Source organism: Pelmatolapia mariae, linkage group LG7 (assembly GCF_036321145.2).
Source record: "Pelmatolapia mariae isolate MD_Pm_ZW linkage group LG7, Pm_UMD_F_2, whole genome shotgun sequence".
In the NCBI taxonomy this organism is placed as follows: Eukaryota; Metazoa; Chordata; class Actinopteri; order Cichliformes; family Cichlidae; genus Pelmatolapia; species Pelmatolapia mariae.
The window spans coordinates 27,565,323-27,853,680 of NC_086233.1; the positions used below are offsets into that span (position 1 = coordinate 27,565,323).

Consider the following 288,358-nt stretch of genomic DNA (forward strand, 5'->3'; position numbering starts at 1 on the left):
CACACACACACACACACACACACACACACACAGGGCTGTAGTGGAATTGGAGAGGAGCCTGGGGGAGAAAGAGCGGTGAAGAGTTGGGGGATGAGGGAGGTCCAGCTGAAGCAGAGAGTGAAGTGAGTAAGAAAAGGTGCAAAGGAAGATTTCTGAATGAGGTACAGAAGTAGAAATAGTCTCATGATGCTTAAATTGTATCTCTATAACAATCCCAAACTGTTATATATCAGTTGCTCTTGGATTTTATCCTTGTTTACACAATTTACCCTAGTCAGCTGTCCTGATGCATGGCTGCGAGCTGTCATCATTTGTTGTCACATTGGTATGTGGTCAGTTCTATCAATGTGTATATTTTAAAGACACAATTTGGGGTATGTTAATATCCACTTTTCTCAGGTTAAGATTACATACACAATGACCATGTCATACTCTAAGTTAGACCTCTTATCCAGTGGTTAACCAGTACTACATGACCCCTCCCAAAAAAGGCCCTCAGACAATACAAACACACGGTGGTCAGACAATAGTCTGGCAAGGAGAGAGAGGAACTCACACCCGTCAGGGGTTAATAATCGTCTGTCACTGGTTTGGAGCCTATTAGGACATTGATCTGACTGTGTCTTTTATGCCACCTGGGGAAAAGGAATGTGTCGGGTCTCCTATTGTGTCTGACTGTGTCTGGGAGAGCATCGAGTGGTCATACCCTCTGTGTGTGTGCGTGAGAGTCAAAGAGAGGTCAGTCAAAGCGGAATGGGCCGGAGCGTCACACTGTGCAGAGACAGTGGAGGGTTGGATATTCTTGAGGTCAGCTGGTCAAAGGTCATTCAGCCCTTATGTTGATTTCAAAGCAGAAATCACTGCATGTGGAAAATTGCATTTAAACATGTATGAATACAATGCTATCATAGCCAGGATCGACACTGCAACTGACCAAGCAGGTTCTCTCATTTAATTAGCAATAGCCAGGAAGTTAGCTAATGCTATTAAAAACTATCAAAAGCAAACCACCATTAGCAACCTGCATTTGGCTAACAGCGAACCTAATTGGATAATATATTTCTTATATTGCAAAAATTAATAATGATATACACCGACCAGCACATAAACACATGCATAAGCCCATTCAACATAACGCTCACTCTATCATCGAAGACATACAGCCTGAGCAGTTAAGTGATAATAAAGACATGAGCACCTTTTGCAACAGCTTAACTTTTACACAAACAAATAACATCCACAAACTGAGTTTCAGTCATAGCTTCTCCTGCTTGTTAGATAAATTCATCTCCTCCTCTTTTTGAAACATTATTTCATAATAAAATGTCTCAGTCAAACTCATTCCTTTATTCAGTTAAGCAACATTTTGTTTACTTATTATAAGCAACTGTCTGGGTAACCTGTAAACTTAGGAACAGTCACAATTTATTTGGAGTAGAGCCTTTAACACATAGTCTTTGTGGAGGATTGTGAAAAGCAGGTGAGGGAGGAGAAACAGTATTAGTTGGAGGCAGTATAAAAATGCCACAAAACATGTCATTGTAAAATGACTGCATGTCAAAGTAAGCTGTGATAAATGCAAAATCCAAAATATTAAAGCATATGAATTAAAGCAAAGTTCTTACATGTTCAGTCAGCATTAAAACTTCCACCAGGCAGGCATATAGGCATGTGGTAATTATGTTGAAGATAGTTTTCTGTGTTCTATGTTTCTATGAGGCATTTGTCATACTGCTAAATAACATCTGGGAGATTGCACTGTGTTTTGCTTATGTTATATGAAATAAAAGAGATAAATAAATGAGATATGCCGAGCAATGTTTCTAACTCTGTGAGTTAATATAGGTTTGGGGGACTGTAGGAAGACAAGCAAACCCTTTCCCCCCAGTTCTGTCTTTTTGGACAACCATCTGTTAGACCTCAGACTTAGTGAAAACACTCAGATGACACAGCTGGGGTTTAGAGGAGGGGGAGAGGAGGGTATTTAAATGTTTGTGGCTGCCAGTTGGTTGGCCACGTAGTCATAGTTGAACTTGAAGATGGAAAAAAAGGTGGTGAGGTTTTGGTTATAGGATAAGGGGAAGGCAAATATTGGTTATAGTTTGGATAAGACGCCCTCTGAAATGAAAATTAGGCAGTTTTGCATCCTCTGAAGTGAGAGAACGGCTGCTACATGTGTGGAGGGGGTCCTCTGTTGGTAGGACAATGAGACAGTGGGAGCTGCAGCAGTTTGCTGAAAGATGACTCATCCTTTGCCGTCTTCCAAAATCACATTTCCTCCCACATCTGTCCTTTTTGTCTCCTCATCCAAACGCTCTCTCTTTTGGGCATCTTCTAACCTCCTTCTCTTCTTCTGCCCTCCCTCTTTGCTAAAAATAATTGTGTGTTTCTCTTTGCAAACATTAGCTCATTTTAAGGTTTTAGCATAGGTTTTATTATTTTTGGGGTAAAAAATTTTAAATCTAGAATTCATGAGGACAGTTGGGTAGTACTGTGGGGCTCACTGTAACATAATCAGTGGGACTGAATAAATGTTTTGGTAATTAAAAATGACATTAGGCAAGAAAATCCCCCCAGCAGACAAGTAACTAGAAACTCAGAAAGGCTTTCAGTTAATATGAGGAACCAGCTGAATTGTAGTGGAAATTTCCTACCAAATTAGGGGTTAGCTCAGACAGTCTAACAGAAAGATTCCTGCATAATGAATTGAAGTCACTCCTATCTCTCCATGGGAACCTTTGTCTATCCCATACTTCTGGAAAATAAACTGAAGCACAAAAATGTGTCATAAGCACTCTGAAATTATATTTGTGAATGCTCAAAAACAAAGTATTTGCCCCTTGGCAGACTTATTTATGTTTGTGCTTATTTGGTAACTCTGGTCCAGGGAACACCAGGTGATCTGGCTTGGTACGGAAGGTCAGTTCTGTGATGTCACTTCCCCTTCCTCTCCGGATATTCCCAGCATTCTACTGCCAGCAGCCGGGAACTCTGGGAACTGAGAGCAGGAAGCCTGGCTCCTTTGCAAGAGTGAAAATTAAAAGAGGGCAAATAGCCTAGGATTAGTTGAGATATTATGTGATATTTCTGCAGCAGTGAATGACTCATCATTTTCTGCGAAATGTATTCAAATCTGTGTGAATCTAATTGAGATTGTGTGTGATATATCTGTGAAACACCAACAGAGAAATATTGCCCCCTACTGGCTTTTCTTCATGTCTTTTTTGTCTGGATTATTTTGTCCTCATCCTTTTGAATGAGAGAGCACACCAAACCTTCTCCCCTTTAACTCCACCTAGTACATTAATCAAAGCCCACTATAGGCTATCTCAAAATACAGTGTAATAACAATGAAAGCATTAGAGATTAAAATACTCTATAATACAGCTTAAGAATAAGAATAACTTTGCTGATCCCAAAGGGAAATTCATATGTTTGACATAGCTCGTCTGCTATTAATATGAGAGTTTAAAAGCCTGCTGGCTGTGGGTGCGAATGATTTCTCTGTTTTACAATGGTGAGAGAGGAGTCTTCCATTACTGATGTTTTTTTGTTCCATCAAGATGCTGTAAAGTGTGTTACCAGAGTTATTCAAGATGGCATACACCCTGATAATAATGCGTAATTACAATGCAAGAAGTATATTGGGATACTCTGTAATACAGTTTGCACCCCTGATTATAAAGAAGGGGAGGTTAGGATTCTCTATAACAGAGCCTGCACATGGATAATAATGTGTAATTACAATTGAATGAAAATTTTATGATGATAAAAATTAGACTGAAACAATTACATGATAAATGCCAGGAAATAGCCACTTAGGTCTGGGGCTATATCATGAAGTGCTAATACACTATTCTTATCAAGGTCTAAGAAGAGATCCTTTTATTACTGTAAGTATGCAAAACATCTATGTGACATGAAAATATCACATTCATATAAACCAGCACAGCCATGGCTATAATTATTCGCACATTATGGGATTAACAATGTAGGATCATACAACATAATTTATGGCCAGGATATTTTGAGGTCCATGCAATAAATAACAGAAGAATTTATTGCTGATTGTTGTATGGTGATCCTAATAGCATTTTCACCCTTACATGTCTCAAACAGTTTGTTTACTTATAATATTAGGAAACCTTTCTTATTTAGATTTGTTGATAGAGTCCCTGAGCACCGGAAAGTATACCATAAACATGCATACTGTGTCATTTTTGATACTGTCACCAAGGAGAAGTATATTTGTGTATGCAATTCACGTGTGTATGGTTGCATGTTGGTACTTTTTCTATGATGTTCACCGCAAAACACATTAAAGACTGTACACAGTATTTGTTCTGTGAACCAGAAAGACTGCAACATCCGGAAGGAGGGAGGGCAACATGAGCGTTTGGCTCTAAACCTTAAATGATGGGGACCTCTGCTGGTAACATTTCACATGATATGTTTTTTGAGTAGGAAATACCACAAAGGCGTTATATTTTAGCACACAAAATTATTTATAATGCCATTCATCTACCTGGTCTGTTCATTTTCACACATTGAGTCAGGGAAGCTGATTCAGTCTGAACTCTTAAGTGCTATAAAATTTTTGATCCAAGCAAAAATTCAAAACCACACAGAAAACACAGGTGTTGCTCATAATGTGATGTTATAACTGGTATTGCAAGAAGTAACAGTAACAAACAAGAAGCAACTGAAAAACATAGTATTGACTTTTTTTTTTATTGGTGACAACACTGCTGAGACAAAGCCATATTTTGTTACTGTGGTGGTTTGTGTCGTATCCCTTTATGTTGGCTGAGCAGCAGTGGTTCCTCATCTCAGTCAGTTTGCCTTGAGGAGCCCTTCATCTATTAAAAAAAAGCAGAAATACATTAAATGCTTCTGTTTGGACCAGCATGTATGGGAAACTTGATGCATTTGCAGGAACTGATTCAAACTGAGCTGTAACTTTTACTTGTATTTATCATGCATCGACAGTTTTTCCAGTGAGCAGAAGTGTTTCCTTTATAGGTTTGTAAACTGGGATCATGGCTCTGTTGCATGACCCAATTTGGGCTATTAGTATTAGTTGTTGAACAAATGACCTAAGAGCATATTTTTCTGGAAACCTTTGTGAAATCTCAATTTTTCTTTGGAAGCAGTAAGGGTGTAATTAGTTTTTTCACAGGTCTGCACAGAGTCCTGTGAAAAACCTTACTCACACGATTGTAATTTGTCCCTCCATAAAAATATCTTTAAAAATATATATATATTTAACACAACGACAACAAATCAAAACTCTTCACACTTCTTGCTAATGATGTCATGTAAGTAACATTAGTCAATCAGTCAATCGTCACAGAATGGCATTGGTTGAGTTGAAGCTCAATATCAACAAACAATCAGAGAGAGATAGAGAACGGCTGTTTATAAGAGGAGGAGGAGTAAGCTCATGCCTAACAACAGTAATTCCAAATGACATTTGAGCAGCTGTGACAGACTGTGTTCTTGCTCATGGAATGGCAACCAGCATGAAAAATGCCCCTTTCTGCAATAAATGTTTATGTTTCCCAGCACAAACACCCATTAAAATGGCCCCTTTCGCATTTTTTCTCATACAACATAATGTTCCCATTTAATCATTATAATTACACCGCATGAGAAACATGCGAAAGAAGCCACTTCCATGAGTAAATCCTGAGATGCAAGACGACCGGAGCTACGTGTTTTTAACATTGTTGTTTTTCTTTTTCTTTTCTTTTCTTTTTTTTTTTTTTGATGTAGTAACATAATGAACTCTCAGTAATGTTTTTTTTTCCACTGGCTATGTGTGTGTGTGTGTGTGTATGATCACTGGTTAAAACTGTTTTGATGTGATGATGTGGTTTAGCCATAAGGGTTAGAGGTTTTTTTTAATGTTGTTTGAAAATTGGGTTTTGTGTTTACATATGCAGAAAAAACAAGGCTGGGAGATTTTTTTTAAGTGCATTAGCCATGGACTCGGAATCTGTGGGATTTCTATGAGATAAATGTGTCTTTGTTTTTATTTGCATCCTGCCACAGTTCTGCTCTGTTATACTTGTTTTATTTTCGCACCATCTTTCATCACCCCGCAGTACTCCTCACACTCTGCCTTGCTGTAGAACTTGTTGCCGTTGGCCTGGCAGAAGCCGTTTTTGTAGGCCACACACAGACCAGCGGTGGAGTCAAAAGCCCAGATGGGAGGCTTCCCTGTGCAGGGCTGAGCATCCATAGGCAGACGGCACACAGCTAAAATGACAAAAGAGATACACACAATGTAATATAGGTAATATTCATTCGTGGTGTGCCACAAGAGTCTCAAGTAGAACATGAATTGCACTTTGTAAAACAGTTGCAGTCCCTTTCTCTGTGGCTGTTATAAGGAGCCTCATTGAAAACAAACACAGTAGCTCCTCATAGAAAATAAGAGTGTTCTTCTGTTTACGTGTGATTTGAAACCCCAGTTGAATCCATAATTAAATGTTGGACCAAGCCCCCCAAAAGCCTGAATTTGCACGTGTTGCACAGACATCTATACACATTTGCAAATGTCATGTTGTGCTTGTTTTTTCTTACCTTCGGTGCGGCAACTCTGCAAACAGTCCCTTTCACTTTCAAAGTTGTTCTGATTGCCCAAACATCCTCCATACTTGAAGAGCTCGCAGTTCATTGAAGAGGAGTTGTAGTAGTAACGCAGGTGGATCCCGAAACACGGTCCTGTGTCTGGTGCTGCTTTACAGGCCTCTGTGGGAACAGTGAGGGAATATATATATGCATAAGAAAATATACAACATCAGAATCAGAACTTGATCATTTGCATAAGCTGATATCCTACCAGTCCCATTGAACATAGCTGTATCATCACCAGAGCCCTCCACATCTGGAGCCAAAGAAGGCACTGCGTTTCTCCTCACACGCTGTTTAACAAAGACACACAGACTCAGAGATACAAAAATGACTCAACCACAAATAATCTGCATTATACCAGATAAAATTATCTCCTATAATGTAACCTCGCACATGGATTATATGATGGCCTTGTAATTCATTTATGATGAATTCTACCATAAAACTCAAACTCCTGAGTACAAAGGACAACAGATGTTCTTTCATGCATTTTAAAGGAAATACAATTAAAGCATATGCATAAAATATTCAATTGTAATAATAATAAATTGTAATACCTGAGGCTTAGGCTTAGGCTGAGCTGTGGCTGTTGCCACCTCCTCTCCAGGAACACAGTCACCTGCAGATCAAGTGAAGTAATGTAATTTGTTCATATACTTCATCTATAGCCTAAAATGTCGTGTTAACATGTTATGAATAACAGTTCCATTCTTCAGTTTTATGCATTTATGTTTTTTATTTTATTGTGTGTGTGTGTGTGTGTGAGCCTGGATTTTCATGTCATTTGCAAAGAGGTAGAGCATACGCAAGGAAAGAACCCATGAAGATAGAGTGTAGATCTGGGCTGATTTCTTTAAAATGTAAAAACTAGAGTACTGATCTCGGAGGAGGACTGTACACTTATCACTCCATTTTAGAAGAGTGTTAGTGTGTGTGATAATCTGTCTATGTGTGTGTCTGTATGTGTGGGCTGTACCTTTGTTCTGTTTAATGATAATATTGGCATCACTCATTCCCTGGTCTTTAACCAGTCTTTTAAAGTCATCCAGGACAGTGTTTCTCACAGTCATAGTTCGACCTGAAGAACACAATCATTTGGAAAATAAAAACCTTAAAATGGCATGAAGACTTCAGGATAGGAGGGTGTTCTTTACTTCACCTGATAATCACTATAACAACAATCAAGTGTATAGTTAAGGACTGTCAAATAATCCATTTTGGTTTACATTTTTAGGAAGTGTTTACTCACTGTAAAGCTTAACTGAGGTGGTCTTATTGCCTGATAACTTCTGCTTGCTCATTATTACTATGGCGTACTCATTGTAGTTTGTGTGAACCACGTATGCGTCCACGTCTGCCCCCCACTCTGTGAGAGGGAGAGTACAGGGAGAGTCATAATATCGAAAAATCCACTGTACAAAAGCTCATGAACAGCATTATTTAAACAGATTAAAGACATACTTGCAACATGATAGAAGAATCGTCCTGGTGTGGTGGTCAGCTCATAATCCTCAATCCTCTCCATACATGTTCCTCGTCTTCAAACACACACACACACACACACACACACACACACACACACACACACACACACACACACACACACACACACACACACACACACACACACACACACACAAAAGAGGGGGGTAAAGAGCAGTAAATGTTAAGAGAGACTCATTTGAGAAAACAGTGTGTTTTGCTGTCAGAAATACATGCTTGCTGTACATTACTGTTTGTGTCCGCACACCCATGCGTTTTTTACTAACCTCAGTGAAGTTCGAGTCACCTTGAGTTTGCCTTCATTATCACCTCTCTGAAGTACCAGTTTTCCGATGGCTGCGCCTGACTTGTAACGTTGCATATAGGGACATGTGGATGCAATGGCAATATCATGCCATGTTCCCAAATACTGTCAGGAGAAGTAAACAAAAGGAAGATTTTCACAAATTGATATAAAACTCACAGACTGCTTAACCAAACATCTGGTATAAAAATAAAGATGTTACAAATATAGATTTTTAAAAAATATATAGTTAAATGTTGTTTTAACGCTGGATTTAAAGCAAAAAGTCAACTTTAACTAAACTATTTTAAATTTTGAATTTGTTTTAAAAATACAGGTTTGGAGAGGTCCTTGTGTTCTACATCTAAAGGAAACGTTTACTTTGGACCTTCTTAGTCCTGAGAATACAAGTGATTTGACTGGATCATAAAGGATGTTTTGCAATGAGAAATAAAGATAAATATTACCTTAGGCTTGCTCTGTCATAGTTATCTATGTGCACTCAATGGACTCATACTGGACCTTTGCACTGTGCAACTAAAGCTCTATTTTCCATTATAAAAGCCCTCAGCATATAATCCTTATATTTTTAGGTTTCCTCTGCTTGAGATTAAGGCTTAAAGAAATGTTCAGTAAACACTAAAAGAAATAAAATGTTAGAAATTTAAATACACAGGAAAAGGGCATACCAGCATCTCCTGCTTTTAACTTTTTGCATTTAACACTTCTCAGAATTATGCAATATGCACAATGTTATAGAATATTAACAAGAGCGCAGAACTCGAGCACTTACCTGGGTTAAATCAAAGTTTTCCTGTGTGGGATAAAGTGGGTCTGTGAGTACAGGGAGCCCCTCGAGGCTCCAGGTCCATCCCAGGACCAGCAGAGTAATCACAGTTGCTGCTTTCTGCATCTCGCCAGCTTGTCTGTCCACGCCTTGGTAACAATGTCCCCTAAGTATGAAACATCAAAACAGCCCCCTCTCACCTCTTGAATAGGAGACAGTGCATTGAACTGTTATGGGCTATGTTTGTCGTGCCCCCCTCGTGTTTACCCCCCCACACACACACACACACAGCTGAGTAAAAAACAAACAAGTAAAAGAGCAAAGTTCTGATTTTGTGTATCTCACCTGACCACTGCAATGCAAACAAATCAATACTTGTCATGATTGGAGGGAATAATGAGTAACAATAGCATACTAGTTCATCCTAATGTGTATAAGTTAGAGAAGTTATCTTTTCTGAACTACAGAGCCCATAATGCTTTGGGGGCATATACATAAAGTTACGTATCTTGGCGAGTAAGTTGCCGTCTACAGCTCCACCCTTGTAATACCTAAATAACTATTGGTAGCTCAAGCTTGCACTTTGTACCAGTGGATGTACAGACCAGGACCCCAACTCATGATCACACTGGAACCTGAAAAATGCTATAATATTATTCACATAGTGGTTAGAGAGCAAAGAGGACAAAATATGACTGGATAGTAGGTTAGCCAGAATCACACATCTGATCCCATTTCAGAATCACATTTCTGAGGGCTTGGATTGGACTGGTGTATGATTCCAGACATGTGTAAATTGTAACATTATAAAGTTACAATTTAGTAACTTTATAATGTGAAACCATGATGTTGGAGTAAATTTACAAGGTATCCACATGCATGCACGATTCTGTTTCAGCCCTCTCCCTCAATGTCCCGTTGGGGAGCGGTGCAGCCCATTTTGAAAATGAATCCTTGGGGCAGTGAAACATACAGGAAACATTTGTACATGACATATTTTATTACACTTGCCATATGTTTGGTGCTTTTTTTCTCAAATAGCATGGTCACTTTATTTGAAATAATATTGACGATAGAATATTATCTTTAAATAAATATTAGTCACATCTCTTAAACTTGCACATCCAAATGCATATGATAAATAATTGTAAAAAGTATTAGCACACCAGGCCATATATAGCAGGTGGTGAAGCTTTAAAGGGGCCTTAAAAGTTAAATTCCTTTTTTTGTATTTAAACTTGTTTCACACATTAAAAAACAATTTGAATTTCAGACCATGTACCAGCTGTATATTAAATCTTTGCAGTATGATATAAGAACTTGAAATTCCTTTATGTAGTCTGAAAATCCAAATGAATTTAGATAAACTTTAGATTTGCAAAGTGCTTATACACATCAAAATTTCATTTTGACACGGAAAGTATTTCATGTATAAAAGTAGACCATTGTGGTGTAGTATTCACCGTGGGAGCCTGGCACTATCAAAACAGTCTAAATAAATATACTTAGTGAATCTGATTGTGACATGATTGCCTGGTTTTCTTGTGATGATCATATCCTTCAGGTTTTACACTTGATCCTGTAGTAAATACATATTTATTAAAATGCTCAAATTGGACAGAAACACAACATCCTTATTGCATTTTTTTACATTTATATATTTTTATTCATATCAACAGTTAACAAGAGAGGGGAAGAACAGAGAGGAGGCAAAGTCGAGCGGGTGATTTGTGACAGATGGATAGCAGCAAGAGTAAAAGGAAGGTTTAAACGCTGGTAGTGAGACCCAGTATGATGTTTGGTTTGGAGACAGTGGCATTGACAAAAAGACCTCGAGGTCTGCCACCTTGAGGTTGAGCTCAAGGTGGTAGAGCTGAAGATGCTCAGGTTTTTATCAGGATTGACCAGAATAGACAGGATTAGAAACGTGTACCACAGAGGGACAGCTCGGGTAGAGCAGTTCAGAAATAAAGTTAGAGTGGTAAGGCTGAGACGGTTTAGATATAAGCAAAGGAAGTATAATGGATGTACTTGGCAAAGGATGTTGAACATGTAGCTGCCAGACAGGAGGGAAAGGGGAGATCCATGGATGTAGTGAAGGAGGACATGCAGAGGATTTATCTGACAGAGCAAGATGGTAAGGATAGGGTCAGATGGTAACAGTGAACTCTTCTTGGGGATGTGTCCTACGTGGAACCACGTTTCTATTTAACCCTTTGGGAACGAAAACCTGAAATAATGACATACAAGGTATTAAAATGCATTAAAGACTCATCACTTTAACATAGTTATAAATCTTGGGTTTTACAGTGTTATATGTCAGTGTGTTAGTGTGAAGTATGCACCTGAGTAGGTGTCTCTGTCATCTTTTCACCTGGAACACACTCACCTGTAAAGGCAGAAGGATTAGAGTTGATGACTTTCTAAAATGCAGTTAAATATGGGGGGATGGGGGGGGGGGGGGGGTGAAATATACTGGGCAAAGAATGTTAAAGATGGAGATGACGAGTGTAAGACATATCATCAGTAGTTCTCAGGGAATGTGTGCACCTTTGTCCTGATTCATGATGACAGCATCGTCTCTCATTCCATGCTCTCTGACCAGTGTTTTAAAGTGATCCAGCACAGCAGGGCCTGCTTCCACAGTCCGACCTGAAGAGGACAGATTTTCTTTAGTGTTTTATAACACTGACTGTTCATACTCTGTTAAATACTGGAATGAAACAGAAAGGAAGTGTTAGAATCAGCACATTTAAAGTTCATAAAATCTCTGTGAGAACAACAAATTTCTATGTTTTTATAATTTTATATTGAAAAGCTTTAAATAGTTCCAAATTAAAAGGCTAAATGTGAGATCTCATGATTTGAACAAGATTACAGTCAGATATAGAGACAATTAGATTTTATACAATAGCCTCAGAAGTTTTACCTGCTTCAGGTACACTAGAATAGGTGTTGGGAATATGAAGTCTATTATTAGCTTATTCATAATTAATATTGATTGATAAATTAACCCTTAGATGCACACGTGGGGTCAAAAATGACCCCACGGGTTGTTTTTCTTCAAAATCTTTAAAATGAAAAGTTGTAATATATTCATATTCCAGGTATTCCTCATAAAATATGTTTGTAACATGAGGCCATTTGCATTTTTATTTATTTTTTCATTAATTTAAAAAAAATGCAGTTTTTGTATCACTACCCCACTCTTCCACAAGTGGGGTCAAAAATGACCCCAAGCAGTTCCTATGGAATCTTCTATGAAACTTTCATTCTTATCAACTCTGACTGACCCACTTACACTTCTGATGGATCAAGAATTAATTTTTACACAATAACATACATGATTTATAGTCAGGGCTGCACATAAGTGGTCCGCAGGTGTGCATTCGCTGTCAAAATAAAAGTATTCCCTGAAATTCAGAGAATACACGCTTCTTTTGCGGTGGAGGAACACCAAAGTAAATGCTTATGGAGCTTGCTTTTTTGACATCTTTAAGAGTTCTGAACAAATGTCTGTCCTCCTCCAGAACATCTAATGTACGCAAACGCGCATTCCAACTTCTTATCTGGTACGTGTCTTTTATTTTGACAGCGAATGCGCACCTGCGAACCATTTATGTGCAGCCCTGTTTATAGTTTCCTGTGCATTTCAAACATTGTCCTTTCTGATGTTTTTTTTTTAATATCTAAAGTAACATCGCTGCTATGAGGCCAGCTAGGATCACTGTGGACCTCCTTGCCCTACAAATGATCCAGGACGGATGGGATGAAGAACCCATAAGAGGCATTGACTCAGAATCTGACATCTCAGATATAGAGGACCCAGACTACTGTCCCCCCCACTGAACAAGGCCAGTCAGATACAGAGGAGTCCTCTGATGAGTCCTCTGAAGAGGAAATGGCTATTGAGTCTAACAGAATGAGCCCCTCTTACTGCTCTAGCCACAATATTCTGAATTAGTCGGCCAGGGCTTGAGCCTGGGTTTAGTATTGTCTCCCCAATAGATGCATGGAAGATGTTCATGTCTGATAATATAATAGAAGAGGTGCTGACATGCACAAAGATGGAGGCATGAAGAGTAGCCACAGACAGGGGAAAAGAGTGGAAAAATGTAATCAAACATGAGCTCCTGGCCTTCATTTGATTGACCATTCTTGCAGGAAGTGAGAAGAACTGGGATGTACCAGTCGGTGTGTTTTTTGGGAGTCCTCTGCATAAGCCATTGTACAAGGCCACTATGTCAATTCAAAGATTTGAACATATTCGCCATTTCTTGCACTTTGATGACAAGAGGACCAGAGCCTACCAACTGAAAACAAACCATATGGCAGCTTTCAGCTACATATGGGGCCTGTTCCTGGTCAACTGCAGGCAGAAATTCATCCTCAGTGATTGTGTTACAGTGGATGAACAACTTGTGCCTTTCAGAGGGAAGACCAGCTTCTGCAGTATATGCCGAGCAAGCATACAAAAGTAATACAAGGATACAAAAACTGCAATTTCTTAAAATTAATGAAAAAATAAATAAAAATGCAAAGGGCCTCATGTCACAAACATGTTTTATGAGGAATACCTCAAATATGAAAATATTACAACTCTTTGTTTTAAAGATTTTAAAGAATAACAACTGAATTTATAGCAAAATGCATTGTTTCTATTTGGGGTCATTTTTGACCCCACTCGTGGAAGAGTGTAGGTATTGGTAGGTTGTGCATCCAAGGGTTAAAGCACCTGACCCTTGTTTTAATTTGGACACAAAGAAATGCACTGCTAAAAAAATCAACACAGATATCTTGATAAATCAAAGGTAAAATGGCTGATGATCCAACAGTGGTCACTCACTGTAAAGTTTGGCTATGGTGGTTTTATTTCCTGATGGTTTCTCTGTGCTCAGCAGAAGCATCACAGCATACTCATCATAGGTGGTATGAACCACAAAGGCATCAACATCGGCCCCGAGCCCTGCAGAAAATAAAGTGTTAATGCATCAGGCTTCCAGAGTATTATTTTAGCATCATGAGAATGTTTTTATTGTACATGTCACAGAAAGGATGTACTATATATGCAGGAACACAGGAAAACATACTTGCAGTGTGGTAGAAGAATCGCCCTGGAGTGTCCGTCAAACTGTAATCTGTTGAAGTCTCCATACACAAGCTGTTCCTATATGCAGACACAAACACATGAAAGGTTATATTGAGTGTAGCATACTCACCCACTGCATGAGAAACAGCATGTGGGTGAATCTGACCTGAAAGTAGTGGCTGTCATGGTGAAGTTCTCCTCAGATGCAACATGTTTCAGCTCAAGCGCAACAATGACAGGGTTTCCCCTCTTACGCTGCATATAATGAGGGCAGGTAGACACCACTGCCACCTCATACCACTTTCCCATAAACTGCGAGGAACACGCCATAACATAAAACAGAACAGATACTAATATTATAAAATGGACCACTCAAAACAAAACAGAACAGCTTAAAAATGTCATAAGCGCAGTTTTGAATTCTGTCAAGGAGTGTGCAGATGTGAGGGAGTAAAGTTTAGGTATTGCATAAGAGAAGGGCCTGGCACCCAGAGTTCTAAGGTTAATGAAAAGTAGTCCTGCTGATGAAGACTGCAGGGAGCAGAAGGAAGTTTAAGTTTGGAGGAGATCAGTGAAATATGCAGGGCAGAGCCTGTGAAGAACTTCAAATGTTAATAGTCATGTTTTTAGGGTGAATTCATGGCAGTACAGGGAGCCAGTGTACTGTGGATGAATCAGCAGGGGTGTGACATGTTTTGCTGACTTCTGGAAGCTGATGTTTGTCAGGAATTCGTGCCAAGATTGCTGAAGTCAAGGCGTGGTGTGACAAGACTCATAATTACTGTACATTAAAACATGTGGATTGACGTGCAGCAATAAAAACAACCTCAGATATTATTGAATGAAAAGAAGTGATAAACTTTGCTGTTGGGTGGGGTGGGAAATAACTAAAGAAATGTCATTTTTTAGTATTTTATCCACTCACCTGCTCCAGATCAAAGTTCTCCTGGGTCAGGGTAAGATTTTTTGGCTCCACAGGAGATACCTGGAAGGTCACGAGGGTCCACCCCATGACCAGTACAGACACAGGCCTGACCGCTCCCTGCATTTTGTTAGCCTGCCTGTCCAACCTGTCTCTTTCTGTCACCTCCCAGAAACTTTTGTCTGCTGCCTTTCTGGGTCAAACGGACACCCTGCGTATGTGGCTTTTGTAAATCCCCTCTCAAAACACGACCAAGAAAAGCAAGAAAAGACACAACTTAAAGAGCAAAGTTCTGACTATCAGTGTGTCTGTGCACAGAGATGTGTGCATGTCACTGTGTGTCCTTTGGTCCAAATAATCAGAAATGAATTGCTGGACTTCAGAGTTTGAAGCTAAAACAAACAACTGATCAATACACGTTAGCAATTAACAGATTGTGGGGAAATGTAGCATTAGTATCAGCTACAGAGACTTTTTGATGTTACCACAGACAGAAGTGTCCCTTCAACACACAGCTCATTTAATCTCATTTCTCATGGTATCATGGTATCTGCATCATAAACTGTATGTCACATACTGGTGTGTATGTGCCACCTGGTGTTCACTGAGGGAAAAAACTTCCTTTCAGTGACCTTTAGACCACTTGTTTTGTGCCACAAATGCAGTAGAAACTGTAGATAATCTACTCAGAGATTTATTTATTATGTCCAGGCTGAATATTTATTTAATTATGTCAACAGTGTGAAAGAGCACAGCTGATATGGCTCAGGGGGCAGTCGATGAAGCAGCCAACTTTTATCTACATTTGTCTTTTCAGTGTGAACCTCTGCAGCAACACTTTATGCAAGAGAAAGAGTTTGTGCATATGCAGGTAAAATTTCTTATTTCAAGGAAAATGCAGCTGATCAGAAATATATTTATTGATATATGATGACTATATCGCCAATATTATAGCTGGTAGAGGTAACTGTCAGGCAATGAACATATAGATCACAGAGTAAAACACAGAATTACATACTAACATATTTTACATGTAACCATAATTTTACAAAAAAAACCAAAAAACTCAAATTAGATTAATAAAAGTCTGGAGGTCAATGTTTATTTAACTATGTGAACTGTGAAAATAATGGAAAACACTACACAATCAAGGTTGATCTATAGGATAAATGTAATCAGCAATATCTGCTGCTTGTGCCATTTGCAGTCAGCCTCATGTTTGCTGAAGTTTTTTTTTTTGTTAATAATAGTTTATAATACATAAATGCTGTCAGAAACTGGACACAGACACAGAGCTGGAACAGCATGAAGAACACATGATGCCACCCTCATCTCAGGCACAGCAGGGAACCTAGAAGGGGGAACAGAAATGATTTTATACTAGCTGGACAGAAATCATTCGCACATGCAGATTTAAAATAACCACCTGTGGTTTTTATATATTTTTTTCTTTAAAAAAAAAGAAATCGCCTTACCTAACGTCCAGATCCTGATGGCGGGCAATTTTCTGTTTACCAAAAAACATACAGACAAAAATTATGACAATTTTTCTTCAACATGCGCGCAGATGTGTATATACTATGTGTATATATGGAGGTGTGTTCCCCCTTGCTTCACCTGCTGGAGGTGGAATCACAATAGACTCTCTTGGAAAACCGCGAGACAAGGCAAAGGTTTTAAACTTCTGTACGACCTCAGGCCTGACGCTCAGAGTGCGAGCTGCAGACAAGTACAGAAACACACATGTAGTGTATAGAAGACAGAATTGCAGCGGCCTGCATGTTCAGACGCATCTGTGAGCATGTCTCACCATAAAGTGCCACCTGTGTGTACTCTCTGTTGAAGACCTTGTGCTTAAGGACCATGGCGTAGTCAGTGTAGTTTGTTTCCACCACAGTGATGTCCTTCACCATGTTATGGCCTGAGAGAAATCGTGACACAGAAGCGAGATGTTAGCACCCCTGCTAGTTGAAAATTTAAAAGCAAATTGATAGGCAGATTAAATAAATGAATAAATGCACCAATACATTAAATCTGGATGAAACAGAATTGCCTGTACTAAACCAAAATGGGATGTATATGATTTTTTTATTAGGCCTGTATAGGTTACTTAAAATGCAAAAAGTTAAAAAACCCAAACAAAAACAAAAAAACATGAACACAGAAAACCCCCAATTACATTTGGTAGAAGATAAAATTAATTTACAAGATATGTAATTTTTGTATTGACTTACTGGATGTTAATGAATCTTAATTCAATTAAGATTTAATTCTAAATTATTAAATTTAATAATATACATTTTGTTATTTAGACAGCAGACCTATATAAATAATAAAAAATACTTAAGTGTCGCATGAAAACCTAAACCTACTTAAAATATTCTCAAAATTTTAATGAAAATTTTATACATTATTGAACAATTTACATTCATTTACATTAAATGTTCTTTACAATACAATTCTAACATAATCATAATTATGCCACTGTACAAATTATGCGTTTTAAATTATTACATTTAATAATATACATTTTGTTATTTAGACAGCATGCTATATAAACAATAACAAATACTTACATGTCACATGAAAACCGTAACTGTAAAAAATAATAAAAGTAAAAAAGAAAACCCCCCCAAATATATTTGGGTGTGTATTCTGCTCTTATTTCCTGTTCTCAGTCTTATGTCATTACTTTGTCACATGTGCCTGGACTGCACAGCTTCATCCTTGTGATCACTGTGGTTTTTTTGCTCATGACATGTTGCTGATCCTGAATGTCAACTCACGCTGTGAGCACCAGTCAAGTTTTTATTCTATCATAGAAAAAGTCAGTTCTCTTTAGAAAAAGACTCACGTGCACTGAAGTAGGTGAACTGTCCAGGTACACTCGCCCTCTCATACTGGTACTTTTTGCTCACACAACCAAAGGGTCTGAAAAAAGCAAAGAAAAATGAGTGTTTATCCACAAGCGTCACTTTCTTACCTCTCTCTGTTTAACTCTTTTCCTTGACTAGCACACATATGATAGCTTTGATGTTATTAATTCAATAAAGCCCAATACAGTCCTCTTGTTTGCCACTCAACAGCCATCTTAAATGACTCTGAGCGCATATTGTGTAAATTACAAAGGTTACTGGAGCACATAAAGGGCATGGACACAATAACAAGTCAAATTTAATTAAAGGATCTTAAAAAGTGTCCTGACTTTGCCCCAAAATAGAGTTTAAAAAACGCTCTGCCACCGTCTTTTCTCACACAGACTGAGCGGCATGTCCCTGCGTGTCCACATATGTCAACAGTGATCAAATGTGTCACCCCTGCAAAAACAGACTCACGTTGCCTCCCACATTGTGAGATTAGCATTTCCGTTTGGCAGCGGCGTGATGGTGCCCATGGAGGCCTTAATTATTCTTCGGAATGGGACGAAACTCGGAGAGTCATAGGCGACCCCCACGCGATACCATTTTCCTGCAAACTAAACACACACAAAACAAACAAAAACAGGACAGTTTATTGGAACTTCTGAGCAGTCATGCACAGGCTACATGTGACCTGTCTGTCACAGTCCCAGACGCACTGGGTGATATAAACCAAATGGTTAAATGCACATAGTGCTATTATTTAAATAAAGAGGAAGAAGTATTTCCCTGAAACAATGAGGTTCTGTATTTTAAGGCACAAATAATGTGTTGGGAGTATTTTTAGTCGGGTAATTGGTGCACTAAGTATTTAAGGAAGCAAGGTGGGGTATGTGGGATTGACTCAAAATAAACTACAGTGCTTGTGTTTATCGGAATGAAAGAGCACGTCTTGAAGTTAAATGGTGTGGCTCACATATTTATTTTATCATAGGCTGTAATGTGCACCCTGTTGCAAGCACTTGTGTAAAGCAGGGCATCCTTACCTATCTCAAATGTACATCAAAACCGATAAGACACTTTCATTTTTCCTCATGTAAAACTGTGTTTACTTGACTTAATGTTAATGATTATAATTATATTGGGAAAGTGCTTTTACTCTTATATAACAGACAATAGCCTACATTTAAAAAAAAATCCTGGCGGGGAAAATGTATGAAAATCAGCACTCCTTTGTGTCAAATAAACATTTTACTTTTAATATAAAGAATAAAACCTTTAAGGCTTTCTTCATAAAGGACAGACATAATATGGCTAAGAAGAAGTAAGTGTGGGACAATCCCACTTCATAGCCAGTCAAACACATTTCTTGTGGCACATATGCCAAAGAAAATTAACCTCACACAGTCCATCAAACCAGCAAACGATTTACTTATGCATTAGTCTTGTTTACTGTAAGGTAGGAACTCATCGCAAACTGTGCGCACACATAAAACCATCAGTAGACAGTAGGTGGCGTCATGTAACAAACAAAGAACAGCTGTTCTTCTTTTAAAGAAACCCCATTCTTAACAAAACGAATAAACATGGTTTGAAACATAAAATAATATATAAAAAGAAAAAAGCTTAAAAATCAAACACCCTCCATCCTACCTTCTGCAGGCTAAAATCTTTCTGCGGCTTCACATTTGCATGTACCATCATCATGCACAGCATCACCATGGCAACAGTCATCGTCATGGCTGAAGAAGAGAAGCGGCGAGGTGAGCGGGTGTCTGCCCTGAGCCAAAAGTGAACTGTGCAGCCAAAAAGAGGTACAGAGTGGCAAAGCCTGGGGTGATGTTTACTTTTTTTCCGCTGCTGATCCACCCACCTGGTTGTCAGCCAATCATTGCCAAGGTTCAAGGAACAGTAGCCAAGTGTTGGAAATGTGCAAGTATGAAAACAGCCACGGACTTAAACGCTTTATAGGTTCAGCTTGTGGTTTACCAGAATCAGCTGAGATTCATGAGCTGTCCTCAAAAGCAAAGACTTCACACGATTTCACAACTCCCTGTCCCGCACTGAAAGACACATGAGGAAAAACAAGTCGAGAGACCAGTAACCTGTTTCTCAGCTCTGATGGTTCATTTTTCCATGGAGTACCGCTGTGTTGGCTGCTGCCTCCAGCTTAACTGATATTCGCATTTAAAAGGACAAGTTTGCGCAACAGCAGGGTCAGTCATAAGTATCACGCATGTCCCTACAAGAAAGTTGTTCATACCTTTCTGTTAGAGGAGTTTCTCAGATCTTGAAACACCTTTACCAGCCGGCTTGTACAATTTGGGTCTTAAGATGTTGGGTCTTAAGGGTCTTAAGATAGGAACAGAAAGCAGTTTCTCCCAAAGAGCCTCCGCTTTATGAGATTTACTGGTGTCACCTTATTTTTCCATATATCTTTGAAAAACAGAGGTTAAAAACAAACAAATTTCAACAGCTAAAAGAACATGGAAAATGGGCAGTATGAGTTGTGGATTTAAATGTTAAATGTAGGACACAATTACACCAGGTGTGTTTGTGGTGCACAGTCACCTGTTGAGCTAAAAAGCTCAACAGGTGACAGGTCACATCTAAAAAGATTTGTCCTGGGTCTAAATTAGTGCACTTTTCCTGTACAAATCTGAGGCAGAGTCATAAACTATCTTAAAAACAAACAAACAAAACAAAACAAAATTCAGCAAAATCTGCAGGGACCAAGACATTCATTTGAATCAGCATTGTGAAGCTTTAGTAAGGGTCCTTTAGTAAGGACCCTGTCTCACTATCAGAATTCAAACTCGACAGTCTGCATCATAAGAAGAAAAAAAAAAGTGTCATCGCAATCAGAGTCCAAGTGAAGAGTTTAAATATTTTTTTATTAATAATGATGATTTTTCCATTTGCAGCTCTGCTTTTATCTCATTTTCTTGAGATGCATGACGTATACAACGAGCCTTCAGTGGACAAGGGGACATCAGTGTGTCACACACACAGCACACCTCACAGACCTCCTCTACACACTCTGCTCAGAACTGCTGTCTATGGAGTGAGACAATAAAATTATATATACCGAATAAAAAAAAAACCAAACAAACAAAAAACTAATCCTTTTCCACACATGTAGGCAGACATGTTTGAACCACGACAGGGAGGAACAAAGAAAAGTGCAACAAATGTGCAACACAAAAAGATGTGTTATACATAAAACAGCCAGGCTGCGTGATCACCACTCAGTTAAACTTAACTGTGCCTTAAGAGGTGACTCGTCACTTGTATTTGAAGCGACATACATTGACCGATCTCATTATGAGCTGGGAAGACTGGTGACAGCTTGAAGCCTTTGAGGCTTTCCTCACCAAATTTGACCATTTTAGAAGTTTTCAGTTGATTTCTTAGTATGAGAGAAGCTGAATGGTCACACCGATCTCTATGTGTGAGTGTGTTAGGGACTCGTGTTAAATCCAAACCGTACAACAATAATGTAAATGTATTCAGATGGTATGGGAACTTGGTTCCTCAGAGTCATTTTAATGACATGCTAAATGAAAGATCTGAATCAGTTTTAAACTTCTTAAACAAATTATTATCATGCGTGATCATGACCATGCCTAGTTTGTATAGCGTAGTTTCTGACTCAATATTTATTCTCTCAGACATCACAAAACAAAGAGCTCTGAGTAGACACATAAAGCCAGTGTTTCCCTGAACCCCCCTGCAGATCCTGCTAAGAGAAAACACAAAAAGCCATTCGATTGTCTTTCAATATGCATGAATCCTCTTTTTCTTATACCAAAACCACAAAAAAGCTATGATTTCACACAAACAACACAAAAGCAAACAGATGTAGCAGTAAAACAATCAAAGTTCAATTAACAGTTGTTCAAAAATAATAATTTCACTCATTAAGAATAATGGAAACATCCTCTTCAGAGTGCTCTTTGTGGGACTGTTTAATCACACGCCCCCTGGTGGTCAGGGTCGACGAATGCAACCCCTCAGGTACAAGCATCATAACAGCCAAACCGAGTTCCCTTTGGATATACAAATCAGACTTTACTGAACATGATCACCATCACCACTCACTTATTTTCTTTTTCATACATTCATGAGAACATTTCACACTCATCATTAAAGAATAAATACAAGTTAATGAGAGAGACGGAGGAAGCAGCAACAAATCTCTGTCGAACGGCTTTGTTTTTGTTGTTTTATTCCCCCAAAACAGGGAAATCACACTTGAGAGCAACTTTGACGGTCACTGTCAGCAGACTGCAGCCATCAAAGTCAACTGCGTCAATCAGTGCAATGCATAAATCAAGAAAAAATGTTTAAACATAAACTGCTGAAAAAAAGATAACTTGCTGTATTGTAGGCAACTTAGGATGTGATCAGTTGCAATGTAAGAAGAAAAACACACACACACACACACACACACACACACAAACAGGGTAATGGCAGACTACAAACAACACACTTTGGTAAACAATATTTGAAAAAGGTTTTGAGCATTTGTTTGGAACGTCATGTTATGAGACCTTCTGAACCATCTTAAAAGTCAACTAAATAAAACCATTAAGTTGCAATTAGGAACTTAGGAAATATGTGAGATGTATTCAGATTTTCTGTTTTGAACAAATGTCTGAATCAGTAATAACACGAAGCAGGAAATAAGTGGCAGTACCAGAGAGAAACGGATGGGATTGGAGGGAGAGGAGAACGGGGAAGAGATGAAGGGAAAGGAATGGGCCGGTTGGCAGAAAGTACAATAAAGGCTTAAAATAAAAGTGCTGAGCAAACAGAAACTCGGGTAAAATACTATATGACAACCCAAGAAAGAAATACAAAGCAAATAAAACTGTTAGCAGACATGTTAAAGTTACAGTTAGGACTAAAAGAACAGAAGAGTTTAAAAACAAAAAGTATAGTTTGGTCATTGGAATTGCTATCACAGCAGCCTTGGGAAATTGGACCCCTGCCCAATGACAAAAACAAAACCTTCCTGCACCTGGCAGGATAAAGATGCCAGTCCAGTGGCTGCCGTGAATAGTTATCAGACAATTTTCAGGAAAATATTCGGAGCTCCTGTGATCCGCGCCAGATTTGCATGACTAGTACGTCAGGTAATTCGGAGACAGACAAAATTAGACCATGGAAGACGGACACCAACAGAGAGTGAAAGATGAAGTCCAACAAAAGGAAGCGTGTGGGCCAGGGCCTGTGAACCTGGGAGGTGAACTCACAGTAAGGCACAGTGCTCTGCTTGTGGTTGATGATGCTCATTCATGCTGCTACAACCTCTGAGAACATCTACTGCAAACAACAGACAATAACATTGATGACAAAGCATGTTGTCTTCTCTTCTTCTACTGCTCCATGTTGATGCACTCCTTCCAGTTCAAATGTTCCTGCTCCCGCCTTTGAATCTTTGGATCATTCAGCATTCCCTCAACTGGTAGAACATCCCTTTTAGCACCAGATGATCTCCTCGCTGATCAGGTGCTTTTGCCACTTCACTCAAATTTATATAATTTAAAAGAATATACACACCCTAATATAGGCAAAGTCTACCTTTCAGGACAAAACCTGCACAAAACAGCCACACAGCAATACTGGACTCATGCTCAGTATGTGAACAAGTCCTGTTTATGGAAATAGCTCCATGTATTTAGTCCAGGGTTGAATCAGTCTGATCACATGACTTTGTGTTTTAACAGCTGATATAAGGAGGACTCCCTAAGCCATTGAAGCACAGATTTGGATACACACAAAGCAGAAAAAAGACAACAGAAAGACTTTAACAAAATAAATTAATGTCTGTATTTTCTTAAATATGTAGAAACTACAACTTAAATATATTTGGTGTATCTCAGACATTTAAATACAAAGCTTTGTTTTTCTTCATTTCCGATGTGGATAATTATTGCACTGCAATTGCTAGAGCCCTATTTACACCTTCAACCACTGGACTTTGTTTTTACTTCTGTTACAGGTCAAATATGTTGGTCTTTAAAAAGCAAAGAAAGAAAGCAAGCCTTTGGATTTGCTGTAATACAACAGGAATGGAAAAGAAAAGACAAAGAGCTGAGAGTTAAAGGAAATACTTTGATACATTTGACCTAAAACAGGACGTATGTAGCTATTCCACATGTTTGTCACTACTGGCTAATTGTGCAGGTTAAGTCGACAGCAGTAGCTTCAGTCTGTCACAAAACAATCTCACTAACAGAACAATGAACAGAGAGATAGTTTAGGTCCAAGTAGGTCCCTCTGTTATCTCACATATTTAATGTACTTAATCCATGTTCTTCATCAGCATCCTTTAAGTCTGTGTTTATCTGGAGTGTCAAGTTTTTGCATCCTGGATGCTAGGCAGCCTATTCCTCTCCTCTTGTTCCTCCTTCATGCCAGCAATAACCTGTGGTTTAATGGACCAGCGTTTACAGGTGGGAGTGTATGAGATCTGTTGGTGGGCGAGGGAGTGCGTGGTTATGAAGGGTGGCTTCAAGTCACCAAGCAGACCTGCTTTCTAGGTTTGTGCCTCTCTCTTTGTTTGCTGAGGTAGCGAGAGAAGTTGTTGAGGAGTATTCAGGAGCGACGGGCAGAGTGGAGTGTGTGTTTTTGAGCGTGACGTGCATCAGTCTGTTATTAAGGAAGTTAAAGAGCAAAGTGGTTTTGGGAATACGTGTGTGTGTGTTGGCCTGTATATGGCTATTCTCTTCTTTATTGTAATGTATTATTTTTGTGACTAAGGGGACAAAATCTTCTAATCTGGTCACACATATTGTCTTCTGTATTTGTGTGTGAAAGTGTGTGTGCGCGCAAATATGTGTGTGTGTGTGTTGATGTAGTGGTCAGCCTGGTCATCACAATTTGCATTTCCCTGACAGAATGGAGCGGTACAGCTCCTCGTCCAGCTGCACGTAGCGCCCTTTGCTGGAATCCAGGAAGTACAGTCTGTCTGACACTGCGCTGGGATCAAAGCTGTCCCGACGCAACTCCGTCTTCTGAAACTTAAAAGTACCTAAGAGAGATACACAGAAAGAGAATGTGTAGAGAGATTCGCTTGCCAAACAATGCCCTTTAATCGAAGTACTGCCATCAATGCTAGTTTTTCTCTTATGAAATCTGCTGTATTTGTAAAATACATCAAATGTATGTTTTATAAAACTATAAAACGATCTAAAGTTGAGATATACCTACTCTATTCTACACTGAAGAACAAAACTGGAGATATTCAAAGTACTGAAAAACACAAATGGAGTTTTGTGATGATATATAAAAACTTGCTGTAAGGTAGAAATTAGATTACAATATATAATTTCCCCATTGAAGACTAAGAGGGAGCAGAAAAAAAAACAACTTCTAGTTAACTGAAAATACTATGGAAGTGGCTGAGAAAGTTTAAGACTCAGACGGCACTTCAAAAGCAATTGAAGCATTCTGTAAAGTAAACAAAGAAATGCGCTTCCTTTCTTATGCAAAATATCAATATTTGGTTGAAGTCATTTTTACCTGTCTTGTTGACCTCTGGGAGGAAGCGGAGGAAGACAGGTCTGGCATATGGAGGGAGAGCCTTCTCCATGTCTTTCACAAACTTCTCCAGGTTAGTGGAGTGAGATGGATCGGCAATGGCTGCCATTCCAGCCTTTCCCTCCGCTCCTGTGCACACAGATGCAGGCAGGTCAGAGGAGGAATTCTAGCGCCAGCTGAGGTTGAAGTTCAGGTCATGTTTGTGCAATGAGACCAAAAGCCTTGTGGAGAACCTTTGTTTACACAGTATCCCACTTGTATTCCTCCCTTTCATATAGCACCAGAGCATCACAGAAGCTTCAGCTTTATACAGTAGATGAGGCAGTCAACATTCAGCTTTTATTATATTGACACCACTAACTGACTTTATGCATTGTCTTCCTGCACAAAAGTAACATCTCTTTGAAAAATAGAATGCTTATACGTTTGTGTTTTTACTGCTGTGCCAGTATAGCCTTCATATACCTTCTTTGTCACTGTGCAACAGGAACCAAACACATTTTGACTTTGGGGAAATATAACTGTATTAGAGTGACTGGAAATTGGAGCCTCAGACTTGTTCAAAACACCAGTGGACCTCAACTACAACTGTATATGTATATATATATATATATATATATATATATATCTATCTCATTTTAGGCCAAGAGCAAGCCAAGACATTACATCTGTGACAACTATAGAGCTAAGCACAGTGTGGTTCTTGCTTGAAAAAACCCCAAAACAAAACAAAACCTCACGGTGTTGCTCGGTATACTTAATTTATATACGCTGCACTTGTCTATTTCATTTACACATTTACTAATGAATTGAGACTTCATTTAAAACATGAGATAATACTTATTAATAAGAAATTGTGCACAAAAAACATGTTTTATTCTAAGAAATAAACTCAAAATGTTTACCATCCTGGGTTTGCTGGGCATTAAATTAAAAAAAATCATCCTTGAATATCAAATATCAATATTAAAACCATCTGCTCTGCTGCAATTCATCTGCAATATGTAGTCCAGACGGTCCTGCGAATTCTGGAAACAACGGAGTCAGTTTATCCAGGAAGCGTAGCTCCAAGCAAAGATTTCTAAATTACTCTAAGCTTCCTTTTCGGTTAAAATTAAGGTATATCATATAAACAGCCAGTGTGTCTGATTAGCCAATATTTATGTATTACCTAGGATGCTAATGACAAGTATTAAAAAAAGAAAAGAAAAAGAAATTCCAAGATATTACCTGGTACTTCCACTCCATACACAACGACATCCTTCATATCTAGGAGTCTGCTTAGAGTTCCTTCCACCTCGGTTGTTGAGACATTCTCTCCTTTCCAGCGGAAAGTGTCTCCTGTTCGGTCTTTGAAGTACATGTGGCCATACTTATCCATGATCAGCACATCACCTAGTGAGAAGGAAATGATTCAGTATTCAGTTCATTCAGTCATAATGGCATACGGTAAACTACTCAATATGTGTGTGTGGCTAAGTGCTCCAACCTGACAGATAGGCACTATCTCCCTTCTTAAACACACTATGAGCAATCTTCTTGTCGGTTGCTGTTTGGCTGACGTAGCCGTCAAACCTACGTAGAGGGTCATTCTGAATGATTCTGCCAACAAGCTGTCCAGGCTCACCTTGAATGAGAAAGAGATAAGGAACATTAGTCTTTTTGGAGCCCCCAAGGAGCTCAAATAAGACAGCTTATGCATATTATGTATTCTGGAAAGTTTAACACACAGATTATAAACACAGTGCCATACTATAATTCTGAGCGGTCACAGCCTTTCTGATGAGTAAACTACTCTAGCTTTGTTTTAACACTATCAATCAGTCAGCTGACCCTTAGTGTTTAGAAACCTACAAAGTATTACTGCTAAAAATACAGATGACATGTTCATCTTTAGTTAATAAAGAAACATGCACCATTTTTATGGGAATGTATGAGCTGTGTATCTACACGAGGTGTTTATTGCTACTTAAAAATAACATTGTAAACTTATTTTGAGCTTGTTAGGGTTAAAAGAGATGTTTGGTACAAGTAGACTGTAAACCCACCAGGTTTACAAGGAATACAGACACCATCAGGTCCCCTAATTAGCTCCATGGTCTCTTCATCAACCCTCACCAGTCTGATGGGGTAGATGAAGGGTAGAATCTGACTGTTGAAGCCGCACGCTCCCATCTGATACAAAGACAAAGAGCAGCAACCACAAATCTATCAGTATGGTGAGGACAATGAAAGGCACACATACAGTTAGGTCCATAAATGTTTTTCTCATTTTGGTTCTGTATGTTGACACAATGAATTTAAATGAAACAACTCAGATGCAGTTGAACTCGAGACATTCAGCTTTAATTTTGTGGGCTGAATATAAATATTGCATAAACAAAATGTGAGGAACTAAAGCATTTTAACCCCCCCAAAAGTCCCCTTCATTTAAGGGGCTCAAAAGTAATTAAACAAATAAATAACTGAAAATAAAATGTTCATTTCCAGTACTTGGTTAAAAACCCTTTGCTGGCAATGACAGCCTGAAATCTTGAAGTCACGGACATCACCAGATGCTGGGTTTCCTCCTCTTTAGTGCTCTGCCAGGCCTTTACTGTCGTTTGTTTATGGACCTTTCTGTCCAAAGTTTAGTCTTCAACAAGTGAATTGCATGCTCAACTGGATCAAGATCAGAATTGGCCATCCAAAAATATTCCACTTCTTTGGGTTGCTTTAGCTGTATGTTTTGGGTCACTGTCCATCTCTATTATGAAACACCACCCAATCAATTTTAATGCATTTAGCGGGATTTGAACAGACAGTATGCCTTTGAAAGCCTCAAAATTCATTCGGCTGCTTCTGTCCTGTGTCACATCATCACTAAACACTAGTGTCCCAGTGCCACTGGCAGCCATGCACGCCCAAGTCATCACACTGCCTCCGCTGTGTTTTACAGACGATGTGGTTGCTTTGGATCATGAGCTGTTCCACGCCTTCTAATATTGTGACCATTAATATTGTGACCTTAGAGCATTAATGAAAACAAAAACCTCTGTATTCTTTTTTTAATTTATGCAACTTGATTAATAAGCAGTCTTTGGGATTCTAAAAGACAATACTCTACCACAGTGATGCCATTTTAAACATTTGGATTCATAATGAAATTAAATTTTGACAGTTCAACATCACCAGTTTTTTGGGGGACATGTTCCTACCTTGTTATCAAAGTTGCCCAGACTGCAATTGCACTCTGTGGCTCCATAAAACTCTGCAATCTGTGGAATGTTGAAGCGGTTCATGAATTCCTCCCATATGGACTGACGCAGGCCGTTGCCCAGTGCCATGCGCACACGGTGCTGTCGCTCTGTGTCACGAACTGGCTGGTTCAGTAGATACCGGCAGATTTCTCCAATGTACTGCACAATCTGGAGGACAGTGGGAATAAAAACAATCAGTAATGAGACAAAAGTTAAAAAAAAAAAAAAAAAAAAGACTGCTTAATGGCTTTACAGCAAGCATACAATGGTTGGACAAAGAATTGAAAGAGCTGTGGGGATGATATTAAATCTTTAAAGGATTTTTACTGAAAATGACATGATATAAAGACATATTCTCAAAAAAGAGATTGTAATGTGCTACTGTGTTGTACCTAATAAATCAAATCTGTGACAGGGACACCCTGTTTCAGTTTTAAGGCTTCATGTAGCAGGAGATAACAATAGAAAATCTTCTTGTCCTCAGCAAATCTTCATATTAGCTTCATTTATTAAATAAAACATCAGATGGTTATCAACTCATGACTCATTACCGTTTAACTTTATGTAACAAAAAACTAAGCAGTGCTGTGAAAAACTAAGTACGCCCTTACGTAAGAAGCAGCAGAGTGCTGCTAATCAAATGCACTTGATGAACTGGTCATCACCAAGTTTGAGCACCTCTATAAAAGTAGAAGTTTTAATAGTTTCCTGGTCTGGAGCATTCAGGAATGTCTTAACACAAAGTCAAGGAGGAAAGACATGAACAATGATCTTAGAGAAGCAATTGTTACCCACATATCAACCTGGGAATGGTTATAAGGTTATTTCTAAATAGTTTTCAGTCCATCATTATAAAGTAAGAAAGATTATAGTGGAAGACATTCATGACATTTGCCAATCTTTCCAGGAGTGGATGTTCCAGCAAATTCACTCAAAGGTCAGACTGTGAATGCTCAAAGTAAGTGCAAAAAACCAAAGAGCTACATCTCAGACTCTACAAGCCTTGGTTAGCATGTGAAATATTAAAGGTCATGACAGTGCATTTCGAAAAAGACTGTGCGGTATGGCTTGTTTGGAAACATTGCCAGGAAAAAGTCTTTTCTCCCTGTATAAAGAATATAGCAACACGGTTTAGTTTTGCAATGTTGCTTCTGAAAAATCATCAAAACTTCTTGACCAGTGTGCTTTAAACAGATGAGACCATCATGTCTCCAGTGTTTGGCCATAATGCCACAGTGACAAACACCTGACATTAATTTTTAAGGGATGACGATGTTGGCTTGTTTTGCAGCCACAGGACCTGAGCACCTTGCAGTCACTGACTCAGTCATGAACTCTTCTGTAAAGCAAAGTATTTTAGAGTCAAATATGAGACTAAATGTCTGAAAGCTAATGCTTGGCCAAAACTGGTTCAACCTGACTGAAATGCTGTGGTACGACCATAACAGAGCCGTACACGAATGCCTGCAAACCTCAATGACCTAAAGTAACGCTGTGAACAAGAGTGAGCCAAAATTCTTTCAGAACAATGTGAGAAACTGATAAAGTCATACAGAAAACGATTACTTTAAAGTTATTGCTGTTAAAGGTGGTTCTACAAGCTACTGAATCATGGTTAGTTTTTAAACACACTGCTTTTGCATTTTGGCTAAGTTTCTGTTAAATAAATAATGACATGGTGATGTGTCAATGTGTCCTGCGTTGTTATTCATCTCAGGTTGCATCTACATGATGATAAGACTTGGAAAGGAACAGATTTTTAAAAATTATTTCATGGTATATAAAACTTTAGAAGTGAAAAAGGGTGCAGTTTGTTTTTCACCTGACTGTGCAACATGCTTACCGTGCAGTTATATTTGACACAGTCATCCCAGAACCGTGAGGCAGAGAACTTCTTTCTGATGACTACAGTCATGCCGTGTATTAGGCACTGGCCAACTCCCACAATGTTTCCTTTAGACAAAGAAAAAAAAAAAAAAAAAAAAAAAAAAAAAAAAAAAAAAGCATAAGCAAAAACTGTTTAAACCAAAGCAATTATCAGATGAACGTAGATATCGCTATCTACGTTCCAGAAAACTGAACAATGATAGCTAACAGTTAGTGACAGCTGACATATTAGCATTTGCAAACTGGCCTTTTATAACTAATCTTTCTATCTGCAAAAATTACAACACAACATTGTAGTAAGAAAACATGAACTAGTGAAGTCTCTCCAAGTTTGAAGAGTTATAATTAGTATCTTACTGTAATAGACGAAATGTACATCTCTGTTTGTTTTTATTATCCACCAACTCCTCCCACACAATCACAGGGTGATGAACCAAACTTGAAACTTGGCACATCTTACCGCCTGAAGGTTCTTATCAGATTTTATTTCATTAAGATGTTGTCATGTTGCCTAGCAACCACCTAGCAACAGGTTAAAATGACCTCCTTTTAGTATTTATGCACCAGCAGCACCTCATGAAAGCAGTTAGTTGTTTTGATTACATGACAGTAACACTTGATTTCTATCTCTAAAAGATCAATTATACATGATATTACAATTATCATAGTCATGTTGTTTTGCAATCACCTAGCAATTTGCTGAAATTACCTTTTTTTAAAAAAATTCTTTAAACTTTAACACCTTATAAAAGCATCGTAACATTTTGATTTCATGGTCAAGAGCACAAACAGCGCAAATAATACTGTAAAGTGGGCGCTTGCTATTAAGAAGTATCCCACTAACAACTGATGGAAACATTACATACAAAATATTTTCCACTTTTAATGTACTTGAAAGCAAATAAACAGAGATGCAGCATAGTGTTTGGCATTGACTCCTCTCACATTTCCGCTGGATTACAGCAAAACTATTTTGATCAAACACCTCAACCCTCAAACTAGCAGTAATATTACTGGCTGTTAAATTTAGTTTTGCTCACATTTGTTGATTTAGGATCTCCCCATGTGGCTGCCTTTTGTAGAACATCAATTTCTTACATTTATTTATATTTCATTATTTTGGGGTGATTAAATGAAAATATTTGTTGGGGTTTGTTCTCCTTCATATGTTTATGGTCTTAAAACATTCCTCTTATCTAGCCGTTTTAAACGATTACAGGTGGTGAATGAGTTGTTATATGATTGAGCATAGTAAAAAAAGTAATTTTCTTCCTTTTTGCCTTTACTGATGCAGTTTTGTTTAAACCAAGAAAAAAGGAATGATTTTCTGAATAATGTATTGATCAAACTTTGGAGGAAACACTCCAACTCATTCGTAGATTAAAACACCTCCTACCCTTTTATGTCCTTTTAACAGACATACCTGCAGAGTGGTAAAGTGGAAGGCAATCATACAATACATCGTCTGATGTCATCCTAAAGCCATAATACACCAAAGCTGCCATGCGATAGTACCTGAACACCAGGGCGGGGTGACGAACAAAAAGAGAAAAAAGTCAAATGAGCAAATACAAAAGCATTTAGTTTTATTTATTCCTCTCACTTTTTAACAACACTGCTTGTTCTTTACATGAAAGCTACATGGATCAACAAAGAGAACAGCTGCATTCCTGTGTGTCTGTTTGCCTCCTTCCTACCTGCTGTGCACAACAATAGCTGCTTTAGGCATCCCAGTGGTTCCTGATGTGTAGATGTAGAACAGGCGATCTGAAAACAGCACAGTGAGAGTAAGACAATAGCAGAATCTGGTATGAGTGGGTTTATCATGTGCTTGAGTGCTTATACTTATACATTTATGCTTAGTTTAAATGTTTACTTTTAATTTACTGCTGAGTCCTCACTTTTGATTAGTTTTGCAGGAGGGTAAATACTCACCTTTCATCTCTATTTACAGGAATATTCACAGTTTTAATTATAAAGTCCTTTTTTAAGTTACAGAACTGAAGCATGGAGACAGAAAAAAGCAGTATGACATGACTTGATTGTGAACATTGTGGATTCCATTTGTTTTCCCTTTTGCACTGTCTTAAAAAGGCAATACTTATTAGGTGCCTCGTGACAAGTCATCAGTAAATCCCTAAATCTATCAAAATAAAACAAAGGAAGATGATTAATGATAGGTATAGCTCTTACTTGCCTGTGCCCATCGTATCATTAATTACACGAATTTTTCATTTAATGAACATATAGTGCATTATGTGAAGAAATAGTTAAAAGGGTCTGTCTTTTTTGTGGTAAGAAATATATCAAACAGAAAAAAGTGACATTCTTGACAATTCGCTTCAGTGAAAGTTGTTTTTTTTTTTGTCAATATAAGTTTAGAAATTTGATTTCACATGACTGTGAGTCATTCCTTGGACCCAAAAATATTACTCAACACCTGCCAAGTGGTCAGTGCAGCTAGAGAGCCAAAAATGCAAACAAATGGCTTTCTGAGATTGGTATGTTGTTTTAGTTAGAGTTGGTGCAAGGATTTTTTCATAATTTTATGACTGATAACCAGAAAAATCATTATTTAGCATTGTTCAGTGACATTTTCCTTGATCTGCAAGAAGATATCACTTTAAACCAAACAAAGAAAATTTCAGATCCTGAATGGTTGTGAATTCTCATGGACACGGTGCTTTTACCTACGAAGCTGCGATCTGGCCGAGGGGGTAGATGAGAAGGGGCACCAGCCACCAGGGGCTCGAGGCACTCTGTTCCCTGTGGGACTCGTTTGGGATCCCAGTCTCCAGAGCAAAACATCTGCACTGCCTTCCCCATCGAACTATGGACCTCAGACACAGCTGTGAGTAACAGAAACAAATTCAAATACATTTCACATATCCTTATCACAAGACAGCTGCACATTGTTCAACATTTAAATACAAGAAAGCTTGCATCATTTGCAAAATTTAATCAATGACAAAACAAAGAGTATAGAGAGTGGTGTAAAATACAATATATACACAAATGGTTAAAGGTTAAAATAACTTGAAATGTTTATAGAGAAAGCATATTATGGTACAGTGTCACAAAAAAATATATAAAAGGAAGTGAATCAGGCAGAAAAAAGGGAAACAACAAATTGAAACGGCTCTCGTATTTCACCTGAGGGGAAAAAAGATCCAAAAGCCTTATGTCATGCCTAGGCACTAAAGCTAGTAGCTTGAATTTTGACCTATTCTGTAAAAGAGCTGTGTTTCCAATTACTTAAAGGCATAAAACACACTAAAAATCCATTACCCAGTACAGAGCCTATTCCCTCGATCTCAGAGTGACCAGCTAAAAAATCATTCACTCTCTATAGCTGTTGAGATCAGGGCTTTCCATATTGGGCAGGGACCCAAGAAGGCACCAAGAGGAGAGTGAATTACATCTACAAATAATACTTGACCATCCTACCGAGCTGTGGCAGTTTTAGATAATGAGAGTTCAAGCTCAGGTAATACAAAAGCATCTTTGCAGGTTTGTAGAGTGAGCAAAATGAGAGTTAATTCACGCAATGTCAAACATACAAAACACACAAATATGATGATATGGCATTTAATTTAATACTCACTACAATCCTAATCTTACTGGCAAGTGAAAATGACTGTCAGTATTTCAGATATAATGTCAAGGCTGGTGTAACCTAGCAGGAATATGCACAATTTACTTTTTTTTTAATGTGCTGTAATTAATTTAATTGAAACAATATATTTGTTTCAATGATGTTTGATGATGTATAAAAACCAACATGATTTTAAAACAGTGTGTAATGGTTTGATCCAGCTTATATTCTAACCCCCCCCCCCCAAAAAAAAACCCAAAACAAACAAACAAACATAACCCTCAGTTGACCATCAGTCGATTTGACCTGAACACTGTACTATCAGACATGTCTATGTCACAGTGTTTCTGCCTTTAATCTGCCTCCTATCATGCAACACATTTCTCTGCAGAGCTCAGACCTTGGACACTGCAGACTAGTGGCAGTCCCTCCCTCAATACCTTATCCCTTCTTTGTGTTTATCAGTCATTTAAAGCTTTACTGGCTGATACTGAAGAAACACCTCCTCCAAAACCCATTTGTCTTTATGACCTTTGTGGCTGTCTCCCCTCACCACTCACCTCTCTTATTGCACAGGAACCAGAACAGCATTCATCAGCATATGGCGATGCTGTACAGACTGTTATGCCTCAGCTTTCTCGTCTAACTTTTGAATCTATCCAACTTTCATCTGCCCTCTTTGCTCTTACCATCAATTAGCTCTGAACCAAAGATCACAGCCTTGGCATTGGAGATGGTGACACAGTGGACCAAAGCATCTAGTCTTAAATTGAAGTTGATGAGAGCCGCTTCTACTCCAATTTTAGCCATGCCCAACCATATGCCCACGTACTGCGATCTGTTCTCCATGAAAAGGGCCACTACATCACCTTCCTAATGACAGAAACAATTAAAAACAAAAAAGACAGAAATATAACTTTAAAAAGATTTGTTTTTGCTTAATTGCTTTTAATGAAGCTTTATTGTGTTGTACATCTACCTTAAAGCCTCTTTCCAGTAGCAGGTTAGCCACTCTGTTGGAGTATTCATCCAACTGTCGGAAAGTCCATCTCTCCCCAGTGCCCTCGAAGATGAGCGCTGTTTTGTCCCCATGACGGTGCACCGTTTCAGCAAAGATCTTGGGAATAGTGTTCTTCTCTCTGAGGTGGCGCCTGACGTTCAGTTTCACCCGCAGTAAAACACTGGCTGCACTGAAGGAGCAAAAGAAAACATTACTGTAAGAGAACAAATAACTTAATGATTCCCAGAAACATTAGCCATTTCACTGTTCATAATTTGCTGTTATTTTTCCAGCTCTGAGATCATTACACTGTACTTTTTTATTTATTTATTTTTTAAACATTAGCATTAACATTTGCAGCTCATCTGCTTAAATCCACACCATGTATCAATACATCTGAGAAATGAACAAAAACAACTTGATGTATCCTTTCTTTTGGCAACAAACATTTGTCTAACGATCCACCAAATTCCCTTTTGCAAAAATACATAAACCACCTTTTAAAGAAGCTGTACTTGAATGTATTGCGAACTGTATCCAAACCACATTACAAAGCATAAAATATTTTAACAGATATGGCTTGGAGGCCCACAAGGGCAAATTATGCAGAATGGCAATTCTCAGCACTTTACATTTGTGGTACAAAGGTAGTGCGCAATCTCCTGAGCAGTGAATAATTACAGAAATGTCATAAAAAAACAATAAGCCAAAGTACTTCTTGGCTACAGTGAGGTAGCGACAATATGCTTATCATTACATAAGGGAGTTATTTCATAATGGTCTAGATAAGCATTTATTGTTGCACAGCTAGTTGAGGCTAATTACTTTCTTTTCTTATGCCTTTTCTTACTCATACAGATCTATTGCTTAAGAACAGTACCTATTATAAAACTATAGCAAATTTATTTCTAATGCCTTAGTGACTCTTACAATGTATATACCTGAGCTTTGTCACACAAAAATGACTCATCAACAGCTCGTGAATCACTGTGTGAAATATATGATTTGTTAAGATCTAATGCTGTACAGAGTCTTTCTAACCTTGACACTTTAGACAATAATACAATTGATCAATAATACAACTTAACGTCATAATTCTAATCAAGCAGATGCAGCATGCCAGAAGCAAAGATAATAAAATGTCTAAACAAGACTAAACATTAGATGTGGCTAGCACATTTTCTATGACAATTTAACAGAAAAGGAGGACAAACAGTAATATTTCGTTCTCTAATCATAAGAAAACTGGGTGACCTTTGTATATAATGGGTCCCTGAATGGCAGTAATCCCTAATGGGTAGATTATTGTGTCGCTGTTCCCCTAAAGAGATAATTTACAATTTCCTGTTTTAAGATTACTGCAGCTATTGAGGAAAAAAGGAAGTTAACCTCAAACCAACTACAATGGCAGTTACCACTTGTAAATACTGGCTTTAGGTATGCCACTTATAACATTTGCTCCTACCCTTCTCTCTGTCCTCTGGACCTTTTGTCTTAAATATTTGAGATTGCATGTTTAGAAACAGGTACAGCAGGAATATCTAGCCAGTTCTTAACAAGGGCTTAGGAACTAACCCTTGTTCGTGACAGTTATGTGGTGAAGATGAGAATTTATCTGCAACTATGAAACAACTTGCATGGATTTCACCTGTTTTTGCAGATTTAGTACTGTGTGACTATTGAGGTCACATTTAACTCTATGTCTGAATTTCAGAGCCAAAACTACTGGAAAATGGCCACTGGGTCACAGTTAAAAGTGACATAGCTCCTGCCAAATGATTTGGAAGACATAATGCATCTATGGTCCAATTTTATGATTTTGCATTTAGCAAACAAACATAATTCCAATGCTTACTGTAAGTCTCTGCCAACTGTTTTGGCAAAGATATCCAGGAAGTTCCATCCTCCACTTCCCAGATAGAAGATCAGGATGGCCGGAAGAACCTGGTACCAGGGCAAGCCCACCAGCAGCCTCAACACAAAAAGCAGGGCAGTGCAGCATGCTAGACGCATCATCCTGAAAGAATGCACACACATATAAATAGATACAGAAGGGTCTGCCAGCCCCTTCTGTATCTACTGATCACAAACATTTCAGGCCAAATGACTGAAAGGTTACGTGCACGTTATATGAGCAAACAGAATTTTTGAATCCACTTCCTTAGATACGTAAACGACTCAACACCTTAAGAATGTTATGGTCTATGGTTTTGTTTACATATCTGCAGTCCATTTCAATCCACTGAGTCAGCTCTGGTAGACTGAAGTTGCGGTGAAGGGTTACCATTTGAAATAGTGGAAATTTAGAGTCTTGGGTGACCTCTGGGTATTCATGATTACAGATAAGATTGTAAAACATTTATAAAATGTGTTAAGCTGGGTGGAACCCTTAAATTTTCTCTTCTTGCTTGAAGGAGAAAACAAAAAGAAGCCTAAAGGCTCTGTTCTGAATTCACAGCAAACAGTCTATAGTGACAGCAGACAGCACATGCTGACACAGTTTCCCAGTTGCCACCTGATACAGCCAGGAAGATAAGCCTAAACAGTAAATGATATCTTGACACCCATGTTTGTTATTTTTTAAATAGCCTTTAAGCACAATACATATAGAGATGATTGATTTCAGTTCATAATCATCAAAAGGCCATTTTATAACCCCCTCAATGCCTCCATACATGTGGCTGTAATGGTGATGATGTTGGTTCCATCATGCAAATTCAATAACTCCACTGCTAAAATATAAACAAGCACAGAGGAGAGCTCTGTGTGGACGATTACATTACCCTGAACCTCAAACAGATCGACGTGATGGGTTCGAGGGAAAGAGATGCATTAAGGGGAGAGATGGCCACTTCCCGGTAAGAAAAGAGCTTCATCATTCGCTGATGCCGAACCCGGAAATTTACAAGGCGCGTAGCATTGCGGTAGAGGCTGTGGCAACGACAGGGGGAAGGCTCAACCCACTGTTGGCAAGGTTACACCTCACTAACCATGCCATGTGCATTTCAGACGAAGTCTTTTTTATTGCAACGACGTTGGCCAAAATCATCAAACTGATGTAGGTTATCATGGTAACAGGCGCGCCAGGGAAACAGGATGCGCAGCGTATTGTGCGCATCGGCTTAAAGGAAGCGGACGGCGTGACACCATGAGCAGCTTCTTTCAGGAGATGAAGATGAGGCATATGGTGTAATCGCACGGCTTGCTTGTCGGGGACAAATGGCCGTCTCAAATGTAAACATCGGACACCCCTAGTCCCGTCAGCGGGTTAATCGCTGACAAGGAGATGACGAGCCGCTGCTGCTCCTCTCTCCTTTCTTCTGGAAAATAAAAAACGGGCCGGTCCGTCAAACACCACGCCGATCGATCTGGGCTGAGGCAGGGACCCATTTCCGTTTACATACCTTGGACCTCCTTCACAGCATGCAGGTGCGCAGAAATCCCAAACGTGAAAGTCGTTGTGTGCAATTCCACCTTGATCGGCTTACAGGCTAGCCTGGTCGCCCCCCCACTCTCTCCCTCCCTCCGCTCTTCACCGCCGCTCGGTCGGCTTGACAGAGAAACGCACACGGGCTGACACACGCACTGGGATCCCCCCCTTTTGTTAATATCACAACGACCCGCTGCTCCTTCTTCGAAATCGCCTGGCAGTCTCCGTCGACTTTGATCCCGCGACCATCATCCGTTCATTGTCATAATCATCTATATTATCACTCGCTTCATTGTAGCCGATAAGCTCACTAGCAGGCGTAATTCAAATGACCTTATAATTTTCTTACTTGCGCCCGCCCACTGCCGTCAGCGTCAAATCAGTGAATCGGGAATAAGAGTTGACGGACGGGTGCAACAGCCAATCAAGAACGGGAATGTACGTCTTTTTCTACTTCACATCCGGCAGGGGGCGGGTGTTTGCGGTTCAGGAAATGCGGTGTGGCCCAGCAAGCTCAGTCAACGAGGCCAGCACGCGCAGCAGTTTCAACAAGGCCCTAATGCAAAATGAGTACGCCTCTTTATGCCATTCATTCATTACTCTGCTGCGACCTGCTAGAAACTTTCTTTAAGCCTATGTATGTCAACACAGGGGCTCCCGGAGGACTGTGGAATGAGGAAGGGCAGGTTTTCGAACAATAGCGACAGGATTAACCCGTCCTGTGTGCCAGAGAGGACTCAGATCTACTATGACAACTGTAACTTGCCATTTTTCAGTACAAAGGCTAGGTTGATTGAAAATAACATGAAGTTATTTGAACTCCTCGTAGATGTCACATACATACTTAAATGTACGACTGCTGAGCCAGACAGAACTGCTCTCAAGTGTTGCAATAAAACTTTGGCACCAAACAATTTCTATACTACATGTTGGCTCATTCTTGCCAGTGAATAATTGTTTTTGCTTTAAGGACTGCTGCAACTTCAAGCCAAGAAATGTCCTGTTGTCTACATTTACAGAACACAAGGACGTTGACATTTTACACAGTGCTTATACTAGCAACGTGACATCTCTTGAATTGCATTGCATAACCAGGGTGGATTACAAAAAGTCTACGATAGCAAGCCGTTGAGAGCCACTGGTGCAGGTCAACAAAGGACACGCTCCCAGTGGTCCCGGAGAGATCTGACAAGGAGAGACTTGTTTGGAAATTCTTGCAAAAAACGTGTTAAGTGTAACCTTGGGTCAAATAGTGGACTCGATCTGTAGTAATACCAAGGAGTCACAAAAAGGTAATAAGTTTTACAACACAATTATCATACTGCTATCCCATACACACTAGTGTTTGAGATCTTAGCTGAATGATAAAGAGATGCAATTATCAAGGCAAGAAAATTTGACCAGCTTCGACCTGCCAGTGATATATTTCCATTGTGCATTCAGTTTCACAAGCAGATACAGATGCCAATCAAGTTAATCAGAGTATCACAGGGGTTGTGAAACTCTTGATAACAGATGACACTTATCACTGATTCTTAGATTGTATTATGCATGCTATGCTTTTTTTCAGTACATCGAGTCCACCAGAGCTTTTGTTTTTCAGAAGTTCAAGTGCTGACAGACAGGAAACCATAAATATCTGCGAAAGTTGCCCAGTACCCTTTCTTAAATTAGGTGAAGGATGTGAATTGAAACAAAAAGACGGTGTATCTTTATAAATTGTGATATTTAAGCATCTCATTTATTAAATTCATGTCACTTACTGGTAGTACAGTTTAACACTCCAGTATTCTTATATTTTCTGTAAATAACAAACCAAACAAGCAAAGTTAGAAAACGACTGCCATTTGAGTAGCCAGTACAGACAGGCCTTTACTTTAGTTCTATTTAGGTAAGCTCAAACATTTAAATTAACCCTCAGCAGCATTTACATCCTTGTACACACAGAGAGATCTTGAAAGACTGGAATGAACCCACTAAAAGGTTTGAATAGCTAGACTATTTTAAATACCATGCCAGCATAATGGAAAAATCCCAGTGTCCTTTCATTATCAAAATTGTTAACCAGGAAAAAAGGGGACATCAAATCTATTAATAAGTTTGTGGTCTTTAACTTTTTTTTCCTGCAGTTTTCTTTGTCAGAAGAACCGTCCTCACCATTTTATTTTCATTTTCTCTTTTTGTTCAGTCATCCAGTTCCAAACCAAAGTGAGCGTAGAGATCTCGTGTGGTGGTCCCTCTCAGAGCAGCTGCAAGACAGACAGATTACAGGGTCAACTCCCTCTAGCCTACATTTCAAACAAACCACAAAACACTGAACAGGCCAAGAGTACAGCACCGAAAAATTAATCAGGCTAAAGACGAGGCTTGCACTTGGTAAAAGGGGTATGAACAGAAGTATTTAAAGGATACTGATAATCTACATTGTGTTTTATTACCAATATTTTAAAGATTTCCAGTTACTTAGCCCCGCTAGCTGAATCTTGGGGTCGTTAGTACTCTACAGAATCAAACTATGCTGAATTATGTCGGGTCCAGCCTGATAGATAACTGCTTGGCAAAGAAAGGGCATATAAAAAGTCTAATATTTGTTAGTTGCCTAACTGCCAAAGTCAGTACGATTCTGTTTATCCAACAGTCAAAAAATGAAAACACACACACACATACACACACACGGCAAAAAAACCTGCAAATACTTTGCTCTCCTTTTTAATAAATTACCTATTAATATTGTTTCACAGTGTTTTGTTAGTAAAAATGAAGTGAGAATGCTTTCAGGCAGATAAATTAAACTATGCAAAGTGGAATAAAAAAGTACAATCAACATTTGGCCTCACTATTCTTTTTTGTCTTTAAAACAGAATCAGTCAATACACATGACATTTAGGTTACTCCAGTGACCTTGGAGCACTATGCATAGTTCTTTCAGTCTCAGGTGTTTCTGCCTCTTTATATAATCTAAGTCCACCTGTGTGATGTTGACACCACAGTCGTGTGCTACAAAGCAAGCTCAACATAGCCAAGCTTTGATATGTCAGTTGACTTTTCTTTTTAAGGATCAGTTCAGTGCCGCCCATTTCAACAGAGACATCGGGACAGGAGAACAGCAGACAGAGGTCTATAAAGAAAAAGCTGTAAAAGTAGAAGAGTGATAGGCAACAATGCTAGGAGACAAAATGTTACTACACCTTTTACCATTTACTTTTTACATGAACACTCCACATTACAACATCAAAATGGATCCATTTAAAACAATAACAACAACAACGCATTTATGTCAGACACAATCCCATAACATGATGAAGAAGATGTGGAAACCACTTCAGATTTTAGCTGGTCACAGTGAAGTTGATTTTCCTTAGTTGATATTCTCCTTGATAACTAGCCTACAAGTAGAGTGATATATTATCTGACCTGTGTTGTGCGTATTTCCTGTAATTCCAGCAGTGTAAAACAGACTTGGTAGCAGATTAGGGTCAAGCATAAAACATGTAAACATTTTCTACATCAACAACTGAATGCATGCAAATTCCTGTGACCATGCAGCGCATGTTGCACTGCTGTAACTTCGCTGTGTGACTTTACTGCAGGGCTTCCTTTGGAGGTATTAGTACAGTATAAACATATTCCTTAAGCAGAGAATCTAAAATCAAATTTGGAGCATGTTGTCTTGAAAAGAATCACTTGAGATGTGGTGCCTACAGCTGATTTTAAATGGAATATAACTTGCTCTGAATCAGGTTATGTGTTTAGTTACTATGGTGACCTAACGCAGTAAAAAGAGAGCCACCTTTATGGCTTTAGGCTTGTTACAACTCGCTAACTCATTTGTGCTTCACAGTACACCCCTCAGGGCTCAGTGGAGACAATGTTCTGTTGCTGGACTCGTTCTTATTTCAGCAACGGCTGTGGGGTGGATGCTGGATGTCACAATGAATGATAACTTTGGCACCTACCAGATCCGCCTTTAACGATACTGTATGACGGATTAAACTTAAATTCTTGGCATAGCGCCTGGTAATAATAATAATGATAATAATAATAATGATAATGCCAACATCTGTAAAGTGATAAAACTTATTCTAATTTAAGCATTTACGAAGAAGGTAGAAGGAGATTTTAGTAATTACGCATCCTGCTTGTTGTCTCTTAAGTCTCATGACATTTAATTTGAAATAAAATGTAAAAAACTCTCTCTGAATACTAAACTAATTTTGGGCTAAAGTGATAAATAAACTTTGGCATCGTTTGATATAAGGAGTCTGTGTACCAGGAAAAATGGACATACTAAAGTTTTGATTTAGAAAGTCTGCATGTTGAATATGTTCAAAATAATCATCTGAGAAGGTAAATGCTATATTTCCCTAATTGTGAATCAGATAATATCAAATTTAATCCAAAATCATGCAATGGTGATGCAAACACCAAATTCGGTACAATTTGGCCCCTTGTATAATAATATTTTCTGATTAGCCACATGAAAATCAAATTTTTCAAGAAGGCAGCCAATATGACCCATGAAAAAGTAGTTTTTGCATTTAATTGCTACATAATTTACTGATTTTCATTATCTTGTGTCAATTTCTATGTTTTGAAGCATGCAGCATTTGCTTACTTTTCTGGTATATTATTAGGCTAGTAGCGCTACTGCATGGGGTAAATGGGGCATGGAGGTAGGAGCAGTGCCTTTGTTTCAGCATTCACCCACATCCCATGGATGAACTACTGACACTGGTCCTCACCACTATCTGTCATCTGTGACTCCCAAGAAGTTGCCTGTGCACAGCACACCCTGGTCAACCACATTGGTTCGCGGGCTAAACTAGGTGAGGGAAGCACACAGAAGATCCAGTTTATGTGATGAACTTCATTTATAGCTCTGATATTGATGGTGTATAAAGTCATATATAAACTCCTGTTTTCTCAGAGATGACAGCAATAAAACAGAGTTGTTCAAGTTGCTAGCCAACAAGGTTTGTGAATCTGACACAATCAGTAGTCCAGTGATTGCTACAAGAGGGCCTCTTGCAATCACAAGTACCAAGTGCCTAGATGCTGTCTCAGCCAAGAGGAGGCTGACACTGGGGTATACGAGAGATGCAACTCTGACTAGACGTCAGTAGCTCATTCATTAAAGCAAAGGGCACCAATGTGTTCATTATAGCATTGTAGACAGTGGGAAGGAAAAACTCAATTTTAACAGGAAGAAACCTCAGGCAGAACCAGGCTTAGAGAAGGGAAGCCACCTGCCGTGACCAGTTGGGAGTGATGGGAAGAAGACAGGACAAGAGACAAACTGTGGAAGCTCAGGGATCACCTGATCCAGCAATAACTATTAGCTTAATCAAAAAGAAAAGTTGTGAGCCTAATTTTATAAGTAGAGAGGGTGTCTATTTCCCAAATCCAGATTGAGAGCTGGTTTCACACAAGAGGGGCCTGAAAGCTGAAGGCTCTGTCTCCCATTCTACTTTCAAATACCCTACGGACATAAGGACATGTGTGATGAAATTATTAAAACCTTTGTTAAACTTAGACTCCTTCTGAACCTCTGAAGCGTCTGACGATGACCTGCATCATCTGAAGCACTTTGTCATAGTGATGTATGACTAAACAAGTTCATGAGGCAAGAAGTGAGCCTTGCATGGAGAGAGAAGAGCTATTCCACCATCAAGTGCAGCCCTTAGGGACCATGCAAAGCATGCTGCCTACCAGGCAGGAATCATCTGGGGCTGGGCTAAGGCTGAGGAAGAAGTCTGTACAGTTTCATGGACCACACTCCCTATAATAGCTGCATGCTGCCAGGAACTGACCAAGTATGGATGTAAACATGAGTACAGAGGCAGATACTATCACCATGAACATTTTTGCTTTCTATGCTGTTTTTATTGCTGAAGTAGTTGTTAATAAAATGTTTGCAAAAATGTGTTGATCTACTAAAGACACAACAAAACTGACTGAACATTACTTTCAAAATAATATGATACATATGCATATATATCTTACAGCTAGGCTCTTGATAATGGGAAAAATGAATCTGAGATGTTTAAACTTGTATGTTTGATTTTCAATGATCTTGGTGTCCAATCAGCAATCTTAATTTTTCAAACAGCTAATCAAGTAATTGTGTCAAATTTGGTGCTTGTATCACAATCTGCACCATTTTTCTGTTATATTCTATGACCACTTTTTCAGCAATTTCAGAAGTGCAAACCTTAAAGTGGTGAATATATGCAAAAAAGGGAAAGATTTTAAGTAGCAACATGAACTCAGACAAACAGTCAGACAGACAGACAAATGGACTTGAGACAAGGGACATTTGTCTTTAGAGGGTAATGCAGGGCATCTCCTCTTGTCTCCTCACTCCAGGGCCTGCCCACCCAACTCCTCCCTCTCAGAATAACAGCATACAGTACAACAGCAACTCAGTGCGTTAAGTGTAGAGCCTTTGTGAAAGTGTGTGCTTGAGAGAGAGAAAGAAGGGAGAAGAAAGAATGACGGCACGTCTTTGTATTTGAATATATATGCATGCATCTATAGACAGAGATTGTAATTGTGTGTCAGCCTGCGGGTGATGTGAAAGACAGCTATTGTGTCAGAGGGGAAATGCCATCTCCGTTCACTAAGAAGTCATTATCATCGTGACTCTTCACTGTACTGACAGAGAACTTGAAGAGATTGCTAACATTTAACTCAGCACAGTTTTACTATGAGAGATCACCTAACTTTTCTACACAGACTGTTCATAGGTGGGAAATAAGTGTATCGGTGCACTGTACATTTAAAATCACAGACTAAAATGGGAAGGGAACATCAAGATTTTATCACCAATAAAACACACACACACCCTTAGGTAGTATGACATGACCGTGATTCACCAGAACTCCTTCCAGTATGAAAACTGAACTTCACCCTACTTACTCAACCTTGTGCAGCTGCAGAACAGGGATACAAAAAAACCCTTATGACTATGATAAATTACAATTACCCTTTTAGTAAAAAGGTGAAATTCCTTTTTTGGTCAGAAAACCTTTTGAACTCCACAAGAAGGGAAGAAATGTGTGGGCAGCATGCCAGTAATGTACAAGCATTATCTGATATGCAAGTTAATTAATTTAATTACTAAAGCTTAGTACCAAATTTGAAACCCATTCAATATTAGCCAATATAATCACTGAGCACAAAAACTACATGATTTTTAGTGGCTGACCTTTTTAAAAAAATTACATATACACAGGACTCTTCAAGTCATTTTTTTTTCTAAAGATTTTTTATAAGCAATCCCATGTGCAGCATATTATTAATTACTGCATAAGGTTTACTAAAAATAAACCTTATGCAGAGAAAATTTCTCAACAGAGAAAAAAAAAGCACACCCCTCTTTGCTGCCCTCCAGTGGCTGACTGAGGAGGTTAAATCTTCAATTATAATTCTTAGTTTACATTTTTTTTAATACTCTCACACTTCTCATCACAATGTACGTTTATGGTTATGCAGCAAATTAACCAACACTCATAGTTAAATTTTAATTCAAGCAAGTGGACTTCACATGTCATGGTTGTAAAGAAGGTGTAGTGGATAGAAAAATCCACACACCCCTGCTAAAATGCCCAGTTTTAGTGATGTTTAAAAACAAAAAAAAAAAACAAAAACAATGACCCAAACAAAAGAATGACTAACATTTTTTGAAAGACCCAGCCAGACCTCAGACCCGAGTCTGTGAAGTGACCTGATAAGGGCTGTGCATAAGATGGCCTCATAATCTGACAGATTTTCCAAAGAGTAGGAAAATATTGGTAAGTTTAGATGTGCCACCCTAAACGCCAGAATGCTCTATTAAAATTAAGGGTGTGATTAAGGGAACATGTCCACGACCCATCATCTAAAAAAATAAAGGTACTATTGCACTCATCCCTATATAAATATCAGTTTAGTCCATTAGATGATTGCCAGGTAACATTTGTGGAAATACAATTGATGTTACTGTTGTGAAATTAAATTGAAATGGTGGTTGTATAACATTGTAGTGGTGCATCAATGTTAAAAATGGGTCACTTAAGCCTGTTGATAGGTAAGTGGCTGTTAGGCAACATGATGATGTATTAGTACCTCAGATAGATAAGAAGTGTCATGGGACAAACAGAGAGAAATTTGGTGTATTATAATAAGATAGTGTTAGTGACTGATAAACATTTTTCACACTTGAGATTGCTTGAAGAAAATATTATGCTCAGTGTTTACAAGAGTTGATGCTCAGGGTGAATGTTAATTACTGAATCACAGTAATATTCACATCAGCAGTTATACCATCATTAATAATATACCTTTATAATTTTAATTTACCAAGCTTCACTTATTACTACATACATTGAATGCTACTTAAAACTTGAATTGAAATGTCTTTTTCTCTCTTACCTATACGACCCAGGAGTGACTGCCCAATGTCTTTGATGTCGTTGTATTCATGCAACTTATCAATATGATGCTCCAGCTCCTCTACTCTATAGCCCCTAAAAACATATACACACACATGGTCTCAGCAGATTTATGCAAAAGGTCATATGCAGGCAAAGGCACAAAATTATAAACATCTAAAAAAGCTAAACTGCTATGTGCAGGCGGACGATTAAATCTGAGTTCTGTTCATCTAATGATACAATGAACCATCACTACCCATACCATTCAAGTTGGACCTCAAGACAGAACTACAGCAAGAACAACACAGCTGTACTTACTCAGCCTCCAGCTGTGCCATCTCTGTATCCAGCTGCTCTCTTCTCCTCTCTAGCTCCTCTACCTCCTCTGCAGGGCTGACTTTAGCACTCTCAAGTATTTGAAGCTGTGACAATCATAACAGAATAAGGCATGTGTGGCATGCTATGGGTGATTGTTTGTGTGTGTGTGTGTGTGTGTGTGTGTGTGTGTGTGTGTGTGTGTGTGTGTGTGTGTGTGTGTGTGTGTGAAAAAGAAGACAGGAAAGCTACTTACAGGTGACTTGAAGTGGGAATGTATTTTCTTAAACTTTGATAATGGAGTTCTACAAAAAGAAGGAATGAATTAATGATGAAAAAATATGGATAAAATTAGATGCAATTTTGTTAAGCCAACAACAGCAACAATAGCTTAGTTGCAGTAAAGGTACTCAAGATCGGACAATTGTTTAAGCACACAATAAACACATTATGTCACTTGTGTTTTAAGTTAAGTAAACTTCATCTTACTACATTAAACTTGGAGCTTTGGCTAGGTGACAGGAATTATATTTTACGATATGGCTAAAAATATAATACCTGTCAGTAAATTGCCTGTTTTTCTTTTACAAAAGCTTGCTATTATTTTACAAATTATTTTATTTGATGTGTTAAGCAAAAAAAAAAAAAAAAAAGAAAAAGAAAAAGGAAAGAAAGAAAACAACACGTACAGTTTACATGTAAATCAAACCTTAAAGCGTGAACAGAATAAACGAAGCACCCAGATGAACCGCTCGGCTGCAAATACAAGTTGCTCTGTGAGTTGGTGGCTAGCGTTAACGCTAACATTAATGGTAAGCTATCCTCAGTTACCTTTTTAGCTCTCCTTTCTTTGAGTCATTTCCCTCCGGTGTCGAAACTGGGCAGTGACTTTCACAAATAGTTTCAACGGACTGCTCCGTGTTCATATTGCCTTAAGGAAATATGTGTGTTAGTGTTGGTTTAATACAACATCCGACAGCTGAACACGGAAAAGGAAGTTTGCAGTTCGCGGCTAATGGTAAACAGATTGATAGCGTAATTTGATTGGTTGTTGAAAACGAGAGGCGGGATTTAGAGACTATTGGTCAACCCAGAGTTAACGCAAAGTCCTCACAGTTTGTGGTGATTTGTTGGGGTAATACCTAATATTTTATTGTTAATGACTGTCCACAGATACTGACGTGTTTAAGTATTTACAATTACATTGTTGCATTCTATACATTATTGTTTCATTTGACGTAAACCCCGCCTGGCAACCAAGGGGACACTGGACTCAGTTCATTTTGCAATTTCCTGTTTCATTGCAAAACAAACAAACAAGCAACAACAAAACATTAAAACAGGTCGTTGAACCAGTGTGCATATATGACCCTAAACACACAGTATGCTCAAATTTGTTTGCAATGTAATGTAATGTGGCTGTATTTCGAAAATGTTAAAATAATAAAACTCCCCGTATTTCGCAAAAAACATATTTTTGCACGGCTTTTTAAACTGATCCATGCTTAGATATTACTTTATCGGTTTCAAGTGCAAGCTACAAGTGATTATGACCTTTTTTTTTTTTTTTTTTAGTCCCAAAGAGACTTAAAACAGGTCCACGTGCTCCAAAATCAGTCCTCTCCTCAGTCACCCTGCTCCAATTATTGCACCAATAACTTGCTGTTACTGTAACGGAATTTTCATTAACAAATTGTATGACTTTATTTTACTTGTAGTTGTACAAGTATGTCAATAGAGTTCACCTGAGGGGTGCATAGTGAGTGACGAGGGCCAGTCCATAATGACCCCACTGTGTATATTTTTAGAATTTTTTTTTTATTGACTCTTTTTTAAATATACCTTCTCTTTGAGCTTTATATATATATATTTATATATAGCACGGATGCCACCACTATGTCTAAAGGGTTTGAAGAATAGTTTCCTTGAAAGGCATTGGGCAGTTAATTTTCTCAAGTGGCCACGTGAGGAACTGGGACTGTTGTGGCGGGCTGCACAATGGTGCTAAAATCAAAAACTTCAGCTGATTGTTGGGCCCTTCACAACAGTCCCAATCTCTCAAGTTCCCCCTTGAGAAAGTTAATTGTCCACCCCTGCTTTATGACCAAAAAAATATTAATAATGCAACGATCCAATGTCTGCACTCACCATCAGATGGCGGTAAAGTACTGCTTAAGTTGACTCCATTATTTCCCTCTTTATCTCATCTCTCACTTGATTTCCTTTCACAGCACTTACAGGCTCTCTTTCATCCCCCTCGTCCCCTCCCATCCCCTGTCTGAAACAACCCACACACGTCTTGACTGAAAAGAATATTGCATAATCGGAGAGATATGCTGTGGCATATATTCATGGACTAATCTAAATAGAGTTTACTCTAGACGGTTCACCAAACAAGCTGCCTCTCAGATAGATTCAAAGCCACCAGAACTCTAAATCTAAATCTGTGGTAGATTATCAAAGCAAAAGGTCACGTTCAATCCAAAAACACATGCACACACAGACACACACTTTCCACCACATATTTGGGCCAGACTTTTTCCAGTTCAGTTCACCGGGTAAGTACAAAAGGACGAGGAATACATCAAAGGATTTAACTCTTAAAAAAACAAAACAAAAAAACATCACATAGAAAAAGTCTTCACAGAGACAAAAAAGAGGGTGAAGCAGGAAGAGAAAGACAGACAAATTGTGTATCTAGGGGGAGCTGATGTTGGGGTGTGGTGGACATAAAATCCAGTCCATTTTGTGTTATGTCCTCAGGATTCATTGCTTATTTATTGGTTGTTATACAGAAACAGAGAGCATGGGGAATGAAAAATTCAGACAGGAGGAATGCCCTTTCCTCCTTTCAGAAATTGCAATATTACACACACTGGGCAGTAATGGCTCCAGCATGCAGTCATGTCTGCGTGTGGGGAAGAGAGATTTATGGAGGATGTCTATTTCTGCCTATCTCTGACACAGCAGTAAAAATCAGAGAGTGATGTGTGTTTCTGTTCCCGACAAGATCATTTATCTCCAAGTCTAAGTTTTGTTAAATTAAGGGAATACATACAAATTACTGCATTAATGATAAATTGCTTGGATTTCATAGCAAGATAACAGTGGTAATGCCAGTGTATGTCTGTATGTTATAATTATACTCTGAGCAAAGTGTTTCATCAATTCATGGTTGGTTTTAAATGTAGGTTGTATTTCTAGCAGCCAGTGTGATGTCCACATTGGTAGCAGAGGGTCTTAGGGATGAAAATATAAAGGAATATTTACAAGAAATAATCCCTTATGAGCAACCAGCAGTGCAATATTTGGTTACAGTTGCACATTTGGTCATAGTGTTGATGTTTAAAACCAAAGAAAACATCTAAACTAGCTCAGGCAGGCAACTTGTACTGCACTGTATCATAAAAACGAATATGCCAGACTCTCCTCTCATCATGTACCAAATGCACCCTCCCAAATTGGCAGTGTAATGAAGCTGCAGAACTTCTCATCTCTCCCTCTGACACCGTGCAGCGATGCAAGGGGTGCTGTTTCACCCCCTCAACCAACCCAGCATCCACCTGTGAGCACTGGGGTGGAGGGATATTTATTCATCAGTTTCTATGTGTCTTATTTGTGGGGAGTGATGTGCTCAGCACCTGGAAAGCAAACTCTAAGTGTAACCTACTGCTGTAACAAATCAACCATTTCAAATGTGAGTTGTTGGACCGAAGTGCACCTACACACTTCAAGAATACTGATGTGTGTGTGAATGTTATCGGGGACGTACATGGGTGCGTCATTTGATGTCGGCAGCTCCAACAGACTCTAACTAACTGCTTTCTTTCCAACTTTTTTCTGCCTAAATCTCATTTTCTTCAATCCAATATTTTCTTCAATCCTATAAGATAAATAGAAGAAAGCATAGTGGAACAGGCCCCGAGAAAAGGAAGTATAAAAAAGGTCTGCCCGGAGAAGAAAAAGGAAATAGGAAGGCGAAGTGCAACGAACATGACAGTTTGGGCAATGAGGAGGAAAAAGAGAAAAAGCAAGAAGCTTTGGGTTGGAATATTAGCTGGAAAATTTCCTATCTATCGTGTTCATAATTCATGGATTCCCAGCTCCTCCTGCTGGGGAATTAGGGTCAGGGACTGTAACATAGGCACAGAGTAAGAGAAATCTGCAGATATTCACTGGACAGACAGAGTACATTAGAGTGAGCATGCTGCTCCTGGTTGAAGTGGATGATGCAAAGCACACTATAAAACATCAATAAACTTTGAAAGGCCGCGCTACTTACGCTGCAGGTGATTATTCCTCTAAATAATTCATATAGCTTGCACAACCTCTCATTTACACAAATATAGCACAAGTACAGATGTAAATAAATAGCCTGAAGGGATCCATTCAAAAATAGATTTTTGGTATTTGATTAGAATAAATCTTAGAGGCAGCTTGCAGAAGGAGTGAAATCTGTTTATATTTAGCTTTTCAGACCATCATCTGTGCCTTTGATGATTTCACTTTTGACAGAGCTGGGCTCATAGCTGATCTGTAATTATTCTTCCATTCCATAAGCAGTAATGCTGACATGAAAATGAGATAAAATTTGATCAGACTCTAGACTTTTTTCCCTCTAGAAAATGTAAATGTATAACAAACCAACATAAAGACACCATCACTGAACCTTTGCAAATCAAGCTTTTTGCTATCCAGCTGCTGTGCAACTTATGCTCCACTTTTGTCTCCGTTGGTGCTAGTATCACTACATGTAAATTATGCTGACTGTAAAGAGAAAAAAAAAAAACACATCTCCTGCTAGTTTGTCTTGTGGGTGGAATGCTAGTGTGACAGTAATTCCCTGTTACAGTGCTGGCAATTCATGTAGAAATAAGTAGGAGTTTGAATATATATCCACATCAAAGGGAATCCATCACAATCTGAAAGGTTTTTCATGTCTGAAGCAGTTCTGTTGTGTTAATGCCATCACAAAATAGCTATTCATGTCTGAGCCAGGGAGCTCTGGATTGGAAATCAGCTCTTCTACGCCTCCATCTGTCTGTGTGTTCTGTGGTATGTGCTATTTTTCATTCATGTCCTCTGACTCATCCTTCTAATAACTACCCCTATTTCCTCTCTGAAATAGTTTTCAGTTGTTTTCCCATTGTATGATTACTTGCCATGCCTCTCTGACTCATTCAGTTTATTGCCCAAATAAAGATTTGCATTTTCTTTTTTGTATCATTTAGCCTTTATGTCTGAATGGTTTTTCATTAATCATCATCTCCTAGCCTCTAACTGTTTCTTTTTCATCTGACTGCTCCTGATTCTTGCTTGTTACCCTTCCCGTTAAGCTGTGTTTGCTGTCATGGCTCTCACCTTGTTGCCTAAGGGCAGACAGGACCTGTATATAAACAGACTTTATTGCTCCTGCTGTAGTCCAAGCCTCAGCAGGAATCACTGCTTTCTCATGTTATTGTTTGATCTGTTGCTGCATAGCTGAAATTGATATTGAAAAACAATATTAGTAAGTTCAATGGTTTACCTTTAGATATATTTACACATGTAAGCTTTAGAGAGAACAATTTTCAGATGGTCCATGGCAATAACAATAATATCCCTCTTTGAGCCAATATGAGCCACAGATGTCAGCTCATTAAGTCCTTCAACAACAAATTGGCAACATACACACCCAATGAAACAGAATTAGATTGGTGTTTTTAAAAAAAAAAAAAAAAAAAAAAAAAACCCCCTGAAATACAAAGAAAAAATAATTTTCCATTAGAGAGAAATCTCAACAAAACTATTCCTGCAAGACAAAATTTGATACATTTATTGCTTGGAGAATTCTCCTCCACACGAAGCACTTCGGCTTGCTGATATTTAACCTGCATTTAGAAGATCACATGCGATTAGTAGTGTCCAGTGTGCTATACACATTCTGATTACGTTAATGCACGCTAATGAAATCTTTTTCTGAAAAGCCTCAATTTTGTATAAAAATTCACTGACGCAAGCATCTTCGTGCACAAATATGAATGCGGTAAATGACCCCTGAGGTTTGTGACTCATCTAGAAGATGAATGAGAATGAGAAAAAGGAAGATTTTCATACTGTTTTATTAGCAACAATGTGTCTGTCAGTTATATATTAGAAACAAGAACAGAAACATTTTCTGCAGTACTGTACCGAGTCTGAAAAACCAGCTGAATCATAAAATAAAGCAAGTAATTCAAATACTTCAAGGTAAAAGCAACACTGCATTTCAATATACACTTGTACACTTGTAATAATAATAATAATAATAATGATAAATTTCTTCTATACTTCCTTATGGCACTAAATTTCCTGTGCAACTGTCACATAGTTTTAGATTAAAAAATAAGAACATTGAGAACTATTGTGTGTGTCTGCATGTCTGCATGTGTGAGTGTACCTATATGGCTATCTTTGTGAGGACAAGTTTAAAATTGAGAGAGTACTGGGATGGACGACATTTGTGCCCCTCATCGCTTTTTCAACTTTAACTTGTTGTTTTAACTTGGCTTTAAGGTTATGAGTCGAATGAGGTTCAGATTACACAGGTAAGGATTTGGCAGCTAGTTGTGACAGTTAGGATGAGGGACCGGGGAACATAAATGAATGTCCTCGCAAAGTTAGATTTACAAACGTGTGTACTGTGGCTTAGTGTATTTGCAGGAAAGCACATTTTACAAAGGAAAAAAAACAAAAAAAACAAATTACTCACTGTTTCACAGTTTGGAAAAAATAAATGAGTAATTAAAAAAAAGACAGAAAAAGGGAGAAGAAGTACAACAGCATTTACCATCCATTTGCAAGAGAGTGGTAGGTGGATCCAGAAAGAACAATCCAATAAACTTCAAGTCCCTCCCACAACCACGGGCATTTCCACTTTTGAATTCAAACAGTAAATGATTTAACTTATTATTAGTGTGTTCTCTGTCCATAAAAGTCACCAACTGCTCCTCCAGTCAGAAAATTAGCCCTCCAGCCAGGCCGGTCAGCCAAGCGCAGAAAATAAAAACAATCCCAAGAAGGAACACTGAGTACCTCGGAGCAAGAGCATATATTCCTCAGTCCAATGAATGGAGAAAGGGGAGAGACTGCAGTGTATGTTATGGCCTCTTAAATATTTATAGATGTGCCTTTAAAGGTGAATCTTTAGCCCAGGAATCCATACATCAATAAATCAGACAGAACACAAGGAATGTAGTGAACGTTCACTAACTTCAGTGAAGAACTATAATCGGGTTCACATTGGAAGCTTACGGTGTTGCTGTAAAAATGTTTTGCGTTTCTGACTGAGTCAGTATTATAGCATTAATTAGTAAAATAAATAGGTACAAAATAGTTGCAAATCCATTTTCTTTGTTATTTAATCTGTTTGGGTCATTCTTTGCATTAAGATGAATTTAGGTTAAAGAAATAATATAATCGCTTCACCCCTTACAATAAAATGTTATTGCAGCCCACCTCTGGGTTCATTGTACACATGGATGACCTGTTGTGTATAACTGGATGGAATAAAACATATTAACAATTAATTGAGATACACACACACACACACGCACGCACGCACGCACGCACGCACACACACACACGCACGCACACACGCTTGCCGGTATCCTCACATATATGCACACAAATGAAGATCAAAAACCTTTTTGGCACCTAGTCCACACTGCCTGCAAGAATGCAGAGATTTTTCTCTTCTGAAGTGTAAAATACTGTATATACACTGTGTTTTCAACAGATGCTCCAAGAAACCAGCCTTTCGTCAAACTATGCGACTCTATGAAAGGATGAGGGAAATCTTCTGTGAGCCCTTTACGTCTTAAAATGTTATGGCATAAGTTACGTCTGTCGAAAATGTCTGCGGGGTGGCAGCTAAACACAACAACCCGCTCCCTCCTCCACTGGCTGTGAGTGATATTTCATAACCTCTATAATCTGTGGATGGAGGACCAGACAGATAATCCCATCATAAGAGAGGGAAACACTGGACTTTTCCTAATCATATTCTGTTTGTAGCAGCTCTGGAAGAGAGAAATCCCTACTGATTACATCATTTTGACACGTCATGAATCTGCCTATCCTACAGGCCACGGTAGAGGAGCCCAGAGGGAGTAGGGCAACACAGACTTTATCAGATCATAAAAGAAATTAATTAATCTTTTAAAAAAAAGAAAGATTCAAAACAAGTTTATGTTGTTGGTAATTTAACATTTTAAACACTTTGTATTGGCCCAAGTGTGAGGACCTGAGCATAGTACCTTTGAAAAAACTGTCCTGAGAGCCAGTTGAGTCCTCCATTCTGCAAAAGGTGACTGGTAGAATGAGACCAGACTAGATCAGACTACACAGGTCAAGATGACAAAAACACAGTCTCACTCAAGCCCAGTCCAGCCCAGGCCATTCAGATGAATGTAAGAATCAGCTTAAACTGAGTTAAACCTTAACCCAGCTAAACATCAGTGCTGATGCTACAGCTGCGTGTGAACATGTCCCTCATGGTAACTGAACGGGCAAGGTTTGGTTTACGATAGTTTGAAATGTTTACAGGCACTGGCAGGTCCAGATCCTGCTGCTGGACACTGCGATAGCTGATCCGGTCCCCTCCGTTCCTCAACCCATCTGGTTGGTGGTGGAGCTGCGGCTGAGGTGGCTGGAGGTAGAAAGGCATCTCATAGTGTGTACAGGATGGGCAGAAGGTCTGCGATCGTGTCAGTTTCCTGGCCATTGGAGGGGTGGAAAAAAGGGCAGGGCCATTTGGGATGGAGGAGGCGGCGGCTGTAGCCGCCACAATGTTGTGATTGGAGTGAACCGGCGGGAGGTGAGATGTAACGGCAAAGTCTGGCTCCTCCTCCTCCGACTCAGACTCTTCCTTCTTGCAGCAATAATACTGATAGAAACAGAGGGACAAGAGTGGGAGATGGGCAAAGATGAAAAAAGTGGTGACGAGAGAAGAAAGAAGTGAAAGTACCAAATGATGTCAAATGTGCATGAGAAAGAGCTGTCTCAGTGATCACTCAATTATCTCTTGAGGGGTTCTCTTATGTTGTAAACAGACTCCAGTTTTCAGCTGAGGTATTATGGTTGTGGTATGACCTAGCTTTCAAATTAATTCCTGGCATCTTGCCATCTAATATCTGCTGTAATTTGGGGATTACTTTTGATCCAGAGAAATGTTGTCAGGAAAGGATCTTACAGTTTCCCTCTAGCTATGTTACCTGGGTTCCCAGAGGATCACAGTAAATGGCCTGCATTTATGTAGTGCTTTTATCTGAGAAGCTTTAAACCTTGCTTCTTGTTCATCTTTTCACTCCCACAGCACACACACTAAGTTACTATTCATAGACCCGTCACTTTTTGTACTCGTAAATTTAACTAATTTACACTTAATAACAATGATTTTGGGGGCAATTTTCTTTTAAAGAGAGAAATGAAAACATTTTTAATTAAAATTATTTTGCTACTGCACGACAAAACCGGTTCAGATAAATTAGAACCTGAGGGAAGTCCACCTGTGGCAAACTCCCACAGGTAATGCTGAATGTTAGAATGAAAATCGAGAAAACTGAGGAATTCTCTGTGAGACAAGGAGCAAATGTGTAAAACCATTTATAAAGCTTAGGCCTTAATAATTGTGATATGAAAGAAGTGTGGAACCACCAGGTATCCTCCTCAAGTTTGTTGTTAGGGAGGCATCCAAGAGTTCAACCTTCACTTTAACAGCTCCTCAGCAGAGACGGGAAAGACAACTACCTCAGCAGCAACTCATCAACCAGTGCTTAAAGATGTCCAAGTCAGTACATATGGCAAACACTTGGCCTTGTTTATTACCTTGCTAAAATGAGGCATGGTTGTTACTGTGCCAAAAATGACAGTCTCTACTTTCTGAAGGGAGAAAAGAAAGACGTGTCCCAACAAATACTGTACTCCAAGGCTGAGGTTCACTACTGAAATCTTTGCCATTCTGCCTGCTGTCCACATCTTGCTCAGTTGCACAGGTGTGGAAATGAATGCCAGTATTGATGTGTGTCAGCAGCCAACAACGTCAGGTAGATTTTTAGCTACTTTAGGTGATTGCTAAGATTCCTTTCCTGTTTTTCATACGATTTGTATGGTAACAAAAAATGAAATGAGATTGTTCAAATTGTGATGAACTCACAATAATTGTAATGAGTTTCTAATCCTGGGCTGACAGAGGGGTCTTTGTCCTCTGTCCGTTTTATGATTTGAATGATCAGTTATGTAATTAAAATTTTTTTTGAAAACCTTGCTCTCAATTGGTTTTCCGTTTCCACTAGAATCAGATACAATTGACAATGCATTAGCATAGTTTTACAGATTAAAGCAGCATAATTACTCAACTCAAAGTACAATCTCTTACCTGCAGTTCTGCAAAAAGTAAATAGAACTAACAAAACAGATGATGAAGTCTCACCTGCAGCCTACAGTAGCACAGTACTGCGATGATAAGGAGTAATATAACCGAAGCTAGAATTCCACCAGTGATGACCACAGTCCCGGCTGTCATTCGAATTGCTCTCCATCAACACCCTGCAAAGAGGAAGAGGAGGGAAGGAGGGGAAGAAAGGAAGAGACAGGGGGTGGTGGTGGGTGGAAAGAGTTGGAGCATAGAGGAGGGTAGGGGGTGAAATGAAGGAGCAAAAAGGCACACAATTCATCAGTTCAGTAGCTTCATTAAGTAGATTATAACTGTGTGTCATCTCAGTGGTGCTTATTGAATTATCCAGCAGCTAGGAGACATGTAATAGAATCATCCCACAAGTGCTGCTTATAATATAGACAGCATCTCAGACTGAAACACAAAGAAAAAAAAAGAAGTGTGTGAGTGAGGGGGAGAATCTGTTCAGCGGCAGGACGGAAAAAAAAGGATGAATTGCAGAAATGTCGAGAGGAAAGAGGTAAACGGTTGCACAGATAGATGAGGAGAGATGCAACAACAACAGGGTGCAGTCAGTTTGGAGAAATGATGCGGCAAGTAAAATTTGCAGTCAAACTCATCGAGATATTCTTCATGCTGCCGTGGTTCAACAAAAAACTGATAGGAACCCGTCCAAAAACAATATAATTTGAAGTGGTGTGCAAAGCAGATTGTCAAAATCAGCAGGACTGTTGCAAGTAAACAGCCGTGACCTGTGAATTCTGATATTAAGTCAAAGGTCATAGCAAAGAGAAATGCAAATGCGAACCCAGGAAATTTGAAAGTGGATTTATTAAGTTATAACATATTACAGTGCTCAACTGCCTGTCTTGTTTCTAAGTTTTCTTTTATGTGATTCACAGCTTCCAAGCCACAAGTCAGATTGGAGTATTTTTGATTGATACTTATTGGTTGAAATTTCTTGGTTTACATTTCACATCAAGGTGGAAATTATGCAGCGTGAATTCTACAGAATATCATAAGAAGACAGGTCCATTAGCTCCGTGGTTCCATTTAAGAAGCTAAAATAGTGAAAGTAATCACACAGTGGTGTATAATTCATATGTTATTATTCAATCTCAGTGATATGTAATATTTTTGAAAAACCTTGAAGGCACTTATCAGATGTGGGCACAGACCTTTTCCCTTCATTATAGACGCAATCTGGAAGTGTCATAGAACTGCACCAACACACTACATTGTGGATAATTGCTTGAAACCAAAAATAGGCCAGCAGGCTTGTTGCTAAGCTATGACTCATTGGTGCAAGCCATTAACAGCAACAAGCACACTGGAGTATAGGTCTGTGTTGTCAAGATCTAACTTAAATGTGACATGGACAAACACTAAAAAAGAAATACTAAAAATAAACAGGACTGCCACCAAATCTTGCAGTATCCAGTTTACCCTGACTTCTGCTTTTATAACATGATGTGAGCAATGCTGAGCATCCATCAGCTTACTCACATTAAGTTTACTGTCAGCTGTGTGTCACTGGGCATTTGGTATTTAGTATGACACCTGACACAGTGACCTTCTCACACAGTCATTAGATTTAAGTGAAACTGTTTAAACCGTAGACTGTATAAAATAATCTCTCAGCATGATGTGAGATGCTTTATAAAGTCAGAATAGATGTCTCTATGGTAGCTACCAGCCCTATCGACAAACACAGAACAGCTTCTCCTCACTCAAGCTTCAATTCAGCTGGACTCTAATTCAATCTGCAGGCCACACAGTGCACCAACCAAATCAATATGGAGGACAAGAAAGAACAGAGCGTTTTGGCCTTAAAGGCTTCTAGTTTAATTGATAGGGAAACGTGGTGATTCGATGGCAATATGGTTGCCAGGAGAATAAGAGAACAGGATGTTCAGGTGGCGCTAAGCAACATTTGTGTATCAATGTTTTGCACGTTTATTTAGTAGAGTGCATAAGAAAAGTGACAGAACAATGACAGTGGCAAGGCTAAGCCTTTGTTACATGAGCAATAGGAACTGAGCATTAGTAGTTTAATGATTTGCGTGCAGACTATCAGACCTTGAAATGTTGGAGTTTTATTTATTTATTTTTTTAAGGATGAGCTTAAAGCTACACTAACATTTTGTTATTATTGTAAAATACTGTAAAAATATACCCTGTTTTATTTGATTTTATAACCTGCAACCTTACTTTTTTCCGGGCCACTCTTACTGCAGGGGCTCTTTTGCATGATTGCAAGCAGCTGTTTTAAAGACCAATTGTCTGCCACCTTCCAGCTTCAAGCAATAGATAAGCTGAATGACTAGCAAGTCAACAAAGTTAAATATTTATCATCTTTCTCCAGAATCTGTGGGCAATATCCTGGATGTTCATGGACAATATGAAGATGAAAGCCAATGTTGCTCTGACAAAAGGGTTTACAATAGTTTCTGCCTAAAATATGATATGCTGGTCTTTAATAATCAGTTATTATTAAAGTTAAAGACTTCTTAAATAATAAATATATAATAATAATGATGATGATAATAAAAAGATGGGCACATGAATTAAAAAGTGATATCTTTAGGGTGCTGGGGCAGTATAAATGAGTATTATTTAGTCTGCAGCATTTACCTGCATCCTTTTGAGACCATAGGGCACAGCTTTATAAAGGTGGAATTAGATTTAAGCACGACTGAAGACAACATCACGTAACAGATGATCCCAGTATGTGTGTAGACCTGTGTGGCCTCATTTAAGTAACCAACGCGGATTCTCAAGCACCTAATAATTAGTGCTGCTTATACTCAGCAGTTTGAATCCCTTCAGTGCAAACTCAGCATGAGACCAGATCATCAGTGTTGGGCTTTTAGACCTTAATATCAATTTTCAATCTAAAACCTTGACTAGTGTCTTTTTTGTTTCACCAGCAGATGGTGACATAGAGCAGTACACGGCCTACAAAAATAGGTTTCAAAAGGAAATTATCAAAATTACATTTAAATTTAAAAATAAAATACTAGAAAGTTAGTTGTTTTGTTTTGTTTTGTTTTGTTTTGTTTTAGAAAATAACACTTGTCTACAGACAAATAAAAATGCATCCTCTAAATGTAAATGAATCTTAAAGCCAAACATTAAGCTCAAACAAGACTGAGATAAAATTCCAGTTATAGTGAGATAAGTTTAAAATGAAAAGAAGAGAAAACAAAAAATTCCAAAAGTATAAATAAATAAATACCAGTGAAGGAAAAAATGAATAAAAGCTGAAATAAAGATTAAAAGGAGACAACACAAGTAAGTCAAAAAAGAAGAAACCACTGACTCTGCAGGTGGGATTTGCTCACAGAGCATGCTCCAAAGTCAAGGAGCCCTGATCACAAAAGGACAGTCACAACCACTTTTATATATTACTAACTACTCTATATGCTAGAGTGTCTGTATAGGTCCTATTTTTTTATTTGTAGGATTTGTTTATATTTTATGAATAATTTTAAAAATCAAACCACAGAACCACGCTCCAAACAGCCGCCTTGTGGTCATATGTCTTATCACCATCTGTCAGAGGTACCAGGGGATCTGCCAGGTCCGGGAACCCCATCGTCAATCCTCAGCATCTCAATATTGTGTGAGATTCTCAGCAACACCTCACACATCAGCACACATCATATATAAGCATGAACAACGTAAGAGAAAAATTAGCTGGACTGCCAACATTAGACTTTACTGTACAGCACACAGCTACATACCATTAAGGAAGGAAAAATGTCCATCATGTTGCCCTTAATAGCCCATATGTGAAATCAAATGTTCCTTACATGTGTAGGTGCAATATACAAAAAGTTGCTTTGTAAAAGACATTACTGTTCTGCCAGTTGCAGCTTGCTTAACTGAAGTGGTTTGTCAGGCACCAGGCCCCCCAAAAAATGAACACATGCACGATCAGGACTGCGTGCACATAATTCTGACTCGGTGTCATACAAATCCTTTTCTGTCTTGTCTCAAATGATGACTTGTGGACTGAGCTGATTTCTGACGTTTCTCACTGATATTCCTTCATGAAAGTTATTATGGTGTGCACAAAAACACACACACGTGCATGTAGCATTTCTCATTCTGCAGGCTAGGCTGGTGCTGTGTATCTCCTGGGGCTACATTAATCAGATCAGTGTGTGAGCAATGTGTTGCAGCAAGGCGACAAACAGTGTTAATTATTTAACCACACACACTCACGCTCGTGCGCGCACAGACATATACGCAATCCAGACCCCATTGTGAAATAGTGAAATACTGGAGAGAGGCAATCTTGTCCACTCAGCTGCTTTTGCTGGTATTCGTCCACAGGAATGACAAGAGTTAGGGGCAAAAGAAGAATAGCCGTGTGCACACTCGCACACAAACACACACAAACACTCACATGCAATAATTTTAGTAGTAGCTAACATGCTCAGACAGAGGGCTTTGGAATAAAATGCCACGCTTCGATGAAACATGGCAGGGATCACAGCAAAAGGTCTTGCTTGGAATAATGGCTGCTGACAGGCTTTCAGTTCAGTGGGGAAGAAGTACGCAGTAGGTGGTGGATTCAAGTAACACACAAGAGACAATAACATGCCCTGAGAACAATGGGAAGAGCTCTGTTATAATGGTAGCTGTCAAAGGGTGATTTTACACACATTTACAACGACAGAGTGTACCTACACATGGTTCTTTATGGAAATGACAAGATCCAAAGCCTCCTGAGAAGTATGCATTATTTAGCGAAAGAAGTGCTCAAGTTTCTGCTCCAGTAGCTCCAGTTTTCAATCTCACAATCTTAACTGGTAACAAAGTTCCAAAATATGAATATAGGGACACGCAGAAAACAACAATGCCTCATCAACTCTGTCTGATTACAGTTTTTTGGCCCGTAATGAGTCCTTGCTCTTTAATAAGCTGTGCAATCAGGGAGCATTCAACTAGTATAAATGACATAATTTCAACCTGCAGGATGTATACTTTTATTGGAAGACATTATGTCATTTTGTTCGTCATTTCATTTTGAGGCTTTGGTTTCTGTATTAATTTTGTAAAAAGCACATCTTGTGGCCTTACTTCTCCATTTTTGTGCCTCTCTTCTGTCCTCCTGCCTGTGACCTGGAAAATGAGGTCAGAAACTCAATTCCTAAAGTGCATCTCAAAGAGAGAGAAGCTTTACAGGAAAGTGGGGATGCATAGGTGTATCATTTGCAAAAGTTTTTTTGAAACCTGTGATCTAACAGGCATGACACACACAGAGAAAATGTGTTCCTTTTGCATTCATAACTTTAATTAGTTATTTCAGATGATTCCACAGTCAAAATTTCTGCCGACCACACTGTGAACTTAATCAAAAGTAATGCTTGTAATGATGTCATGATATCAAAAAGTGAAATAGAGAGAAATGTAAAAGTGGACAGCACATTGAGTTACTTTAAACTGAAAGCTTTGAATCAAGGATTTCTCATTTTGTTAAAATGAGTCTTGTCCTCGACTGCTCTGCTCATGTGGCAAAGGTAAGGATGGAAGGAAAAATGAGAAAAGAGAACAGGAACCTGTGTTTGTTGGCATTTGTTTTTTCCATGACATCTGTACTCCCTGAGTTTTTGTCTTTTCATCTTTCATTTTAATCTTTTTGTGTTTTTATGCTAACATGTCCCCTTGCTTGCGTCACTCGTGTCTGTCCCTCAGATCACGACTCCTCCCGGTGAAGATGTGTGTGAGAGATGCGAGAACTCCGTGCTTCCACTGGATCAGATTTGAGGGATGTCAGACTGACTAGTATCATTGCTCTCAGCAATGATACTAGTCAGTCCATATTTCTTCCTATTATACAGTGTGTTACCACCATAGAGCAGCTCTTATTGATAGATAGATGTGAAGTCTCTTTGAACTGTATGTAGATTTTGCATATAAACCATGTTTCACTAGCTGGGCCCACGTGCAGAACTGGGTGAACCTATGTAGATGAGAACCGGAAGGAGCGTGTTTGGAGGCGTGGTCCTGCTCCTGAAATTCCGATACATCATCTCCAAAAATTGTTTGCATAATCAAAATAGATAATTACTTGTTATACATTTTCTTTATCATGTTTAAAATTTAGAGTCACATTGGGGCTAGGGCCTTTCCGTTTGACAAAGGGGTAAAGGTGGGGTCACCAGTCCATACCCTCTTCTCAAAAATTCTGTCCTGGATGTAAATTTGTGAGAAAGTGCTGCAGATGCTACCCGGTTTATTTTTGAATTTCTGACACAGCCAGATTGTCTGTGTCCCCCACTGCCTTCTCTATCAATTTTAAATAGGAAAGTCTTGTACTGCATAAATGGAAGGAAAAAAACAAAAAAACAAAACCCAACTGCAACAAGTTAACATGTCAGCTGAAACTGAAGACTACTTGTATTAGCAAAATATATACTCTGACTGAACTGTGGGTAATGCTAATCTGGATTAATAATGCTCAGTATCAGTCCATCAGTGTTATAGGAATGCAGTGATTCTCTCGAGTCTTGGCTATGAGTGTTGCATTAATCTTTTATCTATGGCGATCGATGAACCTTATTCCTACACTTCCAAGGTTAACTTAAATTCTGCAAGAGTATGACTGTGTAGATTGTTGCAATCAAAGCCAGTTTTTTTGAGCAATAATCATAAAATTCAATGTGGCAATCAAATTTGAAATATTGAATTAAATTTTAAAAATTCACTAAAAACTACATGAAAAACTACAACTTAAGTTTGTAGTTTATTTAACATGTTAAAGCACATGCAGGAAGTGACATAAATGTTAAAAAATTCACATCCACTTTTCCTAATATGAGTTTGAAGTGCACTCTTTTTTCTTTTTTTTCTTTTAAAAAAAAAAAAAAATGGCTTCTACTTTTTTCCTTTAGCCTTGTTAAATGAACCTGCTCTACATTATCCTCTCGGGTGGCACTGACCCTGACTGGCATTACTCAACTCTGTGTCCCTGACTCAGTCTATACCCGCATAAAATATCACCTGGTGCACAAAATATCTTTTGCCAGCATTGGTGTCCCTGCACCCACCTTCAAGAATAATGACAACACACACCTATCCTGAGGTAAAGCTCAGGATAACTGAGGTGCTTTTTTCTTTGGTAGACAGCAATCGTTTTCATCCATCCTGTGTGTCCTAGCATTACCTAGGCAACATGTCTGTAATTAGTGCCCCTCTATGAATGATATATCATAAAAATGGCTCTTGGCTTGTGTGAATATAGCACCATGAGGACATTTTAAGGACTTAACAGTGACCTGGGGGTCTCTCCATTTAATTATACAGCTTGCTAAATGTGTCTCATCTATCTAAATGACCTTGCTTAGTTGTTCTTCCAGTTCAAATTGCAAACTGAGGTAGAAGGCACTCCTATAACTTTAAATGTGTTGTGCATGGACTAAAGTAATGGAGCATGACTTTCCTTCCTTGCTAATAGCATTTTTAGACGTTGACTATTTGTTTTTTAACAGCCGTCCCAATTTATTTTAGGAGTATATATTTGGCAATGTCATGGTACAATATCATGATATTATAATACTAGTATGATAGTAATTATGCACATCTGTTCAACTGCTTGCTAAGGCAGATATCTAAACAGTCAGTCATATGGCAGCAACTCAGTGCATTCAGGCATGTAGTCATGGTCAAGACTCCAAAACTTCAAACTGAACATCAGAACATCAGAAGGGGGAAAAAGTGATTTTAAATGACTTTCAACATGGTACGGTTGTTGGTACCAGGCAGGCTGGTCTGAATATTTCAGAAGCAGTTCTCTGGGAGAAAATGCCTTGTTGACGCCAGAGGTCAGAGGAGAATGGCCAGACTGCTTTGAGCTAATAGAAAGGCAACAATAACTCAAATAACAAAGCTATGCAGAAGAGCATCTCTGAATGCACAACACATAGAACCATGCTAAACCACTTTTATCATACCACAAAGCAATAAATCACATCTTGAGGTGGTTTCTTGAACATGACAATGAGTTCAGTGTACTCAAATGGCCTCCACAGTCACAAGATCTCAATCCAGTAGGGCCCCTTTGGAATTTGACAGCTGACAAATGTGCAACGACTGTGTAATGCTATCATGCAAATATTGACCAAATTCTCAGAGGAATATTTTCAACACCTTGTTGAATCTTTATCATGAAGAATTAAGTCAGTTGTGCAGTCAAATGTTCACCCAGCCCTACTAAGCAATGTCCTGTGAGCATATATTACTCCAAGTGTTTTCAAAGCAGCACCATCCACTTCAGCATTTATCAACAAGAAAATGCTAGGTTTTGTCTCAGTGTTTGGAGAAATCCACTATAGATAATGATGAATAATAATAAAAAAAGGATGCCAAAATGTTTGCATATCCCTATCCTGAAAACAACAAACTTCTCATTTGGAGACACTCAAATGGAATAAATAATATCACTTTTTGTTCTGCTGAAGCTATAAACAGGCTATTTACCTGTTAGATACAAATCTCACTGATGATGTCCTTTTACATTTACAATCCACAGGAGGAAGCCATTAGTTCTAGTGATTTCATTATAGGTGTTCTCTTGTGAGTTGCTCAGGTAAAGTGTCTTAATCACGTCAGTGTGAAAGAAGCACAGAAGTTAAAGTGCACGCAATACTGAAAGATAGAGGCAGACACACTTATTCTCCACACTTCTCAGAAGGGTGTTCAAGGGTCTTGAACAGTGTAAAAGCTATAGTTTCCCTTTTCTATGTGGATAAAAATGGGACAAAAAAGTACGACTTCTATTTATCTGTCAGTTTATTGTTCTGCCTTCTCATATTAAAGGAAATTAGCTTTCATTTTCAAATCATTTTAAAATAATTGCATACAATCACATTTTGTCAGCCTGCCACTGCACTTCGTACTCCTCCCCACAGCCCTACCCAGTTCTACCCTCCGCTGTGAAAATAATACCACTTGTCTGTGAATGACAGGCTGTAATCTTGATGCCACAGAGAGCTGAAGTCGACTCACAGATCTTACAGTTGGTTGAAATCATAGCTGATGAATTGAAAAGCAGTTGTTAGTCCCGCAAGTTAGAAAGCTTTAAGTTCCTGTCAAGAGAATGTATGGAGTACGTATGTGTGGAGAGAAGGGTTAAAGTCTTAGCACCAAGCAAAGCCCCTTAATCGAGGGGTGCACATATAGATGCCTATTCAATTTGGGTCACTTGTTGGTTACACTGCTTCTGGTTTACTCCTAATTCATAAAAATGGCTTACAATCAATTTTGACTCTTTGTAGTTATGCATAGTTAGTAGTTATGCATAAAACCTTGCTTTGATCTTAAATTAAATTCTCCAGCTCATCATGCAGTGATATTACAAGTTGAAATGCTTTAAAGTCTGCAGTGAACTTTACACATGCTTTATTAACAATGTGAGAGGAATTGACAATTAAAGATGTTAATTGCAAGGTGCAACCTGCTTTGAATTAAAAACAGGGTGCTAGTTTTATAGATTCAGTTATTTTCTTTTTGACCATTCTGTCTTGGTCCATGACTAATCGAAATAGATTTTTTATGCACATTATCTATGATGATTCCTGACTGACAGGAACAATCTTAAAAGTTAGTTTATGTATAAATCTAAGATATTTATTGTAAATAAGACCGCTGGCTTGTAAGTTCAGTGTCACTCAAAATCTAACCACTGGGAAATTGCAATGACAACAGAGACAGTTTGCTGTAACACTCAGAGCTCTGTTAGGACATGAGTATAAAACAGCTGTATAAAACATTAACAGGTGATGATCCACCCCAGTCTGCCCCTATAATAGGTTAATACTGTCATACAAAACATTCAATAGTCATAATTCATTCTAGCATAATTAACATGCACATACGCATACGCACACACACACACACACACACACACACACACACACACACACACACACACACACACACACACACACACACACACACACACACACACACACACACACACACACAAACCTTCCTCAAGGCTACATAGTCTGTTCAGGTTATTATGCCTTTAAATACATATAATTCCATTTTCATTTCCCTTAATTAGCTAGGAAGCTATTAAATTACCTTTGCTCCTTGACACTCGGCAGTGAGAATTTTATCCTACTTTGCTATGTCTTCCTGAGCAAACAGCATGATTCACTGAATTTTAGCTCTTGACCTGGGAGCCGGTTAGTTAGTTCTGGTTGGCTGGTGAGAAATGCATCCGTGCGTCTCAGAGAATTCGTCTACTGACACGTATGCTCTAACACATAAGCCGTGATGTCAAACAACCATTTCCAATCTGTTGGAAATGGTTCAAACTTTCTGCTTGAAGTCCCTTCACAGCTCAGAGGTAATCGTAAGTTTGGGCTTCAGTTTTGTTAGGTGCAGTGCATGCAAACCCCATGCTGTGTAAGGTTTTCTTGCATGTTTACGCCCAGTATGTGACAGGTTGTCAGTTTGTCAAAAAGAAGCGTGTGGTGAACAAAAGCACATGCCCACATTGATCAGTCCAAGGTCTGTGTCCTGAAAGCGTGGGTGACACAAGTAGGATTATATGAGTGTATAGTTTTTGTGGCATTGCAGTACTTTTAACTTTAACTGAAGTTGAAGCAACCTGAAACGCTTCACTTTTACCAGCATAAATCTCCTCTCTTTGAAATCTTTTCAACAGCCCACGCATCACTTTCCATGTATTTTTTCCCTCTTTTCTCTAAAAGGTACTCTCTTAAATTCAAAAACAGTCATCTGTGTGGTCCTTGTGTGAGAGGAGGGAGGGAGGGAGGTTGTTTTTACAGTCTGAGTCCTCAGCTTTTCTTCTGTCAAGGACAGGCAACCCGATCGCAATGTCCTCACACTGGATAATGGATATTTCATCTGATATTTCATCTAAATGTATGCATTAAATGTACCATGCAGCGTCTGAGGGACACACACATTCACACACATCTAGCCAGATACCACGGTAAATGTAGTGAAACAAGAGGTGATGTAATGAAGGTCAATTCATATTATAACATCATACTCTGATCATCATAGCGCTAAGTTCTCCAAAACCCCAGCTGTTGCTGTTGATGCCAACATATGGTTTGTGAGTAGAAGAGAAGAGAATCGGTGTTGAAAGAAGGCCCAGTAATCCCTTGCTAGTGTTCCAATGTTTTTGTTATTAGTGCATGTCTTCACAGTGACTGGGTTGTAGCTCAACTTTAAATAGGCTAAACTGGGCTGTGTATACATTTTTATTTTCTGTGCTTACCAGGAAGCTTTCTCTAAGGTCAGCTCTTCTCCTTCATTAGTTTATATCCCCATCCCCATTACTCCTCTTTCCTTTTTTTTGCTTTCCACTATTTCTGTCTTCCTCCACCTGCTCCTTCTGTGTCTCTTTGCTTATGCCCATTCTTTGACTCTTTAGCTTTTCCTTCCATTTACCATGCTCCCTTTGTCTCCCTCTCTACTCTGTGCTCAGCTGGTATACACTGCCTTGCAGTGGTGTGGCCTGTTTTAAGCATCACTTTGAACAATAGTGCCATTTACAGGCAAATACACTGCAGCTGTTACGGAGATGGATAGATCCTGCTGTGCAACACTTTGCACATTCTGAGTCTGTCAAACAACCACATTTACAAGAAGTTACGTAACTCGGAAAATTCTCGGGAGTTACTACACATCTGAAGCACGGGTGAATTCATCACACAGCTGTGGCAAATGGGGGAAAAAATGCCCTATGGGTGCTCATATCCACCAGATACACACATAAATATACACAGTCACAAAAAAATTAAACTGTGACTCACATGAATATTTTGCATTGACACAAAGTTCCTCTGCTTTTTCTTCCTCCTGAACATGCCGCTTTAGAAACAATATACTGCTCACATCTGTGTGATTGTAGCATCAAGCTTCTTTCATTAAAAAATAAAACTTGAGCTTTTTTTATGCATCTACTGCAGCATTGATCTTTTCTAGAAATTACGCCACAGAGGTGCATGTGAGAATGCAAATGTCTTAAGCAGCTGGATCAACCTTCCAGCTCCCTACTTCAAAAATCCATGCACCAAAGTAAATTCACAGCTAGGCAATAGTCATTTTGTGCCATGCCTGCATCCCTTGCTTCAGCTAGCAGTCCGGTAGTGAGAACATACCTAATGGTAACCATCTCAAGTCATGTGCTGCATGACAGAAAGGAGAACTCTGAACAATGTTGAGACATGGAGTTTATGTTCAGCTGTTAAAGGGAAAGCTGTGCATTGTGTACTGAGTGTACCTGACAAAAGCTGCCACAAAAAGAAATGTTTAATGTCTGACCGCTAACCACTTTTGTTTTTCTGACATGCAACTCAATTAGGTAATATCCAGCAGGTTCAAACCCTAAAGCATCAACTGCTCAATTATATCCTGTATTATACTTAATACTTTGTCTTTGTCTGCATCTAGGTTCCTTAAAATATCTACAGGTCCATGTTGACACAGCAGCAGACATGTACAAGTAAACTATTTAAAACAAAAAGAAGGTTGAGTATGTGATGGAGAAACAGTGTGAAGGAATGGAGAAATTAGCAGAAGCAGTAATTTCGGGGAAAAGGCACAAGCAAAAGGAGGGTGTTGAAACACTGAAATAAGCGGAGAACAAAGAAGAGACATACAAAGGTTGCAGAGGGCGCTGTCAGAGGCTGAGACGAATGCCCACGTCTAGTGGAACGTAAAGATGGACGGTTGAAGGAAATGTGCTAAGCTTAAGACTGGTGATGGCTTGATTGTTAGTGCTAATGGTCAGCGCTCCAGAGGCAGTGTGTCTAAAAGTATGAATGGGTCTCCAGTTACTATGGCGACGGGGCTATTACAGAGTGACATTTTAGCATCGCCTATTTCATTTTTTGAGTGGGTGGTTTACTGCTAAAAGTTTCAACCTGACTGTACCTGAATTGACTTCACCCAGTTCACTCTCTGTATGTAAATCTCCAAGCAGGTCAAAATGAAGCACAGAATAATTTAAAAAATGAGTAATACAATACAACACATTGGAAAGAGAGAACAAGATTTATGAATAACATACTCTCTTCTAATGTCTACTTTTGTCTTGTTTAATAACTTTTATGGTAACGCAATTCACGACCTTGCTGAGCTTGCTTGTCTTTCCTTTTCGTGTCATCAATTTCCGAAGGAGTGTGCAGACATTTGGAACTTTTTAGTTTCAGATTTAACATTAACAGCAATGCTTGCATGCTCCAGTGATGAGCGTAGAGGCTTGGAAAAGAGCTTTGGACCATGAAGCCTGTAATGAGAACGCCCCGAGGCGTCCTTGCAATGAATACTGTAGATTACAGATGCAATGCAAATTGTAAACTTAGTCTGAGCGATGTGCCGCTTACCATTAGGTTTCTTATGTAATATACATACAGTGCTGAAGGGCATAGACAGGCCACTTGCGCAACAGTTGAAAAATTTAGTCTCTTTACAGAATGGATCTTATTTTTGTAGCTCGGGTCTTCCAGCTGAGTCATCAACACTGATTTTTAGCTGGTAAATTATCAGGGAGATTCCCCATTTTTCCTTTGTTATCGTTCCCTTTTAGGTTTTCAAACTGAAGACAGTAATAGAAGTATCTCTGAACAACTGCTGCCAGTATCAACTATGATCTTGCCTACAAAACCTACTTAACTGGGGTTTACGAGTTTGTAGATATAATATACTGGAATTTGTTTTAGGTAAACAACTGTTTGTTTACAACTTGTCTGACTATCTAAAAAACTCATTTTGATTGACACATTTGTGAAGTAAATGTAGTGATGCTCCCTAGATGCTACTGGGTTTTTGTGTAAGAATGCCACATTAATAATTTATACATATATACTTATATTTACACACAGTAAAAACTTGGTGAAATTATTTGTGCTTGTCCTTTATTTATATCTTTTCTCATATGTTCCCCCTTTTTATTTTACTCATTCTCTTTTGCTTTCCTTTTTTTTTCTTCGTTTCTTTCTCTTTTTTCTTCCACCTGTCATTTCTGGCTTTGCTACTCTGTGCCTATATAAATGAGGCATATGGTAAAGGAGAAATTGGCGAACACATTTGCTTTGCCTCTTGGCAAAGCAAATGTGTTTGGCAGAGCAGTGCATTCAGACCATGATTGCTGCCTTCTAAACCTTGCTGAAGACGATTTTGCCAGATATCTAAGCAGCACTGAGACTTGATTCAAAAGTCAAAGGTGAAAGGTGCCTCTTCGGTCTTTGAAAAAACACGAATAAAAAGATAATCACGTGTGTTTAAATATGGCTAAAAGTGAGAGGACATCACGTCCTCTTCAATGTAACCTCTTCAGATGACCAGCAGATTCAAACCCAGATCCCTCTTGCTGTGAAATAAAAGTGCTAACCACTGCAGCACCCTTGTATGGAAGAACAGTAAGTTATGACTCTCCAAAGGCATGCACAAATATAATAGACAGGGATTGTCATAAAAGAAGCACAGGATTTTTTTTTTATTTCTCCACACCCTTTTCATGTTCTCTTTCCACACCTCCCTCACATTTCGTCTTCTCTTTGGAATGAGCTTCAGTTTTTTACAAATCACTCACAGGGATGAGTCCAGCTGACCAACAGCCCGCGTGCACGCATGTGCCTGTGGCTGAATGTGTGTTGGCCACACCGTGGCTCTGTGTTGGAACACATCTGTGCCTGAGTGTGATGTGTGAGCATGTCAGGGTGTAGCTGAAAGGGGAGAGCAGAATGTGATGCTGAGGGGGAGGGGACGAGTGATGCATGGAGGAAGGGCGGAACGGGTGGTGACTGTTTAACATGATCAGTGAACAGCAATATTCCCTTCCCCCAGCCTCAACCCATCCACTCCAATCCCCCTCTCCATGTCAGCCAAAGCATAGCCATAATTATTCCCTTTCCCAATATAATGCATTTTAACAGTAATTAAGCTGATATGTGAGTACACTTGAAAAAGCCCACGAAAAAGTAGACGTGCCTCTGTAACTGCATTCACTCTTGTCTATTCAAGCCTTCCCTCCTCCTTCTTCTCTGCTTCTCCATTCCTGTTGCTCTGTATTCTATATGCTCTTCTCTCTACACCTTTCCTCATCTTTTTTCACCACCTGTCTGTCTTTGAAATTTGCTTTTCCATCCTACTCATCCTGCTTGTCCTTCAGCTCCCTCTGTCCTCCTCTTCTTGCTGCTGCTGTGAAAACTGTGAGGCTTGTAGAGCAGCAGCAGACAGACAAGTCTCTTATGCTCAGAGGGGGACTTCAGTGTGTTTGAATGTGTGTTTGTGTGTGCACACACATGCTGGAGTATAACACATCTCCCTGGGGGCCAAGGTTGGTCTGAGGGTCATTGAGGAGGTCGCTATGGGAACACAAGCCCCACCTTATTGTTGATTGTTTCAGGCCCTCTAAAATGACAATCTATATTTTTTTTCTTGTAAGAAACTGACTAGCTTAAAGTAATATTGTAACATGTGACAGTAACAGTCTCAGATTCACAGAAGTACCAGTGAACTGCCATGTAGGCAAGGTCTGCAAGTTATCACTCTAAGTAAGTGTCCAACCATCCCTGTTATAGCAAAGCTGAAGTGCAGGAAGTGCAGGTGAAAGTAAGACATTTAGAAATATGAGCTCAAGTAAACAAACACAGGGGAACACATAAGCAGTGACTTCAAGTTAATTCTGTGGATATACCAAGACAGTAGAGAACAGTGATTATTCCTTACTGGGTAGTTAAGGCATCCAATAGAGCTTAACCTAAGAATGAATAACTTTTCCTTACACTCCTCTGATCCCTCCAACCATCCACTTAACAGCAAAAACATGAAAAAAAAATATGGAATGAAATTGATTTAAAAAAGTTTTAAAAATAGTAAAATAATTTCTCTTATTAGACCAAAATACTGTTAAAGCTTGCCCAAATTCACTGGTTAGTTGACATTTTAGCTGGCTAATTGCTACTACAGGCACCATAGTGTTTCCAAAACAATCACTAGAGGGTGGGTTGCGTCATGTGCGCCATTCCCTAAGGAATTTTGTTATTTTAACTCCATGTAGTGAGATATTTTAGCATTGCGGGGCTTTTATGCTGCTGGAGATCCATTTGCACCAAGCCTAAAAATATCTGCATACAACAGTTTGGATATGACCATAGCTAACAGTTGGTGACAGTAGCTGTGGCTCACAAGCCATGCTGTTTTGTCAGCTTGTGGCAAACCAGCCAGCCAGCATGTGTTTTATACAAAGCACTGAAGCTGCCCTCTGCCTTTACCCTTTATACTGTGTCTGTACATATAGGCTATCTCTCTGTGTTAAATTACTTAAAGATTTTGAAAAACACTCCACATGTACACAGTGCATGTTGAATGTATGGCATATAAACAACTTTCAAGTTTTGAAATGTGGAAAAGAGTAGACTTCTCCCAACCTAACATATGGAAAGTATCTGCCTCTCTCCGTGGTGCTGAAATTAGAATCTATCTATCTATCTATCTATCTATCTATCTATCTATCTATCTATCTATCTATCTATCTATCTATCTATCTATCTATCTATCGTTTCTCCATGTCTAAAACAAAAACAGCATGCATGACTTGATAATCACAGTCGATAAAGAAACACAAAGGAAACATCGTGGTACAACACAATCTTTCTTCCTTCAAGGGTAAAGCATTACCTTCAGAGATAAGAGGAATTCGCCGGGTCACATTGAGGGTAGGGGTGGCTCCTTGGGGCTCAGGTCCCGACCTCGGCAGGCTGTAGTTTGTCAACCTCAGTGACGAATAATGACACCAGTGAACACGCCGACAAAAAAAAGCCTCCAATGTCGGTAAAGATATGAACTAAACGCTGAAGTGCCTGCGATCAAAGTGGAGATGGAGTTCGACTCAGGTCAAAATAAAACCCACCGGGCCTGGCTCCTCTTTAGTTGCTAATTAAACACTAGCAGATACGCCCTTTGCAAACAAACAAACAAAAAATGTCCACCTTTAACATTCGTATTCTTTGTACTGAAGACTACTTCTCCACGCACAGCGTTGCCATGCAAAACATTTTCTTTCCAGTTCCGGACTTGCAGAGAGACCACTGAAAAGCACTCCCGTAACAATGGTATGATGTGATCTGTGGAAGATGCTTTTGAAGCAGGCAGGCAGCAGCACACAATTCCATCCACCGATTGTCTGGAGTTGCTTGAACGGTTCCTACTGGTTAACCGAAGCTGTCCGCAAAATAAAACACTCCTACGCAAACATCATCATCATCATCAGCCTCGGCAGCATGTGTGTTGGAGGAGGAGACGGGGTGATGCGAAATCTCGCCATCTCTATTTCAACAGCCAGTTCAGTACCGTCCAGGGAGGTCGAGGTCAGATATTTGTTGTTGTGCTACTCCAGGTTCCGCCGGATTTCTCCCCCTTTCTTCCTATTCACAGTATGATCCGCATGTGAACGTTCTCGCTTAAAAAATGCGACTAAGCAGCAGAAAGCCACAAAGTCTCTGCAGATAAGTGGTCACAAAGAGTATTGGTAGCTGTTTATTTAGTGCACGGCTGTTGGGTTTCCGTACGTTTGCTGATTCTTTCAGAGCGATGTCCGGAACTGCGCGGAAACGAGTAAACTGCGCTTTAAATCCAGAGGTGGCTCAGTGCCTGCACACCCAGAGAGTACTAAATGCAGCCTGGAGTGTACAGTCTGGGAGATGGCGCTTTAGTCACAGGCTCAGATTGGCTGTGGGTGCTTAGAGAGAAGGGGGGATTTAAAAGAGAGGGACAACATGCTGTTGATTTTCGACTTCCAAGTTGACGTGCGTGAGGTGTTTGGCGGGACTTCCAGGCATGCAAAGCTCCTCTGTTAAAAGATGCCACCAAAATTTCTGAAGCCCACTTACAAACATGCACTGATACACAACTGCACTGGATATAAAATTAGTTGCATTATCACTTGTCCAAAAAAACAAAACAAAAAAAAACCTAACAGCTGACAAGAGCATGGTGAGGAGGTGGCGAGAAGTAACCTTCACTATGTACACTGGGACCCTGAAGCTCCTGCCACATTCAGGGGAGGAGATTAATTAAGATTCCCACTTACAGTGACCGCAGTTAATCATTCATGCTATACGCTTATGCTGCAGCCAAATCTATAAAGATAATTTAAAAAATTACACGTGTCCTATGCCCAAGGTTCAGCCAAGTTGGATAAAACAAACCGTTCCTCTGTCGGGAACAAAGCATTCATTAAACTCCACTCTTTTATGGCATCGTTGTATTATACTCAATTGATATAGCATTTGCATTTTATTTTATTCTATTCTATTTTATTCTATTGTATATAGTTTTTTATTTCATTTTATTCTGTTCTATTGTGTACAGTTGTGTACAGTATCTTTTTCTTATCTTATTCCAGTGTTTTTCTAATTTTTCTATGTAACTTTGCACTGTCCACTTTGTACTGTAACAAAACAAATTTCCCTCGTGTGGAAGTAATAAAGGTTATCTTATCTTATCTTATCTTAGAATCCCACAACTGTCCTGAGACAAGTCCTTCTTTATGTGTCCCTCTGTAAAATTCTCCTCACGCAGTCCCTAAGACTAGAGGACATATTAGGACATATCTGTGGATGATAAAGACTGTATGAGATCCATATGTGCCACAATATTCTCTATGTTGATCAGCCTCTGAATCTAAATGGTTTCACCTCTTATTCCCTCCACTTCTTTCTCTCGTTTCCTACCTCGTAGTCCAGCCTCTCTTCCAATTATCCAATTCACCCTAAAGCTGCTGGCTTCTTACGTTTTAATCAGACAAGAGGTAGTTCGCTATCATATTAAGGATAGCAGTGTGACTTTTTATTGCATTCATTTTTCTAAACTGAAAGCAGTGGAGATTAGTACACTTTGAGAGTCTGCTGTGTTGAAATATTTATACAAGCAGAGAATGAGATGGCTGCTTGGAGTGGTCACGTCGAGGTGAATTTGGCTTTTATCCATTTCTCCCTCTCTCTCTCTTTCTGTGTGTGTGTGTGTGTGTATACACACTTGCAAACAAGGTGATGTGTGTCAGAGTGCCAGTCTGTGAAAGCTTCTGCTTCTGATTCAGTAGCAGAATTTAATAAAAGTGCACTAAGTAACATCAGTTTTGTTGGAGTTTAATTCCACATCTTAGTACAGTCCTTTCCCCCCCTCAAAGCTGGATTAGCAAACAGACAGGCAAAAGTGGGCTACTGCCTTGGAGCCCCACACCCTTAGGGGCCCCGAATCACAGGATCACTGCGTGAGCATTTGAAGTCTAAGTGAGACTATATGTAACTTTAGAAAGAAGAAGTAAAACAATCCTCGTTCAGTAACAGAAAATTGAAATTCACAATCAATAAAACAATCTTTCTCACTTCACTACACTCTGGGGCTTGATGCTCCAGTTTTGCTTACTCTGGTAGTTCATTGTGACTAACATTAGCTAACTTTAACACAGTCAGTACTGTGCCAGTTACACAGCCTTTCCCTCATTGTCACTTGTTGTTGTAATGGTCATTGTTCAGCAAATGTTGCATTACTTTAAATACTTCAAGTATGATATAACTCAAAAACAGATCCCATGCCAACAGTAGAACAAATTCATTCATTTGATTTATTGATATTATTATGATCTAATTTAATTTCCCATCCAGGGAATGAAATTCCCTATAGTCACAGGTCATTAAATCACAGCAACAGAAGACGATGATGCAAGACAATGACATGATTAAAAGACTACATGTCAAATCTTAAAAGTTGCACTGATGTAGAAAACTGAAAATATTCTTATATATTCATAAAGACTAGAATAGAATAGAATAGAATAGAATAGAATAGAATAGAATAGTCCTTGATTGTCACTATACATGTACAGTGAAATTGTGGGTGCTCCACACCAACTGTGCAGGAAACATAAATAATAAGACAACAGGAATACATAACAAACAAGAAAAATAGATGTAAAACAACAGAAAAGCAGACATTAAAAGGACAGGTAGCAAAGTGAATGTAGTGAATGCAGTGCAAAGTGCTACAGTACAAACAGATGTCACTCAAAAGAAAAAGTCTATTGTGAGATGCAGGGCTGTTTTCCATTGCATTTCTGCTTTAATTAACTTTTCCACTGTAGTGAAGTACAAAACTCATTTTTCTATAATCTTTTATTCATTGTGCTTCCACACAGGCTTTTGTGTGCTTAACCCGTGAGAAAAGCTGGTGGAGGGAAACGCATTTAAAGCCTTTTGTGATTTTTCATTATATAGTCTTACATTGGTAAATGCCTGTATTAGTAATGGACAAAGTTTTGTATAATAAAGTCATCTTCTGTACAATTAATCCCTGCGAGGCCAAAAGGCTTCAGAGTGCTCTCAATGCTGATCAAACCTTTTATCAACAAAGGGCAGCCAATGAGAGGAGAGTTGGCTTAAAGTGACGATGTCCTTAAAGAGAGGCGAGCTAAAATGGCTAGACCAAATAGAATGTTTTGTTTGACCTGCAAGCTTAATCCAGCCATGCTTTTTGATTCATATTTAAGACTTTATCAGTTACTGAGTTAGACTGCGCTCATCATTGTGTCATTACTGCCTTATACTAAAGGTATTTACTAATAATTTTGCCTTTGTTCCACTATGAAAATATATGTAAGGGAAATAGGGGGAAATATAATAAAAGGATACAGTACAAAAAGAAATGCACATAGTACCTTCCAGCTGCTGCACCTGTAAGAAAGAACAAACATATAGCACCTGGAACACAAACATTTGAAAATACACAGACACATGAATAAACAATCTTCTTGTAGTGAATGTGTGTGTGAGGGAGAGAGAGCGAGAGAGAGTCTGAGCATACGTCTTTGTCACAAATGTACTTGATAATGAGGGTGGGAAGCTGCAATAACGGCCCCCAAGAACCAGAGGCATATGGAACCAGGACAACCACGCCATCCACAGCCCCCAAGAGTACCAAAGACCCAAGGCAACACATCTTGGCAACACCTGCACATCCATCCAAGCAGGAGAAAGAGGGAGGCCCCAGATGGGGTGTCCACGGCCAAAGGGTGAGAGTCCCAGAGGAAAATAGCAAATGGGCAGTCAACCTTACTAGAGGCCAGCCACCCTGGTACGAGTCGAGAACCAACAAGGACCTGCATCTCAGGGAGGGGTAGAAGCGTCCAGCAGGGAGTGGTGACCATGTCCAACAGGGATGAAGGCTCAGCAAGCCCCAGACCCAGCCATGCACACATACACTCATACAGACCCTTTGCTCATTCACTCACTCTCATCCACCCACTAATGACACACAGAGAGACATAAAACACATGCACACACACTGACCCTCTACTTTCAAGGTGTCAGCAAGCAGATGTGCCCTGAACCAGCAGCAAAGTTGGAGCTTTATTGTTTGGGAGATGCTGCAGGGCTTCTGAAAAAGATAAATCCAGAGCCAAAATGTCTTCATCATTTAGTTTTGGTAGATTGATATTTTTAAGAAGGTACAGACATTAGTAAAACCATAATATAAACATTTTTACATGAAATGCAGTGCAAACAGACTTTAAATGCAATGTAAACCATTCCTTAGCTTAACAGAATGCAATAATACGATATTCATAATCTGGTTTTTCATCCCCAGTATAATTGTTTTCTATGAGTTAGTGCTTCTCTTTATCATGACTCGAAATCATTGCATGGTGCAGAAGTGTTGGAGGCAATATGTGCATTGATCTAGACATGATAATGTCACATAGGCTAAAAACCTCATTTTTTTTTCAAAAGCAAATATAATCAGACAAAGAAGCCTAATTTATTCTAAATCTGTTCCCCACTCCCCTCGCCCTTTCCTTCCAGATCCCAGCTGACTTTACGGCGTCTCATCTTGTTTTTGTTTGCTGACACATCAGTAGTGGCAGCAGAAAGATAAGTGTGCATGTATGAGATATGAGAAGCCAAGAAGTGATGGGAACAGAGTGATCAGTAGTGAATACAGAGCAGTGTAATGGAGCAGAAACAGGAGGCTGAAAAGTGGTAGTGTGAAAGATAAAAAAGAGACAATTATTTTACAGATACAGAGAGATGTAAAGAGAAAGAGAGAGAGAGGATTACTGAGCCTCAAATGAAGGCCAGAGACACTAAAAGGACACACAGATCTTTTTTGCCTCAGGGAGTAACAGAGTTTATTACATTAACCAGCCTTTCTCATCTGCTGTCCGTTGTCTGCTCTGATCTAAACCTTTCTCATAATGAGTCTCTTCTGGGAAAAAAATGTAGTCAGACATTATGTGCAATATTGAATACACAAAATCTGCATATTGATTGAAGACAACTAACCTCTGATATTTAGGGGAACCTGGAAGTGATTTAATTACGTCTATAGAAAAGATAGACGTGCGCTGAACCAATGTGGAACAGAAATTGCATTTCCTGTAAAATGCCCATCCATCCGAATAGCCGGAAACCAGACTGAAAGTCACTACTTTAATATTTTTTGGGGTTTTTTGGGGTGTGTACAGTCAGAAGTGTGCACCTGTACCTGAAACCTGAAAGTACAGCCACTGGGTTCTGGATTACACCCGTATAGCTCACCAGTGGCTCGTTGAAATGTAAAAGGTCATGTATAAGGGGAATATGTGCCCGGCATTTTCCTATAAATCTTGCCAGCAGTAACTTCCAGCTAGCCTGACAAATCCTTCTCAAATATCAACCCATTATTTCCTTATCTGATGCAAAAATACTCAAATATATGCAGAAGGTAGAAATACTGTGATAGCAGTCTTTCATTCCTCCAATTTGTCCGCTATTTTGCCACATGCAAACACAGACATACACGACACACAAACAGGTTTCCGCAGGGACTTTTCTAACCTTTAAAACCATGTCCTTTCTGCTTTTGAACCCCATAATTGACAGCTTGATTAGGTCTTCTGCAGCCTCAGGCAGTGGCTTAAGGAATGGGCTTAATAAGTTAATGCCCTGTTTACTCCTCCCGAACCGTTTGCTGCCCCCTGAATCTGCTTTTTTAAATACCCAAAAAAGCTAGGTATAAAACAAAATTTTAATATGATACATGTTTACCAAGCAAAAAGACAAAACGACAAAGATGGAGTCAGCAATAAAGTTTGGTTAGCTGAAGCTGATTGTCGCTGATAATGTCCATGGTTGAATTTGGATCAATTAGGGTCTGGCAGATGTGCAGAATCATGGTTGACCCCAGGGCCTAAAGAATACAATCCAATTTTCCTCAACAAATGTAATACCATTAGGCTGGATAAAAACAGACAAATCACTAGGGAGGAGTCTCTTAAAAACCAGAGAGGTGGATGAGACAGACAGAGACCGGGCAGTTGCTCAGAGACAATACCCAAAAAGGCTTGGAGACAGAGAAACCTAAACACTGGGAAACTGGTGGTTTTTCAAAGAAAGTCAAACTTTTCAGAAAACGAGAGCCTGAGAAGATAGAAAACATGTGAAGAAAAAAAAACAACAATCCCCGAATGACCACTGAAAGGGAGTCTGCCGTGGCCAGAATGCAAAGAAGAGAAACACAGTGAGTGCTTGAGTTTGGAGAATTTTACAGCTCTGGAGAAAAAGTTTCCACAAAACATTTTGGATTGAACTCCAGTTCAACTTTGGTTAAAGAGAAAGAAAAGAAATAGAGGTGGAAAGAAAACCTGAGAGACTCTGTTCGCTGTTTCACTGAAGCTCATTACGATCTGTCGTTGGGGATGCGGATCTTCAGCAAAAACCTTCGCCTTCAGGACATAACCATCATGTATTTTACTGCCCTGGCTGCTCTAATGGTCATCTTGGTGGCTTCTTACCAGGCGCCCAACAATGCTGTTGAAGTGTCCAGCCTTAAACCAAACCTCTCTCGCCCTCTCCCACCTCTCCCCATGCCTTTCCGTGTGCCCCTTGATCCACGTGGGGAGCTCCAGCTGGCTTGGAATGTCAGCTACACCAACCAGGAGATTTATATGGAGCTGAGGGTTGCAGAGCTCAGACACGGGGTGGTCCTGGGGATGTCCGATCGGGGAGAGCTGACCAATGCTGACCTGTTGGTGCTGTGGGACTCTGGAACCCAGAGCTACTTTGGAGTAAGTAAACCCTAGATGTGTGTATTTTATCTTCATAAGACTCTGTAAAAAGGACTTTAATTTTAGTAGGTAAAAGAGTCTATCATGCTCCCTTTGCCAATTCTTATTGCAAGTTAACTTGCCATATTCATAAATGCTCAGGGATTACACGGAAGTCCTTAAAGAGGTGAGATTTTCCTCTTTCTCAGAAATCATCTGCCTGTGGTCCTTGGAGTGTGAGATTGGTGTTTTTGCAGAAGGAGCCGGCGGATGGTGTGCTTCATGATCACATAGTCACAAAGGGTGCAGGCGGTCTGCACTAATTGGAAATCACTCAAACAGCACTAATAGCTGAAATTCATCTGGGAATTATTAGCAGATATTAGCATATCAAAGTTGAATCCTGTGCTGATTAAGATGTGTATGTATATTACCTCATTTTCTTTTTGCCAGATTTGAGCTTTTAAACAAAATCCAACTTTTTCTCTAATACGCTGTCCTTAAAAATAATATACATAGCTATAAAAATGTTTTGATTTACACTTTTCCCCACTCTTTTAGTATTCCTAAAGAGTTTATGTGGAAATATTAACGAAAGCACCAGAATGTGTTTAAATTCTCATTCCTTCTCCTTTAGATTTTTTTCTTTAATATTTTATAATAGTAACATAAGAACAGAGTCTAAGTGATGTAGTTATCAAAATATGGAATATCACTTATTTTTCAGCTACCGGCAACACATGTGGTGCTAATACGTTCCAATAATCCATATCTATTATAGACAATTTTCTTGTTTCCTTCAATAAGATAGGGAAAAAAATTAAGTACAATACATTTATTTTACATGTATATCAACAAGCTGCATGCTTCTGGATCTTGACACGGAATTGTCCAGTTTAAAATGAGGATACATGTAATAAGAATGTTATGAATTAATAAGGAGTAGTGTAAAATTTAAACAATTTGTATCATTTATACTTAATTTCAAAGATATGCCTTCATTTAATTCTGAAATATTTCCATAAATCTCAGTGTCTAGCATTCCCACCTTTTAAACGCATCTACAAGCTACATGTAACACTCGCATCATTGTAAGTCTTTTCTTGTTCAATCGATTGCCTCCTGTCTGACTTTCTTTCTTCTCCAGTTCCATCGTTCTTCCCTCAGGAGGCCAAAATTACCCACAGAAGAAAGGTCACTGCTGTTCCACTGTCTCCCTCCCTCTCTTTCTTGCTCCCTCTCAGGCACACACACACGCACGCACACACACACACACACGCGCGCGCGCACACACACACACACACATGCACACACACACACACACACACACACGCGCGCGCACATATATTCACACACTTTTCAGTGACTGGCTACTCAAGCTTGAACCATTTCTGTACAATCAGGAACTCAGAAACTCTGGACTTTCAATAGATTGATGAAAAAAAAATCTCTGCTATGATCTTCACAGCAGTGTGTATGGAAGATGAAATAAACACACAATAGAACTTAACAAAGCTAAAAGAAAGACAATAATAAGACATTTAAAAAACTAAAAAACATAATAAACAAGATTTCAAAGTCCACAGAACTCAAAACTTGTGGGTCCAGTAGTATGACAGTTATGAACAGTTGTTAATGCAAAGCCATTTACAGCTGCTATATTAGATATAGTAACATTAAATAACATAAAACAAATGCAAGCACCGGTAGTTTGGAATTTTTTTTATTATTATTATTAAAGAAAATATAAACAATAAAAAAAATCATAATGGTCTGTACCAGATGACGTTGTGTAAAGAGTCCCCGGTAATGATAAAACTACAGAGAATTATCAGTTTAGTCTCAATAGCTCTTCATCTGTATCAAGCCTGTCATTCTTTGGTTGTCAGTTCTGAAATGTTCTCTTTTTTTTTTGTTTACTCTCATTCCTTGTGTAGGATCATTCTCACCTGCACTTGGATGAAGGCTCTAAAAGCCCACCTACCTGCTCTGGGGGAAAAGAGGATGTTAGAAAGAGTTGCCCACTACCTTGTGCACACACTGGAGCATTCAGCAGCTAAAAAAAAAAAAAGCTAGCAAAAGTCTCAAGTCTTAATTTCTTTATATGACACTAGGAAAAAAAACTGACAATCAACAATAATTTTACCCACTGCATTTACCAACATGTTTATTGTGTGATCCAGGACTGAAAGCCCTCTATCATAACTTATACACTGATCTGTGCTTTTTCAGAGGGCAGGGACAAAAGATTTCTCCACTCATTCACACGTTGTTTCTGCAGGCATGAGAGTCCAGTGGAGATTCCTTTAAAAACAACAACAACAAATAAATAAAAAGATTAGATAACACATAAACTGTGGCTTCAACGCTTTTTAAAATAGTTGTATAACTCTGTGTCTCAGCCATCTGTAGAGCTCACAGCTTGTGAATTCCATACGTGCATACATAGCACATATTGTTTAATGTGAACATTTTCCCCCTGATTTGTACATACTGTATGTTTTCAGAATTGCTGGCTTTAAAGTCTATGAAGTGTGTGCAGAACAGTTATATAAGAGCGACAGAGAGGGAGACGGAAATAAAGAAAGAGATCTTAGGTGCTATTCTGGCCAGGTATGAATGTGAGAAACATAACAGAAGTGGATAGAGCGAGCTGAGCTGCTGCAAAGCCTCCTGGCAGAGAAGTAGAATATCGTGTACACCAGGCTTGGATGGCTCTACAACACAAACTGGCACACTTTCAATGATTTCTCTAACTGGATTATAATTACTTGCCAAACAACTCCAATATTTTTCTCCTAGATGTAACTTTTTCACCACTTAAGAAACAAGCAGCTACATGCTTTGCACACACCCGTAATTCTCCCGAAATTTGTTCATTAATGGCAGAATAATGAAATTCCCTGAAAAAATGTAGCCTCAGTATGTCTTTTAAAATGAGAATGAATTGTTTCCCTTAATTACTAGACTCAAACCCTCAGTTAAGAATATGTTGTTCAGTGTTGACTCTAACTTATCACTGTGTTCTCAAATGTTTTGCTTTGCAATTTGTTGCGTGTTATTCAAAACCTAACCAGACTTATTCTGTCTTCTCCTGCAGGATGCTTGGAGTGACAGCAAGGGTCATGTATCACTAGACAGCCAACAAGACTACGACCTGATTGAAGCCAAACAGAAAGCTGAAGGATATTACCTGCTCTTCAAAAGACCATTCAGTACCTGCGATCCCAGAGACTACGTCATAGAGGTGTGAAGAGTTTATATTCCTAGTGTATGTCACTGCTCTTTAAAGCTCTGGTACTCAGGAGAAACCTAGTAAGAGGCTCTTTCTTTAGGTGGTTTATTTATGAATTTGATAGTGCAGTTTTTTTTCCCTTTTGCTTTCCTTTTTAAAACCAAAAGATTATTAAAATATTGCTCACACTGTTAATTACAGTTTTCAGAAAGAGAGGCTGGCTATCATCACGGCTATCCCACTAGAATGCAGTGAATAAATGAATGCATAAAACTCCCCAAAGCAACAATTTATTCCTACAAACTGCTCAATCTGAACTGCTCCCCCACGTAAAGGTGAGCGGAGGAAAAGGAGTGCACGCCTTAAATAAGAAGTGATCAGATAAACTCAGTTAGGAAATGAGCAGGTAAGTTACCTATTACTGAAGAACCCCATAGTGTGGTTGCCACAATGGAGAGTAATTCTTCAGATTAGCAGTAGGTGGATCACAGCTTCCCAATTTCAGTTAAAGTCAAAAACACAAAAATCACAGGAGAGGAGCAAAGTTCTATGCCAGCTGTTTTATTGAACAGTGCAGCTCAGCAAAACAGAAGGAAAAGCAAAGGGCTTTCCCAGGACCCCTTTTAAAGGTACCAGTAGTCCCACCTCCTGCTGCTGAGTAACTTTCCCACGCGCCCAGGAACAGCAGGTGCAGGGTCAAGTACGGGCCAGGGTTCGGGCAGGGCTCTGGCTGAGGGCCCGGCCCAAAGGGACACCCCTAGGTTAACCCTTTGCTTTGCCTTCTGACAATAGGTCACAACATGGTCAAAGGTCACACATTAGTACAGCAAATAGCATAGTTTTTGTGATAATCTTATGATATTCATGTGAATAATACTTGACCTAACTACATCAAATATATGAGTTAAATGCATTACATAAAAATAAACACTCCAGTATAGGTTTATAGTGTGTGTGTGTGCACATGACAGTGATTTCATTATGTTGTTTTCAGTATCTCTGTTACCATGTAAGAGATATGTAACATTTAGTGTGTGTGTGTGTGTGTGTGTGTGTGTGTGTGTGTGTGTGTGTGTGTGTGTGTGTGTGTGTGTGTGTGTGTGTGTGTGTGTGTGTGTTTGTTGACCACCGCGTGCCTAAAACTCTACATGAAAGTTACAGTATATATATATATTCAGATGGATATATAGGTACAAAAATCCACCACATTAGATATATAGGTATACATGTCATACAAAAATCCACTACAATAGTTATGGGTGTTGTTCAAACTGAAAAAACCTCCCAGTGGTTTTCAGCAAGCCCTCAAATTCTTAAGCAACACACAACTGATTGCACATACTATAAAAGTATTTTAAATGACAAACAAGGTTTTAAAAAGGCAGTGAAGTCCTCATGTAAGCCAGGATATTTAATAGTCTGTAATTTGTAAATCTAAAAACCTTCCCATTGGTTTAGTCTCTTTTGACTGGCGCCTCTTCACATTGAAAGGGGATGTTGGCAATTCAGCAGACGTGTAATGTGTTATTTAAATTCAGACAAAGATGCATGCTGATGCTAATTTGCCACTCATCACTTTATTTACTGTAAAACCTTGTTTGTCATATGTAGGCTAGACATATGCTAATTACCTCCTGTGGTGGCTAGATACCATCTTGACCACATTGTAGGATTGTAGGAAGAAGAAAATTCCTGTCTGTGGAACAATGCCAGAAAAGAATCATTGCTTCAATGAAATCTGCTTAACTCCCTGTCGAAACTTACTTGAGTTTTTTTTAAGGTTGAACACGGCTATGCTGTAGAATAAATGCATATTAAATATTGTTTAAAAGACAGTGCCTCTAAGCTCTTCTATATATTTTTTTAATTTATATGTATCCCCTCTAAGGAGCACTCTAAACAGAAACAATTTAAATCCAGGAAGTGCTTTAAATATTCTTCAAATTAAGGGTGTTGTGCTGGCTTTTATTCCGAGAGCACACATTTTGTTTTTGTTTGTTTAATTAACTTTATTGACTAAGTTGAAAAATAATTTACTGTAACTCCAGGACTGTAGTGTTTATCTTTTTGCTGTCTTTTTGATTTTTCACCTCTAAATCACTTGTATGGCAATAATCTGTATGACAAGGTGCTACACAGATTACGTCTGACTGAACTACAGCATGGTTTTACTTGCTGGTTTTGGCCTCAAGCCAAAATAACAAGAAGGTGATGAGAAGGAGGAAAAATCATGAGTGTCAGACAGTAAGTATTTGAGTTAGCGCATCAATGTAACACATTGTCTTTGCACTGTGCATGTTAATGAGACAGGGCCTATGTGCATGCGTCTGCACGTGCCTGCACTTTTGCAGTAGTTTCATTGCTGTGAAACTGATTAATTTAAGGTGTGAATATAAAATACTCTGAATTATGGAATGAACATTATAATGATTATAGTTTCCATGGCACCACATTAGATTTTTAAGTCAGATGCACCAAAGCAAGGCTCATCACTATGACAACATAATGAAAAGTTTGCTGTGCTTGCCTCAGAAGGCATTAAAGCCTAATAAAAATGAAGGGACGCTTAAGTAGAAATGCACATCATGGAGGTTCATATTCTCCTATTGTGGCCATTAAACACTCTTTCTTTTGTGATCACTCTAATTTGTCAGGAGGGGACTGTGCACATCATCTACGGCTTCTTGGATAAACCACTTCCCTCACTGGAGAAGCTGAACCTGTCCGAGATCCGCACAGGCGTACAGAGAGTCCTGATGTTGCGTCCCGACACGCCGCCACCTACCCTGCCTCCAGACGTACAAATGTTAGATGTAGTGGCACCAAATGTCATCATACCAAATCAAGAGACCACCTACTGGTGCTACATCCACAACCTGCCGGAAAATTTGGCCAAGAACCACATTGTTATGGTAAAAAAGAAAGGAACAAAAGCTTCTAAAAACAGAAATATTCAGCGAAGAGTCTTTTTACACACAGCTGAGGGGGTGTTTCAGATGATTGTGCACAGGCAGCCGTTATTCTCCATGTCTACAAGCTAGATCAAAGAAAATACCCAGCATGACCACAAAGCAGATGTGTCAACACAAAAAATAACCCTTTTCACAGGCATTTTTAGTGATATAGATTACTAAGAAATCCTCGGCACATATGGGAACGTAATGCCTTTAATGTTACATGACAGCAGAAAGAAACAGATACATTTCAGCCTGTGACTTCCTGCCGCAGCAGTATTGACATGTCTTGCAGCAATAAAAATACATATACATTTTCTTTTTTTCTTTCAGTACGAGTCGGTGATAACTCCAGGGAACGAGGCCATCGTGCATCACATAGAAGTGTTTGAGTGTTCTCCGGATATCCCTGCAGTTCCAGGGTACAGCGGCTCCTGTGATGAGAAAATGAAGCCGAAAAAGCTCAACTTTTGCCGACACGTGCTAGCTGCATGGGCTATGGGGGCTGAGGTATGATGGGAAATACTGACCTTCCTACTCCTGTCTGAATGACATTACCTTGCCTCAGTATGAAATACAAATAAGCTTAAATTCCTAACCCAAATGTCTTCAATCTGCAAAACAGATAAGCCACAAAGGGACAATAATTAAAAAAAGACACACACCCACATAAACATTATTTTAAAAAAGTTTTTTTTTCAATACATATAGCAAGTGCTTAATTGAAACACAGAGTTGGGAAAGTTTTTGGTCCAATGCTTGTACCTATAATAGGAGATAAACAAAAACTCCTACGCAAGTGATATCCAAGCCTAGAATTGCCAGCATAAAATCTTGTATAGATGAGCCCACACGCAGCACATATCTATTAAGAGCTTGGAGACAGTCTGCATGTGGGATGCACACTCACACAGAAATATTCATAAACATGCTTGCATGGAAGCACAAATATCGTCATAGGAGACCCAAATTAAAACTGCAGTGAGGAGGTAAGGAGAAGGTGTCAGAAAAGTTGAAACAGGAATAACTTGGCTTGCTGCAGCGAGCCGTTTATAGCAGTGCCACTTTTCTATCCTTTAACGCTGGCTCTTCCTATCATTGTGAGGCTGATTTCTCCAAGTGTTTGCTACTAGAGAACATGGGTTGGGATGGCTTTTTAAGAAGCAGAAAAATACAGATGCAACCCAAACAGTACTTAGATTCTTGTTGTTAGTGATTTGTTTTTCTTTTCAATCACAAAACTCACAAAACTGCTACCTTATTCTGAGGCTTGCCTCCCCTCTACGAAAACTTGCTTGCCTTTTTTTTTCTCATTGCTTTCACTTCCCTGTCCACAGTTTTTACCTTCAACAAATTCATTGCCAGCTGTAGAAGACAGCTGTTTTCAGAACAAAGAAGTCAGTGTGGAACATTTAGCACCTAAAAAGTTTGAGGTTTGGTAGCGAACAAACCAAAGTTAAAAAGGAGTTCTGCTCAGAGCTCTGCTGTCCCCCATTGCCAAGGTCACACTGTACACCAAGTGCCGTAGGCAGCTGAAGACACACAGTGATGAGGAACAGGAAGCCGAACTATAGTGGAGGACTAAGTCCCTGCATAAGATGTACAACTGACTGAAGTGACTGACATTAAAAAAAATCCTGCTAGTGGCTACAAAATGTCGGCCTAAAGGACAGTACAGAGCTCTGATCATACCAGCACAAGAACAGGCCCTAAGGACCACATCCATAGAGACAGGAGTCTGCCACACACTGCGCATAGATGTCCCAGAGTCTATTCACCACATAGTAGCAGGATGTGAGATGCTTACACGGAGGCACGAGTAAGTGGCTGGGATTGTGTACAGGAACATCAATGGGAGGCACCACCAAAGGTGGCTGAGAACAACAGGGCTAAGGTCCTGTGGGACTCTGATTTCCAGACAGACAAGCAGCTTTTGGCCAATCAACCAGACATCGTGGTGATTGTCAAGGATTGTACTTGTGGCAGTCCTAGTGCACAGCCCCATCAGAAGGAAGAAGTACGAGAAAATAGAAAAGCACCAGGTGTTTGCGAGGTGCAGCCGATCAGAAAAAAAGGGGGCTTTAAGAAATGGGGCCCACAACCCGAGGAGAGCTAAACTGTCTGGTTTCAGACAGTAGAGGAACTAAAGAATATGATGTAAGGTCCAGTATTAGATAAATAAGGACTAAACTATGAATCCCACAAACACCAAGTATAAAAATACAGAGTTACAAATGAGCGTAAATCAGCTTCTTTAATGCCATTAAGCTTTTCATTCATCTTTAATTACTATGTAGTGAAATCTGATAATAATTATAACATTTTAGAAGTTTTCTTTGTGGCATCTGGTTGCAGAGTTTTGGAGTCATGTCCTTATTACCTCTGAAAGTCACTAAAAGATTGCATAGCAGTGATAAAACATCATCATATCGCCAGTTTTGTTTTATTTTTAACCAGGTTCCACGATTTGCGTCGTTTTCTTTGGGAGATTTACATTTTTGAAAGGACCTCTCATAAACAGGGGAGGTGACGCTTGTTATGAATTAGTCAGCTACATAGTCAGTCGGTCATCTATCAGCTATTAATCTACCATACTTTGGTAGCCTACTGCTGGCCACAAGAAGCAAAGCAGACAAGGAATAGTGAGGCTGTCAACATATTTCTCTGCACTACTCCCCACTGTATCACAGGCAGCCTGGCCCCTCTCCGATTGGATTATCTGCCAGCTAAACAAAAACAAGCAGGATGCCTTCTGTGAGCTGTGAGCTGTGGAGACAAGATTAGGTGGGAAATATTCAGGCCTCTTTCATCACCTCTTAATAGTGTTGTTTCATTCTCCTCGGCACCGCATCAGAAGGGAAACGTGGCCATGCAAAACAAGAGAAAAAGAGAAAAATAGAGTGAAGGAAGTTCTGAAGTGAAGAAAAACAATAATGTATGACACTATCAGAATGCAAAAAAGGAGAATAGCACCGAAGAAAAAGGTGCGTTTGTGTGCAAGGGACATGTTTCAGAGGATTTAATGTTATGACATGAGAGCAAGATTAAAGCTTAACGTGGATTTCTCTATGTAATCAATGAAGGCAGTGGCTATGATATGATCCCGAAGAATACAGCCTTTTTTATTTGTAGTATTTTTTTTTCTTTTTTGTAAAAAATATTTCTTTTTCTATAAGAAAAATATAGATACACATGATTTAAGCCATAATTATACATGACATGACAAAAAAATTCTCAACTGTCTGTAATAGCCTGTGCTTGGTAAATTAATTTACAAATTTAAACTATGTACTTGGTTGTGCATAGGTTTCCCTTTTTCTTTACGGGCTTCAGCAAGAATTCTATTGAGCAGGACAAGGAGAGCTTGCTTTGACGAAGCGATCACATGTTAAGAGGACAGAAGAATGATGCTTATGGATAGATGGAACAATATATTGCAAGCATATAAAAAATTATTAAAGTAAACCTGAAAATGTTTTTGCCCTGTTGTATGATATGTGAAAAACACCTGTGATATGATCTTAAAAAAAAAAAGAGCTGTGCATAAAATCATAAATATGTGTGTATTTGTGTGTATTTGTGTGTATTTGTAGGCTTTCTACTATCCCCCTGATGCAGGCTTGGCTATGGGTGGACCAGGTTCCTCAAGATTCCTCCGTCTGGAGGTCCATTACCACAACCCTCTCCTTATATCCGGTACATACAGTATATATGTGAACATGCAAACTTCAGGTGCATGCCTCTAAGAATGTTTTTCACTTTCTTTGACACACACACACACAGCAGCAGCAGGACTCTCTGTGCAGTATCTCTCTCCAAGATCCACAGGCTTGTCTTGAACTCTGTCAGTGCAGACCCACTTTGTCTTCCTTATCCCAATCAAACCTTGAAATACACAGATATCTTGCAAGTATTTCTTACTTTTTCAGCCCTGGCTCTTATAACACAGTATTTCTGCGATTTAAAATAATTTAGAAACCACAGGTCTTCAATAACAGGAAACAAGGAAGCGAGGGGTGGAGGATGACATTCAACAAAGGTCCCCAGCTGGACCCCTGGACCAAGAGGGTTCCTCTTGAATTATTAAATTAATTTCAGAAATATCACCAAGATCACCTTTTAATATCTTATGCTAACAAATTGCACATAGCAAGCGTTTTAGAGGTTGTTATACTGTGTTGTCTAAACAGTTGACAGAAAATAGGAGGAGTCGTATTTACCAGGGCCAAACATACATACTACATATTACAGTATATAATTACAAATTAACTAGACCTTACCTTATAATCCTCTTTTATGTTTCTGTTACTCTCCTTCCAAGATCTGTTACTGTAGCACACAAACAGCACCTGAAATAAATTCCTTATTTTTTAATTATGTGTATTCTTAGTCTGGTATAATACAAGACTATTCTGGCTATCAAATGTTTTAAAATGATCTAAAAGTAAGTAGTTAACTTAAGATATGCTAAATGTGTTCTAATATTTTAATATTCTTCACGCAGGCCGGCGTGACTCATCAGGGATACGACTGTATTACACCCCGAGCTTGAGGCGCTACGATGCAGGGATCATGGAGCTGGGCCTCGTTTACACTCCTGTAATGGCTATCCCACCTAAACAACACACCTTTTACCTCAGTGGATACTGCACGTCCAAGTGTACCCAAACAGTATGTACAGATTTACTTCATTATTTATAGTTGAAATGCTGGGGGGAATATTTTGGCTGACATGTCTTTCTTTTCCCGAGTTTTTTCTCTTTGTCTCTATGGTAAAAAAAAGTTTTAGTTGGAGCTTGACTCTTTCTCTGTCTACCCAGGCTTTGCCTTCAGGTGGAATCTATGTATTTGCTTCCCAGCTGCACACCCACTTGGCGGGGCGTGGGGTGAGGACAATTTTGGTGAGGGGAGGCAAAGAGCTGGAGGTGGTACAGGAAGACCAGCATTTCAGTACGCACTACCAGGTGGGAGATAGCAGGGCTCTGTTTACGCAGAGGAACTCCACCTTTGCACACTGTGTCTTAAATTAGACTGGGTTAAGGTGGCCTTTATTTTAGATCTCAAAGAGATGTGTGTTTCAAAGCTTATTCACAACAAATATTTGGTAAATTAAACCAGAGTCTTTTTCTACCCTTTTACTACTTTCTCCAACATTTTAAATTAAAAAAAATAGCTGTTTTACTGCCGTAAAGTCTGATTGGACTGCGGTAAAGTGACCCGTGTACACTATACACCGGCCATGAGATACACAGACAAGCTAGAGAGGCGAAAAACAGCTAAAAATGCAAATAAATACGCGATCATGCATGTTGTTAATGATGTACACAAAGTGTTTGTGAGTCAATCAGAGTACTTCTTCATCATTTACTTACTAATTTCCTGTGGTTAATGCTGAGTAATTTAATAATGTTCTGTTAAAATAGGAATAAATCACATACTTTTACAGTATATTTTCACTGGCTGGTTAATAACATGTTGGGTTTAATATTAAAAAGTACTTGGGACACATTGGATGGCACAGTGGTGTACAAATTAGCACTCCTGTCTCTCAGCAAGAGTCTGAGTTCCAACTTACTGATCAGCTGAAATCTTTCAGTATAAAAGTACTGCACATCATCCCTGTGCCTGCTTCACCCACAGTCCAAAATATGAAGGTTGGGTTAACTGGCGATTCTAAATTGGCTGTAGGCATTGGGTAGATTTTTATTTTTGGGGAGCAAAGGCTCAACAAGTTTTGACATGTGCTTTAGAAAAACTATTTCAAAATAGAGTCAATATGTAACTGAAAAAGATTCTTATTCCTAAAAAAAAAAAAAACGTATCTAGTGATGAAGGTCAGAAGTCACTCCTGTCCAAAAAACAGGAGCGAAAGAGAAACTCACACTTAGAACACTTAACGTTTTTATACATCTAAAGACCATCAGCAACCTTGTATAAGCACTGACATCAGTATTGACGTCACTAGATAGCAATGTAGTCTTCAGCTTCAGCAGCATCCTGGTTTTGAATAGTTCCCTTTACGGGAGCTTTGCAGCAGCAAAGAGACACAGTTTGTCTCCATTTCAGGCTTTATATTAGAGAAAAGCATTGATGAATGAGCGAAGGTGCAGGTCAGGTAATAGATGGATGCCTTATATAATGCCTTATATGCAAAGACCTGCCAACTATCAACTAAACATCTAATCAGTTGTCGACATCTGCTGTGTTTTATTTATGCACACTATCCTGAGGCAAATACACACACACAGCTGGACACAGACTCTCAAATAAAATGTCCAGCTGCTGCTGATGTCCGATTAAGTTTCACCTGCAGCCTTATTGAGCAATAAGAACCGCATCAAACCAGTCTCAGCCAAGCTAATAGACCTTTTAACAGAGAAAGCTAATAACTGTGAAAGGTGCCTCCAAGGAAAGCAGCCACTGGTTTTTCTTACTGCATTTGTGCTGTACACAGACTATCCAGTTATACCTAAAATTAAGATGCTATGCAGAGTACTGCATTTTGCAGTGGTAAATGTGAACTCTTTTATCAATACATCCATCCATGCATGCATCCATCCATCCATCCAGGGGACTATCCTACCCCTGTCATAGGTTGAACAGCAGGCTGCTTTTTAGGTTACAGCACCAATCTATTGTTGGGCTAACATAGAGAGACAAACACCCATTCACCATCACATCATCACTTATGGCCCAGAAGCTTCTTAAACCAGAAGCTTCTTAAACCAAGAAGCTTCTTGCTGGACTTCTTATTAATTTTGAAAAACTCTATTTTTTTCTTTCTTTTTGTCTTTGTTTTCATACAGACAATCCGAGTTCTTAGGAAAATGGTGAACATTTTGCCTGTAAGTATCCAACAAATGGCTGTATTTTCAACAGAAATTACAAAAGGCAATAACACGTTTTTGTTTACTTCACTACTGTGCTTGTTCTACGAATAGATTCCGATTACTGTCTTCCAAAATTGCTTTTTTTTAATGCTAGAGCCCTGTAGATATGATTTCCCCTTCGCCTATGAAGTTTTTAATTAGAGTAGCTTACTACTGTAGAAAGCGTATAAACAGAAGTGCAACAGGAATAGGCAGCTTGGCCCATCTCTTGGGAATAGCAGCAGCAGAGCTCTGACTGGACACTGTATCTCTTACATGAATGATTTTCTGGCAGTAATCTTAAAGTATCATCATAGTTGTTTGCTAAATATAAAATGTGGTGGAATGTCTTCATATCTGTGCTTAATCCCACAGGGTGACGTACTTATAACAAAGTGTACTTATAACACAGAAGATAGGAGCAAGCCTACAGTGGTGAGCAGCGCACTCTGAATATATAAAAACTCTTTTCTTGTTACCGGATTTCACCCTGATCATTGTGAATAACAGAGGGATAACCACGAGCAGCTTCTTTAATCTCCTTCCATCTTTCTCCTTCAAAACTCAACATATTTCTTTTGTTCTCACTGTCTTGGCAACCCTGTATCTGCTCTGTGTACTATATTTTCACTGTCTGAAATATCTTTGTCTCCTCAGGGTGGTTTTGGCATCATGGAGGAAATGTGTGTCAACTACATTCACTACTACCCCCGTACCCAGCTGGAGCTCTGCAAGAGCCACATTGACCAAGGATACCTGCAGAAATATTTTAACTTCATTAACAGGTAGTGCAGGCACACAACATTTCCCGCTCCCTAAAATGATTAGCTACTCTTTCTCCTTTCCCTCTTCCTCTCACATGTGACTAAGCCGTTTTTGTTCTCAGCATTCATCTCGTCCTGGGGACGCGTGGTGATTACATTGTCCAAAAGTAAAACTGTGTCCTGATAACTCAGATTCCTAATCCTTTCTCAATCTCGCTCTGCCTCCTTCTTTTATTGACTTTCCTTCAAATCTCTCTTCCCCCTCTCCATCCTACCCTCCTTCCCTGCAGGTTCCACGGAAATGACCAGTGTGTGTGTGGTGAGGTTAGTGTGACGGAGCAGTTTTCTCAACTAGAGTGGGATGAATTCACCGGAGAAGTGCTGGACTCGCTTTATAACACAGCCCCCATCTCGATGCACTGCAATCAGTCGACTGCACGCCTCTTTCCTGTAAGTCCCCAGTCACGCACACATACACCCGCTACAATAGACTGCCAAGCCACCAATTAGGCCAGTTCAAAAGCAGACATCAGTGGGACAGTGAGTCAGAGCAGCTGAACAGACAGCTTGTTAACTTGTAAAATCAACTCAGATGCACACAAGCTGTTTGGATCAGAGAGAATAAATCAATTACAAACTGTGAAGAAGCCTCGATCAAGGTTTTCTGTCAGAAATTTTGCTTTAGTCTTGAAGTTTAACTTAACTTGTGCAGTTAGTGAAAAGCAGTTACATATACCATACTGCAGCGTTTCGGTGGATACACGGAAAGAGCATGACTAAGACAAGTAAGGATAAACGGATTTTAGGTGATCTAGGTTTGGAAACAGCACATAATTTAAAATTCAGGCCAAATACGTCACATAAAAATCCAGGATAAAATCAGGACTGCTTATGAAAGAAACCCACAAGGTACACAGCTACAGTTCTGAATCAGCTAAATGTACAGAGAATCTGTCTGCTGTGAGGGTTCATTTAGTTAATCCATTAAGGCTAAAGCTGTTGATTGAATTTTTTTACCTGAAAAATCCCCACATTTTGTCAGTAGCATCCGCAAAACTTTCACATCAAAATGAAAACCTTGTGCTCTAGTAATGAAAGTCACTTGCCTGTGATCCAGAAAAAAATGTGTCAATAACACAGATGCTCTACATCTGATGTTCTCAAATTATATTGTATATTCCCATAGCAGTAGTCGGTAGCCCCGTCAGCAAATATACTGTGGTTAGCAACTTTGGAAAAATGGCACCAGTTGCATTTTTCTATCTAATCTTATGATTTAAAATACGGAAGTATTATCAATTCTGTCTCTCTAGAAATAAGGTATATCTGTACATCTATCTGTCTCTTCTTTACCTAGTTTGACAACTTTTTATCTGGCATATTTCAGTAATGGTGCCACCACTGGAGGGCAAAACTGTGTTCAAGATTTTTTCTTTTTTTTTTTTTCGGGGAATCTGTAATGAGTGAAATTAACCCAGTAATTCAACAATTGCACTTATAGTCAGGCTCACGGTTTTAGTATTTGAGCTGCCAGCACTCTGTATGGCAGAGTACATACAGCAGATGTTGTTTGGCACTTGAAAACTTTGCAAGAGATAATGAGCAATGGAGCCAATTTAGGGATGAGCTCATGCAAAATATCCAAGTTTTGTTTTTAACAAAACATGAAGCAAACGTGAAGCTCAACAAAGAAAAACCAAGGCTCAACAGCAGGCTCTACCTGCTTTAAGCACTGTGCAAGGCATTACATACAGAACACAAATTACTCGTTAAACTTGGCATACTTGTTGCTGGTCTGAGTATTTCAGGAACTGCTAATCTACTGGGATTTTCCCACACAACCATCACTAGGGTTTACAGAAAATTGTATGGCTGAGATGACCACTTGTTAACCACTTACAAAAAAGACATGCAAAAGAGCATCTCTGAACACACGACACACTGAATCTTGAAACAGGCGAGCTACTGTAAAGCACGAAATTGAGGCTGCAGTTCATTCAGGCTCACCATAAGTAACCACACTGAGGAATGTGTGACAGTGGCAGCAATGTTATTACTTCAATAAAATCTGTCTGAAGCTCAAGGACATAAACCGTCTGGCTATTATTTTAAAGCACCCAGAACTAAACAATACATTCGATTTTAAGAACATATCATGTGTGTTTCCAGGGTGACTGGGACAAACAGCCCATACCAGCGGTGACCTCTGTCCTTGAAAAACCTCAGTACACCTGTAAGCGAGGCAAGCTTCGCACCAACTGATGCCTTACACCTTCAATGTGAGCAGCAGGGGGTTCGCAGGATGTTTCAGCCCAAGGAAAAGGGAGACCTCAAGAGTGGAAAGCCAAACAAGTTCTCACAATTTTATTCAGTTTGCCTTGGTTTTTATGTGTTTGTTATCTACTTGCTGTAACTATATACTTATATAAATTCCTGCAGTCTGTGTTATCGTTAGTACATATAAATTCTGTTAGTAACAATCATATTTTTTCCCCATTGAAACCATTTAAAACTTTACAAACTGGGAATGGCAGGTATCAAACTAAATTAAAATAATGCTGGCAGGTTTTTTGTAGCTGTTATCAACAGACATGTTACATTTGTGCAGAGACATACCATATCTACATGTTTGTTCCCTGTGATCCTGTTGACCAACTCAAAACATTTGGGCAGGAAACATGATGTAATTTGGTGAATGATTACAATCTGTACTAAACACAGCATAATAAGTGACTTGAGTGTTATTCAAAGGCAAGAAATTAAATAAAAATAATTACAAATAAACACATTTTTATCCTTTCCTTAGTTAAAGAAAATGGATGGATGAATAATGAAGGTCACAAAGTGTTGAATGTTAAATAGACATTTATTAATACACAAATCGCGTTGGACAGAAGAAATGAATGAGAGTTAACATTTGCTTTATAATTTGACTGGCCGCCACATCTTTCCACCTCTCATTTTTTATTCATTTTAAACTGGTCAAGTTTTTCTCTCTAAGCATTAATAATAAACGCACAGTCCAAATATACATCGAATAACAAGATCAATTTTAACAACAAGCTGGTTTTCCATCGAGAGGTTTTCAGTGTTTAATCATATTACAGGAAGAAGAAGCTAAAAAACAAACAAACAAGCAAACAAAAGAAAGAGAAACTCTACCTACAATGTGATAAAAGAGCTGCAGTGTTTTATCAGCGTGTTTCAAATTTCCCACATAAATCTCGTTATTAACCTAGACTGCTCCTGAGAACAACCATTGCAATGATTAATGGCCTTGTGAGCAGAATCAATGAATCATTCCACATTAGTAAACATTTCGTGCTGAACCGGTTTCAACAAACATCGGCGGGAGAAGCAGGAAACACACATACAAATGCCCTCCATTATTTAGACACCTTTTTCTGAGCTGTTCACAGTGTGTGTGCTGGACTTGAAGTGTATTAGTGTAAGTTAGTGTAAACAAAACATCGTCTTATGAGTGTCAAACCAGATTTAGATACTTCTGTAAACACAAAGAATAATTATAACTAAAAAACAGCACCTACATTAAAGATACTAAGTTGGGCTTTTTTGTTTCTTTTTCTTTTTTTTAAGAGCATTTAGTCTTAAAAAAAAATCAATATAAGCCAAGGTATTCACCAACAACTTAATTTTTCCCAGCATGACATCTATAGAGTCACGTCTTGCTTTACTCGCTACTTTCTTACCCTAAGACAGACCTTCCCAAAGTGTGGGGCCCGCCCCCTAGGGGGGGCGCAGAGCCATTGCAGGGGGGTGCGCGGTATGAAAAGGGGGAAAAAAACAAAAAAAAACAATGCTTGGACACTGCTAGCACGGGGCTCCCACACAAACGCAAAGCAGGAGATGAAGCATAGCTGAATATGTTTCCAAACCAACTTCATTCTAAGCCAAAGACTAGAAAATATGGTGAAGCATATCTTCCCTTTGGCTTCACCTGCACAAATGCCAAGGTAGGTCTCCCCTGCAGAATTGCTTTTCCCTTCATCGGGAGCACGCGCTGGGCTCTTCAAATCACGGACAAACAGTATCCCACATTCTTGATTTTTAGTTCACAAACACTTGTTGTAATGACTAACTACTCCTGACATATTGGAGATGTTAGCTCTTTATACAGTAAAGTTACAGTGGGATACAAATAATATCAGGCTGATCCTGCCACGATTTGTTCCCCCTGTTCAAATCACGGACAAACAGTATCCCACAGTTTTTCACAGTGAAAAATGCCTCCCATTTTTCACAGAGAGGCATTTTTTGAAAAATGTATTGATAGCAATGTTGAATATTATTACACAGGAAAAAAAACAACTACATGTAAAATGATTACACCGTGACCCTCTGCCTTTCTAAATGGAGGGACAGTAACTGCGTGTATGTAAGCCTGTAAAACCTGAAGATAGTCAGATTAACAGTATTTTGTCTCTATCTGCCATTCTGCAATTCATCTCATGTAAACAATAACGTGGCGCACAGCGTGACGTGAAAAAAGGCACATACCTTTGACGTTGGGTGACGAACTCTGTATTCCTCGTCCACACGTAAACGCAAAAAAGGAGTTTTAAAAATCTCCGTTTTCGGTGATTCAAAACGCCGTTTACGTGTGGACGAAACAGCTGCGTTTTCAAAAATACCCGTGTAGGTGCGGACTTAGCGTAAAAGAGTTAGTATTTTATTTCCTTACTACCTGTAATTTATTGCAGATTACTTGTATTTGCTTAATTGTTTACTAAATGTTTGAGGTGTGAAATAAACCGCAATGGAGCAAAATGTGGGTGTGTGTGGTTGGAGGATGTGTTTGTGCGTGCGTGTGTGTGTGTGGGCGCGCGCGCGGGGGGGGGGGGGGGGGGGGGACATTTTTCTTGTAAAACAAAGGGGGGCCCAGCAAAAAAAGTTTGGGAACCACTGCCCTAAGATATTAGTTTCAAATTTAAATATTAAGCAATTACAGCAAAGATGAAATGAGAGGTTTACCTATGCATAATTTAACTGCTCGCCTTATTTAGCAAGCCTCTATCTGTTAAAGAACAAAAGGCGCTACATTAACACAAAATGCCATGACCATGAGGGGATGGATCAGAAGACAGAGATCTTTTCCCAAAACTGCTTTCTGAAAACTGCTGTCTTCTGTTATTCTACTTCATTAGTGTCTTGTTTCCCTGGTACCTCGTGCCTTTGGGTGCTTTTTTTTTTTTTTGCCTTCCTTTCTCTCCCAGGATGTCTGCTTCAGATTTAGAGAACAAACAAAAAAAGCCTCTAGATTTTGTCATCATTATCAGCACAAACAGTTATTGTATTCTCTGTAAATGTCTGTATTGTTATGAGAATACTTTTACTCCCCATTACAGAGTGTTAGTATAACCAAGTAAAAGGTCGAATTAACACCTCCATTAATATCAAAGTACTTCTAATAAAAGATAGTTTTCTCTTGAGCCTGATTAGCTTTTTCAAAGGACCTTCCCACAAACTGAGAAGTATATTTATTGATATTTACTTTGGATAAAAACATCCAAATATCTGTTGTATCAGCTGTTTGTACTGTTTAGAAAACACACACACACACACACACACACACACACACACACACACACACACACACACACACACACACACACACACACACACACACAGATTACTGACCAAATTCTATCCAAAGAGTTGCACTGAAAACTCTACTAACAGGGTTAGTTGCAGATTAACAGTTAACTGTTTTTACTATATCTGGCTGTTGATCCTTTGACATAAACAACCAACAGATGTTTTAGTTATTATTTAAAAAAAAAAAAAAACGGTTTAAAATACATCATCCGTTATTAAAGTTCTTAAGTTAAACCCTGGAAAGATGAAGGCAATCTGGACCACAAATCCCTCGACTCTTAGAGATAATACGATCAGTGTATCCCTTGAACGTTTTCATGGTATTAGCACTTGCATGACGATTCAAACAGAGTGCTGTTACTCTCAGAGTGGATATAAAAACGTGGAGACGAGAAACAGAAGCACCCTTAACAATCCAGTCATATCTGATTTTTACCGATGCACATTTTTCACCAGCTTTCAACATGCAACATTTTACAAATGAGCATAAAATCGATCATATGCGCACGAGTCCCATCAAATCAGAAAAAAAATTAACAACATTTGAGATGAACTTGTATTTGACAGAAGACAAAAACAGCTGCTCGTACAAAAAGTTGTAAATCCCTCCAACTCTGGTGCCGTTCTGTAGCTGGCGTGTTTTTCGTCAGTTTTTACATGTGTGGTCCGTTCTCAATCATAGATGCCCTTGACACGCTTATTCTCAGGGTCAAAAGGAGATTTGAGGTGTGCTTTGGCCTTGTATACTACTCCCATCCTCTCCAGGGTAAACTCACCACTCTTTATGAAGTCAGCGCTAACCTGATGAAGAAAGAGACGGTGAGTGAAAATGATAAGTCATAAAACACAAAAAAGACAGAACGATAAGCAAGTATGGGGAGGAGAATTTCAAATGTGTCAAACAAGGACACAGTAAAGATGAAAATGACAAGGGAGCGAAAAGAGATGAGCAAGAATCCACGTACTTTGTAAACCAGAATGACGGAGCAGCTCGTCAGGCTCACGATCCATCACAATTCACAAATTGCATACAATGCCATTTGTGACTGTGCGATTTGTGATGGATCGTTTTGTATATAGTCCGTAAGATGACAAATAAAACCCTGACCCTGAGCACAGTTTGGTTGTAAATGCTTGTGTGCAAGTATCACTAAAATCTGACAAGTCATAGAGGAGGAACACCATTACTTGTTAGTTGTGGACAGACGGGGATAAAAACACTGTTCCGAGCAGGCAGATTATTCCAGAACGGACAATGTCACTGCAGGAGTTTTAAAGCACAGGAAGCTATCAATTCCCTCATGACTCAGTGTCAGCTCGCTCGTAACACCAAGTGCTAATTTTCACTGACTGACTCCCCGACTCTCCCACTAATCTGTCACTGTGTCTCGATTTCATTCACTGACAGACACATGCTCCATGTCCTGGAGCCTCACGCTAACCATAAGCGTGCATACAACTTGTTTACAACTAATCAAAGAAAAACCTTGAGAAGAATTTAAATGCAGAAATACATGCAGGGACATATGACACATATCTAAGCAGATATTAAAATCACAGAAGTCAACTGCTGCACACAACCTTAGCTGCTAATCTAATCTGTCTGATATTCAGTTATGACAACGGCTCGTGTGATCATTTTAGTTTTCTGCACTTTACTTTCAAGGATTTAGTAAACTCTACACATTTTTTTCACAACAGTGCAGATCTCTGCCATTTTCGTATTTTAACACAAACACTGGAAAATGGGAGAGAAAGTGGTCAGAACAATAAGTGTGGGCACTGCAGTGTGTTGGTGCTTTTAAGGCACTTACCACTCCTCCATCTGGATTGCGGATGTATCCATAACCAATAGTTTTGTCGATATAAAAGCCATAGTCAGCACGTCGGAGGTGACCAACAGGAACACCATTACGGTAAATGGCCTCCAGACCAAACATCGGGACTTTCCTAAAAGCCACAGAGTAAGAGATGCAGATAATGACAACAGCTTTATCTCAAAACAAAGTTGCAAAGATTTTGACATTTGACAATGAAAGACTGGAGGCACTGTCAAGTTTTCAACAATACAACCCCCTCTGCTTCTGCAACCCGGTTGCTGGTTCACTGGATTTGTTTGTTTTGGACCGCTTTTGATAAATATTAACCAGTGCATACCAGTAACAGCCCACAAGACCTTTCTGACAAACTCAGACCCCGCCATCACAACTGACTGCTGTCAAAGTCGGTCAGAGTTTCCCGCTTCCAGCACATCAACTTTAATAACCGACTGTTCACTTGCAACCTAAAATACCTCATTTCCTTGACAACTGCCACTGTAACGAGATAATCAATGTTATTCATCTCACCTGTCAGTGGTTTTAATAATGTGGTTGTTTGGTGTATAAATACAGCCTCAGGTATCAGAAAATGAAAAGTTTTGTATTTTTTTGGTACATGTATTATTTACTTCATAAAATAAGGTTATGAATCTTAAATATTAATAGTCAGAACTACTTAAACATAATAGATCTAAAGATAACATTTATAAACTGTTTCACCGTTCCCATCTTTGGCTCTGGAATAAAACATATATTTGATTTTATTTGATTTTTCAAATCAATATTACATTTATTCACTGCACCATCATTAAATATAATGATCCTGTTGCCTGGGAATAACATGGACGGTTGCTGTGCTGCTGAAAATATTTAAATTACATCTATAAATGCCACCCCCCCTTAATTAATTTTCTTAATTTCTTTCTGATGACTAAAATATCATGTCACCACAGAAGCTCTACTGACTCATCAGTGGTGAAGCAGACGATGCGCCTCTTCAGTCCCTCCTTCTTCTGTTTCTCTAACATATCACGACCCTGGAAAGGGATTGAACTCTTCAGCTTGCAGGTGAAGGCTAGCCCCGCCTCCAGTGGTGTGTCATCAGGGCGCAGGTCGGCGTGCCAATGCCTGTACCCTTAAAAACAAGAAACACCGAAGATTAGAGTAAAAGCCATGTTTCCTGCATATTTGGTACAATATTATTAAAAGTAAACTTTGGCTGAGTTCCATGCTGGATGTTTATTAAAAGAAATGTAGACTCAGTTGTTTTGTTTACTAGTTAAATCCTACCTGAGCTAGATTGGATATTATAGTTATAGATTTATGACCTTTAAATACAAGTTACCTTTCTCTATGCTGAGCGAGTCGATGGCTCTGTAGCCTGAGTTGATGATGCCGTGCTTTGCACCAGCAGCCATGACAGCACGGTAGACTGGAAGGCAGGAGTCTTTGGGAATGTGCAGCTCCCAGCCGAGCTCTCCGACAAATGACAGGCGCATAGCTCGCACCTGTGATGAGAGAGGGGTCAGAGAAGAGGCTTAGAAGATGGAGAGATGCACAAAGAGGACCGAGCTGCCATTTCCTCTTTTTGTGCTCACTCATGCACACACACACACACACACACACACACACACACACACACACTTCATCCTTAAGGCCCAAATTTACATGGAATTCATTTTTATACCAAAAGCAGCTTCACAGAAAGCCAGAAAACAGAAGAGAAAAATGAGGACAGATGTACGAAGATACAAGGTGCACAAGAAAGGACAGGAGGGAAAATACAATCATACTGGAGGTATGAAAGACGTTGCTATGAATCAAAAGGAAAATGGAATTTGCAATCTGTGTGTCATTCTTTATAGTTTGTCTTTTTCAATAAAGATCGTGTTAACGTTCATCATCTTCACAGCAAAAAATGCAGAAAAAGGAAGAGGAGAAAAAACTCCAGTGAACGGCTCAGGAGAAACAACTGCAATCTGTTTACCTTCTGACAACTGATGAAGACTGCGCAGTGAGTACAGACTGTGTATCCTGTCATTTTATTTTTGCAAAGTGAAAATCTGCACACAAATCTTCTTCTTCTGTTTCTTCTTCTATGGTATTATGTAAGCTAAAGCGCCCTCACACCCTTACAGAAAACTGTGTGAAATTAATAAATCAAAAATGTCAGCCAGCAGAATGGCTATGTAGTGGTTATAATAATCTAATATTTTATGCAGTTTACTACAACAGTGACAGCCATTTTCATTTTTAACTTTGTCTCAGTGAAACAAATCGAGTGAAATAAGATTAAACCATGTAGATACCTTTGGGCTTGAAGCACTGAAAAACTGCAGGCTAAAAGTTTTCATTATCATTATTATCATTATCATTATTATCATCATTATCATCATTATCATTATTATTATTATTATTATTATCACTGCTGCTTTAATGCCAACCTCATCATTTGTAAAATTAAATGAAATTTGAGTATAATTTTACAAACAGCAGGTATCTGTGCTAACCCTGGCAGTGTTTTCTGAGATGATGTCACAGGCAATGTCTATTTTTGATAAACAGTGTATCATCCTCCTAAGACCCGAACTCTTTCATGGCATGCATTTTTAATTTCTCTTTGCTATTTGGGCTGATTGTTTTTACATTCATCAGGTCCCAAAGAATTTTCTTTTTACCTGATTTTGCTCTACAAGGGCCGGATATCCACATATGAGGATATTTGTTTTAAATTTCGATAGAACAGTGGCAGTATAATGTCCTCGTGAGAGACAACAGGCCCTTATAGAGCAAAATGTAGTATTTTGGTCTAGACAACCCAAAATATGATGTCCACATATGTGGACGCCAGGTCCTAAGAGGTTAAAGTTGTATGAGAAGAAAATAAAAAGTTCTTCCTTCAGTTCCCTTTTCACTACAATAATATATATAATGTGTCAGTAATGTAACAAAAAGTCCCAGTACATGTACATGTTATATATTATAATTATGTATGGCAATGTGTCTTCATTACAACGTTAACCACCAGGGAGGAAAAAAAACAAAACAAGCAGTACATGTAAAGATCTGAAATCAAGTTGCATTATCAGTAACAGCTATAAAATTCCAGAATATCCCACTTAATCATGACAAGACTGACATTGCTGCCTTAATTTGTATCAGATTCAACAAAGCACTGAAAACAATCCTCAGAGATTTTGGTCCGTATTGACATGACAGCATCACACAGCTGCTGCAGATTGTTTTGGCTACAAATCCATGATGTGAATCTCCTGATTCACAACAACCCAAAGGTGCTTTGTTGGATTGAGATCTGACCATTTGAGTATAGTAAACTCACTGTAATGTGCAAAACACCGGTTTGAGATGATTTAAGTTTGTGACATGATGCGTTACATGCTGGAAGTAGCCTTCAGAAGATGGGTACACAGTGGTCATAATGGGATTGCCATGGTCAGCAACAATACTCAGGTAGGCTGTTGTGTTTTTAAAAAAAAAGCCTAAATGTGCCAAGAAAATGTCCCCACCCCATTATAACACCACCAGCCTCAAACTGTTGATACAAGGCAGGATGGATCTATGTTTTCATGTTGTTTACTCTAAATTCTGGCCCCATCATCTAAATGTCACAGCAGACATTCAGACTGAGACCAGATAATGATTTTCCAATCTTCTATTGTCTAAATTTGGAGCGCTAACCCAAATTGTAGGCTCAGCTTCTTGTTCTCTGCTGACACGAGTAGCACCTGTACAATGGTCCTCTGCTGCTGTAGATCCATCTATCTCAATGTTCGGCACTCAGAGATGATCTTCAGCCTACCTTGAATGTAACAAGTTGTTATTTCAGTTATTGTTGCCTTCCCATCTGCTCAGAGCAGTATGACCATTCTCCTGACCTCGAGCAAAGCATCAACAAGGCATTTTTGCTCAGACATACTGGATATTTTCTCTTGTTCCGATCAATTCCTAGAGATGGGATTGATCGGAACTGTAGTGTAGATCTGTAGTGAAGATCTACTGTACTGGGGAAAATCCCGGTGCAGTAGATCTTCAGTTTCTGAACTACTCAGACTAGCCCATTTGGCTCAATGTGACATAAATCATCCGTCTTCCTCATTCTGATGCTTGTTTTGAGTTTCAGCAAATCAACTCCATTCCTAAATGTATCGATTTGCTACCACATGACTGGCTGATTAGATATTTTCACCAACGACCAGTTGAACAGATGTAACTAACAAGGTGGCGAGTGAGTGTACAATGTTACAATGAAACAATATGAGAACAACACACAGGTGACAAATCCCAAATTGCTCTTTAAAATGAAATCACATAAAATCTGGGTGAGAGAAAAGGAGATGCTAAAGAGAAAGAAAGATCACATCAAAAAAAAAAAAAAACCCAAAACCCCCCAAAAAGACATGAGAGAGAGCAAATTTAAAAAAAATGTGGAGAGAAAACAACAGTTTCCCCAGTAGGTGTAGTGACAGCCAGGCCATCTGGCCATGTAGGGATCACCCTGAGTCCCATATGTACGCATGAAGCTCTGGGGAAGGTACATGTATGCCTGCATATATTCAAAACACACACTAAAGCACATGAGTGACCACCAATTATACATTTACCTGGCAAAAATCAAAGACAGATAGCTAAAAGGCTGACATATGTACAAGACTGCATCTACACATAAATTTATATCTCCCTCCATACATGCTGCACATTTGCTATTAGGAGAGAGCGAGAGACAGACAGAGAAAGAGAGAGAGAGTCTAATGAGCTATGAGGGGAGCAGAGGGTTCTGGTCTCACAGCAGTGCAGCCATTAAAATGTCACCCAGACAAGGCCAGAAACCAGCTGGAAGACAGCACAAGCGGCACACTTGCACACAAGCAACACAAACACTCCTGCAGAGCTGTGAGAAGATGCTGACTGCAACCACCAGAGCGCTGCATAATTCATGCAAGACCAACTAAGAGAGAGCGAGTACGTGTGTGGACATATGTGTCGCTGCATGTGTCGGTACAACATGCTTTTTTTTTTTTTTTTGAGGGCAGGAAGTCTGTGGAGGTCAAAGGCAGAGGCTGATCACACTTAACTGCATCACCTCTTGAAAAATTTATAAAAAAACAGCTAAAAATGAGTACATGAGCATCATTTTTGCTCCTTTTCCCTTTCCTTTATAGCAACTGCACCTCCATCCCTCCCTTAAGATACCAACCAAATGTTTTAAAAATCGCGATTGGTCTTTTATTTGTACCATGGTATGAATACAAAGAGTTTCCCATGTCCTTCTAAGCCACAGCCTTATAAACTTTGTTTTGAGTCAGTAGACCTCAGGGACGGAGGAAGAAAAGGTAGAATGTGAAAAAAAATACATAAATTTTGGACAGACTCGACATGCAAGCAAGTCACAAGGACGCCTTGAGACACACCATCTGTTCCTCCTACACACAGTGTACAATCTTTGATGACTGAACCTTTTAAATAAAAAAAGAAAAAGAAATACTGTTTCACTCAACAGCATGCAATTTGCATAGTGGCATTTTTAATTAACTGCATTCTTCATTTAACTAAGACAAACAGGGTTATTTTGAAGCAGAGAAATGTAGAGCATCCATCGTGCACATGTGTGTGTGCATGTAACGGGTGTGTGAGTGCTGTCACCTGATGTCCTGCTGCATTAACAACTTTGTGTGAGGAGAAGGGGAAAGCTTCATTGCTCAGGTCTGTGTCTAAAACCTCCTGTAATACCTCCCGGCTGCAAAAAGGGGGGGAAAAAAAACAATAATAAGAAGAAACTCTGGCAGTCATTCAACACATTTTTCTGTATTTGTGCAACCAGAGTGCAGAAACACAATTATTGTCGACATTTTTTATGTATTTATTTTTATATTTTGGTATACGTTTTCCCAGCACAAATAATGCTGGAACAATCCAAAAATGTACCAGCTCTTCTCCCACAATCATACACTCACACACACACACACACAAAAAAATATCAATATTATATAAAAAAATGAGTCAACAGTAACAAAAAAAGGGGGGGGGGGGGGGGGGGCTAAGTTTAGCTCACTGTGCTGCTTGTACATTTGTATGTTTGTGAGTGGGCAGGTAGAGAATACAATGTGTGAGGCCTTGTCAAAGGGATATTTTTTGCAATATTGTGGCAAGAAGCCAGGGATGAAGATATCAGGGGAAGGGTTAGGAATGCAACTGGAGGGATGTCCTCTAATTCAAAAGAAATAAATGCGTAAAAAAAAAATAAACGAATGCTGTTAAAGTTCCCCGCAGAAATATAGCTGGAATATGTAGGGTTTCTAACATATGTATGTGTGCAGGTCTCAATGCATGTGTGGGGCTAATAATAATTTTTTTGTGCCATTTTCCAGTTCCTCCCATCCCTTTCTCACTGAACTTAAGAGCCCAACAGCAAAGGCTAATTAGCTATATATAATCAGTGAATTGCTCTGTTTTGTATGTGTGTTTGTGTATTTGGCAAAAGGGGCACTCGCAACTACCAATTTGTTTCTCCTACTTGCCGCATCACTGTGGCTCTCAGCTGTGCGTCTGAGAATCCGCATCCACACAAACAAGGCTCGATTAAAGGACGTCACATAATTTCATCCATTATACAGCGCACAAGGTGCATAATTGCAAAGCGAGTGGTTAAGCACTACTTTTGCCACTGGAACACACTGCCAAAGCTGCGTGAGAGAAAGGCTGCAAGTTTAAAGACTCCCCTATTGAGTGAATTTGAATGAGACGACTCAGGGAGGGAAAACACGGGCAAACACATTTCCATAAATGCTGCAATCGCTCCTCTCCTCATGCTCTAAAGGGATCAATTTGCTTCGTAAGAAAACAAAACCCCCAAAATGCTGAATTTCTCAAACGTGGCAAAAACAATACAGAGGAGGTAAAAATGATTACAGTAATGTGCGCAGAGAGGCAACACAGATGCCAGTCTTTTCTAAATTACACACACACACACACACACACACACACACACACACACACACGGGGAATCATTCACGGGTGAAAATACGCACACTCATGAAATAAATGTGCTTTGGATGCTAAAGAAAAGTCAATGAACTCCACAATCATCATAGATATTGTCTTGCGTGTATGAGCATATAAAATCACACACACACACACACACACACACACACACACACACACACACACACACACACACACACACACACACACACACAGAGCACATACTGGGCTATCTAGCAGTGACGCAGTGGTTTCCAGTTTGACGTAAGCAATAAAAGCAAGAGGGATAGAAAAACCTAGAAAAAAAAAAAAAGTGAAGATGACACTGAGAATGGGCAACTGAGCACAGGGGGGTGTGTGAGAAAGAAGTGGATACAATCCACAGAGACAGAGAAAAGAAACTTAGGAGAACAGGAGAGAGAAGCAAAGCCTCAAGAAAATAAAATCGACAAAACCCACACAGGGAACAGAGTGGACTAACCCTGCTGCTGGTGAGAGGGAAGAACAAAGACAGAGGGCGGTGAGCTGGGGAGGAGAGGAGGTGAGAGGGGAAGAAAAAGATAGATGTGGAGTGCAGAGAATAAGATAAGGAATAGGTAAAGGTGGTGTAGCTTCACTATTTGAGTGTTGAGCAAAGGGAAACTGTGGGAAGGATAAAGAAAGCGTTGATCTCCCTCCATATCTGCAGTAAGATTTTTACTTGCACCGTGCACAAATTTGAATCCGTAGATTAAGAAATCAAGATGATGTTGATGGTTGAAGCTGAAGAAATAATTGCTATGTGACAACAGGTCTTATGGAGTGATGAACTCAAATTTGAAATCTCAAAATTATTGAAGCAGCTTGTGATCATCTTGAAGGGAGCAAAAATCATCCAGCATCCAAAGAAGAGCTCTGAATGTCCGTCAAGAAGCCTGCAGAACTTTCCATTAGTGCAACTCTGTTTTTGCCTTATATAATGGATTTCCGTGTGTCTGCACGTTTCAATAAATCACTGCACCCGTTTTCTCTAAATCTCTGACAAACTGCATCATTGACAGAGTCTAATGAAAATTATTTATGTAAGACAGCAGAATTGACACTTAATCCTTGAAACTCATTACTAGTGTTCAACTTGGAAGCTGATGCAAACCTTCATGGGATTTATTATTTTCAGCTCTGAGGTGCAGAAGAGTGAACTTGAGAAGCCCTAAAAAATTATCTAACCAGTAAATGTACGATGAGGTGATATCATGCAGTAGTAGATTGCATTCTGAGCAAGGTACCCCAGGTGTCCTGAACTTCACAAGGTTTACAAGGATTTTGCAGGTCAGAGTTGATATCAAAGGTCTCAGTACCCTACAGTCTCTTAACAGTTGGATACACACCTTCAATTGTTCTCTTGTTCATTTCTCATCTGGATATAAGTCATTCCAGAGTTGACATTCACTTCTAACCCTCTTTCTTTTCCCACCTTTTGGGCCCCTGGATGCTGATCATCCCCATGTCCTCAGAGTGGTCCGTCAACTGGCAGCGAAAGCCTTGATCCTGAAGAACTGTTTTAATGTGGTTCCAGTTGTGTTCTGCCACACCGCCTCCAATGGCCAGGTAATATGCATCACCTGGAGCAAAGATAGATGGCGATCAGGTCAAGTATAAGAAAGAGAAACCACTTTATCTATAGCATACAGTTTGTAATCACAAGTATGAAGAATCTCAGCTGACAGCTATATTAGGTGATCTGATGATGAGACAACAGAGTTTATTACATTAAGATGTTTTGAAAGTTGACTCTGTTGAATCCTTCCACTTACTTTATGTAGATATATTCAGCAGGACTTGTCAAGAAATTTGCATAATTAATAGAGCGGCAGCAACTTTTTCATGGCATTTTAATTGCCGCTTCCCACCTAAGATGTCATTACGTAACATTAATTACTTAACAAATTAATTTATCTCCTGTGATTCATGTGCACCCTGGGGTTTTTAAATCAGCAGCTGTGGTAATAGAAATAAGGGATACCTGAACAGATGTTATTTTCCAGGCTTTTTTTGATGTAGTGGAGTCAAAATGACAACATAAAGAAACAAGCTACTGCTATGTAACGTCAAAAGGAGACACATCTTTCATGATATTCTCTTTTTTTGAGTGAGACAAGAGTAAAAATAATTAATAAATGTGGATAAACAGTACTGATTGGGCGAAAGAACCACAAATAACATAGAGAAAAAAATAACAATAAGTCTGAAATAAGATAAAACAGAATAGCACATTATTAAATCCAATAAACAAAATACAACAGCTAAGCTGACAAATAGTGATGCAGAGATAGGGAGATGAATGAAATAACAGTAATAGGTAAAGAGTACAGCAAATAACTGTGAAACACACACGTCTACCCACTATTTCTCACCGTTGGATTCTGGTGCCAGGGGCAGGTTGGCCACACCAGGCTCCAGTCTGCTCACAGTCAGGTCGGCCTCTGACCCTCCTCTTTTATTCAGCATGCAGGTATACACAGTGGTACCTGCAACACACACACAAACAATTAATACGTGCTGCAGACTTTGCAGACGTATTTTAAGCATGCTGTCGAGTGGAAACAAACTGATGGAAGCGTGCTCTATGTGTGAACAGGGATGAATATTTAATACATTCGAGTGTACTGACACTAAGTTCACAACTTAGTTGTTCTGAAGGAACAATAATCGTGGCTCTGATCCTCTTAACTCATAAAACTCTGCTTTTTTGTAGCACAGTACTGTGCAAAAGTCCTGGGACACACCTCATTTCTTTATTTTTTTCAGGGAAAATGGGAAATAGATGTTGCAATTTACTTCCTATGTGAAGCTGGATGTTTGTTGTGATTGTTTCTTTCTTTAAAAAGAGGGAGGGGTTAACCTTTCCCTTGGTTTTCCTTTTTTCTTTAGCTCAGACTTCTAGCTGTTTTGAGTTTGCTTTCTGTGATAAGTAACAAGAAATGTATTTCTTTTTTCCAAATCTGGAATGATTTCAATGCAGTGGCACTTGACCACACATGTACAGATGGAGGTAGAGACAGACCTAGTCATACAGGCTGTCTTTAACAGACCCTCATGCACTCTTAGAAAGTATGTTATTACTAGTTTTAATCAGGTCTGAAGACTACAAACAGAAAGTGAAAAACACTTGGGGGCTGAAGTTATAAAGATGCGAGTGTGCCGAACCTCAGCAGATGCCGGTGTCATACATTTTCTAAATCCATACAGGAAAGTAACAGAGAGGCTTAAAACTAAAAGGATTATCTGTCTTCTCACTTCTTCAGAACTTGATCTCACCTTTGGAAAGGCTCTGGGGCCAAAAAAGTAGCAATGTAAAGAACGCAGCTTTCCATTTTCATATCTGCACAATGGTAGGATTCAGACACGGTTGTCAGTTTGCCGATTGTGACAAGAATACAAGAAAATGAAGCAGTAGAGACGTTTGTCGCCACTGTTAACAGCATACCAGACACATTACATACTGGTATTTAGAAGTCCTGTGTAGAAGGCTGCTATTCCTCGCTTGTTGGCACCTTTTTCATAACTCTATCCACGTAGCTGCCCTTTTTATTCTGTCAATCTTTCTTTCTTTTCTTTTTTTTTATACTCTGACCTGGCTTCTTGTTGACATCAGCAGTGAAGAGCCAATCAGCTGCCTTCTTGGCATCGGGTCCAGTGAGATAGAACTTTCCAAAGTAGGACATGTCAAACACAGCCACACTGTGTCTACATGAGAGGCACTCATTCTTAATCTAAATAAAAATAAAACAAAAAGAACATAATAGCAAAAGGATAAAAACAAACAGTCCCAACTCTGCAAAGCATGATGTTTCTAAGAAGAATGCATGTTATTGTCAGATCCCTGAAGGCAACATTCATTACAGCAGTGAAGAGAGATTTTAAAATCAAGGTTAGCATTCCCTCCTCTAATTTAATCCTGCAAGCTGCTGAGTTAGCGTGCGTTCTCCCTCGATACCATTTAAACACCATTAAACTCACCGACTTCCCCTTAGAAGCCTTCAGTGCGTTTATACTCATCTGACTGCACGGTAATACTGCACTATCGATCACCCACGCTCAGCCACACATACCATTTACTCTTAGTACTGTCTCTTACCACGTCATGATGTGGAGGGAAGTCAAAGGTGTACTCTTGACCCAGCAGTTCATTGTATTTGTACTTTTCATTCCTCTTCACATCGTAAGCTCCGTAATAATCATAGTCTTTAACCTGTGCAATATGACACACAAACAATTAGAAGCTAATTAATCATTACTGTTTCACAAGAAACAAGGCAGGATGTAGAACTGAGCCAGACACTGTGGTAGCATCATCCATTATTGGCAGTCAGTATGTTCTAACAGCCACTATCCACCGGGGCAATTATATAAAAGTGTGCCTGTGACTATGTATAGCATTCAGAATATGTGCAGTGTAAGTGTGTTTCTCACAGGAGCAGGTCCTTCTTTGTTGAACCAGCCAGGTCTCTCCCAGCCATGCCGCTCTTGGAACATGCAGCCCTGCTCTGAGAGCACCTGAAAACAACCACACATACAGAGCACAGTACAGCAAAAGCAGTTCGTGGCTGTCTTTGAAGAATTGCTATTTATTCACTAGAGGTCAACATGATAAACTAACACAACTGGACACATTCTCACACTTTAAATGAGGGCGAAAGTGGGAGCAAACAGTTGACAATTTACAAAAGAAGAAAACATACATGAACACAGTCGATGCTGTATTTCTGGACACCTGTGGATCGAACTACAATTTCCTTTAAGCTCTGTTCTCCAGCATGAATTGAAAAACTCTAGCTGAGAGGTATTGTGATAATAATTCTCTGTGGTTTTGTCACAACAAGAAAACCTTTTTCCCCCCCATCACACCCAGTCTTTTGATCCATTGTCAGTATTAAGATAATACAGTACAGTCTGTCAAAAAGAGCAAAAAATTGTCTGGCCTAAACAATAAAACTCTAATCTAACATCACAGGAATCGATAAGAGTGAAAGTACACTGTTAGTTTTCCATAAATTGCTGCAGAAATATTAAACTTCTTATTTCTTGAACAGTCTTTAGATAAGATATATCAGGGCTCCTTGTTAAACTGACAGTCGCCCACAGTTGGTAGGTATGTTCTGCTATGCTCTGCTCCTAGCAGGCATCTAGCAGTCTCTTGCCAAAACTTCCCACACTAGGCTATATTTACCATCTGTGCTACCGAGGTGGAGAAAACGTGTGAGCAGCAGTGTCAGAGATGGCCTGCATGTGCTCTGAAATAATCCCATATTGCCTCTTAAAGCTAGACAGTCTCATTATTTGCATAGCTTCCCCGATTGATCCAACCCTTAAGTACCTCCGAGCCACAATACATTAAACCTTTGTCTTGTGTTAAATAGGAAAGGTCACAGGTGTGTTACACATGAAAAGATTACTTGTTGTGCTAGACAGTCATGGATGGTAAAAAAATAAAGTAAACGCTCTCTCAATTATATTATATATTACACCACGTCATTAGTTTTGTGTGAAAAAAATGTGTATACGCCATGATGCAAAAGCTTATACAAACCACCTTTATCACCATTAACCTGAAGTAATAGATTTAGTCATAGAGAATTTTTTGGCCCACTCTTTAAAACTTCAGTCATTGCACTGACTCGGTGCAACGTCTTGAGTCGCATCCTGTTACAGATTTGCTGCTGTGCTTGGGATCATTGTCCTGTTGCATGACCCAATTTTGCCTATACATGGATTTAGTATACAGAAGAGTCCACGGTAGACTCGAGAGGTAGCTCTTGGGTTTATGCAGCTTCTCTGAGCGTTGCACGGTCTGGCTTTGGGGTGAATTTGCTGGGACATCCACCCCTGAGAAGACTGGCTCCACTTGAGTAACCTTTCTCACTGTACAATGATGGGCTTCAAAATAGTACGGTAAGCCTTCCCAGACAGAAAGCAGCAACAGTCACTTCACTGCTATCATTGATGTCTCTGTTAACACATTTCTGACTACTCCCGACCTGCCAAAACTTTACACTTGCTGATGATCAGTTAATCAAGTGCATTTGATTAGCAACACCTGGCTGCTATTTGCCCTCTTAGTTCCTATGGAAGCAGTAAGGTGTACTTCGTTTTTTCCACAACCTGCTTTTGTATTTTGGATTATTTTTCTTTTAAATAGACAATGACATGGTGTAAAATGGTACGTGTTGTTGTTCATCTCAGGTTTTATTTTCTTGATTCAAAGATCTGCTAACGACCAGATTAAATCATAATATTTAAACCTTATAATTGAAAGAGGGTGTATGTACTTTTTACCATGACTGTAAGTAAGGCTTAAATTCTTTTGCTTTTTACTGACTTTTTGCTCAATCTGACTTTATTTTACTATTTCCCCAACACAAAGAAACCTATACTCATAGATCCAAGTAAACAACAAGATCTTCCAATTACTATAACACAAACTTAAGTTTATTTTTATTTCATAGTGAAGAGCAAAAACCAGATGTTGAAAACCCCCTCATATATTTAAACAAAGCAAGCTCTGAGAAAGCACACGATATAAGCTACAAGACAAATTGACAATGTTACTAATGGAATTTGTGTTAATAATCTTTCATGAAAAGATGCCTACATCTGCGAGTGGGGGTACAAATTGCAACCGTTAAATGTAAATGAATTCTGGAATAGGAAAGCATGTCTAAGTGGATCATTAATGCATAAAGTGTGGTAGTGGGGCCCATTAAAAGTTTGTGCCAGGCTCAGGAGGGAGGGGAAGCTAAAAGACATCTGAGACCAGGCTACTGAAGCTAAGTGTAGCATTTAGATTCATGTTGGCAGGGGTTGCATTATTAAATGTAACTGCTGGGGATAACTTACACCTCTAACTGCCTTCTGCTTGAATCAGCTGCCTCTAGGTTTGAACAAAGGCAACGGAATGAGAGAGTGAGATCCCCGTGTCCCAAATCCCGAGTTTACAAACACTTGTATGCCTATATCTCTCACAAGTCTTTTAAGTTCCTTTTTTGACATTCACACACATGGAAATGTGACAAGCTAGGGTTTCAGCAGCATCATTTATATGTAGATTTGTTCTATCTGCACATTTCTGTCTCAGCTAGCCAGCCAGATGTTGTGGTAGCAGAAGTGTAGAAAGAGAAAGAAAGGGGAAACACATAAAATGCAGACTTTAATGAGAATAACTAAAGCAACACAATTACGAGAAGAAGAAAAAAGGGAAGCAGACTTGTGTGAATCTGACAAAAACCTGAATGAATAGATGAAGAAAACTGAGTGACTGAAGGAGAAAAGTGCAAAAGTTAGACGGGTAACAGAAGGAAGAAATCGGAAATGACAGGTCAAGTTACATGCAGGGAAAAACATGGACTGGATATTGGTCCACAAGCCAGCATGCATGTTTGTCTAAATCAAGACAGACACAGTAAGTAAATGCCCTGACGATTACCCAACTAAAAGAGCTTTAAGGAAGCCAAGGTTAGGCTTAATGTTTATCTCAAAGGAAAAAAGAAAAAAAAAATCATATCTTCTTCCCCTTCACCCACCTACTTACCAGCTTCTGCCTGCCTTACTTTAATAAAAAGGTTTAAACTTTTCATCTGTGCCTGAGTCGTGCATATGAGTCCTGTGCTCTCTGTCACCATTTGCTAGACTACCTTTTCATACAGTAGTTCTTTTATCATTTCTGCGCTTATCTCAAACTCATCCGTGACTCACACCACAGCTGAAAGGAGTGTGACTAACTCCCAGCACAAAGACAAAGCATGTGGGTCACTTCCTTGAACTCCTCATGAAACACTGTGATTAACTGTCTGCACTGGAGATCAAACCACTGACCTACCTGGTGGAAAGGATCCTTCCTCATGTTTCGGCTGGCCAGCGGCTCATCAAAGGGGAACACCAAAGAGTAGTTCTTAGCATACGACTCGTGACTCCTCTCTCTGATCCACCGTTTGTTGTCTGTCAGCGAGTTATGAAAGCGCCTGAGAAAGGAGGGAGACGGATTCAAAAGATGCTCATTAAAAGTCACAATCGTTCAGACTTCATTAAAACTTGCTGCAGTTCCTGCTGCCTTTTGCTAAAGTGATAACCTGAAGAATTTTGAGTAGATTTTGTGGAGTGATGTACCTGATGTCATAGCCGTACATGTCCTTTTCAGGGCGGCCATGTATGATCCAGTGAGCCAGCTCTCTACCACAACCACCTCCCAGCATCATACCTGAAACAGAAGGTGTAAGGATAAAAGAGATGTTGATGTGAGAAGCATTCCTGGTCAAATTCACCTCATTTTAATTAATGCTGAAACAATATTAACCAGTTTTATGTAATTGTGGAATAAAATAATTGCAGATTATAGCTTCTTTACTGTCTTTTGAAACTGAATATGTTTGTTTTTTGGTTAAAGGACGGAGCCTGTGAATATTATGAGTGCCAATATTTCTGTGCCTGATTAACTGCTTTTTAAATGCAAAATCAGATAAATTTCCATAGCCCAAGGGAATAACATTTAGATGGAATGATAGTCAGACCAAACAAAGATGCCACTTTGGATGCTGGGAAGTTGTAATGTGCATGGATTTTCTACATTTTTTAATTTTATGATAATCAAAATGATTGTTGGTGCACAATGAACCAGCCATTCAATTGTTAGCACAAAAATGGGTCCCTGAATGAGGACCAGAGGGGAAAAAATAATGATCATTTAAAAATGGGCATTTATTCACACTTTTTGAAATTAAAGACAACCCAAAACCCATAAAAAATGCTAAAATAGATTTAAATTAAAAAGAAAGGACACAGACAAATGTCCAAAGCTTTAAACTGTAATAATAATAATTAAATGAGCATATAGTACTGTGCAAAAGTCTTAAGAAACATCACTCATTTTCAGTCCAGTCCTTAATCATTTTTAGGGGAATGCTTTTTTAGTTGCTTGCTAAGGCACTCAACACTGACCTGCAAATCAATCAGGTAACCACCAAAAAGGATGAACTAGTTATGTGTCTACACATAACAGACAACTTGGCAAAAAATCTATTTTTAGTTTCATCTTTAGGCATTTTGTTACTAGTAGTCTATCACACAAACACATCTTTTTTTCAGATTTCTTTAGTTGAATCTATGGAAAATGCCAAAGCTAGCACAATTCAACAGACACAAAATCGTTTTTTAAGCCAACAACGTGATTTCCAAAGACTTATCATATTCTGGCACTGTGTGCAGTGTGGCCTTCGAAAAAAATCAAAGAAAGAAGTGGAGGACCAAAGAAGAAGAAAAGAATAAAACAAACTATCTATTCTATGAATAGTATTCAAAATAGGGAAAAATGCAGCAAAGACCTGACACAGGACCGGAGAGATGTTTCTGATCTGTTTACTGTTTACCAAAGCCTCATCAGAAATGATCTCAGTGGAAGGGTGTCAAGAAACTGTTCCTCAGGAAGGGAAATGGGGAGGTCTTTTAAGCTTTTGTACAATTTTGTAAAAGTTTTTGTACAATTTAAATTTTCATCAGAACTATTATCCAAGTTCACTCTTTTGTTACTTATATACATCTTTCCCATGAACTTTACTTTTTTTTGTTTGTTTGTTTGTTTTTAAACAGAGACTATTTTGTGGATATTCTGAATAAGTCACAGCGGATCTCTAATCCCCTTCTTGCTCACCTACATCCTGCCTAGAGGACAGAGTCACATTAATTTGTAGAAAAGAAAGAAAAAAAGAAGAGAAACAGAGCAGTGTATGTCCTCTGATATGCCTCCTATGTGGCACATGATCTACATAAGGTTATTTCGACCCTTCTTCCATCTTTTGACTCTTGCTCACAGGAGCCCCCGAGCAATGTGACCTCATCATCTGCACCCAGTGGCTGCAGCATTGTGCATCTTTCAACCCAACCAACAAACAATCATCAGCAATTCAATATTTTATCTGTCAAGTCCCAAAACTGTCGGGTTAATGAGCTGGGCCCTTTTAGCAACCCCCCGCTTGCATTGTGCTGCTGGTAATTTGCAGTTATCAAGCATATGTGTGTGTGTTGTGTGTATGTCTCTCCCATGTGTTGCAACCACAACATCAATATGCAGCAGCACGAACAGTGTGTCCTTGCAACCCTCCGTCATCCCTCCATCTCCATCTCTCACAGCGTCCCCTCTCCCTCTATCTCTCATTACTTCACTCATCTGCAGGCACTGTCACTCTGAGCCCGGGTGGACAGTTGAATGGCTGGTTTGCTAGACAGATGGATGGATGGGTGCAGAGGTTGAGCGATAAAGGGAGGAGGGGTGAGAGGAAGCTGATGAAGTTCTCCCAAGACAATGTGGGGACAACCAGCAAGGCGAGATGGCACTGATAAATGTCACTCGAGATAACTGGGTTGATGTGCGAGTTTCCATACTTGTAAATCCTCGTGCTTGAGCTTCCACTCATTCTCTCGTCCCCTTCTAACCCGTCCCTTTTCCTTTCTCACGCTGTTGTTCGTTTATGCTGTGCAAATATTTGCCCCTTTCACGGTCATTCTGTGTCATCTAATCTCCTCGGTCTCAGATTCTTCTTCTTGACATTTACACCGGTGTTGCCAGCAATACCACCGATGCTTAGAAAGAGCAGAAAAACATGCACAATTGGTTTTTTAAAATCTTTTTCCAATATCCTCTTCAGCAGATTAGCAAGCACATTAATCTGAAATTTTAAAACAGATTTTGGTGTATACATGATTTGGCTACAACTGAACATTTTGGAAATTGAATGAGGATGGTCGGTTCCATCCAGATTTTAAACATGTGTCTATCAGCATCTATAAAGAGGCATTTCTTTGTGTAAACACTGTATTTAATTCCCCCCCAACATTGAATTTGTTTTCCTGCAGCATGCTGCATATCAAGATGTGTTATTCAGAAGTTAGACAAACAAGATACACTAAATGAATTAGTCCTCAGAGCCAGGATAGTCAGTACTCTAAAATCCTAGTCTTCATATTTAGCTAAACATTTGAATGCTGGTCTTGATATGAGGCCATCTGTGTGATAGCTAAAGCTTGGGCTAAGATGGGTCATTCATCAGAACAATAATCCCAAATGCTGTAGGAACTGTACATTAACAAATGCCTGCAAACCTCAATGAACTAAAGCGAAGTTGTAAAGATGACAACAAGGAGAAAACGCCATGTACTTCATACACAATTTCATATATTACAGTTCACACATTTAAGTGTTTTTAACCTTCTCTTCTAACTTATAGAAAGCCAAGTACTGCCACAAATGCTTAACTGTTACTTAAAGGCTTTGGTTATTTGAATATAGCACATATAATCAGCACTAAAATAACTAGAACTTTAGATTTCAAGGTGAAGAACACCTTGAAATTAACAATACTCCCCTCAGAATGTAGAGAATGTGTTTCGTGATGCCCTCTTCAATAATTTTTCTAAGCTAGAAATTTGATCCTCTTTTGGCTTCACATTCACACTAATGATTCCATTTTATGAGCCAACAAAGTTGGCCAAAAAACAGAAGACAGTTTTTTTTCCTAAGATTTACATCAGCACCAGTATCCTTATTATTTCTTATTGTGCACAATAAGAAATAATAAAGGTGCTCATTCCTGTGATTGTTAGCGAGGCAGGGATGCAGCTGAGTAAGAGGTGCTGCAGTTCATAGCTTTAAAAGAAAGAACAAAAAAAAAAAAAAACCTTTATAAACAAGAGTAGTTAAATGTTAAGCATGATGGGTTTGACACCAAGAATAAGTATCCAAAGGTTGCCAGGCAACAAATACAACTTCAACCAGTCTGAAGGCTTGGTGATTGCTTGGAGACCAAATTTAGCTCCAGCAAGTGAAGAGCATTCAATGACTTAAAAAAAAAAAAAAAAGATTCTATCAAAAGTAACCCCTTGGTCTCTGAACTTTCCTGCCTCTCCGTGCCCGGCCTTGAGCCAAGACAGCCGTGTCACTGAAAATGCAAAAGATGCCGTTTCCTTGTCAGAGGGACATAAAGACAGGGGAAGAAAGAGTGACAGATGCAGAGAGTGTGAAGAAGGGACGACATGCCACATCAGTGTTTCCTTTGTGTGTGTGGATGCTGAGTGCGAATCGAGCACAGTTCAGGCAGGCTACGAAGTCAAGCTCAGTCCCAGCAGATCGGCTGATCTCAGTGGCAGCCCACATCAACTGATGTTCCAAATGCCTTTCTGCACATCCAATTTCTTATGCAGGGCACACTATTTAAGCTGCTTTAGCCTTCCCACACTTACTGCACATCTGCAATACATCTACACGTCATACTAAATCTCCGACTTAGACAGTATCTGCATCACTGATGCCTGCTCTCCTCTGTGCTGCTGGTCGTACTGCTGCTTTCCCCAAACTCTAGTTTTTAAAAGTATATACTTGCAAGACGTGCAAATAGTCTTCTCACTATAGGAAGTACTCCCTTTGGTGAGCGGGTAACACACGCAGGAGACCAGCCTCATGACTCCCACTCACTGTCTGTGAATTCGCATGACAATTACGTGCTTAATTCACACATAAGCTACATGGGACATTACACTGATTTTGTACCATAGAGCAGGCAGCACAGCTCCATCATGTAATGTTTAGGAAAGTTCAGGGCTGCTGTGCATGTGTGAAAATGACTCAGGTGTGATATTAGTAATACTAGGCCCATTTCACTGAGCTAGTACCCAGCATTACACAAAAAAATAAGATGGGTACGACAGCATTGTAACCACCTCTATTCACACAGGCAGGTTGTGTTTCTATGTAAATGTAGAAAAGAAAATATAATGCCAGCAGTCCCAAGCTCACTTTATAGTTATTAATTACCAGAGAATAACAGATGAGGGTCGGCCTCTCACATGAAGTTGTTGAACATTTAGCTTTTTGCTCACTGAGCTGCCATGAATTAATAATCCAAACTGTTGACAATTTATTATTTTTATGAGAAGTAGCCTATTAGCAAGTTTTACCACTGTTTTCAGGTACAATATGAGGCAGTACTCGAAGGACGTGTTAGTACTCTGATCAGGGTGGTGGACAGAATATTTCATGGTTAAGTGGTTGCAGAATAGAAAAGCAGTGGTAAACATCAAGGACCACTCATTAATTTGCAGCGAGTCAACTACACCTCTGAAAGAAAAGAAAATACAGAAGAGGGAGGTCTGTGTAACATATGAGTGTCAAGATGCCCACACATCAGGTCTTCACTTCACTGCATCTTCCAAGCGTCTGTCAGGACTGCAGAGCCGGATCCCATAGTCTTTTGCTCTTGTGCAGAAAAAAAGGCTTTGTCTGAATTGTCTTAATGCTTATGGTGATTACTTTACCCTTTACGCCCCCTCTCTCTCTGTTTTTCAGACCGCTGAGATCCTCACATTCCTCCTTCTCTAATGTCAGTAGAAAGTTCATCCTTGAGTGAAGTAATGGAGTTACTTGGGTTGTTTCTGTGTGTGCCTGCGTGTATGTGTATGTTCTCGATGAAAGCTGAAAAATGAAAACCACTCTATTATTCATTTGTGCCTTGAGAGACCCGCAGAGACTGGTGAAGGCTAGGTCAGAGTTTAAGAAAAAAAATTATTTGGCCATTTCCCTTTGTTTATTTTCTTCATTATTTTTGCCCATTTGTTTTCTAAGAAGATTTCGTCGACCTTTGTCACCCCTTGAGGAATCATTTCATAGAATCATTTCATAGATTTCTCAAGAGAAAGCTATTAAAGATGAAGTATTTTATCATAAATAGTCAGTGAGTGCAGTGTATGTATTGTTTGTTTAAGGCAAAGTTTATGAAGCTAACCATTTAATCTAAGATGTCTTTGCACTCTCTGGGATTCTCGCTCACTCGCTGCCTCCCTTCCTCTCTTTTCTCACCTCTGACTATTTTATTTCTTCAGACTGTCAGTTGTCAGCTGATGCAGAACTTACCAGCACTGTTGAAGCCACAGCCCAGGAAGAAACCTCTGACCTCTGGTGCTTCTCCCATCAGAGGCTTATGGTCTGCTGTGAATGACTCTGAAACAATAACAGAGAGAAACTTTGTGATAAAGGTGGGAGCAAAATTTTTCTATCCGATTCATCACAGGAGTCAGTCTCAGCTCCTATGGTAGCTCGGATAGGATACAGCCCACGCATGACCCTAAACTGGATATGCAGAAGAAAAAGGACTGATAGATGGATATTTGAATACTTTGACTATTTTATCAGTGTCATCTCTGGCTTTGGGTCATTCCATGTCAAATCATCAAATTTTGAGAAGATTTTATGCTCATCCATCTCCGATTTGCCTAAAAATTGGAGATGGATATTTTTTTTGGTATGTCTGAGCATGAATATCTCAAAAACTACTAAAGATAAAAGCCTGAAATTTTCCCGGACCTTAAATCTCTCTGTAATTTTGAACAGAGAGAAAAAAAAGTCACAGTATTTTCTACTCAAGATATGAAGAAAAAAAACTCCTGTAAAGTCCCTCATCCAAGCACACACTAATAACAAACATCACGTTGCATACATACAAATACAAATACTAACATTTTCTGAAGTGTATATAGCCCAGTTTCACAATAATGCAGAATAAAGCAGGTAGAATACTTTTTAATATGAAATTCTTTGTCACAAATATGAAGAAGGAATCCAAATTTCATGCTGTATTGAGTAAACACGACAAAGTGTAAAACAAAAATATCAGTAAAATAATGTGCTCAGTAACATCAAATATTTGCATATTTTTCATTTTGATACATACTCTACCTACCGTTTCCAGATCTGACGCCCATCAGAGATCTTATAATTCAGGGTAAGCTTAAAATACTAAGGCCATAACAATGCAAATAACCCAACAAGTACTGATGTAAGACTTTTCACATGTAAAAATAAATATAGCACAACAATTCAAAGTAGTTAAAACGGGATTAGTAGCCCCTTTCACATAAGTAGCAATGTAAAGTTGCTGTGTCCACTTGGTGTGATCTGTATTCCAATACAAGACCCTAACCCCCTAACCCAACCCAAATCCTAATGCCACAGTTGCTACAGGCAAGCAGGAATCAGGCAATTGACTTCCAGACTGAATCCTGCAAGAATTGGATGAGACTAACTACTGATATTTTTGTCTTTGTGATACAACTTGTCATATTTTCTCAATTCATTGTGAAAGTTAATTGAAAATAGCATTTTTGTGACCATGAATTCATGTTAATTTATTCAAAATGTTTCATTTTGCATTATTCTGAAACTCGACTATAAACCATTCAGAATTCTAGTTTCCTTTTGCAATGTTTTATTAGTGTTTGCTCAAATATTTGATTTTCCAGGACAGCTTTATTTTATGTTTCATATTTTAACTAGTCATGTTTGATATATCTATCCAAAATCCCAGATCCTGATTCATTTTTACGAAACGAAAGGCCAGTGAAAAATTCAGGCTTTTGTCTTTAGTAGTTTTTGCTATATTCATGATCAAACATGGCAGCAGATCTTCCACAAATTAGATGATTTAAAGATGTGATGTCTTCAGTCTTATCACGATATCAGCAGTCTGAGCGCCGGATCATCTGACATGTTAGCGGATATAATAAGAAATGCGTCTCTATATTCGGTGGACAATCTGACAGTACAGGATGTGTTAGTTTTGCACAAGATATAAAAGTGTGGGGAGGAAATGTGACAAGGCTAAGGCTCAGAACTTTTCATATACTGTGTTTTTAGTTGGCAAGCCACCATTTATCATTTAGGTTTGGTCAGGCTTGGAAGAGTCCTCTGAGACTTCAGAACAGCTGTGTGCAACACTGAAACTTAGCGAGCCGTTTGTGGTCAGTAAATGCCTCCTAACCATAACGTCAGGCTGGCTGTTCATTAAACCGTAATGTCTCCTTTTCTATTTCCACTTGCGTTAAAAACCACAGATTGGATGGGTGGTTTTGGAGAGCTGGAAGTTGTTTAAAGGCAACTTTAGCCAGGTTCTGCGATGCAATAATAACTTTTTAAAAAATCCAATACACGCAAACTTTCAAACTAACGATGTCTTATGTAACAGAGAAATTGCAGCAGATACATTAAGATATCAGTACTTTTATTACTCTACTGAACTAAGCCGAAAGAGAAATATTTTCTCTTATATACCTACACACACATGCATGTGAAAATGTCTTTTAGCAACATTAGACTAACTGCTGAATATTCCAAAAGAAAACACGGCAAACCTTTAACTCCATTTTCCAACCTTCTATATATAAATAAGTCTCTCTGAGTGGTGAACTGCACATACTGATGGAACTCATAATATTCGATTTATATTTCAAATTTCTCCTTCATTTAGCCTGCTGTATCCTTATGGAAATGCCAAAGGTGCCGTAGTAACTTCTCACTTCTCATTAGTAACATTTTCTCACTCTGAAAATGTTTTGTTTAACGCAGCATGCTTATCCAGTAAACATAAAATGAAAAACCCGCAGGACTTAAAGCCAAGGGCACAGATAAGAAGAACAGACAGCTTTTCAGACTTCTATCTTTATTTTTTCTTCCATCATTTCGTCTTCATTTCATCTCTGTAAAATTTATGTAATCAATTTTTATTTCCCTTTAACATTTTCTTTTTTGTATTTTTGCTTTTTGTCAAAGTCAAAGCTCCTTCTAAATGTCTTTTGTACTTTCATTTTATCACTCTGTTTTACTTTTCTATCCTCACAAAATCATTCTGATCATTATTCCAAACTGCTGCTTCAGGCTAAAATAATGAAAAAACTCAAATCAGAAACCACGAAGCATGGCTACAGACCAGCTCACATAACCAGCTGGGCAATGTGATATTACCTGCACAGGAAGTCAGGCTCGAGCTAATCAAACTATCTCCTCTGCAAACATGGCATACAGCTTGCTAGTTTACATATTCATGGGCAACCACAGTATGCATCCAAAGTGTTGTGAAAGTTGCTTGTTCGCTGCTGTAATGCATAAGGATTTGTAGGGAAAGGCATGGAGGAATTGCTCAAAGATTAATGCTTCTTTTGAACTAGTGCTTGTATGTGTGCATGATTGCACTTCTCCTGTGGGGATATATATGTCCGCTTACACATAGTCACAAATAGATGACCTGCTTTGTTTTTAGGGACATAAATCAAATCCCTGTAATGTTAAACACACATATCTACATCTTAGCATGTAGACTTTAAGTTGAAGATTCACGGAAGGGTTAGTGTTAGGAGGTTGCAGATAGAGCAAGTCTCCAGGAAATGACCTCAGTAAATGTAATTCCCCATGAGGTGATGGGAACACAACTGAGCATGTGTGTGTGCGTATGTGTGTGTGTACCTGGTCCACAGACAGTGGACTTAATGCCAGTCTGTTCCAGAGCAGGAACTCTGTTGACTGCACCCTCAATATGTTGCATAAAGACATCCCAGTCCAGATCGAACAGGCTGAAGGCGAACTTATCAGACACCTGGGAAATATTAAAAAAAAAAAAAGAGAGAGAGAAAAAAGGCACACTGATAATAAATGACTGGCTTACTTCCATTAACCTTGAAACCTTGAGTAACCCTAAAATAACAGCGCATATTCTCTCTTTTTTTTACCCCTAAAATACACCAATTTTGAAACTAATTTTCACACTGAAAATAACGAGTTCTGTTTGAGGAAGACACCGAATCTCATAAACAGGGACCACATCTAATTAGAAAAATTGAATTGAAGATTTTTGAGAAAATGCAAATGAGCAGTAAAACGAGCACTGAATAATGGTGCATTTTAATATTTTTCCTTTTCTTTGTCTGTCTTTGTAGACTAGAGTCAGCACTGCTACTGTGATGTTCAATGCTGATGTACCACCGCAGTGGCGGGGTCAAAAATACTGCTGTGCTCTTTTATCCTCTTCATATGTGACTGGAGAAAGCAAGGCTGCAGCCACAACACATCCTGTAGCATCTGTTAAATCGACTCTTCCTCACCACAGAAACATCTGTCAAATCAGCCCTTCCTCTCATCTCAGTATCTTGTCCAAGCTTTAATTTGCTCCAATCTGGAGTTCTGTAGCTCCCTCCTTTTCAGCCACACCAAAATCCAGCCTTTAACTCCTACAACTAATGGCCAGCAGCACAGACGACCAGCCACCCCCCACCTTCCCATCAAACACTAATCTGGCTGACTCAGGGCACTCAAAGTGGAAAGTCCAGCACACCAGAGCTGTCCAGCAATTTTATCAGTCACGTATTTCTCTCTCAATTCTGGCCCTGATTTACGCTTTCATTTACTTTTACTTTACTTTCCTCAATTTTTTAATTATGTAACAGACATGCCTAAACAAAAACAAAAAAAACCACTGGATAACAATATCAACCTGCTTTCTAAAATGTTGAATATAAGTGATTAAGTTAGATAGATGGTTATGGTCTGCAGTCAAGTACAGAGGACGTACTGAAGGAAATTCCTTTGGCTTCACAATTACCATCTGCTGTGACACTCTCAGCTTCGATTAAGACTTTAATGTCATATGGATGCCTAAGCTGACAGTAGCTGCTTTCATGTGAACAAAGAGTTCTGCACTATTACCGGGCATTGACACTCAACTGGGGTATCTGAGAAGCAGATACCTTTGTCCTAGGCACCACACTTCTCCCAATCCTTCCCAAGCCATCAATCTAGCTCATCTTCAATCACTCCGCTTCTTCTATTCTCCACGTCTCCTTGCTAATTCTCCTTTCGGTATCTATTCTTTCTTCTTCCAGTTGCTTTAAGACATCAAAGCTGCTGCAGAACGAGAACAAAGAAGCTGCTTCCGCTCAAAGAAATCCTCTAATATGTAAAAACCACTGAGGAGTCTGCAGACAGGCAGCCAGCCAGACAGAAGGACAGAAAGCCAGGAAGTTAGGTTGACAGGCAAAAAGATATCATCGGTGACCTGCAGAAAACGTCTAATGGCTTTCATTACTTCTGAATAGTATAAAAGACCAAAGGCTTAAAGAAAAAAAACAGGCATAAATCAAGAAGGAATGCATGACGAGTGAAAAGTTTTAAGTATCTAATGCATAAATGCATGCCACCAAACCTCCTGCCAGCCCACTTAACAAACTGCTCTAAAAACCTGTCCTTGAGAGAAAGTACAAATCCATTAAGACCAAGACCACCTGTCAGTTCAAAGGCTCTTAAAAAGATCAATCTCCAAAGTCAAACTCTCTCTAAAGTCGGTCTTTGCATGGAACATGCAACTGCTTGCACAATGACTTTTTCTAGTTGCCAAAGTGTTGTTCGAATAATTAGTCTTCAGAGCCTCTTGCAGTTCCTTTAACAGATGTACTTTGGTTTTAATGTTCCAATAAAACAAATTTCACCCCAAGCGGAGCTAAAAATACAATGTTTGTCAGGGGCTGTGCTAAAAGAATGAGTATGAGGTAATTAAAATCCAATAGACTTATCCCCTCTTGAGCACTGTGCTCATCACTGTGCACATTAGAAATAAAATATATATGGAGTGTGGGCAATAAGACTTGCAACAGTTTTATTAATGGATACAAATATAGGACTAGTTTTTTTCCTTTCTAAGTATAGTTTTCTGTATAAACTTTCTAGAGAAAAATAAACTTTCAAAAAAGTGTCAGTGTTTGATCCCTTTTTTGCACAAGCGAGTTTCATTATTTGCATCAAGGTTAATAAACTTTGCCTTCGCGTAAGTGACCTGAAGGCACTGGATTTGATGATTTGATGAAGTCATCCAACAAAAGCCACAGATTCCAACAGAACTTGTCACTAAATTGGGGGGAAAAAGGAATCCTGTTCTTTCCCTACTGGGTATACTATACCTACTCATGTGCCTCCAGAAGCATCATAAACACTATACAGTTTGTTGCTCTTTCCTTTATATTGGCTACTCAAGTTTTTATATTTAAAGTCCAACATTTGTAGCTTCATGTCTTTACAGAAAGATGATAAGAGAATTGATATTTGTCCATCATATTAAAAACCTATAAAGTCGACCCAGTAGGCTGTAGGAATATTTAAACAGAACCAGATTAGCGGCTTTCTGTTGTTCTGTATTCAGGCTAAGCACACATAAACATCCTGAATCCAGCTTCCTAGACAAACAACTAAAACAGTTATAAATAAAAAAAAATTAGGATGCATATATTAAAACCAAGTCTGAGCATCCTGCAAACTATGGGAGAAATAGCAAAATTGGAGTGTAAAAAGATGTGATCATAAAGAATGGAAGAAAACTGCTAACTGTTCTTATAGTACCTCAGTCTTAATGCTAAGCTATCCAGGATGGTCACAAACTATCAGTCTTTATATCAGTTTTTTGGAATAAAACAAATAACAATTTCCCCTGAATGTCAAATATTTTTTACAGTTTTCCTTTAAAATTACCACACACACACTGTTTTGACTGCTGTTATGAATACAGTTTGACCTCCAAACTAATACAGCAGAAAGTAATAGACAAGGTAAATAAGAGATGAGGTCAAAATGACACAGAGAATGAGAAGTATATAAACTGGATGAGAGTTTATTCAGCTTCCTAATTAAAGTATTTGATTTTTTTTGTCGAGCAAAGCTAAATCTTTTATCACAGCACTCACTGAAACGAATAGAAAGAGAATCTGATAATTAACCTCAGGATGACATTCAAGCTTACCTCATCCCAGAAGATGGGGTTTCTTTCATAACCGCCCACAGACAGAGCGTCACCTTGAAGGCGCAGGTACACTGACGCATCATGGTCCCTGACATTTGGCATGTTCTGGGAAGATGAAAGTGAACGGATCAAAACACGAAGGAATGAGAACACAATCAGTTAAGGACGGTTTTTATGAAGAAAAAAAAAATGTAATAATTTTATTACCAAATAGTTGTTTAAATTCTCCAAGTTCATAAAAATCTACAAAGCCAGGGCCTCAAAAGTTATCTAAAAAATTCCTAAGTGTAACAGCTAATTCAAATATTCCATCCATTGAGCGATTTTCTTCATCGCACATCCAATTCAGGGTCACAAGAGCTCAGGGATGGATGGGATAGGCTCCAGAGACTGAAATCCCAAAGGCTGTCTAAAGCTATTCATAAAAATTTTAAATTGCTAATAATTTCTTTATGTTCTAAAGGAAAATGGAAAACAGGTGCAGTGACTTATTGAAACATGGACAAGAGTGAGTTTCCTTGTCATTCTAAAAAACATGAAGCTGCTGCCACAATCTTTCCAGATGATACTCTATGGTGGATTCAAGTGCAATTATAATTCCATACATTTTGACAACATCCCCAATACCACTCGCTGAAATGTGAGCCTCCAATTTGTTTTAGAGATGGATGTAGACGCTTACTTTTGTCTCTCTGTCCTGACCTCTTCTGTACCTGCTGACAGCAATTTGTCATCGCTCCATAAGATCTGTTGCCTCTGATTTTTGGTCCTGTTCCTGTTTAATTTGGCATACCTCAACCTTTTCTCCCAATTTCCCTGCTTTAACAATGGCTTCTTGACAGCCACACTTCCCCTGAGACCCTTTCTGATGAGGCTTCAGTGAACAGATGGATCAGCTAAAGGGTTAGACGCATCTCTCAGGTCCTGTGTCAAGTCTTTGCTGGATATTTCCTACTTCTTAAGTACATGACTTTCAGATACTGCTCATCTCCTGTAGATAGTTTTGGCCTCCTCTTCACCAGTTTTTAAGAATACACTGCACATTATGTCAGCATTTGCCAGGTTTTCAGCTAATAGCTTTTTGGGAATCACCTTGTTGGTGCCAAAAATACAGTTTCATGCCTATCAAAATGTTATCTTTGGCATTTTTATTGATTTCATGATCTCATGTGTTCTTGCAACAGGCTGCTAGGAACAAAGCACCTAAAGATACAATTTAAAATGTGTCTTTGCTAAGTTGTCTAATATATGTGGACGCAATACTGGTTAATCCCTAGAGTTTGATACCTTTTTAATGCTTGAGTGATTAAGTGGGTTAAGTGGCTTAAGTGGCTTAAAAAAGAAGAAAAATAAAATCTGGAAATAGTCAGATAAAAGGACTGGATTAAAAAAAGAATGAAAAACCAGCCAAGATTTTAAAAAAAATGTCTGAAAATCCTTTAGACAGTCTGGAGAGCTATTGCTCAAGACTACCTTAAATAATTATAAGAAATTCTGGTTCCTTGGAAGCTGAATATAAAGACAAGTGCACTTTTGTTTAGCGCTACATTTTTATAAGTTGTTAAGAGCTGTACAAAAGGGGCATTATAACATGGGACTAAAAAACAGCCTTAAAAATGTTTACAGCAGCAGTCGTCCATACAATGACTTACCTTAATAAACCAAAGCATTTCTTTATGCATTGTGTCTAACATACCATGTAATCATTTCGTTGTGTTCTAATAAATATTTATGCAAAAATGTCCAATAAATAGTTACATTTTAGGTATGTTGTCTCATCTGTAGTCACGTCACTATGGAGGTCTTTTCTACCCACCAACTGGTTTTCCGGGTAAAACCAAAATACCAGTGAACAAGCTGACATTTTAAAAACCGCTCACTCCAAATAACAAAAGCCAAACTGCTCATTTCCCCTCTCTTGTGCACTGGGTGCAGTCTGCCAGCTTACTTCATGTGATCAATACTAAACACTGCACTACCTTCTGTCCTTCATGTACTCACACAATCTGGTATGGTTTCTTTCCCCCTTACTTTAAAGCCACCACAGCCTCCCAGGAGGTAACATGTCACACAAAGGCACACAGATGACATGAAATGTTTGACCTGACAAGTTGCACACTCTGGTGGGAACAGATTTCCTGACATCCAAGTGTGCGAGTGTGTCATTTTGTGTGTGGGCTGACGTCTGTGAACATGATGTAGCAGTAATGCTGGTTAAGCTCCTCTTAAACTACATAATACAGGGGAGCTGACAGACCGCCTACAACCACCAGCCTCGAGAAGATGAGCACAGTCATGCATGTGTACACTAATTTAATCTAACAGTCATAAGACTCGCAATCACAGAGATACAGTGAATCATGTGAACATCTGTTATGAAGTATACACACACAGGGGCTTCCCCGGTAGATGCAGGTTCACGTATCATCCAATTAATATAAAGATACACACAAATTATTCTGTTTACTTCTCTATTACAAATTATTGCAAACAATAAAACAACAGTCTGGGCCATCACAGGCTGAAAATCTGTTTGGTCATAGTGCCCCCTACTGGTTATATAACCTTAATGCAGATAGAATTACCCTCCTCCACCTTGAAAAACAGTTTATAAATTAGCCATTAAATACACCATCGTGCAACAGTTGCCACCAAGTAGCAGTGAAACAATACCATAATATGTCTGGTATTTATAAAAGGATATGAGTTATTTGAAACATTCGCCCGCTTTTGGCAAACAATCTGTTGTTTTTCACGTCAACTCTCATGAGAGTACGTCGCTGTGGTAACTAACCCCTGGGGGAAAGACTGTACAGCATACATCTTTAATGACTTCAAAAAAGGAAAGAGAACTTGGTGCACAAGTTTGAATTTAGTTTGGATGTTCTCTAATCCACACAGGGTAAAAAATACACATACATTTACTTAAATCTTTTAATAAGTGGCGCTGAAGGTTCGACAATATCTTTTAACTTGACAAGGCCAGCACTCACGGCTCTTTCTTGGTCGGCATTCTCTAAGTTCTCAGATTGGCTTCACTGTGGACAGTGAGCTGGTGTTCCAGCAGTTTCCAGTTCACGGCAGGGTTCTTGGGTTGTTCCTAAACACCCTTACCAATTTTTTTTCTTTACCTGAGGGTGACAGCTTGGGTCTTATTCTAGGCCTCAGTGACACATGAGAAAAACTTGTACTTATGTACAAGTTGTGTTACTCTACAATTCTCTTTAGAGCTTCACTGAGTTCCTTGGACTTTCCCATTATTTTGGGTATTAGTCAAACAAGTGAGTGCTGTCAAACAAATCCACTTTATGCTGGTAAAGAGAAACTAACTTTTACAGTCAATCATGATCACTAATGAGAAGTTAACAGACCTTGGCCTCGTCAAGTTAAACGACATTGTAGAACCCTCAGCACCACTTCTTAAAAGATTTAAGCGAGTGGATGCAAATATTTGAGCCTATATCCATACTTTACTGTGTGTGCATTAGAGAAAATGCTAAATAAATTTAAACTTATGCACCTACTCTATTCTATAGTTGCTCTCACACTGTTACACAACACCAGGGCTGTAGCTGAAAGAATACAAATTAAAGTATCCTATACACATCTAACTATTAATTTAACAGAGTAACAATTATAATCTATCAGATTTTCTCATGTTTTAATGACAGAGCACTGATTTCCTGTTTACTTACAGTCAGTGTTTTTGGTCACTTTCCTTTCTGGGTTCACAGAGATTAAACTTTATCAGTGTAGTAGATCATTTCCAGAATTACAGATTAAGGCACTTAAAACACACAAACATACACAGTGCCTTTCCTCTCTGCACTGCAGCAGCTTTGTTGCTTACAGCCTGTACCATGTGTTTTACTTCTTCATACAGCATTTTGCTAAAATCGTAGTTTTCTCTTTCTGCTGTCAGCAGACCTGTCCATGTTTATGATTGGTCAGACGCCCCTTTCATATGAACACAACCCTAGCTAGACTCCAAAACCCTGGTTTAACTTTTCAAGTTGATAAACAGCTTTGTGTGCCCACTTATCCTGATTGCCAACATTATAGTGAAGCAAAGCCAAATAAAACAAAGCCGGGCATGTTGAACTTTCTTCATAGCACATTCCCCCCGGAGAAGATTTGGTAAACCTATTAAAATAACAGTGAGTTGGTTTGTAAAAAAGAAACTCACAAACAAATTTAAAAAAAAAAAAGTATTAAAATGAAACACCTCTTTTATTCAATGATGTCTTAGTAACTACAACATTGTCAAATACAGCATTTACTGCAAATAAGTTAAAAATGTAAACAAAACGTTAACTTTATGTTTTCGTAATATCATTCAGGGCGTGGCTTCAGGAGGTAGAACGGGTTGTCATTTTTAATACATCTTTACAATTTTTGTTTGTCATTTTGAATATTATGATGTAAATCTGCAATGCTGCGACTTTAAGAGGTATCCTTCCTCGACTGCTTTTACGGACTTGTTCTTCAATCCTTTTTTGCCCTCCTGATGAATGATTTTTTTTAGGAAAGTGTTCCTCATTTAATCAAATGGTCTAAAGGCACGAAGGGATCTACAGGCTTGTAAAGCCTCTTGAGGCAATTTCTGACATTAGTTGAAATAAATAGCATTGACTCCAGGAATGGTGGTCATACCTGTATGCCCTCGATTCTCTCTGTTACCACATAGGCATGATGCATAGCAATGAGAGGAACCTTGACTCCGGCCATTTCTCCCAGCTTGGTGGCCCACACACCTGCGGTAACACAGAAAGGCAAAAATGTCATAAGCGTGTTACCTTTAACACCAAACAAATATCCTTAAAAATTGTATGGAATTTTACTTTTCTCATTGTGATGTCACTTTTACAGGATACATTTACATCAGGAGAGCAGTTGCAGGTTACATAAAGACTGCTTTACACTGTGTTACATTTGTGGATTTGTCATCTTTGAAAAAGAAAGCCAGCAAACCTGCACAGTTCACCACACAAGGTGTCTCAATGGTTCCGTGTTGTGTCTCCACTGCCTTTACCCTCTTCACACCGACATCATCAGTTCGCACTTGAATGCCAGTTACAGGACAGTTTTCAATCACCTGATTTAAAGAATGGAAAACTGAAATGCTGTATGCACTTTTTTCCATGCAAGTACAATGCACAGGGAATCAGTTGAGTAATATTACAGACGTTTAAATGTCCGACTGGAGAAGTCTCGTATTTACTTATTACTACAGAGGAAAATTAACGTAACATGTTAGTCATTTGTGCAAAGCTTGAGAATGTAGTGTAGTAGTTGGGCTGTTCACAATATAAAGACATGCTAAGTCAAAACTAAGCAAACAGTACATACAGTCTGCCATTTAATGATCAGTGCATTCAACAGTTTTAATATGTGATTTATTGAGATCTGGCAGGCTATAATATATATATTTATTTGTATGGCTATAATATATATACACACACACACATAGATTGAAATCTATGGGTAGAAACAGAATAAAGCTGGCCATCAAGTAAAGAGGCATTTAGCAGATCAGTAGACATTACCGTGGCTCCTCGGGCAGTGGCTGCCCTGGTCAAGGTTGTGCAGGTACCTGCAGGGTCCATGGTGCCGTCTTTTGGAACATACAGTGTTCCATAAAGATCATCGACATTCATCAGAGGATACAGGTCCTTCGTCTCAGCCGGTGAAAGGACATGGGACTCAATTCCATAAACTTTACCCAGCTAGAAAAAAGAAAATGGGGAGATGACGTGTTCAATGTAAATATTACTTTAAAAGCACCTTTGTTCCAAATTCAAATAAGTGGTTAGAGAAAAATCTGCCATAATTTTAAATCATATCAATGTCTTTATCTTCATGGTAAAGCACAGAAGCAAACAGAAAGGCTCTTTTCAATACTGTAACTATAAGTTGAGTCTGTCGCTATGGCAGCATAGCGTTCTGTATTAGTTTTATAATATGCAAAGGGAACAGTAGTGTTGTTTGTGAACTTTGAAATTCTAACACACACAATTAAGGTAAATTAAGTTTTTTTTCTCTCGTGTACCTCATGTTAAGCAGTAAAAAGACTTTTTTAGAAAACCCACAATCAATTTTACATTTAAAAGCCCCAAGGAGGAGCAGCAGTCAAATAAAAACTGTTTCATGAACTAGAGTGTTCCCTAAACACATCCTGTAGAGGCTATGTCTGTAGTGCACACATATTAAGCCGATGTGTCTTGTTCTTTGGTGCTTGTGACTTCAGGATCCTTTACCTGAAGAATAGAATTATTTATGAGACATTACTCACCAACAACTATCTCAGTCTCTGAAATATTTAGTACATTTACATGCATAAAAAAAGATTTCCCTGTTGTAGATGGGTAAATGCGCATAAATATATACATAAAATCAATCAAACTGATTTACAAACTCAAATATTTTGAAATGAAGCGTCCTGTGAACTAAATAGAAAACAAACAATTTTGACTAAGGATAATATTTACTTTCATCTTGTCTAATTGCTGTCACAGAAGTACTTGCTCCATCTGAAGTCTTTGTGTGTTTGTGTAACTCCTTTTGTATCCCAAAAAGTTAATTCTGTTCATTTGGATGCAGCGTTTTTAGCAGAAGAAACGCTTCGTCACTCATCCAAGTTACTTCTTCAAGTCTCAGCTGAGCGGAGATTTCCCCAACCTTATAAACAGTACACTTGCATAATGATTGAAACTAATGACTGAAACTAGCACCACTGACGAACACTGGGCTGTCAGGTCAGTTTCCTCATCATTAATATGAAAATTGTCATGACCATTGATCAACAACAACTGATCAACAGACTGATCAATGAATACAAACACATTTTTAATGTGTTTTGCCTCTGTTTACCGAACGGTGCATCTATGCTTTCCTAATAATGTTCACAACCAACATGTCTCTGTCTTTACCGACATGAGGCGCTTGTACTCGTCAAGTCTTTGCTTGTTGGAAGCAATGAAGAGCCCTCCATTCTGGATCCAGCCTGTATGCAGACCCGTCTCCTCCTCTAGGTCTTTGCTAATCACATTCCTGGTGTGGGCCAAGAGCTCTACCTCAACATCACTGGGTCGCAGCTGCCACAGGAGGCCTAATAAACAGAGGGACACATGAGTGGCTGTGCAAAAAACTTAGTGGACATTAGTGAGCGTCTCGCACATCACGCACATGCAGGTGAACACACTTGAGCTATAAAGACCTATTAGCAGCATAAGTACAATAATTACTACACAAAATTACCAAAGAGTGTTTAATTTACTCTTAAAACTTCTTATTAGAACTCTGCTATTAAAGGAGGATGTATAACTTCAGGTAAACACAGCTCTCTGTACTGTTACAAACTGTTACCTGCAGTATGCCAGGTGGTGCCAGCAGTCAGTCTGTCTCTCTCCAGTAGAACTACATTAGTCATTCCCATTTTGGCCAAGTGGTAAATGGTCTGACAGCCCAGGCTTCCTCCTCCAATCACCACCGCATCAGCTGACCTGAGGCAGGAGGAGGTATACGAAAAGACCAAAAAGGCTGATGCTACTCTTGACATATGAAGGTAACCAACCAGCCTGTGAGCTAGCACTAACTTATCAATTCACAAGTGCAACGCAGTCCCTTTTTCTTTCCCCCTGCTTCCAATCTTTAAACTACAGCAACATAAAAACAGTATCAATAATGACCAATAACTCATTTTTTTTTATTAAACGAACAATAAACACTCTTGTTTTGATACCAACCTTTCCCAGTGCAAAGTATCAACAGAGCATCTATATTCTGTTCAGAACTTGTACATCACTGTGTCCATTCCTCCATGAACTAGTTTTTCTTCACAACCATGTATTAATCCACCACTTCAACCATTAGATTAATCATCTGCTTATGTATAAAGTCACTGCATATAATCTTAAGAATATATTTCTGAAAACATTCCCACACAATCCATTCATCCATCCAAAACCCAATCTAACCTGGGTAATGGCTTAGTGGGTCCTGAGGAGGCTCCATCCTCCTGTTTGAGTGTCTTCTCGTAGGGAACACTCTTTTCCTTGGTGGGCTCTGAGCTGTAGGACCGAGTGCTTGTCCGGCACAGCGGAGAAAGAGGCCTCACTGCTGAGAACACTCGCCAAACTGCGCTCCCAAGGAAGGCCATGACCCCTGTGTGCAGTAAGACAACACAAAGGGACATAGTGATATGTCAGCTGTTTTAAGTTTTAACACTCAAGGTTTCAGAACAAAGTCATTATGTACAAAAACTCTTTTCTGAACTATTTTCTGCTTGTTCTGGCTAGGATTTTTTTTTTTTTTTGCAACATTTTGTACCCAGTGAAATCCATAATAACTGAAAAATAAATGTAAATAACTTTATTATACTCAAGTTTGAATCCTTGCCCGGTTTAAATATGCAGATTTCTACCAGAGAAACCGAGAGACTGCACCTGAAGAGAAAGAAACGTCTACGGACAGCAAAGTTCAAAGCTTCACATTATTACAGAAAACAATTAAACGGTGACTTAACATGGTCAACGATTACTTAAAGTAAAATCACTGATGTCTGATCTGTCTGTGTCCAACGGAAACAAAAGCAGGACAATGTTACATAAATCAGCTCATAAGAAAACTTGAATATACAGCTATATAGCTTGAAAAAAGAATATTGATTTTAGGCTGACACTTCATTGTTGTGCTGCTATTCTAACCTGGAATTCACAAAAACTTCAGGGTAAGACTTGGTGGATCGAGTATATAATGCCTTGCTTTAGTTCAGCCATGTGCAAACACCAATAGTTTGACCAGACAAGGATTTTGGAAAAAACACTTTGGGCACATGGGCGCAAAAACGGCAGCACATTCACCACTAAATAACCCCGCACTTAATGCGTACTACAAAGCTTTTATAGCGGGTAAATGTGCAATAACGTACAGAACGCGATGCACAGAATGCGCTCGCCTGGAAACGACAAGTCTCAAAAGAAAAGAAACTACATTGGCAGTTGCAGATAGTAACGTGGCGTGAAGTTCTGCGATCTCAAACAACGGAGCATGCAATTTGCATAATGCAGCAACTTTTGGGTGTACATTCATGTCGCACTTACGCTCGATTCCGTTTGTCCCAGATTGCCCCGGAAACACACTCGAGGAAAGAGCTAAGTAGTGAGAGGGGCTGCTTGCAGAATTAAGGGAGTGGATTTATTGGGAGAAACGGTCAAGTAGTTCCGCAGACCAACGAGCGACAGAACTGCTGTCGTGGCCCACAAGACACAGCTCAGTAGCTGTCAGATAAATGTGAGCTGCAGCGGGGCTAGACTGCAGTTGTAGTTCCTACCTTCACCCCTCCCCGCGTGGTCACACCACATCCGTGGAGTTAGGAGTACACAGACGCGTGGAAGCGACATGCGGTTTGGTACACAACCAGAAATTACATCAGTCAGACAAGATTGTACCCAAGCAGCTTAGTAAGTGGTGGAATTGCGCAACAACACATGACACTTTGGAAACGCCAGAAAAAGGTTAAGTACACTTGACCAAGTACCCCAAATGAGTAAGCAGAGGTTCGTGACTTCGCTGGTTTTGTTCCATAAACATAAGTATGCACAAAATACCTCCTATGTGAAAATATTCAAGAAAATATAATGTGCCAAAAGAGAAACATTAATGTCAATTTGCTGTTTGTTCTGTTTGTTTGGTTCATAAATGTGTGGGTGTCTGTATTTCTGGGAGGCTAGGGTAACAGCTGCTGTTGACAGCCCAGTGATCAAATCAGCAGAAGTAGGTCATCACATATATGGTGAACATGTGGAGTTTGTCTGTGTGAGGCATTTGCCTCGGTGTTGTGGGGATCTTGCAGTAGGATGGGGGAAGAAGAAACAAAGACTTTAAACCTCAAAAGAAGGCTCCTTGCCACACTGAATGATTCCAACTTTGGCTCCAGACCCCTGAGACATCTGTAGTTGAAGCCTGCCAAGCTGACCTCACGATTCCCCACCTCCCTCCTAACCAGCAGCCAATAAAGTGCAGAGTTTAGGTCCCCTCCCATGCCAGGAGGTTCTTTCTAGTTTATACAGCTTTGAGCTAGACTGAAGCTGAGTATAGGAGCTGTTGGCAGCCCTGGTATCTTCTGTATAAGAATCTGAAACGAAGAAAGTGGACCACAGCTACCTTTGAACTTTGTAGATTTCCTTAAACTAATTTTTTATGTGACTGAATAACAGTGTCTTAAGGACAGAGTGTTATGTCCACGTGTATTTGTGTGCACGCACATGTGTATGCTGCTATGCCAGCGCATGCAGCAGAACACTGAGCTGTAAGCACATAGATTGTATATTGTGGCTTCTCTTCTCTTCCCTGTGGTACGTGGCAGAGTGTTCCAGAGAGAACCCGATAAATTACTGTATATGCAGACAGCTGGGGTGTGCTTAGAGGTAAATGTGTATGCTTTGATACAGACTTGGTATCAAGTGCTAGTGTACTTAGAAAGACAGAAAGAAATAGATTCAAACCTGAGTCAATAGCTAATAACTGTTACATGAATAGACTGAGAAAATATTTTTTACGTTTGTGTCAAGTCCTTCATTTTTAGAGTGCTCTCAGAAGTTATTTTCACAGCAGAGAGAAAGCTGTCCTTTACTGGTAACTTGTAAAGATGACAAAGAAATAAAAGAAGAAATTATCAGCTTTCATGGTGATATGCACATACATTTTTCAGTATCTCAGAAATGGCAGTGTTGAGTTGATTTCCCCCATTTTCAGCTGTGTAAGTTGACAACTGATTGACAAGTTGTCGTGGAAGTGTCTCACCCTTTTGCACACAGTGTTCACAGATGAGAGATGAGCAGGTGTTCTTTCATGAGAGGTTATTTGGAGGTAAAGCCTTCACGGGATTCTGTGTAGCCCTGTGAAAAACTAATAATTTTCAGAAGCACCTTTAGCAGCAATAAGTGGAAGTAATCATTTTCTGTATGACTTTATCATCCTCTCACATTGTTGTGGAGGTATTTTGGCCCACTCGTCTTTACGGCTTTGCTTCACTTCATGAAGGTTTGCAGGCATTCATTTTATGAACAGCATTCTCAAACATAGGACTGTGCAATATGGCCAAGTACATCTAGTTTGGTGTCATTCTTCCAAAGGACATCTGTCCTAGAAGTCTTACAGTTTGTTCAGATCCAATTGTTCAAATCTGAGCCGTCCTGCCATGTAGAGAGAGGAGGCTTTGTTTTGGTTTGTTTTGTCCTGGTAATCCATCCAAACAAGCTATACTTGTTCTAATTTTACTCTCATGAAATTTAACCCTTACCTAAGGCCTGAAAAAAAAACCCAGTTCACCTGTAACAACAGAAAACAAAAAGGCTATGCTCTACTCTCAGAAAAATTATGGTTCTTAAATGGTTCTTCAGATGTCTTCATGGTTCTTTAAAGAACCATCATACGTTATTTTTCGTTTTTGTCTACATTATATTGAAACGTTTCATTATTGTAAACATTTTAAGAGATACTTATTATTCTTAACATCTTAACAGATACTCTGACCCGTAACTATCGTAAATAGTGATGTTCGATTTGTGAACGAATCGTTCAATACTCGAGAATCACTTTACTGACTCGTGAATCATGATTCACAAGCGCAACTGACTCACTGACTCATCCCTGTTGCTGTTAGCAAACTAATTCCATTAGTAGAAATATATCTAGCTTATAATTAAAATTGTGGGGAAAAAAACAACAGCCAGTTTCTTAACGAAAACATTTCTGCTCTGAACTGGAAGAAAAAATCCTGAGTAGAAGCTCACATCAAGACAATAGCTCCTCGGTTCACAGTAGCATCGCTCAGCTAGCATGCTAACAGCACATTTGAGTTACTCACCCCCTCCCTTGCTGTGCTGAATCATAGCATAAGCGAATCACTCACTCACTCACCCCCTCCCTCCTGGCTCACAGCTCAAACGAGTTGAACGAATCACTAGCTGTGTCCCAAAACGTCGGCTGCATCCTTCGGAGGACCTGGGCTTCGCGGTATACGTGAGCCGGGTCCTCCACAGACCAAGAAGGCCGGAAGAGCGAGGTTGTGAAATGGGACGGTCTAGCCTTCAGATTTGCGTCACCGCTGTGGTGGAGTTTAATAAACTCGGCCGTCTGCTCCTTGCTATCTAAAATATAACAGGCATAAATTCTCAACCGGCTCACACTTCTGTTTAATCAGTTTTCTGTTTAACGTTTATTCAGCTGTGTGAAAATCCCGGAGGAACCCACCCGATGGATTAATAAAGTTTTATTTAATCTAATAATCTAATAACTTTGATCTCAGCCAAACCGATTTACTCCGGAACAAATAAAACACCGAAAAAGGCAAACAATTACATTTTTATGTTATCCGATTGACTTATATATCATGTTTAACCTGAGTAGCGAAAGAGCGAGGGTCTGAAAACGATGAAGCCGGGAGTCCGCTGCTCGCGCCGGCTGGAGTGACCATTGAACCCCCCGGCTTGCTATCGAGCGGGTGGGTAACAGACGTCTCCGAAAACGTCGGCACAGTTTTGCAAATATACGATGTCTTGATAAACCAAGCAGATATTTGTAATTTACACAGCAACTTTCTCGCCTGAAAATATGTTAAAAGTTTATTTTGCGACCCAGAAAGATTAATAAGACTAATTTTAAAACTTAGTAGCGGCCGCCATTGTTGGCAGCTGAAATTTGGCTGGGCCGCACTATGAATTCTGGGATATGGTGGGCCGCCAAGGACACACCGGACCCATCCTTCAAATTCGGGTAAATGAAGGACGCATTTGTTGGCCGCATTTGAAGGAGTCGACGAATTGGGACAGCCTTCGTCGCCTGGCTGTGACGTAATCGGCCTTCAAATGCGGCCTCCGGAGGATGCAGCCGACGTTTTGGGACACAGCTACTGACTCGCTCACCCCCTCCCTTGCTGTGCTGAATCAAAGCGTAAGGCGAATCACTCACTCACTCACCCCCTCCCTCCTGGCTCACAGCTTCTTCTTCTTCTTGGTTGGCAACCAATGTTAAGGTGCATTATCGCCCCCTGGCTCACAGCTCAGTGGACATTTAGATGAGAAAATATATATTTGACACGTTTAAGGAAAATACCAATAAAATAAAATAAAAATAAATAAATGTTCCCTTTAGATTTTTTTTTGCTCTAAAAAAATAGTTGTTTTCTTTTACAATCATTCATCTTAGCAGTAGGATTTACAATAAAAGAGAAACAAATTAAGTTTGAGTGAAAATATACATTTTTGCACTCTCTGGTCAACTGACTCAGTGACTCAAATGACTCAAGAAACCCGATTCACTTTGGTGAGTGACTCATTAAAACTCGATTCAGTAAAAAGAATCGAATTTACCATCACTAATCGTAAAACGCTTCGACCGGAAGTAGACACTTTTCGCGCATGCGGGGTACCGATCGGGTAGCGACAGTGACAACTGTTGTTGTGCTAAGCTAATAGGCAGAATGCTACAGGCATAGCCCTAAAGAATGTAGCCTGATGGGCAGTGTAGTCCGTGCTGCAGGGAGAATGGACTGCTATAGTTATGTGTCTGTGAGCACGAGGAGGGAGAAAAAGGAGAGTGGAAAAGTACGAGTTGTCATCGAGCAGAAACGGGAGCTGGAAGCATGTAAATATAATAATAACCACTGCAGCCAAAAAGAGTGCCTGATGAGCCCAGTTGTAAGTAAGCTATTAAGACTCGACTGTACACCGTGTTCGTGTTTTCCTCAGAAACAATAAGTTCCGTTGGAGCAGCCTTTCAACGCCTCTCTCTGTCTCTCGCTAGCAAACTTGACCCAGACAACAAAGTAAAGCTATTTTTCGGCTACGAGCCCGACAGGGAACCCGACTTATTAGCCAGAGGTCCCTTTACTATGGTTCGGAGCCGCGGACCTTCAGTAATAGTAATAAATCACACAGCAATAGTACATTCATGTAGTTGTAAAAAGCATGATAATATATTAAGTAATCCAAAGTATTCAGAATACGTTACTCTCATTGCGTAACGTAACGGAATACGTTACAAAATACATTTTGGGGCATGTATTCTGTAATCTGTAGTGGAATACATTTTAAAAGTAACCTTCCCAACACTGTCAGTACTTGTTTTTCACTGAGCAATTTGTTAATATGTGTTTCAAGCCAAATAAATGACAGGGAGAGAGAGAGAGAGAGAGTGAGACCATACTCCATACCAGTTGGTGGGGGTAATGCACCTTTCAGTTGTTTGCCAACCGCCAATACAAATGTAAGAAGAAGAAGAAGAAGAGAGAGTGACGTTAGAACACGTCAGCTGTGTCCCAAAACGTCGGCTGCATCCTTCGGAGGACCCGGGCTTCGCGGTATACGTGAGCCGGGTCCTCCGCAGACCAAGAAGGCCGGAAGAGCGAGGTTGTGAAATGGGACGGTCTAGCCTTCAGATTTGCGTCACCGCTGTGGTGGAGTTTCATAAACTCAGCCGTCTGCTCCTTGCTATCTAAAATATAACAGGCATAAATTCTCAACCGGCTCACACTTCTGTTTAATCAGTTTTCTGTTTAACGTTTATTCAGCTGTGTGAAAATCCCGGAGGAACCCACCCGATGGATTAATAAAGTTTTATTTAATCTAATAATCTAATAACTTTGATCTCAGCCAAACCGATTTACTCCGGAACAAATAAAACACCGAAAAAGGCAAACAATTACATTTTTATGTTATCCGATTGACTTATATATCATGTTTAACCTGAGTAGCGAAAGAGCGAGGGTCTGAAAACGATGAAGCCGGGAGTCCGCTGCTCGCGCCGGCTGGAGTGACCATTGAACCCCCCAGCTTGCTATCGAGCGGGTGGGTAACAGACGTCTCCGAAAACGTCGGCACAGTTTTGCAAATATACGATGTCTTGATAAACCAAGCAGATATTTGTAATTTACACAGCAACTTTCTCGCCTGAAAATATGTTAAAAGTTTATTTTGCGACCCAGAAAGATTAATAAGACTAATTTTAAAACTCAGTAGCGGCCGCCATTGTTGGCAGCTGAAATTTGGCTGGGCCGCGCTATGAATTCTGGGATATGGTGGGCCGCCAAGGACACACCGGACCCATCCTTCAAATTCGGGTAAATGAAGGACGCATTTGTTGGCCGCATTTGAAGGAGTCGACGAATTGGGACAGCCTTCGTCGCCTGGCTGTGACGTAATCGGCCTTCAAATGCGGCCTCCGGAGGATGCAGCCGACGTTTTGGGACACAGCTGTCGTACTATGGCAACCTCCCGAAAGGGGGGTGTCAATCGTTGGGATGCGCATGCGCAGACAGATTGCACGACTGGCGGGCCTTGAACTTTCTAAGGGAAAAAACAAGTTCTCACGGACGGTGACAGCGAAACGGATAACAGTCTTGAGTACCTACTGGTCTTTGAAGCTCTGGATTCTTTGACTGTTGGAAAAGGTAAAACATTTTCATTAAAACCTTTTTACTGTTTTGTTTTTGTTTCTCGTCATTGTAGCTTGCTGTTAATGTTGTGCTAACAATAACAGTTAGCTATGTTAGATACGTTAGACGTTGACGTTATACAGAACTGTTTTCCTAACAAAACCACTGTTATAATTAAGTGAAGTTGCTCCCAACTAATTTGAACCTTTGGCTTCTAAAATATGTGGTTCTATTGCGTGCTGCGTACATAAAGTAATGTTAGCTAGACCGATATTAAAATTTATAATATTGTTAAAGTCACTAAAATGGCGCCTGAAGCCTGTTGTGTTGTGAGTAGGGCTGGGTATCGTCACTGATTTCTAGAATCGATTCATTTCCGATTCACAATGTCCCGAATCGATTCGATCCACGATTCGATTTAATTCGATTCAATTCAATTAAATTCGATTTGAATCTGGGAAATTTTGACAGTCAGAAATATTATAATTCAGATCAGTACATTTACACATTTTTGTATCTATAAAAAGAAAGCTGACACACGCAAAACTTTATCAAAGGTGTGAGCATCACAGCAGATGCCTTTGTGTCAAAGTAGCTGAAGATAAAACACAGAAAAACATGAAGGTGGTTTTCCTGGCCTGGGATTTTATAAAAATATTCTGCAGTAGATCAAAAACGAAAGAAAACCATTAATCAACATATGAACGTTACCTCTGACGTTACAGCGGTTTCATTAGACACACGGCTAAGCGTTTTGCATTTTGCATAATTTTAAAAAGTTTAAATTTGTTCAGTATTGAACAGCAGAAATTAGGTTTTCTTTTCGGAAGTATGTAAAACGAAAAAAAAAAACAGCGGCCGACAGCGCTGTAAACAACAGTAGACTTGTGCGTAACAAGCAAGCGAATAATGCAGAAAACAGATTTTTAGACGGGAAACTGTTCTTGAAGTACAGAGAGAGAGAGAGCTGTGCATGAAGTGTGATTTTATCGTGGATGAAGCAAAACAGTAAAAGTCAGAGGGAGTTCATGACGATGTTTATGTGACGTGTAGTTTGGATCTTCTTTTGCTGCTGGTTCGGTCAATATTGTTTGGAGAGAGATAAAACTAACAGCTTTAGAATCAGCGCAAAAAGGGCGTGAACACAAAGCGCGGATGCGCTGACAGATCAGAATCAGCGAGCTGTCGGCTTTCAGCCCCGACCGTGTCCGTGCAGTTGTTGTGCCAAAAAGTGATTGTCTGCCAGAAAGTGATTGCCGTCCGCGGGAGCGCGCGCAGCCGCTTAAAGCTGCAGCGCCCGTCAGGTGAGAAAGGCGACATCTCACTGATTCTGATCCGCGGGTCCGCGCTGTGTGTTTACGTCCTTGTGCAGAATCCGTGTACCTGCTCTCATTTACTGTCTTAGCTGTTTGGTGGTTGTTGAAATTTTGTGAGGTTTCACCTGAGATTCTGGCGTTTCGGGCAAAATAAATTTATATTAAAAAATCGATTCAGGATTTAATGAATCGATTTCACGTTATTCAAGCCAGAATCGATTTTAATCGATGAATCGATTATTAAAACCCACCCCTAGTTGTGAGCTCTGTCTGCTCCATCATACATTAAGCCAAGAAGAGGTCATTATACTAACAAAAGGTATCAACGCTGGGCCAAAGTTCAGCACGTGGTTAAAGTTTGCAATCCAGCCAGGGTGTAAATATCACTCAGCAGCCAGTCGTAGAGCTAAAGCAGGCAGTATCAACACATAAATCTACTCTACCCGGCTTAAATCACAAGACTACCTCTGACCAAAAAGCTGTAGATTTTTCTTGTTTGCATAAATTAATCCAGATTCACATTAATTCTGTTCACAGCTCCAACAAAATGAGGAAGAGGAGGGGGAGAAACACAATTAGATTGAATTACAATTGGATGGAAGTCGAGGACAAGGAGAAGGAAGCTTAGGATGAGGAGGAAGAGAAGCAGCAGGAGCATCTTTGGGGATCTCTATGATGTCATTGAGGTTTGTTTCATTAATATGGTCCTCTCACAAAGAAAGATGACTTGTTTTAGTTCACCTACTTCCTGTATTAAATAGTGATGTGCAAAACGTTGTGGAAAACCACGTATAGTGCATCTGCAGGTAAATGAACATCAAATCTCTAAGACTAAAATCTGTATTATACTTTTAGTCTTAAGACCATATGTTGTATATTTATCACCCTTATGATAAAACCCATGTCAGCCATTGGTTTATGGACTTTGTATTTTGAAGCCTCAACATTTGCTTTATTGCTATTGCTATGTGGGTTTTTGTGAGTCTTTTGGGACCATATTAGGATGAGGGATCAGAATCTGCAGTTGTGCACACTACTTTTTCATTTAGCATGTATCCATAAGATTTGTACAGCAGATCCAAGTTGTGCCTTGAAAACAGGAAAGTTGTCTGCATAGAGGAGAACTTTAATAGCAGGCTTGTACAAAGTGAGGCTTTGTGCTCACATTTGCTGCAAATACTCGTTTTAATTCTGTCACCCTGTTTTGATGCAGAATTCAGTTGAAATCAGGCAAGAACTGGACTTGTTTTTTATGTGTTCTTGTGAATTGATTGTGTATCGCATACATTTGATTTGACTTTCTGCAAGACAACAGTCGTCCGCTAGCCAAAAAAGTTTTCCAAATACCTCCACGTTATCAAGCCTGGATTTAGAAAAGAATAGCAAAAAAATCTGCACCTCCTGCTTCACATGCAATTTGTGTTTGTGTGTTCAGAGTCGGCGGCGAGAGGGGAGACCTCGGCTCATCCAGCTGGAGAGCCTGACCAGGAGGAGTTGAACATTAACTCTGCTCTTCCAGGGCACCCTGCAGACTCGGCTGCTGGCAACAGTGAGGGAGTGCGGCCGCCGCTGGGATGACGTGAACGCCAAACAGGAGTCCATCACAGGTCGGCTGCAGGTATGCGAGTCAGACCTTCTGAGGAGGGTTTCACTTTTCTCTCTTCTTTATAATTGACCCTTGTTTTCTCTCTCTCAGCTCCTTGTCTCAGAGTGGGAGGGATTTGAAGCACAAAGGGAGGAGCTTGTCATTTGGTTGGCTGATATGGATGTCCGCCTGAGTGAGGTTGACCAGCTGACAGGAAACATCTGTGAAAAACTGAAACAACTGCAGGTGTGGGGTTGTTTTGATATGACATATATTTGATATGATACATATGTCAGAGACATTATCCTAAACTGGACTAACAAAGGACCATGAGTCCAACATGAAACGTACCTTACATAAGGTAAGGCTGAAGTTCATTGATAATTTTAATCAAAAACTTGTTGTTGAAATATTTTTACTGAACATGCAAACATCTGCTGATGAAAATGTCTTGATTTATTGGTCTGTTATGAAGCAATTGCTATTTCTAATGTGTTTTTTATCACTTTTTGATGTTTTATTAATTAAATAATACAATAATTGTTGTGTTATCTATAGATATAGTATTCATATATATATTTATTTATAGTATAGTAAAAATGTTTAATTATTACTGTTTAAATGACTAATATGTGACATATATTAGTAGTGATGTGGTGCTGAGGGTTAAAATGCCTTTTTGTCTTTTGGTATATTACAAAATGGCAATAAACCATTAATATATGTCTATGCTGTGCTCGTATTTATTTTACCCTACTCAAATTCAATTAATGATACATTTTATTTTGAAAGATTTAAAATGGTTCTTTAAAGAACCATTTCAAAAAAGGTTCTTTAAAATGTTTTTTTAAAGAACCATTTGAAGGAGCTTTTTAAAAATGGTTCTCTAAAGAACCATTTTAAAAAAAGGTTCTTTAAAAAAACCATTAAAGGTGCCCCAAAGAACCATTTCTTGATGGTTCTTTGGGGCACCTTTAATGGTTCTTCAATGAACCACTGAAAGAAATGGTTCTTCAAAGAACCATTGTTTGAAAGGTTCTTCTATGGCATCAGTCTAAAGAACCACTTTTGGTTCCAGTTGGCACCTTTATTTTTCTGAGTGTAGAGATCACAGAGCCAATAGTGCAACAACCCACGGGTCATGTGAACTTATTTGTCAGTGTTACAGAGGCAGTACTGCAAGATGCAACACTGTTTTTAGTAATAAGAAACATAGGGCTGGACTGGAATTTGACAATAATTTCATTGGGAGAAAGTTTTATTCACAGGTCAGGAAAACTTTGGAAAAGGTCTGCATGGACATGTATGGATGCTCCTGGAACTTTCTCAGTCATCTTAGTTTTATTGTTACAAAGTAGTTGCTCCTTTCTCAATGGTCTGACCTTCAACTTGGAGCACAGACTGTTTTTGAGTTGAAATTGAAGAGAAATGTCCTGCACTTTGGATTATTCTGCAGTTTTTTAGTGCCTCTGCAGAATGCATGGGCAGGGTGCTCACTCATCTTTCTTCTCCTGGGAGTTTGGATAAGTGTCCCAGGATTTCCAACACCTGCTAAAGGTTTTAGGGGAGAACAACAGGTAAGATGGAGTGGGGGACTTCCTTGTGAGTTTTTCAGGTGTTTAACTGGGACTTATTTTTTGGGTTTAGATTCCCAGAATATGATTTTATTTTGTATGTGTGGCATTTTTTGTAAATATTTATATTTTAAGTAATGAAAATAGAAAACTGGTTTTATTGGCATTTGTTAATGTGGAAACACCCTTTCTTATGTGGTAGCAGTAAAATGAGGTGCAAAACAAATAATTCATGTGGCTTTAAATACGAAATGTTCGAGAAATAAATCACGCAACCTCACTTTGTTTCTGCCCTTATAATTCTGAAATGTACAGTATTGTATTTATTTCCTTGTGGCCTGCACTTTAAAACATCAAGTTGGATAAAGACAGTTTTTGTAGTTTTGCCTCTGCACTGTACACTACCCCAGAGGCTTTTAAATCAAACAATAACTGATTGAAGTGCTGACTTTCGGCTTTAGGGGATTTAACAAAATAATGCTTTAACTTTTAAGGAATCATTGCCATTTTTATACACAGCCCCTATTTTGTTGGAAAAGTAATCGAACAAATGACTGACGAGCAGTTTCGTGGCCAGGTGACGCCTGATCCCTTGTAATTAAATGACAAATGTAGTAGACATAAGAATGATTCAAAGTGTTGAATTTATATCTTACACAAATCAAAGTCTACAGCTTGTTACTGTTATTTTAATTGAGACCTAAAGAGACATCAGTGCCAGTGAGCAAGCCCTTTATTCTGCTGAAAAAAAAAAAAAAAACCTAAATAAACCATCAGAGGCAGTAAAGACTTTAGGAATTGTCAAATCAACAAACTGGTACGTTGTTAATAAGAATAAATGCACTGGCCAGCTCAGGGCCTGAAAAACCACAAAAGACAACTAAAGTGCATGACGACAGAATTATTTGGTTAAGAAAAACAGCCAAAGCATTTCTAAAGGCAAAGAAATGGGATATTATTCAGTGGCCAAGTCAGTCATAATCCAACAGAGCATGCTTTTCAGTTATTAAATACACAAGCTGAAGGCAAAGAGGCCTAAAAACAAGCAGCAACTGATGGTGGCTGCTGTAAAGGCCTGGCAGCCAGCATCTCAGTGAAGCAAACACATTTAACAATGTCAATGTTTTTTTTTTTTAGACTTAATGCTGATGGCTGAAAAGGATTTTCATCAGTTCTGAGCCTCTAAAAATGGGGGACTGTATATGAAAATGACTGTAATTCTTAAACAGTTAATGCAAAATTTTTGTAAATCCCCTTGAATAAAAACTGAAAATCTGCACATCAATCACAATGACTGATTTAAAATCCACTGCAAAAATTGTGTCTTAAACTGCATTTATGTACTTCTCCATCTACACACACATCTATAGGTGTGCATGTACGTAAACTCTGGCTGCAGTAGCAGAATTTAGGAAACAGTACCCCCTTGTGTTTTTTCTTCTTAGTACATGGTGTATTTAATAAAATATGTTAATATATTAACTAACAGTCCATAACCATTTATATAACAGTGCAAAAATATTTGTATTTCAATTCTGAGCTGCTTGCTATCCAGATGTGAAATCAGTGGCAATTAATGAATCGTAATATTAATATAAATTTATTGCTCAAAGACGCAGAGACAAAAAGTAGACCCCGAGACAAAACTGGACCCACGTATCGTACATCATGTTGTGCGACTCATCTGTGATTCGCAAAGAAAAACAAATAAGTTAAGATATTTGCAGGAAAACAAATCTTCAATATCAAAAACAATATACGAAACAGACCGTCATCAATGCGCACAAAAATGAAATACAAGTTTAGTTTGACTTGATCAAATCCACAAACTTGCGACATCAGTTACCTGCACTACAACCCTGTCTAGACGAGTGTCATCTCAATCCTGGAGTGACAGCGATGCTACAAAAGACTGTTAAAGGCTGTACTTTCATAAGACCTTTAAACACTTAAGCAACACATAACATTTATACTTTTTAAACATAACATGTGAACGCTCTCCAAAACTGGAAACAACTGGATAAAAACCAAAGCTACACTCTTCATGCCTCAACATGTTGCATAGATTTTATGTAAGTAATTGGGCCATCAAAAAAAAGTATTTATACTTTATGAATTTCTCGTGGTTGTAATAGTGTAATAAAACCTGAAATCTTCTCAAACGGTTCTCGAATCATAATGTAATATTTTAAAACCAGTAATATGCGCTTCTATTTGAGGCAGCCCAAAATTACATGAAGGTAATTTTGTTTCCAGTTCATGTTAAACTCTTAAGGATGAACATGGCTAAATGTGAAAACATTAAATATAGCTAGGGAGTAGAAGATAGTCCAAGTTAATCCATTAAGTTAAGAAAGAAAAATCAATCTGAAGAAGCTTAAACTGATCAAAAGCAAACATTCAATATGTAAGAGCTACTAACAAAATACTTAATGAATATAAACTTTCATAGTTTCCAGAGGTACACAAGTTTGAGAAAGGTCTGGAAGAAATTAAGAAAGAAAATATCAATTATGGTCATTCAAGATTTGTGTTAACTCTCCAGTCCCCAGTGGAGGACACACACAAACACAGAAATGTACAGACAGATTATAGCAACAAGAAAAAAAGAAAAGGAAAAAAAAACAATAGCCAATACATTTCAGACTTTTTTTCCAGACTTGCCAGGAGTTGTTAACAGTGCAATTACTGAACCCTCGGTTAGAATATGATCAACAGATTACCCACTATCACAGGAGTACATTTAAACAGGTTGACACGAACCATACAGAATGAATTAACACTCTAAATGAAGCAACTAAACTAAATGACTGAGCAAAGTAAAAGAAAAGCACAAAAAAGGATAAACACTCTAAACATGGGGTTGTTTGAGAAAAATCTATTGTGCAAGTTGACGCATTTATTACACCGAGACAACTGTGCATGTCTTTACACAAAGCCGAAACGAACACCATATCTTATGTTGTTGCCTCCTATCTAAGAAGCTCAGGATAAATGACACTGAGCATGTCAGTTTTATGACACAAGGTGGAGTGAAAGTATCTCTCTCTCCTCAGTAACAGTCTCTCTGACCTCATGGCCTGTGGACCTGCAGATTCTCCTCAGCTACATTTGCGCTGCACTAAAGTTCATCCCTGTAGGCAACTGACAGCATCTCGGGTGCCGGGGCAGCCCCTTTCAGGGTCTTGTGGGAGCCCCTCCAATCAGTCCTCACAGAGTCATCATCCCACAGGGTGGACGTCTCTGTGTCGCTCACCCACTGGGGATCACCGGCGTAGTGACACGGCTGGACCAGCAGGGGGTGTGCACTGAAGGCTTGTAAGTTTCTATTGGGGAAGTGGGATTTGTAGTCCTCGCTGCAGAGGGAGCACAAAGGCAGTGTTTACACTGGGTAAAATCATTCGAAACTTAAAAAACACAGGATAGAATATCACAATAAAGAAAAAAATAACAAAAATAACAGCACTGGAACTACAGATAGAAGTTTTTTTTGGGGGGGGGGCAGTTTGAGCAATTTTTCACCATTTACTGAAATGTTAAATATAAACATCAGGGATATTTTGTGATTTCCTTACACTATACTGATTTGACAAGAGATGGTGACAACAGGCCAATTTCAGAGATGGTTCAGTTACTCTTGGCATGAAGGGCAACAATGCATGGGGTGCATTTGTTGAGTGTTCTCAGCAGACTAGTCAAGCATATCAAATCAGAATCAGAGTGGTGTGAAAAAGAGAGAGAGTGCAGAGAAAGCAGGCTGGCTATAGGCCAGATTTCCACACATGATGGAGCACACAGAGACTGCCAGGCCTTCTGGTTTGCAGATCCTTTGGCACAAAGTGCATTTCATTTCTTAGAGTTAGTTCCTGATGACGAGAACAGTTGCCTTGTTGGGGAAACTGTCAAGGATATCATTGTTACAGTCAGAATTTGATTCAATCATTACACTAATAATTTAAAGATACATTTGGAGGTGAAGTCGATATTTTATAGACCTCCAACAACCATCTAGCATGAAATAGAAGCTTTACAGATGATGGCTCTACGTCAGCAGTTGAAGGATCACCAATGTGGTTAGAATTCCTTTGTACGGACAGACGTGCATACCAATTTTTATTGCATCAGACAGTCGTCTGGACCTTTGCAACCAAAAATGTGAACCTCATAGTGACGCCAGATGAACGCTAAGGGATAACCATAGTCATCATGGTGGAGAAACCATGGATGTCTGTATTATTATGGCAGTAGTTAAAACTAAACAACAACATCTGCGGTTGAAAAATAAAGCCAATGATTAAAAAAGCAGTTCCAACAATGGCCACTGGAGGCTTGCTCCCAAAGTGAGTCAACCCCATTGACTCTAATGTTAGTAGGCCAACCTCCAACCAGAAAATACAATTTCCCCTTCAAGTGGTAGGCCTTAGCTATTTAGAGTGACTGAACTGTCTGTGCTCTAGTTATGGTGCATATAATAGAATATTTTTAGTGAGCTTTAATTAGCAGGTATCTATGTCTGTGACAAATTCACATGATGCAACTTGTCAACTATCCTACCATCTTTCATTTCTTGACAATAGCTCATTTCTATCTGCCAAAGCTGAATATACATGATAAATGATAATAGCAACCACCTATCAATGGGCTAAAATGATTTTTTTGTGATTATACACGTACAACACATTATTAAAGCATCATTTTGATTTTGCAGCCAACGGCATAAACAAACCAAAAAATGCTGTAGTTCTAAATATAAGGCTTCAAAATTAAAGTCCCCCCAAAAATGACTGATATTAGTGTGGCAGCATAATTCTTTTATATCAAATCTGTAATAAAGAAACTTTGATGTTGCAGCTTAATTTTTGTTTTTTTACCAAAGTAAGTACAGACCATACTGTGAGTGCCACAAACACTGGTATAAACTTAAATAACAAACCATAGAAATTTAAGTATGGACTAAAATAGTCTGGACTGACCATACAGTAGTGTAATTCATGGAGAAAGGCAACAACATAGGCTTGGGGAAAAAAAAGTATATCTTCTTTACCACAAACAAAACTGAGTCCACTCTGGCTGCTCACATCTGTCTGTCACACTGTGTTTAAGAAAATGTCAGCCCACACTGACAAAAATTCAGACCATTAATCCCAGAAAGAGATGCAGACACGAGGCCTGTGCATCATAAAAGGAAAATGCTGAGAAAGATTAAGTCTATTTTGAAATGTGGTGCGCTAATTCAGCTTGACAAGCACAACATATCAAAGTGACTTCCTTTCAGAAAAATGCAGTGAAGTAAAACCACAGACTTCCACATAGTTCTTTAATCCATACACTCCAAACAAAACTAGGCTAAATATAAAGCATGTACACATGTTTAGGCAGCTATAGAAAAGAATGTTTTTAGCCCTGAGGTCTGTTTTAGTTTAAATAGTCTCGCAGGAGAAGGAGATTAAAGAGTGCTGAAAAACAGGTTTCATTATAGAGGTCACTGTATGGAACATACAAGAAGAAAACCAGAAAAACTTCAAAGTGTGCAGAGAGTAGCATGTAGTAGCAAATGAGTGTATTTTTGACACTTTTTTATGATACATACTTCGGATGTTTGTCGTACATAATGGGGAGGAATTCATCGACAGGCAGCATCTTGGAAAGTGGCTCAGCATTGAGGAGTTTCTGGGCTCCCTGTAGGGAGATGGCGTAGGACAGAGTCCAATACGAGTAGTCGGCCATTACCAAGTTACGAACGTTCTCCACTGGCTCCTCCTTTCCAGGATTCACCTGCTTCCTGCCCAAGTATCTGTGGCAACATAAAGGAATCATAAGAACTAAAGAAGTTTAAAAAAACAAAAATCAGGCATGGGGAATGTCAAGAGATTTATTCTAAATGACACTTCTTCAGCTGAGAGTCAGAGAGTGGAGACACACACGCTGCAGATTTTTACTTGCAAGGGCGGTCACAGAGCGCTCACATCAGAGTGGGGGCCCTGTGAAGTGCGTGCTCTGTTCTTGCACTTGTCTTTATTTATACACAAGAAAAATGAATACATTTGTTCAGTGACGTAAACATGTGCGTATGTGATTGTGTGTGTGTGTGTGTGTGTGTGTGTGTGTGTGTGTGTGTGCGCGAGGTCAGAACTGCTTGTTCGACTTCTTACTATCGCTGTGGGAAGATTCAGATAAAAATATCAGAACACGTTTTATAAAGAACAATCAGTTCTGAGCAATGAAAAGAACAATCAGTTCTAAGCAAGGAAAAGATCATCATGCAGTATTCTATCACAAGTAAACTTATATCATTAAAAGCTTATACTGACTACTAAGTACAATTTTCTATTGACAGGGAAGAAGCAGCAAAAACCCAGTATGGTCAAGGCATGTGATTTTTAAAATCAAACTCCACCTTGCTGTTCTTTTCTGCCTAGCAGGCATAAAACATTTTTCAGCACATGCTCGGTACGTGCATTTTCCTTCCAAATATGTACGAAAAAAGAAAGTGCTAACGTCACATGTTTAAGTATTTTGGATGAGCTTTAACCATGGAGCTTGGGATAATAATTCTATTAGGGTTTTTTTTCTTTGGTTTTTTTAATTAAATGATTTTTGATTAAGCAAAAATCATAATATGAGAAAAAAAATCACCCTACTGGACTTCATGGTTCTGCGCAGTACACAAAATGTTAATGGTTATAGCAAAAATGATTGCTCTACAAAAATATGTTCCATTAAGTTATTATTGTATATCATAGTCATAAATTAGTCCCAAATTCTACACTAGAAAAACTTCAAACTTTGTCTGAAGTTTTGTCTAATCCCGTTTGTATGGTTTCAAATAAAACCAGCAAACTATATCAAAGGGTACAAATGCACTTTGGACTTTATAATGAACCTAACCTGGGCTTTCTTACCTGCGTCTCATTTAACCTTAACCAAAACAGGAACTGGACTGGAAACTAGGAGTAAAATGTGTCTTACATGATGTCCCAGTCCAGCTCCACCTGCTCCACATCCTGCATCATTTTGAGTATTCGTCGCTTGAAGTTGGCCTGAAAGCGAACATCGTCTTCAAAGACCAGGGCCTTATCCATCTGCATGTCCACCATCTATGGAAAAAGAAGTATACACACTGTAAGCCTGACCTGTTAAATAAATCAAAAGGTTTGTGTCATAAAAGCAGGTTTTTATTTTGCATCCATCTTCTTTACAAACATGACTCTTGGTTTTCAGTTGAGTGCAACTATTTTCATTTACAGTCGTGAAAAAGAAAGTACACCTTTGAATTTTAAGGTTTTACATAAAAATAATCTGGTCCTAAGCAGTTCTTATGTAAATGCAAATTCAGATAAACAACTTATATATGACATCATGTCATTATTGATTGTATGAGAACAACTCCATAATGCAGAAACTAAGGACAACTTTACTACTTAGATATGAATTAAAAGGGTAAATAGCAGCCAGGCACTGTGAATCAAATACACTTAACATCAGCAGGTGTGAGCACTTACATAAAAGCAGATGTTTTGGCAGTTTGGTGGTATGGAGCATTCAGGTGTGTGTTAACACAATGTCAAGAAGGAAAGACATCTTACACATGACCTTAAAGAAGCAATTGTTGCTGTCTTGGAAGGGTTGTGAAGCCATTTTCAATCATTTTGAAGTCCATTTTTTGTACAGTAAGAAATAGTCACAAGTGGAAAACATTCAGTACAGCTGACAATCTCCCTGTGGACATCCCAGCAAATTCACCCCAAGGTCAGATTGTGCATTGCTCAGAGAGGTTGCAAAAAAAAAAACAAACAAGAGGTACATTTCAGACTCTACAGACCTCAGTTAGCATGTGAAATGTTAAAGTTCATATCAGCACAGTCAGAAAAAAGACTGATCAAGTACGGCAAGTTTGAAGGGTTGCAAGAAGAAAGCCTCTTCTTGGCAGCACGGCTTAGGTTCGCAAACTTACATCTAAAAAACCCCCACAAGACTTCTGGAACAATGTGTGGTGGACATATGACACCAAAGTGAAGATGTTTGGCCATAATGGACGCTGATATGTCTGGAGAAAACCCAAACACAGCACATCAGCACATAAACCTCACACCAGCTGTCAGCACAATGGTAGAGGGGTGATTATTTGTGCTTTTTCTACAACCACAGGACCTGTGCTGCGAGTCAGTTAGAAACTCTTCTGTATACCAGATCATTCTAGTGTTAAATATGAGGCCTTCTGTCCAACAGCTAAAACCTTTGGGTCATGCAGCAAATCTACAACAAAATGCCTGAAAAAGAAATAAATCAAGGTGTTGCAACGGCCGAATCAAAGTCCAAACCTCAACTCCGCTGAAATGCTGTGGTGGACTTTAAGATAACTGTGCATAAATGGATGCCTGCAAACCTCAGTGAAGTGAAGCTGCGTGCTGTAAATGAGAGCGGGCCAAAATTCTTCCACAATGATGTAAGACACTGATTAAGTCATCCAGAAAACCACTACTTCAAGTTATTACTGCTAAAGGTGGTACTAAAAGCTACTGAAGTTGATATAGAAACGCTTAGAACTCAAAGAAGTTATACTTTTGTTTTCACATGACTGTATCATAATATTGTAAAAAGGTGATTTGCAAGGACTGTATATACAATTATGCTTTCTTCTTATATAGTATACTATGAAGTATATATTAAAATATTTGAGTTTTAACTTCAGAAAAGGGATTTGACAAATGTGTGACAGTGTGTGTCCTCTCACCTCCTTCCAGATGTAATAGTGACTGAGGAAGCAGCCCACTTCTCCTTTGGTCAGAGTGCGTCCAGAGAATGGGTCATAGTATCCTGGCAGCAGGTCGACACCCAAAATCTTAATGTCACTGCTGTTCAGTGCACTGCATACACACACACACACAACAGATTACTATATCAAGAAAAAGAGTACTGCACCAAAATGGAAGACTGCAGTCGCAAACAAGGCTTAGTCGCATTTTTTTTTTAGGTAATTCTGTCTTTGATAAGAGAAGAGCGTTCAAATTTGGAGCATACGTAGCCATAACGCTGATATTTATTATAAACCACAAGTGTCTATATTTTCAAGATAAGAATTGAAATTGGCCTCACGCCAAGAGTCTGAATTGACACGGTGTTACATTTCTTGACAAACTTAACTATAAAACTGAGAGAGGAAAAGAGCTGAGAGCAATCCACTCACTTTCCATCCACGGCATCGACCACTTTGACGTCAATCTCAAGCTCGTTTAGAGAGAACAACATCCTGTCTCTGCGGTCAGGACGCCGTCGCAGGTTAATCAGATAAATCTGTAGAGGAGATGGGCGACCCAGAACGTTATTTAAATCTGGACACTGTGTACCATCATCGTAAATCTTTGAGTTTCATCAAATGGGTCGACTGCATATTCGGCATGTTTTCAAACTCTATTCACTCAGTGAAAACATGCATCATAATTGGTCTGAATCTTGCTGAATATAAAGTACTACCTAAAAAGTTGATGTATAATTATATTATATATTACACACAATTACATCCATGCTTTCATTACTGCATAGAACAAGCCTGTATGAGGTTGGGTTAACCTTTCTTACACATTAACTGAAAAAACTTGAACTGGTGCACCTACCTCATCAAATCCCAGGAGGTCTCTCTGTTTTGGAAACATGTGGATGAAACGGGAAGGATACATGGGTGGCCCGTCGACTTTTCCACAAACAGGGATATTAGTTTGGGGGGGGGGTAAAAGAGAGGTGAGCTGATGTGCCTTTTTTTTTAACTGTCATTATTTGCCTTTAGTATTACAAATCATCTATGCTCTTACTCGTAGACTCAAGGTGAACATGGACAAAGTTGAGGCGATCGTCTTCTAAGGTGTAGTGCGGTTTGGCTGGAACGTTCAGGTAGCCGTAGCGCTCCTTGTTGCACAGGTACATCTGTATCTCTGAGTAGCAATGAAAAGCAATCGGTTAATAAATTATAAACATATTTATTCATGTATATTTTCAACACTGAGTCCTGAAATATACAAATATTCTACAGCAAAGCAAGTGCAGACATGATTTAGTGCAACAGCTGTGTTGAGTAAACCTAACTGCTGAACATAATAACACACAAGCATCTACAGACCTGCAGCCCGACAGGAGAAGGCGAAAACAATAATATCGTCGTAGGGCCACGAGTAGTCCTCATGAGGAGGATAGAAAGCAAGTTTTTTCATGCCCTCCTTCCTCAAATCCAGCAGCAGGGTGCTGTGGACCATAGGCACAGGGAAGCAGCCCACTCGGTGACGATGACGGGTGGGGAAGTACTCTGCTGTTCGACGATAATATCCCTAAAGAATTGAGATATTTAAAAAAATATGCTTACTTATGTCCTCGATCTGTGTCATTTTTCTGCATTATGTTCATCAAGAAATCAACAACTATTTTTTTTTTTTCAAGTATTCCCTTTAAGCGGATAAATAATCACTCATTTTTAAGTCCTGCTCACCTGTGGAGTAATACCACACCAGTAGTTAGAGTACGCTCCCGGAGAATCTAACATAGGAGCGATGACTGACTTGTTTTCTGTTATCAGCAGGTTGAGGGATTCTGGATTTGTGAGGATATTGTCCGTGTCTGCATACTGAAACACAGAGACAGAAAATACAAAGGAAAAAGTATTTTTCATTCAAATTACAGTTGCTAAGTTTTTTTTTCTTGGATGAAATAGCAGCCTCAGTAAGAAAGACATCCCATCTGCTTAATCAAGAAAGGAGATAATATGAAACTTATTACAAGAAAGGTACCAAGATATAATCAGCCCAGCGTTTCCTGGCAAAGTTGAGCGCTGCTTGTTTCAGCTTCATCACATATTCGTATCTGCTGTTGGGCCAATGCTTAGGACCCAGCTCTCCAGCATAGGACCTAAGACACACAGAAGTACAGTATTATTAGGGGATATAATACTATATTGGTAAAATGTTGTATAATTTGCCACGTGAAGCAAACATGTGATTGGCTGAATGGTTTCTATTGTAAAAAACAAAACAAAACAAAAACAGCATCGCTGAATCATGCTGGAGTGTTGACCACAGTGAATACAGCATACCGATGCTAATGGATTAAATAAAACCAGAACAGTAAATAAGTTCTGTGATGCTGTGAAAAGAGCATAAACAGATGGATAATGTAACAGTTTCATGACTGTAGACGTTTAGCAGAACTCACTCAGAATAAATAACTGACAGGCATAAAAGTGTCTGCTAATAGAAAGCCCAGACACAGCATCGTGTACAGACAAGCCTAGATATGCTTTGTCAAACTCTTTTTTTAGCTTTTAAAATGAATACCAGATGAACTGCAAAGTTGCAGCCTACAGAGGGGAGTTAATACTTTCATTGAACACGTGGACAAAAAGAGCAAGTAAGCAAAATCAATACATGTGCAATCTGAACATTGATTTATTTTGTCAATACCAGGATGACACTTCAGAGGATCATAGATTTGCCTCCTGATGAGTAAGAGGGATTGTTTCTGTCATTTCCCTTGTAGAAAGCAACTATTGAAGGTGATCTGCTTTGATCCACGTGTGCTGTAAGATCAAGTTGGGGGTGGTTCCAAACTCAGATCCCAGCAGTACACAAAGCTTAACACATTAACATTTTCAGACTTACGTTGGCTTGTCCATTGGTCTCCACTCAACATAATGGTAATATTTCTGCATGACAGTCAGCCACTCCTTCAGTATGGCTGTGGTGTTATCTATGTTGTGATCTGTGGCTGCCCTGGAAAGCACAGAGAAGGCAGAGGGTGAAGTAACTGCACCAAACCTAGGGAACCTAAACATGGCGTTGGTTCTTGTTATTACTTATTCCCCTCGTTGTGCCAGGGGAACAGTGAAATCTACATTATGTGAATTTTTCAGCTCCTCATCATGTCGGTGAAAAATTCATGCTGCATTTCCACTCTCATTGGTAAATGTCAAATTATTTGCTGACAGGCTTATTTGATTCAGTGCCCAATACTGATGTTCAGCCTGTGTATTACTCGATCAACAAACAAAACCAAAATTTATAATGGTCACACAACACAATACAAATGATTACTACTTATTTGTAATCATTTGAGCAGAATTTTTCAGGTCTGTAAACGTTTTAATGTTGTCTCTCAGTTCCACTGAATGATCTGAACAATCATTTTCTGCTTCTCTGGTTTACGGTATACCACAAGGTTCTATTTTGGGGCCTTTACCGTTTTTGTCATATCTGCTCCCTTTTCAGCACATTTTCATCACTTTTAAGGACATTTCTTATCACTGCTAGATAGACTGGCTGTCAAATTTCTTCAACTTAGTGAAGAGAAAGCAAAAATCCCATGACAGATTTGTGCTGAAGGTAATGGAAATTCTAGATTGCCTTGGCCCTTTTGCTAAAGTTTGAGTAACTTTTGATTCTGGATACTCCCATTAAAGCTCTGGTTCACTCTCATTTTTATCACTTCAGAAATATTGTCAAGTTAACTTTCATTGTTTCACAGTCTGATTATGATTTGATTGATTTCCAATTCAGTCTTTTATTTCATCACATCTAGATTATTGCAATTCACTGATTCAGTTCCACTTGCACCCCATTAACTTCAGTCTACTTTAAGATTCTAGTTTTGACTTTTAGAGCTCTGCATTAACAAGCACCAGCATATATCAGGTATCTTTTTGTATCCTTACATCCCCAGTACATCCCTGAGGTGACTTAATCAGGACTTGCTGGCTGATATACGAATATAAAAATAAATGAGACAAATACCCCAAGAGTTTGAAGCTCTCTCCCACTGAGTCATAGCACTATGAAGTTGGTGATCTCTTTTAAAAATGAGGTTAAAATGCATATTTTTAACCTTGCTTTTTTGGTAACTTTTTTGTCTTTATGTTTTTAGCATTTTGTGATATTCATCCTGAAAGGGGCTATATAAAGAAAATTTTACTTTTTGATTACTTTTAACCTAATGCACTTCATGACCTCTGGGGAGAAAAGAAGAGCAAAGTGGCCGACAGTTTTTGCACTAAAATATGCATTGGATCCCGTTCCTGTCCACAGCTGTGAGTTATCTTCGGCAGTGTCACTCTAGCAAACCTTTACTTGTGGTGAAGTAGGGTTGGCCAAAATGACAAGGTATATCAAAGACACTAGATATCTGTCAATTAGCAGAATGGCTCTATTGCATGACCAGGTTTTTGTAAGTCTTGTTTTTTTTATTTGTGCAAATAAGACACCACTGCAGAGTAACATCCTTTTTTTACTTCATCATAATATTAGGGCTTTTAATGATTTCTTTAAACTCATATTTGTACAGCAACTGTAGAAACAGTTAGGAAAGGTCTCTTTGAGCCATTTCTAAACAACTGCGGATTCCAAGATCATTGGTTCAAACAATTATGCAATGTAAAAGTTACTCTCATGTGTCAGCAGTTTGCCAAGGTCTGGAAGAAGACCCAAATCATTACCCTCAGATGAGAGGAAACTGATTAGGATGTTTAGGAACAAACCAGGAACATCCAAGGCTCAAGCCTGCCATGAACTGAAAGTTGCTGAAACACCAGTGTCACTGTCCACACTGGAGTGAGTTTTACAACACCATGGACTGAGAGAGCGCTAACCAAAAAAAGAAACCCCAGATTTAAAATCAACACCTTCAAGCTTGACTACAATTTACAGTTACTTTCAAACACAATAACACTATCAGGTGTCAAACATGGTGCTGGTAGCATCATGCTCTGCTGCCAGTGGTAGGGGTAAACATAAAGCAGTGATGGATAGTTGAAACTTGGACACAACTGAGTGTTTCAACAGGACAATGATCCCAAACACACATCAAAACTGTTATTGGAATGGATAAAGCAGGCCAACATTAAGCTTCTGGAATGGCCTTCCCAAAGCACCTACCTCAACTCTATTGAAAATTTGTGGACTATGCTTAAAGGCCCGATCTGGATCCAACCAATTTAAATAAACTCTACTAATTCTACTAAGAAGAGTGTTCAAATATCCGTCTGGAAGTGTGCCAGAAGCTTGTTGATGGCTACCAAGGCATCTGAGGTGCTGCTTGCTAAATCTTCGTGTGGGTGGATGTTTATTTTTGACTCTGTATGCATTAGAGAAAATCCAAAATAAAGTTCTTACTTAAAAACAAACAAACAAAACATTAAGCTTGTATGCTGTGCAATCATTCAACCCTGGAAAAAAATGTTTCAAATAAATAATTAAAAGTCAAAAATTGCCATGACTTTCATGCCCATGATGATCAATATTCCCGTAGGACTCAATATACTAGAGTCATCTCCTCATATTAAACCCATAGTTAATCTTTTTCCATCATTACACCGATTAAACGGGATCTCTTTTACTTCCTCACTAATAAACCACTCCGCGCTGTCTAAACAGCTAAATCCCTAGAGTTTGTAGATTTGAACATGCAGCATGAATTATAAAGAAGTAAAATCACTGCTGGTACAGTTACTCTATACAAACTTCACGGGACATAAAACTGCAAGCAAGCGACGGTAGGAAATGAATGCGGCGGAGTGAAAGGCAGCCTGGACTGTGAAAGGCGCAGAGGGAACAGGGGAGGGGTAGGACGCTGCTGCTTTCACAAACTAATTTAAATGCCATTGACCTTTTGAACGGCTGCTATAGACGGATAAAAAGGAGACCCCTCTACAAACAGCCTGGCAGTCCATGCAGGAAACCCACCACACAGAGATGCGATCTTTGGGGTAGTTGAGTCTCTCCAGAGCTCCGAGGTAGTACGGCAGGGAGTGACCAGTATTTCTCGCTATGATAGCGATAACCACGGTTGGAGGCTGCATTTTCGACTCCTCCGGATACTTCTCCTCCGAAAAGTAACATTCAGTCTGAAAAACAAAGGCCCCCAAAGCTAGAAAGTGAAGTATCATGGTGGAGGCTGTTAAAGTTGGAAAGTAATCCGCGGGGCTCCGGAGCAGCACGTAGCCGCGGTACGCGTCAGCAGTCCAAGAAAAAAGGGCTTTCCCAAATGTTCAACCCCCCCTACTTCATGTACAAGCTGGCCCCTTCTGAGGAGAAATGCAAACCCAATCCTAAAGCCAGAGAGGGTTATATTCCGCTGTAATAAACTTTTTCCTGTAGGAAAAAAACAGAAAGAGGGGAAAGAGGCGTGATTTGGCCACACTGGCATTTACAGCGGTGGGATACCCTTAGAAAGATTAGAAAGATGGAGAAGAAAGTTTTAAGGGGGAGGGGGATTTAAACATGGCAATTTGTTAGTCAAAAATGTATTTATTTATTTATTTATTGTTTTTGAGTAAACCAGTCACAGCCTTTTAAATATTCCGACCACAGTATGGGCATTTATACACACATTTAGTCTGTATGTGTGATATTCTGATACATACATCTGAAATAGAAAGGGATTTTGAATAAACCCATCTTTGTCGTAATATGAAGCCAAAGAGTAGCAATTACAGAGATTCACCAGCAGGGGGAGGTTTTGATCCAAGAGAAGAATCATTATGTCGCGCACGTCTTCCTGAGGCCTTTGATCTTTTGGTTTTCTCAAATGCTGCAATTAGGATCAATTACGAGGTTATTTTCACATTTATTATTTTATTCTACTTAATATTTATCTTTTTAAGACGTTCTTATCGTATGTCACCTTCCACTACATTTACTCATGCTATATAGTACTTATTTGCATGCATGTAATAGTTGCAAGGTCAGTTTTACTCTGTTGACATTTGCCTTATAAGAAACGCAGTGTCTGCTACAGAGACACTGAAGGCTTGATGAACAAAAAACAAAAATAACAAAAATGAAAACAAGTGTAAATGTTTTTAACCTAATATTCATTGTAAATCTTTACATTTAAATATTCTACAGCTTTGACAGAGAAAGTTGGGAAGTTTGTGGTTTTAATCAAAGGGGACCTTCCAAATTTTAAACACAGCTTGTAACATCATTTTCCATTTTGCACTGTGGCTCTTATTTATTGCAGTCCTATAGCTTCGAGTGGCCTGTTGACAAGAGAAGATGTACAGTAGCCTGGGTGTTCCTCAGTATATTAAAGAGTCAAAGGTCATCTTGAATGTATCGAGTGCCAGTATGTGGGCAATAGAAAATTCATGGCCAATAGCCAAGTAGAAGATGCAGGGGCAGACAGATGCATTGGCTTCAGGGTGTAGGTGTGGCGGGAGAGCAGATTAAAACAAAGGATTAAAACACACTCGTACGGGGGAAATAAGCACATATACACAGTTAGATCTTCAATTGTATCTTTCGTCTAGAATAACAGTAGAAAATAAACGTGAAAAGATTTGCTTGCTCCTATGGGGCTAGTGAGTATAAGGAGGCAAATGTTTTAAAAACTGATGCTCAGAGTGCTCAGCATACAAGTGAAAATTCACTTGTATGTAAGATGGACAGCACAGAGGGTGTGCAAAAAGGGGACCGATGGGAACAGACAAAAGAGAATGGAAACGATGGAAAGGGCATTGGAGAGAAAAAATAAAGAATGGGGAGATGCATTAGTGTGGGTGGAAAATAATAAGCAAAGTGGTATATAATGAATTTTGGCTCTTTTGGCGGGCTCTGTGAATAAACGAAGGCAGTCAAGGCTGACAATGGCAGATTTGGGGCAAAGGGGTTGTTTGTGTGGACAGGTCACAAGGGTTGAGGGTCAAATCTCTCCTATTCATGACACCCCAAGTGTTGCCACGCTCACACACAAACACACGCACGCTCATGTGCACGCATACACGTATGTCAGCCTCACTTTCTCAGCGCTTGTGGCTGCAGCTGATCTGGGAGAGTTCAACCTCGGGTGCACTAACTTTTCACTGCAGGGTCAAGGGTGGAGGTGGCGTTTGTGTGTGGGAGTGTGTGAATCGGGGACAGACGGACAAGGAAAGCGAGAGAATGACAAAAAGAAAATCTTCATTGTTTTGACCAGATTGCAGGAGAGACTGCAAAAGAAAGCTGCAGCGACACCAGGACTGTGCATGCACGCATACAAAATAATATACCTAAATCACCTCAAATTTTAGCCATCAATACTCATAGCTTTAGCTCTATTTGTGCAGGTTGCAAGATACTCACAACTCTCATATCTATACAGAACGCACATGTCCTAACTGGTCACGCAGCCTCTATTCTATCTTTAATCTTTTCTTTGCTGGGCCAGGAAATTCTTGTCAGCGTGAGCGAATGATTGGCTATAAGTTTGGATGTGACAAAGTGTAAGTGTTTCTGTTTTTGTGTGTTGGGACCAAAACTGGTGGGCAGCACAGAGTCGTGACATTCTCGCAAGCTTCCGGGACCTTTATTGCTGTGGCAATAATCAATAGTGTTCCCACAGAGACGTCTTTTGGCTGGGCAGGTCAATACCTGTCACTCAGGGGCTCAGTCATGGCACAGACCCTCTTACTCAGCAGCTACGGCAGCCTCGCTCTGTCTGCTCCCCACCTCGCATGTCCTCCTGCATGTGTCTCAGGAGTGTCATGTTTGCACAGTTTAAGGAGCTGTGCGGTTCATTTGAAATCATATCCAACTGAGCATCTGCTTTTTTTTTCTTTGCCCAGAGTACCGAGTCCAATAAAACAGCCACAACAACAGTTACCATTATTGTTTAATCTCCAGAATATTGTCATTTTAAACATAATTGGTTTTGTTTAAAATTATATGGTGCTGTTGTTAAATTGTTGTTTTCAGTATTTTGTTTTCATCTTTAGCACAAAACACCTGTTTAAGTTATTTGTTAGGTTGTAGTCTGATTGATTGTGCAATCAAAACTCATCTTTCCAAAGTAAATTTTCATGAAGTGAAACCTATATTGCAGTTTTAAGTAAGCAAGTATGTTTGTTAGCCAGCACATGTTTGCTAACTGAGTTAAGTTTTACATGGAAGTAGCTCAGTTTTAATGATGCATATCAGATGGATTTTTAGGAATCCTTACATTTACTGTTAGGAAATAAAATCAGAAAATTATGTTCAGCATTTTAATTGCAATGTTGTTATTCTAGGCCTTGGATCCATGTTTTCCCCAAGAGTTTTACAGGTACTCGTTTTGTTGAAGTCTGACTGAAACGAGCATGTCTGGAATCATTTACAAACCTGCATTTCATTTCATTTTTAACTTCACAACACTCAGTCTTACAGATGTGATTTTCTGATTGTAGCTGGCAATATGAAGAGGGGATGCTCTGGAGGTGGCAACAGTGCAGATAAACTGACTACTGGGCCAAACAGCAGGTGTGTGTGTGTGTGTGTGTGTGTGTGTGTGTGTGTGTGTGTGTGTGTGTGTGTGTGTGTGTGTGTGTGTGTGCGTGTGTGTGTGTGTGTGGGGGTGTTTTCCCAGGTGCTGTTTGACTAAAGCACTTAAACAGAATTGCTTCAGTAGAAAAGGACTAGAATACCTGAAGTCCTGTCTTCATGCAACACCACCAAGTCAGCACAAAAAACCTCAGGCTCAGACCGAATGCTCAGAATGCTGGAGGTAATGTGATTAAAGAGGTCAGTGACACATGGTCACATCTGTTCTAATTAATATTTTTTAAAAAGCAATCAATTATTTTGATGTCATTTATTTTTTATTGGTCGTTTTAATATAATCGATTAAGATACCTGTCAAGTTGATTCATTTTACAGAAGATGATAGCAGTTACACTGACATTGAGCCAGTTTGGTTTAAAGTGAAATAGACATTTTAAACTGAATTAAGTCAACAATGAAACATCAAGGATTTTGATTTTATTCATTTTTTAAGACATTATACTTAAATGTAATTTCATCTGAAGATCTTGACAGTAACAGGAATAATGAGTAGACCCAGTGTTATTTTTTAAATAAAATAACATTTTTAATTGGAAAAATTTTTTGAATAAAGTGGTGTTTGGATTTTCAGTTGACATTCTCCTTTTTATTGCACTAATGTGAAGATTTCCCAGGACGCAGGACGATGTCAAAAAATTGTCAAGTTTCTCTTAAAGGCTTTTTTTATTTGAGTATACTAAATAAACCTTCAATAGATTGGCAACCTGTCCAAGTGTGTTCAACCTTTTGCACTAAGACAGCTTCCCCTACACAGAAGACGATGGATGGATGGGGATACTCTGCATTGCCATCTGCTCCAACATCCCTCCAGCAGTTATAACCTTTACATGGTGCTTCATTACTAAGGCTGGATGGACTTCCTTAAACTCAAGAAGCAGCAGCATCATGTGACATGTTTACAAACCTCTACCAACGAAGATCTCAAACTAGCTCACATCTCTTCTCTATTGAAATAAAGGAAGTCCAGTACATGATTAACCTTAGAGATTACCCCTGTGCACCAACCTTGATAACCTGGTTTGAGGTAGCCTACAACACACTTTTCAGAAGCGATGAAACATCCTCAGACTGAGACATTCATTCGTGAAGATCTTAAAACTTCATTATCTGAGTTTTTTTTGTTAATATCATGCAGCTGTTTTTATTAATCCCTTCTTCAATGTCTTCTTCTGTTGTTTTAGTCTGCTGGTTGTGTTCTCCCATTCATTTCAGCTTTTATCGTCGCAAAGGATATGTTCATTTTTGCCTGGTTAAATAAAGATTAAAATCTAAAATATATATAATGCAAATTTTTCATGACTTGCAAAACTCAGCAAAATTGGTACAACTGCACAACTGAGTCATTTTTCTTTTAGTCGTTCAAAATTTGACATAAAAAACAAATTATTGGATATTTTTGATCACCCTGTTGCCCCCATGATCTGTACAGTCTCGGTGAGAATAGTGCAGACTTCCTTGCTTCTCATCGTCTCCGTTGCTCCCTGGATGACGCTGTCCGTCTCCCCGTTGCCAAGCAACAGAGCAGCCACTGTCAAAGAATTCTGGGGGATGTTTAGGCAGCGGCATGCTGAGGGGGAAGGAGTATGTGTGTGTGTGTGTGTGTGTGTGTGTGTGTGTGGCTGTGATGGTGGCAGTGAAGAAGTAAGAGGGTAAAGCGAGTGTATTTGTCTGAGTGCAGAGTCGAAGGATGCACTCAGTTTTGCACTTACAGGAGAATTTTCTCTTAATCTTTTCATTTCAGCCTTTACACCACTTGGTGATTTCTTTAAGATTTATTAATTTCACGATCCAACATTTTACTACTCTTACAAATTGAACCTCAGATCTCTGATGAGTCAACTTTTCTCAAAAAAAATAAACTCAAACAAATGTATCTTTTAGTTATTTGCACTCTTAATGGTTTGGCTGCCCGACTGCAAAGAACAAGATCCCATAATTTTTAGTGGCTATATAAATAAGCTGAAGACATGTACTCAATGACATGTGATAAACAAATGTGCTTATGATCATGGGAGACTGTGTGGCACATAATTGGTTTTAAATGAAAGTACAACTGCATGCTTCTTGTCTGGCCTTAACACTTGCAAAGCACTATCACTTTCTCCACTAGATATTATAAGCTGCCATAAACAAGATCATCTTACACAATACAGTGCACCAGCAGGAAGATTTATGGCCTGAGAATTTTTGTTTTTCCTTTTGTCTTTTTTAAAAAACTCTCCTTCCAATTTACCTCTTTGTCTGTTTGACTCCACGTCCTGGCTTGCCTGAGCAGCTAGTCCACTATAAATTTCAGTGACATTCCCTGCAACAGTGTTGCCTCTTTTTCTAACCTCTTTACTCTCCTACCTCTGTAGCTGGCAGCAAGGAGGAGATGCCTTCACCAGAGGAGGTGTATTTTAAGGATTCCCCTGTCGCCTTTGTCCTCCCTCTCATCTCCATCTCTCGACAGGATGGTTTCATAGCCCACCTCGCTGATTGGGCCTCCCTGTCCCCTGCCAGGCCTTTTAGCCAGCGGGTTAAACATTGATTTGTGAATGGAGGGAAGCACAGTGGCCCCTGCATGGAGCGCACCAGTCCCCTACTGTTTCTGTGTATACACACACACACCCCTACTATACACCACCAAGACCAACAGCCAACATGAAAGCTTCTGAGCTAAAAGGCTTTAATTCAACAGCTGATGTTGGCTGATGGTGTTTTTACTTCTTTTTTTTTTGCGAAATGCTACCTAGCCTTTATTTTGATCAAATCACCTAAAAATGGTAAATAACAGTTAGAAAAGTAGTCTTATGCATGTCTTATGCTCATTCTAAAAGGTTTGCAGAGCTGCAACAACAGAAAGTTTCAGACCAAAAGAAACTGTGTCGCAGATGTCTCTGTGATGCAGTATATGTTTAATATAACCAAGCAGTCAGTCTTCTTTTTTAAAAATCCATAACCCTGAGCAACACAAGTGAAGGATGTCAAGGTGAGAGTGAAAGTGGACCCTCTTGACTTCTTCCCAACTCAAGTCATGAAAAGACAGAGAGTGGGAGAGTGAGAGAGAGCGGAGTTGAGATGGAGGGTTTTGCTTTTCACCACTCAAAAAAAAGAGCAATGAATGAGTGACTGGCTGAATGAATGAGAGGCGGGCTGGAGCTGAGAGGGGCTCTGGCTGTGTGGATCAGCAGAGGTTAACTCGGCTTCTTCAGAGGGATGAAAAGGGGAAAAAACGGATTGAGCTTTAAAGAGGAGGACCCCCTGCGCCTGGGGCGGGATCAGTCAGGATGATTTATTAGAATGAGCGAGCGAGCGAGAGAGAGCGAGAGAGAGAGAGAGAGAGAGGCGTTTGCAAGCGTCAAAAAGCTGCAGCGCAAACGCAGCGTTAAAAAGTGCTGATATGCACGACAACAAGATGGGCATGATTCAGATTCCCATTTCAAGTAAGAGGGGAGCACACACATACAAGACTTTCAACCAACTGAGCTGTTGCCACAAACGGGAACGTTATACGAAAACAAAACAAAAACTTGTGCACATGAAAATAAAAGCCTGCTTGTTTGGGGAGCCTTTTATTTAAGTGTTGCAAGCAGAAATCGCTCAAAGATTCTCTATAATTTGTCTCTCTTCCTTTATTACCTTTCAAATATGATCCTACCACATTTGGTACCAGTATCCGTAATTGAGGGCAGTACTATTTAACCCCTGGTTTTATAAAACAGCTGCGGAAGCACATATATGGAATTTAGAGTACAGTGCAATATATTGCGTCGCTTACGCAAGGAAACCACTGCAGTTTGGTTCTCTTGCTTGCTTGTTAAATGTGCTACAGATTTTTTTTTAATTACAATTTAAAGCACAAGACAACATGTCCACTGTTACCCCATCAGTCGCTTGTCACACGAGCATCATATAATCCACTCATTTTCTGTCACTTCGGACAACACTCTCCTTACAGGCCTACAGTAAGCAGCTCTTTTCTGGGGCAGAATGGCTGCACATGGCGCTGAAGGCACCGCTTTATGTCCAAGTGCCTGGTTACAGCGTTGCACTAGTTTGCTCACACAAGAGAGGGGGCACAAGAGAAACACTAAACGTCATGCAGTGCGGTCAGAGAGTAAACAGTGTCGGGATTGTAATCTCTTTTTGGGTAGAAAATAGGGCTGTTGTATCTTTAAGAGGGGCTGCTGGTCCCTCATCGCAGCTGCTGGCGTGTGTGCGTGTGAGTGCGCGAGCGTGTGTGTGTGTGTGTGTGTGTGTGTGTGTGTGTGTGTGTGTGTGTGTGTGTGTGTGTGTGTGTGTGTGTGTGACATAGAGGACAGCGGAGATTCATTACTTAAGCAGTACAATGGACATTTATCACCCCGTGGTGTTATTCAAATTCAGTACCAAGCGAGGACCTTCTCCACTCCTCTCTCCGCCTTGCGTCGCTGCCACAGCGTTTATTGTTGCAGCGGCTTAAAGGAAAAGCCAGGAGGGCAGAGACACATGCATCCAGTCAACCAGTCAGTCAACCAGTCAGTCAGTCCGGGAGACCCGTAAAGGACGGGTGGAAGGAAGGCAGGAAGACAGGACCGTCTGTCCGGAGTGTACGAAGCCCGCACATCTCCTGCCCCGTAGCTGCTTTTTGTCAGTATCCGACGCTGCTCGCTGGGGGGCATTTGGAAAGGAGCAGCGAGATCCGAGAGAACGCGCGTCGTGGGAACTGAACCAAGGACGCACCAACGGGAACTAAGGGGGTCTCCTTTTAAATTTTTTCGGTTTTGTCACCAGCTATAAACAGCAGAAGAAAGAACCGCTCGAACTACCTCTATTTTTGTTTTTCAAATGGAAGGCGGATTTTTTTTTTCTTTTTGTAATTTAACATCCGTGGAAAGCCATTGTGCATCTTGAGGCACCATCAACTGAGGAGTCCTTCGCTAAATCGATGACATTACACAGGTGCAGAAATGGCGTTTTCCCGGCGTTCTCACGTCGGACTTTAAGATGAAATAAAGCCTGAACGGCTCGTCTTATTCCCAGCTTGTAAACTCTTTTGAGACAGTGCAAAAGTAAGACTCCTGGAGGAAATACAAGGACATACCTTTTTATTTAAAACTGCATTGTCCATTCAGCCATCTTAAGGGCCTAGAGATGTGGGTAGACAAACTTTACAACTAGCAACCAGTGTTAACACATGGAGTGAAGACAGCAGCTGTAAAAGAAAGTAGGGAAGAGGAAAGTGATTGTGACCGCATCAGTGGTTAAACAGTAAAGGGGTGGGCTTTTTATAAAGTATTTATCAGTAGAAAGGTTGAGTTTCTGTGAGTGTTCAATGATTTTAAAGGAAAGGCAAATGAAGTTGTAATACAGCTTTTCTGTAATGGCAATATATATATAAATATATATATATATATATTGAGGTTTAGTGAAACAACTCAGTGCTTGAAATGTATAGCAGCTTTTTTTTCTTTACAGGAAAAGAGGAATCCGAGAGGCAGTGCTGAGCAGTGAGCATGTCAAAAATAATGCACAGTAGTGCAACTCCCTATCTTGTAGAGAAACGAGGGGGAGGGAAAAAAGCAGGGGTTTTTTTCGGTGTCAGAGGCAGCTAATACTGTCAAAGGCCAAATAGGCAGGCGTAGCAGGTGCACCCATGGACCTATACAATAACTGCCCGTGCACATTTGTGAGTCAAATAATCAAATGCTTAATTTCGTCTTTTCATTCTGGCAGAGGATATATAGAGTCTTTAGCGGCTGATTGTCCAAACGCAATTCTTGAGTAAACTCATATTCAACCCCAAGAATTGTGTATGGACATCTGTTGCTGCAGACTCACATTCGTCACTGCTGTCTTTGGCCAAGCGCCACATCCGAGATTGTGGGCCTCTAGAAAAAAAACCCACCCCAAACCCCACAAAGAAACCAGTAGAAATGCCTTAAATCTCGTTTTGTTTTGTATCTGTCTCGTTTCAGGTAAGGGGCAAACCACATTTCTGCATGATATGTCGAAAAAGTCGCGAGACTGGGATAATAAAGTGGAGGAAACCGCATTCTGCCTCATGTAATGTGTTTTTCGGGCTGTGTGCTGTGGTTGGCCCGATTGGTATTTACACTTTGTCGAAGATCTAATCAAGACTGTTTGTTTTAAATGGCAAATATCGACTGGAAGCATCAATGTATTGACTGTCTTTGGCAAATAGGAGAAAGCAGTAAGTTGAGAGCTCAGAGAGTGAGGCCTGTATGCAGCATGCACGCTGTGGATTAGACGAGCCATTGCTAAAAAACCATCGGGTACATTAAGCAGTGAACGGGCTTAATAGACAGGCTTTAAGGTTTAACGTTTTCGTTTACTATATAAACTACACGTAATGGAAAATAGCAACAACAATTCCTAACAATTTATTAATAAACTGAAAACATATCTACAGCACATTATCTCTAAGTAGGGCTCAGCAGACTAAACTCAAGTATCTATTGCTTCCACCACAAGATTCTACGTTGTTTATTTATGTCAAGGTGTAGTAGTATTATATAAAAATATATATATAGAAAACAAAGAAAAGCAGGGCTTGATGGTGTCAGATATCTGGAGCCAAACAGCGTCATTCATAAATCACGTGGGGCACTTCTTGGCCCATTGGATGCTTCGACGTTATTGTTTTGTTCATAAAGAATAAAACTATACCCACTTCAAAAATAATGCGATTATTTTACTAAACTATCCATAGGTTTTTTTTTAATTCATAAATATTTACAAAAATGAATTTATAACTTTAACATTTTCGAGCAATACAACCTAGAAACTGTTTAATTCTACATTTTTCAAAAATCATTGAAAATTGCTCATAATTTAATTTCAAAATATGAGCATTTTTTCCTCTTTCTCTCCATCTCTTTTGTCTGCCTGTCTTTCACTCACTCCCTCTCTCTCTTACACACACACACACATACACACACACACATACACACACACACAGTATTGTTGAACATTAAAGGCTAACCTCACTTAATTCCAGGGGATTAGTGCATCATGTTTGCTCTGATATAAACGCTTCTGTGTCCAACGCAGGGGACATACAGAGGACAAGTATGTTCTCCTGCTTGACATATTGAGAGAGCGTTTTTATTGTAATTTGTTACTATCTATTTTACAAAACACTCTAAAAATGATCTTTTTAAAACAGAGTGGCTGGTGTAATGTCTTCTAACAGTAAACCAGTAACAATTACTCATGTAAAAAAACGAAAAGGAAAAAAAACTATTTTATTAGCAATCCATAGACTTACAGTGTTTTGCTATTGTGGTGGTAAGCGACTTAGTATTATAACGTTGTAATGGTGGCGATAGACTCTAATGCCTTCTTTTTATTTTATTTTATTTTTTTTAAATTTCGAAGACGATAAAGTAAGTTTTGATTGGCTTAAGTGAAATGTGTATTCCCGCTTTCTCTCTATGGTGTAATCGAAAAATAGAGCAAATTTTGTTTCTTTTTCTTTCATCACAATATAAACTTACATGCTGTAAAACTACATAGAAAACAACAAAGTATTAGCTTGATATTTACAAGCTACAAAAAAGCGAAAGAAAAAAGAAAAGCAAGAGGAAAAAAGATGGCAAAAATTCGTATATTTTTTTCAAAATATAATTTTTTTTAACCATGTTGTCAGGTTGATGTAAACTGAACAATCGCGTAAATAAGGCTTTTATGTTTGTTCGCCATTGTTTACTAAGTAGGTGTTTACCTGAGAAAGAGAGTGCGCTTCAGCTTTTTATTTCCACTGTTATAACCAGAGCTGTGAAGCCAGGTCGACTCTCCCACCGTGCAGCAGCAGCATCCTCCACAGTGAGCTAGTCACTGTGCACACTTACCTATATACAGAAATGTAGGCCCAGGTAGCTGTCCAAACCTCAGGTGTTTTTCACCGGATGCACTCATAATCCACATATCAAAGTAGCTACAAACCAGATTTAACTAACCAGCCAAAGATAACCAGAATTTATCTCTACAACTTTACATATCCTTGATATTTAAAGACAAATGATTTATTCGAGCAACAAGCTCTGTTTATCTCCTCACATTAAACCTCTCTCTCTCTTTGCACACACACACACATGCTGAGTACATCATCCTCGGCCAGCACTAGCTGACACAGTGCAGCGTTTTCTCCTCTCTAACCCCCTCACAGCCTCATTAGCATTTCCTTTCTGCCGGTCATTATAGGCTAGTTTCCCGTTGCAAATCGGACTCCACAACCGCGAAAAGGTTTTAGGTCGCCCCGGGCGTTCAAGGGAGGGCAGCCCGGAGGCTAGACCTCGACCTCCCGCAGTGGTGCTGTAGTTCACACCCCACCCACCACCTTCACCACCATCACCACACACACACAAACATATATGTTACACGTACACACCCCCATCCCCTTCTTATGAATATTCTCCATGAGTTTGGTTATATGAAGGTAAAATCTCGCCCAAGTGTCGTCTAATCAGCCTAAACATGCGCTGGGAACACATGAGCTGGTCTTAAATCGATCACGTATAAGCTATCATCAGGGATTATCGAAGCGTGATGTAAAACCCTCACTGTGTTAAACATTTGGATAGGCGGCCCCTGTGCGTGATACCACCTTGCAGCCAAAAAATGGACTCCGCAGGAGGAGGGAGATTTTGTAATTGGCAGAAGTAGTAAGACACATTGTGCTTTTGGAATTTGTAACAAAAATTTAATTATACAAATAACACAAATAGCAAAAGGTGCAATATTAATTGCCTAAACACACGGTGACTTGATTTATGATACGAGTGGTCGATCGCTACGGAAAAAAGGTAATTTCTAGCGATTTATGCGGTATTTGTAAATTTAAAACGACAGCTGTGATAGTGTACAAATTTATATAAAGAACATGTTCTTTACTTAAGTTTTTTGGTAGTATTTTTCTGTCGTCTAGGTTTAGAACCCCCCACCCTCCAAAAAACAAGCCAAAAAATAAAAATCCTGATAAATTGAATGTTGAAACAGCGCAAAAAAAAGTAGCAGAAAAAATGTGACAGAAACTGTGGTACAAATAAATGTATATATTAAAACGAAGGACAATTTTAAAGACAATGAAATTAAAAATGTAAAAAAAGGAAAAAAAATTGAACCTTTTTTTTTTTAGACATTTAAGGCAAAACACATTGAGGAAAAACATTTCATAAAAGGTTTACATGAGATTAAAAAAAATGCTCTCAAGGGGATACAAATACGTTTTTAGGATGTTAAGTAATAGACTTGTCAAATACAAACAAACATGTAACTGGCTGTTTGTATATGAACACATTATTGACAGCAACATAACAAATATGTAAGCATATTAAATATCTTTGAGTGGGTTTTAATTGTTTACATATTTATAAACACTTAAAGCACAGTCAGTGTGTAATAAACCATTTATTAAATGTTAATACATTGCTCTGAAACACTAATGGAAGAGGGAGTAACTTGTGGGGGGTTTTTCTAAAGTGGTGATTTGCAGCTAATTTTTAACCTTCAGGACAGACATGCAGGAAGAGTGTCTGCATGGAGATGAAGGCAGACCCAGTAAGTGTAGATACTGACATTGGTGCCTGGGAGATGGCCAGTGCAATCAGGATTTGTATCGCTTCCCATTACACCAGTCTAACAGTTTCTAACAGTTTCCATCTTTCTATATGAGAATTTCTCCTCATTCCCATAAAACATCATCAATCCTCTCAGTTGTCGCTGGGCAGGTTGACACATCTGCAACATCCAATAGGGTGATGTATTGCTGGGATGTGGTGGTGGGGGAGTAAGAAGAGATGATGTGGTGAAAAGGCTGAACTGTTAGGAAACATTTAAAATCCTTGTCTTCTTCTTTTTTTTTAAAAAAATTTTTATCCTCCATGAAGAGTAGAAATAAACACAACGTTGTCTTGGTCTTGTAGTTGATAGTCCAGTTCCCCCTGAGGTGTAGAAAACACACAAAATAACTGAGAATCAAAAAATCTGCACAAGTCGCTGAAGAAAAAGCTGCGTTTATTAAAATAAACGTGTGAATCGCTCCTGTGTTCCCACTGGGGTCCAATCAATGACAAACTTTTCATTTCATTTACATCCCATCCCGAGTCTTGTAATTGAATCAATTCATTTAAACTGTAGTGTTCAGGCTGTGTGTTCATGTAAATATGTGTTCAGATAAGAGACCCCAAGGACAATCTTGCCCTGCAGCTTCTTCCTGATTATATGAAACATTAACATTATTTATTTTAAAAAATAAAAACAAAACAAAACAAAAAAAAAACAAGTCAACTTTCCACATCCCCATCTTTTTTGGCATTTTTAGTTTTGAAGATGCAAGCATATGTAATCTCAAATAATTTGAAATTAAATGCAGTGAAATTCATGAGAAACAATTTTACATATTGTTAGGAAACACACACACACACACCACGAATTCTGACAGTAAACATAGCTTCCCAGTGCTCACCATTAGTTCCCAGTCTGCATCATTGATAAGTACCAGGATCCCAGGCCTCCTGTGGGAAAACAACACCATTTTCAGTCAGACGTATCTCCCAAAGGCAACGCAGATTCAACCACAGGCACACACGCGTGTAAAAGGTACAAACAGGTAGCTCGCTCTCATTTCATACATGCTGTACACAAACATTTCATCAATTTACTACAAAAAATACATTTATAAATAAACACCTAAAAAACCTAAAATAAAAACAAAAGAGATAAAAATCCTAATATTTAAAAAATATATATATAATAAAGTATTGTACAAAGATGAAAATCTTTAAAGCAGAAGTCGAAACTATGGGATTTATATGTTTTTCCTCCCAAATTTCAATCTGTAATAATAATTATAAAAAATGATTACAATGTTTTACACACAGGTTTATTAAAATACGTACATATTTTTAAAAAAAATTAATAATTATTGTCAACTACAGATTTGTGTTGGTGCATGGCATGGGGATTTCTTTGATAAAGACTGACAAACTCTACTAATATCATTCACGGACAACACATTTAAAAAGCGATGAATTCTGCTGAACGTCAAAATCTATGCAGAGACAGGAAGCAATCAAATCAGCTTTTTATCATTATTATTTTTAAGTCTTAAAATGATAAAATGACTATTGAGTATTACATGTCAGAAGATGTGTGAGATTTCCATGTTACAGCCATGGTGACTCACAACCCCCCCACTTTGCTTCTGTTCTTATTGCTGCTAATGTAATATACTGTGTATCTGAAGTGATTTATTTACAAATATGTAATTAATATTGTTACATATTGATCTTGTTGTTACAAGTATTATCTGTCATAATTCCTCAAAAACCGAACGTGATAAGAGAAGGTAGAAAATGAGGATATAAAAAATAGAAAATGTAAATGAAAATTATTAGGGCCCCAAAAATAACAACAACAAACAAATTTAAAACAATTGTCATAATTGTGAACAATTACAGACAACTGTCTTTTAATGAAAGATGCTAATGTGGTTTGTTTTTCTTTACTGAAGAGATAACTTTAAGTCACAATGCCTGTGATCATCTGTCCCTTATCCACCTCTTAGATGCTCTGTGAGAGGAACCTGTGAGAACAAATACACATTTGCAAAAGCATGCATGCACACCCAAAACAAGGCTGTGCTGACAAAGAACAAAAGAATAAAAGAGAAGCTTGTAAACTATATCACACACACAGGATCCATGGAGCATTTTAAAAGATAATGAAGCAGCACCTTAATGATGGTTTGCTCAGAAAACAATGTGTGCTGCAAGCATAAAGCACACACAAACACACATCTCATCTATAAGGTTTATAGGTAACCCGTCTTTTTCTCCATTCACTGGTTAGATGGTGCTATAAATAGTCCTGCACAAAGGCAGCTGTAAAAGTCAGCCAATCCTATAAGGCTGCTGTGAGCCCACGATCCACACACACACACACAAACACGTGTGTGCATACAAATACACAAGCATGTGTGATGTGTGTGCACAGGTAATCATCTTACTGAAACCTACAACCTGAAGGCTAGACTCTCCCCCCTCAGCATTTCAGCAGTTTTAGCCGCTGGAAAGATTTTTTTTTTTTTTAAAGCTCCCCTACACACTGTTCTACAAAATGCAAAAATGCTCCCGTAGAGTTATTCTGATCATGTTTGAAAGTTTGTTTGTTGTTGTTTTTTTTCAAATGACAGTGTAATGTAATGAATTACATATCTACATCAGGTGTGTCCAGTGCACTCACACAGAGTCTCCTTGGACAAACAGCTCAGGTCGTTCCTTCAGCAGGTTCCTTTGGATCCAGACCAGCAGCTGCTTCATGTCCCCTAGAAAACAAACACACACACACACACACACACACACACACACACACACACACACACACACACACACACACACACACACGTTTGCACGACTTCACAAGACATTGCGTTGACTTGCATTCATGTCCTGGAGAATTACCCTAAGTCTAACCATAACTAATATTTACTTAAACTAAAGAGAGACTGCTTACTAAAATGCAATGCTTTACATATTGAGGACTTATTTTTGTGCCCAAAACAGAGGCAGGTCCCCACTGTGTGACTGTGTAAACAGATTTATGTCTTATGTGCATACACACACACACACACACACACACACACACACACACACACACACACACACACACACACACACACACACACACACACACACACACACACAGGCAGACGACAGGGGTCATAGATAAAGGGTTAAGGGTCAAGGTGCATGATTCCAGCCCCCTGGTCGATGTGACGCGACAGAGGCACCAGAAGGGACAGGGAGTGTGTGTGTGTGTGCGCGTGTGTGTCTGTGTAGGTGCATGTATATTTATGAGTGTATGTGTATGTTGGGGGGAAGGAGAGGACACCGAAAATGGGGGAAGGTTGTCTGATGTCAATGGCCAAGAGCAACATTTTTCACCTTGGTAGGAAGAAATAAAAGAAATGATTTTAGTGTATAAATGATCAAATGGACAATCTAAAGCCTGAAATTTCATTGTATTAAATGAAATGTATTATTTCATTATATTAAAATAGTAAGGAAAAATGTAAATACATAGATTTTTTTCAAATCATGTAAGACTAATATCAATTTATCTGAAACTTTGTAATTACGGTGATTTGTTTTGTAAGTACTAAACAAACAAACAAAATCAAATGCAAAACCAGATTTTCAGAGTAGCAATTTTGCTGTCACACATTAAATGCAATGTCTGAGCTTGAACATCAGCGTTACTTGAATTTTCTATGAGTCTGACCTCTTGAACAATCAGATTGACCTTCCCTCAACAATAGGCTGAGCTAATGACGGCCACAAAAGTCAACGGCAACGAGAGGTTTTAGAGTAAATCCCTGCTAAATGAATAACAATGAATATATATTAGAGTTATGGCTCTCTTTAACGTTAAGATTCAAGGTGTCTGGGTGTTAGTTGGGGTTCGTTTAAATATGGTGTACTGATCTAACGTGAGCACACAAAACTGCAACAGAAGTAAAACACGCACACAATCACATAAATTGATTTTTTTTCTTATGAGTGTTTTCTGGTTATGTGTCTGCGTGTTTGTGTGTGTCCGATCAAAGCTGTCTACTTGACGTACATTGGGGTTGTCGAATCGTGAAAACAATTCAGAGCCAATCTGCAATCGCTGGTAGCCATATGATACACACAGACGCCCTATCAACTAAGCAGAAATGGCCTCCTTGACCAGTTTACACAGGAGCGAACGAACAGAGGAGACGAGGGGACGGAAATGTACAAGGAAAAAGGGAGAGAAATAAACAGTGCAGAGGAAAAACAAATACTCTAAAGCGAGGAGGAGTGCGGCAGCACATATGAGGATGAGTGGATGACACTGAGTCCTCCAAAGCCAGGTGTAAAGAGAAGAATCTGTACCAGGTAGGCAACGAATCACTCAGAGATCCGAGAGTTCAGACGGATCAAAGGCAGAGCTAAAAATCATAATAACACGGCACAAAGGCTGCAGGCTTTACATTAAATAGACTCAGAAAATGCAAGCAAAATACTGAACGATCACAGGGAGGCACATTTGGATTTGCTTTACTTTTTTCAGTGCATTATTCTGCTCATTTATAATGCACACTTTCAGTTAGCATTTAGCAGGATCCAGGGTAAGAGATTACACAGAGACAGGCATTGCAATGGGGCTTATGTGTTACTATATGACAAAAAGAGTTCAGGGTTTAATTATTCTTTCATAAAATCAAGATTAAACAACAGTGACTGAATAAAGTAACACATAAAAAAATAACACTAATATATATAAATACATTAAAACATTGAGATTTGCAAAGGCATGAAACGTGATGCATAAGATCTTTGGGAGTGAGGTCAGGCACGTGCAGTTTCAAGCCTGTGTGCACAGTGTTCAGGTTAATTGTAGAGCTGTCTGCCAACTCAGTAGTATAATGACAGAGCTAGTTTTCTGTGGTTGCAGGACTTCATATAAAAAAAGAAATACCTCCCCCTTTGCAACACGCGCACACACACACACACAAAAAGTACAAGGCAGGGAATATTGACCTGCACCTCTGTGGGGCTAAAAACAGAACTAATCACTACAGCAGTCATAACTCCTTCTTTGTGGTGACTCCTTTCTTTACACTCCTGCCTGCCTTTGACTATTAGTATTTTTCTCCACCATTACCCCTTATTCACGCTTTCATCCTCTCAGCCATTTACTTTTTTCTTTGGCTCTCTCTTTCTGCATCTCTCTCTTTCTCACACACACATACATTCATAAAAGCACTCTTCCCCCTCTTTCCCCATCACTTATATAAATTTTTTGCCTCTTCTTTTATATTCCAGTCTTTAAACAAACGGGCAAACATACTAAAAGTTGCACATAGAAAATAAAGCAGGGTTGCTTTAGCTCAATATACAGATTAGTGATAATTCAGACTTTAATCAATTAAGCTTTTTTTTTTTTTTTTTTTTTTTTTAAGAGGAAACATCAGGCACTGGCTTTTCAATCGATTTCTTGTAAAATGTTACACAGGCCTACAAATATAAATCAACCCCAGCCTGAACCCAAAAGAAAGACTTATATGGATGCAGCGCTTTACAGTTAAGAGACAATGTATAGAAATTAGGTTGGGAGATGAAAAAGGAAAAGATGGAGGTTGCGGAGAAGCTTCGAGGTTAAGGCTATACAGGTAGAGGGGAAAAGAAAATGAGGGACCAAACAGACAAGGCAGAGAGAAAGTGCGTCACAAGCTCGTAATGCATCCTGGGATTGCGGCGTTGCGTGGGCGAAAAGCAGACACAGAGGGAGGGGAGAGAAAAGGCGCCATTTTGATGTCGATTTAAAACCATTGCTGCTTTTTCCTTTCCTTTTGTGCCGATCTTTTTTAATTTTTTGCTTTTCTGCCTTTGTGCAATTACGACAATCATGCGAGTGGGATGAGCTATCCATCTTTTTGCTGATGTGACGGCCAAAATTGGTGTGGTCCTTAAACCATGGGGGTTTTGTTGCGTGAGAGAGGGTTAGATAGAGAAAGAGAGGGGGTGGGGTTTTTCAGTTGAGGGTCATCAATCACCGGCTGGGGTCAAAAAAGAAATACGAAGGATTCAGAACCCATTATATCTGTCCCAATTGCACCCTCTCTGAACCCACACACACTCTCACGCACACACTCAGACGTCTGCTGGTTTGTAGCAACATTTCCAGGATCAGCAAACCTACTGAGCGAAGCTACGCCTAAGATCACGAGAACAGAGCCGAGAAGTGTTCTGTCAGAATGTGTGTACACCTGTCTCTTTAAAACCCAGAGCTATGCTATAAAGCAAAACATCACCTCTTTCTTTCTTTCTTTCTCTCTCACACTCACACACACACACACACACACACACAGGGGTCAGCTGGCACAGCAAGGTCACATGAAGCTGACATTCCCTGTTCTGGTCAACTTTTGTCTTTTTGTTGTCGTAGTAACGTCAGGACCATGGATGAACACCCTTTGTTTAAACAAATACCAAAGACACATATTTCTCTGGTTTGTCCGCTGTTTCTGTGACACGCACACATACGTTTTCAATAAATTTACTACTCATTTTAACCTCTAAGCAGCCATATTTTTAATATACTCATTTCCCTGACCCTGGTCCTAAGTTGATTTTTTGGGGAGGAAAAAGTCAAGCTGAAGGCAGGTTTTCCTTTCTTCTAGGCTGAATGACCTGTATTAATCCAATCAGTTTGGAGCCAGAGGTACAAAACTTGCAATGTAGAAATAATCAAATAATCATCTCTTTAAATCCCTGCCTATCCTTTCCAAAGCAAATATTAGACATTTTTGCACATTAAAAAGTTCTCATTAACACATACATAGGATTACAAATTGCCTGCTGTGAACAAACCAAGGCAGTGCATCTGTGCACTGGTAGACAGAGGACCTGCAGACCACTCTGCGCATCAAAACATAAAGACTGATAAGTGTACAGTTTTTTCTTCAACAGTCAAGCTGTGCTGTATATATAAATGTACCACCATGAACACATATTGGGTACTAGCAGCTTTCTTTGATTTGTCAGAACTCAGAAACAATGGTATGGTCCTTAAGGTTTAATGGACACTGATGCAAACAGTGGAAGTCTTTTAGGCTCTAATTTTGACATGTACAAACAGGGGACTGGTGATACTTACAAGGTTCTGACTGGCTTGGAAGAGTCACGTGATGCTTCTTCACACCATTAAATAGCAGCTCTGCTCCTCCTCTATACAAAGAAAGAGCAGATATGCAAATAAAGAATGTGTGTGGCACTTCATCGAATAACTACCAAAGCTAGGCATTTATAACTTCTACAATTACAATCACATTTAAAATAATTGTAACAACATAGTTAGAAAAGGTAGAACAGAAAGGACTTGGGGAGAAAAACATTTATTTTAAAAGGTAAAACAAATGACTACAAAAATTAGTGTAGAAATAGATGATTACATCTAATGCAGTTTAATTAATATGTAGGGTAATTTTTTTGCAGTCTCTGGCAGATTGATAGTGATTGTAGAGCCAATAAAATCAGACACAGTGACACCGTCACCCCTCAGTGGAGAGGACATAAAGCTTATGTAACCTCCACAGGTCTATGACACAACATTACTTGTGAACTGTGTATATTATCTATACAATTTCTTTGTTTTTCTGCTTTAAAGGTTATGCTGCCAACTTAGGCCCCAAACACTGATGGGCCCGTGTCTGAATTACCTACTAAAATAAAATTGCTAATCAGTTTCCGCAGCTTTGGTGTTCATGAAATGAACAACAGGTGCACTAGAGGGGCAACAATGAGATGACCTGCAAAACAGGAATGGATTTACAGATGGGCCCACTGAATTTTTTTACCTCTTCATCTTTTCAGACTGTTTGTTTACTACTTTTACATTTGGGTCATTGTCACTACTGGTAGTGTTGAGGTGATACCTGAACCCTACAGAGGTTACCCAGGTAGTCCAACTCCTCCAGGTTGGCACATCAATACATGCCACTGCCAGAATGTTTGCTCGGTCTCTCAGCCCAGTCCCAAGATCATGGAGGAGATTCCAGGATTCAGGCAGTTACTCTAGGAGAGCTGGACAAGGCCATAGAAGGTCCTTAACACATATCTGGTCATTTGTGCAAGGAGGAACATAGAAAGGACTGCCAGTACCCTGCAACATGACCTCCACCAGGCCACTGATGAGACTGTTTATGCTTCTTTAGTCAGAGACAGACTTCATGAGGGTAGTCCGATGGTCTGACACCCTATATTGGGCCCTGTGCTCTTCGCAGATGAGAGCGGATTCACCCTGTGCACATCTGACAGACATGAAAGGGTCTAGACAAGCCATGCAATACATTATGCTGCCTGTAACATTGACTAGTTTACTTGTGTGTCAGTGATGGTCTGGGGAGGCATATCCATGGAAGGACCCAAAGACTTCTACACGCTAGGTAGCCTGACAGCCATTAGATATTAGCATAAAACCTTTGGATCCAGTGTTAGACCCTACACTGATGCAGTGGGCCCAGAGTTTCTGCTGGTGCACAACAATGCCTGGCCTCAAGTGGTGAGCATATGAAGGCAGTTCTTTGAGGATGAAGGAATTGATACCACTGACCAGCCCCCACGCTCGCCTGACCTAAATCCAACAGAACACCTTGAGGACACTATGTTCCATCACCATGTCCAGGAGCTCAGTGATGCTCTGGTCCAGATCTGGGAGGAGATACCCTCGGACACTATTGTCTCATCATCATCTCATTAGGAGCATGCCCAACGTTGTCAGGTATGCACACAAACATGTGGGAGCCATACAAATTACCATTTTAAGTTATTTTTAATCACTTTGATTTTCACATTGTCTTTGAATTAAGCCCTTTGTAGGTTGATCATTTTCATTGCATTGCATTTTGTTACATTTTTTGTGGCTAGTGATGCAATACAGCTTCATGGCAGTATTTTCTCTCTTTTGTCACCATTGCCTCACAGAAAGCTAGGTTCAGATGTAATTTAACTTTGTATGTTTTACCCATGCGTGCACATGTTCTCTCTGGGTATTCCAGCTTCCTCCCAGAGTCCAAAGACATACTGCCATCAGGTTGCAAATGTATTGTCAGTGGATGAAGGCAAGCAATCAGAACTTGACAGTTATTTGCAAGGACCCTGTAAGTGAAACTGCCACTGTGTAGCAGAGCCATCAGATCGTTAGACTGTAGTTTAGGGTTTTCCTTGAATTTGTCATCTCTTTGCATCATAGAAAATCACATTACGTGTGCTTAGATTTGATATTGCTTTCTTTCAGTTTGCACTTGTATCAGTCTAGGACAGCTAGTCTCAATTCCTTATTTTCTCAAGCAATTCTGACTCTAGCCGAAGTCTGAGGTTCACAGTAGTCGTTGATAGTACTTCTACTGGTTACCTTATACTCAGCATTCTAGATTAATCTTACTTACCGAGTTTGTCAGTCTAGTACCATCATCTGCCAAAAAGTGATTTACAATGTTTCTATATAGACTGTAATGAACAGGATATATGAATTCTTTACATATAAAATAAAGATAAAACAAAGAAATGTTTTGAAGTATTTTTATGACTCAGTGTTATTGTACCTACATCGATCTACCGGTAGTCCTTTTTGGTCACTAATGTTTATAGAACTGTGATGTTATCTTTATTGCGATGTCTGCTACCCTCTTGGCCAGATTCCTCTTAAAAAAATAATACATTTTAATTTCAATGAGACTTTCTACCCGGATAAAAAAAAAAAAAAAGATTAAATGAAAGTCTATTTGTTAAAAAAAACTGACTGCAGCTTCGTCCTTCGTCCTTGTGATAGAAACGTTCTCTCAAGTTCATGATTAATTGATATCATTCATGAGCGATATGTTATATTGACATATTTTTTGACAGATTATAGGCCAAAAAGTTATCCATAACAATTTAAATTCCAGCAATCTTTTTTTTTTTTTTGGAATACCGGAAATCACTTTTTGGTACAACATTGGGAAAGACTCCGTGCTGAGTAAACGAGTATCAAGCAGTGGAGGAGGCAGTCGGCTGGCAGGACTTTCCACTATAGCAGTTTTCAGTTGTGCAGCTGTGTAACCTCACATGAGAGCGTTTTCTCCTTGTTCACACGATAACCGTCTTAAGCTAACAGCGAGGCTCTGTCTGTGTAACTCAGAGACGAACACACACACTCGATAGTCGCTTACCCAAACTCCAGATGAATCGCTATGGACGCTGCCATATTGTCGGCACATGCAGGAAGTATTGGAGGGGAAGTCGGAAATGACGTATTTGGAACCGGCAAATTATTATCATTTTCTGTCAAATCACGTGGAGACGTAACCGTCAATCTGTTTAAATCATACATTATTATTATTATTATTATTATTATTATTATTATTATTATTATTCCGTTGGAAACAAACATATTTATTATTTATTAAACAAACCACTAAAATATGGATTCATATGCAGACTGTAAGTAAACTATACAAACATTTATTTGAATTCCATTAAAAGTTACTAGGTTACTGGTTTTATTAATTTACTTGTTTGTGAACAATTAAATCGGTTACTTTTACTTGATGTAATGATAAGAAGTGGTTTTGAGTTCTTGTGTAGATATGTCTGTCTGTCTGTGGACACATTTTGTCAAAGAGCTCAAGTCACAACCTTGCAAGTCAGACTTAAAATATCTTACAGGCGTCTACCTTGGACGTAAATGAAGGCTGAGTTTAAATATGGGTGTGATCCAACTCATGAATTCTGCGTGGCAGTACTGGGAGGAGTGGTGGAGGGAAGTAGGAAGGCACCCTTCCCATGTAATGCCACTGTGCCACACACTTTTTGATTTGTAACTCCCTGGAGCATCTTTATCTATCACCTTGGGAGTGTAACAGCTACTGCAAATTGGTAGGTGTATACTTGTATAAGTCAACATGACAGCACTGCCACTGTGCAAGATAGTCACAAAAATTTTAAGGAGGGGACTCCAGTTTAGGGGTTTATATTTGAAAGTGTGAATTAAACCTTGTTTAGTTTTTTTTTTTTACTTTAATTTTTAAATATATTTTTACAATTGAAGTTTTTTTATCTGTAGTTAAATGTTTCGTAGTTGTGAAAATTAGAATGTGTTTTAAATAAAAAAATTATTTATCTACGTTTTGAGTTATTCTCTTGTATATTAAGGCCTTTGAAATGTTTTATATTTGTAAGGCAAATATTACTCCATGCTATTGTTCCCATTTAAAAGCTGATATTCCCTTGTATTTTACCTTATTTTAATTAGAAGGTATTAGTTCTCTCTCATCAACATGTATTTGCACTCTACCTATTAATACTAAAGCAAGCATAAGCATGGAACTACACTGTCTATTGCACCTTTCACACATGCATCCTCAGTCATGCTGGTGACAGTTCCAGCCCTAGCATAGGTTACAGAATGTGAAGGATGAGGAGGGGGTGGGAGAGGAGATGGTCAGAGGTTTGAATTGCAAATCTGCTGCCGTCTGTTGGCGTCCAAGCCTTAGCAGGCCCTTCCTCGTCTTTATTCATGTGTTAATGAGGAGTCAGTGCAGGGGCAGATAGACAGATCGACCAGGGGCCTGGAGGGTGTGAGGGGAGTGTGAGGTGTGGGTGGGGACACAGGCGGGAAAATCCGGGAGTACTCTGATGGCGGAGGCTGCAGTGGCCGTTCTGAAAGAAAATGAAGACATGATGATTATGATTGCAGTCTTTTGTCCCTGCTGCAATGAGAAGTATCCAGACGAGTGAAAACAGCCACGGGGCGAGCTCAGAGGTGTGGGTGGGATTTTTATGGCCATAAGTTTCATGGTTATAGAGTGAGTTATCCAGTAATGATCACACCATCGCTGCTTGTCATGTCACATTTGCTAAGCTGTGTTGAGGTTCATGTACAGCTGTTATGCATAGTGTGCCACATTTCTGTGGAACAAAGACGGATTTTACTTGCTTCTGTTTAAACAACAGTCACAGCAGTGACCATGACGCCTTCAGTTCAGTACTGAGTAAACCTGAATCTTTTTTTTCATTTGCATTATTCCTAAAACTTCAAATCACATCTTCTCTGCTTTACATGTTAAAGGAAGCCAACTGATGGCTCAAATGTGCATCTTCTGCAAGATTTTTTTGAAAGGGCCTATTTGAAGTTAAAAAAAAAGAGACTAATCTAATTATCATGCTGCAGTTCTTTTCTTCCTCTTTCTCTTCTTTTTCTTTTTCATTATCCAATACCAGGCTTTACATACCAGTTTTAATAACAATTTTATTGCTGTGCTCAAAATATGATTGAGTTAAAACATATGTAATTATCAGATATCTGAATTGGATTATTCTTAATTAGCTTACAATTTCATTCTATGAAAGAAGATTGGTAACCCGATCGGCCTGCTATCATGTTCCACCTTCAACATACAGTATATCCACCCAATTTTTAGTCATGTTCTCCTTTCAGGTTAGATGAGAAATAGGAATCATCACTTTCTTCCACTAATATCTGGCTGCGAATGGACAGCAGTTGTCAACGTTATGCTACCAGGCAGCAGCAAATCGAGCAGCCAAGGTCACACACGATCAGATGACAATGACCAACACAACGGATTAGCTATAGAAAGAGTGGGGGTAGAGATTAGGGGTGAATTGATGACGGTTGGCTGGCCGACTGGCTTTCAGGTCTGGGAGATCTAGGGTCTGTTTCAATAAGGAACATAAAGAGCAGAAATTAACATGTACCATGATACCAAGCAGGGAAAATCCTCTTAGAGATTACATCCATAACATGTTACGCCTATGGAACTGTATGGAAAGGGAAGACAAAGACACAAGCAAATTCTAATTTTTAATTTTTTAATTTTTTTAATTTTCTTAATTTTTTTTTGCCTTAGCAGATTGCAGAGCATCCTACTGTGTCTGATTCTATTGCATTCTTTTTTGTTTGGTTCCTTTATGTTTACAAGCATAGCTGATGTAGATGTAGTCATTTTTCAACTTTATCTTTTTTGAGACAAATGTTTTGACTGGAAAAAGCTGACCTCTTCCTCAGGATTATTGCCTTCTTAATGTCACTATTGCATTCTTCATTAGGGGAATAACCACCAACAGCAGTGTTCCTGCAACATCTGTGTTGTGCTATACATAGACATACATTGGCAAAAGCACACAAACACATGCATGCACACTTAAGGACACACATGCACACACACGTGTGCACACACACCCTCCATCTGTCTTTTCTCCCTCCTGCTGCCATCAGAATGGATCTGTCTGCAAAACAATGTGGGATGCGTCACACAAGTGCATATCATATGCGTCATTTTCCCGTAAACACAAGGTAGATACCTGTGCATTTTCATGGCTATTAAAACACTAATACAGTGCCCTGCATTGTGCACAGTCTAAGAACAAGTGGACCGACAAGAGCTAATCTTGAACCTTTAAAACCCGTGAAGTACTCGTGCACCACCAGCTACCTAAACCTAAGCTAGACTGGGATTGAAGATGGTGGTGACAATGGTCACTGAGAGCTAAGGTTGTAAATTGTATATAAAAGAAGGGCCACCTTTTGTTTGATCAAATGGTGACACCTACTGGCTTCCAATCAACATTGCAAGAAAATGGCTTCTTTGGGCACCATTATTTCCTTTTATCCTTATGAGTTCTAAAATAGCTGTTTTAGAACTCTTACTCATCATTTATACTAGGAGTAATAGTGGTTCAGCTTTTTATGCTAGAATATTCAAACAGAGGAAGTTTTTTTTTAGTTTCTAAAAAAGTAGTAGTATCACAGTGTAGAAATATTCCAGACCCGCATTCTGAATTTTCCATCCAGCTATCAATTTTCTTCTCCTTATCCTGGAAAGTAAATTTCCCCCAAAATGTCAGCACTGAAAAGTCTATCTTCAAGATAACACATTTACTCCTAAGACTATTTATTCCTACAGGAGACATAAACCTTTTAAAGTCAGTTACAAATATATAGTTTCCCTTTTAAACACTAGGGCACCACCGCTTTAATCAAACTAGAACCACACACATTAATTAAATAAATAAATTTAAAAAAAAATCAGCAGTTTTTGCTCATATCTGATTCTCTGTTGCTACACCGCTGGGTTCAAACCAAATGAGAGTTTTTATTGTTTAGACTATTTGGAATTTTCTTATATAAAATGTTGTCAGTTCTCTATCATTTACTATGATTGGGTGTTCTCAAAGTCTACATACTTAGCTGCACAGAAAAAATCTAACAAATCAGCGCTTTGGTATTAAGTCATTTCAGAGTGGTAGTTCAGGAGAATAACCCTGCATTGCATCTGTGTAGTGTGTGTGAATATTAGATTAAAGTGCTTGTCTGGATGCATGTGTGACTGGGTGAATGAGGTTTGTAGTGTTAAGTCTTTTGAGTGGTCAATTAGAGCAGAAAAGTGCCATATAAGTACCAGTCCAACTGCCATTTTTGTACTCGTTTGTAGTTTTACCATTAGTACACCAACTGTTCAATTCTGTCCCGCCTCTCTGCACTCTCCTTGTTCTTTTTTCCTTCCCCTCATCCCCCAGTTGCGGCAGATGGTTGCATCCATGTGGAGTTTTAATTTTGTGGCTGGTTGTTGTATGTGTTTGCAGTGTATCTGATGATGAAGAAAAATGACTACGGCATCTCTTCTCTTTTCATCTGATTTGATGATTACAGAAACGTCTCAAACAAAAATGAGCCTTTAAGAAAGAATCTGATTGTTACAATATAAATGTGTTATGTACAGACAAAACTATACATGCCATATTCACAGCAAAAAACAAACAAACAAAACAGAATGCATTGACACAAGCAATTTTATTTGAAAAAAGTGAACTGTACAGGACGTAAAAAAAAGAAGAAGAAGAAGAAAAAAAAAAGAAAATAAATGAAATCAGTCCCAATCATTTCTTGACATGCTGACAAAGCAGCTTCCTGTACAGCATTCGACAGAGGACAAATAAAAACATATTACATCACTGTAACCAATGTTATCAGTTATCAAACCTAAACCAGTAGGCATACTCTTGGTCTCGAAACACACACAATAAAAGTATAGGTCTTCAATGTTACAATTCATGATTCAGGTTTTTTTTTTTTGCTGACTAAACCACGCCCCCTGTTGGACCACAGTGGGACTGTCACATGGCTCCTTCCTTCATGAACTCTAGATCTGTACAGCTTATCCCAAACTAGAAAATGCTAATCGAACATCTATTTAAGAATATCCCAGTAAGGACAATTTTCAGAAGCATTTCTGTTTAACTGAATTCTGATTTGACTTTCATCCATTCAGTTATAAGAATTATTTTTTTTAAACATCCACAATGGAAGTCTCTTCCCCAGGATTCTCAGCATTTGGTTGAAACGATTGCATAGCTCTGAGAGTTAGCGCTAGCCCTCTCAGGCCCTTCAAATGTTAAAGCAAAAACATAACACTGGATAGTCAAGCAAAATGTAACCCCAAGGAAATAAACTTTGTTCAGTCATTTTTAGCTGTATTGCTGAAACACAAATTCAAACATACAAGCAGTAGACGCTTTTCTTCAGATGTACTACAAATGTGGCACTCTTAATTCATCTTTAAAGATTTTCCACAGACACAAAATATCTGCACTGAATGTTATATTTCCTGACTTTGACACATTTTTGTACGGAAATTATCGAATTGCTACTAAAGCAACATTTTAGTTGGCGTAACATTTTCTGGGTCCATGCATCAAACATTTTTTTCAGCAAATTTGCAAAACGGAGCCAGATTCAAACTAAAGCATGTTCCTTAATGTTTACATCTAGACATTGATTTGACTCAATTTAAAATGTAAACGCTACATTTTTCTTGTCTTTTGTAATGCTGTTTTAGCTCATTTTGGTGCACAGGACAGAAAATATGAGAAGGCTAAGTCAAACAGGCAACTCGGGGAGCTTGCCTTGACCTCTTAATGTTTTTAACCACTCACAAAGCCCTCATATTGAAGTTGCTGCATAACTTGTGTGAATGTTTCATTTCTGGTACATTTATTAATGCATGCCTGATACATTTTTAATGGGATTCAATGGGACTGCATGATACATATTTCATGAGATTTTATGAGCAGGGTTCCCTCAGAATGAGCACTGACAGAATCTCTTGAGTTTCATGAAGCAATGTACATAATGTTTTGATATCCTTTGATCATAATGAATAAATAAGACAAAAAAAATAAAATACACATGAAACTTTAATGACATACAAAAATGAAGAAACGCAAACACACTTGCCAGCAGACACACACACACTCACTCACTCATTCACACAGACTAAACATCTACATGAGCTATGCAAGTTTGGCTACAGTGTGAGACAGCAGTTGAGTATCCGTGTTTTACAGGAGCAAAGCCAAATTCTGCACCTCGGTTTGGCACAGTGTAAATGTTGTACCAGAAGAACTGGTCACCCTTCTGCTCCATCTTCTGTTCCGCTTAGATTATCTTCTCTCCCTTTCATTTGAATATTTCAGCAGTAAGTGAGGAAGTCCACAAAGGGGAACGGAAGAAACTCTGTACCTCTTTTTAAATCCACAGTGAGTGCAACACATTGCCAGCGAGACCCTTTCCGTGTTCCTCTTGCTCACTGCTCATGCTCTTTTAGCTGCCTCTTCTTTCACTCTCACCTTTTTCAGTGTCCAAACTGAGCACTCCCACACCATCCTTTGCAATGCAAAACAAGGCCATACCACTATGAGGGGTAAACTAAAGCACCTGCCCTGTAGGTTGTCTGGGCAGGTGCTATAGCTCGCTGTGACGCACAGGAGGCTCTAGCTTGTGTGATAGGGCGGTGAGGACCTTGTCAAACTTCTCGTAACGCTCCGATTGGCTGCCCTCAGAGCCACGGCTGCCCCACAGCAGACGCATCTGAAACTCCGTCTGGAAGATGTCATGTATTTCAGCTCGTTCCTGAATTCCTGGAGAGGAGAGGAAGTAACTTAATAAGTTACACTGTAATAATGGTGGAAGAGAGGTAAACAGAAATAGAAAAAACATCTAACAAACTTTACTGTTGCAAACTTAAATAGCTAATCCAACCACATCAACAATAAACTGTGAATAAAAATATAAACTGCATTTATAAATAAAATCACAGATAAAATAAAATGTGAAAACTAAATTACATAAAACATGGATGGAAAAATTGTATTGAGAAGCACAAAATTTTTTTTAAATGGCCTAAGAGATTTCCACCCATTCCCCACCGTTTATGACCAGTTAATACCAAATGACAGACTTTGCAAACATGTGAGCCAGTTCTTTTTGCTGGTGAAGACTGTGAGACAAGGCTGAGAGCTCTGAAAACTGGCGCTTTGAGAACCGATAACTTCGTTGCCCATGCTGCTGAATTTTCCACGCTTAATGATCATTCCACGCATTGCAGTAAGTCTACAGGGAAATCAACGTAAATGTACCCAGCACTTAATAAAAGGAAGTACAACTCCCAAACCCTAAACTGTAAAATGGATTAGAGACAGATTTTGGCCATAAAATGTTTTAGCTGAACTAAGTTTTACAGCATGAAAAAAGCATCTCCACTCTGGTCTGTAGAACTGTTGATGAAAGGAGCAAGTCGAGGTCACGGTGATCAATAGCAGAATATAACGGAAAACAGATGTGAACTGATAGCTATTGACAGATTGTTCGATAATGCAGTAACTGATTCAAACTGAGAACCAGTGGAGGGATATTAAGAGGTCAATACAGTCTGCATGGTAGTAACCACACACGATTATTACATCACAGGGATGCTGTGACACTGAACACACATTTATAGCAACGCATCGAGATGTAACAACATGTCAAGCTGGCAACAACCAACTGATTACTGACAGGAAACAAGGGCTACGGCATATATTTATTACGCCACTGGGCAATAGCACCAACAAATTTGTCACATAAGTCTTAAAAATCCTACAAAAATCAACTACAGCACAAACACAAAGGAAAGATCCACTGTGAGTGACTGCAATTAACTTAACCCACTAGTCAAAACTTACATCCTGCAGTAAAAGCTACAATGTCATTAGTTTTGCAGAAACCTGAAAATAAATAAAATATTGGACTGGATATAGGTTCCTCTTACCCTGTAATTTCGTCTCTGCATTGGTTCTGTAGAGCTCCCCGTGATGTGCAATGGTGCGAGCTGCCTCTAGGTGGTACATGACTACATCTACTCCCACCTCTGCACTCTCCCAGGGTTCCAGTACATCCCCAAGAGCCATACCACGCTCCAGTAAAGACAGGACGGGAATGATGTGAGGGAAGGTGGTGTTGGACAGAGCACTGGATTCTGAAAGCACGGGATAGTTTTACTTTAGCGCTGTCGATGAATTTTTGTACAACACCAACCAGCCACAGAAATCTCACCTTTGCCGTCGTTAATATTCTTCATGAAAGGCTTGAGTTTCTTCTCGTATAGAATAGCTCCCTCTGTATGTCTTTGGCGTAAGGTTACCCATGTCTGCTCCAGACGGGATATCTGAGGGAGTGAAAGACACAAAATTAGAATGCGTTTGGCGCTAGCCTTCACGGATTTTCCACGCTAATGACGGTGGCTTCTGACTCTCTTACCTGCGGGAGCTCCAGGGCTCTCATCACAGCAGCAAAACCAAACATGTTGCCCAGGCTGCTTTTCAACTCTGCTGCTAATTGGATGGTCTTATGGAGCAGGGCCGCCCTCTCCTCCGTGCTTCCTGTACAGCCAAGCAGGTCCACAGCCATCATGATAGACATGGTGTAGAACCTGAGAAACAAAGTGACGCAATTTATTTGTTTAATACTTATTTATTTCAGAGGCAAGTCAAGGTCTATTAAAACCATCCTGAATTCACATCACTCTAGTGAAGTGAGTTGGAATAATCTGAAGGAGCCTTTTAAAAGAAGAAGAAGAAATTTATTATTTAAAGTACTCTAAATAATTTTACAAAAACTTTAGAATGGGACTTAAAGTTGAGCAAAAGGGAGCTGTAATGCGTAGTGTGATGCTTCACATTTTGTTTTATAACAAGTTTGACTGCATTCCCATGCTGTTTCATGAAAGAAATATTTATTATGGAAGCAGAGGAACAAGGGGAGTGCAGCAGAAAATCAGAGTAATTGAAGGCGATGATTTACAGAATACGAATAAGAATGGAATCAAAAAGATAATCAATAGCTGGATTAATGAAAGGGTTACTCAGTGATGCATAAAGGAAGATGTTAGAAAAAAAAAAAAAAAAGCATCTGCACCTCTCCAGTAGGTCAAGTCTCAGTTGGTGTCCATGTGGTAGTGTCAATAACTCAAGCCCTGAGGACACTCCCATCATTCTTTGCATTTCTGGGGTTACACCTAATATTCTAGCAACCTGCCAAATAAAGGAGAAGAAAGTGTGTTCACGGTTTTATGCTTATATTCCTGTTGGGCTACATGCATGTTTATTTTGGTACATAAATCTTTGGCAGTAATATGCATCTCAGTATGCATTTATGTTTAACTTATAAGTTTAAGCTTGCTGCGTTAGCTGCATGTATTTATTTCTGTATTTTCTTCGTACCGTGCAGTCCACCATGGTAATATGTTTAGCTGCAGCCCTTGCATCCACCTCAGCCAGCAGCTCTTTGACTCTCTTCAGTACAGACATCTCCAGAGGCTTATTCTCAGCCGGCATAAGGCAAGACTCATACCTGCACAAGAACGATTACACCACATTAGAAAATACCAAGGCAGCACAGGAAACGGGCACTAGCAAGGATACCAGAAGAGGCCCAACTTGCTTAAAAAAGACTGAGAGGATATGACTTTAAATTGATTACGGGGCTCACGCCGGTATCTCAGTTTGTAACCTAATAGAATTTAGTGCCTTCAATAGCAAAAATGGTCCCTGAGTGAGCACAAACATAGAGCATTGGGGCTGTGCAATTTCATGCTCATCATCTGCTGACATAATATGCTGATACCAATACATGTACTCATAATATTGACCATCCTCATTAGCAATCTGTGTATACTGTTGTAATATCAGCTGGTACATGGGATGTGATGTGTCCAAAACAACCGCAGCTTTTTTCTGCCATTTTTCCCCAGTATTGCTCACACCAATTTAGCAAATCTCCCCCTGCACCAGAATTTCAGAGGGGAACACAAGGATATCCTGAGGTACTGCCAACTCGGTGCATCTTGCCATTTTCATTTTACAAGCTTCATCTGCTGTGTCCTCTTAAGGCACCGCAAGCCCAATAAAATACAGTATCTGCTGCGTCTATGACCAGAGCAAAAAGCCTGGCCTCGGGCTGTTTCCCCACAGGATTATCAGTTGCTTACTCAAGCCTGCTTTCCACTCCGTTCATTCATGGCTTTACTGCAGGGCCTGTCAAAACTTCCTCACTCACTCATATTTTCGCACTCTATAACTAAATGTCAGCAGGTGTATTGCCCTTTGAGCAGAATATTCTTCAACATTCCCTAACTGTATCCTGACCACACGATAGGCTGGCTATTCACCCTGCTTGTTACTTGTAACACATAAGCTGGTTTTCTTTGATATCTTTTCATGTAACAGCTGCCTTCTGGCTAGGTCTAAAACATTTCAGTTGTTGATATATCTGTCAGTCCAAATTTTAAATCTAGCCATATAACACAACATATAACAAACAGAGAAAAAATTTCACATTTTTTGTGCCTACTCTTCGTCCTATGGCCATAATTCATTAAGAATTATGAAAAACTAAAAACCGAATCATAGTCATGACTTTTCCTCTCAAAACAAGCAATAATATAAGACAAATCATAAAACTCACAAATGCATTTTAGTATGGAGTATGTCCTCGTCATATAATATACAATATGGAAACACCATGAAATACAAATCCAGAAGGCTGGCTTTATGTTTCGTACCTGGATGGCTTAAACGAAGAAGATGTCTCCACTTGTGGGGCGCTGAACACCCCCTCTCCTTCCTCTCTTGCTCCCTCCACTGTCCCCTCCTCCACTCTCAATCGCTCTACGTAGCTTTTAGTTGGTGGTTTGGGGGGCCCAGAGGGACAAGGTCTGAGGTCACAGTAGCTCCCTGCTGTTTCTGAAGAATGTGATTGGTAGTTGGGATGATGGGCTGGTGAGGAGTGTGCTGAGTGAGAGGTACGTGGGGGAAATTCTGGAGGGTTGTCACTGGCTGAGGGGCTGACTTGGGGGTCGCTGGAGCGACGCATCACAGGGGAAGGAGGGACAACAGCCAGGACCCGCCCACCTGAGTGGGCTCTCTGCCTGGTGACTAAAGAGAAAGAGAGAGAGCAAAAAGGAACCTTAAAAACTCCGCTGAGTGAGTTAGGGAACATGATTATGTTTTATTTATGCGCCTGAGTCTGTGACTGTCTGGTTACTTACTAGCACTATACGCTGGAGACAATGGGGTTTCCCCGACAGGTGACAAGGGGCAACGATACTCCTGAATCTGGTCCATGCTCATTGCACAGTTCCGCATTGCGTCTTTATGGTGGTGGATTGTCGACGGGCTGCAAACACAGCATTTTTAAAGACATGTTAAAAATCTTTGGTTGCTAAGGTAATATAGGGAACCTCATAAAGCAGTGCAGCTCAGATTCAGATGACAGGAGTGGTGTGGTTAAGGATGTACGGATTTATTCTTGGTGAGAGAAAAGGGAGACGTTTTAGTCGTCATGATAAATAGATGTGTTATTTCTGAGCAAAAATCAAGTTTGTGACTTAAGCAGGAGCAAAGATGTGGAGTACAGTTTAATCTCTTCTAAACTGGTGGAAAAAAAAAATAGTCAAATAACCTTTAAGATTCACAATCGCCATTCATATCCAATCAAAACCGTTATCAGCAGTAACGCCCACTCTCAAAGCCAGTTGTTTTGTCCAATGTGCCTTACATCCATTTCATAGAAATAAGGTTAACATGTTTTTACACTGTACACAACAACGTATTTGTCTGCTCCTCCTTTGTAGATTCAATTTCAAGTTTCAAACATCCTTTGTCGCTGAAACTTGACTGATCCAGTGCAGGACTGAATAAGACACAGTGCACAGCTTCACTCTGAGGAATGATTATTAGGGAGGTGCAATGGTGTCAGTGAAGTGAGGGGTGGGGGGCTTCAGGAATGTTAAAGGTAAGTGCACTAACTCTGTGCTCAAAAACAACACCAGTGCCACAAACAAACACACACCCACACACACACACACAACCTGCAGTTGGGCACAGGTTCCGGCTCTGGTTCTGGTGTTGCCACTGGTGTCTCAACTGGACTTGGACTGTCTGAGTCACTAATCGTGTATATAACATAAAGCAACAATGACGTTACAAGACTGCAGAACATCATCAGGATTTTATTATCGTCTGTCCAGCAGGGGGTGTTTGCGGGTTGAACAGCATCTCCGCTTAAACACCAACCTGACTCCCAGATCACTCAGCTCACCTGTGAGGTATGATCTTTTCAGTTGTCAGCCCATCGGTCATAGTGACACTCCTCCTCTTGATGTACGCTCCCCTCTGACTGGACGGTGAGTAGGTAGAGCCTTGCTTGCTGTTGGAGAGGGCAAAAGTGGCTTCTAGGTAGCGCAGTGGGAGAGTTCTGCTTACTGGACAGTAGATGTGGACGCCGCTGGACTGGGAGACCGGTTTGCGTTGACCGACGTAAAACCGCACAAGCTCTTGTACTGAGTCGAAACTATCAGACTCCAACATGTACTGCACCTGGAGAGGAGGAAATAAGAAATTATGTCACGCACAAAAGCCAACTATCCCTCTAAAATTCAGTGTATACACCTTTAAAAGCACAGTGCGTAGAAGAAGCTGGTAAGTGCTTCAAAAGAAGAAGAAGACATCAATAAGCGGTGTAGCAATTAAAGCTTGGAAACAAAGAGTAACAGAGGCACAGCTGGTCAACGAGGCACACCTGTGCCAAATTAGCCTCCACATGTAATTATCTCAGTCATTAGAGGCAGCAAGAGAAAATAAGCCTTTCTAATGGATGGATTTGGCATGCACATAAACACAAATAAAACTACAAAAACACTTTATTCAGATTAATATTGCAGGTACAACACGATTGTTTGCACGCTGGTTTGAAAGTGCTCTTAGCTGAGCTGAAAATGGGAGGAAGGCGCCAAACCGGTAAAGACAGAGGACACGTTCACAGGTCAGACAAGGGTGAAACAACACTGAAGATGGATGCACAGATTCCATTCTGATGCCATCACTGGTACTGTGCATGCTGACTCAGTGGGAAAGCTCACTGAGGCATCTAAGTGTAACAGAGCCGTTGTTAATGTTATTAGTTACGCCTGTGCTTCTCCTGCTACCATCATGAAGGGACTTCATGCAACTTAAAAGACCAGTGGTAGCTTTTTGTGGTTTTCTGATCTTCGAGGACTAAACAAAAAGACATTTAAAGTACAATCCAACAAAATAATCAGGGATTAGATGATGTTTCAAGCAGTGCCGATTATTAAGCCACTAAAAGAAGAACATGTACCTTGGTCTCATTGGATTTCACCAGGACTTTACTAATCTTGAAGTGCAGCACCTCATTATCCCACCGACAGGTCAGAACATAGTCACCCACGTTGAGCAGAGAATCGCGCACAAGGAAGTCTCCATTGCGCAAAACCAGAGTCTCTGATACCTATAGATGGAGAAAAAAAATACAGAAAGGATGGTTTTAAGCTTGAAAGCAAGACAAAAAAAATCCAGGGATAAAAAGCTCACTGATCTGAGCTACAGCTTGTGTGTGAACGTTTAGTTTCTGACACTCTGGTTGTTGAACAATTGAATTTAGAGGATTGTGATTATTTATAACAATGCCTTAGGACAGTTTGTGTTCCTGAAAATAAAACAACTATCTGTCTAGCTGCCAAACTTGTCTGCCGTGCTGCTAAGGAAAGTTTGATTTCGCCATGAAGGATAAAATTGATTTTCTTAAGATGCATTTCAGAGTTCAGCACTATTTGTATAAGTTATTCTTAAATTTTATTGACAAAACAAGCAATCCAGAAAAGCAATGTAGCATTCGCAGTTAGTGAAACACCTCTGGGCTGTACATCTTGCTGTTACCAAACGCTGCAGATGGTTTCTGTGAGAAGAAATCACAAATATTGATCTAGTAGCCACACAGCAAGGAAAAAAATATATTTCAAACTCAGCAGTTTTCCCTTTACAGTAGCCTTCAAGGAGGGAGAGAAAGCAGAATGTGCAAAGCTTTAAATTCATTCAATAAAAGAAATCGAGGCACAGAATATGAAAGGCAACACAGTCCAGGGTTAGCAGTGTCACATACCAGCAGGAGGCAGTATAAACACAGGTCAAAGACTCAAAAGAAGGGCACACTATTCTTTCTCTACCATTTTCAAACATACCAACAGTATAGATTTAAAAGGATATTAACAAATATGTCTAAAAGGAAAGCCATATTGAGCAATAAACTAGAATACAACCAAAGGAAGATGATCAAGAAGGAGGAACGGGATCTATGAAAGCTAATGTACAGTAACCATCCACAGGGTGCCTGAGATCTATCCACTAGGCATTGTTTTGTAAGCAGGGGGCTGGGGTTTCCCTAAGTTTACACTGGGGTAAATCCATGAATAAATGAATAATTTATGTAAATTCAAAGAGGAAAGACTCACAGATGGTTGATTTGAATCTGTGTTTCTGTGTGTGTGTGTGTGTGTGTGTGTGTGTGTGTGTGTGTGTGTGTGCGCGTGAAAAAGAGAGAGGTTGATCAAGAGACAGAGGTCGTCTATGAAGTACCCTCCACATGTGCATGCAGTGCATCAGAGTCTGTAGCTGTGTGTCTCTTTGTATCTATGTCTTAGTCACCAGCTGTGAAATTCAATTGCGTACATCAGCAACACGCGCAGCTGTCTGTTTGGCAGAGATTCCCTCCTCCTCAATGCTAAAGCAATTTCTACTGAGCTGTGACAGATGATGGGATTCATTAATCAGTGTCACTCTGTGTGTAAAGCATTTAAACTGGGCTTTCAAAGCCAGAACTTTGGCCAAGTAATCGCTCAACTAACACTACTGGATGACAACCCACTTCAACCCACACACAAAAAACAAAACAAAAAAACCACTCCAATCGCTTCACTGAAATTCTGAATGAATTGGTAGTGAGGGAGGTGGGGGGAATACAAACCATGGCAGCATTAGATCATTAACTTTAAAAAAAAAAAGATTCATACTACGCATCCGAGAGGCTGTGGCATGAAGCCTGAATCAAAACTTTTTCAATCATATCATAGAGGGTTTCTTGATAACTCCATTCTTAAACAGGGTAGTCAAAACAGCTTTGGCGTGATTGAAGCGAGTCAGTTTACAAGCTGCAGCTAATCTTTGAGGCATCTTTGCTGGAAACTTTGCTCTGATTCTGTCCCTGATAAAAGCACAAAAACAGAAGGTAAGCTAAAGTTAGAACACTAATTTGTAACACAACAGTTAAAGCAGGTTCTGCAGTTGAGAGTGTTAGTTATCACAAACAGTGAGACTGTGTGCAGGTACTGCATCAGAAGTTGTGGATTAAAATTTCTTTCTTTTTTTAAAACTTTTGATTGGGTGGACAAAACACACAATGGGATTGCCAAATTAAAAGTTCAAATATGCACAAGTGAAATTTGCAAATTGCTCGGTTAGTACAAAACCCCAAAAGCAAAGGGTCTTCAAAGTGCAGCCAGTGATGCTGCAGTGATGGCTCTTGGTAGGATTTTATGCAGCCTGCAAGCCCAATACTGCAAGTTTTATTCATTTGCAGCTTCAGACATACTATGATGCCGTAAACAGAGCAAGACCAGGGGGAAATTGGTTGTTAATATAATGTTCCTAATAAAAGATACAGCCCATAACAGCGATCCATCTAAAGGTTAAAAAAAGTAATAAACCAGAATAAAGGAAAACTTGCATAACCTTCCAACATAAAAACCAACAAAAACCTTCAATAAAGACTTTTGATTTGTGCATTTTCCCCTGTGCATTCCTCACAGAGGAAAATGCACACCTTCATAAACTGGCAATCAGTCATTTCAACTTCAAGAATAAAAATGTTCAATTTTCAATTGCATGGATTGACAATGAAAAGTAGGCAACCCCTTACATGTATGAGTCATTCTTTTAGTTACATTTATGTACCAGTATATTATCATGCATATATTCGGGACTTTCAGTGTTGCAAGTATAAAGATTCTACATTGTGCTTCATGAAGTTTATACCTCTCTGGGTATGTGTCCATGGTACCAGCCATGGCTCCTGATGTCAGCAGGGCTCAGTTTCAGCTCCTCCTCTAGTTCTTTGCGGAGTTTCTCAGGAGGAGACTCCAGCAGGTACTTCTCCTTAGAGAACTGTATGAGCAAAAACAAGAGAAGAAAACGAGACATCAGTTAGGGGTGAACTTGTAGCTTGTACAGTGTACTTGCATGGAAAAAAAAGATAAGAGGAAAAGTCTATACATGTCTTATTTGGCAAAATCCCATAGAGATTAAGATTTATTTTCAAAGGAGATTTGAGTTCATGAATATATATATATATATATATATATTTAAATTTGAATACAAGTAACTGTATAATCAAAATAGTATGATAATGTAATATGGGTGTACGGTTAAACAAAGCATCTTTTCCATAAATACGCAGACATGCACAAAAACACACACTTGGTGTTACAGAAGGCAACACTGCAGGGAAGCATCACTGTGTGCTGCCTCCCACACAAACATGCACGCACACACACACACTGAGCAAAAACAATCCGATCGACCCTGACCTGATTACTAAGAGGAAGAAATCATCATGAGCGAGCTCTTATTATACTTATGTATTATAGAGACGTTGCTTTAGTCTGTGCAGCCTAAAGTGCAGCCACTCAGGAAGTAATTTGTGTTTTTGCAATATTACAAAAAAACCACACATTAATACAAATGCGTTACACAAATAAATGGAACATGATTCACATTTCAAAGTCACGTATTTCTTTACAGTAAATGACAAGTGTTTGATTACGTTAATTTTTATCCACATAACATAAAAAAATTACTCCTCATTTGAAACTAAATCATGAAAATGCTACGTGCTAAAGTACTCTACTATTTGCTTAGGTGAGGAAGAAAAAAAAGGGGAAATCCCACACTGGGATGCATGGGTAATGTGAAGACACCATAAGAAATGATGATTGTGGAAAGATTGAGGTCAGACAAGCGACCAGAGATGATTAAAACAGAGGATGCACATGCACAAATGTGTGTGCGCTGCACACACAAACGCTTGCACAAATTTGCACAAAGCAAGAGAAAACCACACAGGAGTAAACACAGTAAAAAGGAAATCATCTTGCCTCTGCCAATATGAAGAGAAATGAGACTAGAGACCAAAATAAACAGTAAACAGCCTTGTCACTAAGGCTAGCCTGTCGTTCCACCTAATATTTTCCCTCAGTCAGCCTCTCTTCCGTTCGGGTTCAGTGTTTTTCATCTACTTTCTCTCAATTACTCTTTTTCCCTCTTGCCCACAGTTCCTCTGTTCATTCCCCACAGTCATAAAGTTTCAGCAAGACTGTTGTCTGACTGTTGTGTGCGACAGGGAAGCAGGCAGAGACAGCAAGTGTGTGCGAGTGAGGATGGGAAACTGATGATCTCTGTGTGAAGAGTGAGTTGACTGTGTGTGTGAGATACAAAGAGCCAAAGATTCAATCTTATCGTCTCCAGGTCACTGCAAGATGAAATTATTAACTTCCTCCAGTCCCCACTCCTCTCTCCATTTTTTTTTTGCCTTCCTTCTCCAATCCTCCAGGGAAGATGGAGGAATATCACCATGGAGCCTCACTCTCTCAGATTAGATCCGAGGTGTGTATGTGTTTTTGTGTTTATGTGTGTGTGTGTGAAGGGGAGAAGAGGCCAATAAAAGAGCAGAGGGGTCAAGTGTGCAGTTATTGCTTTTCCTTGTCTCCGTGGAAACCCAAGAGAGGCCTGCCACTGAACTGATGCTCAGCAATGGATGTCGTGTGTGTGTGTGTTGTGTGTTTATATATATGGGGTTATGAGGGAAATTGAAATGTCAAGAGGGCTCTGTTTATGATACAGTTCATGGAAGAGACTCACATTAGAGGGACACATTGACAGAGAGACCAAAGAATTGACAGACGATAAACAGCATTAGATGAGGGACACAGACACACAAAAACATTGGCTTTACTGTATACTAATATACCAATAACACACGCACTTATCTCAATCATGACATACATGTAGTGCAGTAGAAATTCTCTTTGCCGTGTTTGGACACCTCTTTTGTTGTTAGAGCTTTTATAGCTTTTTAAAGCCACTTTTTAAGAGTTGTCGCTGCCATCAAATTCATAATGTGCTAATATTTTTCATAAACAGTTTTTTCCATACACAGTACATCAGTCAAAAATGGTGCCAAAGGGAAAAAAACAAATAACACAAATACAAATATAAGCAGTGTTCTCTTACTTGAATTTGCTGTTGGTTTAGCAGCTTCACAAAAAGTACATGAACAGATTTCCTTTGAAGGATGTGTACATACTGAGCACGAATTCCTCAACAAAACAGTCATATAGGATAACAAAAAAACCCAAAAAACTAAACAAAAAACAGACTAGTTGCATTATGAGCCAACAGGCAGACAGACAGGAGGAGAACAGAAGCCACCACACAGCAGGAACAGTCAGAAACAGACAGACAAAACAAGTAGCATACATAAAGACAAGACATCAGACATTCAAAAAGGCACAGAGGCAGACAGACAGACAACAGAAACTCATTAATGTAGACAGCGAGGCAGACTTGCAGGGAGACAGGTAGCCCATTAGGGGATGAGAGAGTTTGGGCAATTTAGCAGCTGATGCAGGACTTTGCTTCCCCAGGGGGTTAGGAGAGGGAGAAGGATTGGTGTGTGTGTGTGTGTGTGTGTGTGTGTGTGTGTGTGTGTGTGTGAGTGCATGTGCACGCACAATTCCAATGTGTGTGATTGTGCATTCATCCATGTGAATGCGCAATCACACACATGTGTGTATGTGTGCATAGGGTAAATGTGAGCTCTTGGGTGGTGCTTTTAATGGTTGGGGTTCTGTTCTTGAAGGAGGCTGAGTTGATGAGAAAGTAACTCAGGCTTTAAAAAAAGATAAAAGCACGGTTAGGATAAGGAGGGTTTCATGGAAATGGTGTATAGCTTGAACATGACTAGGGGGAGAGTCAGGAAACAGGCGATAGGGGTTAGGGTTTTATGTGTGAAAATGAGGTACAGATAACAACACAGTGCAATCCATCACCTAATTTACACCAACATGCACTTGAGCCACTGCTCCTCACAGCAGGCCAATTAGACGGTTTCATCTCATGACATCACCGCACTCTCCCAGAGTGAAAATTGACACCGCTATCTAGTGCTGGGCGATATGACGATATATATCGTGTGGACGATAGAAAAGTGTCTATCGTGCCATTTGTCTTCTATCGTTTATATCGTTTCTAACCCGAATTTTACAAATTATTACATAAAATATATCATTAACCCTTTACAACCGGTCGGAGCAGGCAAACTCCGTTTTGCCTAACTATTTTTAAATCCCTGTAGAACTGTAACCACGTAAGGTAGCGCAATAATGTTTTTTTTGCATATGAAACCGTAGGAGTTGTACTTACATCTTATTCCATTAGCTTGTCCTAAGTCACGGTTTTCTTCTACATATAGCTTTGCAAAAAATTGCATAAAAAGCACTTCCAGCAACAAAAACATAATATTCCAGACTTGCAGCAACAAAAACACAATATTCCAGAAACACGCTTTGCCGATCCGATCAGCTGTTCATAACACTTCCTATGTTGGAATATAAGTCAGCCCAACTATCTTATGTCCGCCATTACCTGTCCGAAACCGGAAGTGACGTCATGTTCGCGGAAAATGTAGTTTTTTAAGCTTCAAAGTCTATGTTGGTGTTTTTAAAAGTCATGTTTGACTTTATGCTTTTCTGTATCGTTTCTGGGATGCTTAGAAGTCAAATTACACTGTTGTAAATAGTTTATTTTGATGCACATGCTGTGTTTTTGCAAATTTGCATTTATTTATTTTCATTTTTCCTGTAGTATATAAAAATTTGTGTATCTCAAAAATAAAACTATGAAGACACTCAAAATAAATAAATGTAAAGATAAGCTCTGGCGGACTTGGTTCTATTGTAGGTCTTAAAGGGTTAAATAGCCTGTGCAAATATATTAGTGTTGTCTTCTCACTATACATACTCTTAACTTTATGCAAGAGAAAATAAAGTGTAAAAAAATGATATTTTTTGCAAAGAAACTCTGTCTTGTGGTTTCGCAACATGGTGCTGCTTTACATGCACCCGGATTTCCGACATGCTTTACAGTAACTCAAAACAAAGACTGCACCCTCTCCACTCGCTGTTTAAAGACTGCATACTTTCCAGATGACCACAGGTCAGGTGGTATATCGTGATATATATCGTTATCGTGATATAAAATAATTCATATCGTGATAAATATTTTTTCCATATCGCCCAGCACTACCGCTATCACTCAGCATCAGTGGGAGAGAAAAAAAAAGAACCACCCAAAAGGAAAATGAAAGAGATGATAATGGGGAGAAATGCTAAATATATGCACATATTTATACATATATTATGCATGCACACTATTTTTGTTGTTTGTGTGTTTGGTTCTATTCTGCCTGTTAATACAAAACTGGATATTTCCCGCGTTTATTATTTTGCTTTCCCAGATCCTTTTTCAGTTAGTGTTCAAAATATGAACACTCTACAAGTGTAAGTGTGGGTATGGTGATGTCAGGTCGAAAATATAAAGCCACAGGTATTTACAATGCAAAACACAGTGGGGTAGAGCGTTAACTCAGGCACAAACCAGCGTGTTGCTGTTTGTGCTTGAAATCGCTTCTTTGCTAATTTTTGCTGAAGGAGCACAATGCCAAGTACCTCGAGCAATTTGAAGTGATACATCTACAAACAAACCACCAGAAACTAAGCCATCAGTGAGAAATGAAACGGAAAATGTTTGCTGACAACTATAAAAAAAAACCTTCAGGGAAACAAAAATAAAGTCCCTGGAATTTAGCAGCGTGGATGTAAGGCGGGAAAAAAAAACCAAACAGAAGGACCAAATTCCAACAGGCACAACCACCGACAAAGGGATGAATGCACTCTAAACAGACTGCAGCACTTGGATCTGAGCTCATGTCAGAATACACCTCCTTTCTTTTTCAGCAAGTGGGCTGGCCTCTCACCCCACCGTCATGGTAACACTCTGAGCTGTGGTGGCACTGGCGGTTTTAGCAGGAGGGGTGGGATCCCACCTCATCTGCACACACCAACTCTGAGGTCAGGGGTCCAATTCCAGAAGAACCTTTTTATTCCTTGATCCGCTTTCTTTTCCTCCTCCTCACTGCTCCCCTTCAGCCACATCTCCTCTCACTGGAGGCGATAGAGACCCAGTTCATCGTATAAGTAGCCGTCAATCCTCCTATCTCCGATTACAAACCCCCACCCACTCTGCCATATACACATTGTAGGGGTTTATGTGTGCATACGTGGCCAATATCACCCCACTCCAGCCGGCTGTAATCCCTCTGTGCCCTCCAGCCTGATCTCCACTGTTATATTCACACTGGTCTCTCATGGGTGTAGTAGTCTTTAAGTCGCATGTAAAATGATATGAGCATTAGAGGGTAAAAGCAGGTAACATAAGCCTTCTTTATTTTTTCTGAGCAAGGTACCAGCAGCGTTGAATCAAAGCTAATTCAACTGCTTTTGCAATGATGCAATAAAGACGGCTCAAAAGTGGATCTGATAATCTCGTTCGCCAGTTAGAAAGTGAAAAAGAAGCATGGTATGTGTGATGTGTAGTGGTTTGCTCAAATGTTTTAACCACATTATCTACAACGCACGTTAAACTGCTCTAATCACTCTCTGACAATGCAGTCAGAGAGGATTGTGCGTTAATTAGAGGAATACTCTATCGTCTGGTGAGTAATTAAATATCTGCTCAAGTCAAAAAATAAAAAAACAAAAATGCAATGATAAAAAAAAATTACCTTTTTTGAACCGACCTTGATTCAACCAGAGCCCAAACCTCTGTAACATTTAACAGGAATGAACCTTATTAACATTTTTTGGCAGTGTGCCTGGGAGTTTGTCAGACTACCGGTAACAGCTTTTACAATTCATCTTTCTCTTATAAGCAAGCTTACATGCCATTTTTATGAATGAGTCAGACACCAACAAAAAGAAAAACAGAAGAAAAAAAAAGAGGTTTGCTTGTAGTTTCCCCATTTCAGTTTAACATAATAAGTTTTCTTATTATGTTAAATAATAAGTGCTGTAGCTTGCTTGGCTGAGCAGGCAACCCCCATACTATAGGAGAGACCTGGGTTCAAGTCTGCCAAAGACCATTTCTATCATGTTATTTGCCCCAAATCTATACCTGCTGTCCTGTCAACTCTGTGAACCATCGTGTTGAATAAAGGCTAAAATCCTAGAATACAGCCTTTTCTTGAACAGTGGCCTGAAACTTGACCTGAAGTTGTCTATATGAGGTCCTTTAGCTAGGCATGGATGATGTTTTACTTCAGGAGAAATGTTGAAAGTTAATCTAAGGAGCTTGGAAAGAAAAGCGTCTGGTCTTCTTGAAGTTGCTTGAAGACGTTTCACCTCTCATCCGAGAAGCTTCTTCAGTTCTAGGGTCAAATGGTGAAGAGTCCCAGATTTAAGTACTAGGGGAGTGTCCCCCCAAGAGGGTCATGAACCCCTTGTTGATCTTCTACCCAATCACATGAGCCAAGGTGTGAAAACAGGTGTAGGTCACAATCAGCCAAGATTTTGGGTGAACTCATTGTGAAACCTAGCCCCACCATATCATGTGATTTCGTGAGGTCAAATGGCGGGGATGTGAGTGGGCGTTAAGGCGTCTGGGAAAGGATCTCAAACCTGGATTATAGATGGCAGCCAGTTGATGTAGTAAACCAACCCCTCTGTTCAAAGATGGTTGTTCCCAGTGGACATAGATGGCTTCTTTCACTCCTCTTTCAAACCATCTGACTTCTCTGAACAAAATGTGAATATTGGCATCCTCGAAAGAGTGACCTTTGTCCTTTAGCTGCAGATGGACAGCCGAATCTTGTCCCATGGAGATGGCTCTTCTATGTTGTGCCATGCGTTTATGAAGTGGCTGTTTGGTCTCTCCAATGCAGAGGTCTGAGCAATCCTCGCTACACTGTACAGCATACACTACGTTGCTAAGTTTGTGTCTTCTTGATTACAGCAATTGTCAACATGAATATGTCAGTCAATCTTGAGGTAAAGGTGACGGGGTACTGAAAGATGTCCATTTAGAATTAGGCAGAATAATGGGGAAACCACCACAGGAGGTTTGGAGGGGGTGATGGGGCAATGGGCCCTAGGTGGACCTGCACGGAAGCCAAGGAGGGTTAGGGTTAGGGTTCTCTCCTTTTCTGGAGTATTTCAAATTTTTATGAGATGGGAAAAACTCTAATAATCATGCATAATAATCACTGCAATCATGCAACAATGCACGCAGTGACTGAGGCTTTTTGAACAGAAGGAGCAGAAGAATTGCTTCACATGAGCTAAGGTTAAAAAAAAAACCTTCCGCAATAAAACAACAAAATCAAATAACGGAGGGAATAATGGAGAGATATTAAAACTGGAATTGTCCTAAATCAGTTTGGCCCATCCCAGCTTGGCCTGAGAATCAAACTTGGCAGTTTGTGCCCTCCCCCCCCCCAAAAAAAAAAAAGAATTAAAAACCCCACTGAGATAAAAACAGAAATTTTGATACCTCATGTGATCGGACAATATCAGAGAAACAACTAGTCTCTCAGACATAGAGAGTGATGCCTAGTATGCAGCCAGAGAGAGGGAGAGAGAGTATGAGAGTGATAACAGTGACCTTCTATTGTCATTAGGAATGAATGTCTCTTTAATGTACGCACTCAAACACACACAAAACTCTCTCCTCTGGAGGCCCTGGATGCTGATATACTGTCCCACAGAAATCTATACACACACACGCGCGCGCGCGCGCACACACACACACACACACACACACACACACACACACACACACACACACACACACATATATAGAGCACTGATCGGAGCTGTCAGTCAGTATGGTGTCGGCGCAGAGACCCCCTGTATTGAGTGACAGCTGGTGGACAGGATATGACATACAAATACACTCCCACTGAGACTGTAGGAAGCACAGTGCCACTGCGCTGCACGGCTCCACTTTCACAAAACTACGCTTGCCTTATGCTGCAATAGCTCTGATTTTTTTTACTTTCTCGGGACTTCTTGGGTTATTGCCTCCTTTTTTTTTTTTCTTATCCCAGTCTATCTATAACTCAATTTCAAGTCCCTTTTTTTCCCAGGCATGAAGTGGTAGTGGCAAAACAAACCTATAGGGAAGAGGTAGTTGGCGCAGTTGCTCCTCAGTTTTTTTTATTTATTTTTAATCCATCTAAGAGAACTCTGAAAGTTCAGTCACTGCTAAATTTCCCAGTTGGCTGGCTCACTGGCCAGGCTGCTGCTGTAGCAGTCCTCAATATTAATTTGCGACTCCTCCCATGAGTTTCCTGTTTCTTGCTTGACAACTACACCATATTGGACTGCAGCTGCCATCAGTAGTACTTTTTCTACTCTGGAGATTCAATTCAATTCAAGTTTATTTATATAGTGGCAAATCACAACACCAGTCACCTCACGGTGAGCCAGTGGCTCCAACTAGAATCTGCAGTAGGTGGAGAGCTGGTTCATGTGGGGCTACATGGGGATGACCCATCCTTCATAGCAGAACAAGAACTACCATCGCCACAAATGAATGCAAGACCAGGGAGCTGGAGACTCACTTAAGAAGCAGCTCACTGCATTACTCAGTTGTTTATTGCCACAAAGAAAATAGCAAATAATATCAGCACTAAGAGAATTTAAATTTGCAAGAAACAGTGAAAAAAAGAAAATAATGTGCATAGAGTTTGGAGCATAAGTCTGTAAATCCTCCACCAAATCAGAGGAAACCACAGTGGTCTCTAAGTATGGCAGAAAGAACCGCAGAGATAAAAGACCCTAATCCACTTCTTAAGTCTGCCATCATTAGCCATTTCTGGGTCTCTTTTTCGGTTCCCAAACTCAAACAAAACACTGAGAGTTAATAAAATGTTTTCTTCCTCTTACATAAAATGTTCAGTGTGGGTGTTCTCCCAGGTGTTACAATAAAGCTTAATATCCAGACACAGATGAAAAAGAGGATTTATCAAGTTTAATGGAGTGAAAGGAAGGAAGTTAGCAGAAAGTTAGCTGGCTAGTTTTCATCTAAAGATGATATACCATATTGTGACTCCAAGACTTTAAAAATAAAACAAAATGTACAGCTCTGCTATCACTTTGGACACAAATGAAGACCAACAAACTAAACAGCGGTAATCTTTTAGGATTATTGAAGTTGGGCTAGCTGGCATATAGTATGCTACCTGGTGGCTAGCTACAGAGCTATAGAGATTGACAGACCACGTGACTTTCGCGCATTGCATGCCGGGAACCCGTGGCAAAACAATCAAAGTACCGCATCAAATGCAAGCATTTGCAGCACCGCAAAACGTTCATTCGCCGGTTTCAATACCTTCTTGCTTTTTCTTTGCCCCCCAAAAGAGGAATGTACAAAACGAAGGAGAACAATGCCAGACCGTACAAAGACAGACTCGACGAAAAGGCAAAGAAAAGGTACGAGGAAAAAAATCAAAGAAGTGAAGGGGTTAGACCCTTACGAGCACACAGAGTGGACAAAAGACGTCAGCGTGCTGCCTAACTTTCACCACGCTCAGATTTATAATTATATGGTTCTTGGAGTGAGTGCATACACTCATGAAGTTTTTAGTAACTTCAGGTCACTGCAGCAAGCCCAGGTACAGTTTACCGACGGATGGGTACAGGACCTTGAAATGCACCGTGTAGAACGAAAGACCATCGTACGAACAAAGGTAAGTTTACCTCACAAATCGTCTTCATAAATACACATTCGTTAACCGTTTATTAATAGGAACTTTGAGCTCAACGGTAATTAATTAATTAGTAGTGGAAATAATTTCTGGTACGCATTACAGAAATGTAGCAGTGACAATAATATTGTATGCTGTAACCGTACTGGGCAATTAGTGATACAAAAAACTGTTTTATCCTGTGAATTAGGGCTGCCACGATTAGTCGACTAGTCACGATTACGTCGACTATCAAAATCGTCGACGCCTAATTTAATAGTCGACGCATCGTTTAAATGCCGTAAAATCCTGAAAGGTGCAGGAATACAAGTAGGATTTAAGAGTGTAATAACGGACTGAAACAGAAGATGGCAGCACTGCGTGTACAAGGATAAACGCCAAGGACGAAGAAGAAGAAGCAGTCTCTGTTATCATGGCCGTTTATCAATATGCGTACTTGTGCGTACTTGCGTTCTCGTGTACTCGTGATACGTCATCAGTCGGAGACCAAGTACTGTTCCAATTCGAAGTACGCATCACGCCGAGAACGCGAAAAAGTCCCGGATGTGTTCTCGATCCGCCCGTTTTATCGAGCATGCATCGGTGTAGACTTGGGACAGCTATATATCCCAGAATGCATTTCGTCCAAAACTCAACAGCGGACTCCCGGCACATCGTTTCCACCCCCCCCCCCCCCCCAAACCGCTCGCGGACTTCTCACTACTCAGGTTAAAGAAACCCCAGCAGCTGTCTATAGTATTGAGTGTCCACTAGAATAGAAATAAAAGCGTTCTAACATCTCACCTGCTTGTTTGTATTAAGGTATGTACACGTATGTACATGTACACTATTTTTATTAATAGAGGTTTCACTACTGAGGTTAAAAATGATATATAAGTCTCTTAGATCACTTCCAAATGTTAATGTTTGGTTTATTTCAGTGTTTTATTTGTGTTCCGACTGTACAAATCACGAGTCCGTGCTTGCGTACTTGAGAATTGAGAAACGGCCGACGAGTCCGTGCTCGCGTTCTCGGCAGGTACGTACTCCCGTGCGTTCTCGGCGGGTACGTACTCACCGAGAACGCGAGTACGTACTCGCGTACTTGGGCATTGATAAACGGCCCATGGCTACTCGGCAACGGAACTCGAAAGTCTGGGAGCATTTTGACCAAACAAAAGAAAAGAATGTCCAATGCAAAATCTGCAAAATGGAACTTGCCTTCCATGGCAGTACAACGGCGATGCACGAGCATCTAAAAAGGAAGCACGTTGTGGCATCCGACGACGAAGTGGTACAGTCGTCTCGGTAAGCTAATTGGCTAGTTGGCTGCTAACATTATCGTAAACAGCAAGCTGCTAATTATTTGTGCTGTCAGCGTTAATCTCGTTAATATGATGTTAACGCCATAACCGCATTAACGCGGCAAATCCCCGTTAGTCAGTGCCGTGCAGCCCTCGCACCGTGTTATCGAGCTAACGGGGATTTGCCGCATTAACGTCGTATCGACGAGATTAACGCTGAGAGCACTACTTATTATTGCTCATATTAATAGCTGTTAACGTTGTGTTTCAGGACTGGTAAAAAAATACGTTCGTCTTCAATGGACGACTTTGTCACCAAGCCAACAACGTGTACACCTCGGCAAGCAGATGTCCTGACTGAATCAATCTTAAACATGTTGGTGACGGACATGAGACCCCTGTCTATGGTTGATGATCAAGGTTTCAAAGAGATGATCAAGCAGTTCAACCCAGATTACCATGATAACTACCTACCAGGCCGATCCCACTTCACCAAATTGATGGAAAAGAAATATGATGCTACCTTTGAGAAGGTTGGTCTCTCTTTCTCTCCACTCTCTCACACCACAAACACAAAATAGCAATTTGTATTAGAATTTAATACATTTCATGATGAAATAATATTAAGAGCTTGCTGACTGAGCAACCAATAAATTAATCTTGGTTAAAGCATGTAATGGAAAGTTGTTTTGTTTTTGTTTTTTTGTTTGTCTTTTACTGATATGTTGAATGTTTGTTGTTTAACATACGTAACTGGATTTGATGTAACTGAAAAAAAATATACTGTAATATATTTCCCTAATGCTTACTATTGTTCCAAATCATCTCATATCTTTAGGTAAAGCAGACTCTTGGTGGTGTCAAAGGTTTCTTCACCCTGACTGCTGATGTCTGGACCAGTCGTGCAACAGAAGCCTACCTGGTTGTGTCTTGCCATTTCCTGAGTGAAGATTGGAAGATGAAGAGCTTCATCCTTGATACCATGCCCCTTGAGGAGAGACATACTGGTGCCAATATAGTGACATGGATGGAAGAGGTGCTAACAAAGTTTGAGATCTTGCCTGCCAAAATAAAAGCAGTAGTACATGACAGTGGTTCCAATATGGTGGCAGCAATGCGACTGCTTGAAGAAAAACATGGATGGGCCTCTATCCGCTGTGCTGGACACACACTCCAGCTCATAGTCAATACTGCTCTCAAAGACACCACCATAAGCAGAGCACTAGGTGCTGCTAGGCAGCTAGTGGAGCACTTTAAGAGAAGCGAGCTGGCTAGTACAAGACTAAAAATGAAACAGGAGCAAATGAATGTGAAGAAAAATACACTGATCCAAGATGTCAGTACAAGATGGAATAGTACATTCCACATGATAGAGAGACTCCTCGAACAGCGCTGGCCTCTCACTGCCACTCTTTCAGATCCCGAGGTAACGCCAAGGGGGAAACACTATTTCGACTTGAAGCCAGACCAGTGGGCGCTACTTGAAGAACTGAAGCAAGGTTTGGCACCTTTTGAGACTGCTACTGTTTACCTTAGTGGACAGCAGTACACAACGGTTTCAGGTCTTCCACAGGTGGTCAAAGGGCTGACACGGGCTGTACACCAAAGCCAACTGGAGACGAGCTCAGGAAAATCTTTCATTGCCAGTGCAGAAAAAGGCATAAAACAGAGATGGGGGAGTATATGCACTTTCTCAGCAGACAAAGAAAACCCTGTTATTCTCGCAGCTGCCTTGGACCCCAGATACAGAAAGTTGAAGTTTTTGGCTCCTGAAGATGTCATCAGAGTGCAGGGGACTGTTGAAGTGCTTGCTGTCAAAGAAGCAAATGCTGGGACACATGAGCATGCAAAAGTGCAGACAGACAATGGTTCAGGTAGAACTGAAAAGACTGTTCTGGACAACCTCCTTGAGTCTGACACAGACAGTCAGGGAGACAATGAGGAAGCAGCATCTAAGGAGGACCAAGATGTCCAAGTTGTGAGAAGTGAAGTTCAGCTGTACTTTAAAGAAGCCACAGTTTCTAAAAAGGATGATCCTCTTAAATGGTGGAGCGAAAATGAGGGACGTTTCCCCACACTATCAAAGCTAGCTAAATCTTTTCTGTGCATTCCTGCTAGGGCTGCCACGATTAGTCGACTAGTCACGATTACGTCGACTATCAAAATCGTCGACGACTGATTTAATAGTCGACGCGTCGTTTGAAGCTTTGTAAGATCACAAAAGACGCAGGAATAAGTAGCAGGATTTAAGAGTGTAATAACAGACTGAAACAGAAGATGGCAGCACTGCATGTACAAGGATGCCAGCTGCCGTTAAACCCCGAAGAAGAAGAAGTAGCTCTGTCCCAGAATTCATAGTGCAGCCCAGCTCAGTTTCCAACAATGGCGGCAGCTAGTTAGTTTTAATATTACTCTTATTATTCTTTCTGGGTCACAAAATAAACGTTTAACATATTTTCAGGCGAGAATGTAACTGTATAAACCTCAAATATCTGCTCAGTTTATCAAGACACCACATATTTTCAAAAGCGCTCCGACGTTTTCGGAGACGTCTGTTAACCACTAGCTCGATAGCTAGCCGGGGGAAAGGCTCACTAGAGCCCGTGAGAACACCGGACTCCCGGCAAATCGTTTTCAAACCCACCGCCGTCTTTCGCTACTCAGGTTAAACATGATATATAAGTCACTTAGATAACTTAAAAATGTTATTGTTTGGCTTTTTTTTAGTATTTTATTTGTTCCTGAGTAAATCGGTTTGCCTGAGATTAAAGTTATAGTTTTTACACAGCTGAATAAACGTCAAGCAGACAACTGATTATCAGAAGTGTGAGATGCTCGAGAATATACTCCGGTGTCCTGTTATATTTTAGATAGCAAGGAGTTTATTAAACTTCACCGAAACAATCTGCAAATTTCATTAAAATTTAATAAACTATCATCTCGTCTTTATTTTTAGTTAGCACATACTTTAAACACTTAAAGCTGTAACCTAATGATCGTTATATAAGAGCAGATGCATGCTGGTGCAATAAGCTGTACGTTTTACGTCCAATGGATGCATGACCTGATTAGTCGACTAATCACAAAAATAATCGGTGACTAGTTGACTATCAAAATAATCGTTTGTGGCAGCCCTAATTCCTGCAACCTCCACCCCATCGGAGCGGATCTTCTCCACAGCAGGGAACATCTGCTCTCAAAAGAGAGCAAGCCTTTCTGCAGAACATGTAGAAAAGCTAACTTTCCTGGCTATGAACAATAATCTCGTGTAGATTGCTATACTGACTATATAGTCCCAAAGTTATAGTTGTTGTATGTTAAGTATAGTTGTGAGGACTGAGCACAAAATGCTATTTTGTTATATTTTTTTGGTTTGCTTCAAACTTGAAATTTCATTAAAAGTTTAATAAACTATCATCTTGTCTTTATTTTTACTTTCACATACCTTAAACACTTAAAGCTGTAAGCTAATGATAGTTATATAAGAGCAGATGCATGCTGCTGCAATAATCTGTACGTTTTACGTCCAAAGGATGCATGATCCAATTAGTCGACTAATCGCAAGAATAATCGGTGACTAGTCGACTATCAAAATAATCGTTTGTGGCAGCCCTACTGTGAATAAAAGTATATGTTTTTGTCAATGTACCATGGTAATAGCAGAAGCGAAACTCAATATTCTGTCAGGACAATTCACTATTTATTCAAAGCTGAATATTTACTGTCCAGGCCATCTGTCGCCTCTTCGTGACTTCGGAGACATGGCTTGGACAATTTCTCTTCCACGCCGGAATCTGATAAAAACCATTCGCTTTACCCGTCGGCTTCACGCGGCTGTCGTTCGCCCAGCTTGTGCAGTTAATAATACAACAGCTTCTTGGCATTTTTTGTTTCTTTTTATCGCTGTGTAACTGATTTCAATTGAAAGCCTGCTTGCGCTAGTACCTCTTGCCACGGATACCCACAATCCTTTGCGGTTTTACCCCTCAATGACGTCACATTTTCAATCTCTATTAAACACATTAGCAGGGCAAACATGGAGGATGAGCACTAACTCAAATGCAATCATATGACCTGAAAAATACGCTGAAAACGGACCATACTTGGGTCAAGAGAACATCTGAGATGATTTATCCACAACATTAATATAGTACTGTGTGGTCTGGATTACTTGCTAAGGAAAATTCCTCATCCTCAGCTTCATGTACCCATTTAAACCTTTTAAACCTTAGTTACCCTCAGAGTGATTCTCTTCTGAAGCATTTGAATATTTGGTGTCTGGCAAACCATGAGCCCATGGGCTGTAGGTACATTGTGATGATTTAAAAACTGAGCTTAAAAATGCAATGCACATAAACAGTGCTAAAGAGCCAGAGCGGCCTACAATGACTACTGTTCATTTAGGGGCTTGTTTTCTAATAAATTTTTTAAAAGATACAAAGCGTTACAACATGTTAAAAAGACAGCAGCATTAATGGGCGCGGCAGGAATTTGGAACCGAAAGCAAGGTCGATATGTCATCATTTAATAATAATAAGGATAATAATAAGCTACTAAAGGTTAATTCCTGTATTTAGTGTGCCTTTCAATACCAAAACTGTGAAAATACAATGTTACTTGTTTTTCTTTGGTACTCTGGGCAGTGTAGTCACCAAGGCAACAATTCTTCCAGAACAAATGTAATTCTACTGGTACTGACTGCTAAATTTCTGGTATCCCTAATTACTGCAGTTGGTAAGTAAGAGACTGTGTTTCCAGACATTTCAATAAATGTACTCCCTGGGGCAGTAACAAAAAAACCAAAAAAAACAATGCACCAGAAATGACTGTTATAATTGCCCTTTGTCTGGTTGTGCCATGTGAGCTGCAGCTTCTGCTACATCTCAGCACATTAGGTTAAAGTAGGTTGAACTGAGAAGTGGCTCCACAGAATCATTTTACCTTAAACGCTCCATTCTCTGCTTAAGGTTATCCAGGCAAATTTGAAATCAAGTCTGAACCCTGGCGATGCTTCATCACCTGACCTCCCACTGCATCCTTATAAAATCAGTTAAAACTGGTGAGTAAAGCGACACTAAAATCAGAAGAATGAAGACAGACAAGTTTAAAAGAGAATATTTTTCCTTTAATATACTACTGTATCTGCCTTCTCTATAGACCAAACAGTCTCAGTGTCCCTGTATGACTCTGCCATTCATATTTTAATCTCCCTTCTTCTGTGATGCACTTACTTTCTGTTTCCTGTTTCTCTCTCTCGCTGTCTCTACACCTGGTCAACAGCATCTATCAGCACTTTGATGAGAAGACCATTACAGACAGTAAAATGTGTGTGTGTGTATGTGTGTGCCGCAGCCAAAGATATATATGACAATCAGCTGCCTAAAGGGCTGAATGTCCTCCATGTGACACCATGTGGGGTGAGGGTGGTTTTGTTTATTACAGTTATACTTACAACCACAATACTAGCACTCTGGTGAAGTGAATTTGGGTAAATCTATTTTGTTTTAGTCTGTTTTGTTTTTCTTAAATCTGTTGAATTTCTTGCACATGACAGCACTGTCTCCGGCACTGACAAATGTGCACAAAAAGTAATCAAACATCCCACAAATTCAAAAAAGAAAGAAAGAAAATTATCTAAAAAATATTTTATCCCCACAAACTTTAACAGAGGAACCCTTTATACACATACAAATGAAATGCTGACACACACACACACACACACACACACACACACACACACACACACGAGCGAAGAAGATTTTAATGATGTTTGACTGTTAAGCACAAGCACACTTGTCTCGCTCGCCTCCTAACCCACGGTTTCTCTGCTAAACAGGCCTATAGGCTATGTTCGCTCTCTCTCGCTCTCTCTCTCTCTCTCGCACACACCCACAGACACACACATACAACTCTGAGGGAAGTAAACACTCATTTCCCAAAAGAATTTGTAAAGACACCCCCCACCCACACATATCCCCATTTTCCCACCAATGAAAATACAAAATTAAACCCAACCAGAAACAGAGAAGTAACATGCACACAAACAAGATCATACCGCAACAAGGACACATGCAGATATACACAAATACCCACAGACACAAGTGCACACCCAGGTCGAGCTGCCGATGACGCCATTCCATTTTGCTACAGATACCGCTGACATGTTTAGTCATTAAAGAAACAGTCACCCAGAGTACAATACAGACTGAAAACACAGATTTAATTAGATGTTTCTCAGGATGAAATAAGACTGCTTAGTTCAACGCAATTCAATTTAGATTACCTTAATAGCTGCTTCTGCTAATGACACAGCGCTGTATCCACACACACACACCAAGAATTGCTGTAATTGGATACACCCACAAAATTAACACAATTTACAAACATGCAAAGTCCAGCTGCAGAGTTGTTCAATGTGTAGGCAATGGTTGAGTCTCATTTTCTAAGCTCTTCAATCCATCAGCTTCTTACTATGAGTGTAGGTAAATGGACTGTGTTCATGTAGCACTTTTCTAGCTATATTGAGCACTCATTGTCCTTTCCATATGCACACTGATACACTGTCTTTATACGATAAATAAGGTACTCTTCCTACCACACACACAGATAGTTGTACAAAATGCCCAAAGACACTTGAACTTGCACACACAGGATTGAAAGACCAACTTTATAATTATTATTCTCCCTCCTGAGCCAACTTAAGTGTATGCAACAATTGGAAAATAGTGATATCTCCGATGTACATCTCAGAAACAATCGTCTATGGTAAGATTTAAATATGGTACAAATTGAAAGCATTATTTTCAAATTGAGAAATTATTTGTTTTATAATATTCAGTGATTGCTTATTGGATGTCTTGTGACAAGATATTGATAATGCTAAATATTTATTATTTAATGTTACAGAAAAGTTTTCAGGGGTCTTAAAAACACGCTGTTTAAATGTCAATGCTTTAAAACCCCTAATAAATTTCTAGAAACACAAACATAAAAAAACATTTCTTTCATTTTTAAAATTTTTAATACAGTCAGATCAACTGTTTAATACAAATGTGAGTGAGACAGACAAGTAATAGTGATATCCTGATGCACTGGTTAAAACAGAATCACTACATAGAAGAAAACACACAAAAAGGGCTTTACTAACCTCAACCAAACAATATTACTGCATGCATTCACACTCTACTCTCTTACAGTCGACTCAGCAATGCCACACCTATAGATGCCGTTGTCATGGTAGCGCCATACCCTGCATGCCCCAGCTGGTGTTTCCCTGAGGAAAAATGTCTGGGTGTGTGTTAGTGTGTGTGACAGAGAGAAGGTTAATGCGCCCCATGTGTGCTTTGCTCTGTCATGTGCAGTGACGTGCACCGAAGAGGAAAACATGGCTGGTTGAGAGCAGTTATAATGGTATCCCATTGTATGTACAATTGTGTGTGCGTATGCACACATGTGATCTGTTCCCAAAGTATTAGTCTCTTAACACTTGAGTCATCAGTTTTCCCTACAGGCAAGTGGTTAGTTGAGTTCATCACCCCTGACTGAAGATGATTTCCAATTCAGGTCTTATTGAAGATGGACAAAACAGCGGATGAAGATACAAAGCCTCAAAACCCTTTACTGCCAGCACAGTGCTGATAGTGAAAACACAATAGATGAAAACAAAGTCATGAAGCCACTTCAGCAGCCCACTCAGTCACACTATGTGTTGCTCTATTACCATGACTCATGCTTTAAATTTACACACATTGCAGTATGCGGTGACCTGTGTTTCTGCCAGCATGGCTGAGAGGACAAGTACAGCATTTATTAGTCATATTTCCAACTGAGTTCTTTTTACAAGACCATCACGCACAGGAACTGGTCTGGTAACACTTCTGATACAAGCACCAACCTCCGAGGCTGAAAGGAGTCAATCCTCAATGACTTCCATGTAAAAATGCCCAATTTACTGAAATTACCATACCCCATTCCAATTTGGATAGGTTGGAGTAATTTGGGATGAGCCTTTTAATTACAAAGAGATAGCAGTGCCCAGAGTGCTGTAAATTCATTATCACAATAAAAAACAAGATTTTCAAGAAGAAAATAAAACAGGGAGGGTTAGAGTTACCCTAACCCTAACCCCATCACGCCACATGTCACAACATGCATGCAAAAAGTCCACTTTTGAAGTATAAAAATCTGGTTAGTTTTTCTTATTTACCCTAATCAACAGGCTTTTTTGTTCATGGATGCAGCTTGGTAACTAAGCACCCTAACCCCGTTAGATGAAAACTTGGTGATGCGTTCACTTGCAGTTCAATAAAACAAGAAAAAAAATTGCCACAATCGTAAAAATTGAAGCTGGAAATGGGAGTTTACAAACCAGTGTAGATACAGTCAACGTCATGAAAGACCACACTCAATCACATCTGTGCAAAAAAGACTTTAAAGTCATTCTCAAAATATAGCCTGCACATAATATAACTCAAGATGCTTGTTAACCCCAGCTGGCACTGCTAAACCAACCCTATCCATCTTTCCTGCTTGGCCAAAGCTCAGAGTAATCTCAGAGAATTGAGGATTTGCTGGTCAATCACTGCAATTCCACCTGCCTTTCTCTGCTGCTCATAATTCACCTTTCCCTCACTGCGGTGCAATTTATAGACAGCTCAAATGTACACATTTGTCTGACTCATCACATGGCTTTCCTTTACTTCGCTGCTTTAGCCAATTTTCCCCTCTCATCAGGTTTCGCTTTCTCCATCTACCATGCTATGGGCAAACACTGCAGCCTTTTTTCTGCGCCTCTCGCTTTTATCTCGATATGTTATGCTCCGTCTTCAAACACTGATCTTTTCCTGAACTCGTCTGTTTGTTTGTTTTTCCCCATACGCCTCCTTCTCTGACACATACCTGTTAAGTAGGGAGAGCTGGGAAGGATGGAGATAAGAAAGTAAGCCTGAAGAGGTCAGCTGTCTTATTTCTTGCTTTTCTAACCTGCATCATGCTAGATCTGTCTTAACATGAACTTTGGTATCCTTCCCACTTATTCCATTCCACCTTTTGTCTCTCTCCTCCCATTCCTTTATTCCAAAGTTGATCTTCACAGTCATTCTTTCTAGTTTTTCCTCTCACTCCGCCCGTACACCTGCCCTATTCTGCCATCATATCATTCCCGCCTCTGTGCACTTCCCCTCACAGATCCACTCAGCCGGTATGTCAGTGTGTAGTTGCTTGCAAGGAAATGTCTGCGTTGATATCAAACAACAGCCGAGGCATCACCTTGTTGCATCAGTCGAAAGGCAAAGGGAGAGAGAAAAGCGATGTATTAGAAGGCAAGAAAATAAAGAGGAAAGGGAAATCTGTAGTTTAAAGCCTCGTTCTCCTCAAATTATACCAAACACACCCTGCCAATTCGATGGTCTCTTTAAGCTGGAAAATTTCCCTTTCATGTCCTCTGACACATCAGCACTGCTGATGCGCTGCATTGCTGCCTGCTGGTTCGACCTCTCTACCTGCCCGTTATCTACCCACATGTTCCAGGGAATATTTACTCATTATTCCCCTTATTTGTATTTTTCTGAAATCATATTTATTTTTTTAAAATACCAATATTCTTTAACCCGTAGGATAAATATGATCTTTCTGAAGTTTAACCTCCATTTCACTCCGGTTAAAAATATTATCACCTTGTCTTTAATTGAAACCCAGAGTTGTTAGTGTCTGTGACAGCCAGGACCAGCTGGGACAGCTGAAAGATGCTCTGGGCAGTTTATTCACTCTGCTGGAAATACAAATTTAATCTTTAATTTTGGCAGTGCAGAGAAGAGGCTGCGGCTGGTGGGGCAGAGGGCTGGGAGACTGGTGATTGTCTGCAAACTGTGGTTGTTTCTAAAAATGACCTCATTATGAGAAATCGGCTAATTATAGTATGGTAAATCAGTCGCAATAAGACTCAACTGTGCACCGCTTCAGTCTCCACCACTTACACATGGACACGCACACACATGCAGTTTCCCCTAAGGGCTTTGCCACTCGCCATCCTCTGTACCTCCTTCTTTGGCCTCACCCATTAATGGCTAATTTGCTGGGTTTTGGGGTTAAAGGTCTTTACATTGATGGATAGAAGGTCTCAAGCCTCATCAATACTAGCCCACCTCTGTTAACACACACACACACACACACACACACACACACACACACACACACACACACACACACACACACACACACACACACAACAATGGAAACACATATTCATCTAGCTGAAGACATGCATGTATGAATTTAAACATATACTGCAACCTCCACACAAATGCAGACACACATACACACACACCTATTCCTTATTTGCCATTTAATCACAAGCCACTACCATTACCATCCATTCTGGTCCAATCTATCTTTACAATGACAGGTGTGGAGGGAAAAAAACCCACAAACCCACAATTCATTTCTCCAGGTCTGGTTATAAGGGACAAAAAGGAAGGAAGCAGCAATTGAAGGACACACGACAGTGAGGCAATAATGGGTGCTGGTTAAGGGTCACTGGCCCAAACATCTGAAAAACCCACCCTTTTTAGGATTAGATGGTTGATACGTGTAACACCAAAATAGGAGAAAGAAAATACATCCACATTGTTGGAAATAATAGACAATGAAGACATATTAAACATCTATTACATCTACTGTTAAGAGTTAATAGAACATATTTGCTTTATTTGTGGGCCATCATAAAGTTTTGACTCCTTTGTGTTCATTAATTGTCACTCTATTTGTGTTTCATGTCAACAATGTCTCAGATTAAGCTGAAGCCTAAGCTGCAACCTTGTTACCAGGCATTCACACACATATGGTGACACAGCAACTAATTAATTAGTCACAAACTGACAGCACAAGGATTAATCAGCTTTGCAACTTGAAACACAGCCAAGAGACGTGGACGCACATCTGACAAACACATCTACAGCTTTTGATGTATTTTTTATTATTACTCCCAGAGTTGTCAGTCAGTTGACTTATATCTCTTTATGTTGGTCACAGTGTTTCTGATTGAAAATCACCTACAGTATACAAGCATTAAAGGATTAGGTTCAAGTTTGAGCTTTAAACAAAATTGCAATAGGATTAAATCAGGATAGACTTCAAAAGGAGGACTTTTCCCTGTGTTTGCTGTAGGTGAGAAAAAAAAGTACTCAGAGTGATAGTATAAATCCAGTGTGACTGCATTTCCCATCATCAGGCTAATCTTTTTTTGTGTGTTGTGGTATATTTTGCTCAAATATAGACTGGTATTGCAATGATTATACCATAACATCAGCTTATAAGTCCAATTCTTTATTAATTCACTTATTTATTCCTGATCTTTTTTGAGCAGGGAAAAAGGTAGGTTTGCATCAGCACCTGTGCTTTGTTATCTGTGAGTCAGAACACAATGTGCAACTAGAATAGAAAAAAGGCGTGCAGTGACTCAAGTGTACAAAAGCTCCAATGGCATGAGCTGAAGTCATTGTTTTCCTTTATGGATACTTCACTAAATCACACTTGCATTGCTAAGAATGCAACTGATAGGCCTGGAGAACTACAATTATGGCAATCCTGTAGCGATTCTAAGGAAAAGCTCAACACTTGTTGAAATAAATGATTTATTTGCTTTCATGTGAGAATAAGAAGAAACACTTGACACCACTACTTGTATCTTGCCCGGTTAGCTTTATATTGCCTGACACATACAGTATAGTAGCCCAGCACAAAGGCTCAAAACTGGAGATAATAGGTAATATGATTCCAAAATTCAATATTAGAATATTACACACCCACTTAAGATGGATTTTAATGTCGTTTTATCACCATTCCAGTTTTGGATTCAATTTAAATTACTTTTCCTGAATACAAATATACAAACAGTGTCATGCAAATCCTCACTTTACCCTACATTACAATGCAACCGAGTCCTGCTTATTGGAAGCTTTGTCATTGTGGCATCCTTTTCCCTACTGCATCAGTATGCATGCACATAAATTCTGCCAAGTCACAGTACACACAGAGACCTATTGACTGGCCTTGTAACTTGACACACAAGCACGCACAGAAAGAGTTGATGATGATGTAGTTGATGATCAAACTGTGGAAGAGAGACATCAAAAGATGTGCAAGAGGGCAGAAAAAAGAAAAGACAGGGAAGAAGATAGATAAGTGAAAGGGTAAGAAAAAAAATGTAATTTGATGAACAGACAGAAAAATTAGATCAAGAGAAAGAAAGAAAAATGTTTGATCACACAAAGAGGATGCAGATGCATGCTAGTCAGTTTTAACTCCCTTTTAAAAACATATACACACTCCTCCTTGTCACCCATGGCCAAGCAGACCAGCAGAAAGAAGCACGCCCTAAAGCTGTGATGCCATTGGCCGGCAATGATGTCATTGCTCCCTGTAGGTTCGGCAGTAAGTTGTGCAATTGGCTGACTGAGGCAGACAGTAGGAGAGCACTGCTGAGGTATCAGTTCCATTCATCCAAAGGCTGAAAAGAAACGTGTGCGTGTGTTTGTGGGTGTGACCACTCCCCACTGAGGCACTGAGGCAGAGCTATTAGGGCTGTGTCCATCATTCAGAGTCAGACATTACCTGCTGGGATGCTCCCTAATGGAAGCTTTCTCTCACACGCGCACGCACACACAATGAAATTTCACTACAATGCACACGATCAAATATGCATGTAATCAAGCATGCACACACTCACAGACACACAAACACGCAGCGGATGGGGGTTGGGAGGGTTGAGATGGGTGTTGTCTCCCTGTTGTTACCGGGCTGTTGTCATGGTGATGCAGATGGAGCTTTTACTGCTGGCTGGGACTCTCACTTTGCAATAAAAATGCACACACATGGACACGCACTCTAACACCACTTTTCATTGATGCTTGCACATGCACTCCCTTTAAGAGCAGCCTCGCCTCTGTCACAGCTTTCAGGGAAACAAAATCAAAAAAAATACAGGAAACTGAAAGGGACTCTCTTCAAGTGTGGAAGAGTGCTTGTGTGTGTGTGTGTGTGTGTGTGTATGAAGGTCTTATGTTTAAACACTCCCGTGAGAAACTCCACAACAGATCCTCCAAGAAATGCTCATGAGACATTAGCCTGTTGTATTCTGTTACAACGCGCTGCACATTGTCTCTTCCTCTCTCTCTCTCCCCATTACATTTCCATACCACCCACACCTTCCATCCCTCACCCCTGATACCCCTTTTATAGAGAATGATGTCACCCATGGGCTTGTAATTGCCAGCGTAACTGCTGGAATTTCTGCCAAGACTTCACGTGTGAACAAAAGATGCAAGCCAGCCTTAATTTTCATATGCTGTAGATATAAATGAATGAATCCAGCATGCACATTACCGATACCACACATGCTGAAAGCCACTTAACCAAGCATAATAACACACTTCTAAGATGTCCTGATATAAAAAATAATTGTCTTGCTGGGGGATGTTATTTGCCTGTGCCATGTCCATTATTCTCTTATATCTGGACACTTGTATTACTTCCTTATTGCATTCAGGAAGCATAATAAGTGCTATCTACAGCTATACTAACACAGCCTCTTCATCTGTCTCTCTGCTTAAAGTAACCACCTTTGCTAAAACCGAATCATTATGGTTATGCCTAAGTTGCAGATGTTCCAGCACGTGATCTGTGTGTCCACACTGCATTAATTCAATTTTACTGGCAGGAGTGTTACTCTGATCTGTCTAAATTGAAATGTAATTATGTTCAAAAAGCTAAAAAATGCCTAAGCCATAAAATCCGTCCTATCTCTAATCAGTATCTGTATCTGATTCACATTAACACCCCAGTCTGCTTCATTAGTAACTAAAAGAAAAATATTATCAGCACCTTAGCGGAATCTGAAATCTCTTGTTGTGTATCTGCAGCTTGTTCATTTGTCGACACAACACACACACACACACAAAAAAAAAAACCCACCCAAAAACAAGACAGTTGCAGCAATAATGTGTCAATCTAGGCATGCCTGCTACACATACATGACTGACTATCTGCTCCTGTGTGAGCGCGTGTGCGGAAGAAAGCGATAAGGCGCTCGATCGCGGGCATTCTCAGCTGCTCTCTGCAAATCACCCAGAGACGCTTTAATGGCCTCGGGTCTTTTCATAAAGGAAAATGATGCATTAAAATCTCCGCAGAGGTCCAGGGCCTTCTGTAACTCAAACACACGCTACCCAGTGGGATTTATTAGAAATTAGAGCAAAACGCTACAAAGGCACGGGGAGCTGCAAGACCTTCACCGAAAAAGAGAAAAAAATTCTCCCAGAGAAAATTTGTTTGCACTTAACATTAAGCCTAAATCAGTGAATGAATCATTGGAAAATTAACCTTCATAATAGGGCTGCTTAATATGCTAGAACTGTTAGCCAAACATTCTTTTACATATTGACAATATTGCAGAAAACATGTGGAAAACCCAAACATCCGAGTAAGAGCGACTCCTTCATTCAGTTGGATTTGTCTAATGTGCTCTTTGGATTGGGTGTATATAGACTTAAAGATCAAAAATCCCAGAAAGCACATTCTTTTTAATAAAAAATGAAATGTCCTTATTCTGATTTTGTGGTCATGTTTACTCATTCACCAAAAGAACACTCTCACCATTATCAGCTTGACCTCAACGTCTGCGTAGGTGCCGTCTTCCAGACTGCACTTATTGTATGTCATTTCAAACCAGAAGACCCTACTTTTGCGCACAACTCCCCCACGCCAGAATGGCTATTTGTTTCATTTGGTAGAACTGAGTCTTTAAAGCTGCAGCAGCCTAAGATCCAAAAGCCTCTGCATTCTCCGAGGTCAGAAGAGGTCAAAGATGAAGAGAGCAAACAATTGGCAACCCCCTGCCCCAAATCCCTTCACTATGCCACACTCCCTCTCAGCTGTGTTTTTCCCAGCATCTGTGAGCTTTGAATGTGTATGCGCAGATCTACAGGCATGTGCGATTTCCTTGGTGAGAGGCTGGTGAGGGCTGATTTTCAGCATCCATTTCACTTCGAAAAGTTTGTTTCCAAAAACCAACAGCTTCCATCAATCATCCTAAAACTCAACATTAGAACTTGTAAATGAATGAAGACACGAGGACTTGGAGATAGCGAGAGAACAGTGTATTATTCTCAATCAGTGGTGAACAAAGTGACTGCACATACAACTCTAAAGCTAATGGGTGATGCAATCAACCTAGAGTTCAGTCTGTAATTAATCTCTTATGTTCACAGTGAGAAGGTTTTCCCAATAAGATCATTTCTCTTCATTTAGTGGCGCGTCCATGCTTTTTTAGCATCCATTCCTCTGTTAATATAATCATCCTTTAACATTTGAAACTTTGTGAGGATGCAGCAACCTTAGTGGCTAAAAAATGAAGCCAGTAAACAAGTGCCAAACCTGCAGTTCTTCAAATGGACACTAGGCTACAAAAGCACAAAGGCACCCATGTTAAAATGCCCAGAAAACCAAACACTGAACAGTGTTTAATTGATACTTGCAGGTTGAAGCATTTATAAATGTAAGTAAATGTTCTTTTTCAATGGAAAATTTAAGCAAAACTATAATCTAACTACGTAACATTTTGGTTTAATAATACCTAAAATAATTTAACCTTGCAACTCTTCAGGAGCTCCACAACACCGTCACATAATGACACTGAAAAATATTTCCTACCTGAGATGTTGTATCTTGAGTCAAGCTTTGAAACAAGCTGCTTAAAGTGCTGCTTTTCCACCATGTAACAGCATGAGTCATTTCCATCTGCTGTTTGCTCTTCCTGTCATACAGATTCGAGCGCTCCAGCGACTTTTGGTGGAGCCATTCGTTTACATTTGGGTCGCACGTCTCCAGCTGCTAGCATCTCCTCCTACGTATCACGGTTGCACTTGATTTTGCTGTGTTTTTGCTTCGAGTGGTGAAATGAGTTTGTCGTTTCCACCTTATGCAAGAACAGTTTTCTCACATATTTTGAAAAGTACTGTGCTTCTTTGGAAAGTAGCTCCCTTTTTAGGTACTTGAACATTGGCGGCTGAGATACTCCTCATGCTCTCATGCCTGGGCTTATCTTGTTGTTCCACGCACTATAATATCACATCTTAACATTTTTATATCACATAAAAACTTATACAGCTATTATCGCTAACGATATTAGACTGCACAATCCTAACAGGATGTGAATTGTTATTTAACTTCCAGATTCAAATTTTAATTGTAACATCATGGATTATTAAGGGTGTGACCACTATGATTAACAGGTGGATCCCATATCATTATGTTCCATGTTCAGCTGTTTCACCCCATTTTTTTAAAGTGAAAGTCAGGAATCAATTCACAGTGAAGTGCAGATTCGTTTTTCTTAGCAAGCTTGCCAGCTAACTCCCATCTACATCTGACATGTTCCTAGGTTCCTCCTTTTTGAAGATGGGAACTACCACCACTAGCTCCTCCCACACATAGATTTTTGCTTCTGCGTCCACCTCTTATACACAGTCTGTGCTGTGAGACTATGGTTTCTATTATCTGGTGTGTTTTACCAAGCTCTCCATACGTAGATTCAAACATCTGAAGAAGTAAAACAACCTGTGACTTCAAAGTCTGTGGTGGCAACGGCACTAAATGATGTAAAAACTTGAATGCAAATATTCACGTTATTATTTTAAGTCCTCCACCGTATATTTTTAAAGAGAAGAGAAAAAAATATATAATAATGAGCCAAAGGGCACTTTATTTTCACATGCAGCCAGGTATTCTTTAGAACAATCTCTTCTCTGTCATCGCCTGTTTAAAAAGCCCAGACTGTAATTGAATGCATCAGAGCATTTACCACAGGTTTATGTTCTTATGTTATTTTATTTTAGAGCTTTCCTCTATCATGTCAGGAAAGAGCAGACGATTACATGCAGCACTGAGCCAGAAATCTCTATGATCCTGGCCTGCAGCTTCAAGTCACGATATGAAGAGACTATTTCCTTTTTTGCATTTTCACTTGTTTGAACAGTATGTTATGAGTCTGAGTCTGCATAACCACAGAGTTTCTGAAGATACATTTTTTACTAGACAGTCTGTATTATGCACACAGATATCACTGATCACATTCATGCATATTACAGTACTGCTGAAACGAATGTCTTTATGTGACTGCCTGTAGGTCTAAGACTGATCGCATTCAGAGCTGAGCATTTAATTTGTACAATCAACCTTGTAAACAGTTTACCGTTATTAGATAAGATGCTCAGTGAACCAGCTGTCAGTACATATGTAAATCCACACTTCATCCCTTTACAAATGGAAGCATTTGTTCTATCTTTTTGAGTAACCTGCCTGACAGTGACCTGAAGCTGGAAAACCACTTAACTTTCTGTGCTTTATCTGACGTCCTAAGCCAAAATGAAGATTTAAGGGTCGCCTGAGCACAATGTATCAGAAGGACAAATTACTGCCGAAGAAATTAAATACTTGTGGACTCATGCTGTTAAAGCAAACTCAACACTTTCCAAATCAGTTTCACAGTAAGAGGCTTTAAGCACAAATGCATTAAGTCCGCAGTTTGGCTTTGGCTGCTGAAAGTTGAGTAACAGCATAATTAAGTGCTGGTTAGGGGCTGCAGGTATTTTGCTTTTTATTATATGGATTTTTTTTTTTTTTGCCTTTATTGGATTGATGCAGTAGAGGAATAGACAGGAAATGGACAAGGAAATTAAATGCATCACAGGCCTGACCAGTCAGACAGTCAGATTAGTTGCAAGTCAAAGACTTCCAGATTTGACTGTGCAGAAAAGTGACGTTCTATAGAGGACTAAGAACAAACTTAGTAGAAATGTGGTCATAAAACACTTGAGTTGCATTCAAGGGAACCACTAACAGCACATTTGTATTAATCGACTGATCAACACCGTTCCTCTGTCGCCACCCCCCAGACCCCTCCTTATGTTATATGTGTACTTGTACTCTTAATGTAGCTGAAACTGAATAATAAAGTATATAAAGTGAGAATTAGCAGTTAGAGTACATCCCTTCTTTAACAGTTCTCCCGCAGAGCAGAGCACTTTCTACTGAATCCAACTGTGCAATCATTTTCTATAGTGCAGCAAGTCCTTGACTTACTGTAAGCATCTTTCAATTTATATTTTTGCCTTCTTGACAAAAAATTTTGAGCAGTCATGCTAAAAAAAAATAGCTTTCCTTTTAAAGGAGCAAAGATAGAGGAAGGTTTTGTAAAACCTGTAAGGAGAGATAGATAAGGATGATAGATAAGGATCCAAAGCTCTGACAACGTTATCTTTTCTTGTCTCCTACCAATAACTTCCTTAAAACTGTACAATAGTCTCTTCTTTCCCTCCCAAAACTGGCAGCTTTATTTTTAACACAAATTGTGTTTTTGAGAGACTAATCTGAAGCCCTTTTGGGAAGTAAAAACAATATACAATGAATAAATGAGTAAATGCTCAAAGGTTTTATTTAGGAAGACAACAGCTATTTCTTTGACTGTATTAGGGGTTTATTATTCATTGCTACTTAATGTGTTAGTTTGAGCTATAAAAACTCTCAATAGACCAAAAACAATTGCAAGTATTAAACAGTTTTTATAAAGCTAACTGGTCTAAATAATTGTTGATCAATTACATTGGCTTAAACTATGCTTTCTGTTCAGCTAATGCCCGAACGATATTGTTTCATCATCTCTACTATGAAGCAATAACTAAGCGGACACACACAAACACGGAGTCATGCAGACGTGAAACACACGTACGTAGCTGACACATACAGACACACACACAGGCAGCCTTGCTCCTCATTAGTGCCAAAAACATCACAGCACTCTAATGAGGATATGGGCTCTGAAACAAGGCAATTTAAGCACACACACACACGCACACAGCTGCCCTTCACACTGCCTGCCTGCAGGGTGTGACAGGCAGGCACGCCAAAAGAGGATTTGTGGTGAAAAGCTTTGGGGAGGAGGGCGAGAGGGAGAGAGAGATAGGAGGAGTGGAGAAGAGGGGATTACATGGTGAATATTTCAATACTAAAACATACCAATTGGTTTGGGCTCCGTTTCTGGCTTGGACAGATACACACACTCACAGAGTCGCACACATACACACACATAAAGGCATTAACAGGGCCATATCTTCTACAGCTAGCTTAGCAATGACTAGACAGGGACTGGGGTGATGGGTAAAGCTAATACGAAACCCAGAGGACCCCCTGGGGATCTGACTCACAAAATGATTACTGGTAAACCTGCTCTGACAGAGCGAGTTGACCAAAACCAACCAAGGGCTTCCTACCAATTTAAGACAACGTCATCTGTCATGCAAGAGGAGATTATTAGCTTGAAAGAAACAACAAAGTCAAAGCAGAGACTGTGTAGCGATATGACCATCATATAGAGGACTTAAAAAGGACACTACACCAGTGCTATTAGGTTCAATCTCGGTTATTAAATTTTGAGCACCTCCTGGGAATGTAGACAATACATGGACAAGACATTACAGAAGGGACGCCAATGCAATAACGCTGGCTAGTTTAATATTTAAGATCTATTTGTAGCAGGATTTCTAGAAAAATCCATCTGCAGTAGGTCATAAATGTACTGTTTCATCAACATTTTCCATTGTTGCTTTGCATTATTTAATTAGTTTGACAAATAAATAAAAAAACCCTGTCAAGTTCTGACAATCCCTAAACCCTGATGACATTCTCCAAAAAAAAGAAAAAAATTAAGCCAACTCTTCTTTAACCTAATCTAAACTCTTAAGAAACAGCATCTTTTGGTATAGACTCTATGCAAAAAATTGTTTTTTAAAAAGTGTAAACAAACTGCCAGATTTTCACATATGCATCGCCTTATTCTGGCCTAAATCTCTAGATCAATGAGTATCAGTTTGCTGAAAACTGGTTCTCTCTGCCATGGGACTGGATGGCAGGGAGGTGGCATGAACCACAGCTGGAGGTTGACAGATACAGTTCCAGATACGATAAAGCTGCAGGAATGCTAAAGGACAGAGAAAACGGCTGCTGGCTGGCATGATGGCTGCCACATGCTGTCAGGTCAGCAGGGAATGAGGCTACAGAGGCGAGTGAGATACAATTGGTGGACTGGGGGGGTTGGGGGGTTGGGACGCTAGACAAAAAGGATTAGCTTTAAAAACAATCAAAGTAGAGGAAAAGATCATTCTGTGTATTTACATGTCCGTGCATCTGTTTATGAATTCAAGTTTTTTCCATGTGTGCATTAGTGTGCATGTGTGTGTCTTTTTCTGGAGGCTCAAACCACTGCAAGAGTCCAGCAGGCAGTTATATTGTCCCAGTTACAGAGACGCGCTGGAAGCACTGGGCACATAATGAATACAATGGTTAAGCTGCATGCCTGTGTGTATGAATGTGTGTGTGTTCATGGTTAGCATACTGCAGTCTAGACCAGGGGATCAAGTGTAATCTCCCTTCACTGATACAGCTGATGAGCTGAGGTCACAGAACACTGTCACTGTGTTAACATCATTTCGATGTGTCAGCCGCACAACAATGTACTGTTATTAATTAATTCATAAATTACTCTAAGAGATGATTATAGTATATGACCCTTTTGGCTGCAATTATGCTTTTAAAACTTGGCTGAGAAGTATTAACATTAAAACTTTCCAAAGTTTCCCCTGAGCCTCCTGAATCCAGTGCATTGGGTATGCTACATTCAGTGGTTGAAGACAGTTATTGCGACCGTGTGCAACGATTTTGTGATGTTGTTGCCTTTAAAATGTTTGCTTCGAAGATGGGGAGCAGGTCTGTAACCACTCACAGTCAGTTACCATCCTCAAAGTGACTTTGTTGTATCAAGAAGGCGATGGCTTCAGTTTGCAAATGAATGGGGTCAAGCTGGCAATTGCATGCAGTCCTTTTGTGATAATACAGCGATTAAGTGTGATAAATTTGCGAAAATCTAAACTTGCCATCTACAAACACAGTTATTAACATTAAACAGAAATTAACTACTTATATTCAGAGTCCAGCCAGAACCTCATAGATTTGAAACGGAAATTCAGAAATTCCTCAACAAAGAGCAACATACTTGCTGCAGGATGGCGATTAAACTGCACAATAACACAGGCACTCAGCAACCATGCTTTTTACATAGAAATATAACTAGAAGGCAGTCCTCTATTGCAAAGAAGTTCCACTCTTTGGCACAGACTGAGTAACACTGATTGCAATGAGTTTGCATTTTGCAAATCTTCGCCAATCTGTCTGACGGTGATTGCCAGTCCGAGTCTGATCACAATTGCATGGCGTCAGGTTGCGACCTGTGTGGTCACCTTACTATTGAAAGTGGTCACCAACAGGTTATGGTTTTGCACGATCAATTTCCAGCCTACAAGTTGGCCACTGCAACTCCTTTAAATCGGTCCCTGGCAGTGTATTCGCCAGGTAACCACCAATTTTTCCTAGTCGCAATGAGATTGCTGTCCTAGTTTCACTCAAGTGTAACTGACAAGATATGAAGACTGATTGTGTAGCTGACTTACACTTACTTCAACAAGTGTAAATGTGTTCTGACATCATTCTTCATCTCATCTATGAGCTTTTTGGTTCATTACTGTATATCTGGGTTGTCTCTGGGTTTAAAAGAAAGTACAATACTCTGTTTTTGCCATTTTTTCTTTCTTTCTGTTATTTCTTGCTACTAATGCGCACTGGTGAAGCCAAAACCAGTCTGTATTTATTACCGATAGTGCCAATATACACCGTAAATAATTACTTTACAAGCATGTTGAAAATACTGAATAACATAATTATTGGTCATTATGGAAAAAAGCACAACTGTTACTAGATTTTAACCTTTGCCTTTTACATAAAAATACATCTGTGTCTTTTCTTGACATGGATTCTATAACAAATCATTTTGCTGAGAAGTAAATAAAAAGTACAGCATAAGTGTTTTAGTATTGCTTGTTACACTGTAATTACCTTGTAAAATTACATATCCAAACCACCAGTTAATTCTCACTCAAAGTACCGTAAATGACATAACAGCAGTGAATGTTATATTCTTCAAGCAGAGCTCTTCAGCTTTTAGGGACATAAAGCACCAAGAGAAGAGATATCACCGCATTAGTGGGTCCTCTAATGGCTTCACACACCAGTGAAACAATCACTTTGGTTTTTATTTATTTATTTATGTTATAATGGAAGATCACCAGTTGCAAGTATCTAACACAAAAGGTGTAACAAGTGCAAATAATCTAACAAATGAACCCCTGGAGGGACAGAAAAAGAAGCAGTGTGGTATTGAAGCACACAGGTAATGATTGAAGCCTTGAGCTCTCTGTCGCACACAGTTTGGGTTACGTGACACGCAGTATTGTGCTTGACAGTCTATGTTTAATTGGAATGGATCGGGGAATCAATATCAGTCTATAGACAAAAATCACAGTGTTTGTAAACAAACTTGAGTTGCTGAGAATTTTTTTATTTTTTTTTCTTACATTAGAAAGCGCCCACTTAATACTAACTGTTCAACGACTGCTAATTAATTTACCCCCCACTCGCACACACTTAGCCCCACCAAAACCACCACTACACAGGAACCCCATGACAGATTTAATTAAAATAACTTCATTACTCTCAGCTCTGAATCACTTCACTCTAAACAAAAGCAGATGCCTCAAAGAAAAAACTAGAAGGAAAAGAGCCAACAATCTCTGCGTGTGTGTCTTTCTCTAAGACAGACATATGTATTAAATACAAAAAGACAACCAAAGTAATCCAGGATGAAGACTCTCTCAGCTAGATGTGACACTGACAAAATGTCCTGCTGCCAGAGACAAGGTGGGACAAGTCAACACTTAACATGGGGATTAGCCTGCTTAAACACAGCGAGTTGTAAACACAACTCTGCATCCTTCCTGTTCATTGTAAAGGCATAATTATATCAGCACAGTTGGCTGCAAACACATGTAGCAGGGAGAAGAGAAGAGAAGAGAAGAGAAGAGAAGAGAACTACCACTTCAGTCCAGCTCAGTATTACAACTCCAGGCAATAACATACTTTCGTACCCCAAAGTCTGTCATTTCCCATTATCTCATCCATTGCAGTTATTTTCTTCTTCTATTACTCCTGTCATGTGAAAGCCTTGTTATTCCCACTCTGAACATCCTTGCCCCAGTAGATAAAATCCCAAAAAAGCATCACTACCCACTCCTCCCGAACTGAGCTGTTAGTTTGTTTTCCTTTAAAAAGTTGAAATTTTGAAACGACAAGCTTTTTGCCAATGATCATCGAATATCAAGCATCACTAATGGAAGTACAGACACAAACACAAATATACCGCTGGTGTCATTTTGTCCAGGAATAAGGTCAGATATTGGGTTTCCAGCAGCAAGACTAAATTAGACCAAAGTACAACTGATACCGTAGAATACTGTACCACACACACTTTCCGTCTCTGCCTCCCATACACAACCATGCAAAGTGCAAACACATATTCCCATGGTTTCTTTCTCAAAGCCATGCACACAAACCCTTCTCCCTCACCAGCTCCCTCTAACTCACTCCGCACATTGTTTTCACACAGTCTATCTGACACCCAAGTACTGTACAAAGTCTATGATATCATCAGTCTGCCAACTACCAGGCAGGCTGACATTACCAGCTGCCGGGACAGAAGAGGAGCCAGCAGTCAGCACACCTCCCACAAATATACAGAAGCGTGAGCCTTCACAAACACACACATGCATACACACACGCATACAGAAAATGCACCAAATACAAGGAAAGTTGGACCGTATACTGCACATATGCAGAGTATTAAATAGCAAACGCACAACACACACACACAAATGCTCACTCACCTGCACCTGCATGAAGGATCCCCGATAGAAGCAGCATGCTGCAGCCGAGAGGGCACTCCACAGACTACACCTCTCCGTCATGGTGGGCACACACCTCTGCTACCTTCTCTCAAACCTCACTCTTTTTTCTCCTTCTTCTTCTTTTTCTACTACTTCACCTCTCCCTTTTATGTCCCTTTTCTGTCTCACTCTCTCTTCCCCACCCGGGGTGTCCTATCTAAACACCAGCCCTTGGGTTAAGCCTGTCCCACCCCTGCCTGCCTCTCTGTCTGGCTAACAGCCACTCAACATAGTGCCACCACTACAAAAAAAAGAAAAGAAAGAAAAACAGGCTACAAGCTAAAACCGCTAACACCAAAGCTGCAGCTTGCATGCAGCTGCCTGTGACAACATCAGCTATTACCTACGAGCGAGCTGCTAACAGCTGGTACTGATAACAGCCAGTGATATTACAGCTCCTGACATCTTCGCCGCTTCTGCCTTGCACCGGCTTCTCTCGCTTCTGCTCTCGCTTCTCTCCCTCTCACTGCACTTGCTGCACTTCACGCGGCTGCTAGGGATTACCTCATTGCTTGCTGATGAAAGGAGTGTGGGTGGGGGGAGGGTGGACCAGTGGGAGAGAGGGTGGGAGGGTTGGATGGAAGGAGGGAGGGAGAGAAGAGGGGAGGGGGTTGAACGCTAGGAGGCACAAGCAGAGAGGAGTGCTGTCGTATTGAAGGCAGAAACCCCACCCACCCTCCTGATGACCCCCGCTCCAGGGCTGAGACAATGCTGACAAGGGGGGTGGGAGAGTGGTGGGGGGTGGAGGAGATGACGGAGGGAGTGAAACAGAGAGAAAGTAAGGAAAAGATGGGGAGGAGAGAAAGAAAAGATAATTAAGAGATGAGATGATGAATGAAGAAGATGAGGGTGCAAGGAGGGTGAGAAGAGTACGTGTGCAGCCTCCCAAAGGAATCTAACCTTTCTTTTGCCATGAAAGACACCCGACAAGACCGCACCCCCTCCACAAATGCTTGAATGCACACTCACACCTTTTATTCCACCTACATTTTCACATGCCACTATATGTTAGTATAGCAGCCTCCAAAACGCATTGGCTTCCCGTGGTGAAATAACGTTGGCAGAAATCTTCCCGTGCATGTGTGTGTGTGTGTGTGTGCATGTGTGTGTGTGTTGCAGGATATAATGATGTGTCTCTACAAAGCCATGCAGACTGCAGCTAGACAGCTCATTACGGGCTGAAACACACAGGCAGGTGTTTCAAGGATAACATGGTGTGATTTTCACCGGCCCATTTCACATGGAGACACACATAAACACACGCGCACATACCGGCAGGGAGATGTCAGGAGGGGTGGGGCTCTGTCTCCAGAGGCCCGAGTGAGTGACATCATTGAGGACGCCTCGCCATGGCAACACTGCCAGAGCCTTGACAGCATCCAAAATTCTGACACTGCATTTAGTCAGGTCCGCACCAATGCAGGAAAGCGAGAGGCGGATACAGGAGAGAGAAAGCGACTGAGAAGGAGAGCGACATGCTCCTTCTTTTCACTTTGTCATCTGAGGTCATCTTTCGCCCCACTAACACAAACATACACACAGAATCAGATGATACCAGTAATCACCTTTCTAATCTGCCTCCTGAATGCATGTTAGTAGGTCACAGCCAGAGACAAAGAGCCTGAACGATAAGGAGCTACAAGACACAGGACGGATTCATTAACTGCAGCGTCTCCTCTTAACGTAATCTCAAACCATACAGTGCTGGATTAGACAGATTACACAGCGGGGACACAAATAATCTCATAAGAGGGGGGCCCTGTGCCTTTCTATTCTCAATCCTCTGTAATACCATGGCAAAACAATCATAACATACATCATGTTACATCTGACCGCTGCGCCACACATGTGGGGAAAAAAAATCTACAATTTGATGCATGGAGAGAGTTTATCATTAAATGTGTCAAAATTAGGGTGTATTGGACTAGCCTGAAGTCACTCCACAAACTGATATTTATATTTAAATATGTATCTTTGGTAGTCTGCTTGCTGCTATAATTGTAGCCTGTTTGGCTACTTTTCAATAAGTATTTGGTTCACACAGCTGGTAAAGGAAGCACAGCCTGTTATTGTTTTAAAGCAAATTCTGTAAAACTCAAACTTCATCCTTGGATGAATTAATTTTTGTCAAACAAATATCATATGCTGCAGTGTGGAGCTGCGGCATTTTTTTTCTTCCTTGCTTCATCCTTACTTTGTTCCTGCTACTGCTTCCCCTTAAATCCATCTATCTTTCTTTATATCTCTGCATTGACGAGAAGTGCTTCTGTCAGAAAACGTCTGTCTCATTCCTACATTTTCTTCAAATTCTTGTCAGTTTCTTCTCTGTTGCTCTCACTGTCATCCATTCATTGAACCTTTCTCTTTTCAGTGCTTCTGCATCAGTCATCTCCTTCTCTCTAGGCTCTGTCAAATCCAGCATTTCTCCAACTGCTCTTGTCACCGTACTCCTCCCCTCATCTCTCCTGCCTTCTTATCCTTGTGATCAATAGCCTAACCTCAGACTTCCAGGCTTTTCTTCCTTCTGATCCTTCCCGGCCTATTCTCTCTCCTGTCCTTCCCCTCTCCTCCACACCATGATCCTTCCACTTTCCCCTCCTTTCAGTCCTCTATCTCTGCATCTCCTCGCTTGGTTGGAGGCGGTCTTCAGTTAAATATTAATTAGTGAGCCCCATCCCGCAGGCTGATAGGGAACACAATGGAGAATCCCTGCATGTGCCTGCAAGCATCACAGTAATGAAAGTGTGTGTGAATGTGGAGAGACACACAAAGATATGAAGTGTGTGCATGTGTATGTACTTGCTCAACTATGCTTATGAGGACTGGTGTAATTTTGTTTAAGTAAGGACATTTTTGGCCTCACTTTCATTGAATGTCCTCACAAAGATAGCGATACAAGCACGTGAGTGCGTTTGCTTGAAAGGGGATAGAGGAAAATATTTTTATGAAAACGTGTGTGAAATGAAAAGATCTGAGGGTAGATCAAGATTATTAGCGAAAGCACATCTTTATGTGCGTATGTGTGTGTGTGTTTGTGCCTGGCTCCACTGGGGGTTAGCCAGGTACAGCTAATGACCTGCAGGTCTGATTGTCATCAGTGTGTTTTCACAGGACAGAACTGGTTAATCCGTATTGAACCACAGATATGCGTTTCAAAGCCTGCAATAATGATACAAAGAGAGAAAGAGGTCTGTTGGGAATGCTGTGCCTCCATTCACACAAAGGCCTTGAAAAATATTCATTTAAGTGTTAAACAGTGCAATTAAAACTCCACTCACTTTAATCACATTAAAATGACTACACTTTACACAAATTGGTTGCTGTAGCAACTAGACAGATCTTAGTCAAAAATTAAACACTGTGTAATACCATCAAGACAAGTATCTCTGCTTCATGGTGACCTTAAAAAAGGGTGGATAAAGTTGTGGGAATACTTGAGAATGCACTGGTCATGTAGTAAATTTTTTTCTCTCAGAGGCTGCAGTTTCTGAGGTAGTAAAAAATTATGTTGTTTACACCAGTGTAGTAAAAGTATAACCAGATGGAAATATAATTACTGTCGTGGACTGGCCTCCCCAGACTCTAGACTTCAACAATTTTTGAAGCAGTGAGGGATCATCTTCACAGACAACAGAGAAAGAGGCAGCAAAAATCCAAAGAATCAAACTGAATGTCCTTAAAGAAGACTGGATAACTATTCCTGACGACTACTTAAAGAAATTATAACAAAGCTTGCCTAAGAAAGTTCAGGTGCTGTTGAAGAATAAAGGTGGTCATACCAAATACTGACTTTCAAGCGTGTTAGAATTGTACAAACTCTGTTTTTCGCTTTATCTACTGTATTTCCATGCATGTTTGCATGTCTCTCAATAAATTGCTGCAAGTGCAAATTTTCCCTCCAAAATATTAAAAAAAGAGAGGATTGCCTAAAAGCTTTTGTTCATAACTGTACTACTTCACTACTTTGGTTTATATCCAAATGGCAGCAAAAACACTTTCCATTAATGTCCCCTGTACACTGTTTAGTGCTAATTAGCAAATGTTAGCATGCTAAACAAAGACACTACATGTATATTATCTATCAACATCATCGATGTGAGGATGTTAGCGTAGCATTTAATATTCAGAAATGTTACAGTTTTATTAAAAATAAAAATAAAATATTGAATTGTTTATTTACTTTAATGAAATGTATTTCCCAACTTAGTTAGCAACTTAAAGTGAAGGCATGCTGCAGCATTACTGAGAATATTGTAATAAAAACAAAACAAACATTCATAGATTGCTGGACAACTTATATAATAACTACCTCTACATTGCCTTTCTAGAAGCCATAATAACTGTTCATATCACAACATACTGAAATATACAACTATACCCTGATAGCAATATGATAGACCAATCTTGTGTTATAATATATGCCTACCCATATATCAATCTTGCTTCTGTTTGTAACTGTAAGGACATTTACAAGAATATACTAAATGCTATTTTAGTTTCTAATGCATTTATTTCTATACAGATATGAAAATCCAAAATCTGCTGGAAAGGGACAATGGTGGCCGAAGCTTTGAGATTTCAATTTGTAGTCTGCTTGGTCATAGAACTTGGACTACAATCTTTTGCAGGTTTGGGTTATTTGTAATTTAACAATCCATGTCCTGAAATGCAATGTTGAAACCACTGGCTACTGGCTTCTGATTTACATTTATGTATCTGCATCATAAACAATGACCAGTGGACAGCACAGGAGGTCTTGATATTTGCTACCTCAGAGCATCCACCTTAAAACACTGGGAAGTCAAACATGCACAGCTACCCGCTGTGGCGACCCCTTATGGCAAGAGAGCAGCCATAAATAGCTTCTTCGACCTCATAAGAAATTTAAAAAATGGCCGTTGATTGAGAGGCTAAATCAGTGGATTAGATAATGGTTTCCCAGTTTTGATAAAAAATAAGAATAATTTAGCATTGGAGGACTCTTAAAATGAGTCTATTATGCTCCTTCACAGCTCATGTTTTGTATTCTTGAAATAATATAAATAGCAAAAAAATTTTAAGGTCAGCTTTTACCATTGTAACCGTGTATATACATGACAAATATTGAAAAGCACAATAGTTCCACTTTAAACATGCTGGCTTACATAATGCATATCTGAACTCTTGCAATCACAAAAGACTCAGAGTTGCTTTTTCATTACAGAAAGTGAAGCTGTCTGCACGAGTGTATTCTGTCTGTTATAAAAAAGGGATAGTAAACGAACACTTTTCAGGGGTGTGTTACCAGCCCTGATGATTTTCACCCACTCCCATTTGCAGAGGCGCCACATTAATTCAATCTACTGTAATAGTCGCACATACACACACACAGGCACACTCGTCCATGCCCCCACAGGGCACTGCCTTAATTTAATCAGACAGCACAAAGACTCACACAGACTTTAGAAATTTAAACCATTCGCATAATCAAACATGTAGTAAGGCGCATACACACAGCTGAGCCCCTTCGCACGTGCACACACAGATTCATTTTAAGAGTCCTGTGACAAACATATGTTAATAAACCTCATATGAACCAGCTCACCTCCCCCTCTTTTGTAAAAGTACAACCAAACCACAAAGCAGGAGAGGAGACAAAGCACAAGCAAAAATAAACACACAATCATAAAGACAGTAACCACACGTTCACTTAATGGGCACAAAAACAAACTCACACTGAAGCTAAAAGTTTTTGATTTTTTCTTAATAAAACAGTGTTGTCTGGTCTATTTATTGACCAACTATAAACCATTTGAAGACACTTATTACTTCTCTCACTAAAAGTCCAAAACCAAAATCAGTCTATGTACTGTTTGACCAACCATGTGTCCCCATGAAAAATAGATGATGATGGATATTTTATGATAAAACTGAAAAGATGAAGTGCTTGTCTTGAATGCTTTTGGGGTTTTTGTCACTGATTGCTTATTTTCTTTCTCACGTCAGATTGGTTTGTATGCCTTTCTCTGCTACAATTTGGCTCATTTTCACTTTATGTGCGATCCTGTGTTTGCATGTGTCTGTGTGCAAATGAATGTAAACGTGTGTGAGCGGGCACATGTGAAAACACCTCCCACACCCCCCTCAGAGATATTCATTGGCTCCGTCTCTCACATTATAACACGGAACAGTGAGGCCAACTCCTGATTTAAACATCAGCTGTCATAAATGTTTCAGAGAAATGGAAGGAGATGGAGGGATTGCTGGCAGCTTTCAAGGACTGGGTGGGACAGTGGGTGATGGTGGTGGGGAGAAAGAAACAAACTTGGGTGATAAAGCATTGCAAGGGTTTTAAATTGGGAAAACTGGCATGAGTTGATCATATATCAGACTTTTTACAAACTTGGTGTCAGTGTGAATAACACACTCATGAGGCACCCTGTGTTTTATATGACCACATCATAAACAGCAACATTTTCTAGGCGGTAATTGTAGAGTTTATGCAGTGAAGCCATGGTTTATTTCAAGGCACAGTTCTCTAGCTGTAATGCACAGTGTTTCATAGTGGATGCAGGACATGTGGTCTGAAATTAAACTGGAGCTCTAACATGTAATTTATAAAAATGTGAGGGCTTCATCTAATCTAACCTTCTAGAAAAAGAATGGAGGCTCTATTTCAGAAAGCCAGTGACCATGAAATTATATTTGTGCCCGCCTGTGAAAATATTTTCTTTTCAATTTTGAGTTGATTGGATGTAGTTTGGATTTTGTTTTTAGCAGACCATTGTGGGTCTGTTAAAGCTGTCAGTGGATACTTGTTTAAAGTGTCTGTCACCATCAATACATAACATTCATTGTCATTTTTCGGCACAGTACTGGACAATAACATGAAGAATCACAATGAAAGAATGCAGAATTAAAAGTATAACAAAGTATAAGGTTGAAGAAATGTTTTGTGAGTTGAGAAACCCAGTAACTTTGGCAATTTATTTGTTAAAATAGTTTTGTCACAACAACTAAAAGACAGGCCAGTAGCCATAAATAGAACAATGCTTTATTTGGGTTTTGAGCCTGGTTCTGCTTCCCGTTAAAAGGGAGTTTTTCCTTCCCAATGTCACAAAAGTGATTTCTAATAGTGGGTCATAAGATCCTGTTCTTATTGTTCTTATCTTCAACGTTATGCTCTTCTGTTGTATGTTAATTGCCCCTTGGGGATAAATGAAGTCTTTCTGATTCTGATTCTGATTGTTGGGTTTTTCTCTGTATGTATTATTGTAGGATCTACCTTAAAATATAAGGTGCCTTGAGGTGACTTTTGTTGTGATTTGGAATTGTATAAATACAATTTAAACTGAATTACAAATGAAGTGATCACATTTTTACATTAGTTGTACTGCTAAGCTTAATGTTTTTTTTAATTATCTAAGTTTGTTTTAGTTAAGTTTAAGATACTGACATATGCACATTATATATATATATATATATATATACACACACACACACAAATGTTTGGTTTTCAACATTTTACAAAAAAAGTTCATTTCTAACTGTAGGTAATTTGTCAGGCCTGTGAAATCTGAACATATTTGTTTTACAGAAGGAACACGGGTCAAGGTCATAGGAGAATACTTTTACTACCTGGCTCTGATGTACAATCAATAAAAAAACAGATCCCAAGAGCCCAGCAGCTTGTTTTACTCTCTCTTTCTATTTTTCTTCCTTCTACCTCCCTTTTCAACTCTACCTTCTTATTCTCACTTCCACTTTGATCTCAGCTGAAGTGTTTCATGCTATGTTTTAAAAAAATGCATGAATCTGTACCATCTTCTCCAAGGTCGTGAAAAAGCTTCTCACGATCTCTGCTCTTTGAGGAGCTCACACCCAAAGTGGATGGCCCCACCTACTGGCTGCAGCACACAGTGCCGGTTCTAAGGCGCAGACTTCCTCACTCCAAATTCAATTAGCTAAATGGCAGGCTGAATTAGGCTAAATGCAGAGTAAGCCTGCTCAAATGAGCATAGCTGTTGAAAACTGAGGGGCTAATAATCTGCCACAATTACATCTGAGCACTCACATGAAAAAAAAAAATCAAATTTAATCATCTTAATAATCATGCAGTTGAGGAGGAAATTCAACTGCACATTCATGGTGAAAACTGCAACTAATATCTGCTCAAGTGTAAGGTCTTAAATGTGTGTTTGTGACAGAAGAGTATATTAAAAAAAATATAATGATAATGGAAAGGTAAAGAGTGAAAAATTATTGGGGCTTTTTGTCCGTGTGTCAAAGGTAGAGATTTTTGAAATGCTTCCTTAGGGCAATTTTAAAATACGCCCAGACACAGAGCAGAAGAATAAACTGCATAATCGTAAAAGAAGATTTAAAAAAACAGATGCAGACCCACCTGAACATATTCTGATCGGTCCTCTGCTGGCTTCATGTAGCTGAAAAGAGAATAATGAAGAAGGACAAGAGGAGAAAAAAAAGATTAAAGACATAAAATGCTCAGGATTGTAATAACAGGGGGGGAAAGCCTATAAACCTTTGATACGCACAATCGTGCCTTTGTGTTTGATCTGCTCTTCTAACAGGTGCAGCACATGTTAACACACAAAAGGTCTGCCTGTATTCCCACGACTGCAGCACGCTCTCCAGTGAGTAAAACACTATTGCAGCGCAGCTTCAAGGAAAATAGAGAGATAACAAATCCCACTGAGCATCTAAGGTTGCTGAATATGGAGCTGGCCTCTTAAATCTCAGAGGCACCATAACTCACGCTTTAACACTCATGATGGATCCCTATCATGTGTCAAAACCCACTGTGCTGCAGTCCTGGGAGCCTCAGTGTGGGCACTAGTGTGCAGATACGGAGCAGTGGCAAGCAAAAGGGGCAATTACACTCCCAGACAAGTTTTAAGATCACTCAGCACAGCTCCCACTTGCATGAAGGGTCTCACAGGGCCCAGAGCAAAGCTGTGTTACACATGACTACAGAGAGGTCAGATCAAAGGCCCCTATCATGGTAGTAGGCTTGGGAATGTTAATAGGTCCCACAGTAGAGGAGCGCCACAGTGCCACAGCCACAGTTGCTTCTATGCTTTTAACCCTGATTTTCTTTTTTAATATTGTATAAGTATAGAATATTTTAATGCATAACTATGCATCTGATAACACTAGCGAGAACAAATATTACCCCGGATTTACATAAAAATCAGAAGCAGTAGTCTGTTTTAAATATGTATATGTTCTTTTCCAACACTTTCAAAAAAATCCCACAGCTGTGTATGTGCATGTTTTTCATGTCACGTCTAGTGGAAAAGCCTGAAAAGTTTATAAAGGAGGATGCAACTTAAGGTCCCACTCAGTGCCCTGAAACTGATAATAAAGTGCATAGAAGACTAAAAAGAAAGCTTTCCTGGAATTTTTGAATTCATTAGAGATAATCTGCCTGCAACATTGTACCTCATCTACTGGATAATATACTTCATTAAAACTCAGTTTCACAGTTCTCCTGCTGCTACCTCAAGTTGCCCTCAACTTACTCAAGGATGAGGACAGTGGGTTATGTACTCTATTAAACTGACTTCTCACTTGATAAAAACTAGACACGCTGAAAAAAATGTCTTGCTGATGAATTCATTGCGTAGTTCATAAAATCTCAGAAAGATGAGGAAAAACATCTGCTGTCATGCAACACAATCCAACTGTCTGACCAACAGTCCACAAGTAAAGAAAATTACATTGGAAAGCCAGCATCTGTGCTGTTACGGGGATGTATTAGCATACTTGACCTGGCTAACTTGCACAGCTGTGATTTGATGAATTGCACTGTTGATGATATAACACATGCTGTCATCTTTTCAGAGACTGTCTTGCTTATTTCAGCTACACAGTGTCAAGGCATATTCCGCATCTATTCAAACAGCATGGCTAAGCAGTAAAGTAATCCATGTGCTAAAGTCACCCGTCACCCAGTGAAGACGTTTGGCATATATACCAAACAAAGTGCAGCAAATGTGGCCCCAAACTGCTGAGCAGCTGAAACCTTATATCAAGCGAGAATAGGAAACAGTTCTCTTTTTAAAGCTGCAGAAATTTGTCTCATCAGTTCTGAAACATTTACATGGAAGATGTGCTAAACATGATCCGATTTTTAAGGCACTGCATTATCATTTCATTTGCAATTTAAACAGTCTCGACTTATTTGGAAACGAGGTTATCCTGTACTTGTTTTAGATGCAGCCATAACAGCATGAGTGACAACATGAGTAGATGCTGAATGTCCATGTTTTGTTCCTTGGGAGACAATGACACAGAGGACCTGTGTCTGCCAGCTGCTCAGATTATCCCAGAAACAAGATGACAACATTTCATTCTTAGCAGAATCCCAAAGTACCACACACTACCAGCACTGAGAATCAACTGAAAAGGGTTTTCCAGAAAAGCTGGGAAATACGAGTAAAGAGCTGCACTGTGGACAGGCTGTGGAAGGGAAATGGACGGTCAGGCTGAGCAATGGAAAGACCTGTGATTTAGGGTTGAACTGACACAGGAGGGAGAACTCTTTGATGTGCCTATACTGAAGTTGGAGTACACTATACAGAGCTGCATTTCCCACGGTCCCTCGGCTAGAACTAATAGGTCGATAGTGCACGCTCACACACACACACGAGCCCCCGCGTGCCAGCATAACCACAAGCCCACAAGCACGCGCTCACATACACACGCAGTGCAAATCCCACTCTAACACGAGACACGCACTGACATGTCATGGGAAAGTTACGAGAAAATGAGATCGGTTGAAGTCTTAGTACATTTCCCCAAACTCTTCTTCAACTTTTGGCTTTGTTGATAAATTATGAAACGCATGCAATAAGCCCACAAAAATCTTATTTCACTTGGGTTCTTGTGCGTGAGAACAAATCAATGCGAGAAAAAAAAAATCATAAAACTATGAGTTTCCCAGCAGAATTTAATCGATAAAAAAGAATCGATGTTACCCGCAAAAGAATTTAATGAATCCTGTTATATTCTCACTTCACATGCATCGCTTCGGATAAGTCCTGTCTACAGCAAAGTCTGCTCAAAGCGAATTACCAAACTTATTTCACGCAGTTTAACCCGCAGATCTGGGCCCTCTGGCTTACTCAAAGAACACAACCAGACCATTAGAGGTGCTCGGCCTTAATTAAGGCTCCCTTCCTCCATTATTTGTTCAGTTTTTCTGTGCTGGAACATGACCAAGGCTGTGGTATGATTAGTTTATAAAACACAGAATAAATTAGGTAGACCTAGTACATGTAGCAGGTGAACAAATAGCTACAAACACTGTGGTTTTAAAAATGAAAGATATAAAAAAAGATCACCTGTAGATGCTGTCAGACTCCTGGTTTCCTGTTTCTGCTCCGGCTGTCGCCTCTCTGGACTCCTCTTTCGCTTCTTTTGACTCTAAACCATGACCTGCATGCGCCTCATTATTCTCTTTGCTAAGGGGAGGTGACGAGTTCTCTTTCTCGGGGTTCGAGTCTGCACCTGCCTCGGTGAGGCCTTGCTTGTCGCAAATCTTTGGCTGAAGTTCTGCGCCGCAGCCATCAGATGGCGGCAGATCTACACTTGAAGATGTAGGCCCAGAGGCGACGTTTGAGGTTTCGGGTTTTTTACTTTCACTATCAGGTTCAAGCTGTGCCTCGGGCCGAGTATCAGTGTTAATTACATCCTCAGCCTCTTTGGATGTGGCATCTTTGAGTCTCAGTGAGCTCTGGTCCCCTGCAGGTCGCTGGCTTTGACTTCTGTTGATCTTGTCTTTAGCCTTCTTACTGCTGCTCGGGCATCCTGGGTACAGAAGTGTGAGAGAGAAAGCATGTTATTTAGCATGTTAAATATTTCTCCATATTAGCCCAAAAGTTCAGCCAGCCTGGAGAGATGATGGTAACTTCTGCTGCATTTACCTTTGGCGCTCTTGTCCTTCTTCCTTGTCAGAAGACGTGGTAGCGTGCCCACGTGTGTATAGCTCTCACTGGAGCGGACATAGCTGGCAGTGCGGGGACGCATGGCCCCCAGGTCATCCACAGTCGCCTCAGCAACCGGAGTTAGGACTGTGCAACCATCAGTGTCATCTGCTCCTGCTCCAGACTTTGATTTAGAGGCCTTGGAGGGTGATTTCTCAGTGGAACGGCGAAAACTGAGGTTGGTTAGGCTGCCAAACCATTTGAAACCTTGAGAGAGTGAGAATTAAAGAAGAGCGAGTGTTCAGGTTGTGATCTTGGTCGCTTGTTTTTTCATCTAGTCTCCTTTTTTTCTGCTCTTACTTTAAATACACCGTGGAAATACGCTTGTTCTGTACCTCAGTCTATGTTAACAGGCATTTATGGTGAAATGCAACTGTTTAAAACAATGAAAGTTCTTTATAGTTGTAAAAGAGATATAAATAGGACAAGGTGGGTGTGAGAATTTCAAAAGTATAGGACAGTAATGAGACTGGCAGTGGTGATGTCAAACAGGAATCTCTATGGACTACGATGTTTGTGGTACTGTGATCTGTGGTGACAGTTGGGAGGAGGTGGAAGAGAGCCTGGACAGGTGGAGGTATGCGCTGAAGAGAAGAGAAATGAAAGTCAGGCAGGTGGAAAGGTGAAGCTGCAAGGAGGTGGCAACCATCCAAAGCAAATGACAGTGCACAAGAGAGGTAAAAAGAAGAGAGCGCAGGCTGGGTGGACTGGGTGGAAACAAGTCAGAGGAGATTTGTGAGAGAAGAGTGACATCAAGAGGGAAAAGAAAGGTTTACAAGATGGTAGTGAGATCTGCTATCATGTATTGTTTGGAGACCACGGCACTAATCAAACAGCAAGAGGCGGATACTGGGATTGGCCAGGTGGGACAGGATTATAAATGAGTAAAATCAGAGGGACAGCTCAGGTTGGGCAGTTTGGAGACAAAGTTAGAGAGGCGAGGTTGGACATGTGCTGAGGAGGGATTGTATTGGACAAAGGATGTGGAATATGGAGTTGGCAGGTAGGAAGAAAAGAGGAAGACAACTGAGCAGGTTTATGGATGCAGTGAAGGAGGACGTGCAGAGGGTTGGTGTGACGGAAGAAGATGCTAGGGACAGAGTGAAACAAGTATGCTGGGGTGACCTTTCACAGTAGCACCCACAAGAATAGGAAGAAAGACAGTAAGCAGATTTAGATTGCAGTGCATCTAAAACCTTTGATTCATATTTATTCTTTTTGCTCATCTGAGTAAGTTATTTTTGTAGTGTTAAGTAGTTTGATTAGACAACACCGCTATAAAAAACCTGATGCTCAAATTGCTGAAGCTTCTTAAAATGGAAAAGAAGAAAAGAAGAGTAGCCTTTGTAAATCTTGTCTGCCCAAAACATACAAATTACCACCCAAGGGTACAATTCTAGTGACATATCTAGTCATAGCAACATTATAAGTTGATAAAAATATATTGTATTCTTTTCTCGCTTGTTCTGCTTTCTTTGCATTTATCTGCAGCTTTGAACTGAATGCTATTTATATAGCTGTGCTTTTGTTTCTGCTTGGCTGAATATGTGCCAATTTCAAGAGGCACTGAGGGGACTTTTACCCTCTTCTTTGCATTTTGCTGCCACAAATTTGCCTTTGTGCAGAAATGTCCACACGCTTTTTTTTTTAATCTTTCCGAGAAGCAGAGATATAAAAGGACTGCGTTTAAAATGACATGCATTTTAATATAAGAACATCTATGCATACAGTACTAAAATACAGTAAATAATGTATTTATCTTACCTGACTTAACGAAAGCAGACAAAAATATTTGAAGTAGACTTTATTTGTTGTGGTGCTGATTTTTTTTACATGTCACTATTGTCACATTATCACCAGAACAATGTTTGATCTTCAGATCTGAACTAAACTGCTTACTATACAATTTAACCGCCCTCCAGATAGATTCAAACAAACACACATGCTACTCACCTAGTTTCCGTAGGCTCATGTTGTAGCTCAGTTTCAATCTGCTCACAAATGGATCATCTGAGAAAAGTTGCTGAGGAGAACCAGGCAGGGAGGATAACTTCTTGTCGAAGAGAAGAACCTCGATATGAACCACAGTTCCTCTCTGCGGGTGATACTGCAAACACTTTGTTTATGTGACAAGCAGCCAGAGACTGAGAAGAGTGACAGGGCAGGGCAGACCTGACACTTCCTGTGTAAGGCTGAGAGCACCGGTGGTTAGAGGAAATGAAAAGCCAAGATGAGATGGCAAGCCTTAACGGAGTAAGATAAAGAGATGAATATACGAAACGTGCGAGGGTGGCTTTTGGCCGGAATGAAAAGGTGATGACAGATTAGAAAGTGTGCCAATGGAAACTAGGAGGGGTGCAAAGTGTTCAGCGCAGATGTGCTGATTGGTGGCATTTTGCCTCATTCAAATATAAAGCTGGTTGTAAACTCATTCAGAGGTAATAATTGCTATCGCTTTTCAATATCTCTGATTATCAGAATAAGAGTCCTTTGATCTTCCTGCTGCAGCTGTAAACGTTTGATGAGTCATTTCAAATCTCTTATGGTGACACTTCTGCATGAGGAAGATCTTTTAAAGGTTTGACTTTTAAGGAAAGAATAAAATTAAGATTTGTATTAAATGCTGTATATCTCCGAGTTTTTTTTGTTTTTTCCTCATGAGGTCTCAATGTAATTCAAACAGAGGACTTCAAATTGCAGCAGAGGTTAGGAGGCCTGACTGCTGCACTATTTTGTCTCAGGCAAAGTCCTCGTGTGAGCCCTAGCAGTTATGACAAGAGCAGGGTTGGAAGTCAGGTGGCATTGCTGGAGCCACAAAGTCGACTTAAAAAGTAGGGCAGGGTCAGCGCAGGTATATGGTTGTATGGTTTGTACCATCCTGTCTCGTGCTAGGAATAGATGTTGGTTTTACTTAACCACGACCAGACTAAAGTAGGCCTTGTTTTAATTACCTAACACGGACGTGTTTTTACTGGAAATGATAAATGTTTTAAAAAATAATTACAGTCCCTTTATTTTTTTTAAAGCTAATTTTTTCTGTTTTTCTATATAGTAGTTTATATGTTTGTTTGTTTTTTATTTAATCAAATAATAAAGAAAACAAATCCTAAAATGTGAAATCTACTATTAGATTTTACGTATTATTTATATTTCTTTATGCGTATGAACTTATAAAAAATAAGATAACATCTTTATTATTAATGTGATTTATTGTGTCAAATTTCAATAAAGATGCTTCTTTATTAACATAAATGAATCATGGAGACTATAGTGTCAAGTGTGCTACTCTAAATGGAATTTACAATGAGAGACAAGCTTTTGTACTCTTTCAGTTCCTGTCGAGTCGTTGTGTGCAGCTTCTAAAAAAGATGCATTTCATCTTCCTGTCAGCATTAAACCACACCAGTATTAGAAACCGTGAACAGTGAAGGCACAGAGCAGAATGAAACCGCACTGCATGTGAAACACCCAAGCAGTCCTTTTATTAAAGATAACATTAGAGGCCTGAACCAGATATAATGCTAACACCTTTTTAATGTGTTTATCATTCTGAGATGAAGGAGAAGCAAAGGTTTGTGGTCTATTTTTTTCTTCTGTTTTTCACCCAAAGATGCACTGAAGATATTTCACACTTAAGAAAATAGATGGATGTTTTAACTGTTTATCCAGTTCAGGGTTGTGATAGGGGAGTCTGTCTCAGACAAAATATTTTGTCAAAGAAGTCGACCCCCGGAGCAGTTTTGAAATCATCAGCAACAGAAATTATGATGCTAAATTATACAGAAGTACTTAGACAGAGCTCCTCCCCTATCTTTAATTGTCACCCGAATGGCAACACAAGCCAACTGTAAAACGCACTTTGCTTGTATCTCATAAATTCCTCGTCACAAATTCCTAGGAGTCATTAAGACAACTGATGACTCAGAGTGGCTCATAAAAAACATGGGATTGTTGTGCAATTACCAGCTTAATGGTTTGTTGCCTCCCATCAGACGTACACTTCATATCTCATATAATCCTTCTTGTAACTTAAAACGTGTGTTTCAAGCATGTACAGCGCTTCCTTCAGCAGCCTACAAACTGCAGCAAATGACTGCTGATCACTGCTCTGCAACCCAGTGTGGAGGTAGATGAAGTAAAGTGAGAAATGTGACATAGTGCGGTAAACGCACACACGCGCACCCTGAAGTAATCGCAAGTTTCATTTTGAACTTTGTGTTCTAGGCTGGTTTTCAGCAGAAGTAATTTGCCGAAGTGATTGACTGTGCGGTTTTGTTTGACTGTGTGCGTGTGTGTTGAACCCTCTGCGTGTGCAGCTTTAATTTCAGCTTGATGAAAAACAAGCCTTCAATAATTCAGCTCTCTGCTTCCTCATACAGTGACAAATATCAGTCACTTTGAGGCAAGGCCGCACTGTCACACACACAGAAGCATATGCGTGCACACACACACACACACACATACACCTACACAGGCTGCAGTGAGACAGAAAGTCTGAATGGCTGAAAATAGAAGAGCAGTCATCTAGGCTGAGGTCCTTTCCTTTTTGTTAGATGTTATTTAGATATGTGGTGTAATAAGTACTGTATTTTCAGTCCTTTATTAGGATCCCATTAAACCACATAACAGTAATTTTAGTGCCATAAATTATGTAATTGTTTCTCTACAGGCTTTTATGTATTGTACCAGAATGTATTTATTCTCCACCCAGGAAGGCAGTGTGTAGCATCCACAATTTTTAAAGCTATCATTTTTAGAATTGTAGATACCAATAACAGCTGAAACTGATTTCATTTTGGTAAAAATCAGGTCAGGATCACACCAAATGTGAAAATCAATAAAAACTTTATATTACACATAATTTCTTATGGATTGTTTTCAAACTTCAGAACCATATACTAGGCCTTGGGGGGACATGTGTACCTAGGCTGGCTAAGCATTGACCTTGACCTTCATTGTTAGTGCCCAAGGTCAAAGTTAAAATTGAAAAACAATTTCAAGAAAACATATCAAGTTTTTATATCTTAGAGAAACCAAAGATTTCAGCCAATTCTGCTTCAGTCATAATAGTAAAGATAGTAAAATACACCATTTTAGTATGTAATCCTTCAAAGTCATACGACAAAGCTCAGGGTTACATGATTTAGGAAAAAGCTTTTGTTTAAACTGGATCATCTCCAAACTTTAAAGCAATATATTAGTCACTGAGGGACACAAGGACTTTCTTTGCTTGAGCTCTTTAAAATTGTATTTTTTCAATACTACATTATATGGCTTCACAATTACACAAAAATATATAAAGATAGTATAATACACTAGATTTTCATATTAACAATGATGACATCAGCATAAAACATAAAACAACACAACAAGTTTTAGTATAGCCACTGTCCTCCGGGGGAAGTTTAGTTATTTAATATGATGCTATTAGATCATTTAAAAAAAATATTATTATACATTGTTGACACAGATGTGTGATTTTTATAATATTAAATATGTTTTTTTTAGATAAAACTTATGCAAAAAAATTTATTTAGCTATTAAATTAACAAAATGATGAGAAAGGTATGAAGAAGTAGGGAAACAGCTCATGATCCAAGGGATACCACATTATCTGTCTAACATGGTGGAGGCGGCATTATGCATGGGCACGCATGGACATGTATACCTGTCAGTGGAATCGGGCCTCAAGTATTTTGTAATAATGTGACTGCTGATGAAAGTACCAGGATGAATGTGCAAAAGGCAATATTCTTTCTCAAGCTCAATTTTATACAGCGCCAAATCACAACAACAGTCACCTCAAAGCGCTTTATATAGTAAGGTAGACCCTAAAATAATACAATAGAGAAAACCTCGACAGTCATATGACCCCATATGAGCAAGTGCTTTGGCGACAATGGGAAGGAAAAACTCCCTTTTCACAGGAATAAACCTCCAGCAGAACCAGGCTCAGGAAGGGCCGGCCATCTGCCGCGACCGGTTGGGGTAAGTCCGAGTATTGAAAAATAATCTAACATTTAAAGAGGTGCCACAAAAATTGTGTCATTGTCTAAAAAATTATGACTCAAACTTTTAAAATGTTTCAATTTCTGAATATTCTTTCTTGTCTCCTATTACGTTCTCAGCGTTTACATTTTGGTAGTATTGTATTTACAGAGATAATTCAGTTTGTAGTCAATAGTAATTATTTTTAGGATTAGTTTTTAGAATTACTCAAGGCAATGTGTCAAACTACGCATTAAGATATGCCTGAGATATCTCAATATAAGAAAAAGAAGTGAAGTCTGTCAGTATGACTCTTTGGGTTTAAACTGTAAGAAATAAATTTGCGAAACTGCAGAGAAAGTTCTGTCAAAACAGAAAGTTTTGGGGTAATTCAGAGAACCACTGTGAGCCTACTGTCAAAAACATTAGCTTCTATAGAAGGTAGTGAAAAAAAACAAAACCAAGTTTATTCTATTTGCTTTATTAATTTGGTGTGGCATGGATGGTCATGGGGGAAGGTAGGTGCAAAATGTGGAAAATATAGTTAAAAATCCATCCAGTGGGCTGGATTGGAGCCATTGCTGGGCCAATTCTGCCCCCTGGCATTATGTTTGACACCCCTGCTCTAGTTGATCTTGCTATCCGATTTTGTGTGGATGTTTATTGCCAAGTATTCTGTGTCCAGAGCTTTTACTGAATACAGGTAGCTTCACAACAGTGTCATTATAAATAGAAGTCCAGAAATCTGTAGAAATGCATCACTAAAATCTATCTGTAGTCTGACTTTGTGGCACCACACAGGGCACTATGTCATGTCTCACATTGTCACATCACATTTGGAGAAACTCTTCTGTCAGTAAATTGAAGCGAATTATGGAATAGCTTACCATTTGCTATATGAAAATGCTATAGATGTTCTACTTTTAAGGCACTGCAACCACTTGTTATGTTGCCCTTTTTTTCATTATGCTTGTTCTATATTTCCAAACATCGTGTATTTGTTGTCCTTGTGTTGTCTCCAGAGGCTGGAAAGTCATGATGTAGCATGAGGTGATTTTGTAGTCTCTTTTTATGTTTCCTCTGCTATATCAATAGCAGTATATCTTATGCAAAATTTAAGCTCTCTCTTTATGTTCTGTGGGCGTGAAACCTTGTTTCATGCTTCCTTCCTCCTTTGTGTGATGGACTCCACTTTCATTGTCAAACACCCAGCCTGTCACTTATCACTGTATACTATCTAATAAAAACAGAAATGCTGCAGAATACAATAATCATAAAATAAAATGAGGGTAGCTAGGGAAAAGGTCAAGACGACAGTGTTTTAGATTGGGTTGTCATCAGGTTTGGCACTTTGCTGTATTGATGTGGCCTCTATTTGTCACAACATAAGGGAGGCCGAGAGCTGAATTATTGAAGTCTTGTTTGTCATCAAGGTGAAATTAGAGCCAAACACTGCACAGTTGCACACCTTCATCCTGCTGCACATGGATCCATCCTTTGCTGCATTTGTGAGGACCCTTACCAGATATCACTTTTTTAAGGACCCTTTTTTGTAATTGTAAAGAATCTGAATAATTTATGTAACATTTGTTTTGGGATTTTCTATGAAAGCCATTTTTGTCCACCAGTTACATTAATGATCCTTCTACAGGATGGATAAGAAACAATAGCTGATAATTCATGAATGGAGAGCAAAATTAACAAATGGATAGAAAAGTGAAGTGACTTTTACGCCTGAATTTGAATAAATCAGTATGCACCACCTAAAAGGTGGCATTCGTTGAAAAAAAATTCGGTACATTTTAATTCTAATGTGTTTTATTTTGTTTTTGTCATTGTTAAAATGATGTCACTATATGTCCACAAAAAAGCAGTAGCTTCACGCCAAACCTAAGCAAACATAACCTAAGTGTCCAGACAAATTTTTATTCTTTCATCGCCTTTTAATTACCGCTTTATTTTTAGAGTATTGACCTGTTTTTCTATTTCCACAGTATGTGCTCAGAGATGTTTGGCCTCCAGGATACCTTTAAGCAGCAAAAGCTGTCTGTCCAGATCTACGTCGGTACATATGAAACAATTTACTTTGAAGAGCCAAGACAGACTTGGACAGATGCTACATCAATATAAAAATGTCACAGTTAAATCATCAGTGAAGACCGCTGCAGCATAAGTTCACCAGCATTTATGATTCAAGTCAGTAGACTCTGAGCTTAATAAACCCTTAGAAGCAACTACTCTGGGAGTCATGACGCCATGACCTTAGTAAATTATAGTCAAGTCTTTGTTTTGTCTCAGCTGTGACAAACTGTCATGTGAAAGTTTGTGCATTCTTCCATCCATCCATCTGTTTTCTTCATTACTTCTGCGATTCAGGGCAAAGTCGATTCACATAATACTAAAGTCTGTCACTGTGTGTTATAGACTGTAGGGGGCGCCAAAGACAGTTTCATTAGAATTGGAATTTCACATGAAAAGAAAACCACCTCTAAGGGACCCACAACTCTAATGCAAAACATACAGCCAAACATTTACTTTAATACATATCTGTTGTCATGGTTATCTTTGTGTACTCCTCAAAAATTAAAGCTGTATTTGTTTACCTAATTTAAATCTGCTGTCTTGAAGGACTATGAAACGAGGCACACTTTTATTAGACCAGAATAAAAAGTTAATGAGCACACAAGATGTGTTAGTGGTTGCAGTGACATTTAAACGGAATGAAATTAAATTGATTTCTCTGTGTTACTGTTGCACCAACTCCACAGATACAGGGCTGGGAAAAATGATACATTTGAGGCAAATTTAATTTGAATGTAATTAAATGTAACAGGAATGTAAAAAGTGTTGTTTAGTGGCCTTATCAGTAAAATGGCAAGAGTCAATAAACAGACATGATAGGACAGATGTAATGATCATGCTTACCTACCCAACACCTGGTGTTGGTCCAGTTTCTGTGTCATTCCCTTTGTGGTTTGGGAGACAAGTCAAGAGGCCTGTGTGTGTGTGTGTGTGTGTGTGTGTGTGTGTGTGTGTGTGTGTGTGTGTGTGTGTGTGTGTGTGTGTGTGTGTGTGTGTGTGTGTGTGTATGTGTGTGCAACTCTTTAATGATTCCAGCCAGCTGAAGGTGACTCATCTGCAGCAGGTGCAGCTTCCATAGTAACACCCTGGTGAGGCTGAATGACAAGATGTAGACACTCACTCCTGTGTGTAAGCTGCAATTTATTTGATATAGTAAAACTCTGATCTTTTACTCTTTTTATATTTTGCTGTATATTTATGGTAGTAGTAGTGCCTATTAGTTTATTACCAAAGATGAAGTTAATTGGTATCAAAAACAGCTTCCGTCCATGCATACTTCAACAGATCCAGCTCACTCATTCTGTTGCAAAGGAGCAGCTACTCTAGGGGACTCTAAGCTCCCTCTGGATGTTTGAGCTCTCCACTCTATCTCTAAGGCTGAGTCCAACCACCCTATAGAGGAAACTCTGTAGGGAAAGGTCAGGAGGGATGCAGAGGAAATTCACTCCCAGGAACCCCCTGCAGGATGACCTTGGAGACATGGTTACAGTGGTTACTGCTGTTCCATCACCAAGACAAAATCCTCCTGAATCTCAGTTTTAAAGTCAGTCAGAGCCTTCTTTCCAGCAGCCTGCAATACATTTTCCCGGAAAATGTATTTTCCCAGAAATGAGCAGAGCATTTTGATAACTACGATTACTGGAGCGTGCCACCAGGTCACCTTTTGTGTGTGGGGGGGGTTTTTTGCATTGATTCAACAAACAGCTTATTAACTATTTCAGCAACCTTTGTCAGGGTAATTATTCAGACTTCCCTTAAGTTTTCAGACTCTATGGCCTCTGCCAGAGATGTGTTGACTCGTTAAAAGGCTTCTTCCACCACCTTGCAACATTCCCATTGAGCAGCCTCTGTTCCTCTTTCCAGCTCTACCTTGAATCAAGCCCTGATTTCCCTTCTTGAGTTGTCTAACAGTTTGCCAGAAGCTCTGCCAGAAGCTCCTTGAAGCCAGTCAAGTCCTGACCTTGCTAAATTCCTCATGAAGCCTCTGCAGTTTGTCCTCACTACCTGTTTGGGTTTACCAGGTCTGCAGTTTTGCTTGCTATGAGTGAGCTGGATCCAACTCACCCCTAGGTGCTGATCAGTTGATAGCTCTGCACCTTAAGTTGTCGATAGATAGATAGATAGATAGATAGATAGATAGATAGATAGATAGATAGATAGATAGATAGATAGATAGATAGATAGATAGATAGATAGATAGATAGATAGATAGATAGATAGATAGATAGATAAACATGGCTTTAGATCAAGCAGGCTCCCAGTCAGACCGCTCACCCTTGATAACCCCTCTCCAGGATTCTCCATCTTCTAACCTCTTATAGGATCACATCTAAAGACTCCAAGGGGGTGGAAGAGCATAGGCAAAGTCAACAGTGAGCATTTTGCCCTCTGCAACTTAACCCTGGAGAACCCATGGGGTCAAATTTGACCCCATGGTTTCCCTAGAAAACCAATGGGGTCGGATCTGACCCCATGGGTTCTCCAGGGTTAAAGTCACTTAGAGACAACCCTCTATATCTAGAGAAAAGGCTCCAAAATGGCAGCGTTTGTGAGTGTCCCCACTTCTCACCACAGCCCATAAATATATCTTGCATTAGCTCTGCTTCCTTCCCGACCACAAAGGTCAGATCAGAGAACCAGTCGGCAGTGCACAAGGTTACAAAGGAGGTCTCTGTCTTTGTCTGTCACTGAGCTCTCAATCATAATGTGCCTTGCTAGTATTATTTCCACCTTGTTAGTCTGACTCTGGGTTGAAATTCATCAACAAAGCAAAACATGGCTTTAGGAACACCTACTGTAGAAGCAACTAACTCAAAGGTGGCTCTAGATACTATGGCAGGTACTGAGGCACAGCTGTGCAAGATACAGTCATGAGACCTGGTTGTGTTGAGATCAAAATAAAGGTTGAATTTAAAGATTGGTGTGGTCTGGCACAGAGTAAAAGAGAAAAAAGCACAAGGGCAAGACAGCCATTCACACATCCATTTTATGCGCCTGCACTATATTCACACATGCAGCTACCTGCATGAATCTATTGTATAAACATTAAATGTAACATTTTATTAAATGTAATATATAGTGTTAAGCAGTTATATATAGCAGCCATAATCCTCAGTAAATCTAAAGAAATGCTTGTTTATAGTATGTAGCATGTATAGTATATGTGTTCTTCTAAAATGGTTTTACATGCTAGAATAAGCCCGTCAATAAGCTACAATGTTCAATGGAACATTTGCAACAGCAGCAGTGGGAGCAGCTGCAGGTTACAGACGTATATTTACTAACTATACTGAGGAGCAGAGTTAGTGTTCCTGGGCCATCTTTGGCCCACCACCAAGTTAACCCTAGCAGTTGGGATTAAGTAGGATGGATGTTTCCTGAGCTTGTTGGTATCTCAGACTGCAGACACTCAGCTCTGAAGCTCTTGTGCCAGAACACTCTTCAGAGGCTGAATGGTTCATAACTCCAGGACAACAAACAGTAGTAACCACATAAATGTTCCTGCACTATTACTCCATCAGCCTAACTGTATTTATAATATGAAATGCTTTGGCACATTTTACAGTAAATTGACACCATACTTTTTCCATCATGTAGTATCAGCAATAAACCACTAGAGGACTGCAAAACACAGATATGAAATATGAAAATATGCTCATAAATGAGAGCACACTTGTACAGAGTTCAGGTAAGGGAAGAGCTACATTGAATGCACAGTTGTTTGTTAGTGTTAAGTATGAAATGCTTTAATATGCATTTAGTATGAATGGAGTGACATTAATGAAAAAGGTTAAGAACACTACTTAATGTCATTATGTCAGCGTTATGGAACCGAGGTCATAAGGCACTGTATTTTCTTAATTTATGACCGTTTATAGTTATATGCCGATTATAATACTGTTTTTTTTAATAATCAACAGCAGTGGTCAGGGTCAAAGCAAGTTTAAAGCAATCCATAGTAGTAGCTATTTTGATAAGATGATAATTTTCGGACAAACTATACTGTCTAACACGAAGGGATCTTGATAATTACCGAGATTCAATCTGAGATTGGTGTCCCAGGGGAAAAGTTTAAGTACAGATGGTTCACTGGCTGAATAATCTGTATCAAATTCTTGGCATCACGTCACTCAGACATGCTGTTTGCTTTCGTTGTAGCTTAAATCCCCCGCTGCTTCAGATGGAGCAAAGGCGTTACATGGTTGTTACACAAACAAGGAGAGAGACCTTGCAGAGCTGTTACACAAACAACACAGAAAAGGAGCCAAAACTGAATTCTCATGTGTACTGATTCTCTGCAAGGGATCTGAGGACAAGGTGATCAGCACCACGGACAGCAGTCCAGGGGGGGAAGTATGCAGGAAACACTGAAAGCTGCATGAAAACACTTGGAAATCCCAGTGAGGTCTAGTGCATGAGTGAAAATGTAGCATTTCATAATTGCATAATAAGTGTAATGGGTTTTTTTTTTTTTTTTTACAGAAAATTCTACTGGACAAACATTTCAACAACATTTGCTTGGCTAGTTTGTTGGTTGGTTTATCTTTTTGGACAGTTGGGCTTTTTTATGGACAGTATAGGAGAAATAAAAGGTTGCATGTATGATGTTGTCGGGTCGGTCCCTTTAATGTTAACATAAAAAAATAAAACCCCAGCCATATAGCTTTTGTAAAACCTAATTGATATTCCTAAAATAAATGGAGCTACTTTCTTCAGAAGTAGCTCCTGGCTGTGAGAGAGATATGATGACATGCCTTTCAGCTTTGTTAAGATGGACTAAGTTTTACTCCATCGTTCTCCTCGTCACTGTGTATAATTATGACACTTCTGATGCGATGAATGCCTATTTTTAGAGCAAGAAGCGATCCTGACAACAATGTCTAAAGGAACTCAGACAGAATCACAGAGAGTGCTTTCAAACTCATCATCATTCAGCTCTCCGAGGAATAAAGCAAATCAGCTCTCATGCACACCCACATTTACACATTTTCAGGAGGAGGGGAAAAGGAAGGGAATAACAAAGACACAGATACACTGCGAGACTTCTTTTGAAAAAACTATGCCAATAGCACTGGTTCCAGCATATTCAGGTCTGACTACAAACCTTCACATTTTCACCCACAATGTCTATTTCTATTATATTACATCTTATTTTAAAATATGTGTATTTAAAAAATCCAGGTGAAGTTATTTATTTTCATCCCTGAGGGCTCACTTAACACTCACTTAAATTTTTTTTAAAAATATATATATATCGAATTAAAAGGAATCCTGCTGGTTGCAGATGGGCATAATTAATAAAAAAAAATGAAATTACTAGACAAAAGAGTGAGAAAGGATTCACTAAGGTTTTAAAATTAAAATATTTCATGGTAGTTTCATTCTTTCTCTCTGTGGGTGTCTCTATCTTATTTATACACTCTCTCTCTCTCTCACGTACACACACACACACACACACACACACACACACACAGAGAGAGAGAGAGAGAGAGAGAGAGAGTAATCATAATCCTTTTAGTATCCACACAACTGGCACTGAGAACTGCCCAGTCAACACAACTGTCCTTTTAAACCTAACTGAAGAAGTATCAATCAAAGAGAATGAAAAACAGAGGTATAGCGAACATGTGCCAGAAATGGAGAGACTGAAAAACAAAGCGATTAGTATTGAGAAGGAAAGTGAAGAACAAAAACAGGAAGACAGCAGATGGTGTCAGGAATCATTCTGTGTGTAACGGCTGCCAAAACAAAGCACAGCTTGATATTCCTTAAACTATCTGACTCGACTCTTCTCTGCTTACACCGATCAGCCACAATATTAAAACCAGCACATCTAAGATGGCTCTTCCGCATCTATCTCCTATCTATCTGTTAATGCTCAGGAAAGAAAATTAAAAGAAAGTTTGAGCATCTACAATACCACAGCAGCTATCTCCCACAGGACATTGTTTGACACGATCGAAATCTTCAGAACAGCTCCTATAATACACCTCACGGTGAGAGTGTTTTGCCAACTCCTGCTTGTAAGGTCAAGACTGAGCTTTTGGTCTCAAATTCAAGCTGTGTGTATAAAATGTAACTGTGAAATTTTTCACTCTTTCTGCTATCGCTTTACAACCGACAGTAATAAGCGGCTGTTAATCCGCTTGCTAAAACCTTTAAAGTTTTATCCTTTATCTTGCACTTTTAGCTTTTCATTTCTATTTATTTTGCAGTCGCATGCATAATAATCATTTCAACAGTTCAACTTGACAGAGGAACCACTGCAGAGGATAAGGAATGTGTTCTCTCTCTGTTTTGAAATTCATGAAATGTGTCAGGAGCTAACAATCTACATTTGCATAACTCTCCATTTATGTTTTTCTATCTGCATATTAGATGAGCACAGAACCATCATGACTCCATATCTGTGTGAATTGTGCCTGTTTGAAGTCTTTGAATCTGAAGAGATGTAAACCAAGAGCATCTGCTGTTCTGCAAACCTGTTTATGTAAAAACCTACGTATAGAAAAGAGCGTATGGAGATTGATAATCCTTTCCCCCGTTACATGTTCTAAACATGCATAGATTCATCAGTCAGTATGTAGATAGCATGTTTCCTCCACCATGACCTAGTTTCTGCAATCTGGCCCTTTTTTTCCCCAATCTAATCTAAAGCCAGTAAACCATGTTGTTATTTTCTCAAAGCTCTTGACTTTATTGTACTTTTTTTCTATGTAATTATCTGCTTTTTCTTTTTTCATTTTACCTTTCCTTTTGCCACTTCCTTTGGTAAGTCATCTGCTTCCTGAACTCATGCCAGGATGCTCCCCCTGCTCTTTGAACTCTCAGTGTCATGGTTTATGAACACACACACACACACAACACGCAGAAAATTGCACTGCTCAACCTTGAGTGTCCTTTTTCCACAGGCAACTGCAAGGATGCGACACAGAAAGAGTGCCCGAGGGAGATGGGGGAGGTGCAAATCATCAATTATTTATGGCTGAAATCTAATAAGAGGCCGGGGTTTGGACGGGCAGTGCGTATATTGACAGACAGACAGAAGTCCTATTTGATGCAACTTCACAATACCACTATCCCCTGAAAAACAAAGAAAAACAAAAGAAGAAAACACTAAAGAAACGATTGTGAGTTTCTCTATTTCTCTTCCATGCTGTTAAACCGCATTTGCATTAAATAGTGAAACTGAGCTTTAAGAAACTTCGATTTAATCTCGCATTCTCTCCTAATTGATTAAGATCAAAATTTTTAATTCCTTCATATCTACTGTGTTCTATATATATCCTTTTATGATATCCTTTCCCACAGTTCAATTTGAAAAAAATATGCTTTGAGTCACTCAAACTGTGTTCAGTTGGTTAGTTCAGATTTCACCACAAGCAGATGTAAGACTTGAAAGCTGTACACACACATTCATAAACATACACCTGTGACCTGTGTGCACGACACAGGGGGAAAGGCTCCCTGAGACCTACTGTTTATTTGTTAAGAATTCCACTGTCTGCATTTGCATACTTATTTGATTTGTGGGTTGAGTTGTGCAGCTCCTCATTAAGAATATTTTCATGTCTGCTCATGTGTAAACGTGCTGACAGCTCAAGTGGAGTTCATACAAAGCAAACTAAATGGATCCTCTTTTTCTGAAGCACCAATAAATATTCTTGTAATTGGCTCTCCAAAGAGTATTTTCTTTTTGTTCTGCTGTCCTGTCTCTGTTATTGTATCAGGTTTTAGCTTAATGGTACCGAATTATACGAATATCTACTTGTGGCTTTTTCGGTTGCTTTCCTCGCTCAATTCTCTAATGACTATTTAAGTTGTCAAAGTAACATGAAATCCTTCACAATATTTTTCCTTTTACTTGTGCACACCAGAAAGACCATTTCTTAGCCTTCGTTAGCATTGTTAGGCAAATGTTTTAGCACATTCAGGCATACAACTGAAAAGAACTGTGTACAATTTCAAATGCCTTTGTGATGAAAATAGATCGTGTTTCTACCAAATGTGCTTGTATTCTTTTACTGTGTTAGTCACCACATGCAGGAAAAAAACATTTAATTGCCGAGCACAGAGGTGTAAATCAGTAATATGAGTACAGGAAAGCACATTTATAGTTTTTCTCAACTGTTTTGGCAGATTTCTCACAACATTTTTTGAGGTTCTCAGTGCTGAAGCTACAGCTTCAAAAATAGCTCCTACATGCAGAAAAACCCTACTTGTTGCAGTTTTTTTCTCAGTTACTTTGGCTCAATTCTCAAATGACAGCTGAGGTTTTCAAAAGAGCATTCAAAATATTGTGAGGGTTTCTTTGTGTGTATATGATTTGGAAATGTTCATTATCTGCATTTAGAAGAATTATCAATCGTATATGACTTTTTAAATACAGATGTAGTGGGTTATTTATGGCCTATTGCAGGTCATCTATCTGAATATCTTGAAAGCTGAGAATTAAAAAAGAAAAGATCCAAGAAATGTGCCAAACTGAGGAAAAAACTGTGTCACTAAACGGGCAAGAGACCAAAGATGGGCCAGAAATGTATCATAGTGTAATTTTTGGTGCTTTTTTTTGTTATTTCAAGTTACATTGAAAAAACAAAAAATTACATTCCACCTGCCCCAAGTGGAGGAGTTCAAGTATCTCGGGGTCTTGTTCACGAGTGATGGGAGAAGGGAGCCGGAGATCGACAGACGGATTGGTGCACTGCGGCCGCAGTGATGCGGACGCTGCACCGGTCCGTCGTGGTGAAGAGGGAGCTGAGTGTAAAAGCGAAGCTCTCAATTTACCGGTCGATCTACGTCCCTACCCTCACCTATGGCCACGAGCTGTGGGTAGTGACCGAAAGAACGAGATCACGGATACAAGCGGCGGAAATGAGCTTCCTCCGAAGGGTGGCTGGCCTCTCCCTTAGAGATAGGGTGAGAAGTTCAGCCATCTAGGAGGGGCTCAGAGTAGAGCCGCTGCTCCTCCACATCGAAAGGAGCCAGCTGAGGTGGTTCGGGCATCTGACAAGGATGCCTCCTGGGTGCCTCCTGGGTGAGGTGTTCCGGGCATGTCCCACCGGGAGGAGGCCCCGGGGCAGACCCAGGACACGCTGGAGAGATTATATCTCTCGGCTGGCCTGGGAACGCCTTGGTGTTCCCCCGGATAAGCTGGAGGAGGTGGCTGGGGAGAGGGAGGTCTGGGCTTCTCTGCTTAGGCTGCTGCCCCCACGACCCGGCCGCGGATAAAGCGGAAGGAGATGGATGGATGGATGGATGGATGGATGGAAGTTACATTGGCACAGTAGGCATCCAAAATTCTTTGGAAGTAAAAGCATAACATTTCGTGCTGATTACTTCCATAAAAGAAGGTAAGTTACACCTTCAGGCTTTTTGTGACTTCTCATGAGCGGAGGGTGATTCGCCAACAAATGGTGGAATCTCACCATCAGTCATCTTAGTATTAATACAATCAATGCAAAGAACATCAAAGAAAGTTCAAACACTCAAACCCCTGGAATGTTTTCCATTAACACCTGATTCAAAAACAACTTCTCTATTGGTCTGATATAAGTTATAAGTTGTATGTGTACCCATAAAAAGAAGAAAGCTGGTGGTATCAATGATGTTTCAAGAGTTCAAGAAACTTACTCAAGTTCAAAGTTTATAAAAGACAGAGTAGTCACAATGATGTAGGTTGATGATTGGGAATTTGAGGATTTTTTAAACTCTGCATCGACCATTCATTATTACAATAAAAGCATGAACACAGTGGCTCTAACGCATAATGTCATACTATTTCAGCATTAAAATAGCTTTTGTTCACCGTGGTAGTGTATTTGTTGCTGTATTCACTGAAGCCCTCTGTGACCTTCAGAATTATGGAAATAACAGCAGGACTTGTGAGAGAAAGAAGCTGACGAAGCTGTTTGGCTGCTCTGTTCCTCACAGAGGCACAGAGGCACGAGGCCTGGGCCGGGTCTGAAGCAGACAATATCAACTTTGAGAGTTTGGGAATTGCAGGCTCTTTTGGTGTGCGTGAATGCATAAACATAACAGTGAAGAATGGGGTCCTATATCAGAAGCTCTCACATTATGACTTTTATTGCAGTATCAGCTTGCTAACAGGGAGCAGCATTTGTTTCAATATAATATTAGTAATGCTTTAAATCACAGCTGGTAGGTAGAATGGTGTGGGTCTAAACTGTGTGTATGCTAATGTGGCAGGCATCCTTACTCTATTCTTGTTAGGCTCCTAAAGGTCTACTGTTACGCTACCTGCATGCTAATCTAAGAATTCATTCACGTTGTGCTTTGTGGGGCTTCCAGTTCAATACTGTCTGAGGCTGCTGGGTGTCCGGGTCACACTGAGCTAAAGCGAGGATGTCATTTTTTCATTAACATTTTAGGTTAACTCACACTTTCAATGGTATAAAGGAACTTTATGTATAGTGTATATCTGCAATCATTGGACAGTTTGTTAATTACACCTTGCTAGTAACAGGCTGGACTAACTATCATCTTCAGTGCTTACTTAATTCTTCACGGAACAGCTTCAATCCGGCACTGGAAACATTTCTCAGCCATGTTGCCAGGCCAGCATCATGCAGTTGCTGCAAATTTCTCAGCTGCACATCTATGATGCAAAATTTCTCATTCCACATACGATATGGTGCCTGTGGAGGTCATTTGTGTACAGTGAAGTCCCTCTTCATTGTACTTAAATGGGCATTTAGAGATCACTGTAGGATGGTGCTTTATCCTGCTGAAAGAAGCAATCAGAAGATGTGTACACTGGGATGATTAAGGAATTGACATCATCTGCAACAATACTTAGATGGGCTTTGGCATTAAAATTATGCTTAGTTGATTTTAAGGAACTCAGAGTGTGCCAAGAAAATCCCCACACCATTACACCATCAGCAACAGTCTAAACTATTGATATGAGGCAGGATAGATTGAATATATTCTTTGATGTTGTTTGAGCCAAATTCTGACCCTAACATCTGAATATTGCAGAAGAAATTGAGACTCAGAAGACCAGGCAATGGACTGGAAAACCAGTCCTCAATTGTCCAATTTTAGCAAGCACGTGCGAGCAGTAGCCTCAGTTTTGTGTTCTTAGCTGACAGGAGTGGCACTAGGTGTGCTCTTCTGCTGCTGCGTTTCATCTGCATAAAGGTGCAACGTGTTGTGCATTCAGAGATCCTCTTCTGCATACCTTGGTTGGAACAAGTGGTTATTTTAGTTGCTGTTTCAGTTGCCTTGCTATCAACTCAAAGTCTGTCCATTCTCCTCTGATCTTGTGTATTTGAATATACACCAGGTGTAGTTGTATTTATGAATGAAGATTTGCAAGAAACTAAATGAAAATGTTAAATAGTCTACATTCAAATTATTTACTCATTACAGAAAACTGTTCAATCTATTATGGATTACAAAAATGCTTCGAAAAGCCCTTAAAATGATCATTTCAGGGGGAAAAAAGAAACTAGACTTACAAGGAACTCTATTCTGTGATGAGCTGCACACCTATTTGCATTTGACTTCATACTTTTTTAAATTATGCTTTCATAATAAATTGACATTTTGTTCAACATTAGTTTTTAATATCTACCATTTGAGCCTTCAGAAAAGTCAGTGGAGTCATGGTGATTGTCTAAAATAAAAGGAGCCTGGATTTTGATGTAAATCCACTCAGCTTCAATAGCCAATAAAAATGTGTGTTTTTTAAGAACACCACAAAAATATTGTGGAACCTCAGCCAACAAAATGCTCAAAAGGATGAGAAAGCTTAGATATTCTATGTCAGTGAGACCATCTTAAAGCTTATAAGATTTCTCACCTTTTTCTCCACTATCAGGCATTATATATGTTTTTATGTGTGTTTCAGTTCAAGCTGCCCAGTTTAGTGCCTTCTTGGTTGCACAATCAAGCCGATGAATCTTAAACCCAGTCACCCCTGTTGTGCCAGCAACAAAATTATCTTCTCCTCAGTGGCCTGTCCTTTCTCTGTGTCACCTTACAATATAATGTGCAAACAAATGATAAAAAGAACTATAGTGTCTGGGTGGTAATAGCTGTGAATAAAGTAACTGTCCATGAAACTGGTAAACATCAGAGGGAGTTCTTTGGTTTGGTGAGCTCAGTAGATGCATGTCCTACAAGCTGTGATGGAAAATTGTGATAAGATACAAGTTCCTGTAATCAGCTGCATGCTGTCTAGAAACACATACTTGGTAAAAAGGACTTACGATAATCACAGACGAACAGGTCTGTCGTGTCTTTCTTTTGACTGCTACTAAACATGATTTGCTGCTAGAAAGAAGAGAACAGATCCTGACCTTTCTGTGTGTGTGAATAGGATTTGCTGACAGTTACAATACGTGACAGCGTTTGAGCCTTCAGCATTATGGAGGATCAGTAAAACATATGCATAGCAGGTTCAATCATGCAAAGATACACATTCGCACAGGGATACAACGCAAAGCACAGATGTGGTCTATTGGTTTCTTTTAGATTTCAAGTTTTCATTGGTAATTAAGTTGTTTCTCTGACTTACTAAAAGACAAAAAAGATTAACTTTATTTTCTTGTTTTTTTAAAGAAGCGTGGTGAAGTGTCAGAAAAAAATTAAATGACAGGAACACTAAGCATCAACATATACTGTAAAATATAACTTATGTAGTAGCGGTAGTAGTGTGCAAAGTCATCCAGATTAAAGCTCATATTTCCCACATTGTTACAAAGTTGTATCGTTCATTTAGAAGCGTTATATCAGTTATTTTGGCCAAAGACAGTGTTATGCTTTGGTTGGCACTGAGACACCATTAACATGAGCTAGAGGTGATTAATCACATCTGGCCAGCACCCATCTTCAGACTGTTTGTTAAACTCATCTCCACAAAACCACCTTATGCAAGGAGCAGGGAGCTAGCCATACAGCTGATTTCTTGTTACAGTTCATGAAAAACATGAGACTGAAGTCAGGCAACATGTCAGGCTTTATGTGCCAATACATCAGTTGTATTTTACAGTAATAAACTGCTTATGAAGATTACAGTATGACCACTGAAAAGTATAACACAAGAAAACATCTGGCAGTATTACTTGGTAAACAAACAAACAGTGATAAACCGTTTTTGTATATTACAATAGGCACACTGTAAAACTCCCTGCATATCTGTAACGTAGCAGATATATTGCTAACACTGAAACACATACAACTACCAATACAACTAATAAAGGGGTAGCTGGAATGACCATTCACTCTCAAGTAATGTGAAGTGTGAAGAACATGTAGGCAGATGAAGTTAAATAAAGATTTGCTATTTATTGACTGATGAAGAGTCCAAAATGAAAGAAAATCCTCAAAAAGGAAAACAAAAACTAAAAGGCAGATGTCCAGCCAAACACAGGAGGAACACACAAACAGTCTGACAAGGACAAAGGGGGAAGCAGGACTATTTATACACACTAGGCTGATTAGGGATAAACAGGATATAACAAGGCACAAGTGAACACAATTAACTACGGGTGAAAGTAATCAGAGAGTCAGGTGAATTAAGACAGGAAGCCAAACTGTCACAGGATACAAAAAAACAACCTTAAAAGTAAGATAGAAAATAACCACAGAGTACTGAATTCTAACTATTAATAAAAAAAAAATTCAAAGCAGAAAACAAGGGAACATAAAATACATTTTTGGAGCTACATGCACATTTTCAAACAGTTTGCTCAAAACCCACCAGCTTTGATGATATGCAGCTCACATAGTTATAATACTCACATAGTTTCACAGTACTCCAAGACTCTACTGCAGTACAGCAATTGAGTGAATCTACTAAAGCAAAAATACTTCATACATACTTACTTGCTAATCAGTATGCTAGCAAACAGCTAGCATGTGTGAAACTAAATCACTTTCCATAAATATACAATGTAGTACATCTTGGGCATATTTCATGTACTCATGTACTCAGTAACTCCATTAGAGAATCTATTATTAAATCTTTGTTTCATGATACATTACCTGACACATGCGTGTATGCACTCATAAGAAATTTGCTTTTGATGCTGTGCATTTAATCTCCACTAAGATCTTGCCATCATTCTAACAGATCACAGGAGAGCTCTGGTGATTGGTTTCATAGAAAATGCTTGCTGATCCTTCACTTCTGGTCACACATTCATCCATTTTGCCCATCCAGCCTTTTCTGTCTACTCCCCTTTTGCCCCCACCACACATTTGAACAATCATGTTGAAATTAGACTTGGTGGGGGTGTCATGGTCCGGGTGAATGGCTGTATTTTTCCATGCTGTCTTTGTGCTCCCACCTCTGGGCGGAGCCCTCATATACACACCTGCCATACCCACTTGTTAGTGACCTGGGACAACCAGCCAGTTTGTCTGCTAACCCTACGTTAGTAACAGGCTACCTTTGTGTGTCACGTTCAGGCTTAACTTACCTTGTGCTCACCGTAGCTCCTTGGATTCACCATACATATTGCCTGCAGTTTCTTACCTACCTGGACGCTGGTCATCACTTTGGAAAACCTCTAGCTGGTTCATGTTCACTGGCTCACAATTCCTCACCTGCCTGTCCTCCTGCCTACTATGGTTCAGGATCAGTGGATCAGTCAGGTTGGACTCACGAGTCTCACCCATCTTACCCATCTCACCCATCTTGGCCGGGTGAACCCATCTTGTTCACCCGGCCAACACTACTCCCCCCAGAGCGACTACCCTCCTGCATCCCAAGTAAGCCACCCAAACCCAGATCATTCTCATCCCCACTAGAACTTCACTTCCCAGTGTCCCAACTAACAACTCTCTCCCTCTGTTTCAGGACCTTCACACACTCGTGTTGTTACTCTTGTGTTTTAGAATAAAAGTTTGTGTCAAATCCAATTGCTTTTGTCTGCGACTGAATCTGCATTTGGGCACACATTTGCGTACTGGCTTCCAGGGCCACCTTGACAGTGGGCACCTGGCTGTATGAGTAACGGTCTCATTTTTTTTTTTCATCAGTTTTCTCCTGTTCTGTGACTTAATTGGTTTGATTGTCAATGATTCACAAAGTCTGCTTGATTGATGTGCTTAACTGCTGAAGCTTGTCAGTGATGTAAGAATGTCACACTCCTGTTACAAGTACACCCTTACTGCTTCCAAAGGGAGTAAGAGGGTAAGCAGGAGCCAGGGGCTGCAAATCAAATGCACTTAATTATCAGTAATCGTGAGCGGCTCGAAAAGCAAATGTTTTGGCTGTTTGCTGATCTGTAGAATTTGGGTTTGTGTTAAGACAATACCAAGGAAAAAGGACATGAGCAATGTCCTCAGCAATGCAAGTCTGGACTGTTTTATAAGATCATGAGCTAATCTGTATACCAAAGTATTCTAGAGTCAAATGTGAAGCCATCTGTTAAAGCTTTGGTCATGCAGCAGGATAGCTGAACTGATACAACATAGTGAAAAAGCGTGGGCCAAAAATTCCTTAGACTGATAAAGTCATGCAGAAAATGATTACTTCAAGTTATTGCTGCTGAAGATGGTTGCACAAGCCGCTGAAGCATGAGTGTGTACTCGGAGTACTGCTTCTGTTCTTCGGCATAACTATTGGCAGATTATATTTTGTTAAACAAATAATGACACAGCGTAATATTTCACGTTGTTGTTCATCTCAGGTTGTAATTAAATAGTTTTAGAGTCTTATAAGGACCAGATTTTATTGTATTTTATCCTGATACATAAAACCACAGAACTGGAAAAAAGATGTATGGTATTTTTTATCTTTCTTTGACTGTAAAGAAATGTTATTCTCCATCATTATTCTTACTTAATTTCCCAAAGTCTCTCTGTCTGTTGTTTCTCACACTTTTGAAATCTTCCAGTCTCACTCTTGAGGAATATTAGTATGTGTTATGTCACAGCTAAAACACCCCACAGCCTCTAATACCGAGCAATTTGGCTCCCTCTTCCCTCAAACCTTCTCCTTTATATCAATTGTTGTTTATTGCACTGCGACAACAGTCTTACAAGACAAACCAATGTGAGTACTCAGTGACTGATTGACTGGCCCTACACAGCAGAATGAATGGAAGAAAGCGAGGAGGGGAAATAATTGAGTCAGACTCCAAAACAAAATCAGGATGATTTGAAGGTTTGCACATTGAATTTTCTATGGATTCTGAGGCAACACAAATATAAATACTTCTGCTGTGCAGTTTAGTGCAAATTTTATTATACTAGATGTGTATTTTTGCATATAAAGAAAAGAAAATATGCAAAGCTGTCAGGGTGAGTATCAATAACCATTACTAAAACATCACATTCAAAGGACACACATGAAAGCAAACAGCCATGCACACACACACACACACACACACACACACACACACACACACACACACACACACACACACACACACACACACACACACACACAACCTCCATTTGAGCATAATGAGCAGGCACAGACAAGTTGTTGGCTGTCTTGTTAGTCTCTCGCTTCACACTCCATCAGTGCTTCACTTCACTGTGCCAAAAATAACCAGACATGATCTTTAGGCTGTAAGCTGAGTGACAAATATACCATTGAGGATGGGAGAAAGGTTTTTAGCAAATTTTATTCTCCTTCCTTGTAGGACAGAGGGAGTGAACATGATAAAGGAGAACAAATGGGACCACAAATATCCAAAATTAAAAGAAACCATTTTCACAACAGATATTTGACTTGTCAAATGACATCAATAAGTGCAGCTTCGCTTCAGTAATTGAATGGAGCAATAGTGAATGCTATTTGCTTTTCCTGCAATGACAAGTCACTGTCTCTGAAGTTAAAAAAACAGAAAAGCTGCATATAGTTTGCTTATTTGGAAATAATACAGAAACAAAAGAGTACTGGTGGTAGTGGCTGTATCCAGATTTAAGATGCAAACATATTTTTCAAATAAAAGAAAAGACCTCTCGGGAGACAAACCATGGAGAATTTGATCTTGCTCTTGGGTTCACTGTGAGTTCAGCATGAGAGCTTTGTGTTTAGGCAGTTTAATTTGCACATGTGCCATACCTTTTTTGTGTTTGATATAAAAGCTCCAATTTACAGTAAGAAGGACTCACTGCTCTACACAAATCCAGCTATTAAAAAAGATTTCTGGAAACAGAACGTGACTTTTTCATTTAATATTTTTTTTATGTTACATTGTAGCTACTTGGGCTCCATGTGTGGACACAAAGCAAAGCCCCATGAGATAAGTCTTCACATTTTAGGGTAAAGTCCTGGTTTAAGGTTAGGCTTAGGGAGACCAAAAGAAATCTGTGCTGTGGTTTGGTAAACGGTTGCAGGGTGTTGCAGAATATCTCTGAAATTCACACAGGGAGAGGTTAGGATTCTGGGTATTTGTGTGCATAATTTGTGTATTTTCCTTTGAGAGGTTTAAATATTAGATTTGTGATAATGAGAATACTTCCACACCCTTCAAAAGATTTGCACATTTCAGGCAAGAATTATGTTAAGAAGAGGAAAAAAGAGCGATTTATACTAAGATCATTATTTGAAAGAAATTCCCAAATGTATGTATATTCTTCAAAACATGCGCAAATTTTCTTTAAAGTTTCTCATCTTTTAGTCTGCATGCATTTAAACCATAAGTATAGTCATATACTGTAGTATGGGCTCATAATAATACAGAATCTATTGTATATTTAGGACAGAAAACTAAGACGTGTAAAGAAAAATCGCTGAGACAAAACAGCATTAACACCTTTGAGAAGTGATCCCACTTGCAGTTTATTTCAGTGTCAAGGTGCCCTAACAGCAAGAGCTCAGAAGGCTTTAGGCTCCAAGAAAAAGCTGTAGGTAAAAGCTTAGTAGAGAGACAGTAATTCAGAAATATGATCTCAGGTTCAGCCATGAAATGATTTATTATAAAAGTAATGAGAAAAATCATAAATCCTAAAACCACTGGCCTATTTAAGTGGATTGCAAAGGCTGTAGTTTGCTACCTTCTGTACAATTTAGACTCTATGAATGTAACTTTGATTTATGATAGTAAGTAGACCATTAAAGTAACCCAACTGCAATGATATGAAAGCAGGTAAGATAGTTCAATGCATGGTTATTTCATTGAGGATATTTTTTGAATGTATTAAATTGTTCATTAACTGAAACAAATTAAGAAATGACTTAAAAACTTCAAATGTTTATCTTATTTCAAGTACATAAAATGCCATAAATGCCTACATATTTTCACCAGGACTTACAGTGTTTCCAGTACAGATGCCTGTTTATAGGAGTGCAGTTTTATGACGTGGGTTTTAGGATATAAAGACATTTTGAGACTGATATTGTTTAAATAAGGTGGCTCATCTCAAATTTTTAGAATAGCTGAAAATGAGCCTGTTATATAGTTACCAACATGTTTCCACATGGCTAGGCCACTCCATGACCTTAATGTGTTTCTTCTTTTTTTTAGCCGCTTCTTTGATGCCATGTCGATATGTTTTGGGTTATTGTCAGCCATAACGCTGAGAACAACCAAGTGCTCTCAGCGTTATGGCTGGAGGAAGGAGGTTTATCGTCCAAGATTTTATGGTATGTGGCATCATCCTTTGGCTACACAATGTGGTGAAGTCATCCTGCACTCTTAGCAGAAAAGGTTAATGTTTCCACCTCCATGCTTGACTTTACAGATGGTGTTCTTTGGGTCTTGGTTAGCATTTCTCTTCCTCCAAACACAGCGGGTCAAGTCGATTCCAAAGAGCTGGACTATTGTTTCCATCTAAGCACAGCACTTTCTCCCAAACCTTCTCATGAAGATGTTCACTGGCAAACTTAAGTTGGGCTGGTCTCACCCCATGTGACAAGTTCTCACATGGTGCCTAAGACACTGGCACAGCCAACATGTGGGAGTGAGAAATCTGGTTAGATTGTAGGGGATCAAATACTTATTTCACTCAATGACATGAGTGAAATGTCACTGAAATGCCACTGAGTTACAAAGTTTTAAAGTTGTGAAATTAATTCATAACTTTTATATAGTGTGTTTCTTTCTGGATTATTGGTTAATATTTTGCTTCTCTCCAATAAAATGAAACCAGCATAAATAGTGGAGAGTGTTTATTTCTTTGTAAGAGATTACAAATTCAGCAGAGGATCAAGTAATTATTTCCAACCCTCTACGTGTAATCTATTTCAGTTATTAAAACACTGACTTATTGTTTAAGTATTTCACTTTTAATACCGTGTGTATAATTCTCCAATTTCTCCACTTTTTGTTTTGCACATTGCAATAATCTTGAAAAATGATGGATTTATAAAGGCCAGGGGAATATTTGATTGATTAATCTTCACAATGGAAATAGCCAGTATTAAGTGCTTCTGGCTTCCTCCTAGCCCTTGGTATTGAGATAAATAATTCCATACCAGAACTACATACTATATACGATTTGGATTTATGTCACAGTGCCTTTTTTTTTTTTTTCGAAACAAATATGTCTGAATGTAAATCCCTTGAATGAGTCTCACTTCCTCCTGTGCAGATGGCTGACCTCACCTTTGAAAATTCTGTTGGAGGAACTCTCATCCTTCCATTGGCTCCCAACCCAATTAGTGAGAGTGCATTGATTTTAGTCAGTTATGCGAGTTGTCCCTTGTGACCTCCCATTCATTCAGGCTGAAAATCAATAAAAATGATAATTGATTGCTATAATGGGGATAAATTTAGTTGTGGCTTTCACGAGTTACAAAAACAAGAGCAAATATTGTGGGAAAACAGTCACTGTGATGTTACATCCCCTTTCATTTTTTACCCATTATGATATTTCTATCTTTACTCTGAGGTTTTCTATCCGGTTTTAAATAACAAATACACGCAGATTTAAACCATTCATGACTGAAGGGAATAACAACCCCCAAAGAGTCATTGTTGTCCATTATGGTGAATAGTGTGTATTGTGACACTTTCCTGACTGCTCACTGCATTGTTATTGTTGTACAGGTATGTGGCCTTTGCTACATGGCCACATACCTAACATGTTCCAGCGTGTTCTGTTTATCTCGTGATATAAGTACAAGCTAAAGTGGCTTTTCACTCTGCTGCTCATGTATCAAACAATACATGCAAGCAGAAACAGACATAATAAGAAGAAATAGTGATGTGAAAAAGTATTTGCCTCATTCCTAATTTTTTTTAATTTTATTTTATTATTTTGCATATTTTTCTACACTTACATGTTTCAGATTTTGAAATAAAACATACGTGAAAGTTAATTTATTAAAGGAAAAAAGTTATCCAAACCTACTTGGTCCTCTGTGAAAACGTAATTGCACCCTAAACCTAATAACTGGTTGTGCCACACTTGATTTGATTTACACTTGTTACCACAACACAAATGCATTGAAACACCACTGGTCAGCATGACAGAAATACCAAAACATGTTGACCTCATTGTTCACATCTTTGTTGTTGGGTTTTTTTTTTTCCTTCAGCCGAGCAACAGCTGTCAGTATCAGTTGTAGCTGAGTATCAGTGGATAACAAACTGCACAGAAATAAGCTCTAACTGCTTCTGCACTATTGTTGTTAAGAAAAAGGACTTTTCTTAACAACAATAGTGACTCCTGTCACTTTAGCACAAAACATTTGAAATCCACACATGTGGGTGTTTACAGCTGTGTGTGTCAGTGGTTAGGGTCTTACAATATTGGGATTCCACAACTATGTTTAACTCTCTGCCAGGAAGTCATACAGTGGCTTGCAAAAGTATTCGGCCCCCTTGAACTTTTCCACATTTTGTCACATTACAGCCACAAACATGAATCAATTTTATTGGAATTCCACGTGAAAGACCAATACAAAGTGGTGTACACGTGAGAAGTGGAACGAAAATCATACATGATTCCAGACATTTTTTACAAATAAATAACTGCAAAGTGGGGTGTGCGTAATTATTCAGCCCCCTGAGTCAATACTTTGTAGAACCACCTTTTGCTGCAATTACAGCTGCCAGTCTTTTAGGGTATGTCTCTACCAGCTTTGCACATCTAGAGACTGAAATCCTTGCCCATTCTTCTTTGCAAAACAGCTCCAGCTCAGTCAGATTAGATGGACAGCATTTGTGAACAGCAGTTTTCAGATCTTGCCACAGATTCTCGATTGGATTTAGATCTGGACTTTGACTGGGCCATTCTAACACATGGATATGTTTTGTTTTAAACCATTCCATTGTTGCCCTGGCTTTATGTTTAGGGTCGTTGTCCTGCTGGAAGGTGAACCTCCGCCCCAGTCTCAAGTCTTTTGCAGACTCCAAGAGGTTTTCTTCCAAGATTGCCCTGTATTTGGCTCCATCCATCTTCCCATCAACTCTGACCAGCTTCCCTGTCCCTGCTGAAGAGAAGCACCCCCAGAGCATGATGCTGCCACCACCATATTTGACAGTGGGGATGGTGTGTTCAGAGTGATGTGCAGTGTTAGTTTTCTGCCACACATAGCGTTTTGCATTTTGGCCAAAAAGTTCCATTTTGGTCTCATCTGACCAGGGCACCTTCTTCCACATGTTTGCTGTGTCCCCCACATGGCTTGTGGCAAACTGCAAACTGGACTTCTTATGGTTTTCTGTTAACAATGGCTTTCTTCTTGCCACTCTTCCATAAAGGCCAACTTTGTGCAGTGCACGACTAATAGTTGTCCTATGGACAGATTCCCCCACCTGAGCTGTAGATCTCTGCAGCTCGTCCAGAGTCACCATGGGCCTCTTGGCTGCATTTCTGATCAGCGCTCTCCTTGTTCGGCCTGTGAGTTTAGGTGGACGGCCTTGTCTTGGTAGGTTTACAGTTGTGCCATACTCCTTCCATTTCTAAATGATCACTTGAACAGTGCTCCATGGGATGTTCAAGGCTTGGGAAATCTTTTTGTAGCCTAAGCCTGCTTTAAATTTCTCAATAACTTTATCCCTGACCTGTCTGGTGTCTAAATCCAATCGAGAATCTGTGGCAAGATGTGCAAAGCTGGTAGAGACATACCCTAAAAGACTGGCAGCTGTAATTGCAGCAAAAGGTGGTTCTACAAAGTATTGACTCAGGGGGCTGAATAATTACGCACACCCCACTTTTCAGTTATTTATTTGTAAAAAATGTTTGGAATCATGTATGATTTTCGTTCCACTTCTTACGTGTACACCACTTTGTATTGGTCTTTCACGTGAAATTCCAATAAAATTGATTCATGTTTGTGGCTGTAATGTGACAAAATGTGGAAAAGTTCAATTTAAAGTTCATTTAATTTCAGGTTTTTTGTTTCTTGTACAGATTAGGGACCATGTATGAGAAAAATGACGTTTGAGTTGGCTGCTTGACAACCCCAGATATCTCCACTCTCCCTGTACTTCTTTTTCCTCCCAGGAAAGTGTTCACAGAGGTCAATTTCCCCTCATCCTCACTGAGGGTAAGCTTCACATACTTCTATCTTTATAATATCAAACACTGTGAGGTAAAAAATAACACAAATTAATCATATAAGCGCTGTAGTTTTGAGACCAAAGACACCGCTAAATTTGTGCACACCACCATCTTGGTCTGTCAAACAATCTTGTTCAATACGCGCATAAATGAACGATTGACCTCATAATCTCTGCAGAAAATTGTTTGCAGAGGTCAAGACAGAAAGCTGTTTTAACTATGGCCATTTATTGACCTTCAGATAGAATGCAGGTTTAAGGCACATACACACAAGCTCAATTTTGCTGACCAGGAAGCAACAGTTGTGGTCAAAAGCCTATACACGCTCATTATGGGCTTTCAATTTCTTTTAATCTTTTTCTTCAAAAATGCTGGAACACCAGTGTCACTGTCCATAGTGGAGGGAGTTTCATATTCCCATGGACTGAAAGAGTGCTGACCCAAACAGAAGCCCCTGCTCCCCAAATCAACACCTTCAAGCTTCACTGAAATTTCTAGCTGCACACACGGACAAGCCAAATACCTGGTAGACAAAGGTTTTACAGTCAGTTGAGACAAAGATTGGGTTATTTGGCCACAAAGACAAAAGGGATGTTTGGAAGAGTAAAGATTGGGCTTTCAAATCTAAATGTACCAGCTATCAAGTGTGGTGGTGGTAGCATCCTGAAGTTCTTTTGGTGCTAGTGGTACTGTTAGATATTACGATGTGAATGCAGAAGAAAGAGGACTATCAACAGCTAAATGCTTGAAACTGAGATACAATTGGATGTTCCAAACAGACATCAAAATTGGTTTAGGAATGGATAAAGCAGACTAGCATTAAGCCTCTGCAATAGGCTTCCCAAAATCCCGACATATTTTTATTGATACCTGATTAATATGAACTAAATAATAAATAAGTTACCCATCACGGTGAGTTTTTGCGCTGGGTTCAAAGAAAAAAGAAACATTTTAGATGAAGGGGGAAACAAATACTTATAAATATTTACATTGAGCTTCTTTTAATGTGCTAATATGCTTTTCATGGTGTTTCTCTCTAGCACCATGAAGGATTTCAACAACAACGCCAATTATTCTGCAATTGCAATGGGATGTATAAAAGCAGTAGGACAGCAGACAGAGTCACAAGAGAGACGAGTGTGAGACCGAGGAAGGAAATAATAATGAGAAAAGGACAGCGTGAGAAGAGAGAAAGATCAAAAAGTGTAAGAGGTTATAAAAAGAGAAAGAGCACATCTCTGTGGGAAAAGAATCTGCCTTAAAACCCAGTGCAGAAGTGAGAAATAAATTAACATAAAAGTTGGAGAAAGGAAGCAAAACGAGCATAAGGGTGGAAATAGGATCCCTGAAAATCTGACAGCGAGAGAGAGACCAAAATGTGGTGGTGACAGATTTCTGAGCGTCTGGGATGAGAATCTTCAGCAGGTGTGAATCTCGTCTCAGCCTGCAGATCAGAGGTAGACGTCGAAACCCAAGATGCACACGTACATTTGCGCATAATACAGACAAGATTTTTTTTTTTCCTGGCAAGCTGTCTTGATTTTCCCCTTCCTCTGTCATCTTTCTATTTTTCTATCTCCCACTCTCTGGTGAGCACACTCACGTGGTCATGCACCTTAAAAGAAACTTTACAAACTGACTACATACACCCACGTTACATTTTTTATCCTTTTTGCTTTATTACTTTTTTCTTTATGTGTTTCCCTAATGATAACCCACGTACATTGACTGATTCTAATGTGACTAATGCGACAGCTACTGCAGTTTAAACGTTAAATTTCAACCTACTGATAATCTATGTTAGGATTAAAATCATGTTATATTAATATAGAGGATATATTGGGCTTTGTTTACTCGGCTAATGAATCAGTTTTTCTGGGGGGGGTTTGTAATATGTGATTTGGAGCTTCTGCCTATTTATCTTTTTCCTCTTTGTTTTTCTCTCTGTAGTTATGTCTGACAAAAATCACAAAATAGTTACATTAAAAAGAAGATGTGTCTCTGTAGATCAAAGGAACAATACCTTGATCATACATCTGAAACCCGCTGTGTGTGCTGGTATGTCTGCAGTGTATCACTGAAATCAGAACCACAAAGTAATTTGTTTTAAAACTACCTGCGCTTTTTGATCTTTTCTCAGGTCACTGCAGCAATAATGAAAAGTACAGAATTTGGGGTGCCCCCCCCCCCCCCCCCCAAAAAAAAAGAAAAAAAAAAGATGGCTTTGATTAAAAAGATAGATATTAAAGGTGGGAGGAATAATTCAGGAAGTGAGTATCATAATCCAGCTTAAGAGGAAGCCTTTTCATGCATTGTATGAAAACCACTATGGAGGTTCTTTGTTTTTATAAAGAGCCTCCATATTGGCCATATATTAATATATACATATTATCAATCTTTCTTTCCTTCTTCTATTTTTCATGGACCACTACAGATTAAATGTTGCAGTTTCTCTGTCAATCCATGCTAATGAAGGGAACACTTGGATATTGGTACAAAGCTGTGACTAAAACTCATATAAACATGATGTAGATTCAAAACTTCTATTCAAGGCATAATCCCAAAGGTCTGCATTGTGTTTAATCAAAAGACTAAAGTGACAAAAAGTCCATAAGGAAAGGCTTAATTGTAATAAACTGCTCCCCAACGGAAATTAAATTCTTTTATCAGTGACAGGATGATGAAAAGCAGCACGAAAATGTCACTGTGAATGTGTTTGTGTACACACTCTCCTGCATGAATCAAGTTCGTCCCAGTGGCAGATCTGTGCAAAAAAATAATAATACTTGGCACATGATTCTAATTGCACATTTGCAAACACGCACACACATGTCTCTCTGTGCCGTGTGCTCTCTAAGGAGGAGTAGACAGCTGCCTCTCTAAAACTGAACTGTAATTAACACCTTTAAACCCAACATGCCAGACTCGTAAACAAAAGAAGGCTGGGACACATTAAAAGTGGATTAGTCCCAAAGATGTAAATATCCTAGTGTCATTTTCATCATACTACCCAGAATCCATAGGGTGACCCACGAATAGGCAAGTGGGAGGACTGAAATGTATGCTAATGTTTTGAATGAGAGGGCTGGAGACTGACAGAGTGATGTAATGAGTGGAAAATAGAGGGAGATAGCAGGAGTGCAATAGATGGTATTACAAACAGAGAAGTGTCAGTCATACATAATTCCTTTGAACCTAAGTCCCAGGGATTTGCTTCACTCTTAATATTCTGCTCTAAACACACCAATACCCATACCAGCTATCAGACATCAGCACTTACACAATTACTGTAACACTTAGCTAGAGAATAATGAGGTTAGGAATAATAATTAATCATAATAATGGGATATTGCAGTGACTTAAATATTGTATATAGAGGTCTAGTGTTTGGTAGATCTTACATGACCTCTTAAGGTACAGTCTACAAGGGTATGTACTGTGACATGGCTAGGTGGTTATAAAATACCACAGAATGATGGACTGAGTACTTAGAGCACCAATTCAGTAAAAATACTTTTTAAAAAAATGCTCCCTTACAATTTTAGGTGTTGCATAAAAACTGTATGTAAACAAGATTTCTAGTACAGAGCCACAGAATGTAACAATGTAATAATTACAAAGGTGAGGAGGGTGAAAGTAATTAAAAACATATGAAACTAGTCAGGGAATCTGGAAGGACAGAAAGGAAGTACAAGACACAAAAGAAAGCTAAGTAAGTAAAATGTAAACCAGGAACTAGCCAACAAAGACATTAATAAAAACAGTTAGGAAGTCAGAGGGAAACACAAACAGGAACACTAGGGAGATTACTACTACGAGTTGCAGCTTTCTCAAACTACTCAAGGGTGACTGGAATCATTTGACACAGGAAATCCAAGAGAAAATATTTTTAAAAGCTAGAATTTCTCGATGGCTCTCTTTTTAACATGCCATCAAACTCCTATTTCACGTATGGTTAAGACTTAATCGTTAAAGTTAGAAGTAGGTTAAGGTTTGGAACTCCTTTGGGATTTTTAGGCATAATGGAAACAAGCTTTGGAATTCATCATTGCCAGTGCATAAAAGAATACATAATTTTGCTGTCCCCAGCAATAGATTCACCAATTTTTAAGAGGATCGCTCAGGTTGTGGAATAATAAAAGGACAGACAGATGGGGCGATGGACAGAGATTTCTCAAATAGAAAGGTTTTTTTTTTAAATGATCAGTTTGTTAGTATTCTTGCCTATATCAAAATAAAAGTACTCAAAATCCAGAACAGTCTGTTTTCAAAGTTTACAGGTATTTTCCATTTTTGGGTTATAAATATTGATACTTTAAGATAAGCATCATGTTTATGCAGCTATACTGCTGGATGGATTAATTAATAAAATAGTTTTTTTTATTAGGTTAGGCACTTTATTAGGTTCACCTGTTCAACTCTTTATTAATGATTTTAGACATGGTCAAGTTAACCTGCTGAAGTTTAAACTGAGCATCAGAATAAGGAAGAAAGCTTGTTTAAGTGGCTTTGAATGGGGCATGGTTATTAGTACTGGACAGGCTGGTCTGAGTATTTCAGAAAATGCTAATCTACTGATTTTCCCAGATAAACATCTCTATTCATAGAGTACAGTTTCATAAAAAACATTTCACCCTCTCATTGAAGAGAGATCCAAGAATGGGAAGTCCACCTGGGTCCAAACACTTAAGACTATCTAGACACAAGACTAGAAAAACATGGCCTGATTTTATGAGTCTTGTTCTGCTGTGACATTTGGTTGTTGTGGTGTGCATCTGATTGTGGTGTACACAACATGAAAGCATGGGTAAAGATCTCTTAAAAATGTTTTCAGCACCTTGTCAATGCAACAAAGAATTAAGGCAGTTCTAGATGCAAAGAAAAGCATCCAAGTCAGCACTAGGAAACTGTATCTAATAAAGTGACCATTGGTCGTATAGACTACTAAAACTTTACTTTAAATAGACCACTATCCACAACTGATTTAGACATGATCAAATTAACATACTGTATTCAATTATAGTGCATTATGTCCATATAGTTAGAGACAGATATTAAACTGATTTCAGAGTGTTTCCTCACCTGGATTGAAAGCACCACTAGTATCACCACTATAATTAACTCGTGCATTTTTACGTGGCACTGTTTTAAAGAATGTGTTATGCTGAGTCCATATGGCACCAACATGTGAATATTTTGCTGAACTATTATCTGATACAGCTGGCATTACATGTGGCTTGAATTTATAGTAAACATTCATCACTTCTGAGGAAAAACTAATATTCTTACATCTGAATTAAAACATAAAATACAGTTTATGCTCACTGGGATAAAACAGTGCGTTTGAGATGGCTAAACTTATGAAGCAGACACTGAAAAAACTGTGATGATGCCCCTCACTGACCTTACAATCTTTGACAAGATCAAGATCAAAGCTGCAACCAGAAGTACCAGGAGTCGTTCAGTTTCCTCTCTCGCTGATGGCGGTGGCTTCCTGGCTTTCTTTCTCTGTTGCCGTACTCATTAATGTGTCTACTTCACAGTCCGAATGGAAGTGCAAAGTCATTGAACATTTGATGGGATGTCTTATAAACAGCACTTTGCACAGTCAAGCTAAGACACCTTGAGGCTTGTTAATATGAGCCTGATACAACAGTGACTTCTTGGTTTCACTGCTTTGCATCATCTACCCATCAATGTGAAGTCTGTTCACTTAGATTTTGTGTGTTTCCAGTTTTGAAATTTCACCAGCCCCTGTATTTGGGCAGATGTGCATGAGCAGGTGTGTGTATTCACGCACCTGTGCATATGTTTGTGTCCTTTCCTAATTTCTGCTAATTGGTCTTAATAACTTAAAAAAGGCAAGTGGACTTCTTTAACTTTGTGATGATGTTTCCC

The 288,358-nt window shown here is 39.4% G+C and overlaps 10 protein-coding genes across 13 annotated transcripts; 1 reads left to right on the plus strand and 9 right to left on the minus strand.

Moving 5' to 3' along the window:
- Positions 1–1,274: 1,274 nt before the first annotated feature.
- ambp (alpha-1-microglobulin/bikunin precursor) lies at positions 1,275–9,338 on the minus strand. Its single transcript, XM_063480717.1, has 10 exons — positions 9,219–9,338; positions 8,409–8,551; positions 8,101–8,177; positions 7,889–8,005; positions 7,616–7,717; positions 7,197–7,258; positions 6,848–6,929; positions 6,589–6,756; positions 6,088–6,261; positions 1,275–1,294 (listed from the first exon to the last, which is right to left on the minus strand). The coding sequence occupies exons 1-10, from the start codon at positions 9,336–9,338 to the stop codon at positions 1,275–1,277; spliced, it is 1,065 nt and encodes a 354-aa protein (XP_063336787.1).
- Positions 9,339–15,936: 6,598 nt separating this feature from the next.
- On the minus strand, positions 15,937–19,910 carry ptgdsa (prostaglandin D2 synthase a). The gene is made up of 7 exons (XM_063480718.1): positions 19,735–19,910; positions 18,559–18,698; positions 18,078–18,154; positions 17,034–17,144; positions 16,841–16,942; positions 16,699–16,730; positions 15,937–16,574 (listed from the first exon to the last, which is right to left on the minus strand). The coding sequence occupies exons 1-6, from the start codon at positions 19,819–19,821 to the stop codon at positions 16,699–16,701; spliced, it is 549 nt and encodes a 182-aa protein (XP_063336788.1). The 5' UTR covers positions 19,822–19,910; the 3' UTR covers positions 15,937–16,574.
- Positions 19,911–23,256: 3,346 nt separating this feature from the next.
- Positions 23,257–39,116, minus strand: slc27a4 (solute carrier family 27 member 4). Its single transcript, XM_063478744.1, has 14 exons — positions 38,755–39,116; positions 37,206–37,367; positions 35,330–35,540; positions 35,040–35,223; positions 33,446–33,604; positions 32,453–32,522; positions 32,179–32,270; positions 30,712–30,821; positions 28,827–29,036; positions 27,678–27,804; positions 27,119–27,256; positions 26,860–27,024; positions 25,612–25,758; positions 23,257–25,120 (listed from the first exon to the last, which is right to left on the minus strand). The coding sequence occupies exons 2-14, from the start codon at positions 37,364–37,366 to the stop codon at positions 24,963–24,965; spliced, it is 1,932 nt and encodes a 643-aa protein (XP_063334814.1). The 5' UTR covers position 37,367; positions 38,755–39,116; the 3' UTR covers positions 23,257–24,962.
- A 1,269-nt stretch (positions 39,117–40,385) lies between these two features.
- Positions 40,386–48,482, minus strand: swi5 (SWI5 homologous recombination repair protein). Its single transcript, XM_063480719.1, has 5 exons — positions 48,341–48,482; positions 47,766–47,814; positions 47,513–47,616; positions 47,193–47,287; positions 40,386–41,029 (listed from the first exon to the last, which is right to left on the minus strand). The coding sequence occupies exons 1-5, from the start codon at positions 48,433–48,435 to the stop codon at positions 40,965–40,967; spliced, it is 408 nt and encodes a 135-aa protein (XP_063336789.1). The 5' UTR covers positions 48,436–48,482; the 3' UTR covers positions 40,386–40,964.
- Positions 48,483–53,650: 5,168 nt separating this feature from the next.
- Positions 53,651–75,593, minus strand: fam163ba (family with sequence similarity 163 member B, genome duplicate a). Its single transcript, XM_063478747.1, has 3 exons — positions 74,604–75,593; positions 57,960–58,075; positions 53,651–56,414 (listed from the first exon to the last, which is right to left on the minus strand). Exons 2-3 carry the CDS (start codon positions 58,050–58,052, stop codon positions 55,977–55,979), a joined length of 531 nt encoding a protein of 176 aa, XP_063334817.1. The 5' UTR covers positions 58,053–58,075; positions 74,604–75,593; the 3' UTR covers positions 53,651–55,976.
- Positions 67,828–140,301, minus strand: sardh (sarcosine dehydrogenase). 3 transcript variants are annotated; one of them, XR_010094320.1, is made up of 23 exons: positions 140,221–140,301; positions 138,866–139,052; positions 138,255–138,391; positions 137,819–137,997; positions 136,436–136,615; positions 135,861–135,984; positions 135,543–135,643; positions 130,890–130,994; positions 127,574–127,703; positions 124,193–124,279; positions 118,405–118,495; positions 118,118–118,259; positions 114,715–114,798; positions 114,380–114,493; positions 113,876–114,014; positions 112,656–112,769; positions 111,716–111,863; positions 108,925–109,018; positions 104,609–104,771; positions 104,230–104,398; positions 103,258–103,393; positions 101,397–102,244; positions 67,828–67,922 (listed from the first exon to the last, which is right to left on the minus strand). XR_010094320.1 is itself a non-coding variant. In XM_063478745.1 (22 exons), exons 1-22 carry the CDS (start codon positions 140,288–140,290, stop codon positions 102,116–102,118), a joined length of 2,823 nt encoding a protein of 940 aa, XP_063334815.1. In that variant the 5' UTR covers positions 140,291–140,301; the 3' UTR covers positions 100,760–102,115. The 3 variants fall into 3 exon arrangements, 1 of the variants encoding a protein (XP_063334815.1); XR_010094321.1 differs by lacking the exon at positions 140,221–140,301 and adding an exon at positions 139,991–140,147; XM_063478745.1 differs by lacking the exon at positions 67,828–67,922 and having other exon boundaries at positions 100,760–102,244.
- Positions 81,658–98,105, plus strand: dbh (dopamine beta-hydroxylase (dopamine beta-monooxygenase)). The gene is made up of 12 exons (XM_063480720.1): positions 81,658–82,026; positions 85,106–85,252; positions 87,895–88,152; positions 88,528–88,704; positions 91,788–91,890; positions 92,699–92,865; positions 93,015–93,158; positions 95,001–95,039; positions 95,439–95,498; positions 95,721–95,848; positions 96,118–96,277; positions 97,997–98,105. Exons 1-12 carry the CDS (start codon positions 81,658–81,660, stop codon positions 98,087–98,089), a joined length of 1,845 nt encoding a protein of 614 aa, XP_063336790.1. The 3' UTR covers positions 98,090–98,105.
- Positions 140,302–152,374: 12,073 nt separating the features above from the next.
- On the minus strand, positions 152,375–165,870 carry cercam (cerebral endothelial cell adhesion molecule). The gene is made up of 12 exons (XM_063480722.1): positions 165,515–165,870; positions 162,443–162,553; positions 161,576–161,693; positions 161,278–161,412; positions 160,915–161,119; positions 160,610–160,729; positions 160,415–160,491; positions 159,988–160,094; positions 159,535–159,667; positions 157,770–157,897; positions 156,391–156,594; positions 152,375–154,156 (listed from the first exon to the last, which is right to left on the minus strand). Exons 1-12 carry the CDS (start codon positions 165,715–165,717, stop codon positions 153,922–153,924), a joined length of 1,776 nt encoding a protein of 591 aa, XP_063336792.1. The 5' UTR covers positions 165,718–165,870; the 3' UTR covers positions 152,375–153,921.
- Positions 165,871–177,848: 11,978 nt separating this feature from the next.
- Positions 177,849–188,907, minus strand: urm1 (ubiquitin related modifier 1). Its single transcript, XM_063478748.1, has 5 exons — positions 188,850–188,907; positions 185,798–185,868; positions 181,355–181,436; positions 179,577–179,625; positions 177,849–179,052 (listed from the first exon to the last, which is right to left on the minus strand). The coding sequence occupies exons 1-5, from the start codon at positions 188,882–188,884 to the stop codon at positions 178,984–178,986; spliced, it is 306 nt and encodes a 101-aa protein (XP_063334818.1). The 5' UTR covers positions 188,885–188,907; the 3' UTR covers positions 177,849–178,983.
- Positions 188,908–193,470: 4,563 nt separating this feature from the next.
- Positions 193,471–254,004, minus strand: sh2d3ca (SH2 domain containing 3Ca). 2 transcript variants are annotated; one of them, XM_063478749.1, is made up of 16 exons: positions 253,907–254,004; positions 251,894–252,160; positions 251,312–251,777; positions 248,350–248,389; positions 204,901–205,029; positions 202,172–202,321; positions 201,113–201,390; positions 200,883–200,960; positions 200,061–200,188; positions 199,575–199,947; positions 198,235–198,364; positions 197,930–198,045; positions 197,273–197,444; positions 197,069–197,180; positions 196,785–196,991; positions 193,471–195,615 (listed from the first exon to the last, which is right to left on the minus strand). In XM_063478749.1, the coding sequence occupies exons 1-16, from the start codon at positions 253,923–253,925 to the stop codon at positions 195,440–195,442; spliced, it is 2,841 nt and encodes a 946-aa protein (XP_063334819.1). In that variant the 5' UTR covers positions 253,926–254,004; the 3' UTR covers positions 193,471–195,439. The 2 variants fall into 2 exon arrangements, with proteins under 2 accessions (XP_063334819.1, XP_063334820.1); XM_063478750.1 differs by lacking the exons at positions 248,350–248,389; positions 251,312–251,777; positions 251,894–252,160; positions 253,907–254,004 and adding an exon at positions 239,907–240,444.
- Between the last annotated feature and the right edge of the window lie 34,354 nt (positions 254,005–288,358).

Coding starts and splice junctions, on each gene's coding strand:
- urm1 (XM_063478748.1), bottom strand. CDS start 188,884: ATGGCAGCGTCCATAGCGATTCATCTGGAGTTTGG. Junction 181,437..185,797: donor TCCAAGCCAGTCAGAACCTT/GTAAGTATCACC, acceptor TTTGTTTTCTAG/GGGACATGAAGCAGCTGCTG. Junction 179,626..181,354: donor TTTGTCCAAGGAGACTCTGT/GTGAGTGCACTG, acceptor GTTTTCCCACAG/GAGGCCTGGGATCCTGGTAC.
- ambp (XM_063480717.1), bottom strand. CDS start 9,338: ATGCAGAAAGCAGCAACTGTGATTACTCTGCTGGTCCTGGGATGGACC. Junction 8,552..9,218: donor AAAACTTTGATTTAACCCAG/GTAAGTGCTCGA, acceptor TTCTCCTGACAG/TATTTGGGAACATGGCATGA. Junction 6,757..6,847: donor AGCTATGTTCAATGGGACTG/GTAGGATATCAG, acceptor CTGTTCCCACAG/AGGCCTGTAAAGCAGCACCA.
- cercam (XM_063480722.1), bottom strand. CDS start 165,717: ATGATACTTCACTTTCTAGCTTTGGGGGCCTTTGTTTTTCAGACTGAA. Junction 160,095..160,414: donor ACCTCCTGGGATTTGATGAG/GTAGGTGCACCA, acceptor TCTCCTCTACAG/ATTTATCTGATTAACCTGCG. Junction 157,898..159,534: donor ACTATTACATCTGGAAGGAG/GTGAGAGGACAC, acceptor CTTTTTCCATAG/ATGGTGGACATGCAGATGGA.
- sardh (XM_063478745.1), bottom strand. CDS start 140,290: ATGTCGCTTCCACGCGTCTGTGTACTCCTAACTCCACGGATGTGGTGT. Junction 130,995..135,542: donor AGAGAATCGAGGGCATACAG/GTATGACCACCA, acceptor TCATCTTCCCAG/AACATGCCAAATGTCAGGGA. Junction 124,280..127,573: donor GTCCACTGTCTGTGGACCAG/GTACACACACAC, acceptor TTATTGTTTCAG/AGTCATTCACAGCAGACCAT.
- ptgdsa (XM_063480718.1), bottom strand. CDS start 19,821: ATGACGATGACTGTTGCCATGGTGATGCTGTGCATGATGATGGTACAT. Junction 18,155..18,558: donor CTCACAATGTGGGAGGCAAC/GTGAGTCTGTTT, acceptor TGCTTTTTTCAG/ACCCTTTGGTTGTGTGAGCA. Junction 16,731..16,840: donor TGTGATTCCACCTCCAGCAG/GTGAAGCAAGGG, acceptor TTTGGTAAACAG/AAAATTGCCCGCCATCAGGA.
- slc27a4 (XM_063478744.1), bottom strand. CDS start 37,366: ATGATGCGTCTAGCATGCTGCACTGCCCTGCTTTTTGTGTTGAGGCTG. Junction 32,523..33,445: donor GCCAGATCGCAGCTTCGTAG/GTAAAAGCACCG, acceptor TGCTGTTTTCAG/ATCGCCTGTTCTACATCTAC. Junction 27,257..27,677: donor CTGTATTCCTTGTAAACCTG/GTGGGTTTACAG, acceptor TTCTCATTCAAG/GTGAGCCTGGACAGCTTGTT.
- fam163ba (XM_063478747.1), bottom strand. CDS start 58,052: ATGACAGCCGGGACTGTGGTCATCACTGGTGGAATTCTAGCTTCGGTT. Junction 56,415..57,959: donor TGTGCTACTGTAGGCTGCAG/GTGAGACTTCAT, acceptor TGTTTCTATCAG/TATTATTGCTGCAAGAAGGA.
- swi5 (XM_063480719.1), bottom strand. CDS start 48,435: ATGAACACGGAGCAGTCCGTTGAAACTATTTGTGAAAGTCACTGCCCA. Junction 47,815..48,340: donor AAGAAAGGAGAGCTAAAAAG/GTAACTGAGGAT, acceptor TTCTTTTTGTAG/AACTCCATTATCAAAGTTTA. Junction 47,288..47,512: donor ATGGCACAGCTGGAGGCTGA/GTAAGTACAGCT, acceptor ATATGTTTTTAG/GGGCTATAGAGTAGAGGAGC.
- sh2d3ca (XM_063478749.1), bottom strand. Junction 248,390..251,311: donor GAGTCTGACAGCATCTACAG/GTGATCTTTTTT, acceptor TTCTCTTTTCAG/CTACATGAAGCCAGCAGAGG. Junction 196,992..197,068: donor GAATATTAACGACGGCAAAG/GTGAGATTTCTG, acceptor CCGTGCTTTCAG/AATCCAGTGCTCTGTCCAAC.
- dbh (XM_063480720.1), top strand. CDS start 81,658: ATGCGGATCTTCAGCAAAAACCTTCGCCTTCAGGACATAACCATCATG. Junction 88,153..88,527: donor CCAAGAACCACATTGTTATG/GTAAAAAAGAAA, acceptor TTTTTCTTTCAG/TACGAGTCGGTGATAACTCC. Junction 92,866..93,014: donor CGTCCAAGTGTACCCAAACA/GTATGTACAGAT, acceptor CTGTCTACCCAG/GCTTTGCCTTCAGGTGGAAT.